The sequence below is a fragment of the Sylvia atricapilla genome, chromosome 14 (genome assembly GCF_009819655.1).
Source record: "Sylvia atricapilla isolate bSylAtr1 chromosome 14, bSylAtr1.pri, whole genome shotgun sequence".
In the NCBI taxonomy this organism is placed as follows: domain Eukaryota; kingdom Metazoa; phylum Chordata; class Aves; order Passeriformes; family Sylviidae; genus Sylvia; species Sylvia atricapilla.
Genome location: NC_089153.1, coordinates 17,573,474 through 17,851,156, shown reverse-complemented (window position 1 = coordinate 17,851,156; position 277,683 = coordinate 17,573,474). Strand labels below are relative to the sequence as shown.

General features: G+C 48.6%; 15 protein-coding genes and 1 pseudogene across 24 annotated transcripts; 6 read left to right on the top strand and 10 right to left on the bottom strand.

The window, feature by feature from the left end:
- Positions 1-5,060: 5,060 nt before the first annotated feature.
- Positions 5,061-5,967, top strand: SPRY4 (sprouty RTK signaling antagonist 4). Its single transcript, XM_066328836.1, has one exon. The coding sequence runs from the start codon at positions 5,073-5,075 to the stop codon at positions 5,961-5,963; it is 891 nt and encodes a 296-aa protein (XP_066184933.1). The 5' UTR covers positions 5,061-5,072; the 3' UTR covers positions 5,964-5,967.
- A 20,420-nt stretch (positions 5,968-26,387) lies between these two features.
- NDFIP1 (Nedd4 family interacting protein 1) lies at positions 26,388-43,870 on the bottom strand. The gene is made up of 9 exons (XM_066329452.1): positions 43,717-43,870; positions 34,892-34,979; positions 34,047-34,168; positions 33,113-33,200; positions 32,819-32,943; positions 31,080-31,146; positions 30,393-30,498; positions 27,040-28,447; positions 26,388-26,919 (listed from the first exon to the last, which is right to left on the bottom strand). The coding sequence occupies exons 1-7, from the start codon at positions 43,759-43,761 to the stop codon at positions 30,395-30,397; spliced, it is 639 nt and encodes a 212-aa protein (XP_066185549.1). The 5' UTR covers positions 43,762-43,870; the 3' UTR covers positions 26,388-26,919; positions 27,040-28,447; positions 30,393-30,394.
- Positions 43,871-51,031: 7,161 nt separating this feature from the next.
- Positions 51,032-55,431, top strand: GNPDA1 (glucosamine-6-phosphate deaminase 1). Its single transcript, XM_066329426.1, has 6 exons — positions 51,032-51,206; positions 51,273-51,374; positions 52,427-52,609; positions 53,149-53,333; positions 53,888-54,062; positions 54,303-55,431. The coding sequence occupies exons 1-6, from the start codon at positions 51,083-51,085 to the stop codon at positions 54,398-54,400; spliced, it is 867 nt and encodes a 288-aa protein (XP_066185523.1). The 5' UTR covers positions 51,032-51,082; the 3' UTR covers positions 54,401-55,431.
- Positions 55,331-63,562, bottom strand: RNF14 (ring finger protein 14). 2 transcript variants are annotated; one of them, XM_066329425.1, is made up of 9 exons: positions 63,444-63,562; positions 62,783-62,964; positions 62,145-62,296; positions 61,312-61,839; positions 59,174-59,402; positions 58,373-58,545; positions 57,740-57,870; positions 57,090-57,172; positions 55,331-56,376 (listed from the first exon to the last, which is right to left on the bottom strand). In XM_066329425.1, the coding sequence occupies exons 2-8, from the start codon at positions 62,934-62,936 to the stop codon at positions 57,112-57,114; spliced, it is 1,428 nt and encodes a 475-aa protein (XP_066185522.1). In that variant the 5' UTR covers positions 62,937-62,964; positions 63,444-63,562; the 3' UTR covers positions 55,331-56,376; positions 57,090-57,111. The 2 variants fall into 2 exon arrangements, with proteins under 2 accessions (XP_066185522.1, XP_066185521.1); XM_066329424.1 differs by lacking the exon at positions 55,331-56,376 and having other exon boundaries at positions 56,528-57,172.
- A 1,430-nt stretch (positions 63,563-64,992) lies between these two features.
- Positions 64,993-81,042, bottom strand: HSPA4 (heat shock protein family A (Hsp70) member 4). 2 transcript variants are annotated; one of them, XM_066329421.1, is made up of 19 exons: positions 80,879-81,042; positions 76,711-76,768; positions 74,929-75,069; positions 74,604-74,726; positions 74,059-74,158; positions 73,534-73,667; positions 71,978-72,222; positions 71,522-71,598; positions 71,097-71,248; positions 70,868-70,974; positions 70,400-70,533; positions 69,776-69,957; positions 69,341-69,427; positions 68,718-68,870; positions 68,135-68,260; positions 67,324-67,431; positions 66,922-67,041; positions 66,368-66,529; positions 64,993-66,170 (listed from the first exon to the last, which is right to left on the bottom strand). In XM_066329421.1, the coding sequence occupies exons 1-19, from the start codon at positions 80,983-80,985 to the stop codon at positions 65,976-65,978; spliced, it is 2,511 nt and encodes an 836-aa protein (XP_066185518.1). In that variant the 5' UTR covers positions 80,986-81,042; the 3' UTR covers positions 64,993-65,975. The 2 variants fall into 2 exon arrangements, with proteins under 2 accessions (XP_066185518.1, XP_066185519.1); XM_066329422.1 differs by lacking the exon at positions 80,879-81,042 and having other exon boundaries at positions 74,929-75,005.
- Positions 81,043-83,819: 2,777 nt separating this feature from the next.
- ZCCHC10 (zinc finger CCHC-type containing 10) lies at positions 83,820-92,978 on the top strand. Of its 2 annotated transcripts, none has more exons than XM_066329428.1 (4): positions 83,820-83,926; positions 86,299-86,460; positions 89,186-89,227; positions 92,545-92,978. In XM_066329428.1, the coding sequence occupies exons 1-4, from the start codon at positions 83,886-83,888 to the stop codon at positions 92,813-92,815; spliced, it is 516 nt and encodes a 171-aa protein (XP_066185525.1). In that variant the 5' UTR covers positions 83,820-83,885; the 3' UTR covers positions 92,816-92,978. The 2 variants fall into 2 exon arrangements, with proteins under 2 accessions (XP_066185525.1, XP_066185524.1); XM_066329427.1 differs by lacking the exon at positions 83,820-83,926 and adding an exon at positions 85,237-85,431.
- Positions 92,979-93,440: 462 nt separating this feature from the next.
- Positions 93,441-94,845, bottom strand: LOC136367641 (RNA-binding protein 8A pseudogene; annotated as a pseudogene).
- A 14,728-nt stretch (positions 94,846-109,573) lies between these two features.
- On the top strand, positions 109,574-150,249 carry AFF4 (ALF transcription elongation factor 4). 2 transcript variants are annotated; one of them, XM_066329435.1, is made up of 24 exons: positions 109,574-110,467; positions 114,339-114,465; positions 115,888-116,658; positions 117,945-117,989; positions 118,834-118,920; positions 123,833-123,869; positions 125,339-125,387; positions 126,549-126,569; positions 127,089-127,143; positions 128,108-128,145; positions 128,503-128,665; positions 129,111-130,028; positions 132,609-132,697; positions 134,167-134,404; positions 135,433-135,530; positions 136,047-136,110; positions 136,239-136,375; positions 136,769-136,840; positions 137,466-137,559; positions 138,266-138,309; positions 139,114-139,334; positions 140,410-140,524; positions 145,678-145,744; positions 149,862-150,249. In XM_066329435.1, exons 1-23 carry the CDS (start codon positions 110,460-110,462, stop codon positions 145,715-145,717), a joined length of 3,531 nt encoding a protein of 1,176 aa, XP_066185532.1. In that variant the 5' UTR covers positions 109,574-110,459; the 3' UTR covers positions 145,718-145,744; positions 149,862-150,249. The 2 variants fall into 2 exon arrangements, with proteins under 2 accessions (XP_066185532.1, XP_066185533.1); XM_066329436.1 differs by lacking the exons at positions 145,678-145,744; positions 149,862-150,249 and having other exon boundaries at positions 109,576-110,467; positions 140,410-145,509.
- LEAP2 (liver enriched antimicrobial peptide 2) lies at positions 146,065-148,271 on the bottom strand. The gene is made up of 3 exons (XM_066329451.1): positions 148,119-148,271; positions 147,552-147,703; positions 146,065-146,399 (listed from the first exon to the last, which is right to left on the bottom strand). The coding sequence occupies exons 1-3, from the start codon at positions 148,173-148,175 to the stop codon at positions 146,363-146,365; spliced, it is 246 nt and encodes an 81-aa protein (XP_066185548.1). The 5' UTR covers positions 148,176-148,271; the 3' UTR covers positions 146,065-146,362.
- Positions 150,250-153,185: 2,936 nt separating the features above from the next.
- On the bottom strand, positions 153,186-154,208 carry UQCRQ (ubiquinol-cytochrome c reductase complex III subunit VII). Its single transcript, XM_066329450.1, has 2 exons — positions 153,992-154,208; positions 153,186-153,426 (listed from the first exon to the last, which is right to left on the bottom strand). The coding sequence occupies exons 1-2, from the start codon at positions 154,143-154,145 to the stop codon at positions 153,332-153,334; spliced, it is 249 nt and encodes an 82-aa protein (XP_066185547.1). The 5' UTR covers positions 154,146-154,208; the 3' UTR covers positions 153,186-153,331.
- A 3,787-nt stretch (positions 154,209-157,995) lies between these two features.
- On the bottom strand, positions 157,996-160,895 carry GDF9 (growth differentiation factor 9). Its single transcript, XM_066329439.1, has 2 exons — positions 160,292-160,895; positions 157,996-159,256 (listed from the first exon to the last, which is right to left on the bottom strand). Exons 1-2 carry the CDS (start codon positions 160,719-160,721, stop codon positions 158,340-158,342), a joined length of 1,347 nt encoding a protein of 448 aa, XP_066185536.1. The 5' UTR covers positions 160,722-160,895; the 3' UTR covers positions 157,996-158,339.
- Positions 160,896-167,816: 6,921 nt separating this feature from the next.
- C1QTNF2 (C1q and TNF related 2) lies at positions 167,817-170,239 on the top strand. Its single transcript, XM_066329445.1, has 2 exons — positions 167,817-168,077; positions 169,284-170,239. The coding sequence occupies exons 1-2, from the start codon at positions 167,837-167,839 to the stop codon at positions 169,895-169,897; spliced, it is 855 nt and encodes a 284-aa protein (XP_066185542.1). The 5' UTR covers positions 167,817-167,836; the 3' UTR covers positions 169,898-170,239.
- Positions 170,240-170,646: 407 nt separating this feature from the next.
- On the bottom strand, positions 170,647-187,406 carry FABP6 (fatty acid binding protein 6). 2 transcript variants are annotated; one of them, XM_066329420.1, is made up of 5 exons: positions 184,835-184,949; positions 172,422-172,506; positions 171,434-171,609; positions 170,940-171,029; positions 170,647-170,760 (listed from the first exon to the last, which is right to left on the bottom strand). In XM_066329420.1, the coding sequence occupies exons 2-5, from the start codon at positions 172,486-172,488 to the stop codon at positions 170,707-170,709; spliced, it is 387 nt and encodes a 128-aa protein (XP_066185517.1). In that variant the 5' UTR covers positions 172,489-172,506; positions 184,835-184,949; the 3' UTR covers positions 170,647-170,706. The 2 variants fall into 2 exon arrangements, with proteins under 2 accessions (XP_066185517.1, XP_066185516.1); XM_066329419.1 differs by lacking the exon at positions 172,422-172,506 and having other exon boundaries at positions 184,835-187,406.
- Positions 187,407-188,660: 1,254 nt separating this feature from the next.
- On the top strand, positions 188,661-220,556 carry PWWP2A (PWWP domain containing 2A). Of its 5 annotated transcripts, none has more exons than XM_066329414.1 (4): positions 188,666-189,506; positions 199,560-200,527; positions 206,833-206,892; positions 210,004-212,649. In XM_066329414.1, exons 1-4 carry the CDS (start codon positions 188,845-188,847, stop codon positions 210,015-210,017), a joined length of 1,704 nt encoding a protein of 567 aa, XP_066185511.1. In that variant the 5' UTR covers positions 188,666-188,844; the 3' UTR covers positions 210,018-212,649. The 5 variants fall into 5 exon arrangements, with proteins under 5 accessions (XP_066185510.1, XP_066185511.1, XP_066185513.1 ...); XM_066329416.1 differs by lacking the exons at positions 206,833-206,892; positions 210,004-212,649 and adding exons at positions 217,758-217,838; positions 218,462-220,556 and having other exon boundaries at positions 188,667-189,506; XM_066329413.1 differs by lacking the exons at positions 206,833-206,892; positions 210,004-212,649 and adding an exon at positions 202,392-203,472 and having other exon boundaries at positions 188,661-189,506; positions 199,560-201,271.
- On the bottom strand, positions 220,048-239,888 carry TTC1 (tetratricopeptide repeat domain 1). Its single transcript, XM_066329418.1, has 8 exons — positions 239,862-239,888; positions 238,902-239,204; positions 230,947-231,007; positions 229,791-229,903; positions 229,571-229,607; positions 227,648-227,796; positions 225,652-225,706; positions 220,048-220,341 (listed from the first exon to the last, which is right to left on the bottom strand). The coding sequence occupies exons 2-8, from the start codon at positions 239,193-239,195 to the stop codon at positions 220,208-220,210; spliced, it is 843 nt and encodes a 280-aa protein (XP_066185515.1). The 5' UTR covers positions 239,196-239,204; positions 239,862-239,888; the 3' UTR covers positions 220,048-220,207.
- Positions 239,889-246,114: 6,226 nt separating this feature from the next.
- Positions 246,115-258,821, bottom strand: ADRA1B (adrenoceptor alpha 1B). Its single transcript, XM_066329569.1, has 2 exons — positions 257,729-258,821; positions 246,115-246,614 (listed from the first exon to the last, which is right to left on the bottom strand). Exons 1-2 carry the CDS (start codon positions 258,693-258,695, stop codon positions 246,115-246,117), a joined length of 1,467 nt encoding a protein of 488 aa, XP_066185666.1. The 5' UTR covers positions 258,696-258,821.
- Positions 258,822-277,683: the final 18,862 nt, after the last annotated feature.

Below are 277,683 nucleotides of genomic sequence, written 5' to 3'. Positions count from 1 at the left end.
CACTGGTGCTGTCAGACACAACAGAAGGGACAGGCTGCTCACGAGGTGTAATTAAGGTGTAATTAATTAGGGAGAGATAAGTGGCCCCTGATCTGGCGCACACAGCTGCCAAAGGACAGGAGGGGGTTGCTGGCTGCATCTCTCCCCTGCCCACCTGGGGGTTTCTCTCAGCAGACACACCCCAGGCACCACATTCGGGGCTTTTTGGTTTTCTGTGACATTTGAGATTCCCTTTAGACATTGCCATGGCAGCATCTCGTGTCCAAAAAGGGTTGGGACCTTATACCCGATGCCTGCTGCAGAGGAGGAGCTCCTGGAAGCTTTTCCCATGTTCCTGCTGACTGCAGTGGGGATGTGGCAGTCCCAGGTTGTCCAGGATTGCTTCTGCATGAGACCCTTCTCTAGACTTAAATCCCCTTTTCTCGTTATTCTTTTGTTACCACAAACATCTAGAATATTGTTAAACATGTGAGAAAGCTCATTAAAATTAGGAACTGAAGGGTGACTCAGGTAGTTATGAACATTATAGATTTCTGCTCTCACTGGATTTTTAAGTCAAGATCCATTTTGGTTTCCAGTTACTGGAAGATTTGTTGTCCAACTCCACTCTGAAAATAAAGATATTAGAACCTTGTTATTTCAAAACTTGTTCTGAGGACATTAATGAAAATGAGTTTTCCTGAGGGTTTATGTGATTTTCTCATGGAATTGCCTACAAGGATGTAGCTTTCTCTAAAATGATGTAGGCAAATCCAAAATCCTATTAAAACCTAAAATGCCTTTTGTTTTAATTTCCTCTGATTTCAAAATCCTACAAAACTTCTGAGTCTGAAATAATGCCAAAACACTTTACAATAACAGTTGGTTTCCTACAACTTTAGGACTTGCAATTACCCAGTACAACAGTCATTTTAAATTGGCCATATCTTGATGGAGAGATGGAACAAACACTGCAACACGTGTAGGAACTTGACTTCTGAGTCCAATTTTACTCCCTTGGAAGGAAGGATATTTTGACTTGAAAATTGTATGTGGTGAGTGACTCTACAGTCATGGGGGAAGAGAAATTTTTCTCTACATGGGAGTTTGCTGCCTTGAAAAGAACTTCATTGTTTGCCTCTAAAGAATGAAAAATTCCCTCTGTAAAAACATAGCCGTGACTTTTTCTTCCTGTTGTCTACTTTAAGAAAATTATCTGTACAGTTGCAGCCAGTGAATTTTGTGCCTGTGTTAATGCTGTAATACCAGTGATCAAAAATGAATTAATTTTGTGTGCTCTATGGGTTTTTTCCCCTCAATTGAAATACAGTTTACAGTCAGGATTAGTGCAGTGGACAACAAAGAGCCCTAAAGTTACACCCCTCAGCTCTTGTCCTCTCTCAAGGTCTAAAGTTCTGCCAGGTGACCCCAAACATTAATTTTGATTTGGGGTCTGGCCGGGATGAGCTTTATAAATTCAGTTTATAAGATACCAGTGTTGCTGCTGAAGGCAACGTTATCCTCATGAGCAAACCCCCCCTGAGTGGTGGCTGTTGGAGGGCAGGGGAAGGAAATGCTGCCCTGCCTCTGGGCACACAGCAGCCAGAAAAGGCCAAGGGGTGATGTCCCTCAGGATCACCCAGGGGAGTCACAAGGCCCCATCAGGGATCCAGGCACATCTCTGCCTTGGATTTCCCTCTGCCCCAGCACAAATCCTTATCCTGAGGACTTGACTGGATTGCTCTTTGCCAGGACAGGAGGAGCACTGTGTGCCTGGGACACAGACAACGGAGGGAGAGGTGCTCACAGCAGCCAGACAACCACTGGAACACCATGAGACACTGCCGTGGCTGTCAGCTGGGCAGATCCCAGGGGACAGGAGCATCCTGGCAGGATGAGCAGCACCCAGCTCGCTCTGAGCTCAGCACTGGAGGTGTTTGACCTGGATCTGTCACCAGTGATCTCGCTGCACCGCTGGAACTTCTGGTGACAAGGCCAGCAGCAGCAATGTAGTCATGGTCCTTGGAAAATTCCATAAATATCAGCAACATTTGTCTGCTCAGAGCAGCATGAAAGGGGAGAGCAGTTAACTCTGGAAACCCTCTGCTCAGGAGAGAGAGGGCAGGGCAGCAAGGGAAGGACCACGTGTGCAAGCACCAAAACCTGTCAGGGTGCACATCTCTGGTGGTTTAAAGATGATCTTGAGCCAGAGAGACACTGTGTCCAGAGCAGGGCTCTGGGAATTGGGACAGCTGGGTCTTATTTGGCTGTTTTCCCTCCACAGGTTTTATCCAAGTAGATCCTGTGCCCAGATAAATGCAGGGTGTTTGAGTTCACCATGTCAGGCTTCTCCTCCCCTTGTCCCGCAGAAAGTTTGTCTATTAAAAAGACAATTTGAAACTTAGAGAGGAAAAAAGAGGATGAAAAACTTCTATCATTTACTCTCCTGACGTGTTTAGTCCAGGGTCCCTCTCCTTTCTGTGGTAATTAACTGAAATCTTGATTAGCATTATCTCAGATAAGCCATCTTGAACATCTGCCTGGACGTCTGAGCACGGGGGTGTTTGAGGAGCTCTGATCCTTCCCCAGATGAATGTGGTGACACCATTTCTGTGTGATGGCATCACTGGCCCTGGACCATGGCAGACTGGGCCACTGCAGAGTCCGTGTAAAGCCTGAGTGCCATTTCCAGGGTGCCACCAGGGATGCAGAACACCCTGGGGCAGAGGTGCCACCCTGGGGACAGGCAGCACCAGCTCCACAGGGCACACAGGGCACCTTAAAATAGATGGTTCTGCATGGATCCAGTGGAAATCTGGTGAATGGAGCAGTTGGTAACAAGTGGGAGTGAGCAGAGAGCCCTGGAGAGGCCACGAAGGCAGCGCTGGCAGGGCTGAGGAGGAGCAGACAGCTCCTGCAGCACTGCCACCATTTCCTCCAGCTACCTTCCATCTAAGATCAGCTCTGCTGCACTTACTCTTGGCAACCAAAACAGCTGCATCTCTCTCCTTAAAAAAAAAACAAAACAAACACAAACCCAAAAAAGCCCTGTGGAATCAAAGTCTCCCTGCAAATGTAACACACAGCCGATACAGAACTGATGATTTTGCTAAACTCTGACTTGCAGCAAATACTTTTTATATCATGACACTGGATTCTGATGCACAAAAGAAAATCAAGTTCTTTTCCCTCTGCACGCCCCATAGTTGTCAGAATCATTGCTTCTCTTTGTTTTTTACATACAGTAACTGGGAAGAGATGCTTTATAAACTCTCTTGTTCCTCCAGTCAGGATGTCAATGAGCTATGAATAATGAAATAAAAAAAAAAAAAATCCAAATGAATGGCTATGATCCAGCAGAGAATTTTAACTGGGGAAGAGAAGCAGCATAAGGGCTGCATGACAATAATCATCATTGCTGCTAAGAGAGCATTTCTTCCTGCTGGTGTGGTGCAGGGGACAAAGGGGGCATGTGCCATCCTGCCCACGCTGTCCCTCTGGCCTCAGCCCTCCCACTGATCCCGGGAGAACTGGCACCTTTCCAACCCCAATGCCAAGGGATCCAGCAAAGCAAGGAGTCACAAACATGAGAGTGGACTCTGGTGGCATTTTTCAGGGGAGTAAAATTGGACTTGCCTGTCTTCTCCCAAGAATGCGGAATCAGTCCTTGCTCTGATGTTTGAGGTGTTACGTTCATTTTAGGGGAGATGAGCTCTTGCAGAAGTGCCCCCACATTTACACACACACTTCTCATGCCCTCTTTGGATGCAGTTTTTCCCTTTTTCCCACTGCTGTGATGTTAAAGTCATAGAATCCCAGAATCATTTAGGTTGGAAAAGACCTTTAGGATCATCGAGCCCAGCTGTTAAACCAGCGCTGCCAAGCCCCAATCTTTCGGGCTGCTGGAGAAGGTTAATTTGTTTGTTGAACATAAACAACTGGCTATGCCTTAAGCCGTTCACGACTTCCTTTTTCTTGATACCAGCAGCTTTTCCCCTCCTGCTACCGAAGCTTTACTCACCCCTTCTTTCAACTGATCTCCAGCATTATATTATTTATGAATAAAGGTCACCCCGTGAGGAAATGGCACATCTACTAGAAAACAATGTGCACTTTCTAAATTTGAACTGAGTCGTTTCCGTTCTTTGATTTAAGTTTAGTTACTTCCTGTGGTTTCTTGTCCTACGCCACTGCTGAATCTTTGGATTGACTCCAGGATAAATTGCACTCTTCCAATGAAATTAGAAACTGCGGCAGCGACGGCTCAGCCAGAGCGGCTGGTAAACAGCACTTCAGCTAAATATTAGTGCACTTAGTGGGCTGCACGAGTGTCTCATTACCTGTGTGAGGTGATGGATGCAGCCTGAGCCCTGTGGGTGCTCTCCTGGGAGCTGCACCCTCGGCTCCCACCCTGCTTTGCCACCAGACCAGGTGCTGAGCAAGCACTTCCACCTCCCGTGGGAGGGATAAAGGAGCCTTTGGAGCCAGCGGCTCCTGATGGAGAGGGGACACTTCCTCACCAAAATCAAGCCATCCTCCCACAGGCAGATCCTTGGTTTGCAAGGACAGGTGCTCAGCCCCACGCTCAGAAGCACCTTTGTGCCAGGCCAGTGCTTCCACAAGCCACAGTCCTGCATCGGGTATTTTAGGGATCACTGTCAAAGGGGGGAAACCTCCAAAGTTTAGAGAAGTCATTCTGGGAAGTTTGCTGACAAAACCACATGTGAACATACAGCAGTAGCCCCGAGATGTGCTTTCCCTCAGTGAAAACATGAGTGGGCTCTACAGGAGCCTGCAGTGACCACAGCAGGGCTGGAAGGGTTATAGATGGCCAAGGTCAGGGAGAGGGACCCAGCGGCAAAGGAGGAGTGAGGCGCTTTGTACCTGAGTGCTCTGCCTCCCTCGGACACAAGTTTACCTCACAAGACCTTCAGCACAACCAGCAGCCTCAGTAAGGATCCCCTTTGGGCTGGGATTGCAGGATACTGCAATAACAATGCCCTTTCTCTCTCTCCCCCCATCCCTTTTCTTTCTCCCCTTCCCCCAGGACACCTAAGCACAGATTTCCCCCCAGCAGCCAGACGGATTCCCCAATGGAGCCCCGGATCCCTCACAACATCACCGTGGTCCCCAACTCTGTGATGGTGCAGCCCTTGCTGGACAGCCGCATCCCCTACGGGCGGCTGCAGCACCCTCTGACCATCCTGCCCATCGACCAGATGAAGACCACTCACGTGGAGAACGACTACACCGACAACCCCGGCGCCTCCCAGCCCGCCCAGAAACGGCCCCGAGCCCCCCACGAACCGGGCTTGGGCAGCCAGCACCCGCAGCGCTGCGAGCAGGACGTCACCCACCCCTGGATCTCCTTCAGCGGGCGCCCCAGCTCCATCAGCAGCAGCAGCAGCACCTCCTCGGACCAAAGGCTCCTGGACCACATGGCCCCGGTGCCCGTGGCCGAGCAGTCGTCGCCCCGCGCCGTCCGCATCCAGCCCAAGGCCATCAACTGCAAACCCCTGGACCTGAAGGGCCCCGTGTCTCAGGAGCTGGACAAACACTTCCTGCTGTGCGAGGCCTGCGGGAAATGCAAGTGCAAGGAGTGCGCCCTGCCCCGGACTCTGCCGTCGTGCTGGGTGTGCAACCAGGAGTGTCTGTGCTCGGCGCAGAACCTGGTCAACTACTCCACCTGCATGTGCCTGGTCAAGGGCGTCTTCTACCACTGCACCAACGAGGATGACGAGGGCACGTGCGCCGACCACCCCTGCTCCTGCTCCCACTCCAACTGCTGCGCCCGCTGGTCCTTCATGAGCGCCCTGTCTCTGGTGCTGCCCTGCCTGCTCTGCTACCTGCCGGCCACCGGCTGCGTCAAGCTGTCCCAGAGATGCTACGACCAAGTGAGCCGGCCCGGCTGCAGGTGCAAAAACACAAACAGTGTCATTTGCAAGGCGTTGCCCGAGAGCAAAGGGGCAGAAAAGCCCTTTTAGTAGCTTGGGAAGGACGGAGCTGGGGGGTGGTGTTGGCTCTTTTTAATAACCTGTGTTCTTAGAGGAGAGCGTCGGCCTCTTTGCCTTCGGAGAAAGCAGAAGCAAACTGTTTCCACAAACTGAAGCACTTTGGGTTATTCAGGGTTTTTGGAACTGGTCGCAGTTTAAATAGACGGGGCCAAAGGAGGAATGTTAATAACGCAGAATGAAGGCTGCAAACCCATGTACATCATGAAGTACAGCTGCTGAAAAGCTCCCAGCCTGGACGGACGGCTGCTCACCAGGCCTGCACACCACAGGAACCATTAACTGCTCGCTTGGCAGGCACCGCCTCACAACCAGGCCCCAGTCCCAGCTGCAAAAAGCTGCTTTGAATTCGGATTCAGGGCGGGCTGCTTGTTTCCTGTCTCCTTCCAAACCCCAGCTCGCTCCCAGCAGCCTGTTGAAGGTGATGGGGGAACTCCCTCCACCCTCCTTCCCTCCTAGACACCACTCCAAGGGCTGGTTGCACACAAAGTACGTGTTTCTCAAAAGCTTTCCGAGTCCCTCAAAGATTTCTTGGACCAGAAGTGAAGCTACATTTCATTTGTTGAAGGGTCTTTTGCCCTTTGGGTGTATCCCACCCGGCCCCACTGGTTTGGACCCTCTTTCTAAAGCAAGATGGTAGCAGGGCTGCTCCTCCCAGGAGGAATCACAGCAGGATGTGTTCAGGCAGTTGTATCAACACCGGGTCCTCCTGCCTGTAAGCTGAGCTGTAGCATCAGGTTTCACTCAATGGAATATGAATTTTCCACCAACAGAACAGGAGGATGGTGGCCAACCCTGGCCCCAGAGCCAAGGGGATGCAGCTCAAGCCACGAAGTGAAGACGGGCGGGGTTTGTTTCTCTAAACCTCTGGTAAGAAGTCACACAAACCTAAGTGTACGATGCACATAGAAGTATTTTTCTAGGGAATCTCAATCCAGTACCTCCCCTCCTGGAACAAGCTCTTCTTTGCTCATTCAATATTAAGATTTGGTTTTGTCTCGCGGAGGGGGTAAATGGCATTTGCTTGAAGTACAGCACATTCCCCCCACCCCTATTGCTGCTGTTTGACTTTTGCCTCTTCTGTACAAAAGTGTCTTTTTAAATGTAAAGAATGCTTTTAGTGTTTCTTTTAGTGTTAACACACACTAGGGACAGCCAGGGGAAGGAAGAGAGCGTAGTTAAAGAACAGGCCCGTGGTTTTCAGCAGGCAAAGATTGGCTCTGTCCCTGCACTCATCCTAGGGCTGGTTCTACCTTCCCCAAGGATGCTGCAACCCCTCTCTCTCAGCAACTACAAGGTGCTAAACAAGAATCTTGGTCCAAACATGCAACGCTCTAATGAGTTAGGTAGGTACTTGTTGCATGCAGAAAACTGACCTAGTCTCTCTCGGTGTTTTTAATCAGAGGAGATTTCCTCAGTAAATGCACAGCAGTGACAGTGAAATGTCATCTCTAATTAGATAAGCAATAGGCAGAGCTCATCATGTAGCATTTCCAGGAATCCCGTTGGCCTGGCTGTAACAGGGGTGGGGGGTGACAGGAGCATCCTGATGGGACTCTGGTGTCTTTGGGGTTCAGGATTCAGCTCAGCTGGATGACCTGGGGGTTTAGCTCAGTTGAATTGTAGATATTTATCGAAGGGGGGAGTTGGGAAAAAAAAAAAAAAAAACACACAAAACCAACGAACTTTTCTATTTATAACATTTGCTAGCTTGTATATGCTGAATCATAGAAAAATGGATGTGATGTCTGTTACCAGATACCAGTTCATGTAGGGTAGCCTTGAGTTAACTCTACGTGGGCACCAGGAAGCAGGTGGGGATCCAGAGCTGTATTTATTACCTTGCACAAATTGGAGGGGAAAATATAAAAGGAAAACCAACCCCAAACTAGCTGAACTGTTGGTTGAATGTATAAGATATTGTATTTAATAAGAGAAATCACTTTTAAGACACAAGCAAGCCAGAAAAGGCAGCAGGAGAGGTATTTACCTGCTGCCCTCCTCTGTTGGGACCACACATGTCCAAATGGCCTCCACCCACAGCTGCTTTGCCTTTTTGACCCTCTGTCCCTGGCTGTTCCTGGGGAACCTGTGCTGAAAATCCACCCTGGCAGAGCCCACGGCTTGGCTGCATGGTCCTGTGAGCAAAGGCACTGCTGGGATGGTGGCCACTGTGCCAATCTACACTCATGTACATACTCCCAGCCGGATTTCCTCTCATTGTACATAGCTGTAAACTATTTCTCCGTCGGTTTGTTTGACTATCTAAGCCCCTCAAGCCTTGTGGACGTGTTAGAGCAGTGGGCAGTGTAGCAGAGTGACCCTCCCTCATCCCCCTCGGCTCCCAGAGCTCTGCCCCAGCAGCTCCCAGCCCAAGGGATGGCAGGAAGGTGCTGAGCCCTGTCTGGAGCTGGGAAAGGGCCAGGCTTGGCCTGAGCCAGGGCTCTGCCAGGGGGAACAGCTCCTGTCGATAACATCCCTATTCCCGCTCTTCCCCATCCCAACAATTCCATCCCCCGGTCCCTTTGAAGGTACTTGGGTCTCCTGCCACCCCAGAGACGTACCACGGGCTGTGTCACCGTGTCACAGCTCTGCCTTCCTGCCACGCTCGGGTCCCCCAGCTAACGAAGGGACAGCTGCTAAGGAGCACTGACCTCCCCAGCCCCAGCCCTGGGGGTGCTGGTGGGGACAGGAGGGCAGGGAGTGTCCCTGGCACAGGTGCCATGCCCAGGAGGATGGCAGGGCACCTGCACTGCTGAGTGCTGCAGCAGGCTCACGCCAGGGTTTGCCCCTGCCCTCACACGATGGCAGCGAGCAGGGGGGACCTGAAGGTGCTGGCAATGCCACAGCACATTCCCAGCAGGAGCAGACACAAACACCATCACCACAGCCCTGGGCCTGTGCCCAGCAGGTGCCAGGAGCAGTTTGGTGCTCCCTAGGCACTGGCTTTGCCACCCTGATGAGCCCTCACCCTTCCCAGCACTGGGTATTCCCTTCCCCTCCCACGCTCAGACACCCTGAGAAATATTTCCCCCATCTCCTCTTACCATCCCCTCACATGTACACCCTGAAAAGTTACCACAGAAGGTTTTGTTTTTTTCCTTTGTATAGAATATTTATTTTGAAGCTCTATTTTAATAGTATTTATTTTAGAAAGTCTACTATTGTAAGAGTTCTTCTGTTTGTGAAGAAAAACAAGTACTGATGAATGTACTGATCTAGAAATTATATATATATATATAAATATATATTGTTAAATATATAAATGGCTGTTGTGGTTCTTTAAAAAAAAAAAAATCCCAAGAATGTTTATAGCAATTATTCTAAAAATACAAGAGAGAGTAGCCCAGAATTGGTTATTTGATGCTCTCCAGCCCTGCCAAGGAGCTCAGGGTGATGCTGGGGTGGCTCTGCCCCACAGCCTGGCACATCAGGGGCTCCTCAAATAATTATCCCTCAAATCACCTCAGTGAGAAGAGCCTCAGGGAGGAGGAGTACCCTGCTCTGTGAACTTGTAGGAGCAATCCTTCCCTGCACCTCTAAAACATGCCAGCCTGGAAGTCAGCTCCTTCCAGGGGGCTCAGCCCTCCGTGTGACCAGAGGATCAGCATCAGAGAGAACCCACCATGGAGTCATCAGCCCCAGCACACCGAGGGGTTGTGCCCTCCCCATCCCAAAGAGCCTCCCTCAGCATTTCAGCCCCATTTCCACCTCTGCTGCTTCTCCTTTCCGGGGGCAGAGCTGTGCTGCCCACCCCACAACAGCCCCACGGGGGCCCTGGGTGGGTGCAGAGCACCCTCCAGCCCACCCAAAGGTCCCCCCACACACATGGGGACAGCCAGAACTCCCTCACCTCTCCTTGGAAAAGGGCAAGAAGCTGCCAAGGACCAACTCCCTGGGTCCCTGCTCACCCTCTGAGCCACATCCTGGGGCTCCCACCCACCAGCACCCACCACCCTTCCTGCCCCCAGCTCCTCGTGTGTCACCAGCATCACACTGGACTGCTAAAAATACAGGATCCGGGTTATTTTTCACCACTCCTGTTATTTATTTGCACACACTGTGGAGCTGTGACTCACTGGAAGCTGTGCCATGTTTTGTGTCATCACAGAGGTAACTTGAGTGTGTTACCTGGCCTGAAATAATATTATTGAAACAATAATGTTGAATTAGTCAATGGATCAGATAAAGGGACAATAACTACACTGTGCAGATCACGACACCCGATGCCAAAAGAATTTGCAATAAGGAAAAGATACTGAATTTGTTATGCTGGGGGTGGTTTTTCCTTTTTTTTTTTTTTTTTTTTTTTTAACAAACAGGCTGAGCCAGGATGTATAAATTTAAATCAAAGTTTGGCAACACCAACTGATGTCTTGCACATAAAGCTTTAAAAATACCAACACGACGTTCATGTCTCTCTGCTGGAAGCAAACCAGAGCACTCTGCTTGATTTGAGCAGTAGATGTTAAAGCAATATTTTTTAAATCTATCAGAATTATTAGCAGGTTTTGGGGGTTTTTTTTTAATCCTTTATTACATAATTTTCAGTTATTCACTCTCAAAGGAAACCAACTCCACAAGCACAGGCTATAGAACGTGAAAATAGTTCCACCCCAGCACAGTTATAATTCCACACCCAGGGATGAAGTTTGGCCTCTCTGTGAGTGGCAGACAAATGGCCAGGACACAGATAAATTGCCTTTGCACTTTGTTTTACCTCCTCCCCACAATAACCTCCCGTGGGAGCCCTGAAGCCCTGCTCCAGCCCCTGCTGAGCACCATAAAACCTCAGAGGGGCTTCACACCCAGGGCAAAATTCCCTTGTCAGGGCAGGGAGGAGATGGCTGCAGAGGTCAAGGCAAAGCCTTCCAGCAGGGTCTGAGCCTCCTGTGGCACCCACAGGAGCTTTGGGACAGAACCACCCCAAACAGAGCCCTGGAGACCAGGCTGTGAGGGCTGGAGAGGCTTCACAGAGGTTCCTGACCGTGCCCAGGCCACCAAAGCCCATCACAGCCCTGGGCAGCCAGCTAGGACACAACAAGGCTTCTGCAGAAAGGAAATAAATGGCAAGTAGAAAACAACCAGCAAGCTGAGAGACATCAGCCACACGTGTGACTGCAGGAGATAGTCAAAAGATGTTTATAAAAATAAAATAAATTTAAGAAAAAATAAATAAAACCCAAATCACAGCTGGGTCTCCCTGGTGTAAACAGCTGCATTTATTTCACCTGGACTCAGCAGCCCCCAGCAGCAGCCTGGGCTGGATGAGGGCTCAGGACCAGAGCTCAACACCACCACAGCCTGATAAACCCAGAAGAGAGCCAAGAACCAGCCAGGATTTCAAATTTCTAAAGTTTCTGATCACTCTGCCAGGCTCTTGCCCCACCAGCAGCGAGGGACTGGGCAGGGCAAGTGGCCCCTGAGCACCTCCTGTCCCTTCCCAGCTGGGTTCTGCAAACCCAAGTTGTGCTCCCAAGCACAAAGGCACAGGAATTTCTCCATAAAAAGCCTAAAATTTTTTTGCTCTTCAGTATTCCTGCAGAGAGGGAAGACTGAACCACGTACTTCCCATTAGCACCATACAGCTGCAGCTTCCATTGACATTTTCCTGCCCTTACAACAGGGAACAAATAGAAGTTTCTGCATGAAGAAACTCTTATGAATAAATCATCCAGCCCCTCTGTGCTCAGAGGCAGGTATGGTTGTGATTATGATGCCATTATGTAACAGGGTGCTCCTAATCAGAAACACAAAATCCTCAGAGCACGGAACTGGGACCACATCCCTCTGCTCCAGGTGCCCCCAGCCACAGGTGGAGCAACAAAATCCTCCACCCAGAAATGCCCTGCTCTGAGCTGGCAAGGAAATGGTTCATGTCATCCCCTCAGGGAAGTCGCCAAGTCCCAAGAGATGCTAAAGAATGAATGAGTTAATTAAAGCTCCATCCTCCTTGGGACAGTATTTAATTGCTTTTCATGGAGAGGGTGAGCCATTAGCACAGATCCTGCCAACTCTACAGGGTCTATGGTTTCTAGCACATCTGGAGTCCCACCAAAGCAAATTTTTCATCATCTTTTATGTCTGAGGACGAGGAGCTGCAGTTCTCCCATGACAAATAACCCCCAGGCTGGCACAAACCAGCTCTCCTGATATTCCTCTAAATTATCCTTAGGAACACAACTAAATTTATTGTTCCTTTACATGGGTGTCCATCCACTGCTGAGAAACCTCCAGCTGTGCTGGGGGCTAGAACTAGATGGTCTTTAAAGCCCTTTCCAACCCAAAGCATCCTGTGTGATTCTGTGATTTCGCTGTGACTGAAGCCAGTGGGATTTTGGGTTAGTGTGAGCTATGGACAGCACAAATCCCAGCTCCCTGTCAGCTCAGAGAGCCTCTGTGCCTGCAGCTCCCTCTCCACAGAGGCAAGGAAACATCAGGAACAGCTCCCAGCTGCTTTCAGCAGGAGACAGTCCTGGCCACACAGCTTTGGACTGAATGGGAAGGTAAAATAAGACCAGAGAGGACTCAATGAAGAGTGGAGTTTTAAAAAATAGCTTGGAAGGAGCCCGTGCTGCTGGTCCCAAAGACAGAAGCAGAAAATGGGGTTTAGGGCTCCAGGGAAGCAGCAATACATCCCAACAATCCCTCCTTCACAGGGAGAGCCTGGCTGAACGCTGTAAACTGCAAAGGAAACCCAGAACGACAAACAATTGTAGGAACCTGAAAACCCCAGTTCCTCTGGGTTTCATGGGAAGTGCGATTTTCAGTCCCCTGACCTGTCTGTCTGAGGGGAAGTGGGCAATAAATAGCAGCCGGGTTGTTATCAAGAGGATGTGAGCTATTTATAAAAAATTCTTGGGCTTTTTGAACTCTGTTTAAAGAGGCAATATCCTCGGCTTGGGTAACTGAGGGACTAAAACGCTAAAGCAAACACGATTACTCAGCCACCTTGGGAAAGTTTAGCGCTTACTTGTTGTGTTTCTGAATTTTTGAGCATATTTAAAGAGCTGCACCGGTGTCCCCAGACCCAGAGGGGAGAAAGAAGAGGGTCTGGAGATCCCTGTGCAGGGCTGCTCCTGGCACATCCCACCATCACTGCTCAGCAATCCCAACAGCTGATGGTTACAAGGCTTAACTAAACTCCAAGTCCAGGCTGAGGAAGCCTTGGAGCAACCTGATCTGTGGAAGGTGTCCCTGTGCCCACGGCAGGGTGTTGGAAATGGATGATCTGGAAGGACCCTTCCAACCCAAACCATCCCACGATGAATTAAAAACACCTGACAGGAATGAACTGCCTTGTCTGAAGAGGTTTCCAGGTGCCTTACAGCAGGTTGGCTTCCCAGCAGGGTTTAACCATCTCCAGCCCTGAGGCAAAGAGTGGTGCCAACTCGTGCCCTCTGCCAGAGCAAGAGGGGAGGTTTGGGTGGGATGGCAAGGGGAAAACACAGGAAAATGTCCACACAAAGCACTAAAAGACCTCCTTGCTCAAGGCAACTCATCCCAGCCCTCTGACAAATGATGGCTTTTAACTAAATGAGGAAAAACTGCAGAGACAACCAGCACACCGAGATGCACCCAACTTGGAGAGAGCCATGGCAGGGAGCACTGAGAGCCAGGGTGGGCCACAGCCACCCTCAGAAGGGCAGTTCCCTGCCCAGGTCACACTGGCCATGGCAGCCTGGCCCTCCCAGTGCCACAGGAGTGACAGATTTAGGGTCATTGGGCTGGGGAGCTTTGAGCCCTCAGAGCTGCTCTCATGCAGGAGGTGCTGAGCCTTTTCCATGCAGAGCAGCAGCGGACACACGCCAGGGAAGGGTCCCTCCTGCCCAGCCTCGCTGTCCCAGACTCCTCATGTCAGGATGTGGCACCAAACAGAATCCTCAAGGGTTTCCACTGGCTGCTGCCTTATTTTTGTGAGCGCAGCCATCAGGCAGACAACATTGCTCCTGTGTGGGAACCACACACAAAGTGTCCTGACAAAATGATGGCATCGTCTAAAATACACAAACACGCTCAAAAGAAGGAAAACCATGAAATTAAGGATAACAAACAACAAAGAGAAGCTCATACACAGAATCTGTTAGTGTTTATGAGTCACTCAGGCCTTCCTGTCTCCTCTTATAAACTGTGGGAATGCTCTGTGGTCCATCCTCTCCTTGAAAACCACCGAGGTGCTATTTTCCTCGGAGCGCAGCGCCGGGGGCGGGGAGAGACACTGCACAAATGAAAGATTCCTTAATTTTTTTTTCCCTCTTTTTTCCTTCTTATTTTTTTTCTTCAAAGTAGGAAACCAAATCTGAGGAGCAAATGCTGTGGGATGGGTAAACAGAGGCGAGTGCAGAAGCCTTGGGGATGAGATCATCGAGCGCCTTGGCCCGGCGCTGGTTTCCGACAGCAAAGGGCTTAACAATGGAATGGATGGGAAATGCCAGGAAAAGTTAAAGAGCTTTGGACACGAGGTCTTTGTAAAAGCTCATTCTTTATTATTAACAAACAACTTCTCCCCATCTTCCTTCGTTTCGCCCTTCAGCAAATGAGGATTTTCCGTCTCAAATCCGATCCATTTCCATCTTAGCGTGTTAAAGCTCTCCCAGCACGTCTGCTCTGCTGCACCCAGGGCTGCCCCACCAGCCAGGGCACTGGGGCACCAACCACTGCATCACACCCCCTTCCACTGGGAGGTGTCCCTGCCCATGGCAGAGGGTAGCACTGGATGAGCCCTAAGGTCCCTCCCAACCCAAACCAATTTCATCCCGTGATAACCCTGAGCTGTGGCCACTTCCCTGGAGGTTTCCCTCCAGGCTGCTGGAGGTTTGCAGCAGGGCCAGTCCCACCCTCAGGAGCTCAAGGTGCTCCCGGGAGGAAAAGCCATCACCCTTTTGTGAGGCAGAGCCTGTGCAAACCCTGCAGTGTCCTGAGGGAAGGATGCTCAGCCCAGCTAAAACTGGAATGCACAAACTGGAACCAGGAACAGCGAGTTCTGAGGGATTTTTATGTGAAAACCTCACACACCAGGATCTCAGATGGCTTCAAGAGAAGCCACCCAGGCTCACTCCAACCAGGGCCAGCCCTGAACAGCTCAGCCAAGCTGCAAGTAAAGCGCTGGGCACATTTAGGGACTTGCAGCACCAACTTCACATGTGCAGATAAAAATACGAACAGGATTGTAGGATAATAAATAAAAGTCCTTCCCTGTGAGGGTGGGAGGCCCTGGCACAAGGTGCCCAGAGCATGTGGCTGCCCCTGGATCCCTGGAATTGTCCAAGGCCAGGTTTGGACAGGGCTTGGAGCAGCCTGGGACAGTGGGAGGTGTCCCTGCCATGGCAGGGGTGGAATGGGATAACCCTTAAGGTCTGGGAAACACAAACCAGTCTGGGATTCTGTGCTCTAAAATGATGCCTGATATTAAATCCCAACACTCAGCCCTTGGAAGGGCAGCTCAGAACCCTCCCCAGCACCTTGACATGACAAACACTGCCTGAAGCTCAGGGGAGATGAAATCTTGTCCTTGACTGTCAAAGCTCCTTCCTTGCCCTTTTCCTGAGGGAACACCACCAGCCACTGATTGCTCGTGTGGTTCCTCCAGCATTAATTGAAGGACAGAGCAGAGCAGGAGCTTCCTCAGCCTGGAGCAATTCCATGAGTGGGAAGTGCTCAGCAACACCTCTGCTGCCCTTTCTGCTCAGAGCACACGAGCCCGTGTGTCAGCTCAGCAAACACTGCCCCTGCTCCCTCTGGATTCCTCGGTTTCTGCACCACGAGCACTGGAAATGAAATTATTATAGCAATGATTATGCTACAACAAAAAGGCTACCCCCAAAATTACATCCTTTGGAAGGAACAAGGGAGTTAAAAACCCTGAAATGCCAGCTGGGAGTGTTATAATTTGATGTTTGCACTGACTACAGGACACATCTCAGCAGCCCCTCTGAGCACCAGTAACATCTCCCTGCTGGAGCAGGCCCAGGCTGGGGGACAGGCAGGGACCCTGCTGCCAACAAGGCCAAAAACCACCAAAAAAAGGGATTCTGAACTACAAAAGAGAGAGAGTGGAACTAAAAGAGGTGTTTACAGCTATTCTGTACCACTGCAAGCTGCTGCAGAAGGAGCAGAGCATCCCCTGGGCACCAAGATGCACCCAAAGACAGGACAGAGCCTCTGTGAAATGAGGAGCTGGATTTTCTGTTCAGGTTGAATCAATCCCTACTGACACAAAGGGAAGAACTTTCTGGAAGTCTCTTTCACTGCCACCTGCGCTGCCAAGGTGCTCAGTGGGTGTCTGTGACCGCAGAGGCAGCCCCAGCAGCCTCTGGGTCAGGTCCAGCCAGAGCCACCAGCCCCCGAGCCTCAGATTTCCATAAACCCCGTGGGAAAAGCCTGGTGTGGGGTGTGCTGCTGTCCCACGGCCCCTGTCACACGCAGCATCTGCTCGTCCCCGCGGCAGCGCTGACACAGACCATGAATGAAACAATAGGTACCGCTCATCGCCCCCAGGGCTTCCTCATACCGGGACCCAGTTTCCCTGGAAAACAAAGAACAATTCCCCGCATCGTGTACTGATGGGGCTTGGGTTTGGTCCCCAGAACAAACACACACACACAGAATTTCTTCTTTTACATTTTTGCCTGATGACTTGCATGACAAGCCTAATAAAAGCCGAGACCAATAACCCAAAACACACAAAAATGTGATACTGTTTCCTATTAACATCCAAGGCACTCCAGTAGAAAGAAACTGCATTAAAACATCAGGGAAAAAAATATAAAAAATCAACCACATATGGAAAATATATATATGTAAAAGGGAAATATATATATATATATATATATATATATATATATATGGGGGATAGTGGGGCACTGGCCAGGGCTGCTCCATGTGGACATCCCCGTGGGCAGCTGCAGCTTCAGCACACCCAGAATCCATCCCTGCCTTTGAAACCACCCCAGCGGGACCCTGGAAACCAGCTGGGTCCCACCGTGGGGTTTGGGACATCCCTCCCCACCCCGGGGTGCCCACAGGGCGTGGGCAGCACGGGGAGATGTGCCCTTGCAGCCAGCCCTGCACATCCCAGTGCCCCTGAGGCACATCCTCCTGCCCCACACCTGAGGTCACCTCTTGGGAACATCACCCCGGCAGCACCAGGGAGCTCCTCCAGCACCAAGGCTGGCCCGGGGCAGGAGCAGTGTCTGTCCCCAGCCTGGGGGCAGGGAAATAACTGGGAAATAACCCCTGTGCTGTGAGGGAGAGCAGGGGGGATACCCAGATGGGCTCAGCAGCCAGGAGGATGTTCTGGAGAGGTTTTCCTTGGCAGTGGCTGCTGGGGCTCTCTCTTCCTGCCCAGCGAGGGGACATGTCCCCAGGGGTGGCACATCCCATTCAGCTCCTGCCTCCCGGGCTCTCCCCTCCAGCTACACGGCTGTGCTGGCCAAAAACACATGGAAAACCCAAAAACTGCCAAAAAACCCCACCAACAAAACATCTCTGCCGTAACAGAACATGAACAGCACACGCTTTAAACCAGGAGCACTCTCCTCTCAATACATTGATGATCTGCGGGTCTTGAAAGATTTTTGCCATCAAATGACTGTGGGAAACAGCCACCAAAACTTAAAATGATGATCTATACGTGAACAGCTTTGTACAGAGATGGGAACAACTCCTCCAGAAGCTGATAGAGGACTGAAAACAACCTCTTCCGACCCCAATGGTGCCAAGCAGCTGCAAGAAAGAAACAGCAGCAGGGATGGAGAGCTGTTTCCATGTATTTTGCTGGGCTGGGTGCCAGGGCTGAGCCCGGGGCAGAGCACAGGGAGCCCCCGGGGGCCGGCAGAGGCCAGGGCTGGATGCTGAAGGATCGGGACCAAGGGAGGCGGGAGGGTGGAAACTGGCCCCTCTCCACCAGGCACCATCCAGGAGCTCGACTGGAAACCACTTCCTCTACCTCCCAACAATGCGCAGAGGAATTTCCACAAATCCCAAGGCTGCCCTGGCTTCCATTTCTAAACTTGGAGAAAGAAATACCAGGACATTCCTTTGTCGTTCCAGCTCACTCGCTGTTTGATCTGGGCTTTCTGCTCCAGCTGAGCCAATTAAAGAATCTCAATTTCCCCTCAGAAAGAAAACGCACAAACCAGTAACAAACAATGCGTTTGCTTCTCTGTTTTTTAACTAATTGTTTTCAAGTTGAATCAAAACCTGCCACCTCATTTGGGTCCATGTGGTTTGATGCTTAAATAGCATTTTGGCCGGAGAGACGAGTGTGATGGAGGCATTTCCAGTTGCATTCCTGCCCTCTGGAAGGAAACACTCCGCTGCTGCATTTCTTCAGTGTGGCTATTTGGGATCACATAAGCAGCTTGGAAGATAAACACCCCCAGCCCAAAGCCAGAACTCACCAGATCCAGCTGACAGCACCCTGCCTGGGCAGAAACATCCCTGGTCTTATTTCCTATGCACTCAATCGACTTGTCTACATTTATAGGAATTTCTATCTATCTCTTTTTTATTTTACTCACTTTCATTTGCAGTGGATTTGCCCTTTCCATGTGCTGTGCCACCCTCTCCTGGTCCCTGCTGCCTCCATCCTCCCGTCCTGTCTCCTCCCTGAGAGCACCAAGGCAGGACCAAGTGTCACATCCAGGTGCCGAAGCCCAGCAGGGATGAGCACCTAAAGTGCTCAAAACCCATGTGGATGCAGCACTTGGGGACACTGCCACTGGTGGCCTTGGCAGTCCTGGAATGGTTGGGCTTGATGAGCTCAGAGGTTTCCAACCCAAGTGATATTTTTTCAGGCTTTGTCCTGACTCGTAGGGAGTGCAATTGCTAATCCCAAGTCCTGGCACCAAAAATCACCCCACAGCCACCAAACCATGACCAAAAGCTGGTGGGGCAACTCTGGCCTCAAGAGCAAGGAAGCATCTCCTCTTCTGCCAGGAGGAACGAGACACAAACCTTGAACTTGAGGAGGGAAGAGCCCGTTCCTGTTGCTCCTCTGGAGCAATTAATGACACGTGTAACGAGGGAGGCCGAGATGGGAACCCCAGGAGCTGGGCATGGAGAGGCAGCATGGAGCCAGCTGGGGGGACAGATGCAGACAGATGCAGGGACTCCATCCCCTCCCAGAGCTGGTGGCTGCAGACCATGGCCCAGACCCATCTGTGAGCCCAGGGCAGCCGGGCTGAACCCCCAGGAGTGGACCCAGACCGTCGTGTCCCCAGCAGCCCACAAAGGACATGCTGCAGTGCAGCATCCAACTGATGCTGGGCATCATTAGGGAAATTCTCTTCTCATGCTACAACAGAAGCAGAGCTCAGACCTCTTTTGCTCCTTTTTTTTTTTTTTTTTTTTTTTTTTGGTAGTATCTTATCATCCAAGAGCTCATTAGGCAGGAATTCCTCGCGCTGTTTATTTTCCATTTGCCCATATGTTCCCCACAAGCTCAGCCTCGTCTCTGGTTTAAGTTTATACTTAGCAGCAGTAATTGGAAAGGATGAACAAAGGCACGAAGGAAGGCAACACACACACACAAACTGCCCAGATGTTTTGGATTCCTGCATTTCCCCAAGAAGCAGGATCCTTGAAGTTTTGATCATGTCATCACAGCACAGGGCTGCAGTCCAGAGCACAACTGGCTCCTCTCTCCTGACTCTTGGCCACAGAGACAGGAATTCAAAGCCACCACAAGCGACCCAAATCTGCTCATCCCACAAGCGAAAGTGAAAACCTGGGATGAGCCTGATCAGCACCAACGCCTGCACTGGGCTTGTCCCAGGGTGGGTTTGGCTTTAGACTTTGAAACAGCACCAAGCCAAGCTCCTCAATTCACACCACCTGCTCCAAACACGGACCAAGACCTGACCTGCCTCCCAAAGCATTATTTCAGTTGTGCTTTTTCACCACCCCCACCCCCCCCGCTTAAGTTTTATGCCAGTTAGAAATCAATTTAAACTTAACCAAAAGAAATCAGTTTTAATAATGACAGGACAAAGGGAAATGGTCTCGAGCTGAGAAGAAGAAGCAGATTTAGGTTAAGTGTTAGGAAGGAATCCCTGTGAGGAGGCCCTGGCACAGGGTGCCCAGAGATGCTCTGGCTGCCCCTGGATCCCTGGCAGTGCCCAAGGCTGGACACTGGGGTTTGGAGCAGCCTGGGACAGTGGGAGGTGTCCCTGCCCATGGCTGGGGTGGAATGGGGTGAGTTTTAAGGTCCCTTCCAACCCAAACCAGGCTGGGATTCTGCACAGCACAAAACATGGCTTTGCACTGGTTAAATCAAAGTGGTCTATGCTTGCTTGCAAACAAGGCCTTGGTTTTCAACACAGCTATTGCAAAACTCTTGGGACAGCACTGAGATACTCCACAGAATGGAAAGAATTCAAATGAGAAATCCCAGCAGTTGTGCAGGGTCCAAGGAGCCACTGACAGTCTTGAGGTTCCCATTCTCCATCTTCCCTCCCAAGCAGAACACAGAGTGAGAACAGGACAGAAGATTAATGAGAGGAAAAAACTGTGACCCCAGCAAACAGAGTGACTCACGCCCACTTTGTGGTCTTCATTTCTAATCTAGAATAGTAATTTACTGCAGCACCAGATTAAATGTATTTCTCCTCCCGCTGAGCCTGTGGCCGTGGGGATGCAGCAGCCCACACTGGGAGCACTGGCCACTGCCTGGAGGAAGCCAGCCCCAAAATAACCCAAGCTCTGCCTCAGCCCTGCACCAGGAACACAGCCTGGGGGTGAGGAAAAGCAACACACAGCAAAGCAATCCCCCCTGCTCCCTTTGGCTCTGAAAGGGAGCAGAGTCCTCCAAATGCCACCTCTGCAGGCTGGCAGCAGTCAGCTGGATCCAGGGAACTAATTAAAGGGAGAGCACTAAAAGCAGACTAAAGACTGGAAATCATGTTCTAAACTCACATTAGGATCGGAAGGGGAACTTCCCAATTTGATGGCAGAAAGCAATTTACTTCAATTAGCAGGGACATAACCGGAGCAGTTGCTTAATAGGAGCATTGCATCTCCGAAAAAAAAAAAAAAAAAAAAAAAAAAAAAAAAAAAAAAAAAAAAAAAAAAAAAAAAAGCAGCTCCCTTAATTGCATCCCTTGGCACTTTGGAGCTTCCACAGCCTGCTTTAGGTGAGGTGTGGGGAAAGAACCCCTTGGTTCTGTCTTTTCCAGTCTCCTGCTGAGGTTTGAGCCCTGTCCCGATGCAGAGGGCACACACTGGACCAAGGAGGAGCTGGCCCAGGGGAAAAGCAGCAGGAAGAGCCTTTCCCTGCCTCCTCCTCCTCGCAGCCCTGCTCTCTCCTGCTGGCAGCTGCCTCAGCCTCTGCCAACGTATGGATGAGTCATTCCCAGCAGCTTCAGGAAGCTGGGGCCTGTGAAGTGCTTCTTCCTCTCTATTTCCAGCTGGGAGCTTTGGGGTGACAGATCCGGGGCTGCTCAAAGCCTGTCACAGAGCAGCAGAGCTGCAGGGCCAAGGACAAGGGGCTCTGGCAGCCCTCACACCAGTCCCCACTGCACAGCACCACCTTTAGCCCCAGTTTTGGGGCCACTTTATGTCCTTTGAGACGCAGATTGAAAGGGCTGTAAAATCCCTCCAAGAATTAAGGAGCTGTTTTGCTCCAAACAGATTAAAACCAACAAGAGACGCTGACACAAACACCCACACAATGAAGGAATCAAGCACAAGGGACTCATCCACAAGTCCCAGCACAGAGTTCTGCATCCTATGCCACAAGAAACCACGTCCTAGGAGACATTTAAAGCTGAAACACCTGCCCAGGGTGAGCAGCTGCCCCTGTGGGGACAGGTAACCCCCTTTGGGAGCAGGCAGCACCTTTGGGGCTGGGTGACCCCTGCCCAGCTCTCCCTGCCACCCACCAAACCACCCTGGCACTGGGAACAGCACCAGGATCTTTGCTCCCCAACCCCAACGTGACTTAATCAGTGCAAGACCCAAACCCCCATCATCTCTCCTCAGGGAAATGGGAGAGAATTTACCCTTCCAGAGGCTGTGGGCACTCTGTGGCCAGCCCCAGGTCTAATCCTGAAGCCAAGGGTCAGTCTGAGAAGGGACCTGCCCAGCTCCACCACCCAAACCTTGTCCCACACAAAGGGACAAATCCCATGCTCCATGTGAGGAGGACTCTGTGCTGCTCTCACTTACCTCAGTGAGCTGGGAAATCAACTCAGGCGAGTCCTCACACAAACCAGGGGCACATTCCACGGCAAAGGATGGTGCTGGCACAGCCTGCAGCAAAGTTTGGGGTCCCAGAGCAGGGTTGGGGTGCAGAGGGGACAGGTTTTTCCCCCAGAGAAAGCTCCCAGGACGTGCTGCAGCCACAGGAGCCCTAAAACAAGAAACCTGCCCCCAGGGCTGGGGCTTTGGGGCACTCTCAGCTGTGGGAAGTGATTCCAAACCCACCACAGCTGCTCTGGGGACACCCAGGCTCAGGTGGAGCGGCTGCAGCTGGTTCCTTCTCCCCACCCCTGGCAGTGCCCAGCTTGGCCTTGGGGCAGCCTGGGACAGTCTCCTGTGGCCGGGCATGGAATGAAATGATTGTTGAGGTGTTGGGGCTGGGTTGGACTCCATAATCTTGAAGGTCTCTTCCAACCTCCGCATTTTGTGGTCCCATGAAGGGAGTTTGGCAAATATTGACTGTGACCACCTCGGGCAGCCCAGCTTCCATCAGGGGCTGCCTTGGCATGGGAATGAACCCTCCAAACACAACCCAGGGCATGAAAACACACCCAGATCCCCTCAGCCGAGCTGTGACAGTGCCGTGCCGGGGCTGGCAGGGACAGGAGCAGGAACAAAGATCCCAGAACATAAAAATGGCCCGATGTGCAGACAGAGGACGGGCAGCAGGGGACGGCCCCAGGCTCCTGCCGCATCCTGACCCTGCCCAATTTGGCCTTTGCACATCTGCAACCCCTTTCCTTTCCTTTTTTTTTTTCCTCTCTTTTCTTGTCCTCCCAGATCACTTTAAAGGTCCAGCTCAGGCCATAATTAGGCCAGCAGTTAAAGTGGCGAGGGCAGTGACCCTGGGCGGTGGCAGGAAGCGGCAGCTGTGGGTGGCCTGGGGGACACAGCAGCCGCCAGGAGCCCAGGATCAGCCCAGGATCAGCCCAGGATCAGCCCTGCCTTGTAAAATCTCCTCCTCCATCCCCGGCCCGGCCTCGTCGCCTTCCTCTGCTCACAGAAAACGGGTGGTTTTGGTGAATTTGTGATGCTGAGCTGCTGTCCCGTGGGCCGTGCTGGCACTGCTTGTCCCATCCTTGCTCTGTCCTAGTGACAACCCCAACCCCGTGGGTAAGGAGGTCCCCAGCAGCAGCCAGCCGTGGCCATGGCACTGTCCCCGCTGTCCCTCGGCCACAGGACAGAGCCTTTCCACACGGGGCTCTCTGGGCTCCCTTATCAGCACCACGACCTTCGCTGGTCACAGATTAGGGGCTGGAGCCGCTTGGATTTGTTTGATTTCTGTTGATGATTATTAGGCAGAGGAAGTGCCAGAAGGGATTTTGACCTCGAGTTTAAACCTACTCCAATTAGAGCCACTGAGCCTTTAATTACCGCGCTCGGGCCATTTTGGTTAAAGCAACAAAAACAAACACAGAATCTGGTGGGAGATGGGCTTTTCTTCCCATGGTTCCCCTGAGCTGCCACCTACTTTGTCCCTGTGCTGTGTGACCATGGCATGGGGCGTTCTGGCCCACCAAGCCCCTGCACACCCAGAGGTGACAGCACCCCGAGGTGACTCCCACGGGCAGGGGACACCCTGCCCTCAGCCACTGCCCCTCAGCCACCCCCAGTGCCCCAAGGATGCTCCAGGGAAAAACACCCGAGGTTACAGTCCAGGGCCCCATTGGAGCTCACTGAGGGGTGATGGATATTTTGCAAACACCGATTTCTTACTTGGCCCAGCTTCTATTAAGTCGAGTTTTTTTTGAAAGCAAATCCAGAGTGCTCCTGTTCTTTGCTCCACTTTGCCCTGGGGCGTGGACCATCTCTCATCCCCTGGCACCATGGCACCCGCTGGGCCCAGCACAGACCTTCCTGATGCTCCAGAGCCTGGCACAGATCCTTGCCTCTTGCTTCATGGTTATATTCACTGATATAAAACTTTATCAATATATTTTAAGCTTAGCAAAATAGGGTTTCTGCCCATGTCAGTCCTATGATTTAAAATTACTTTCCAGGATACATTTTGTGATTGATTTTTTTTACTTTTAACAGTGACTTAATTCTTGTGCTCTGATCATTTCCTTCCCTGCCTGGCTTTTGTCCATTTTACCCAAAAATCTCAGAGAACAAAACGCCAAGGGGAAATTTTCCTCCTGAGCAGCACCCAGCCCTGAGCTGAAGTGGGATGGGGTGAGAGCCCAGCTGAGCAACCAGTTGGAGCAGTGAATGGATTTGGGCATTCCCAGGATGTGGGGAGAACATGACACCCCACCAGTACCACAGTGTGGAGTGCTCTGTGTGATAACAGGTATCAGCACTAAAACAGCCCTTGTAAATGTTCCATGTTCAAGGAAGTTTTAAACGGGTTCCTTCATCCAGCTGCTGCCAGGTTGGGAGCGTTGGGTGTATTTTCAAACACTCTGTTTTTGGGGGTTTTTTTTGCTCCTGTGGAAGCTGTGCCATCTTTTGAACACGAGGCAATGAAAACAAGAGGAGGTGCAATGAAAACAAGAGGAGGTGCCATGAAAACTGAACTCCATGTAAAAAGGGATTTCCTCAGCCCCAGCCGGGCACGGCTTGGGCACACAGCAGCCCCGGGATGAGCTCTGCCCCTGTTACACTTTCTGGCCCTTTGAGCCCTGCTCCAGGATCTGGGGCCATCCCCAGGGCCATCGCACAGCTCTGAGGAGAGCCCCAGCCCCCAGGAGAGGTCAGGGCAATGCCGCCCGTGAATCACTTCCACTAACCCATTTTACACCGAAAATGAGTCAGCCCTTGGCTTTGTGTGGCCAAGGCACACAGGGATTAATTCACTGGAGTGTTTCTCTGGTGAGAAAGGACTTCTGCAGTAAAGCCAAAAGGTTTAGAGAAATCATTCCTAAATTCAGCAATATTTATTGACTTCTTGTACATGTAACTGTATTACCCAGAGCAAGAGGAGAGGGGAAACCTCCAGTTTCAGAACCTGGGAGGTCTCCAGCTGAGTTGTTCTATTCCTCAGTGTAATCCCCTATTTCACATTATGCCATGGACAATTAACACCGGCGTTTTCACTGGCGTTCCCACCAGAGCAGGCAGAAGGGCACAGAGATGGGCAGACCCCACTCCTTTCCTCCGTGGTGCTCCCACCTCCTGCACAGTCACATCTGATTTCTTCCAGCACACGCTGTTCTCCCTTCAGCTGAGCCTTCTCCCTTTGGGCTGCTTTTCTGTCTTTCATGGAAACTGGAAATCAGATCTCAAGATGCACTTCTTACTGGCTTGGGTAGGAAGGGACCTTAAATTCCACCCAGTGCCACCTCTGCCATGGCAGGGACACCTCCCACTGTCCCAGGTGCTCCAACCCCATCCAGCCTGGCCTTGGGCACTGCCAGGGCTCCAGGGGCAGCCACAGCTGCTCTGGGCACCCTATGCCAGCCCTGCCCACCCTCACAGGGGACAATTCCTGCCCCAGAACCCACCCAGCCCTGCCCTGGGCACTGGGAGCCATTCCCTTGTCCTGGCACTCCATGCCCATGTCAGGTGGGAAGTGGCTGAGCTGTCACAGACCCAAAACAAGTATTTGAACCTGGAGTTGGTGTGAACCCACCCCAAACACAGCAGGGCTTCTTCAGACCCTGTCACCCACCCCACGCTCCCAGAGCCTGTCTGTGCAGGAACACGGAGCTGGAGGTGTCTGCAGCTTCAGGCCACCACAGGAGGAGGACAGGAATGCCAAATATTCCAGTTCTCTGGATATTTAAGCCCAAATAAGGCCCAGATGCCAGGAGAGCAAACACAAGGCCGATCGACCAAGTTTGGGCAAATGTGATTCTGAGTTCCCCAATGCTGCAGATTTTGCCTTGTAGGATAAAATTCCTATTTCCGTGTTCATTTATTCCTGTTTGAAGAGGAATCTGTGGAACCTCTGTCCATCTCTGTCAGTCCCAAATGCTTCTTTGTGGGGACTGTACATTTGAGAAGTGCAGCTGTGAACCAAAACCATTTTCATGGGTCAGGTAAGTCATGAAACTACCAAAAAATCCAACAATTCCCCCAAAATGGAATCACCATTTCCTGACAGGCTTGGTTACAAAGAAGATGGACACCCTGGAGATTTGTGTTAGGCCTTCCATGGAAAGTGATGGAATGCCCCCAGATAATCTGTTTGTCATCAATACCCAGGTGCAATAACACATCAAAACTCAATTAAACATCGTCCTACAGCAACAATTGCTACAGAAGTGACATTTATTGACGTTCTGCTGTATTTACAGGTTGAACATAGTAAAACTCCGAAGTGAATGACCACTTGGCAGAAAGCACAGGAGTGCACATTAAATCTACATTTCCAACGCATCAGAGTCTCTGCTAACACAAATTATAAAAGCGAGAATTACAGGTATGTTAGGAATTGTCTCAAAAGTCCCAAGCCAAAGAAAAAAAAAGGCCTTTGTTTTGCAAGATGATCTTTATACAAAGTTGCAACATGATCTTTCAGTTTTACACTACAGACTCGTTCTGTGAAAACCCCTGGAGAGCCCAAAAAGTTGGTGGTGCGAAAGGAAAGGATACTACAACACCGAGAATAAAGACTGTTAAAAGTTAATATTTGTGCCACCTCTAAATTCCCAATGCCACCTCGGAGTCTGGACTGCAGCAACCCCTTTTCCTCACAGGCCCCTGGGTGCTGGGGGAGTGCAGGAGTGCAGCCACCCCAAATTGTCACCTCAGCTCCAGGGTCACCCCTGTGCTGCCACAGCTGCTGGACAGGACACGGGGCACAGGGAGGGACAGGACAGGACAGGGACAGGACACGGGGCACAGGGAGGGACAGGACAGGACAGGGACAGGATACGGGGTACAGAGAGGGACAGGACAGGACAGGGACAGGACACGGGGTACAGGGAGGGACAGGACAGGGACAGGACACGGGGCACAGGGAGGGACAGGACAGGGACAGGACACGGGGCACAGGGAGGGACAGGGGTTGGACAGGAGAAGACATGGAGTACATGGAATACACAGGGTGGACAGGACACAGAGCACACACAGACAGCACACACAGGTTGTCACACACTGCACAGCACAGGGTGCCACACACTGCACAGCTCAGGGTGTCACACACACACAGACAGCACACACGGGGTGTCAGACACACACAGACAGCCCAGCACAGGGTGTCACACACACACAGACAGCCCAGGACGCGGTGTCACACACACAGCACAGCACAGGGTGTCACACACACACACAGACAGCACACACAGGGTGTCACACACACACACAGCCCAGCACAGGGTGTCACACACAGACAGCAGAGCGTCACACACACACAGACAGCACACACAGGGTGTCACACACACACAGCACAGGGTGTCACACACACAGACAGCACACACAGGGTGTCACACACACACACAGCCCAGGACACGGTGTCACACACACACACAGCACACACAGGGTGTCACACACACAGCACAGGGTGTCACACACACACACAGCACAGGGTGTCACACACACACACAGCACAGGGTGTCACACACACACAGACAGCACACACAGGGTGTCACACACACACACAGCACAGGACACGGTGTCACACACACACAGCACAGGGTGTCACACACACACAGCACAGGGTGTCACACACACAGCACAGGGTGTCACACACACAGCACAGGGTGTCACACACACACAGCACAGGGTGTCACACACACAGCACAGGGTGTCACACACACACAGCACAGGGTGTCACACACACACAGCACAGGGTGTCACACACACAGCACAGGGTGTCACACACACAGCACAGGGTGTCACACACACACAGACAGCCCAGGACACGGTGTCACACACACAGCACAGGGTGTCACACACACACAGAGCACAGGCAGAGCCCAGCACTCCGGGGCTGCAGCAGGAACTAAAGCAAGCCTGGCCCCTGCTGGCCCCGGGACGGCTCCTGCTGCCCAGGCACCACAAACTCCTGAACAGCTTCATCAGCAGTCACAGACTCTCTGCAAGAGCTGCTTCAAACATTAGCCACTAACGAGTCAACAATTACAGAACTCTGCGTTAATTATTAAAATTTTACACCTAAAAACAAATAGAAAGAAATGCTTCTCCTTTTTTTTTTTTTTTTGTTTTTCCAACAGTACTTTTATTTATTTATTTTAAAGCAGGTGATTATTTTTTCTTCTGCTCCAGAGCCTTGATTCACTTCCTGCAGGTGTCCTGCTGCTTCTTGGGGGGGATTTCACTAATGCAGGAAGACATTTGCCAGAAAACATCTGTTGGAGAAGGATATTGAACACCGAAACTGCAGTCAGAGGGTTATTTTGGATAACAGGAGGATGTCGTTCACACAGCACAGGATGTCTAAGGGCTTATGAAGTGTCTCAGCACACAATGATGTGACTGCAGCAAGATGCTCAGCAATCTCTGTGTGTTTTAGGGGATAACACCAGGGTTGTGTCCACTGCTGCACACACAGCTGGAATAGTCAGCTCCAGTTTTCCACCCCATTCATTTCACCAGGCTGTATTTTCTGCCTTGCACTCATTATTCCCCTCATAATTTTCTCAAAATTACCCCTGCTCTAAAATAAAAATAACCCCTCACTGTGCCCTTTGCATCATGCCCTGAAGAGGAAATCTCAGCTAAGGACAATAATATACTAAAAATCCAAGTCTTTTGTGGTTTCCTCACTCAGAATTCAGGATTAAAGATTTATTTTCAGGGCAAGTATTAAAGTAATATTTATGAATTATTCTGGACATTTATCTCAGCATATCTGAAAGAGAAAGTGCTTTTTGAAAATGCTCTAAAATGACACATAAATAGGAATTTAAACACTCTACACCCTCACAAGCAAAAAGTGAAGCCAGGTCTCTAAAACTGTAATTTCAAATTTCAAACACAGGCAAAAATCTGTGCAAAAAGAAATCACCGAGCTCCTTTAGGAAATAAAAAATGAAGTTTTGGTAAAGGAGCAAAATTTTTAAAAAACTATTCTGTCAGACAAAATTCACAGATAAACTGCCTTTAAATGCCCACATTCTGTGACCATAAACTGGGGGAAATCAACCCTCTGGTGACTCAGCAGGAATCTGGGAGGATATTACAGATCCTGGAGGAGGTCACACACCAGAACTTTGTTAAACAGAACTGAAACACGTAAAGAAACTGGCTGAACTATTTTTACACACTATCACCAGAGGAAAACACTGCATAAAGGCTGTTCTGTGCTGCAGGTTCTCCTCACAGACTGGAAATGAAGTAGAATCGTGGGCAATTTGCAGTTTCTAATAAAAGGGAAGCGCATTTGGAAACCCAAGGCTCGGTTTTCAAATCTCAAACAATTTAATGACCCCCAATTTAAAGCCGGGGTTGGTTTGGTTTCTTTGACTGTCCCAGCTGCAATTGCCTCTGTCTGGGGAAATGGAGTGTTATTATGATATTTCTAAAGGGAGCATCATGTTGCACTCCCCAGCTGGGAAGGAACCTATTCCAGGATTTCCTTCCCCTCGGGGAGGGACAGTTAATGCCAGGCCATTATCTGCTGTGAGCAGGAAATTATGCTACAAGGCTCCAGCTACTTAAGCCTCCTCCTTTAAAGCCCCATTAGGGCAGCCAGGCTGAGGCTCAGCAAAAGATTCCCAAGCCAAAGATTCCCAAGCACTCAGGTTTTTGCAAGATGCTCAGGCAGCACAGCTCAGGTGTGTGGGAGAGGCCCGAGGTGAGCAAAGGTGTGCAAAGGTGTCATTTCTTCAGGAACCTGGCAGCAATTTCAAACAGCAGAATTCAGACAAATTGCTGGCTCTGGGATAAAAGCCAAAGGCACTGGCACGCCCCTCTAAGAACATTTTGTGACCTCTCCTCAGGTTTGGGACACACCACGTGTTTCAGGTATGTGATTTATTCTCCAAGACACTTTTGCCAAATATGCTGCAGTACCAAGGGGCAGAGGTTTTGTTCTCACAGTATCTGGAATCAAATGAATATCCAATTCCTCACAGCAAAAACTCAGGGAGAAATGTCCAGTGCTCCTCTGCCCCCCAGCAGGTCAGTCTGGGCTCTGCAGACTCAGGAGCTGCATAGGGGATACCAAGAAACAACTGTTCCCTGTTTCCTAGGGTTCTAAAAATATTCAAGCAACGGAAAGTGTAGCCTAGAAAAGTCACTAAATAGAGTTAAAATCAAAGCAGAACAAATTCAGGAAAGCTGAAAATTTACCTTTAGTAAATAAAGAGAACTCTGGTTCTGGGAAGAGTGGAAAACGTGTCTGGCATCTTCCTAACCTTTGCATAATTAATAAATCCTCTGAGAAACAGCAGAAAACCTGCAGGGGAGAGACACATTTGTCCAGTGAACACAGGTGTTGGTTCTTCAGTGAGAGGGAGCAGCTGAAGTCCCTGTCACCTCTCTACAGAGGGACCTCATCACTGGGATGCACAGCAGCTGATCACACACAGCAATTATTTTTTGGTAGCAGTAACACCTCATCTTTCCACTTCAGGTAACTTCAAAAACAAACTTGCCTTGGGCAAACCAGAAAACTTTTGACTCCAAACAAGATCCAGCCACTCCCAAAGCAAGAAAGAGAAAATAAAATGAAGAAGGCAACAATCCACTCTTCCATTTAAGATGCAAGAGCAGACACAACATCAGTTACAAGCATTACTCTCATCTTACACTCCTGCATGGTAACAGGATGTTGCCACCAAGAACTGGCAACAGAAGGACAGTGTTTACATGTGCTTTTAAAACCTGAATTTAACAACCTTTTAAAACCTGAAGAGTAGTATGAGGGTCACATTTCATCTGTACATCTACATATATTTAACAGCCAGGAATGCTCACAAAATCCTAACTGACTTTACAGGGGTTTTAAGCACCTTTTCTCCCCACACAGACACTCACCTAGTACAAGGAAGACCCACCAAAGCCAGTACTGGCCATCGAAGTAACCAGGAAAATAGGTGGAGAACTGAAAAACAGCCAAAAAAATATAGCTTAGAGCACATTTGTGAACCAAAGTCTATTCCCACCAGTTTTAGCAGTAACCAGATCAGGGCTGCACACAGGAGATCTCATGGAATGCTGTATTCCACCAGCTGCAGGAATGAGCTACCTCCACAAATTGTTATTTATAGTTTTCCTGCACCAGCTCTAACAAGGGGAATGGGACAGATTCAACACCCAACCATGAACTCTGCAACCAGTGGGGCACAAGGACACTACTGGGCAAATATTCCTGTTTCAAATTGTGTCCTGTATGCTTATAAAGCACAGCTGCAGTTTCTCAAAGGGCAGAGCAGGTTTGCAGCAGTGCAGCACAGCCATCACACTGTCAGGTTGGATGGTGGAACAGCTGGAAAAGAAATCCCACAACTATGGGATCCACTGACAAGATTCCCAGTTGGGAAAATTATTACTATGAAATGAAAGGTACCAACACAATGAGAGCACTGAAGTTCACAGTTTCAGTATAAATACAGTATCATTGCTCTGAGTTTGTTCTATTCAAATTTAAAAACATGACAAAAGCTAAACTTGTTAGTGATGTTTAAATCAAACCCACAGACAATGTCACCTCCTTCTGTCACATCTCTTAATCCAGCAAATAGTTCTTAACACCTCTGTACCAAGATGACCACAAGAACTGTCTACAGGGAAGCGAAGAGATGTTGTATTTACAAATTAGAATTCCCAGCCCCAAAAGACAAGGTAGAAGTGACAGCTCTGACATTAATGCTCTCTACTTCTACTTACAGCATATGAGCTGCTCTGCTGGAAATTCAACTTTCAGCCTGGAATGTCTGTGCACCATCACTTCACAGGCTCCAAATAAAGACTTCCTGATGGAAATATTTTCTCCCAACCCCTCCAAAAAAAAAAAAGTAAGAGCCAAAAAGCCTAGAGCAGGACGGCAGCTTGCTCCTGCTGCCTGCTCCTGTGCCGCAGGGAGGCTGCAGCAGAGGGCACCCACGGCCTTCTCCCACTGCTGCTCCACTGCTGGCTCCTCCCCACATCCCTGCTTCCCTCTGCTCCTCAGCCATCCCGCAGTTCAGAGAATCTCCTCATTTCCAGACGAGAGCCCAAGGCACAGCGGGCTGCAGAGGCCGAAGGCAGGGCTGGCTTTGCCTGGACTAATGTTTTCCCAGGATCAGAGAATTGCTGCTGCTGCAGCTCAGCACTGAACCACACTCTGACCCACACTCTGATCCAGGCCAGGGGCTCTGTCAGACACTCAGAATGAATCCCAGAATCCCAGAGTGGGTTGGGTTGGAAAGGATCCTCCAGCTCCTCTCCTTTGCTACAGACAGGGACACCTTCCACTACCCCAGGAATCCCTGTGCAGCTTAAACTTGGACACTTCCAGGGATGGAGCATCCCCACAGCATACCTGGGTGTGCAATCTTTCTTTTCTTTTACTACAATTGTAATTCCAGCATATAAACAGGATATAATTATGAAAAAGCTCTGTTCTTAGTGAATAAGTAGCTCAAAAATTATTTCATTATTAAAAAAAAAAAAAAAAAAAACAAACAAACAAAAAAAACCCCTAAATTTATCACTAACTTGAGTATAAGATAAAAATCTGCTGGGGAAAACCAGCATCAGTGTCTGTGTACATGGTTTTGCACCACACAACTCACCCTGACAATCAGGATCCACTTAATAAGAGACAGACCAAACCCAGAAATGGCCCCATATCGTCCTGCAGCTGAAGTAGTCAGACAGAAAGACAGGAAAAATCCAATCCAGTTGAAGAGGAATGCCACTGAGAAAGTAGGAGAAAAGCAGCAGGTCAAGACATCTTTATATTCCAAGGGAAAAAAAAACATATACCCATTGCACACAGGTTTTTCCTGGTGCTACACAAACATTAATGTGACCCAAACTATTTTGGGTCACTGCCTGAAGAAAAGTTCATTCAATCAGGTACTTACTGAAGAAAGTCAGCATGAAAATGCCATCATTTCCTATCCTCAGCTGGTCAGTGTCATCAAAGTCATCTCGTGTCACAAAGTCATCATCCTGCAAAGCAGAGGGAGGCAGCACAGGGGGATTTAGGTCAGTCCAGCCCATACAGCAACCCCACTTCTGGGTGTGACTCTTCAAAAACAGGGCTGGAATCCTAAATCTCAAAAGGCTGCAAATGCAAGCATGAAAAAATTCCAATTTCTCATCCTGGAATGGTGCAGGCCATGAAATCTTATCTATATAATAGGAAATGTATCTTTATTTTTAACACAGTCAAGATCCAGCCTGTTCTTGTTCTCACTGTGAAGAATTCTTCAACTCATCAAAAAATTATCATCTCAGCAAGGAACGTGGCTTCTGTGAAGAAATGTAATGAGCAGTGGACTTCTAATGCTAGCAGGGGTGGAGGGAATGGCTGAACAAGAGATAATGTTGAAAAAACAAGAAGAAATCATTCTGACAGAACGGTTTTATCGTCCTTGTATCAGCTACACTGACCTCCAGAGAAGTCAACTAAGTAAGCAGCAGGAGTATCAAGGGTAGATACGCCAGACAGCTGAAGAATTAATCCTAAATCTTTTTTTAAAATGAAAAAAAAAAAAAAAAACCAAACTCAACAAAACCCCCAGTGTCAGTGCACAGTCCCTCTGTCAGCTTGCCAAGCTAATCTGGCTAGCACATGCTGGCATTACTGAGATGTCTGACATCATCACAGAGGAAAATTAAAAAGAAAAAAAAAAAAAATAGCCACAGGACTCTCAGGAAGGCGGCATCTCACCACCCCAGAAAGCTTCAAAAACACAAACAAAAAAACCCCACAGAGATTTTAAAAGTGGTGACACACGAGGGGCAGGGGTTCAGGCTGCAGCCAGCAGTGCAGGGGCAGGCAGGGACACTCACCCTGAGGGGGATGGTGGCCTCAGCCTTGCTCCTCTCGGCCTCGTCGTAGCTGGGCAGAGTGGTGGCCACGTTGTAGGACGGCGGCTTCGGGAACCCTGACTCATCCTTGTAGTCAAAATAAGCTGCACAAAAACAGTTTTGCACAGGAGGTCATCAGCACTTCCTTAAGAACACCGTGTTGGGAATGAGCAGTGCCCCAGGGGAGCCTCATTCCCCAGGCTGTCAAAGCCTGTCCCCTCCCCACCCTTCCATCCGTTCCAGCCTCCTGCCATCCCACAGCAGAAAGTGAAAGGCACAGGAGCAGCTCCTCTGACAGGCAGCAGTCCACAGAACACTCACTGAACATGTCTGGCTGTACTCCTGCTTAAAACAACACCACATGCTGTGCCTCTGCTGACTTGGATACTCGGAAATAGTCACGTTTCCAGATCCAAGTGGTTATTAAAGTTATTGGTGACAGGACAGGAGGATGATTCCAAGCCCCATCCTTGTGACCAAGTGCTTAGTTATTGGAAAGTGCAGGAAAAGTGAACTCTTTCAACCCTTTTAAGTAACGAGTCCTTTAAGGAAGGGGCACAGCATCATCCAAATGCCAGATAATGAGAGGGGAACCACAAATCCTCACAGCACTTTGATTTTTAACTGCCTTCAATTTACTGAGAACACTGTGAACTGTAACTTGAACACCCCTTGATGGGATGACATCAGAAGAACGCGGCCAAATTGCATCTCCTAAACCACAAGCACCAACAGGCTGCGTGCATCAATCGTGACCCTGGCAGCCCGGGGAGGTGCTGCAGGGGCTGAGGAGGGCGCTCAGTGAGGGCAGGGCAGCGGGACAGTACCTGTGCTCTCTGCAGAGATGCTGCTGTAGGGCGGAGGGGCGTCGCTCACCACCGGCACGGCCTCGCCCGGCTCCTCTTCATTCTGCAGCTGAACACAACCACACACCGGGGGTCAGGGGGCTCTGACATCACCCCTGCAGCTCCAACTGCACACAACACACCCTTCTGGAAGGAGACTCTTCTGCAGCACCACGGGACACGGAGCAGCTGCTCAGCCTCCCTCCGAAGCTTTCCCACTTGAAGTGATCAATCTTCCATCTCGGCTTTCATGTCGTTTTTAAAGCCTCTCCTCGCACACCTGGACTCCAGCAAAGCACAGCACACAGCTTTCCAGTACCTTTCCATTCCCCTGGCACCTCCTCAGCTCACACTGCTTAGGAGCTGTAGTTCCATCTGTTTTAGTCAAAGAAATACAGTGAGATACCCAACAAAAGGCTCCATTGCTGCCTGTGGCTTTGCTAAGGAAAGGTTTTTTCCATGGATACATTATATAATGATACACAGAAGTATAAATGTTGCCATTTCCCTTCAACCTTTCACACTGCATGACTGAAAAGGAGCCGGTTTATTTTGTGCACTGTGCTTCCCACAGCTCTGTATAAATAACCAGGAGCTATCACAGATCCAGCATCACTTGCACGAGGCAGGTGTGCCATGGCAGCTTTGATCAGGGGAGCAGCAGCACCAGGCCAGAAAGGAGCTTACAGCTGCCATCTCATGTTTCCCTTCCTTCCATTTCTCATCGCCTCAGCAGCAAAAACACTGAGGTTTTCTGCATAACAACTCACCTCAAAAAAGCACCTTGGGACTGAAGCACTGGACTGAGCAGGAGGCACTGCCCTCCTCTGAAATCACCACTAAACAATGTCTCCTCCAGCTTTTCTGCAATCCCACACATTTGCTCCTGAAGCCAGGATATTCTGCTTTCTTTTCTTTGGAGAGACATGTTGCCATTCTCCTTGAGCATTTAACAAAGGGGGTGGGGGCGCATGGAGATGTTCTTATCTTATTTGTAAGTCTTATCAGGGGAAAATAAATCAGCTCACATTTCTAAATGCAGCTCTTGGATATCCAAATGTTCTGTGCTTTGGAGTTTTACTCCTTTTGCTGTTTAACATCAGGGATCCCAGACTGGTTTGGGTTGGAAGGGCCCTTACAGCCCGCCCCATTCCAACCCCTGCCATGGGTAGGGACACCTCCCACTGTCCCAGGTGACTCCAAGTCCTGTCCAGGGACACTGCCAGGGCTCCAGGGGCAGCCACAGCTGCTCTGTGCCAGTGAAAGTCAATAATCTACAGTCTGCTCCACATCACACTATATCCGCCTCCTCTGTCAAAGTCTTGACTGGGCTTAGCAGATGACAAGGAGTGGTTCTGCTGGCAGCTCCAAGGGATCAGCTGAGAGGGGGAAAGGGAGGAAACGACATTGGGAAGCACCAGAACAAAATCAGGAGCACTTTCTGCCAGTCCAGGTGCAGCAAAACAGCAGAGCACCACAGCCCTGCACTCCAGCTCCACGTCAGCTGAAACTCACTCTGCCTCCCAGGAACATTTTCTAACCAGAATAGGATAAGAAGTCCTCACAGGACAAGGCTGAACCATTTCCTTGAAGAAGGAGAGCTCAGTGATCCGGATGAAAATTTAATCTGTGTTCTGGCAGGAGCAGCTCCCAGCACAGCTGGCAGCAGGACACAGCCCCAGCACTGGGCCCTGGCCAGATGTGAAGCAGAGCAAACAGCACCAGGGTGTGAGCCCCGGGGCTGGAGGTGGCAGCACCTGCCTCACCTGCAGCTGGACTGAGCCCCAGGCCATGAGCAGGGACAGGAGGAGCTGCAGCAACTCCACCGCGGTGAGGCACCTTCGTCTTCTCAAAGCCTTCCCAAGGAACAAAAATGCCTCATTTCATAAACCCCATGGAGCTCAGCACTAGAAATAAATGCAAACTAACTTGAGAAGTTAGTGCCTATTCAAATATTAGAATATGCTTTAATTTTTTTTTAAAAAAAGACAGCATTACTCCAGAAATCCCAAACCACCCTGCAGAGAGCACGAGGGGCAATGGAAGGGACAGGAAACCACAGAGCTAAACTTGATTTAACCTCTGCCCAGAGAGACTGCCCCTGGATCCCTGCACATGGCAGAGGTAGAAAAATACGATCTTTAAGGTGATCCCAACCCAAACCATTCTGTGATTCCATGACTTCCCCAGCTCTGTAGTCCATGAAATCTCAGAAAATGCTCCATCATGCTTACTGTCAGTCTGTCCATGAAAATTCAGTACTCCCCACCCGTGCAGGACCTGGTCTATCAACAGGAGGGAAGGCTCTGGATTCCACGTGCCCTTTGTTACCTGCTCTCCAGGTGAGGGGGTGGCAGAAATTCAACCCCTCCAGGCTGTAGGAAAGAAGACAGGTACAGCCTGAGAGCACAGTCACCAGGGAGGGGGAAGGAAAGCACCACATGTGACAACACTGGAAGAAAGGAAACAAAAGAGGACACAGATACTGAGTGGAATATTAACTCCTACCACTGGTTCTTCTTTCAATAGTAAAAAGAAATACATGTTCCTCCACCAATGTCATGTGGGAGAAGGCAGCTGAATTCACTGCTGCCTTTGAACATTCCAGTTCAGGTAATGGATAATGACACAAAAAATGCAGCTACGTTCTGAAGTTGAGCTCGAGGCTGTAGGAGATTACAGTTATAGAAAACATATTTTTCTTCTAATGGACAAGGTACACAAATGCCTTCCAGCCTTTTTAATGATTCCAGGCATCTAAAATTCAACTAAGTGCCTATTAGCAGAGCAGGGAGGGTTCATGTGACAGGAAGAATGACTCATCAGGCCTCACAGAGCCACGCTGCTGCCCTGGCCTGGCCCTGGCTCCCACCTGCCCTGCACAGCTCCAGGTATGGACTCGGCTCCCAGAGAATTCCCCCGAGGCTCCAGCACCCAGAGAACCTGGGAAAAAGCAGTGCCTGACTTCAGTCTGTTCTGCTGAGGCTGTGGGATAATTCTTTCCTAGATTCACTGAAGGATTCTTGCTTTCAGGCAAGGTTCTGGTTTTCCTTGCATTACAATATGAGGCAGTCTTTACAGCCATGCATGTCGTTATTAAAACAACAGCTCGGCTGAGATGTTTTCACCAGACTGCTAAACCAACAGAAAGTTAACTGAGAGAACACCCAGGGATATTTCTTTTCAAAAAGAAAACCCCAGCATCAGAAGCCTGGCACTGAGCAGGACATCACCTCTGGTTGCCACTTGCCCTGACTGAGCCCTGTCCCATTTAAATACACTACAGCAGCATAAATGTTGAAATCTTCCAAGCTGTTTGGAAATATTTCCATGTAAACTTTGAAGAAAGCATTTCCAACAAATAGATTGGTTAATTCTTCCAAGTTTCCTAAACTCAGCATATGGGCTGCTGACAAAGTTTTGAATCTTTATTTTTTAACTCCCCTTGGCCAAGTTCTGAGGCTGCATGTAAATATTCTTTACACTAATCAGCCTCACTACACTAAATCAGCATTCCCACAAGCTTAGCCTTAGCAATAGATCACATATCATTACAGATCTCCAGCCCTTTGGAAGTAAATTAAAGTCACTGCCAATAACTCTGAAAAGCAGAGTTATTTTTACTGACTTCTGCTTTACCTAATTAAACACACCCTGATTCAAAATCCTGACTTTTGCCCGATGCTGTTGCAAATTCCTAGAACTTAACATCAGCTTATTAATCAGCAGGAATAATGATAAGCTGGCAGACAAGCCAACCCACACCCTTCAGCCCTCTCTGTGATGAGCAAATAACTGTTTTCTCCTGGAGCCTCTTCCAGCCCATTTGCCCGGAGCGGTGACAGCCCTGAGTGACTCCTGCACTGGCACAGGTGTGTTGAGCACCTCTCAGGTGACACATCTGGCACCTCTGCCAAGCCAACCCTCCCTGGGGAGATGCTGATGCTCCTGCCTGAGCCCTGTGCTGAGGAACCAGCCCTGGGAGTGACCTTCCTGCCCGAGATTTTCCCCATGGAAAGGGTGCTCAAGGCTCGAACTGCCCAGGGAGGTTTGGATCCCCATCCCTGGAGTGTCCCAGGGACACTCAGAGCTCTGGGCTGGGGACAAACTGGGGATGGGGCACAGCTGGGACTCCATGGGCTGGGAGGGATTTTCCAAACTGAGGGACTTTGAGATTCTGAGATACTCCTCCCTTTTAACAAAGGGCTGAAAACTGTGCCTCCACTCCCAAAACCCACCTGGTTTTCCCCAGCAGGAACCAGCAGCAGCATCCAGCTGAGGGGGACGATGGCAATGACCCCACGAGCCACCAAAAGGCAAAAACACAAATCAAACCCTATTTTATGTCCATAAAATACAACCTGTGCTGATGAGGGTGTTGTCCTCTGACTCACTGCAGCCAAGGGCCTGACACCACAGAAATGCTCCTCAATCCTGGGAAACAAGCTGGTCCAATTCCTTCATTTCTGTTCAAACAGGGAGTTAGACTGGTCTGGACAGACTGGAAATAAGCACTTGGGCCAGCACAAACCTGTGCCCACACACTGGCCTTACACTTGAGAGATCAAGGTCTTAATATGAAAAAAGTAGGTTTTAATCTTGGATATCTGTAATTCAGTTTCCCACACTTAAAGCATAAGGCCTTCTCATAATATTTAGAATCAGATTAATATTTTTCTGGACATTAGGACATAACAGTAAGACTTTCAAATATTTTAAAATACCCCTTTTTTTTTTTTTAATGATCATATGGAGACGGTTAAGTATCTTCAATGGAAAAAAATCCCATTGCACCACCATAGATCAAATTTGGATATTTCACGACAGGCAGAAACAGGATGATTGGATACCCCTTACTACTGAATTTTGCTCACTCGTCCCAGTGACAAAGGATCAAAATTCACACACAGAACTTCTGCTCCTGGGTTTCTGTATGGTTACTTCTAAGTCATGATGCCAAACCCACAGAAAAAAAGGTTCCTCATCTCCTGGGAGCACTTAACAACCTAAAGCCCTCAGGGATTGTTCCTACAGCTGCTGCCCACTGGAGTTACTGAGCCTCACTGAATTTTAGTGATGAGAGAAAAGTTACTAAAAAAGCCTAACTCAGAGTTCAACACCATCCTGATGCCTGAGGTAATACTGTAGTTAAGTTTGCATGCAAAGCTATTTTCTCCTGTTCCACAAGCTGTGAGATGACACTGGACTGCTGCTGTTTCCCTGCCTTTCCCACATCCTTTGAGTTTTAGGGACAGAATGTGTTTAAATTCTATAATAAGTTTTTCACACAGAATCACTGAACCCCTGCAGACTGGCCTGACAGGTACTGTAGCCTACAGTGGTAGATATTTCAGAGGAAAAAAAGCAGATTTCAGTCACCTGAGCACAGCCAAGGCTGGACATGGGGCAGCTTCTGCACAATTTTACTCTGCGATTCTTCTAATTTGACTGGGTTTATGTAAACAGCATTTCCTATTCAGCTTACAAATAAAATAAAATACATAAATAAATATGCAAACAACCTACCCTGCAACTTTTCTTACCGTCCTTATCTTTAGGCAGCACATCTTGCACACTGCAAGGACCTCACTGAGGAAACAGTCACTGATATTTCTGATTCTAACTGCTGACATGAAAAGATTTGGGATGTTCTCATTTTTTAGTTTCAAGCTGTGTGCCCATTTCAGCTGAAAAATTAAACACAAGCTTAAGGTACACCCAAGGCAGCAACTGATATCTGCCTCCCTGTTGCTCCCCAGCCTCCCCAGATATTAAAGAACCATTGTGGTCCTTCATGGATTTAAACTCCATTCCCATTCTATCTCCAGCAATGTATTTCTTCTGCAGTTTTCACAGAACAGAAAACAAACAAATGGAAAAATCCTTCTTCCTTATTTTTCCCATCGACACCTCCCTTTGTGGAATGATTCATGATCCATGTAAACCTTCAACAAGTGGAACAGGAAGACGCAGAACTTAAAAAGGAACACGTCTTCATTATTTAACACTCCCACCATTTCCTAGGTGGGTTTACATTACTCATACACCTCACATATATTTTCGAATGCTCCAAGTGCAAAGCATGCCTGGAAAACACAGAGTGTAAATAAACCTGTTAAAGTTGGGCTATTTTTTCCAGAATGGAGGGTAACTTCTGTTCCAAGGATGAAATACAGTTCTACCAACTGAACTCTCAATCCAGGGTTATGCTGGAAAAGCTTTAAGCCCCCTAATCCCACCAACATCCCTGTATAACTTTCCCAAAGGCAGACTGAAATGACAACAGCCTCTCAGTGTCCCTTTTTGGGGACACAGCAGTGCCCAGAATAACAGTACCAGGGCGGGCTGCAGCTCTCCTTCTTCCCAAACCTCTCCATTCCCACCTCCACAAGCACAGCCCCAGCACCTGGTCTGCAGAGGAGGATCCAAACCCAGCAGTCTGCCCCTGTCCCAGCCCTGCTCCCCATGGAAGGGGCTGGGGAGGCTGAAACCCCTTCTCCAGAGTTTTAGCTTTATTTTCCACGGAGCTGCACGTCCTCAGTACGTGAGCTCAGACTCCAACCGCCCAAAGGCATCACTGCAGGCTGCTTTTTATCCGGTTATTTAATGCCTGAACAAAGCCACGGGCTGGGAAGTTGGCTTTGGGAAACGGATCCGTGCACGGCCCTCGCACACTGCCCACGGTGGTGAAGGGACACGGGCTGGGAAGGGGAGGAAAAGGCTGCTGATGGAGCACAGCCTACATTCCCACCTTCCCACGTGCCACCTGCAAGGCTGAGGAAGGGGTGGGAGAGCAAACACACAGGTCTCCAACTCGGGTATGGAGTTCTGTTGTGCTCAGATCCCGGTCACTAACTCTCACCTTTTTTTTTTTTATTTTTCCAAAAATACAGGCACTGGAGGAATCCTACAAATATTGTCCAGGTGCCATAGTGCCCACACCTCAGCGCTGCTCCCACACACACACGGGTACATCAGGAACCCATCCCAGACTGAGGGTTACAGATCCCTGAAATGTTTGGACAGTCAATCACATCTACCAGCACAGGAACCACCTACCTGCATAACCAACTCCATTAATGCATTACACCATCACTCAAAAAGAACAAGCTTTAGAAATTCTTCCACTGACTTATAATCCAATAGTTTAAAGGATTAAATGAGCTTGTGTGAATTTCTCCACACTACCTCCACTGACTCCTGTATTCACCTGTAGCCCTTGCAGTTACCTCTTCACTATCAGTCTCTCTTCTTGACACATGGTACATTCACTATTGTACATTCACACACACAGTAAATTTCAAAATATGGGGGAAAAATTGACACATTCAATACTACAGAGACTCTCCCACTCTCTCATCCTCTCTTTATCTAAATCCCAACTGCATATCCACAGCTTGCAGGGTTTTTGAAGCAACACAAGCTTTAGGAGCCAGTTCAGTGATACCACACTTCACAACACGAATACCTGGGTTCTGGCAGAGGGCAAGGAAAGAGAAGCAATTTCTAAACGGCAGCACTAAAGTAAACAGATTTACAAGTGAGAATCTCACTCCAGTTATACCAGTGGCTCCACAGGCCTCCATTATGTGCCTGTCTTCAGCAGTGCAAATCCTCTGGCACAGCCTGGCTCCCTAATCTCCGCAGATGAGTCTGCCCTGGTCTGCCCGAGGTGTGAGCAGACACAACCCTGAGCTGGCAAACAGCAGCTTTACACACGCCTCTGGAAGGAAAGCAGGAGTGTGTGCATCAGCCAGGGAACAGCACGGCAGTGGGGTCCTTCAGCCACTCTCTCGCCCATCCCCACGGCTCCAGGGGCTGGGACACGCTGCACATCCCTCGGGAAAAGGCATTTGTGGGAACACTTGTTGGGGTCAACACCACCAGCAGGACTCTGCCAGGAAAGGCGATTAGTGCACAGACCATTATCTGTCCCCAGCAGGTCACATAGAACAACGCAGAGATTTGTCATTGCAAGTGAGCACATCTGTTTTGCACTGAACAACAACAACAAAAAAAGCTTAAGTTTTACTTCACTTCCACATTTCCAGTATGTAAAAACACGGAGACCTGCGGCTGTCAGACGAGACAAGTATTCCATCCCATGGGAGGGTGTATCTCGAACTCTGCCGAGCGAGAGCCTACCCACGCTGGGAACGCTACCCAGGAAAAGTCACAACACAGCGATTTCTCGGGAGAACCTCGGTTCAGCAGGAGCGAGCTGTCTGCTGGTTGGAGGGCTCTCTCCGTTACTCTAAGCAAAGGATTCTCCGTGTCTGCTGTCAGAAAGGCGCCTGGCAGAACTGGGTCACACGGGGGCCCTGCCCGCGGCCCTGCTGCAGACCAACGGGAGGCAGGAAAAGAACGACCCGAATTCCCCAGGGAGCTCTTCAAGGCCAGCCCCTGGCCTAGGGGGCCTTCGGAGGAGTTAAAGATGGAAGGAAACTAACGGTGAGCTCGGGGCGATGCGGACCGGGGCCGTTCCGGGGGCTAACGACCGGCGGGGTCAGCGCCCTGCGCCAAGGTCGCCTCAGGACCGGGCAAACAGCGGCCCCGGACACACCCTGCCCCGGCCCCGGGCAAACAGCGGCCCCGGGACGGAGCCAACAGCGGCCCCGGGCAAACAGCGGCCCCGGCCCCGGGCAAACAGCGGCCCCGGCCCGGCGGGGAGCGGCTCGGCGGCCGAGCCCGGCCCGTTCTCCCCCCGGGGAGCCGCGGCCTCCGCCCCGGGCGCCGCCGCCAGCGCAGGCCCCGCTCCCGGCCCCGCCGCCCCGGGAGCCGCCCGGCCCGGCCCCGCCGCCCCTCACCTGCTGGTAGCGGCCGCTGCTGGGCTCGGCGGCCGCGGCCGCCATGGCGCTGCGGGCTCGGTGCGGGCGCTGCGCAGGCGGAGGCGGCGGCGGCCCGGGCGCTGCTGGCTGCGGGCTCCGCTCGCTCCCGCCCTCCCCGTCACGCTCGGCCGCGCCGCCTCCCGCCCCGCCCGCCGCCGGAGCCGCCCCGGCTGTGGGGCCGCCCCGGCTGTGGGGCCGCCCCGGCTGTGGGGCCGCCGCGGCTGTGGGGCCGCCGCGGCTGTGGGGCCGCCCCGGCTGTGGGGCCGCCCCGGCTGTGGGGCCGCCGCGGCTGTGGGGCCGCGGGGCTGGGGAGAGCTGCGGCACACAGCATGGAGTGCCGGCTGGGGCCATCCCCACACACAGCACGGAGTGCCGGCTGTGCCCAGCCCCACACACAGCATGGAGTGCCGGCTGTGTCACATCCCCACACACAGCATGGAGTGCCGGCTGTGTCACATCCCCACACACAGCATGGAGTGCCGGCTGTGTCACATCCCCACACACAGCATGGAGTGCCGGCTGTGTCACATCCCCACACACGCCATGCAGTGCCGCCTGTGCCCCATCCCCACCTTGTCCCCAGCCCAGAGCCACCTCCAGCCCTTCCTGGGACACTCCAGGGATGGGGATCCAAACCTCCCTGGGCACTGCCAAGGCCTCAGCACCTTTTCCATGGGGAAATTCCTGCTGCTGTCCCCCCTGAGCCTCCCCTGGCCCAGCCTGAGGCCATTCCCTCTCCTCCTGTCCCTGTTCCCTGGAGCACAGCCCGATCCCCGGCTGTCCCCTCCTGGCAGGGACTTGTGCAGAGACACAGGGTCCCCCCTGAGCTCCTTTTCTCCAGCTGAGCCCCTTTCCAGCTCCCCCAGCCTCTCCTGGGGCTCCGGCTCCATTCCCTTCTCTGACTCCAGCCCCTCTGTGTCCCTGTCACCATGAGAGTCCCAGAACTGCTCACAGCACTCAGGGTGTGACCCCCGCAGTGCCAGCACAGGGGACAGTCACTGCCGTGTGCGGGGACCCGGTGTCACACTGCCTGTGTGTGGGGACCCGGTGTGTCACTGCCTGTGTAAGGTGACCCGGTGTGTCACTGTGTAAGGGACCCGGTGTGTCACTGTCTGTGTGCAGGGACCCGGTGTGTCACTGTCTGTGTAAGGGGACCCGGTGTGTCACTGCCTGTGTAAGGGGACCCGGTGTGTCACTGTCTGTGTAAGGGGACCCGGTGTGTCACTATCTGTGTGCAGGGACCCGATGTGTCACTGTCTGTGTGTGGGGACCCGCTGTGTCACTGTCTGCAGGAACGCCAAGAGCCAGCAGCGTGTCCCCAAGCTCTGTCCAGTGTATATAATGTACACTGCAGAACTCAAGTATGATTTTCAGAGTGGAAGCTGCCATAGGATGTGTCAGTGAAACCTGGGCGGTCAGGAAATGGATGTAAAGCCGTGCTGACAAAAAATGCTGCCTCAGCAGGGACACGGCAGAGCCAGCAGTGAGACACCAGCCCCGTCTGAGCCACGCTGACCCAGCCTGGGTCACACATCCCTGTGCCACCAGGCGGGCAGGGGACAGGCCAGGACTGCTGCAGCAAACACGGGCTGCTGGCCATCAGCTCTTCCTTATCCACAGGGAGCAGATGGTGTTGAGCTCCTTCCTCCCAGAAGGAGCGTGTGTAGGAAACCACGCAGTGAGAGAAGTTGGTTCATTCTGAGTTCTTCAGTGTTACATTGGCCAAAAGACTTCTCAGCTTGTGCAACATTTGTTTTCTACAGGTGTGGTTCAGCTCTAGTCAGGCTCGCACAAAATTACCCTCATCAATCCCTAAGGTGGATGAGATTTAAATATATCAGCTTTAGCATGAGGAAGGCTGAATCAGCCCTGCTGGGATTCCAAACTGCAGATTCAGAGAGTTGCAAGCATTGAAGCCCGAGGATATGGTTTTGAACTGCACACTCAGTCATAAATACAGGCCTCAGTGCTCGTTATTCCGTACCATAATCAGCCTGGATTCTTTTCTGCCTGTATTTTGCCTTTGAGGGATATGCAGTTCATCGATGTCTTAGTGAGATGAATGAACATCCCAGTTCTCACGCTGAAGGAGAGGCAGGAGCCATGAAGGATTTCAGCCATGAATAACCTCAAAGAGTGAGCATTTCTCTCCTGAGAAATGCTGGAGACACAAGGACAAGGCAGGGTTCTTGCAACACAGGTGCCTTTGAAGGAGCTGGAACAAGAGCTGCAGGCACTGACAGACTCTGGTTTCACCTTTCCACAAGACTCACCATTTGCACTGAGAATTTCCCTGCAGTGAGGAGCTGTCCCGGTGACATGCAAGGATTTACTCACTGCTGAGGTGGGATTACATCCCTAAGTCAGGCTGTAGCAGCAGTGGTAATTAGCTGCACAGTGATTGACTTGGACAACACAGAGACTAAAATAAGCTGCAACCTGTGCATGTCCTCAGAGAAGATGCTGGAACGTATCCTGGAGAAATGGTGAAACCGTTTGTGTCAAAGCCATTTTGGGGCCAGTGGAGGCAAATCACGGCCTAATTAGTCCATCTAGTCTGAGCATGACTGACTCCAGAGGGGTAAAGGCAATTTCTTCCAGCTGCTTTCCCTGTATTTCTTTTTATTTTCTTAGGTGAGGAAGCTCAGCAGAAAGATGATGCTGTGGTTACAGCACGTGACTGGTTCTGCTTTCTTTTCCCAAGGGGTTTGAGGCAAATCACTTCATGCCTCTGTGTTTTTTGTCTTTTTCTCCAGTACAAAATGTCTTTTCTCCCAAGAGACACTCGAAGCTTGAAGTCATTGATTTTAGTGACTTCCGTACGGGATGTGCTGTGAAAGTATTTGAAAGCAATTGAAAGTGTGACAAGTAGTGGAGTGAGTCCTCTGAAATCTTGGAGCTGTACATGTGTTCCTTTAATTATTGTGTACAACGGAGCAATAAAGGGAACACTTTAAATTTGCACTCTGTAATAAATATTGAACACTAAAAGCTAAAAAATAAACCTCAAAAGCAGGGTGTGTAAGCTAAACTAGTAAGAACTGAGCAAGACATTAAAACTAGATCTTTCTTCTAATCTTTTAGTGCTCAATTAAAAAAAAATCAAAGTGTTCACATGACAAAAACATTTTTGTCATCAATTTGAAAGTACTTCTGTGTCCCTGGAGGCAGAGACACTCCATGTGCAAGAATTGGATTCACAGGGTTTGAATATACATAGGTGTCATTTCCCACTGTGAATTAATATCCTGAATTAGAGTTGTATAATTAAGCTGGAGAGATTTGTTAAGGATTAATAAATGCTGTCTAACACATGCTTCTCCCCAAAACATCACTCAGCCACAGACTTTTTGTGCATGGGACCACCTTGTATTTGAATCATCATCTTTGATCTTTTTGCCCAAAAAAATCTAAGCTGTTGCAGGCCCATCCCTGGAGGTGTCCAAGTCCAGGTTGGACCAGGTTTGGAGCCCTCTGGGATGGTGGAATGCTCATGGCAGGGGGTGAAACTGGATGATCTCGTGGTCCCTTCCCACCCAAACCACTCTGTGACTCTGCGACAGCCTGTGCCCAAGGAAGCTGCCCCACAGCTTTGGAAGCAGCAGGTTCTGCAGGTGTGGGCTCTCTATGGGGTTTTGGACAAACAGGCAGCTGTAATTCTGGTGTTTGTTGCAACAACAAAAGCCACTGGGTCACACGGGGTCTGCTGGAATGAGGAGAGCCCCAGTGAGCACAGCCACACATCCCACAGCCCGCCCAGAGCCGGGTGGAGGCAGTGCCTTGTTCACTGGTGGGGAAAATTATGCCCCAATAAGGCAGGAGTATTGTGAGGAGGAGGAATGGAAACAATGGTAGCACTGAATTGGAAGACTTTTCCAATGGGAGTTCTCTCCCTCTGAAACCCAGCAGCAGAACTGAGGGGCAGATACGGAGGCATGCAGTGAGTTGTGCTGGATGCTGCAAGGCAGAGCTGAGCTCCAAACTGCCTCCACACAGCACAGCCAGCTCAGCCCAGCCTGACTCTAGGGGCCCCAGCTCTCTGATTTCACCAATGGCCTTTGTTATTTGCTCCGTTATTTCTTCAGCCTCCTGGAGAAATCACAATTTACCAGTGGTTGATTTAACTTTGCTCTCCAGATTAAATCCCTTACTCCTTAGGCTGGCAGTTTTGAACCTGTTGAGGAGTGAAGTCCTGACAGCTTTGTCATGGGAACCTGACAAAACGGGAAGGGGCTGGCATGGGTGCTCTGCAGTGGTGCCTGTTCATGCATTGCCCTACACATAGGCTTGTTGTGACCCCCAAAATATCCTAACTACGATCTGGGTGCTGCTGGGAGAGATAAGATGTGAGTGGGGCTTGCAGGAAAAAGCAGCTCCCCTCCAGATCTATTATTTCTCCTTTTCTTATGAATTGGGGTCAGAAGGCAAATGGAACATGCTGGAGCAGGAAGAGGTGACTGGTGGTGGATATTAAAAAACCTTTTTAATTACAGGATTTGGAGAGAGGATTCTTCATGGAGATGATTTTTTAATTGTTGCTGTTTCAGGAAAAGAATCCCAGTGCTCACCAGCAGTTCCCAATAGCAAAAGGCCTGGTCTCTGAGCACTGCTGACTCTGATCCCTTCCCGCTGGGGCAAAAGAAAATGCTGTGTTTGTTAGAGCTGCCCCCATTAAACTTCAACTTCTCCTGAAGAGAAGTGTTTGTTTCCTTCCATCTGCTGCTTTCGCAAGGAAGGAAAATCAGCCTCTTCAGACACCAGGAAGTTCTTCAGCATGTGAACAGCTCGCTGGAAATGCAGGAACAATAACGGGCAGAAATTATCATACCTAAAAATACCCCTCGTGCGAGTCACAGGCATCAGCAGCCCCGGAGCAGCTCGGAGGAGGGCGGTGGATCCGCGGGCTGTGGGCCTGCCTCTGCTGCAGGTTTTGCTCTCAGCAAAACGTGTTTGGCTTTTTCAGGGAGCTGTCGGCTCCTCCTGCACCTTGGTGCGCTGCAGCTGCCCGGGACACTGGCAGCGGATGAGGTGACACTGTCCAAGGCCGCTCTGAGCCAAGACAAAGCCCACGGTCCCCAAGTCGCTTCCCTAGAGCTCACCGCCGAGGGAAGTCCGTGGTGGCTCCTGCAATCAATTCCTTACCGGGCTGTGCCTGCAGGATTCGCTTTTCGGGGATTGCCGAGCGCCGGCCGCGTTTCCACGGTAACCGAGAGATGCGATGGGCGCTCTCTGCAGAGCCCGGTGCCGGTTCTCGGTTCTCTCCCCGCCGAGCCCTGCGGCAGTTTCGGCTTTGCACACCACCAGCTGCAGTTGTGACACAACAGGGGTGATGTGGGAACTCCCAGGTGTGTGTGCAGGTCAGGTGTGCGCTCACCTTCGTGCTGGCAGCATCCTGGAGAAAAGACTGAGGCAGCTCCAGGATGGGAAGGATGCAGACCTCAGCCTCCCATCGCCTCCATCCCAGCACCGGTTATCCCAGCACCTCGGTCCCGTGCCTCCGAACCCTCCGATGCCAGAGACTCCTGCCAGTGTCCGTGGGACCCAGGGCTCTGTGACACCGAAATGGCCCCGATGGCACAAGTGAGGAGCTGTGTCCCACAGAGCCAGAGGCCAGGCTGCCCTGCCCTGCGGGAGAGCCGGGAACGCCGCTGCTGTCAGCTCCTCAGCCAACAATAACCACCCAGACACCCGCCCGTGGGCTCACACTGCTGAGGAAACGCGTGCCCATGGAATTGATCTAGTCTCTGTGGCCTGTTCCCCGTGTCTGCCCGCAGCCCTCCGGCTACAGCCGTCATCATTCCGCAGCCTCTCCAGGATGAGACAACACCGGGAGCGCTGGTTCCAGCCAGGTCATTGGAATCATTAAAATGAGAAGGAACTGCATGGGCTGGAACCCAGCAAAGCAATTTGTAGCTCGTCTTTCCTTCCGATGAAACTGAAAATCGGTTTGACTTTGAAGTAAGAGCTTTGTATCACAACAATGAACCAAGCCTGTGCAAGGAGAGGTCGGGCACATTTTCATGAGAGCTTGGAGGCAGCTGGAGCAACCGCTGGAAGGTGTTTTGGGGATGCCACTGTGCCAGGAGCAGCAAGGACAGACAGAGATCATGGTCTCTCCGTCCCTCAGAACAACCCCAACGTGCCCCAAAGTGAGTCCCTACAGAACAGTTCAAGTGTGGCAGCAGCTCCTTTTGGTGGGAGAAGACTGGGGAGTTTCGCTTTAGGGCTGAAAAGCTGAAGGACAGAGTCGGGTGGATCCCTGCTGTGACAGTGACACTCCGGCAGAATCACATCGAGATACTTATGGCCGTTTCCATGTATTTGGAGGACACATCGCTTCCCACAGCTTTGCCTGGACAACGGGCGCACTTGAGTGTGGTGGCTGATTCACCCCAGAGGCCGCTTGGCAGCCGCAAACGCATCATTCCCGTCTGGATTCGGGCCTTCTGCAGAATTCCAGCGCCAGGCTGGATTCGGGCGTTCTGCTATACCCCAACCCCAGGCTGGATTCGCCTTGCGCAGAATTCCAGCCCCAGGCTGGGTTCCCTGCTGTACGGAATTCCATCCCCAGGCTGTATTCCATCCCCGCTGTACAGTATTCCAGCCCCAGGATGGGTTCCCCGTAATACAGAATTCCATCCCCAGGCTGTACAGTATTCCATCCCCGCTGTACAGAATTCCAGCCCCAGGCTGTATTCCATCCCCGCTGTACAGTATTCCAGCCCCAGGCTGGGTTCCTCGTTATACAGAATTCCATCCCCAGGCTGTACAGTATTCCATCCCCGCTGTACAGAATTCCAGCCCCAGGCTGTATTCCAGCCCCGCTGTACAGTATTCCATCCCCAGGCTGTACAGAATTCCATCCCCGCTGTAAGTATTCCAACCCCAGGCTGGGTTCCCCGTTATACGGAATTCCAGCCCCAGGCTGTATTCCATCCCCGCTGTACAGTATTCCAGCCCCAGGCTGTACAGAATTCCATCCCCGCTGTACAGTATTCCAGCCCCAGGCTGTATTCCATCCCCAGGCTGTATTCCAGCCCCGCTGTACAGAATCCAGCCCCACTCTGGCTCTCCCGGTCCCCGCCGGTCCCTCCCGGTCCCCCCGTGTCCGTCCCTCGGGGCCGAGCCCGGCGCTCTCCGCCCACGGGGGGCGGCCCGGGCGGCGCTTCCCGGCCCGCGGAAGTGATCCCGGCCCGAGGGCAGGGCCGAGCCGGGGGGAACCGGAGGTTTGGGACAGAGGCGGTCCGGGAGGCGGCGGCGATCCCCGGCGGAGGCGATCCCCGGCGAAGGCGATCCCCGGCGAAGGCGATCCCGGGAGGCAGCGGCGGCGCCGGGCGGTCCCACCATGAAGCTCATCATCCTGGAGAATTACTCTCAGGCCAGCGAATGGGCGGCCAAATACATCCGCAACCGCATCGTGCAGTTCGGGCCCGGCCCCGGGCGCTTCTTCACGCTGGGGCTGCCCACAGGTGGGTGCCGGGGGGCGGACGGGCCCGGGACCCCCGCTCCCGGCTGAGACTCCCCGCTCCCCGCAGGCAGCACGCCCCTGGGCTGCTACAGCAAACTGGTGGAGTACTACCGCAACGGGGACCTCTCCTTCAAGTACGTGAAGACCTTCAACATGGACGAGTACGTGGGTGAGTGTCGCCCTGTCACCTGTGTCCCTGCCCTTAGCTCGGCAGAGCCTGGCGGTGCCCGAAATCCACCTGTCCAGGTAAGAGAGACATTTCACAGAGTTACAGCATCAGTTAGGATGGAAAGGACCTCTGAGATCATCGAGTCCAAAATATGACCCCCCATCACCGTGTCAGCTCAACGGTGGCTCTGAGTGCCACCTCCACTCTTTGCTTAGACACCCCCAGGGAATTAGCAAAAGGGGACAATTTGAAAACCTATGGGAAAAAATTTGCAGTTTTTCCATAGGTTTGAAAAGGTGTGGACAAAACTGGATACTGGGTGTTGCCCAGTGTAGCCCACACTGTTACAGACACTGTTGTGTGTTAGCTGCACTCAGGTGCTGACCAGGTAAGGGACAGCTTATCACTGCAGGCTCAGCGTGCAGTGTTAAATTCCACCTTTGCTCTGGGATTATAAAGGTCCCTTGCAATGACCAGTGTGTTCCCTGAGTGCCCTCTGGTATCTCCTGCTGAGACAGCAAGGGACTGTCATTTCTCAAGTCATGGTGAAACAGTTTCCTCAGAGGAAATAGATCCAAAGGTGAAAAACATATAAGCTAAATATTTGCTAATGCTAATTTTATCCTGGTCAAGAGGGGTTTTTTGGTGAATAATCCCAATCAAGCAGGATTAGGGAATAAGCAGTCCAGTGCAGGTTTACAGCATTCAAGGGGGGTAAATATGCAATAATTATGTAATAATTATTTCCCAGGCTTCTGCACAGTTTTTTAAGAATTCTTACTAATATGAAATGGGAAAAGGGCAGTAAAGACAAGGCACAGCCTAGACCTGGGTTTTGAACATGTGTCGAATGTTAATATGAGCACGTGTCCTACAGAGGGTGATTTTAATTCTGGTATTTAGGGAAATACAAACAACTCTGAAAGCTGAGGGTGTGACAAAGGACAGGGAGAGCAGTGCTCTGTCACCAAAGCCACTGCAGGGGTATAGAAGTGCTTTGGTATGGGTGATACTGTTCCAGCTGGCTTCAGCCCTGTGTGTTCTGTCACCAGGTCTCCCGAGGGATCACCCAGAAAGTTACCATTCCTTCATGTGGAATAACTTCTTCAAGCACATTGACATCTCACCAGAAAACGTCCACATCTTGGATGGAAATGCCCCTGATCTCCAGGCGGAGTGTGATGCATTTGAGGAGAAAATCAAAGCAGCTGGAGGCATCGAGCTCTTTGTTGGAGGTGAGAACCCGAGAGCAGCAGCCTCTAAACCCTGTCCCAAAGCTGTGCCTGTCCTCCCCAGCTGTCATTTATTGTCAGGATTGTTCATTTGCAGTGAAATCCACCCCACAGCCCTGGGCACTGCTGTGTCCTGGCAGCCTTGTCTCCCCACACACCACTCCCAGCTTTAGGTCTTTCAGTGCAGTCAGTGAATCGTTCAGGAAATGTGAACAGGAGAAATGGGAAGGGCTAGAATTGCACAAATATGAAGTATTTTATCAATTATCAGTGGCAACAGGAAGCTGCTGGGAGTAGCTTTTCCCACACAAGCTCTTCCCATCAGTTTGCCATAAGGTTCTGCCACCTACTTTTGCTTTGTTATTGTCCCAGCACAATCAGGGAATTGTCTGGTGCCTTCTGAGGGGGCTCTTGCTGTTGTTCCTGCCAGACACAAACCTGAGCTGGAGCAGAGGAATTGCAGGGTTTTTTCTGTCTGTCCTTCTCCTGGGAGAGCTGCTGGCTGTGCTCCCACAGCTGACCCTCTGCTGTCCCTGTCCCAGGTATTGGCCCCGACGGTCACATCGCCTTCAACGAGCCGGGATCCAGTTTGGTGTCCAGGACACGAGTGAAGACCTTGGCCATGGACACCATTCTGGCCAACGCCAGGTTCTTTGATGGGGACCTCTCCAAAGTGCCCACCATGGCTTTGACAGTTGGAGTAGGCACTGTCATGGATGCCAGAGAGGTGAGGAAATGAGAAGTGGCTTCCTGCAGACCCTCTGGAGCAGCCAAAGGTTATCCTGTTCAGGAGCAGCCACGTGTCCTGTGGCGTAGAGTATTCCTGCCACAGAATGCCTGACCCTCCTGTCCTCTGGCACCCTGCAACACCGTGGAGAGGTTCTTGCTCCATCTCTGCTGGCACTTGTGTTTGTGTAACCCTGCTGCAGCTGTTCCCCCCAGGGAGCCAGAAGGTTTGGGAGGGTGTCTTTGGTTAGGAATCTCACCTGGAGAGTAACTGCAGAAATCAGGTTGAGTTGATGTCACACCAGCAGGTGATGAAAACTGTGTGGACCACTTTTACTGGAGCCTATTTGATCTATGCCTGTTAAATCTCAGTGTACAGGTGCCCAGATGATCATTCCAGTGACCCACCAGGCTGTGATCTCACTGAGAGCTGAAGCAGGCAGAGGAGCAGCAGCACAGAGAAGTGGCTGTGGGGAGGGTGACAGGGCTGTCCCCATTCTCAGCTGGGCAGGGCGTGCTTGGGCTCTCCCTGAGCACCCCTGTGTGTGTCTGCAGGTGATGATCCTGATCACAGGAGCCCACAAAGCCTTTGCTTTGTACAAAGCCATCGAGGATGGTGTCAACCACATGTGGACGGTGTCGGCCTTCCAGCAGCACCCCAACACCGTGTTCGTCTGCGACGAGGACGCCACGCTGGAGCTCAAAGTCAAAACAGTGAAATACTTCAAAGGTGAATGGTTGACCAGCCCAGGCAGCTCTTCTGTTACATTTTTAGGAGCCACTGTTGCTGTATAATTAACTGCCAAATGAGTGTATTCCTTAAATATACCACAGTAGTACAATGTAAATGCTTAATGCTCGGTGTGGGAGCAAAAGCACAAATCAACAGGAATGTCTAATTCCATTAGCATCCAGTGAAGGAGAACTTGCCTTTATTCTACTTAAATTGTCTTTTGACTCTCTCCATCAGGTTTAATGCTGGTTCACAACAAGCTCGTGGAGCCCTTGTACAGCATGAAGGAGATGGGAGCGGAGAGGAGCCAGTCCAAGAAGCCGTACAGTGATTAATGTGCTGGGGCAGTGCTGAACCAGCTGCTGAAAACAGCTGGGACAAAAGGGAATTGCTGCAGAAACTGAGCTCATATTTCTTTTTAAATTAGCAGAATGATCATATGGTTCCTTCTCTCCATTAAAGAGACAGATACCAAACACCTGCCTTAATTAACCAAAGGAGGATGGGATCCAGTGTTCCGTGTTCCACAAACTTCTGCCACCAACTCATTCTCTGAAGGAATTGAAGAGTGAATTGTTTAACCTGTGAATTGACTGAAGGCTGCAGAACTGAATTGTGAGGAGAAATGTTGCAGAAACAAGTGGGTGATCACTTCGGGGTGTATTCCTTGCAGTTAGGACAAGTACCTGGTGTTATTCCTTCCTCCTCCATGAAACACTCCTGCATTAGAATCCTGGCAAAGAGGATTGTCCAGCTGGAGAAGGGAAAGCTCAGAGCAGCACCCGCAGCCACGAGAGGGCAGCAGGAAGATGGAACCGGGGGAGGAGGAGAAGGGACAGTGGGGCCTGATGGAGACACCACGCTCCTGCTGCGGAGGATAAAACCCCACTGTGGGAACAGGAAGCAGTGGGACAGCATCCTCCCAGCTGTGCAGGCTCTTTCTGCAGGAGGCTGCCAAGACCTGACTGGATAAATCCTGGCTGAGCCCTGCTCTGAGCCACATGTTGGACTTGTCACTGTTGTCACACAAAGCCCTTGTTCACGTTCAGGCCCAGGTATGATTTGCTATACCTGGTGCTCTCTCTTCTCCAGAATTTTCTGTTTCTCTGAGGAAATGCCAACTTAGTCCCAAAGGAAACACCCTGTTCCTACTGGCTGCAGCCTCTGTTTAATTACAGACACCTCATAGAGGTGGACAACAGCCAAGACCCCACCAATTCTGAAATGTGATACCTGGCATTACTATCCAGTGCTCTCACACAAGGGGCAAGAAAACTGGGCAAACATTTATTTTCTTTATACAGAGATTTTGTAAGTTGTTGATCTGTAATGTAACTTTCTTCACTAAACGTCTTTAATTTTTTTAAATGGTGATATTTGCCTGTCTCTGGTGCTCAGTCTCAGTTGTGCTCATGGTACCAAAGCTGCCTGGGGGCAGTTTGGTGGGAAGAACTCCTGCTGTTCCCCCTTTCCTTGCCCTTAGCTGGTTTTTCTCTGAGGGAGAACTCCAGGTGGGAGCTCTGGGCTGTCCCATTCCCAGGAGACCTGGGCACACCTGTGCTGCCAAATCCGTGCCAGAAGGAAGACAAACAGGGACACTGTGTTTATACCATCTTAAAGTCAATTTAGTGCATGTGAAAGGTGCAGGAAATACAACTCAAACCAACAAACTCATACACAACAATCACTTTTCCTACACACTGACCTAGAGCTTCAGCTGAGGTGAGATTTGCTCTTCCTTTCATGTTTTTAATCCCTGTGCCAGTTCCAACAGTGCAAACTCCTCTGCACAGGGAACTGAAGCCACTCATTGTGGCCACACATCCCAGGATAAATTTATTAACTCTCAGTCAGAACTGAGTGAGCTGTGACTGCCCTGAGTTCCTGAGGAGTCTCACTCCAGAGCTTTCCATCCATGCCCTGCTGTTCTTGAACACAGTTCATGCAGCTTTAGTTTCCAAATAAACTTTCAGACTGTTCTGTAAGTGGAAAAACTTGTAAAAAATCAGTGTTTGCCTCCACTAATCACCTCCACACTCTCAAAACCACTTGCTGAGAGATTTTAGGGGACACAATTTGGTTTCTGAAATAATTTGAAGTGCAAAACCAGTAGATGTAAAGGATCTAGTCCAGAAGCAAAAGTATCAACAATCAAATTTCTTATATGAAGAGTTAATAAAAAATAAATTACTTCATCAACTGAGAACACAAGATAATTGTCAGTATCTTGAAGAATTCAAGTTCATCTCTTCCTGATACTTTCCACCCTCTCACTGGTCACATCCTCAGCTCACTGCCTTGGCACTCATCCCTGCCAAAACAAGGACAGGCAACGTGAGGGAATCCAACAGCAACACTGGGAGTCACCAACCTCACAGAAATCCCTGGAAATACCTGTTGGTCATTTTCTGCCCAAGCTCTCAGGGATGCAAAGGCTCAGGCACAGCAGCCAGCAAGAAGGGTTGGGGATAATCAGCTTTAATGTTCATTAGAAAGTACCAGTGACAGAGCCAGGAGCTGCTTTTCAGAGAAGCACATCAGGAAATTCATAATAGCAACAAACTTTGTTGCTGAATACAGAACTTTTCTGTCTTGTATCAGAAAACTCCCCCAGTCCAAGCAGCTCCAGAGAGAGCACCACAGCTCCACCAAACCACCCCAAACCCCACAAAAATCATGATCCAAGAGTCTCCAAGGGTCAGTCTCCCTAAAGGAAACCCCCAAAATACTTCCAGGATTTGAGGCTTCAGTTTTTTCTGTTGGCTTTTAAAAAAGGGGCACCTCTTGGTATGTGTTTTTCCAGTGGTTTTCCAATTTCTGACTTCTTTAATAATGGACATGTTTGTTTGGGCATTCCATGATGACGTTGATCCCAGGATGGGGAAAAGTTTCCTTTGGTTTTGGCAACAGGCTCTGAGGTGTGAGTGTCCTGCAGTGCAGGGCAGTTACCACTCTTCTGTCACACAACGGAAGTGAAAAGCAAACAAAGGACACACAAAAAGCATCTGTCCCTGGTTTGTTCACCTTTTGGCACTGGAGGAAGCTATTAATCATCATCTTCCCCTTCCCAGAACTCCCCATCGTCGATGTGCATGGCTTGAAACAATCTGCAAGACAGAAAATCCATGATACCAGGGTGTCAAAAAAAAGGCAAATATGTTTTAAAAGTATCACCCTAAATGCAACAAGAGCACACCAATTTCCCCTGGTTTTCTCAGTATCACCAACCACCATCTGTGCCCCGTGGAAGAGAGGCTGCCACTGTCACCCTCCTGTCACCTGTCCCACAGCAGCACCCCTGTCCCTTGGCTCTTCCCCAAGGGAATGTGAGACAAATCTGCAGCTCCTTAAAGCAGCTCTTCCCCAAATCCTCGAGCTGCTCCTGAGCATTGGCAGGGAAACACTTCCCTGCAGGCTGTGGCACCACAGAAAGGGTGAGGCCAAAAACATCAGGAACAGGCTCAGAAGACTCCTCCAGAATTTTAAACCCAAAGCTCTTAAAAAGCAAAACCACATCCTGAATCACTCCCGATTTTTACCGTTAGTGCAAATATTTGAGAGGAGAAACTGTGTCTTGAACTGTAGCTACAGATTTCAGGCAAGACTCTAGGAGAGGCTGTGAGGGAAAGCAGAAACCAGAGCTGCAGCAGTGGGGAGGCCCCTGAGGCACTGACCTGTTGAAGCAGGGCGAGGAGGGGTCGTTGAAGTGCCTGTAGGGGTTGGCCCGGGACAGGGAGCCCATGCAGAGCCAGCAGAAATACTGCATGCACCCTGTGCAGGTCATCTTGTTACAGCCATCCAGTTTCTGGGGGAAAAAAACACCAAGAAGTGGTGATAAGAGAAGCCTGCTGTGGCAGGATTCAGTTCCTCTCTGCCAACAGCCCTCAGAGCCACAGCAGTCAGGGGACATGTGTCCCCCTGGCTCCAGCACACACTGGCGTTTGCACTGGGAGCTGGAATGTGGTTATAACACTGAAAGTACTGGAAATCAGTATTTTTCTGAAGTTGGATGGATTTCCTGGCTCTAATGTGAAGCAGAAGTAGCCTGAAACACCTGGAAAACAAAAGGATTCATATAGATCCAGAGTCAGCCTGGATCTGCTTAGTGTGGGAGCCACTGTTTGTACTCCAGTCCTTGGGATCCACAAATATCACCTGCCCCCCTTTTCCGTGTCACACAGAAATGGAAAGTTCTCTTGGTATTTCCTAGAGATTTCCTCTCCCTAGAGCCTCCCACACACCCAGCACTGCCTCCCTGTGGGTTATTTTCTGTGCCATGATTCCCCAGCCTTTCCCTCCCCACTCACCTCGATGGGGGTGCCACAGCAGGGACAAGCCTTGGAGTTCTTCTCCAGCCATTCCTTACTCTCCATCTCCTCCAGGGCCTTCTGAATCACTCTCTTGCCATAGCGTTGTTCCAAAAATTTTTTAGTTGTCTCATCTGCTTCTAAATACTCGTTCCTCAAATCCATTAATTTCTCTGGAGGGCAAAATCAAACCAAACCAGACAGCTTTTGTAGGATATTAGATATAGAAGTCCAGCTAAACACAGCATAAAGATTCTCAAAGAGCAATAACATCATAAATTAAAAAGCAAGGAAACGAATAAAATACATAAGATGGTAATATTAGAACCACTCTGCCCCAAAATTCAGCAGTTTTACACTGTTTTATTATAACAGAGATCTGTTGATGGAATTAGAACAATGTAAAATAAACTAAAAATGGAGATTTTTTTTTTCTGATGATATATTTAATGGAATTCTGTCACAGGAATTTGAGGCCAGACACAGAGAGAAGCCTCCACCTGATTCCAGCATTAACTCTGACAATACAAAGTAGTGAAAATATAAAGTAATAAAACACTTAAAAATGTAAATCCCTCTTATAGCCTCTCAGCATCTGACAATCAGCAGTTTAGGGAGCTCCTGAGCCGAGGAGTCTCACCAAAGGAATATTTAACTGCCAGCAACAGCCCTCCTCCTCCAAATGAATGTGCATTTCAGAAAGCTCAGGGCGAGGAGTTCCCTCACTCAACTTTGGCCTTTTCCACCCAGGATTCAGCTGTGCCTGGGTGTGGCTGCAGAGCCCAGGGGGAGGTGACTCACCTGCAGTGACCTTGCAGGGGGACACGCCATGGTAAGTCATCTTGCAGAGGGTGCAGAAGGCGTAGTTGCAGCAGGAGCAGATGCCCATGGTGCAGCCGGGCTCCTGCATCACGGGGGTCTGGCAGCCGGGCCGGGGGCAGTAAACCACATCAGCCATCAGGTCCAGGCTGGACTGCAGCAGCAGGCGGTCATAGCGGGCAAAGAGCTCCTCCCCGACCAGCTCCTTCACCTGCAAACAGCCACAGAGTCATCCACCTGCAAACACAGCCACAGACACGGGATCCTCCACCTGCAAACACAGCCACAGAGTCATCCACCTGCAAACACAGCCACAGAGTCATTCATCTGCAAACACAGCCACAGACATGGGATCTTCCACCTGCAAACACAGCCACAGAGTCCTCCACCTGCAAACACAGCCACAGACACGGGATCTTCCACCTGCAAACACAGCCAGAGTCATCCACCTGCAAACACAGCCACAGAGTCCTCCACCTGCAAACAGCCACAGAGTCATCCACCTGCAAACACAGCCACAGAGTCATCCCCCTGCAAACACAGCCACAGAGTCATCCCCCTGCAAACACAGCCACAGAGTCATCCACCTGCAAACACAGCCACAGAGTCATCCATCTGCAAACACAGCCACAGAGTCATCCACCTGCAAACACAGCCACAGAGTCATCCACCTGCAAACACAGCCACAGGGTCATCCACCTGCAAACACAGCCACAGAGTCATCCACCTGCAAACACAGCCACAGAGTCATCCACCTGCAAACACAGCCACAGAGTCATCCACCTACAAACACAGCCACAGAGTCATCCACCTGCAAACACAGCCACAGAGTCATCCACCTGCAAACACAGCCACAGAGTCATCCACCTGCAAACACAGCCACAGAGTCATCCACCTGCAAACACAGCCACAGAGTCATCCACCTGCAAACACAGCCACAGAGTCATCCACCTGCAAACACAGCCACAGAGTCATCCACCTGCAAACACAGCCACAGGGTCATCCACCTGCAAACACAGCCACAGAGTCATCCACCTGCAAACACAGCCACAGAGTCATCCCCCTGCAAACAGCGCCACAGAGTCATCCACCTGCAAACAGCCACAGACACGGGATCTTCCACCTGCAAACACAGCCACAGAGTCATCCACCTGCAAACACAGCCACAGACACGGGATCTTCCACCTGCAAACACAGCCACAGAGTCATCCACCTGCAAACACAGCCACAGAGTCATCCACCTGCAAACACAGCCACAGACACGGGATCCTCCACCTGCAAACACAGCCACAGAGTCATCCACCTGCAAACACAGACACGGGATCTTCCACCTGCAAACACAGCCACAGAGTCATCCACCTGCAAACACAGCCACACACAGGGAATCCTCCACCTGCAAACACAGCCACAGACACGGAATCCTCCACCTGCAAACAGCCACAGGCAGGGAGGGAATCCTTCACCCACATGCACTGAGGCCCTGGCACAGGGTGCCCAGAGCAGCTGTAGCAGCCCCTGGATCCCTGGAATTGTCCAAGGCCAGGCTGGACAGGGCTTGGAGCAGCCTGGAACAGTGAAAGGTGTCCCTGCCCATTGCAGGAGGTGGAATGAGATGAGTTGTAAGGGCCTTTCCAACCCAAACCATCCTGGGATTCTCTGATTCTTTGCATCTGTAATTCTGAGCCTGCTGCAGCAACAAACAGCAAGTCAGTGGAAAGGTATCAACAGCAGGGATGAATCCACTTTAGATTCTCCACCAGGTCACAAGGATCTGCTCGCAGAAAGCAAGGGACAGAATAAGAGGAAACAGCCTCAAGCTGTGCCAGGGGAGGCTCAGGTTGAGTATCTGGAGGAATTTCCTCATGGAAAGGGTGGTCAGGCCCTGGCAGAGGCTGCCCAGGGAAGTTTGGAGTGCCCATCCCTAGAAGTATCCAAGGATGTGGCACTTCATGCCACGGTTTAGTGGCATGGTGGGAATGGGTCAAAGGCTCGACTTGGTGATTCTGGAGGTCTTTGCCAACCAAAGTGACTCTGTGATTGCCAACGTCCACCACACAGAGCCACAGGCTGGCCCTGAACTCAGGTGCCAGAGCTCCACAGCCCCTGTGCACGGGAATTACCTGGCCTGGAGTGGCGACACAAGAACACTTGGGCTCGGGGCAGTTGAGGCAGTGCACCTGTCCATCCCTGATCTGGATTTCAAAGTAGTCCTTCAGGCAGGCCTTGCAGTACACGTGGCTGCACTCGGTGAAGTGCATGCACTCACTGCCCAGCTTCTCACAGAAGCAGATACTGCACGAGTACATCTTACTGTTAAAGCACTTCCTCCTCTGGGCCTGGTCGAAGTCCAGGATGTCTCTGATCAGACTGGACAAGGACTCCACATCCTGCACAGCCCTGGCATCCATGATTTCCTCCTCTGTTGTGGCAGAGCCTGTGGCACCCCCACAGTCCTTCCCAGCCTCGAGGGACCCCGCTGGTGTCCGGCTCTGCCCCTTCCCCTGAGGGCACATTTTCAGCTCGTATGGCGATGAAATATTCAGGTAATTCAGTGTCTCCTCCTTCAGAAACTGTATCCAGGCAAACAGGACCACACAGCCCCGGTTCTCTTCCCACACGTTGTCCAAGTGTTTGCAAAGAGCGCTGAGCTGGGAAAGAACAAAGAATTCCTGATTTCAGTAAGTGTGAGTAACTCCTTACTGGGCTCCTCCCTTCCTCCAGTCCTTAGTGCAAACTTTGACTTCAGATTCAGCAGTTTTTATCCATAAAACACACATAAAATAGTTCTCACAGATGCAAGTTTTCCCTCCTCAGAATAGCAATCAAATGAAAAACAGCAAGAGACAAAAGAAAAACCAGCTGAGGAGCAACATCACTGTTTTGTTTTTACTTTCTTTAACTGTTAACTATTAACTTACTCAGCAGTCAAAATGTGAAAAAATGCTCTGCAAACCTGGGCCTGGGAGAGCCATTTCCCACTGAGGGTGAAGATGGGTGGGGAGGTCGATGGGTAGTCAGCTGGGAACTCGAAATTCAGCACGAGGGGAGGCAGGAAGCACACGGAATACTCAAACCCACTGCTCTGGAGGCTCTCTGTGGAGCTGCCTGGGCCAGTGGGAGAAATAACAGAAAAATGAAAACTAGCCAACTGTTGCTGTGTTTGACAGCATCCAGTGTCTGTGAGCTTGATGTATTTCTGGGGTTAAAACTATTTGTTCCACCCTAAATAACAAAACTCTCAGCTGCAGTAAAATGTCCCAGGGTTGGAGGTCTGTGATTAAAGCAGTTAAACAGCAGCACTGTGAAATGTCAGATACTACACAAACCAGGAGCCTGGAAACACATATCCTTGGGGGAATAAAAACCCAATCAACAAACTTAATTATTCTAAAGACGTGCTATTACTCATCTGGGATTTTAAAGTTTACTGAAGACGTTCTGTGTGTGAGGCTTTAACTTTTAATCCCCAACAAGCACAACAGAGGGTGAGCCACAGCTTTGTCCAGTCACTGTTCCCTCAGGTCACTCCCCAACAACCACCTGAGCTTGGTAAAGCCTCCCTTGGGATAACACAAAACATCTCAAACTCACCCCTCACAAAAATTTTGAAGTCTTGAGGCAAGTCCAGACAAATTCTTGTTTCTCCTCCTTGGGCAGACTCTGCTCTCTTAAACTCATCCTCGTCGTAGATGCTGGCCAGAGCCAGCAGCTCGTCCTCCTGAGCCTCCTTGTCCTCTGAAGACATTTAACTTCTCTGTAGAGTTACCACCACTCTGCAACATCAACAAATGCAGCCAATTCAAATTATTAATCTGGGGCATCTATTTCATAGCACAGTAAGCTTTAGAAAAACTCAGGTAACCAATCTAAAACGATGTGAAATATAAAGCATTTTACAGGTTGAAAAAAATATTGGTAGCTTTATAAAATTTTAAAAAACCCAACAGAATATTGAAAAGTGAGAAAGCAAACTGTGTGTTAGTAGGTAAGGACAGCTGTGGGAGGGGAAATAATGAAATAGGAGATGGCACAGGTGACACAGAGACATTCACTGATGGTTGGAAGAAAATAGACCCCCCCAAAAAAACACATGAGAAATTAATTAGAAACAGTAGCTCTGGCCCAGTGCTCTAACACAAAGAGGGAAACAGCCCCATTTGTGACTGAAAATATCAGATAAAGGTTCAAATCCTGCACAGGCCTCCTGTAGAAGCACTCAGCTCTACCTTTGGGGAAATGACGGCTGGGTTACCTCTGGAGTCAGAGCAGCGCAGGGGCAGAGCCCAGGAGCCGCTCCCTGGGCATCCCTCCGGGCCCGGCCTCTTCTCCTCGCTCACGGCGCTGCTGAGGGGCAACAGCGGCCTGCGCCTGCTGCGGACAAACAACAGCAACAGCAGCACACGGGCTCGGGGTTAAAGTGCCCTCGGTGCTCCCGGGCCGACAGCTCAGGGCCCGGGGCTCATTCCCGGCCGCAGGAGCGGTGACGGAGCAGCGGGGCCGGGCCACCGGGGCCGGGCAGGGACACCGGGGCTGGGCAGGGACACCGGGGCTGGGCAGGGACACCGGGGCCGGGCAGGGACACCGGGGCCGGGCCAGGACACCGGGGCCGGGCCGGGACACCGGGGCCGGGCAGGGACACCGGGGCCGGGCTGGGCCGGGACACCGGGCTGGGCAGGGCCGGGACACCGGGCTGGCCGGGACACCGGGCTGGGCAGGGCCCGACCCCGCGGCGGTGGGTCCGGAACGATTCCCGGGCTCCAGGCCCAGCTCCGCCGTCGCTCCGGCGGCTCCGGCCGCGGCCACCGCTGTGCCCCGGTCCCCAGGGGGAGAGCCCGGCCTGACCCGCCTCAGCGCCCCTCAGCCGCGGCCGGGCCGAGCGCCCGCGGACAGCGAGGGGAGCCCGGCGGCGGGGAGGCACGGCACGGCACGGGAAGGGAAGGGAAGGGAGGGCACAGGAAGGGACGGCAAGCGCCGCTGGGCAGAGGAGGAGCCGGGCCGGCCCCGCAGCTCCCCCGGCGGCCGGGAGGGCCCAGCCCGGGGTGCTCAGTGCCCGCTCCGGGCCCCGCTGCCGCTCCCCGGGCACTGAACGGGCTCCCCAGGGAAGGGTCACGGTGCCAGCGCCGGAATGGCTGTGCAGGGGCAGGAGGTGGACTCACTGATCGCTCCGGGTCCCTTCTAACGCAGGGCGTTCATGCCGTGGTTGTGATTCATTACAGGGAGCCGTAAGTCACACCCACCGCACCCAGCCACAACCCGCCCGGCAGAGCTCCGGCACGGCCCAGGAACCGGGGACACGGCCCAGGAGCCGGGGACACCGCCCTGGAACCGGGGACACGGCCCAGGAACCGGGGACACGGCCCTGGAACCGGGGACACGGCCCAGGAGCCGGGGACACGGCCCGGGAACCGGGGACACGGCCCTGGAACCGGGGACACAGCCCTGGAACCGGGGACACGGCCCTGGAACCGGGGACACGGCCCAGGAGCCGGGGACACAGTCCAAGAACCACGGACACAGCCCTGGAACCACGGACACAGCCCTCGAACCAGAGACACGGCCTAGGAACCGGGGACACAGTCCAAGAACCGGGGACACAGCCCTGGAACCACGGACACAGCCCAGGAACCGGGGACACAGTCCAAGAACCACGGACACAGCCCTGGAACCACGGACACGGCCCAGGAACCGGGGACACAGCCCTGGAACCGGGGACACAGCCCAGGAGCCGGGGACACAGCCCTCTCCTCCACCCCGGCCCCGCGCCCTCCCTCGGCGTCGCAATCAACAGCTGCAGCAGGTGATCCAGTAGAATCCAGTGCATTTATTTCTTGCAATAACTGCATGGGTGTTTTTCAGCTTTGGATTTTAACACATACAAATTCATTTTTGCAAGTTTAATGACAATCAGTACTAGAAGCAAATCATTGTATAAAGCTCATAGAAAAAAAAAACAAAACAAAACAAACTAACATATCCGTCAGTTCTTGGTTTTCCTGGAAAAAAAAGAAACCAAACCAAAAAACCAAGCATTCCAAATGAAGGCCTCGTGGAAGCAAGCATACCCCTGCCAGAAAAAGTTAGGAACAAGTCAGAATCAACTATCAGCATAGGCAGCTGAAATACAAGTATTCACTCTTTCTACAAGCAGCTAATTTAACTAGAGACAAGTTTACAGGGCCTAATTAGCTGGGGAGCTTGTGAGAAACTCACTCCCCTGTCCAGGAGCACATTCTGAGTCTGATCTGCAGTCTGGGCTAAGGAATAAAGGTGCTGATGAACCACCCCCTGCTCTGCAAACCTCCTGTAACCATCAACTGTTCCAGTGCAAATCAGAGTGAGTCCAGAGCAGGCATCAACGCTAAACCGAGAGCAATGGAAGACTCTGCCTTGGCTCTCCCCTGCCCTCCCTGTAGTGCCAGTGCTGCAATCCACAGGGAAAGGGAAGAGCAGGGTGCACATCAGACTTCAGATGTTGCTGTCTCCCTCTTTCAAGCGAGAATTGACTCAGCCTGGACATTAAAAATGGAGAAGCAGCTTATGGCTGTTCCTAGAGGTCTAGTTAGACTACCAAAACTTCTAAATACAATCAATAAAGGCAAACACTGCTGAGCTGAGCGAGTCCTTCGCCACCTCCGTGTCCTGGCCTGCTGCCCTGCCCAAACCTCCCCAAGAGTTACCAAGAGCGCCGTGGGATTCACTTGCTTCAGTTTGTATTCAGAACGTACAAAGTTGACAACTTAAAGCTTTATTGTAGTTTGCAATAATATAAACAAGTGCTGAAAATTCAGTCAATGTCCATTTCTGGAAGCTTCTTCTCGGAGGCTGTGGGGCCAGAGCCCTGCTCGGGGGGCTGGGGTCCACTCCCATCCCCCTGCCCATCCAATGGTCCGTTGGCTTCCGTCGCCTTCTGCTCCTCCTTCGGCAGCTCCACCTTGGGCTTGGGTTTGTTCACTATGGGATTGCAGATATTTGCCAACTCCTGGAAAACACAGACAGGACACGTCCTTACAAATGGTTTTGTCCCCCTCACAGATGAACTGCAATTTTTCAAACCACCAGTTGGGAATACTCCAGTTGAGGGTTGATGCTCTGTGGTACTTTTGGGATTTCTCACCTTGATAAAGCAATAAACACAAACATTCACAGAAATACAGTGAGTTATGTAGAAAAGCTTACTTTTGCTTTAGCTTGTATGTCTTTTGCTTTTATAACTGGGTCCAAAGTAAGACTCCTCTTGTTCTGAAGGTTGAGGTTGTTGTTCATCCACTCCATGGCTTCATTGGTGCTCTTCTCCACCTTTGCCACGTCTGCTTCATCGAGATGCTCGTACAGTTCATCCTGCAACACCCAAACAGGAGCGGCTGTGTCAGGGTTTGAGCACAAACTGCATCCTGATTTCCTCCAAACTTGGCTTCAAAATACTAAAGACCATTTAGCCAAGAGCTGCTGTGGTTAACAAATCAACTGAACTGATCAGCCACAGCTCGGTAACAGAGCCTGAAGTTCTCCTGCTGCTGGCATTTTGCCTCCATGAGGAAATCAACACCTGATTAAAAAGAGACTGAGATGTTACAAGACCCAAAATCCCCTTCTGAAAATCTGTAAAACATCAAGAACTCATAAGCTCACTGGCAGGTTGCACCAGATTTTTGTCTGAAGCAGGTTACCTAAAGTTCATAAAATATTTGTACCACTTCCTTGCATTTTCCAGAAATTAAGTATGGAAATACCTTTGCTTTGAATGCATGAACAGCTTTCATGTACTGCTGGATTTGCTTCCCCAATTCCTCAAATGCTTTTGGTCTTTCCTCTGATTCTTGGAATCTTGCTTGAATAGGCTGACCCAGAGTCTGAAACAAAAGACAACAGGTATCAAAACTCATGGGGCATCACTGAGGGATCCTCAAGGTTTGACAGAATACATCAACTTTCCTGAACTCCTCACAGCTCTGACTCTTCCCTCAACTTACAGGAGAGACTGAGCCTCCCTCAGCTCTGTTCTTACAGGTCTGTTGGAGATCTGCTCCTCACACACTTACAGTCCAAAGCTGTTTGTTACCTCAGACAGCTCCTCACTGGAACAACGTTCTCCAGCTTCAGTAAATTCCCACGGGAATGTAAGAACCACTCACCTTCAGTTCTGCCAATTTATCAATGTATATTTGTTTGGGCTGGTCTTCACCATCTTCATAAAGCCAAATTTCTGTATCTTCCAGCTTCAGTGTGAAGCTATTTCGATCCTGCAGCAATGCACACAAAACAGGCAGGTGAGATCATTTATTAGGTGACAAATGGCATTAAATGGTACCTGGAACCTTTCTGAAAGGGTTGTATTTTTAGAATATAAGGAACTCTTTTTTCTATTTTAGTGAAAAATAAGAAATAAAATATTCTTCTTTATAGATTTGTGGTGGATTCTCGGCCCAAGGAAGAACCATGTGGGACAGCCACAGTTCAGATCAATTACTGTCACATAAAAGGCTTTTTTTGTCCCCTGCATGTTTCCATTGTCACTACATGAGCAAGCCTGAGAACAGAGGGGAACTTTTCTTTAGCAAAGGTGCCATAAATGTCACCTGGTATGTCTCAGTTTGGGCTCTGCAGACACCTGGCTGGCAAAGCTCCATTGTAGCCAATGGAGATGCAGTCAGGTGTTCAGATTCATCCCTAAAAGCAGAGTTAAATTTACTGCACACCCAGCTCCTTCAGTACAGCAGGGAAAGCTGATTAGTAACACCAAGAGATTTTTAGGCAACCAGTTCAGACACAGGTGCCCACACATAAGATTACCATCAGAGCCAGAAAGGTTACAATTATTTCCTCAAATTCCAAGTCTGAATTTGTAATTTATATAAACAAAAGTATGTTACAGAGGTCAAGAGTTACTAAATCCAACTGCTGACTGTACCACAATGTATGAGGACAATCAGCAGCAGTACTCACATCCTCACTGATGAATTTCTCGTAAACACCGCAGAGTTTGTCTCTCATTTCATACACGTACTCCTCCACTGCATTCTTGGCATCATTCCTCTCCTTCTCCAGCTTATCCTGCATTATCATCTTACCCTGGGAACAAGGTGTCAAATTAATTGGCTGAAAAGCTTATTATTTAACATTTATTTCCAGGACACTTTGTTAGCAAAGGCTCAGACCAGATGAAGATTTTGCAAAGCTGTGATTTACAGAACTGTTCTAACACAGCACTGAAAACTCATTTCAGTTTTGGTGTGATGTCCAATACAGCACAGGATGATCCTCCTCCAGCTGAGGAACCTCCACCCTGAGGGTCACCTGCACCTTGTACCTGCAGGTGATTCTGGAGGTTTCCAGGAGAACAGCTCTTTGAGAGTGACAGCTCCCCTGACCAGGAGCAATGAATGTATTCTGCCTCCACGGGGCACTGTTGTTCCTTTCAGACTTCTAACTGCTTGTTTTATTCCTTTTAATCCTTTCCTTGACCATCCTTAACAACATTTCTGGAGACCAACAAGTGACATTTTTAGCTTGGGCAAGAAGAATTTACCTCGTTCTCAATGAACAAGTTGAGCATGTCCTTCCCAATCTGCCACACCAGCTGGTTCTCGATGGGAAGGTCCACTGTGGTCGTCTTCACTTTGGCCTTCTTGGCCTGGGGTGGCTGATCCACCTTCTTGTCCTTTGAGTCAGCCTGACAAGTCTGCATTAAAAATACAGAAAGACATTCACAGTAAAAACAGCGTTGTTCAACGGGAGCAAACAAGGTTTACATCAGGAGCTGGTTCTCAACAAGAGAAGCAATCACTCCCTGCCATTCTGACACCTCAGCTGCTGAAGCCTGAGACAATTAATGCAGCCACTGACCTTTCCTGGACACTCTGACTGGATTCACAGGGGAGGGTGCTCATGGCAGAACACTGTTACTGAATACTAAATGACTACTTCTTCCCTGAACAGGAGAGTTCCCCCATTTTATCAGTACTGGGTCACCTGACAGGTCTGCAGTTATCAGTGCATTTGTGTCCTTTCTAGAGCTCCAGTCACAATAGACCACCAGTGCACTGAAATAAATGTTCAGCTTCCAGAACCATGACAAAGGCAACAGGTATGCTCACACTCCTCATATTCTCAGGAATCTCATGAAAGTAAGGTCTCAAATGCTGCTGTTACCTCCATTTCTTCAGACTCTGCCTTATTTTCAGGCTGGGTTTGCTGCTGCTCTTCAGCCTTTTGTTGCTCCTCGTCTACTTGCATCTTCTGAAATTCAGAGAGATCCAATTTCACACATTATACAAATGCAGATCACTGTTTCAGTTCCTAGGCTGATCCCTCAACACCTCTAATGCTCTTTAGGCAAAACAAACAGAACGAAAACTGAAGGAATAAATTATGAGCTCCCACTCTTTGCTCCAGCAAGCCACAGCTCCATCATTAAGAATTTGATCTACATCTCAAGTCCTGGTTTCAAGAGATCTATGACTGGTGTAACACATTACACCATTTCAGTAGTGGGCACGTGTAGTAAAGCCTTACACAAGGCTGAGCCCTTGGCCAGCTGTGCCTCATGGGGGTTGTGAGCAGCTGGAGCAGTGAGGCTGTTGTTACCTCCTCCTCCTTGGCGTGCTGATCCGTCTCCATGGGCTCCTCGTTCTCATCGGATTTATGAACCTCCACCAGAGATGCACTGGAGACGCTGAAGATGCCATGGATGTTTACTCTGACTTTGACCTTCACTTTGGAACTGGATCCATCTGTTTGAGGAGTGACCTTCTGAACCAAGAAATGAGCTAAACAGAGAGGAAAAAAGCAAACCCTTTTGATTAACCTAAGTGCTGAATGCAAAGTAAACCGCAACTGCTGCAGACACAGCTCACTGCAATGTGCTCAGGGAATGTTAAAACCTCTTTCAGTTGGACAATCCAGAATTTTCACTCAGCCATGCTGGGGCACAGCTGTTGGGAATTCCTTATGTAAAACCTGGTGTTACTTCTTTTTCAGAGCAAAAGACTGCACAACTCTCAGTGTGCCCCTTCCAGGTTTGCTCCAGTATTAGGATGCTCTTTTTACCCATAAACTTCCTGTTACTCCACCTATTTTACTGAAAATCCATTTGAAATGTTGTCCTGAGAGCATTTGCAGTAGGCTGCATATCCAGATTACATAATTAGACAGAAAAGATTGAAACATAGAAAAGACTCTTAGTTATTAAAGGTACAGAAAGGTGCTAACCTATAGCAGGGTCTGGGTAAGGCAGCTCCTTGGGGGAACTGTAGTAGGCCTCCAGAGTGAAGGGCTCCTTCCTGTAGAAAGTGAGGACCTTGGAAAAGGGAGCAGGGTGGTTCTTGGGGAAGACCTCACAGTCACTGCAAGAGAAAACACAGCCTGTGTTCAGTATGGCAACCACTGGTAAGGTAACAAAACACTTCTAGATGCTCTTAGGGGAAGAGTTTCCTTAAGAAGTGACAAGCCTGTCCTGATCCTTTAAGCTAAGTAACACAAACAGCCATGCAGAAGTGCCAAACTGCCACTCAACCTTGGTCTTATTTTCCACCATCAAGTATCAAAAGTGGAGTGTTACATGGGCATTAAACCCTGGAAATACCCTGTTCTAAGGGTATTTACTGATGTTTGCTATTTACTCTAGCCATGTGCAGTAATTTTAAGCTGTAACATACAAGAAGACTGTACTGGTCTTACCACAGGCCTTCCTCTGCTGGCGAATTCCATCGCAAAGAGATGGGATATGGTATCAAATCTGTGATAGAAAACTCTCTCACTTTGAAAGCCGGGGACAAAATTGCACACTGCAAGAGCACAAAAGCCACATTACAAATATTCAGACTTTTGGTGAACAAGCATTTCATTCAGCAAGTAGCTACTGATGCTGCTGAATATTCTCACAGCTAAAACAAACAGCACTTTTTACCTGCAGTGCACAGCCTCGTGCCACAGCCTCATCTGCATTCAGGGTCGTACTGACTTCTTTGCCAAAAAATTTACTGATCTTCTCTTTTACCGCAGGGATTCTTGTGGTACCACCAACTATCTCTACCGCATAAATATCCTCCTTCTTCAACCCTAGAAAGGAGTCAGACTATAGATGAAACGCTTCTTGTTCACATGAATACACCGACACCATAAACCAGAAGTTTTAACAGACCAACTTTGGGCTAAGTTTCTAAGCAGTAAAAATTTCAGCTCTCGGCTTGAGCGAGAAAGTTTTTTAAATCTTGTAACTCCTAAGCAAGAAATTGTTGTTTGTGGTAAACCCTTGTGTCCAACATGCAAAGGAAGCCTGTACTCTGGGGGCTCCTGTCTGCATGCAGAGCCCCCCACCCCACACCCACTTACTGGCTTGCTCCAGCACGCTGCGAAGGGGCGGCTCCACTCTGGCCAGGAGTCCTTCACACATCTCTAAAAACTTGCCTCTGTTGGAAGAAGCCATAAACACAAGCTCTAGCACACCATAAGCAACGTTGCAAACAACAGGATGGCCAAACTGAAGGAATGCCACGTTCACTGTGTACTGCAGGGTTCTCTCTCCCCCAGTCCTAGCTTTATACTTCAGTATATTCTCCCAGACAAAACCTGGCTCCTGGAACCCTGGCGTGCAACATTCCCAACCCTCCCTCCTGACTCAAGGCCACTGACCAGGCTCTGAACATCTTGATTTCCAGCAGCGTTCCTGCTCATGTTGTTCTTTGATTTCTCAGCCCCCTGCAGTCCTGAGAGCTGACTCTTCACACCAAGTTTTTAACTGCCTGAAGGGCACTCTGAGGTTTCCCCTTGTAGACGAGCCAAGGTTACCTGTTCATGGTTCCAGACACATCTATATCATTCATGAAGCACTCTATGTTCATGGGCAGGTCGGAGGCATTGGCACTCATCAGCTTCTTCAGCCTCTCACACTCCTGGTACAGCCTCAGCAGCGCTCGGATCTTGGACTTGATGTCCAGTTTGTATTTCTTCCCAAACTCCTCACAAAAGTATTCCACCAACACCTCGTCAAACTTCCTGCCTCCAAGGGCTGTATCAAACGCTGTAGCAAGAACCTTAAAGGAAAAGGAACCCTTCAGTAACAGCACAATGTGCCCTTACCCAATGAAAGCAATTAGCAGTTAACATCAAAGCAGTGCTTTGTTTCTAATATAGTTAACTCTAAGTGAAAGAAATTGCCCTTCCTGGAATGAGGTGACAACTGCTTTAAAAGGAATTTAGGGAGACAGGGCAGCACTTAGCAACACAATCTGTTCCCATAGCCTGTGCTGGGACCAGATCTGTTTCCAAATTCTGCTTAGCCACTGTCAGTTTGAGTCACATCCCAGTTAAATATTTGATGCCTCCTAAGGGTGGAACAAGCTTACACCAAGCTAAAAATAAAAAAGGAAGAAAATAAATTATATTAACTCCTAAAACAGGTGCTTCTTTTTGATGAAGGAATTATCTGTAAAGAACACCTGTAGCCCATCCACCTCAGCTCATTCTGCTCTGTGAACACACCAGGAATTTATGTTTTTAGGAACAGAAATCAGTGAAGTATCACATCACCCTCAATATCCCTTCAGATGGCTTTGGCCTCTACACTGGCTAACAGCTCTGGACCCCAAAGCATCCCTTCCACACTGCCACAGCTCCCCAGTTTAAACAACAAATCCCAGAGAAACACAAAGGGTACATTTCCTCACTAAATAAAACTATGAGAATGAGTATTGTCAGAACATTTCTCGGCATTTCACTACCTCAAGCTTTAAATTTTGCATCTGTTTCTCCAGCCAACCACGAGAAAGGTATTGTAACTGTGAAGTCCAGATTGTAGCAATAATAATAATAATAATAATAATCTGGCAAGAAATCTTAGTATTTACTGGAAAACAGCAATGCTTTGGCAGTGTACACTCAGAAATACACTGTCATCTGCTGAGCTTCCACTGGCAGCTTAAAGCAATCAGGAATGTTTCTTCTCTCGGACATAAGCACCACAGTGAGGGCTCAGAGACAATGTCTGTCACTTACATCACTGCAGTAATTTCTGCTTTAACACTAGATCTCATGACTGAACTCTAGTATTTTTTCGAAAGCAGCACAGTCAGATATGATGATTTCTGAATAAACCATTTAATCCAGGTTTTTCATTCTTTGCCAGAGTCTGCTGATTGAGGCATGTTTGCTTCCTCCCCACACTGCTCAGAAGCTCTCTAGTTCCCTGCCCCTCTTTTTGCTCCACACAAAGTGCAATTTAAGAGCCTGAACCGAGCTGTGTGGATGCCCCTCTGTGAAGCCAGGCAGGCTGGCCTGCCACAGTCCATGGATGTGCTGATGGATGCTCTACAGAGAATTAAATGCATGTGTAACAGCTTGTTTACTTTCAGTTTGCCTTTGTTGAATGCACAAACAGAAACTTGATACGCAGAATGCCCCATGTCCACAAAAACAACGTTCCGTGGCTTTTCCTCCAAGGCAGGCAGGTCTTGCTTATAGATCCCATATGCAAGGGCAACTGCAGAAACAAAAGGATGGTTAGGACATAGAGGTTTGTAATTATCAAGAAATAAGAGGTATTCAGGAATCAGCATTAGCATTTCATTGTGCTTCTCCAGCTACAGACATTGAATAACCCAAATTCCCAATGCTAAGGAAACATGGAAGAACTTTAAACAGCACCAGCCCTCCCTCAGCTGCACTAAAACAGAAATTCACCAAATATTTTTATGCCTTTGTAAAGCAACGAAACACAATGAAGATTATAATTTAAGAAACTTTCTGATCAACTCATCTATTTCAAGTCTATAAAACCAGCTGGGATTCTAGAAAGCAAGGCTCACTGGCAGAATAAAAGCCCTCAGATGTAGCAAAACTGCATCACACAGTCGGGGAGAGGAAGGAATTACCTGCAGTCGTTTCATTGATTAGTTTCAGACAGTTGAGACCAGCAATCTGGGTAGCATCCATCACAGATCTCCTTTCTGCATCTGTGTAGAAACAAGGAACCTGCAAGGAGGTGAGAGAGCCAATATTAACATTTACAGGAGCCACCTTGAAGACACAGTTACAAGGCTGGACAGTGAGCACAGCTGAGGCCTCCTTCAAATGCTGTGTTCATTTCAGTTGCAATAGACAAATGCAAAAAACCCCAAACAAACATAAAAACAAAGTTGCTTTTTCCATTCCACATCACAAGCCAGTCATTTTTGGAGCTCATAATCAGAAACAGGTATCAAATCTTATTTATGCTGCCAAGTAGCAGCAATTTAAGACCATTAAAGATGTAAGTCTAGTTTCCAAGAGGTGTAAGATTCAGTTGAAACAGAAAAGAAAGATACCTGGACGTTCAATTGACTGGCCAATTTAATGAGATGTAATTTAATGCTGCAGCCAGTTCAGTTCAGTTCAGCCAGGAACTAAGTTCTGTGCATTTTGTTGGATTCATACTTACAGAAACAACACAATCAACCACAGGCTTCTTAAGCGCATTCTCAGCGGTCTCCTTTAATTTGGTCAGAAGCATTCCTGTCACCTGCTCAATTGTAAAGTTTCTTTCTTCTTCCATATACATGGCCTTCAAATAAAAATTGTGCACACTCATTACACTGCAGTGGAGCCCATGCACCATCCCCATTATCAGCCTTTCATTCCCTTCCCTGTTAAGGCTTTCCATTCAAAAGAGAACACAAACTACAGTGAGCAGATTCAAAACAGAGAATAAAAGGAAACTTTATCAGTTTCCTCCTCTGGCTCTTTCTCAGACATGCCAGACTTACCTTGATGCCAGTTGAGCCTGTTGGCAGCTGGACAAGTTCATAGGCAAGGCTTGCTTTTTCAGCTTGAACAAAGGGATCTGAGAATGCACGACCATGAAATCTTTTAAAACTTTGAACTGTATTCTTTGCATTTGAAATAACCTAGAGAAAAAGAAATCTTTAATACAACGTGGCAGGGGACCATCTGAATTTCAAACAGAAGACAGAGTTTTGTTCTCATGCTTCTCCCGCCGGAATATTTTTGTCATTTGTATCTTAACAGCATTTGGGCAGGTGCTGGGAGGCAACTTCCCTCTGGCTGCTCAGGGAACCTACAGGAATTTGAGATGGAAAATAGAATGTACGCTAAAAACTGAGCCAAGACTATAAAATATTGATTACAGCACTCAAATTTCATAGTGCATGTGTAGGAAACTCTTTAGAACTGTTAGCAAAGCCTCTTTCCCACTTACCTGTTCTCTACCCCCGACCTTTCTACATCAGTGATTGCCCAAACAGAACAAGCACATGGATGTAAATTCCAGCTCAGGTTCATCACATGCACATGACACTCAACACACAGATATTCTCACAAAACAGCTCAAGGACCTGCTCATGAAGCTTTAAAAGGTCAGGATGTCCCTGAAGATGATACTGTCACCTTGACTTAACTGGGAGGAGGTGGACTGACTTTCATCACCAGCAGGGATGAGCACAGAGAAGTGAAAGCCCATCCCAGCTGGCTTCATGTAGCACAAGGGAAGGGAACTGTGTCAGTGGCAGCAGAGTGAGGCACGCACTGAGAGCACAGCACTGAGAGCACAGCACTGAGAGCAGACAGGCAGGTGCACAGAGCTTTACCTGGAGCTGGCCTCAGGCACGTGGCTACCTCCTAAGTAACTGGGGCTGGATGTTCTCTAAGTTTAGTCTGTGCAGGACACACTCATCTCTACGGGGCTCTGCACCAATGGATTTCGTTAAGCTAAGCAGACACTCAATTCCAGAAAAAACTGCTGTGTTTGGTTCTAGTACAGTTGTGCTGTTCTTGAATAACATGGCTGTGTCCAGGGATTTTTGTATTTTAGATAAAGAATCTTCACACATCTCTAGGCTTTTTAGGCTAAGAAAAACCAGCTGTTTGACTAGTCACTTCCTGTAGAAGGCTTGAAAAAAATAAATCATCTTTTATAGGGGTTACTTACACAGCAACATAAAATCTGATACAGCAGGACCCAAATACCACAAATAGGACAAATCAGCTTAACTTCTTCTCAGTCCTTAAATCACTTTTACCTGCCTATAGCAACAGAAACTCAGACTGTGGGCAGGAACACCCAAGAGAGATATTTAGGCTGCAGTTCAGCCACAAAGGGTCAAGAAAGCTCTATCTATTTACACTCAAATATGCTCCCTTTCTGCCAAAATCATGCATTTAATGAAATTCTATAGAACAGAGTCACATAATTAAAAGCCACCCTAAAGCACAGGAACTGGAACAAGCAGGGTGAAGCATCACTGCTCAGCTGTATAATTTATGTTCGCAACTTAAAAAAAAAAAATCAGTAATTATCAGAATTCCTTAAGAGGCACAGCTTTATTCTGTACAATTCATCACGTGCAAGGATCAGCCCTGAGATTTCTCTGCCAGATGACAAAGCAGCAGCCCGTGGTGAAGAGCTGAGGGCAGCTGAGCTGTTGATCAGTTAAGGAGACACCAGAGCAGCAGCTCAGGGACGCTGTTACCTGCAGGGACAAAGCACACACTGCTGCCCTGAGGCTGCTCTACCCACACCCCAGGCTCACCTGGCTTTTAGCTGCAGCACCAATGGAGCGGTTCTTGGGCCCAAAGGATATACAGGCTCTGCAAGGAAAAGAGTCAGGTCAGTCCGTGACTCGACAGCTGCACTGCACATCTTTTGGGTAAAAAGCACTGACACTGTCTAGAACATCACTGGTCTCATTAATATGATTTGGTCCATTACAAAAGCTGGTCACTCGCTGCAATGTGTGCATGGAACGTTCTGTGGATTCTGGGAAAAAGCAGCATTATAATTGCATTTAGGACAGCAACAGTCCTCCCTGCAGAACAGCACTAAGCCAAAGCCATCCATGCTCTTTGAAGGCTCCCATCTCAGCACTGACTGGGCACAGCCTTATCTCAGCACCTGCCCGTGGGTGATGCACTCAGAGAGAAGCTGGGTGCCATTAACACGGCAAACACGCGACTGCCCAGCAGCCACACACGAGGTAAAGCAGAGATTAAGGAAAATGTTCCTTCGTGTCTGTGGCAGATGCTAACTGAGCTTTCCAGTTTTAAGGCAAACCCTTCAAGAGCAGGAAGAAACTACCTGCAGAGAAAGATTGGTCTTTCAGAGTTCCATCTGTACCCACTGAAGTAACACGGAGCACAAAACGAGATACTGTGTTTTCTCCCCCCTGCTTTGTGACAGTCTGCAGCTCTGAAGAAAAAAAAACCTCCTTTCTGGAGAAATTCCTTGGCTGATTAAGCCTCTTGATTTACATATTTAACAAACTGTAGGAGCCCTAAGAAAACAAAATCCAGCCCTCTAATCCAAGCTGCTCGTACCACTGAGGTGAGGGTGGTGGGGGGAACCCTGCCATTAGGCAGGCAGATCTTTACTGCTCACACAACATGCCAGCAGTCTAATTAAGCTGCCCTCCATGCAGCAGGTGAAGAATCTGCTTTACAGCAGAGTGATGCCACAGGAAACATTCCAGCTCAGCCTGAGGTTTGGAACTGGGTGTTCCAAGCACAAACTGTCAAAACCAGACCTGAAGGCTGGGCTGATAGAATTGCATTGGGTTTTTATCTTCTCCCAATTTATTAACTGCCTCACAACAACAAATGCAACAAGGCCTACCCTAGAGTATGTGCTGCAACAGAATTATCATTTCTGAATAAATCTGCAGTTGTTTGAAACAATTATTCATGAAATTAGTTTTAGAAAAAAGGTAAGTTTGTGCTCTGCAGACTCTCAGGCCCACACCATGGAACAGGAGGTAAAAATCTAATGAGCCCAGAGCAGGGAGCTGGTTATTAATTTACTCTGGTCTCCTGAAAGGAATTAAAACATGAATTGTTGCCCTTCTCTTGGCCAAGAAAAAGTAGCCAGCTACCTCACTGCAGAATTCACAAACCAAGATCACCTCACCAACACAAATGCACTAATTGAGATGAGAGCCTTGGCAGGGACCCAGCCCAGAAGTGAGTGAAACTAGGAAGAAGAAGGGAGAGAAGGAGGAATTTTCAACCAGTCTCATTCTCCAAATCAGTTCTCAAGAACCAGTAAACTCATGAAATACAAATTACACTATTACACACACAATTTCTAGAAGCTGAATAACTAACCAGTGCATTTTAAGTAAAAACATTCCCAGTGAAGGTGATCAGAGGTCTAATGAAACAACATTAGAAAATTAAAATCTCTGTTTCACATATCAGGAGGCATCTCCTCACCCTCCCACCCACTGCCACTCCCTGGGAAGATTCCCTGTCCCCTGACACTTCATGTCCTCTGCACTGACCCTCAGCACCAGCTCCAGAAGGTCAATCACAATGATTTCATTTAACTCAAGGCCCTTCATCCCAACAGAAATAATTAAACTACCTTGTTTTTTTCTCTCAGTTTCCACTGCCTTTCTCTCTACCACTTTTCCATGTCCAAAGACAGAGTTTGCACAGCTTTGGGATGAGCAAGTTCAACTTTTACGGCATTCCAGAAGAATCTGAGTAGCAGAGCTGAAAGCAGATTCTGTGGGAGTGTCACCTGTGCCACTGAGCTCAGTACAGTGCACTCAGTGGGGTTTATTTGAATCAGATAAATTATTGTAACATACACAAAACACAGTGTTTAACCCTGACCATGAGCCAGTGCCTGAGGAAACCTGCCACCACACCCTGCATCACCTCCCCACTGTGACAACTGCTCAGCACTGACTTTCTGAGCCAGGCTTCTCATTCCAGGTCACTCAAAACCACGCAGAAGTTCTTCTAAAAGAGGAGTCTGCTTGCAGAATGGTTTTCTGCATTCCCTCAGAACAGTACCTGGAGATTAAAGTCCTGTTGAAATCCTCTCCTTTTCATTATGTGCATTTTTTCCAGTTTCACTTCAGGCTCCCATAACTGAATTATTTCCCAAGAGATGCACTGTGTCAGATATTTTATTTAGCACATCTCCTTCAACAAGGGAGATCTGTGCTCACATCTCAAACATATAGACATATTTATCAGCAGAACTTCAACTCCCTGAGGGCCAAATACCTACAGCTATTACAGCACAACTCTGATATTCTCTACATTCAATATTTTCCCAGTACATTCAACCTTCAAACTTCCACATTAGTGAGAACACTCAAGAGATCTCCAGATACTCAAGCACACATGCTGAATTCAAAATTTGCTCCTCCATTTATTCATTGCTTAGAGACAGGAGCAAGCAAACATGGAGGTATTGTCTAATGAGAGGCAAGGTCACTCTGGGCTCTCTGAAGTGATGAGAGGGATCTAAAAAACCCCAAACATTGAGGACGATGCAATTGTCTCACTGAGACAGCTACTTCAGGATCTGCTTAAATAAAACCACACTGCAACAGAGGGGAGGCTCCAGAAACACTTTTGGGACAGCTTTCCCCACAGCTCCTCTCCAGGTCTGATGCCCAATCCTTAATGCAAATTTTTTCCACTTTCATTTGGCAGCTCATTCATAGAGTTTTATCCCAGTTGTGTCTCTCTTTCTTAGGAAGTTCTGTAATAAACAGAGGTGATCCTGTTGAGAATGTGTTAGGAGGGATCATTACATGAGCAGGGCTAGAGTATACTGATCACACTGTATCATGGAATCGTGCAATGATTTGGGTTGGGAGGAGCCTGAAGACCCATCCAGTGCCACCCCAGCCATGGGCAGGGACACCTTCCATTGCTCCAGGTGCTCCAAGCCTCAGCAACCCCACCTTGGGCACTGCCAGGGATCCAGGGGCAGCCACAGCTCCTCTGGGCACCTGTGCCAGCCCTGCCCACCCTGCCAGGGAACAATTCCTGCCCAAAATCCACCTGGGATATACCTCCTCTGTCAGTTTTGAAGCCATTCCCCTTGTCCTGGCACTGCAGGCTGCCGAGCAGCTTTCCAAACTCTAATCCCAGGATAAGGACAAGCCGTGGGGCTCACACCAAGCCCGGTCCTGCTGTGCTGGGGCCGTAGGGGAATGACAGCCGTGCTGCCAGAACACGGCGTGGGAGCACACAGGGAATTAAGGTCTGGCACTTCCAGCAGCCAGGGATGCTTTTCTCTCCACTCACAGCCCCCGTGCCTCTAATCGCAGGAGCACAGCCCGCCTCGGGGGGACAAACCGGCCGTACTGCACCGAAAGGCTGAGAGAGGGCTGGGGCTGTTCAGCCGGGAAATGAGGCGCTTGTGCGGACACCTCACGGCGTCTTCCAGCGCCTGAAGGGGCTACAAGGAAGCTGGAGAGACACTCTGCATCAGGAGCTGGACTGACAGCACAAGGGGGAATGGCTTCAGACTGAAAGGGAAATTGACGTTAGATATAGGATAGAAATTCTTCCCTGTGAGGGTGAGGAGGCACTGGCACAGGTTGCCCACTTAAACTGCGGCTGCTCCATCCCTGGAAGTGTCCCAGGTTAGGCTCCATAGGGTTTAGATCAATCTGGGACAGTGGAAGGTGTCCCTGCCCACGGCAGAGGCGTAGAATCAGATGAGCTTTAAGGTCCCTTCCAGCCTCTTAACATCCTCTGAGTCTGTGACTCTATGAAACGCAGCTGAGCGGGTCTCCCGAAGCCCCCTCCGTGTCAGCGACGCTTTAGCGCTTCTCTGTAAGCACTTTACATCTCCGCTCCTCCCGGCCCCGCCGCTTCCCTCCCTCCCCGGCCCCGCCACGCCGGGCCCCGCGGGCGCCTTGCCGCCGCCTCAGCGCGGCTCTCGGGCTCACTCACGGCGTGCTGCGATCGCTGTACTCGTTGGCGACAGTCTCGATGCCGCCGGCGCGGGCTACGGCAACGTAGCAGCTCTGGAAGCCCAAGTCGATGCCCACGACGGACATGGCGACGGCGCTGAGGGGGGAGCGCGGCACCGGCAATTCTCGAAAGATCCCGTCGGGCCGCGGCCGCGCCGGCGCCGAGGGCGGCCGAGATCTCGCGAGAGCGCGGGGCGCGCGGCGGCGCTCAGGGCGAGGGGCTCTGAGGGCGCCTTTCCCCCTCGCTAAAGTTATTTCCTTGCGTAAGCCGCCAGGAATGGCAGGAAAAGGCGATAAAGTCACAGCTTTGGCAGCGCTGCAAAGGTTCATGAGTTGTTGCCCTAAGTCCGAGGCGGTCGGTGCCACGGAAAAGCTGTTTGGTTAAACTTTTTTCCTTGGCCGTGATGTAAGGACCAGAGGGTGACGGATGTGGTGGATGGAGACGGCACACACACCATGAGATTTAATGATAATAAAAGTACAGCTTCTGGAAACACAGTTTTTGCAGAAAAATGACTGAAATTTAGAATTTTGCGATTTAGACATCCCTGGAAATGTCCCAGGCCAGATTGAACGGGACTTGGAGCAGCCTGGGACAGTGGAAGAAGGTGTCCCTGCCCATGGCAGGAATGGAATGAAATTATTTTTAAGGTCCTTTCAACCCAAACCATCCCGGAATTCGATGTTCTGATTGCTCCCAAATTCCAGCAGAAACTCCAAACCTGGTTTTGATGATCCCAGGCTGAAAAATCTAAGGTGCCATAATTTGAGATTGTGTTAAAAGATCATTTGATACCAAGCGTGCTCCCAATAAAATTCAGCGTATTATATGATTGCTTTATATCCAGCAGGACTTATAGTACACTTGGTCTGTAATCATCACAGAATATTTTAATGTTGTTATATCTCACTGGAGCCCTCTCGCTGCAGTTTGGATGAGTACAGATCCATTGTGTTTCCAGGGCAGTGTTTGGTCACCACGTGCTGTGTGGGCGTGCGGGAGAAAAGTCCTTTTAAGGATCAGGAATCCGTAAAAAGCTAAACAATTTTTAAAAAAAAAATCTCTAGAAGTTCCTGAGACATTCCACGGTCCCAGCAGTGGAGGGAGCAGTGGGCACTGGAGCAGTGTGAAAGGTTCTGCCAAGGGAAGCATTTTAAGATGAAAACACGAAGGACTGGTGAATTCCTCCTGACACAAACCTAACCCCGATACTTACATCTGTGACTTTCGTGAAACTGAATGTTTAGGAATACTTTTTAATTCCATGACGAAACATACAAAAAAAAAAAAAAAAAAAAAAAAAAAAAAAAAAAAAAAAAAAACAAAAAAAAACAAACCACCCGTGCGGCAGCGCAGCGCGTTCCAAACAGCGCGTACCCAAGTCCCCGGCGCTGTATTTACACGTCTGCTCCTTGTTGTAGTGCCACGGAAAACACAGCCAGAGAAACTCAGTGGTGCAGGCAGGAAGGAGCCGTGCCCCAGAGCCATTCCGTGGCTCGGCCATTCCGCTGATGCCGCTCTGGCAGCTGCCGGGGATCGCCTCGGGAATTGCATCACGGCGCTAATGACAGACTGTTAATGAAGTGATTGACCTCGGACGTCCTTGATGGTAGCACGGGGTGCCAAGGGACTGCCCGGGGCGCTGCTGCGTGTGGGGAATGTTGTACAGCCCACAGCCCGGGGAATTCAGCTTCCTTTTAGGTTTTTCACTTCGCTTTTCCCAAGAGAGATGGGGAGTGAGCGGAGCCTGGCGTCAGAGGGCATCGGAGTGACGCTGGGCTGGCACAAATCCCGGGGCTTTGGCAGGGCTGCTGCCCTGGGCACGGGAGGGAGCTGGGGGAGAGGGCCACTGCCAGCCCCAGCGCACGGCTCTGCTCACACTCCTTCCTGACGGTATCCACACCGTGCTTCATTCAGAGCTTGACTCCCTCTGTGCCCTGGGCACTCCTGATGCCAGCCTGCAGACTTGCCCGAAATTTAGTCACGTATCAATCCTTGCCTGGCACACCCAACACCCTCCTTTTCCTGTGATCTGCATATGAAACAGAGATATGATTTCACTGGAACTCCGGCTGCACGGTGTGTCCCGGTGTCCTCCCAGAAGCTCCAGCCTCAGTTTACAGTTCATTGCAATTCCAATTCAGTCTCGGAATTCATTAACGCCAGCCAAACACGACTACGAATGTGGGCTTAAAATAATCCCTGGCTGGTATCTGTCACAGGCTCTTCCTTGGGCTGCTGTAAATAGCCCTCACACGTCACCTGAGGTCAGGCTCATCGGGCTATTCTGGGACATTCAAACAGGAAAGGGCTTTGTGATCCCCTCCACTGAGGGATCTGGCAATCAGCTTGCCCCAAGCTCTGACATAAATCGCACCACAGATAACCCTGTTCTCCAAAATCCCACCTCCCTGTGCTACCAAAGTTACGCAGGAGCCGTTTCCACTAGTTCCCTTAGCTCAAGAATTTGCAGGAAAATAAATACTAAAATGATAAATTTCATTTTTCTTCTGGTTTCATCGTTTTCCATCAAACCTGAAAGATAATTAGATAGCATGGGTTTACAAATTAAAACCGTCGGAGCTGGATGACTGCCCACCAAACAAACCGCAAAGTATCCGAGACGGGGACAGGGACAGAGATTGGGATGGGGATGAGGATGGAGATGAGGGCAGGGACCGGGACCGGGCGCTTTAATAACGCGCTGAGAACGGCAGGGGCGATAGAGACTGTAGGCCCGAGGGCGCTGCCGCTCTGGCCGCCGGAGGGCTCAGTCTCTATGGTCCTGGAGGACTCTCTCTATGGTCCCGGAGGACTCACTCTCTATGGTCCCGGAGGACTCACTCTCTATGGTCCCGGGGGACTCTCTCCCTCTCTGTCATGGCGGCCGCTCCCTGCCCGTGGGGCTGATATCCCGGCATGCCCCGCGGCCGTCACTAATCCCGTCGTTCCCCGCGGCGGCCCCACTTCCGGCCCGGCCGTTAAGATGGCGACGCCCATGCACCGGCTGATTGCCCGCAGACAGGCGTGAGTGGGACCGGGGGGGCCGCGCTGGGCGGGCACGGGCTGGTGGGGCCGCGGCGCCCGGCGTTTTCCCGGCGCTCGGAGGCCTCCTCGCCGCTGCGCTCTGTCCCGGGGGGGCGCAGCTCGGCTGAGGGGAAACAGCCCCGAAACACGGCTGGGGTGGAACGGCGGCGGCCTCGGGTGTCCCGTGCGCGGCCGGGGCTTGGGCTCGAGGGTCGCGGCGGGTCCTTTCCTGCTCGGGGCGTTCCGCGAGAGCGGCTGTGCAGAGGCGGAGGGAGCTGCTGGCCTTGGGCGCTCGGTGCGAACGGGACCGCGGGGCTCGGGGAGGAGCTCCCGGGGCACGGCGTCACCTGCTGCTCCTCCTCGCAGACTCCACACTTCACACGGGAAAAAATAGCCTTCGGCTTCACGGTACTCTGATAAGTTTGCGGAGCTGTCAGAAAGGCAGAGAAAAGCCAAGCGTGCGGCTCTCGCTCAGACTCACTCAGACGGAGTGATTCCCTGGGCACCGAAGGGATCTGATTGCAGAGCCCTGGAACGAGGAAACCACATTTTTGCTTGTTTGTGAAGTGCGGCAGATGTGGCGTGCTGGCGTTGGGTTTTCAGCTCTTTGTTGGTTTGGCTGTTGGGGTTTTTTTTTTTCCTTAAATTAATTTATTTCTCTTGTAGCAATTTTGCCCGATCGCAATGTGCAGAATGTGGTCAATTTCTTCGTGATTTAGGAACAATTTCTGTTTTCCAGTGGAAAGTAACCTGGAATTTCAAAATACTCCTGGAATACTCCTTCTTTTAAGTTGCTATTTTGAGGACTCATTTTTTAGATTTGATGTCTTTGTGCTTGCTGGGTCTGTGCTGAGCTGTCCCTCTGTCAGCCCTCCAGGCTTGGAGTCACTGATCCCTGCTAAAAATTTCCTTCATTTTTGTGCTTTTCATTAGTGTGAGACTCATTAGTGCTGATTGTAGATCTGCAGCTCGTGTTCTCCTGGTAATTATCTTCGTTTTAGGGCTTAGTCCTCACCCTTTTGGCTTCCATGAGGTTGGCTGCTTGTGTGAGCAGCTCTGCAAACACTGAATTATGGGGGGTTGATTTAAACATCCACCTTGTTTCTGTGGGCACAGCTCAGGGTGGGTCTGAGGGAGACAAACACTGAATTTGGGGGTTTTGTATTGACGAGGAGGAGAGGGAGGCCTCACTCTGCTGGTGGTAACTGCTGTGGCAAGGAGACAAAGGCAAAGCAAAACCCCTCTGAGCTGTTGGGTTCTGTTCATGCCCAGATATTCTGATTCCTGCCCAAGCCCAAGTTCATTGTGCTTTGCTGGGAGTTTGATCAGGTTTTGGTGCTGGTGCAGCTGAGGGTTTCTAAGGCTTGAGGATGAAGCCAAATGCACTGCATTGAAAAATGTTCAGCACAAGATTCCCTTCAGGAACTGGCACAAGAAGTGGTGGCTGAAGCTGAGGGAGAAGCAATTCACAGCTTGGCTGGAAGAGGGAAAAATGCTCACTGCTGGTCTGTCACTTTGTCCTCATACATGACTCTGGGAGCTTCCTAGATCAACCAGGCTGCAATTTCAGATAGTTTAGATGGGCTGGCTTGAAAAATGAATATTTTGATGCTTGGAATAAAAACTGAAGGTGGCAGGAAACTGAAGTGACAGAGCCCTGAGCTCAGAACTAATTTAGGCGGTGACCTTGAGCAGTCTCCAGGCTGGGTGAGTTCCCTTGTCTGTAAAGGAGCAGAGCAGCTGGGAGAGGAGACAAAACAGCTTTGCAGAGCTTCAGAAGAGCAGCTTGAGAGCTCCAGCATGAAAACAGGAGTCTTTTTCCTTCCCTGATTTCTAAAAATTCCCCCAGGATTTTAGCAGAGTGGGAGCTGCAATAGAGTGTGAAATCTGCCTGCAGGTGTTTGGGGCAGCCAGGGAAGGTGTGCCTCGATTCACTGTGCACAGAATGAGCAGGATTGTCCAGAGATAATCCTTGTGCCAGGCTTTACCAGCTCCTGGGTGGAGCTTATTGGGATTTACTGGGAACCTCTCAGAGAGCCCTGGGCTGTGGGTGAGAATTGGGCGGTTTGGGACTTGGGTGTTAAATTTCAGGAGCTGGAAATGGAGCTGCTGCTCTTTGTCCTGAAAGAGAATTTCAGTGGTAGCAGCCAACTGAGCAGTGTGATTGTTCCCAAGTGAAAATGGTTTAATAAATGAAGATCTGTTTGCCTGAGTTCTGTGTCTATTGGTGTTACAAAAGAAAACCTGCAGCACCTGTGAACATCTGGTTTGATCATAGCTTGTTTCAAGCTGCATGATAAACTAAACATTTTTTTTTCCATGGGTAGAACAGACCTGGAACGAGTTACTTAAGCAATTCTGCATTTTTCTAGGGAGGCAAACAAGCAGCATGTGAGGTGTCAGAAGTGTTTAGAGTTTGGCCACTGGACATATGAATGTAAAGGGAAGAGGAAATACCTGCACAGGCCTTCAAGGACAGCTCAGCTGGCCAAAATCCTTAAGGAGAAAGAAAAGCAACTCCTCCTGCAACAGAGGTAAGACTGGCAGGGTGAAACTGAAATAAAAAAATATGCTGTCCTAGACCATTTTCTGTGATCTTTTCCTCCAGATTGTGGGATGAGTGCTTAATGTTAGAGCTGATTTGTGTGTGAGGGGAAACATGTACATTCAGGTCCCAGAGAATTAAAACCAACATTTTAATTTCATTTACACCTGCTCATGTCAAATACACTTTAAAGTGTTGTGGCCTGTCTGAAACAAAAGCCGTGCACAGAGCCAAAGTTGGATTAGTTGGAGCCTTGTTGGTAGTATTCCCTGAATTCCTTGGCTGTTTGATTCCGTGTTTATGTGCTGTCCAAGCAGATGGATGTGAAAGCTGTGAATGTATTTATAGCAGAGCAGCAATTCTTGCTGCTCAGAGCTGCAGTTACCTGGCCCAGCCCTGCTCCTGCTGCTCCCTGGGAGCTGCAGGGGTCACACAGGGCAGGGAGAGTTGGGTTATCAGCTCTAACTCCAGCATGGTGTAAAACCACCTCTGAATTGCACAAGTCTTTCCTCTCGGGGCAGCTGAGAGAGTGGAAGGAGCAGAGAAACCTAAACTGAACTCTGCATGTGGCACCTGATTTCCTTAACACTTGGCCCTGGGAATACTTTTTAATGCTTCCCCCCAGGTTAATAATTGTTTTAACAAGCAGAGGCAAAAGTAATGCTGCACCTCAGTTTTCCATGAAATTCCTGGGTGTCAGGGTCATTTTTGCCACTCCAGTTTGGTTTCTGGAGCTGGAGAGGGACAGGATCACTCCCAGTGCCACTCCTTACACCTGGAATTCCTGAGGGTTTGGCCACGTGCCCTCAGGCACTGCCAGGATGGGAGGGAGAGCATTCCCACCTTCTGCTGCCTCCTGAGGGGACAGGGAGGGCTCTGGGGCCTCAGCTGCTCCAGCTCAGCAGCAATTCTGAGTCACAGGGCTGAAACCCTGCCTTGAGTGGAGACTCATCAGCTTGTGAGGAGAGTGATGTAAAGTCATTGATTTTGAAATGAATTTTAATCCAGTGAGTAATTGTGAAGTAATTGGAATCAGCCAGAGTTGTAGATGGAGCCAAGTGTCAGAATCCAAGCAGTCCTGATCTATTTAGAGACAGAATCTCTTCAGAGGCTCAAGATTTTTAGGCTAAATTTGAGTTTAAGGCTCAAATGATTTCCTTGTTGCTTTTCTGGCCTTTTTTTCTGGTGAATTCTACAGGTTACCACTGGAGAATGGTGAAATGAGGGTGAAATTCCTTGTCCTGTCCTTAGGCTTGAATCTGAGTGTGGGATCATTTTATGTGGGAGTTACAGCCCTGGCCAGTCTGGCACAAAAGGTTTGGGGCTCTTACAGTGACAGGCATGTGCTGGGAAAAATCATCTTGTGCAAGGAAGCCTGAGTAATCCCAGTGTTTAATCCTGGAAAATAGGGCTGGATTCACAGGGGTTATGTCATCATAAGCTCCTTAGCTGCGCCAGGAGGGATCCTGTTCCTTAGCTGCCAGTGCTACACTTCCAAGCGTGAAGCTTTTTCTCCATGGAAAAGCAACTTCCTGATTCACCCTTGTGCTTTTTGTGTCCCCTGCTTTGGGAGGTTCTTCCTTGCCCTTGGAGGAGTTGGGTCTCCCCCAGGTCTGCTTTGGAGAGCCTGTGTCACCACCTTTAAAGAGCCACGCAGGAATCATTAACCAGAAGGCAAACCCAGCCTGAAAAGGTCAATATTTACCTCTGACAACCTCATCCAGCCTTTTCCAGCATGAACTCCTTTCCCAGTTCTTCCAGGCTTCCTGCTGTTGGCCCCACGGTTCTGGTGGCCATCTGGAGGTGTCAGTAAGCCCCTCAGTGCCTGCCCAGCCTGGAGCAGGGCTGGGAGCTGAGGGAATGCTCATTCCTGGTGCTGTGAGCTCTGAGCCCAACCCTGGGCTGGCTTTGTGGCTCTGAGGGAGTGTCCAGAGCAGAGGAGGAACTCCTGAGTAACCCACGCCTTCCACACCAGAGGGAGGCACTCCCTGAGTGAGGTCCTGTCTCCTCAAAGGTGCTTTGGGGTTTAATTCTGTTCTCAGAGTGACTCCTCTTACCTGGGACTCCCCTGGTCACCTGCAGAGGCCTCAGGGTTGTAAATATGGATGAGAGGGGTTGGAGTCTGAATATCAGTGACTCTTCCCCTTGCCCACAGGAGGGGAGTGTGGAGACCTCTTGAGTGGTGGTCATGTTGTCATACCTTATGTGTGAAAATAAAACGGAGAAATCTCATTTTTCTGGTGGCACACAAAGAACTTCCCTCTGTGGCACCACTAAAACTGTGTGAGGTGATGGACACTCGGGAATCTGAGACACAGAGCTGGGAAGCACCAATAGAAATGGATTTTTCTTTTTGCACTTGAAAGAAATGTGAAAGCTGCAGGCGAAGTCAAGCTTTTATCCTTGCTTTCAATCAATTTTGCTAAATATAGTTACAACTTTTTTGTATCCTTTTCTCCTGTGCCTTTTGCATCCCAGCTGCTGCTGTCCATACAAAATGAGGCAAAGGGGAGAGTAGAGCATAAATAGCACAGAAAATCAGAGGTGAATTGCTGGATTTTCCTCCCCTGCCTCATAGGTGGGATTTGCTCTGCTTTGCCCAGGACTGAGCTGCCCAATGCCCTTTGAATAACAAACTCAGCCTCAGTGTGCTGCTATTTAGTTAATTTTCCTATTGCATTAATCAAAGCCATTATTTTTTTCCCCTTAATTAGCGCTGGAGAAAGTGCTGCAGAAAAGAAGACAAAGAAAAAAAGGTATGTGGGGACTGGCACTGCAGGACTTTGGGAGGGGGGTGACAAAAGTCAGCTTTGCAAATAGCTTTTGGTTTTACTGCTTTTTAGCTTTTAAAACCTGTTTCCAGCTTTTGTCTGACAGAGAGATGGAGATTTTCTACTCCTCTCTGTCCAAAAACTATCAAAAGTTTATTCTGTTTTTCTCCCGCTGCATGATCTTGCTGTAGTGATAAAAGTCTTCCTATTTCTGCCTCAGAGTCCATCAGGAGCCTCTGAAACAAGAGTGGCCCTGGGGTTTCTGGTCTCTCATTGCTCCACCTGCCCATCCTGCTCTGACTTCTGCTGTTTTCATTCCCTTCTCCTGCCAGTTCTCTCTCTCTCAAGTTTTGTCTAGAGGATGAAATAAAACATCCTAAAAAACCCAACCTTAAATCCAAACAAAACCCCCTTGATCCCAAACTAAACCAAAATCCAGGAAATGACCCTGCCTGTCTCCAAGTCCTGCTTGGAGCCAAGAACTCTTTTGACATTGTTTGTACTTTACTTTGCATTAATGTTTACTTGGGAATTTGCTTTCTTAGCAAATGGAAAGGAGGAACAGCCAGAACTGTGGCTGTAACACTCCTGGAATTGTGTTGGGAGTCTGACACCAGGGAATGTCTGTGCAGCCCCAGCATCTCTTCCCCTTTATTGTCACTTCTCTCAGTCTGATCTAAGCCAGTTTTCAGGAGGTGTCTAAAGGCCAGGCCTTGGCTGTGTGTGGCAGGCAGTAAATAAGGCAGAGCAGATCTTTAAAGTGTTCTTTATTCCAGACTGTCCTGTGGAATGTGGTTTATTGGAATGCAGGGCTGTCTCAGGGTGTTTTAGCAAAGGCTGCTTTCCCAGAAGTGCCAATTTATTGCTGGAGTTACTCAGGACTGGTGAGATCATGAATTAACTGGTTTTGAGCTGGGCAGCTCAGGCCTCTTCCTGCCTTGGCTTCCCCAGACACTGCAGCCTTTGCTGGCATAATTATTTACAGGGTGTTTGAGCTCCAAACCAGTGCAAAAATGGGCAGAGCAAAAGGGTTCATGGGGAATGGGGTGGTTTGGGCACTTTTTCATTGAAATTTTAAAACTCTTGTAAATTTGAGTTATTCTTCTGCCTCTGTGCAAGCAGAGAAACTGTCTCTATAAATTCCTCCCAGTCAGTTTGCTATTTAGATTTTTATTATAATATAGGAAGAATTAAATGTGGGGAATCCAGCAAATTCCTAAGTTCCAAATTTAAAATAAAACTCTGTAAAAGTTTGGGCTCTGGCAGGAGGAGCACAAACCTTTTCCACAGAGTGTGTTTGTTTTGATAAAAACACGAATAAGGGAGCTCAGGCCTAACCAGAAAAACAGGCTGGGGCAGAGCAGCTGCTGCAGAGCCCTGGGAGCTCAGGTGACAGAGCCACCTTCCAGCTGCTCCTCGGCCTCAGTGTCCCACCTGGAGTGCTTCAGGGACCCACTGAGGGCCCACGTGGTACTGGAGCACAGGTCAGTCTGGCTGAAGGGCAGGACTGTGTCCTCATTCCCTCCTTTCCTCAGGCCCCAGCTGTGCCCACAATTGTGGGTTGGGTGTCAGTGTCATGTTGGAAACCCCTGGGGGTCACAGAGCAGAGCAGGGTGACAGCCTGGGGGTGACAGAGCAGAGCAGGGTGACAGCCTGGGGTGACACCCAGGGCTCCAACAGCACTTGGCCCACACAAGGGACAGAATCAGAGATGAAGTCTTGGAAACTTTTTCCTGAGGAGGAGGAGGAGGAATGGTACCTGCTTTAAAAATTCTCTGCTTTCACAGGGGTGTGATAAACCCCCAAACCTCAGATCACCAGCCTACAGCCTCTGCAGTCATGTTCCCAAATTGTATTTTGTGTTGGAGTTTTACCTGTTCCATCTCCATCCTCCTGCTGTCAGTACCAGCAGCCCACATGTTGCCTCTCCTGAGAACAAGTTCCTGCCTGTTTCCTCTCCCAGCCCCAGCTCTTACTTCCCTCTGGGAGAGGCAGCTTTAAATTCAATATCCTGATGTTTCTGGGAATGGGTTTTGGAATAAATCTAAACACTGAGTGCCCATGGATTGCTGGATTCTGTGAAAAGTGATCATGAAAAGCAAGTTCAGAGTTACTCAGGAAATCCTCTGATTCCTGCCCCTCTTATGGAACTGCTCAGATTGAGACTACTGCTCCCATATTCTTGATTTTCCTTGTCTTAGTGCTGTTTTTTCCCCAGCAAAGTCAGTGTTCCAGCAGCCCTTATGGATTTATCTGTAATGAACAGTTGTTGTGTCTGCACACAGAGATAGCAGATGTGTTATAAAAACTGCAGTGCTTTGTGGCTTAATCCACACCCACACTTGTCAGCTGACAGGGCTGATAGGATGAAAAAACCTCACACTCTTCACTAACCTTAACACAGGCACTTCCTGAGCTGTTACATTCAACCAAACCCTCTGATAAAAAGTCTGCATTAATTTTCTAATGGAAACAAGATTCTGCATTATCATCATTTACGTTTTTGGATGCTCTTTGATTGACTTTGGTGGGAAGGGAGGTGAATCACTATCTTGTGCTTCGGGGAAAGATCTCTGGAAGAATTGAATTGTACTTTCTTGGAATTCATATCACCCCCCCCTAATCAGAGATGTTGATCTTGAGAACAGTGGCCCCAGGAAGGGCAGAACATGAAAAAAAAAATTGCAGAGCATACAGAAATCCTCTTTGCTGTGCTCATTCTGTCTCAATCTTGGATTGTTTCCACCCTTCTCTTCCACCTGGAAAACATTATCGTGCTGTAGTGGCAGATGCTTTGGGATCTTTTGCCAGGAGTAATCTAAGAACAGTTTTTGCTGAGAACAGCTCTGACCTTGGTGAAATTATTGCTGAAACCTCCCCTGGCTCTTGCAGTGGCAGAATTTCACTGTTGCAATGGTGAGCAGGGGCTGAGCCTGGGTCATTTTCCCCAGGGCTGGGTGGTAGAGGGCAGTAAGCCCAGCAAAGCCCCTGCTCCGGGCTAGGAGCAGATCCTGGCCAGCTCTCCTCTCCCTGCCTCTCTCTGCACTCCTGCTGGGTTAGGTCATGCCCTGGGGCCACTCTGCCATTGCTCAGATGGCCAAAATCCAGTCATCCGGGAGTGGAAAAGGGAGGGGAGAGCCCAGGAATTCATCCGAGATGGATGCTGAGGCCTGGAAATTTCGATGGCGAGGTGTGGAAATTCTCCAGGCAAATAATTGACGTTTGGATTGTTACGACAGAGCAGAGGGAACACGGTGTGATGGGCTCTGGCAGGGTGTGCTCAACTCTTTGTTCTCTCTCAGGTCCAAGAGTGTGACCAGTTCCAGCAGCAGCAGCAGTGACAGCTCAGCCAGTGACTCCTCCTCTGACAGCGAGGACTCCTCTACCTCCTCCTCCTCCTCAGACAGTGACAGTGAGGACAGCAACTCCTCCTCCTCATCCTCCTCCTCCTCCTCCAGCAGCTCTTCCTCCTCCTCCGACTTTGAGTCAGATTCCAGCTCCTCCAGCAGCAGCAGCAGCAGCACAGACAGCAGCTCTGAGGATGAGCCCCCAAAGAAGAAGAAGAAGAAATAGCTGGGGAGGTGCAGGACTGGTGTGGAGTGACACTGCCCTCCCAGGGGGCTGGAGCACACAGCTGCCAAACGTTCAGTGGTCAACCTTTCTACTGCTCAGATTTTGAAGTGTTTTGCGTAGTTGTTCTAGGACATGGAAGGTATTAAATGGCTCGTGAGACTTACCAAGAGAGTATTTTTGTGGTTTATCCTTTTATGGAAGATTTTACTTTTTTAGTTTGGAAAAAGAAAAAAAAAATCTATCATCAGATTCGTTTATATGAGCTCAAGTCCGGTAACCTGGATGTTTACATGCTGGAAAACAAAAGCTTTTTATTGCAGATTATGCTGTACATCATGTGCTGTTCCTCTGTTAATGACAGCTTCACTTCCACTGACAAAAATCCTCTCAGCTGTTACAAGCAGAAGGTTTTCAGTGCTGCTGTGGGGCACTGAAATGCTCTGGCATTGTTGAACCTGAATGCACCACATGTCCCACACAGAGGCTCCCATCTCACTGGTGACAAATGGATTCTGTGCTGCTGAGCTTGTGTTCCAATGGCTTTTCCTGATGCTTCCAGGTCCAGTCTTAACTGCACCATCCAGTTGAGCTGTGTTGATTTGCTCCTGATCAATGTAGTGCTTGTCCTGCCCACGGGCTCTGGGTTTTTCACTCCCCTGTGTCCTTGGCTGGTGTCTTGGAGGTGTTTGCTGAGTGTTGGTGTTGGAAAGCAGCAGCTCAGTGAATCGGGGCTGGTGCTGCTTTAGGAGTTTCATCTCTGTGCCTTTCTTTTTGTCTTGGGTTGTAATGCAAGATGTAACCAGAAGTCTGTATTGTATTACCAGCTGTTGAAACTGGTTGGGGGGGATGTTTCCTTTATCTCTTCCATGACCCATTCCTCATAACTCCAGGAGCAGGGGCTGGGTGTGTTCTGTTACTGGCCAGCTGTTAAAACCAGCTGGGGCAGGGTTCTTATCCCTTCCAGGGCCCATCCTCCCTCTAGGGATATCTGCTGTTCATGGGCCATGACTGAGCAAATTACATCATCCCATTGGAGATGATCTACCTGGAAAAACCTGAGATTCAGAACACCAGGAAAAAAAATTAAATCTTTTATTTATTTATTTAACAGAAAACAAGGAATTCCTGGTGGGATAAATGCCATGGGAGATTAGGCACCACTTGCTTGGAGCATGGCAAAAACTCCCGGGATGTACTGGGATGGGGGGCTAGAGGGGATCCCCCAAACCTGAGGGAAACCCTCACAGACTGCTGCTTCTCTCATCTTGATCCTTTTAAAACAATAAAATGCCATAAACCCCAAATTTCCCTGGGGCTGGAGCTGGTTTGGCTCCTTGAGGCTGTGTACAAAGCCCAGTTTCCCCCAGTCTGGACTTGGAACACAAATGGGGGAAGTTTGGCTGTATCCAGCTGTGCCTCAGCTGGTCCCACCCCTCTGCTTGCCCTTGGGGGCCCTGGTGAAGCACCAGCCACCACTGAGCAGCTGCCCCAGGAGCTGCTGCCCCTTGCCTGTCCTGTGCTCAGCAGCTGTAGCCCTTCTCACACCCTGTGCTCTGCTGCAGGCTCAGCTGATGCTCCTGACCTCCCCGAACTGGGACACTCACTGGTGCACATCCTCCCTGTGCAGCCCCGACACAAACACCCACAGCTCTCTGTGGGCCTGGCTCATCCCTGTCCTGCTCCACGCTGTGGTAATCCTCACGTTCCTGAGCATGGGATCCTTCCTCTTCCTGGCCTTTTCCTTCAGCCTGTGGATGTTCTCATCCACAGCACAATCCTCTGTGCCCACCTCGTGAAGATCCAGCCTGTCTGCCATCTTCTCCAGAATGCTGGGCACCAAAATCTTACTTTGGAAAGACAGGTGTCAGCCAGAGAAAGCCAGAGCTGCCCTGGGAATGAAGAATGTAACCCCCCTCTGAATTTTTATAATTTTGAAATTAAGGAGCTTTCAGGCAAAGATACGGGAATAGGGTAACAGTTCTTTACTAGGAATACTGGAAATAAAAAATATATAAGAAAAGCAAACAAAAAATAAACACTGACAGAATACAATCTCACTCCTTGTTGGTCAGGGTGTGGGTGTCAGCCCAGATAAACCCTCCTGCAGCGCCAGCTGTGGTTCTGTGGGAGCAGAGATGATCCTGGAGAAGCTCCAGTGGTGCTGAGCTGGGTCTGGTCTCCTCTGGGAATCCAGTGCACACAGGCTGTGCTGGGCTCTGAACCCCAGGGCTGATCCAGGTGGGAATGCTGGGCTCCTCCCCTGGGTGGAGCCTGTCCCAGTGGGCTGCCGGAATTGTCTGAGCCCTGCAGTGAGCCTGGGTGGCCCATGGACAGCAGATACCCCTGGGGGAGGGTGGGTCCTGGCAGGGATAAAGGAAAACACCTCCCCAGCCTGGTTTTAACATCTGGGCCAGTAACAGCAGGCCCCTGCCCCCTGGAGTTATGAGGAATGGGGCATACAAGAGCTTAAAAAACACCTCCTGAATTGGTTTCAAAAGCTGGTAATAGAATACATACTTCTGGTCACATCTTGCATTGCAACCCAAGCCACTTCTGTAAATTTGGTGTACCCCAGTGAGACAAGGGCTGGAGTGGGTGTTCTGCAGAACTCCATCTGAATCTTCCCATCCAAAATATGCTCAGCAAAACCAGAGAAATAACAACAAACAGAACTGGGCACTGTTTTCACTGGATGCTCAGTAAAAAAGAGACTCCTTGAGGTAAAGGTCTCGAAGGCCAGTTCCCCTTTGGATGTGTTCCCCAAGGAACGTGTGACATGCAGGATTGCCAGGTGGGCACGTGCTGAGTGACAGTCTGCAGGAATTCAGCCATTCTTTGATCGTGGGAATGGCCCTGGAGCAGCAAAACCCCCACAAACCAAACAAAAGCAGATCCAAACACCTGCAGAACAGGGATTGCTGGATGCAGAGTGGGAATTATTTGTTTTTCTGGTGGATTGAAGCAGTTGCCGTTAGTATTTTATTTGGTGATGCAGTCTCCTGAATTTCTTATTGTTGGAGTGCCCTTTTTGGGGAAGGGGCATCACTTGTGGAAGAATCCTCAAGTATCTTGGTTTAGGTTAAATACAGCAACTAAACTATTTTCTATATTTTTATGGAAAAAGTAGTGTGTAGACTTACTTTGGAATAAACTGTACTTATTTAAATGTTTGAAAAGACCTGTGTTGTGTGTCTGTCTGTGACCACTCCTGTGTTTTACAGAACACGCTGCAGACTGTAAATAAAACTACCAGAAAGGTGTTTAAGTCTTCTGGAGTGAATGTACCATTTAATGGGAAAGTGAATAAATTATTAAACAGTAGTTACTAAGTTGATGCTTACTGCAAATATCTAAAATATTTGTGGTGTTTGTGTGCAGGTTTCAGCTGGAGCTGCCCTGGCATTCCATCACACAGGGGCAGGATTGCTCCCCAGGAAGTTCTCCAGCCCAAAGTCCCTATGTATCCAGATTATTTTTTAAAAAAAGTTTCATTTCAAATACAATGTTTGTATTGGCTTTTTTTTTTTTTTTCCTTGCCTTTATGGTTGCTTTGCGTCTACATGTTTTTATTTTCCAGATTAAAGCCCCCAGCCTGGCCAGAGCCCTTACCCTCCTTCATCTGCCACTACCTGACTTGCTGCTGGATTAGGAATTTTTATAAAAACCCTGTTAAGCAGGAATTGTTCCAGGGACTGCACTGTTTAATCCCTCCCACTCCAAGCAAAGCTGCCACTGCTCATTGCGGGGGAGCGATTGATGCAGCCTGGCAGGAAAACAGCCTCGGGAAAAGCTGTCACCTTTCAAGGAGAAATGCTGGAACAGAGGGGAGAGCAGGACAAGGGGAGACAGCCCCATTCCTGAGCCCAGGCCTTTGTAAACCCAAACAGCTGCTGCCCACTGACAGCTTTGGGGTGCTCTGGATGCAATTGCATTGTTCAGTCTCTGGATTAGTGCACTGTTTTATTTTCTTAGGGAGGAGTCCTTAATACACAGGGAATGGATTTGCTTTGTGAAATCCCGTTTGTCCGAGCTGTGTCTTTCACCTGTCCTGTGTCATTGTCGTGTCTATGATGGCACACAGGAGAACGGGTCCTGTCTGAGGTGGATCTTCACAGCCTTTGTTCAGCCAGGCTGGGTGCTGCAGACCTCGACACCAGAACAGCAGAGAATCCCAGAATCCCAGGATGGTTTGGGCTGGAAGGACCTTAAAGCCCACCCAGTGCCACCCCAGCCATGGCAGGGACACCTCCCACTGTCCCAGGCTGCTCCAGCCCTGGCCTTGGGCACTGCCAGGGCTCCAGGGGCAGCCACAGCTGCTCTGGGTGACCTCTGCCCTCCCAGCCAGGAATTCCATCCCCAAATCCCACCTAACCCTGCTCTCTGGCGGGGGGAACCCACCCCCTGTGTCCTGTCCTTCCCATCCCTTGGAAATCCTCTCTCGTGCTCTTTTCCTGCAGCTCCTCCCGCGCTGAGAGACCACAACTGGGTGACCGCGAGGCTTCTCCAGGCTGAACAATCCCAGCTCTCACAGCCCTTTCCGGGCCCGGGATGGTCCTGGAGTGATCCCGGTGTGATCCCGGAATGATCCCAGTGTGATCCCGGGGTGATCCCGGTGTGATCCCGGAATGCTCCCGGTGTGATCCCGGAATGGTCCTGGGATGGTCCCGGGGTGATCCCGGTGTGATCCCGGTGTGATCCCGCCGCCGCCAGGGGGCGCCGCGCCCTCGGGAGCGCCCCCCCCGCGCCCGCCCCACGTGACTCTCCCGCCGCGGCCCGAGGGGGCGGGGCCTGATCCCGGCCACGCCCCCACGCGCGCGCGCTCCGCCGGGGTCACGTGGTTCCCCGCGCGTCACGTGATCGGGGCGGCGGCGGCGCGCGGGGGCCGCCGGGAAGCGCCAGGCGGGACCGGGCCGGGATCGGGATCGGCACCGGGAGCGGGCCCAGCGCAGCCCCGGCCGAGCCGCGGTCCTGCCCGAGCCCTGCGAGCCGCCAGCCCGGCGCCGGCCCGCCATGGACCGCCGGGACCCCTACGGAGCGGCCGCCCGCTTGTGAGCCGCCCCCCCCTTTCCCCCGGGCCGGGCCCGCCCCGCGCCCCCCGGCGCTCCGCGACTCGCCGGCGGCTCCTCGGGCCTCATCGTTCGCCGGTGGCGGCAGCCAGGAGATGGTCCGGGCCTAGCGGAGCGGCCAGCGCAGGTGAGCGCGGCCGGGCCTCCCGCCGGAACCGGGGCAGAGCGGCGGGCCCGCGCCGCCCCCGGGCCGGCCGCTCCCGGCACATCCCGGCCGCTCCCCGCCGCGGAACCGCCGGGCCCCGGGCCGCGATCGGCCGCTCCAGGCGCCTCTCCCGGCGGGAAGCGCGGAGCTCCCCGCGGTGACACGGAGCGGAGGGCGGGGGTCCCTGCGGAGCCCGGGGCATTCCCCGCCGCCGCCTTGGCGCTGGCCCGGGGCCCCGGGGCCCTGCGCTGCGCTCCCCGGGGATGGATTTAATCCTGTGCCGGTAATTGACGTCAGGGCTTTGTTCCTTCCCCTTTGCTCTCCGCGGCTTGGGGCCGGCATGCAGCGGGCAGAGCGGCCCGGCTCCCGCGGCTCCCGGCGCTCCCGGGACCGGCTCCGGGCAGCTGCCGAGGGTCGGGGCACCGGGGGGCCGCGGTTCCGGACACAGGCCCGTCCCGGAGTGAGTGGGCGGCGTTATGTAAAGCCTCATCCCTGCTGGGGGCTTTTATTGGACTTTGGGAAACAGCAGTCGCTTAATATCCCTGGACTCTGGGCAGACTTTTTTCCCTTTTTTTCCCTTTTCCAATGAACAAAACAAAGCCGGCAAGTGTTGAGATGTGTGACCCGGGTATCCGTGCTTTCAGGGCTGTGTCTGAAGTGGTTTCACTGAATTTTGGGGGAGAGCTGAGTGCTTGTGCCCAGACCTCCCTCACAGCCTGGGCAGACGCTTTTCAATGGGAAAGGAGCCTGGAGAGGGGCAGCTGTGGGACCTGCTGTTCCCCCAGCCTTCTCTCGCCTTGTTACAGCTTTGTTTGATCATTTTCTCAAGAATTTGGGTGGTTTTAAACATTCCTGTTTCCAGTGATGGCACCAGGCCCCCACCTGCCCGGGAGTGAACAGTCCCTTGCTCAGTGTCCCTCCTTGGGGTGAAGTTCTGCTCAGGTCTGTGTGTTTCTGTGTCACCTGGGCTCCCTCCCAGCTCCTGAGCGCTCAGGTGGATTCCTAGTTCCTGACGTTCCTTTGAAACGACTGAATTCTTCTCTCAGGTCCCTGGCAAATGGGGATTTGCAGCCCGGGGGAGGATTATTGCAAAACAGGATCTAGTGAAGTGCTTTGCAGGAGTGGTTGTGCACCTGATTGGTCATTTCATCGTCTCCTCTAATGAGGGAAACGTGATTAAACTCCTGGTGCTGCTGGTGTGTGTCTGTGACAGTCCCAGTGTCACACTGGAGTTACTCACTGGTTCTGCTGGGACTGGGGCAGGGCTTGTTGGGCAGGAACAAAAGAGAAAAATTTATCTTTTGGCGTGATGAATATCTTGGCTTTATTAATGTATCCATGTCAATTTTTGTCATTTGCTGCCTCCTGAGCAGTGTGTTTGCAGCTCTGGGTGAGAGCAGGCTCTCCCATGTTCAGGAGTGAGACAATCCTGGAATCTCCTGAGCTGGGAAGGACCCTCAGAATCATCCAGTGCAGCTCCTGGCCCTGCCCAGAGCCCAAAATCCCACCCTGGGCATCCCTGGGGCGCTGTCCCAGCTCTCCTGGAGCTCTGGCAGCCTCATGCCCATTCCCTGGGGAGCCTGGGCAGTGCCAGCATCCTCTGGGGGAAGAACCTTCCCCAAAATCCAACCTGAACCTGCCCTGAGTCCTGTCCTTGTCACAGACTGGAGCTGCAGACCCCAAGGAGCTCTGACCTCAGGTTCCTCCAGCAGAACAAACCAAGTGCCCTCAGCAGCTCCTTCATGGTCCTTCCACCCCCTCCCCTTCCCCAGCTTTTTTATCTCTTTTGTATTGTGGTGCCCAAAAGTGCCCCCGGGGCTCCTGTACAGTTTAACAGCAATGAAGGAAAACGGTGAATTCCAACTCCGGTCTCAAAAGCTGTCTCAGGTTCCTGATGTCTCCTCTAAACATCTTTGCAGCTCTTGTTTTATGACTTTTCTCCTCGTCTCAAACATTGAGCGAGTGAGACTGAGCCCCTGGGGTCACTTTTTGTGTGAGAAGCCACTCGGCAACCCAGAAAAATAATTCATATTGATGTGTTTAGAATTCTTGCCAGTTCTAGTGACCTGAACTTGAAAAACCCAACTTGGATCTCTGGGGTGGTTTTTTTTTAGGAAGCTGCAACGTGGAGATGCTTTTGCATGGTTCTTTATCGAGAAGATGCCACATTTGTGCCTGCACAAACCACAGAGTTTGCTTCTTGGGAGCCTTGTAGGTGCAGAGCTGCAGCAGACCTCTGTGCTGAGGTCGCAGGTGGCCCGTGGCAGGGTGGCACTGGCCCAGCAGTGCTGTGCCTGTTTTCCAGCGTGGGTGCTCCTGTGTCGGATGTGACTAAGGACATGTGTGACCTGTGCCTTACTGACTGAGACGGGGCCCTTGGCGTCCTCTGAGGCCTGGCAGCAGGGGTCTGTGACCTGGTGATGGTGGCACTGCTGTCATTGTGTCCCTCTCTGCATTGGGACAGGTGCCAAAGCTGCCGGTGGCTGTTGCTGGTGCCTCCCTCCCTCTCCTTCCTGCTCTTGGTTTGGGAGGTTTGTGATCATCCCTGTCCCTGCTCTTTGCTCCAGATCATCAGAAATTTGCAGCGTGGAGGGCGGAAATACTGAGAGCTGAGGCAGGGGAGCAGCACCTCTGCCATGGGCAGATTTGGGCACGTGGAGAGAGTTTGAGCAGCTTCCAGGAGGCCTCAGCGAGGTGTGTGCTGAGCTGGGAGGAATAGGAGTTTGCAGTGTCGTGTTTGGAGTCCCCCCGTGTGAGGATGTAGGGAGAGTCTGGAGTTTCTGGTGACTGAGGTTTCTTTTCTGTGGCAATAATTGTTCTTGGCCACATAATTTCAGTTTGTTACTCACCTGTGGTTTGCTCTGCAGCCTCATTTCCTTTCTCTGTCTGCTACAATGTCACAGTTATCTTCAGCAGGGGCTCAGAAATAACTGAATTTGAGATTAGATAGCTAAATTTCGGTTTAGATTAGATCCACAGAAGGAATCCTTTCCTGGCAGGGTGGGCAGGGCTGGCACAGGGTGCCCAGAGCGGCTGGGGCTGCCCCTGGCAGTGCCCAAGGCCAGGCTGGACACTGGGGTTGGAGCACCTGGGACAGTGGGAGGTGTCCCTGCCATGGCTGGGGTGGCACTGGATGAGTTTGGAGGTCCCACCAAGACCCTCCTGTCCTCCTTTGCCTTCAGTGTCTCCCTCAGATCTGCACCAAAACCAGAATGAGGTTGGTGTCACCTTCTCTAAACTGGGAGAGCAGAGCACCCCGAGCTCTGGGGAGATGGAGGGGCTGTAGGATGAGGAGGAAGCGTCTGGAAACGAGTCAAGAAACTTTAACAGATGACATTTAGCTAGAGCAGGGTTAGATGTATGTAAAATATCTTGCTAACTGTGTTAAACTAAGAAAATCAGCCATCAAGTTCATAGAATTGCAAAACTCCAGATGAAAGAACTTGTGTGGCAGTTATTCTTCTCTTGCAGGATGGTTCCCTCTCTGCAGTCACTAATGACTAAGAGGATGCTCTGCAGCTTGTGAAATGACAGGGCTGCTGTCACTGCTTAGGAAATCCAAGCTTCCAGCCCCTGCTCCTCCCTGACAGCACAGTCAGCCCTGAGAGCTGAAGCTGTGCTGTTCTCTGGCTCTTCTCTCCTGCAGGAATCCAGCTTTATTCCCTTTTTAGCTGTTTGCACTAGATGCAGTATTCCAGCTGAATATTCCCACTTTGGGGCAGTGCTGGTGCTCTCTGAGGTGAGCTGTTCTGAGCAGCTCCTTGGGGCCAGGCCAAAATTCCCATTTCCCTGGAGCTGGGAGAGGTTTGCCTCATGCACTGGAGTCTCCTTTGGTGTCTGCCACCTCCCCAGGCTCTCAGACTTCTACAACTTTCCCCATTTCTTTCTTCAGCTCTGCATTTCAAGCCCCTCTTTTCCCTAACCGTGGCTTTTCTCCCCAGTGCTTGGAGTTCCTCAGGTTGTCTTGTTCTTACTTGGTTCATTAATTCTTGCTGATGAATGTAAAACCTGGGTTATTAACTGCCAGTAGCACCAGGTACCAGCAAGAAAAAAAAAAAAATCTTATACTCCATAATATACAAACGTGGAATAAGGGAAGTTCTTGCCCTGAAGTCTTGAACTAATTTTCTTCTGTTAACAACTCATTAAGAGAAATCTTCCTGCTCATCTTTTTATGGAAAACAACACCTCATGGAGCAGCTCAGAGCTCCCTTTCACTGACTTTTTTTTTTTAACAGTTCATCTTAGTTTTTATTCACGTCACAACCTTCATGGATAAACGACTTGAGCGTGCTGCTTTCATGTTTTATATCATTAAACAACTGCAGTGTGCTTTTCCTCATGTGTAACCCTGTAGTGATCATGTTTTCCAGGAGAGGCTGGTTTGGCATTCTCTCTCCCTGTGGATGGGAGTGCTCCTCTGCAGCCCACAGCAGTTCCTCACTATCCCCAGAAGTGCCCTGGGAGCATCAGGAGGCAGGATAATGGTGTGCTTCTCCTCGGTGTGTTTGCTGCTGAAGGATTGATGTTCCCACGTTGTTTGCAGTTTCCAAGAGCAGCTTTAAGCTGTTTGTCCTTTGGGCTGGAAGCTTCCCTCAGTGTTTGAGCTCGGTGGGTTCCTGTGGAGGGGCAGAGATGAGCCCTGGGGTGGTTCTGCTCCTCCTGCAGCTCCTGGGCTGGCTGAAGGTTTGGAACCGTCAGAAAAAGTCTCAAACCAAAGCAGATCCTGAAACTTTGAGGTTTTCCAACTCTGTAACCTTTTGCTGTGTGGGGGGTTAAAATGAGAGGGCAGCCAGGTGGTTTTGGTGTCACTTTGTCATCTCCTGGACGTGAGGCTTTGGTGCCTCACTGCACCATCATTGACAGACATTTTCCAGTTGGAGAAGAAAATAAAGAATGTTTCATTTGCAGAACCAGGCACTGGGAAAAGAGTGTTTGTGATCAGTGACAAGTTAAACTCCTGAGACAGAGGAAACTCTTTCCACTTGTCCTTAGCTGGGATTCTAAGATTTCACCGAGGTAAATTGTTCCAGAGCAGATATTTCCCTCAACAGTTGGTTCCTGTGGAAATTTCCTGCCATTGAGCAGTCATTCAGTTCTTCACTTCATTTTCCTTTGGAATTCTTCATGTTCACTTTCCTTTGTGTGATCCTGTTGAAGGTGTCTGATTTTAGATGAGTATTGGATATTTATGTTGGTTGTCTGCTGTGTTTTTATGTAAATTAGGCTTCAAAAACTGTGCTCCCCTGTATTTCCCTGTTCCTACTGCCATGGCTATAAAAGCTCAAACCTGATCATAATTGTCCAACTTTGTGCATTCACATGGAGGCTTTTTTTGTTGTTTTGTTTTTGTTTCTGCCTTTAATTTAATTTCCAAAAGACGTTAAAGAGATTTCAGTGATGGAAGTGCTTAAATGGTTTTAATCAGGCTTTGATGTGCACAAATCATTAAAGCGAGGAGGATGAAGAGATCAAGAGTCCCCAGTTCCCTTTGTATGGTTTGGCTGCAGAGGAACTCTGCAGGAGGAAATGTTCAGGAAATCCCAACGGCGCAGGAGCAGCCACAGGACAAGGGACAACAGCCTCAAGCTGTGCCAAGGGAGCTTCAGGCTGGATTTTGGGAAAATTCCATCATGGAAAACCTTCTCCAGCCTGGAGTCCCCAGCCCTGACTGGCTTAAAGTGTGGAGGTGGCACTTGGGGCAGTGACAATGGTTGGACTCGAGGAACTTGGAGAGTTTTTTTTTCAGCCTGAATAATTCTCTAATTCTGTTTTTCCCCACAGTGAAGAGGAACAGGAAATCAGAAAAAAAAAAAAAGCTCCATCAAAATGGGAATTTAGTTTGTGTGATGTCGTGTGTTTCGTGGGCAGAGGAATAACCAGAGTTTCTGTGGAAAAACAAAAATAGTTGGAGAGATCTGCCAACGTAACTTTCCAGTGTTGCATTACAATTAACATAAGCACTTCCCTGTTTAAAGATCATTTTAAAATTGTTTGGTCAAAGTCCAGATTTGAAAAACGTTAAGATGGAAATTTCAGAAAATTGAATTTGAGAAACAGGTTGAAGAACTTCAAGGAACATGTTGTAACTTGAACCTAATGGAAATTGCTGAGTGAAAAACACTTGATTTTACAAAGATTATTGTATTTTGGTCACTTCAAGAGGCCTTGAAGCACAAAGATTGGCCAAAAGGAGATGGAATGGATTGATATGCTGATATTTTCCCTATTTCCTGGGGTGTTTTTTATGTTCTGAGTTGTCCTCTATGGAACAGAGCTCCCTGAGAGTTTGTTTGTGTGTTTTAAGGAGGTTTTTTTTTTATATTTTGCTCTATTTCTTTGGCATCTCCATGAAAATCTTCCAGTTCACCTCTGACTCTTGTGGAGCTGCTGGAATCCAGCCTGGCTGTGAGTGAAAAGCACTGTGGCCACATGGAATATTGGGTTAAATTGCCTGCTGGTGAAGTTTGGGCTTTCTAGTTAATGAATTTATTTTTCAACTAATTAATTTAGATTTCATTTAGCCTTCTGATGCTGATAGGATAAATTAGCATCATATTATGGCATTGATTTGCCGTGGTGGAAACTGGTGTTTGGTGTAAACCAGCCCTTAAAAGATAAAGGGTGAAAAGGTTTTTCCTGGAGCAATTGCTCGTGCTGAAGGAGCTCCACTAATTATATTTAATGAGCAAAAAACACAAGTGAGGACTTTGCACTGTGACACATTCTTAGCCAATAATTACCAGAAATATGTTTTAATAGGAGAGAGTTTTAACAAGTAGTCTTCAGCTCAAATTTGTTAATCACTAATAACCTCCTAAAAAACGATTTTCTTCAGGTTTTTTCTTCAGTTTTTTTTTTTTTTCCTTCAACTTTCTCTCTTTTTTTTTTTTTTTAAGTGGAAAAAGTTGCATTATTTCCTGGCCACGTGAAGCAAGGTCCATGCTGAATTGGCATTCAAAAATGGTTTTGTTTGTTTTTTCTTATTTATTCAGTGGAATGTTCAAGTGCGCCCAGTCGTGATTTGCTGACAGACTTGAAGCTCAAGATGGTCAGAAATATGGGTGTGGTTTAATCTTCATTGCTATTTTCGAGTCCAAAATTTGGATCTCATTAGCTGCTCTGATGGGCTGCTTCTTTGCCATACAATTTATTTCAAAGCGTTATTCAATTTTTTTAAAAAAAAATTACTATGTGTGACTCTCACTATAAATAGTGACTCATACCTTTAAAAAAAAAAATTAATTTGAATTTGTGCTCAGAAGAATTGCATTAATTAAACCCCCAGTTCGGGGTGTCCAGCAGTGCCTGGTGCCTGCTCAGCCTGGAGCTTTAGCAGCTCTCACATGGAATTTCTGGGGCACTTGAAGCAGATTTGCCTCTTCCAGAGACGTTTCCAGGCTCCAGCTCTGACCCAGCTCGGTGTGAAGTGGCCTCTTGCATGAAGGGTTTTGAAACTCAACTGAATTTTGCCATGGCTTTTGCAATGATTCTTGTGTTTGCCCTTAACTTTGTGCCACAGAAAGCTGAACTTCTCTTTCTGGTGGCAAAACTCACCGAGTCTCACTGGCTGGAAGGGAAATGTGTTGGTAGAATTCTGTGTTTTGTAGTTTTATGTCTTTTGGTTTAAGGCTACATCCAGAAAAGTGCAAAAAGTCGTAGGAACTTTGGGGGGAAAAAGTCCCCAAACATCATTATTATGGGAAAATAAGATGTCATTTGTATAAAAAGAGTTTGTTCAGCTAAATTAACATTTATCAACTGTTTACCTGAGATAAAAGATGCTCCACTAAATGCACTCTTTACTCCATGGGGGCAGAAAATATGGATGTTTTTCTCAATCTGCTCAGGGGGATTGTAAAGTACAGGTGGCATTTAGTAGGTAGGATGAAAAGTGGAAAACTTTCCATTTTTTTCAGCAGTGTTTGTTTGGAAGCACAGCACATCAAAGCTGGGGCTTTCCTGCTGCATTTCAGCTTCCCTCTGTAGATGGTTCTGGGCCTTTCCTCTTGCTTCCAATTTTTTTGCTCTGCCTGCAGATCTTAAATTCTCCTCTTCCCTAGGTCATTCCAGACTTTTAACTACTCTGTGCTCTCATTCTTCAGCGTGTTTAAATTTAAAAAGTAAGTTTGAAGGTACCAGGAAGCATCCCAGGTCTCAAAGCTGTCGTGTTCTGACAGCAGATTTTAGACAAGTAGGAAATGATGCTGAGTTTGGTAAACCCTTTACACACAAGTTAGGGCTGAAAACTGGGAGGGAAAATTGTATTCTCACTTTTCTGGCACTCAGAATTGTGGATTTTGGGAAATCTTGGAGCTGCAGAGCAATCCCAGAACTGCTGCAGCTGCCAGGGGAGCACTGGGCCTTGTGAGAGTTCACCACTTCTGAACAGATATTGATAGTAATACACTGATGACAATTTAGAGAATAATATTGATGGATCCACCCCGGTGGTTTTGGAGCTTCCCCTGCTGCTGTTCTGGGAACAGCCTGGACCTGGATTTCCCTTTAGGTTCTGTGGCTCACCCCCAGTGGTTTCCCATGGTTCTGAGGAGAGTTAAGTCATTAAACAATGAAGTTTTAAATTCTGTTTGCTCTGCTGACCTGCTCCCCAGCATCCTCCTGCTCTTCCTCCATCCCTCAGAGCCACATTACAGAGTTATCATCTCAAAGCTGATGTTCAGCTCAGTGAGGGATGCAGCACAGTGGGTGAGCCTTGGTCACGGAGGGAAGCCCAAGATAAATGTCTTGTGAGACAGATGATCTTACACTGAGGCTGGAGGAAGTGGCAGTTAAACCAGGGTAAAGTGTCTGATAAACTTTTTCTCTCCTTTCTTTTGCTGTAGTTGAGATGGGAGAAGGTTGTGAACCTCAAATGTGATTTTTCCCTTTTGCCTTTTCACTCCTGCTTTAGATGGCACCTCATTAGAACCCTGTCTGCTGTTTCAGATCTTACACAGAGCAGATTTATCAGAGAATTTCTGTCAAGTGAATCCTTTCTTAATCCTAATGCCAGAGTTCATAGCACTCAAATGTAATGATGTCTTTTATGAAAGTAAATTATTGGGAGGAAGTCAGAATGATAATAGCCAGATTAATGTTAGATGTCTGAATAACTATTGCTTAATAAAATCTAAATGCCAATTGTCTTGGCTTCAAAGTTTAAGCAGATGAACATGTAGGCACAGGAATTGGGTTATTAAGTTTCTGCCCAATTAAAGGGCAGAAATTTGTTGGGAAACTGTGTTGGAATATGCTTTGGTTCGCCTGTGTGGACATGAAAGGATTGCATGTAAAAATGCTGAATTTGTGATGGTCCATCTGTGCACTGGGGGAATTAAGAGACTCTCCAGTGATGGAGGGTGGAAAGGATGGGGAGGAGGTCCTTGGTGGGCTGGGAGGTGGAACTGGGCTGAAGTTGGCTGAGAAGAGATTTAAGTGAGCCAGAGAAGAGTGTTCCTGGTGGATGGCTGAGCTGGAGGTCAGTCTGCACTGCTGGGCTGCTGCTTGGCTGATCTCCTCAGGCCAAGGAATTCCACTGCCTGGCAAAGAAAGTCCCTGTTCCTCAGAGTAGATGCTGCAAATAGAAATACAAAGGCTTGGGAAGGCAGAGTTGAAATTCAGCTTTAGTGAGCAGCAGCAGCTTCACTTCCCTCTCCTGGTTCTTGTGGCAGCAGTTCCTTGAGGCTCCTGTGTCTCCTCTGACCTGGAATCCTGACCTGGCCTTGGGGTAGGTGCAGAAAAAACAACTGTAGTGACTTTGTGGTGTCCATCCCCGAGGCTCTTCTCCTCTGAGCCAGGGATGTGCTGTGACATCCACGGTGTCTGCCAGGATGGAGCCTGGGGAGAGAGGGACAGTGATGGGGGAGTGACCCTGCCTCTGCTCCCTGGCCTTGGAGGGAGCAGGGATCTGTGCTGGGCTTTCCTGTTCCTCTCCTGTTCCTGAAGAGACTCCAGAAAGGAGGGATGGATGTCCTTGGAGCAGCTCTGCTCCCTGTGAAGGAAAAGAGTTGGGAATTAATTTCTGTGTTTAGCAGGGAGGAGGTTCCAGACATTTTCCCTCCTGGGTAGTACTTCTGCACAAAAATGAGACATTTAAGATATGTGCTTGTGCATTTTTAAGGTCCCTTGAGTGAATTACATCACACCAGTCTTGCAAATTCTTGCATATAAACAGTTTTAAGCTGTTGTAGTAGTATGGTTTAAAAATGGACTTAAAATTGTTTTAAATGAGGTGCAGTGCAAGTGCTGAATTTAGAAATGTCCTCCTTGACTTGGCTTCTAAAATCCAGTTGCTGGGGCTTCACTTTTACCTTAGTTAGTTCTTTTACCTTACCTTGGCAGGAGGAGTGAACTGGATGATTCCTGAAGTCTCTTCCAACCCAAGCTCCATTTCTCCCTTGCTTCTGTCTGCTGAATCTCATGTATGATGAATGATGCACCCAGTTCTCATCTGGACTTGTTAAATGAAATGTTGCATTTGCAGAGCCTCTTTCTAAAGGATCCCCAAGTCATTTTCCAGTGGTTAGTGTTGAGTTACAAATGATCATTGTGATTCTTTGATCCACCATTGCTGTGTGTTGGCTTCTCAGGTGGAAGATGCTGACTGATCCTCAGAGAACCTGCCATTGGAGGGATGAAGGGCACTCTGGCAGCTAAAACTCCAAAGCAGCAGGATGTAATTACTTGCACCATCCCTTGTCTGAGACGCTGGAATGAAGGCTGAGCTCCCACAGAAAGTGCTGTGGAATTTCTCTCAGCTAACGGTGGTGAAGGATTTGTGCTGCTTTGTCTGGGCAGCAGCACAAGCCCAGGCACATCGTGCTTGCTGGGGATTTCTGGGTGCTCCAGAGCTGAGTGGGAAGGAGAAATGCCTGCAGCAAACTGCTGCCTCTGCCCTCCCTGGGAGTTCTAGTCAAACATTAACCAGACCTAGGCCAACTCACTTTTTTATTATTTTTATTTAAAGCTCTCCCACTCTCAGTATGTACAAAGGTGTTCCCACACTGCTCTTGGGGCACTTTATGGTATTCTGTTGGATGTGCAGTAGGAATTCCTGATGGGACGGGTGGGATAGAAGCGTTTGTGTTTGTGTTGTAGGAATGAGAGACATTTATGTTTCAGTTAGTGGGGAATCTGATTTATATTTGTATCGTATTACCAGTACAATTGTATTTGAATCGTATTCTCAAGAGCTCACATGAAACCTTGGAAAGAGATGGAGATGGAGCTGTGGAAAAGCTGATTCTCATCAAAATAGTTGAGCAAGACAATGGCTCAGGGTTTCCTGTGTTCACCTGTGCAGCCTCACCTGTGGTGGCGAGTTATGGGATAGAATTTTGGGATACTGGAGGTGTCAGAACCTTTCCTTTGGCAGAGCAGATCCCATATGCACCAGGAGCCATCCCAAACCTCTCCCTTGGCACGGAGCCTTTTGTCAGGTGAGGGGCAGAAACAGAAAACTTTTGAGAAGCTGGTTTTGTACTCTATCTGCAGCATACAAAAGTTATTGAATTCTGTGTAAGCTCTTGTTTTAGTTGTGTTCCTTATTTCAGTTATAAAACTCTAAAGGTGATTCTGCCGCTTCTGGATTTGCACCATCACAGTTATCCTCTAAACCTGTCCTGGAGAATCGTCCTGTTTGTGCCTTTTTGGGCAAAGCTGTATTGTTTTAGTAGGAAATGCTACATTTTTTATTCTGTTTTTTTTTTTTTCTTCACCATCACGTAGAAAGTGGAAGATTATATGTACGTTTCTATAAGTAGCTCTTGGTGACACCAGGGCATGTTCCTCTTTGTGTGTCGGTGTTTTTGTGTTAATTTTGTTGTTGCAGGGCAGTTATTTTTCAATGTCTCCCTCTTTAAACAGCTCCTCTGGGAGTGCATTTGTATTAAAAGCTGACAGAGTGTCCTTTTAGGCTCATGCACATGATTTCAGGGCAGGATTTGTGGTGATGCCCTACTTGATGCACAAGCTGGGACAAGTGTCCTGTGCCAGCTCCTGAGATGCCCCTTGCCCATGATAAAAAGAATATTTGAAATAATCAACAGGTATCTCTGGATGCAGCATTAAGGCAGCTTCAGGTATTTTTAAATGCCTTCTGAAAACATCATTCCTTGTTGCAGGCAGGCTCCCCAGCTCTTTTCCCCCTTGGTTTTAAGAAAAAAGGATGAAATCATGGGAGCTGGGTGTGCCCCTGCAGCTGGGTGTGCCCCACAGGGAGTTGGGATCCTGCACGTTCCCTCTCAGCCTGCTTCTCCTTCCTGGCCAAACCTTGGCAGACAGAATTGGAGTTTCATCGCAGCCAATTAACCAATTCACTGTTTGATTCCTCTTGCTCATGAAACCAATTGAGACTGAAGAATCCCCGGAGTTGAATGAGGATGTCTGGAAGGAAGTGGAGGTGTTGTAGGCAGCCTTTGAAGATGTGCTGATGGCTGGGTGAGGTGTGGTGTGCTGGGTCAGGTCCCTTTGCATGGGCTCCCAGTGCAGGTTCCTTGGCCAACCTTCACCTTTGATGGTTTTGGCTCATTGTGTCTGGAGAGATGCAGAAATTCTGCTGGTGCTGAGCTGGAGGCAGGACTTGGCTGCCTGATGTGGTTCAGGGGGCTGGGAAGGGTTTGCCCAAGGTCCTCTTTCTTTTAACAGCTTTGCCAGGAGAACTCGGGCAGTGTGGGTGTGCTGGTTGGGCTTTATCTTCAGTCTGGAGATGTGGTCCCAAAGTCCCAGGGCTGAGGGAGAGGTGGGAAGCAGGAGAAGGCAGCACCAACTCTGCCAGTTCATCCCACAGGTTACACATCCATGTGATGATCTCTGAAGCCAAAGCCGTGCCCTTGGTGCACGAGGGATGAACAGGAACATCACATGGGATTGAGGAAGGGGTTGGAAGGAGAAATGCCAGCTGTGTGTGTGGTCTGGGTGATGTGCTGGGCGTGCCTGGAGCAGCAGAGGATGGTGCTCCAGGAATACACACAGGGAGGCTGCCTCAGGGGTGTCTGTGGGTTCCCTGCTGGGTTCCCTGCTGGGTTCCCTGCTGGGTTCCCTGCTGGGTTCCCTGCTGGATTCCCTGCTGGATTCCCTGCTTGTGTTCAGCTCTTCTGTTGAGCTGGAGCAGAGGTGTGAGATGTGAAGGGTTGGTTGTGCAGAGCAGCCTCAGACACAGGGACTGTTCAAAGTACAGTGGGGCACATTGCAGGAGGAGTGACTCAAACTGTGTAGGGTTCAACTTCCTAAAAATGAAATACTCTGCTGTGCTTTAGGACTGTTTTCTGATTTTAAAAAAATTTTGGAACTTCTCTTTTCCCAGATGTGGAAACTAAGACAACTTTGACCCTTGCTGCAGGGACATTGTTCAGGCTCTCTTATTCTGGCTCTGCTCCTCCTTCACACTTTAACTCAGGCCACCTGAGAAAAGGGGAATTTTAGCAGGATCATCTGGGTAGCATCAGGTACAAGGCAACAGGTTCCATTTCCACTTGCAGGCCTGTGCAGGGAGAGAGCAGAGGTGCTGTCCTTGTTCTCAGAGGATGGGGTAGGAGTGGTGAGAGCAGTACATTTAGTGGATATTAAAGGTTTGTTATGACTTCAAGTGCTCTGAAAACTGATCTGCTGCAGTTTCCTACCTGCTGGAGTTAATTAGCAGTGATGCTGATGAGCAGACAGGCCTTGGACATCTGCCTTTCAAAGAACCTCTCCTGGCTTTTCCTGAGCATGGGAACGTTTCCCTTCTGCTAGGCTCGTGGCTGTGGAAGATGTGGGTTTGAGTGGGAAGTTGTCTGAAGTACAGAGCTGAGGAAGCCCCACAAACTTCCTCTATTTACACATTTAATGCTGGTGTGATTTTAATGGCCTTGTACACATTACAGGCACTTAAAATAGCTCTGTGTGGAGATTGGATGGTTAGATACCAACAGGTCTAACTTGTATCACAGTCAAACTATTTGCTCTAATAAGAAATGTAAAAGAGTTAAAACCCCCTGAACTAAATCCCCATACAATCAAGGTGACTCCCCATGAGGGTGTTTATCATTTACTGTATTACAAAAGGCTGGGGAGGAGTGATTAAAAGTGTCATTAACTGGTATCTTTCTGATGACTAATTTTACATTGACCTGGGCAGGTACAGCCAGATCAGCCTGAGGTTTGCACGTGCTCAGATCTCAAGTGAATTTGTGCTGTAATGTTCCTTTTGTGTGACAGTGTTGGTACAAATTATTGTCTTCAGCTCTGAGAGTTACAGGAAATGTTGATGCAATTTTAAAAGATGATGCTTGTCTCTGTAAAAAATGGTGAAGGTCTTTGTAAATATTTAAACCTCTGTTTGGAAAGCAGAGGTGTAAAAGTCTTTGTTAGGCTTATAATATTCTGGATATATAGCTGTATATAATTCCTGATCTTAATGTATTGCTGGGAATGAACCACCCAGAACCAGAGCATTCCCATTCCCTGCCCCAAAATTTGCCTTTAATAGTGAATGCCAGGGACTCAGACTGTTCCAGTTGGCTTTAACTGATCAGTGTCTGTAATTAAATCTGATATTTATCTGTGTTGAAATCATGCATATGTAACAAATTGGGCTGCAAAGAATGAGCTTTTTAAGCCTCAGAGTTCTAAAATGACTTTGTCATCAATGCCAGAAGGATCCCAGGAGTTTGCTGGACACATTCCAGTGCACAGGTCCCTGTCCCAGCCTTGATGGCCACCTGTGGTACCTGACTTCAGCTTACAGGAGAACTGGAGAAAAAAAGGCATTTTTCCCATAAGATCTAAGTTGTATTCACGGGTTTGGGATCAGCACAGAGCTGGGTGGTGCCAGTGCTTGTACCTTGTTTGCAAGGCAGGGAAATACAACAAACCTGGTGCCTTAGAAAGCATCAAAGGTCTCATTTTACCCCTGGCTTTAGTCTGCTTTGGGCAGCCTCTGAGATTTCAGTGCTTTCAGAGCAATAGACAAAGTGAGGCCAAATGGGGAAGAAATAGAAGAGGTTATAAGAGGTTACTGAGGTGAAAAGATTCATGTTTTAAAAGCTGAGCGATGGGTTGAACTTTTCTGGTTGAGAATGCAATAGGTGGGTTTGCTCAGCTTTCAGAGTCATGCTCTAGCAAGTCATTTATTATTTTTAATAATCAGACAGCTGTCTAAAGACATGAAATAATGATTTTTCTAAGCAGCCAACATTTTCATTTTAGGCTGCAAATTATGCGGTGGAACATCAATTTCTTCCCTGGATGCACCTACTGTACTTGGTGCAGATCAGTAAAAAACATTTCTACATCTCTTGGTGCAGAGTTTAGCACAGATTGTGGCTGCTCCATCCCTGGAGTGTCCCAGGACAGACTGGACAGGGCTTGGAGCAGCCTGGGACAGAGGGAGGTGTCCCTGCCCTGGCAGGGCTGGCACTGGAGGAGCTTTAAGACCTCTCCCAACCCAAACCAGTCTGGGATTCGATGTTAAAGGAGTTAGTGGCACCTTATTTATCATTTTGTTTATTCTTTTATGTCCCAATGCTGAGTCAAGCTTCACAGGGAAACTTTTCCAACTTTTGTGTGTGTTTTGTAAGAATTTGATGTATTTCTGTTAACAGAAGCAGTGAGACCAAGCTGCAAAGGAAAGTTTGTTAAGAAGGGGGATTGGCAGGTTTTTAATCTGCATTTTTGCAGTAGGAGGACATGGTCCAAGGCAAAAGGTGCATTGCTGCCAGAACTTCCTGAAATTACTGCTTTGAGTTGAAATGCCTTTTGGGAATCAGGGAGGGAGAGAGACCTGGAAACCACATCAAAGCTTGAGGTTAGAATATATTGGAGAATGGGTGCCAAAAAAAGGTATGTCAGCACCAAAAATAACCCTAATCTACAGGAGAAGCTAAGCACTGAATGGGTGGGGGGATGGCAGAACATCTGGGGGATGTGGGGGAGAAAAGGTATTTTAGAAATGAATGGGAGATGTTTGGCGTGGGCTGGAACCGAGACGATTCGAGCGGCTGAAGTGGTTTGAAATAGTTACTTGCCTGAGGACTTGGTGGATTGTTTTCCAGTTTTATTTTTTTTTTTTTTCCTTGCTGCACAAAGTTTCCCTGTTAGAAGCCAGCCTTGGGTTGGGGGTTACAGCCCCTTGGAAGAGGCTAAAATTGGGCAGTACTGAGGCATTTTGGCCATCAGGGGGGTTCATAACAGAGACCATTCCATGGCCAAACAGGGCCAGAAGCTGTTTGAGGGCACTTAGATCCCTCCTTTGGGCACTCTCATCCCTCCCCTGGGCCCTCACATCCCTCCTGCTTCCCTCTGTGATCAGGACTGATCTTTTTGCTCGTAGCAACATGAACCGTGAAGACCGGAATGTGCTGCGTATGAAAGAAAGGGAAAGGCGAAATCAAGAAATTCAGCAGGGTGACGAAGCCTTCCCACCCAACTCTCCTCTCTTTGCTGAACCGTACAAAGTGGTGAGTTCCTGCACCTCAGAAAAATGCAGGTTTTATAACAGAAAATCGGGTGCAATTTGGTGTTTTGTTTTTATCTGCGTTCCTGTTAGGTCAGAAGTTCTTACGGCCACCGAGTGATTTAAGCAGGGCTTGGAAATAAATCTGGGCAGTCACAGCTCCACTGGCAGATTTAGAATGCTGGGGAAGGGGAGGAACCTTTCTAGGGAGTGAGCAAAAGGAAAATAAAACCATCACATTTTTTTCCTTCCTTCCTTCACCTTCTATACAGTGCCTCTAAACAATGAAAGTGTCCATTGTGTGATGCCAAATTGCCATTTTTGGGGTGCTTTAGCCTGCTGCTAAACTTTCCAACCTTTTATCAACACAATCCAGAGCTGGAGAAGTTCAGGAAGAGAAGGTTTAAATGGCAGGTTAATTTTCAATGCTGGAATGTTTGATATGACAATTATCAGCTCTAATTAGTGCTCCAGTAGTTTGTATCTGATGTTTCAGTTTGGTTTGAAGGAGCTGATTCTGTTTGTGGTCTTGCACAGCTTTCAGCCTTTGCTGGGTTTCCTTCCAGGTTGCTTTGCTGGACAGAACTGGAAAAAAATAACCTAATTCTGGATTAACTAATAAAATATTAACATTATGTGTTAATGAATAATAATAATAATATATTATTATTATTATATCTTAATTACACAGTTCAAAATTCACTTTGAAAGCAAACCCTTCCCTTGCTGAAATTTCAGCTGGTTTGCAAGAAGTAAAACATGACTGAAAACTTTCTTCTTGCAAGAGGAAAGTTGAGAAAGACCTGGTGGTTTTTTTATTCCTGTCCTCTCATTACTTTCTTATGCTTGATAACCAAATTCTGTGTGTATGGAGTTAACTGGAGCTGGCTGAGATGCACGGGGGGGTGATTCAGGATCCCAGATTTGGAAAACAAAATGGTTATAGAAGAAAGAGCCCTTTTAACTGTGTGCAACAAACATTGTGCCAATATAAATACCAATTAAAAATGACTTACGGGGGTGAGGTTAAGTTGATTTTATTTTACTGCTAATTAAAGCCTTTTAGGACTGATGCATTCTGTATTAGAGAAATTACAGTCTGTAAGGTGACAGGAGGCATCTGCAACTTTGCAACCTGCATCCAGCTCAGCAGTGCATTACTTGATTATTGATGGTTCAGCTGTTCCTGCTGCTGAATTTTCAGTCCGCTTTGGAGAGTTAAATATATATTATTACATATTTTCAATATGTTTTTGTGAGTCAAATTGCTGGTTTGAGAACTAAAATTCAGGATTGGGAACGCTGGCAGAGAAAAAGGTGTGTTCTAGCTGGAGTTCAGGTGAAGCGCTGTAGCTGTCAGGTCATTTAACCCCACGGGGAGTTGCGATGGGTTCTAAATGACGATTTTTGTGGCTCCTTGTCCCAGACCAGCAAAGAAGACAAGCTGTCCAGCCGCATCCAGAGCATGCTGGGGAACTATGACGAGATGACGGATCTCATCGGGGACAGACCCCTGCAGAAGATCGTGGCCATTCCCAAGCCCTCGGTTCCCGCGGCGCCCGATGACAAAGGCGCGGCCGGTTTTTTCGGCGAGCAGCGGCACGGCGCGGGCTCCCACCAGAGCAGCAAATGGACCCCGGTGGGGCCAGCCCCCAGCACCTCAGCGCAGTCCCAGAAGCGCTCGGCGGGGCTGGGGGGCCACGGGCAGCGCTCGGGGGGCGGCGCGGCCGCGGGGGCCCGGCACGAGCGCGACTCCTACGGCGGCCGTAAGAAGGGTCAGCACGGCTCCGAGCACTCCAAGGGCCGCTCGGGCAGCCCCGGGAAACCTCCCGCCGTGTCCTCGCTGCCCTCGGGCCACTCCCGGGCCCACGGAGGTGACCACCACGGCAAGGACCATCAGCGCTCCAAATCGCCCCGGGACCCCGAGCCCAGCTGGGACTCTCCCTCCCGAGTGCCCTCCTTCTCCAGCGGGCAGCACTCGACACAGTCCTTCCCTCCCTCGCTCATGTCCAAGTCCAGCTCCATGCTGCAGAAACCCACTGCCTACGTCAGGCCGATGGACGGGCAGGAATCCATGGAACCAAAGTTATCCTCGGAACACTACAGCGGCCAGAGCCACGGCGGCGGCGTCAACGAGCTGAAGCCCAGCAGCAAAGCTCACCTGACCAAGCTGAAAATCCCTTCCCAGCCGCTGGATGTAAGTTTGCTGGCTGTGTCCTGCCTTCTTCCCTGTAAATCCGCTCGGCCGGGGGTTTTCCAGCCTCTCCGAAATCCCAATTTGCCTAACCCAAATGGAGTTTGGAGTAAACACTGTGTTTTTGTTACTCAGAGCACCTTCAGCTAAGCTGATGGGGAGCACGCAGGAGTAATTAGTTTTGTCTTCTGCTTCTTCAGAGTGGAGACTGGGAGTTTTATTAAATAAAGGCTGAGACATTCAGAAAGGCTGACTTAACCCCAAGAGGCCAATTTTCACGGAGTATTTCTCTAGTCAGGAGTTAGGGAAATTGTAGGATATCCACAAATATTTTGACAAGCTGGGTAAATCCATTGTTGTTCCTGGGAGCTGAATTGACTTAGAGTTGTTGATACAATCTGCCTGTATCAGATTTTCTTTTGAAGTCAGTAGCAATTACTAGATGTGATTATTATACCTTCACACCAAATTGAGCAGGGTGCAGAACTTTTATCAGTTGTGCTGGATATAAAATACTATTGGGTTAACAACTTTGAGGAGTTTGGTAATTCCCGAATCATTAAGACACGGGCTCTGACTCCAGCTCACTTACAAGAAGCCTTTCCTTAGCAATAAAATCTCATTTCATCTCCTGTCTTAACTGCTTGAGTCGTGGTAGCCAGAGAAAAGTCCTTGCTCCTGGGATTGCAACAGATAGCAAAGTAAGATCCAGCACACAGGTAAGGAAATCAGAAATTGCTTTATTTGTGAAGACTTGCCACATCAATGCTGATGCAGTGAATCCTTTAGTAGCTTTGCTTCTTTCTGCTTGTGGCAGCCAGGGATGCAGGAGATTCATGGTTTGGTAATTCTTGCTGTTCCTGGGATCACTGTGATGAGCGCTGGACTTGGGAATGCAGTTTGTCATTCCTGTGCATTCACGGTCCTGCACTCCAATTCAGATATTATCCTGGGCTGCTTCCAGGAAATGACTGAAAGCTGTGATTCTCTTTCTCCTCTCTACAAGTTTTTAATATCACTGCTTGCCTGTGATCACTTCAACTGTCAAGTGAAAAGTGAGAGATTATTATCACAGTTTTATGGATGTCATGTATTTGCTTTTCATAACTGTGACTCATGCCATAAAAACATGGATCTATCTGATATTAAAATTGATGAAAAGAGTTAGCAGAGGCTGTTTGTGTCTATGTAGAGTCCATATGAGTCACAATAAGGACTGAAGTTTGTTTTTAACTGTTTGTAGCCCCTGGAAAATTCGGGAGATGTTAATTTTGAGTTTTGATTTGTAGGCATCAGCCTCTGGTGAGGTGAGCTGCGTGGATGAAATCCTCAAAGTAAGTTCTTTGTGTTCTTTTCCCCAACTTTGTTGAAAGTACAACATTCCCAAGGAGGGGGAAGGACTGTGCAGCTCTCAGAGCCTGTCCAAGTGCAGGTGGTGACAGGAGGGCACAGGAGACTGGGCCAAACTGGGAGCACAGCTGGACACTGGGTGTTGTGCTGTGCACATCATCTCCTGCAGATCCTCCCTGCATTCCTCCTCCCTGATAACCAGAACTACATTTCTTCCCCCAAAAATACAGTTTTGAATGCTGGTGTTTTAGGTTATAGTAAACGCTTCGGCAGCACTTCCCCTCTCTCCTACCTGGGTTATTTTCCCAAGTCCTTTTTCCCTCCTGTGATCCCCTGTTCTGTGTCTGCTCTCACAAAAGGATCAAAAGATCCCTCTGGAGCAGTTCCATGGCTTATTATTTCCTGTGACCTTCAGTACTCCAGGGGCCTTGGAGATGCTCGGAGAGAAAAGGAGGCACTTGGCAGCTGCAGGCTTTTGATTTTTTCCCCCCTTTTCCTCAAACTCTGCAGGCTTCCCTTTCTTAGGATTCTTCTTCCCACACACTCTGAAAGAATCTGACTCTGACTTGCACTGCAGGTTATCTTCAGGCCAACCAAGTTGATTGATTTATGCCTTGCTGCTTGTTATTATGTCATAACTCTCTTCTCGTGGGTAGCAATTTAACAGTCAGGTTTACATGCAAAATCTTTGTTGCACATTTGGGAAATTAAGATTTGGATATAAAGCTTAGTGAAGGATGAACAATGAACTGAAAATGGAGAGAATCCAGATTGCAAGTTGAAATCTGTTCTATTTTGATAATAACTTTCCTTTTTGTTGTGTTTTAGGAGATGACCCACTCCTGGCCTCCTCCACTCACTGCCATCCACACCCCCTGCAAAACTGAACCCTCCAAATTCCCCTTCCCAACAAAGGTCAGTGCTGAATCAAACAGTGGATGCTGTTGAAAAAGTAACTCCTGTTAAAGATCAGGATTTTGGAACTCCTACATTCAGTTCTGTAGAATCTGGGATTGTTTCAGTGCTTTGTCCCCCTTTATTTTTCTTCACATCATCTGTCAGCAATGGCCTTATGAAAAATGTTCTTGGTTTTCCTCTGATTTGCACAGACAGTCTGCAAAGTTATCTATAATACTGCTTGCCTTTTTAGGTTTTTATTGGATAAATACAAACTTTTGAGGCTTGAAGATGCCTCTGAGCCCTTTCCCTAACAGGGAAACGCTTTGCACCATTTTGTGTAGAAACAAGCGAGTGTCCATGTTGCAAAACCAGGCTGAGTGGTAAATGCTGAGCAATTTAAATGGGCTTTTCTGCATAAACTGAATTTTCCTCTCAGTTTGAAATCCATTAGTAGTCGTATGAGATTCTTTTTGCACTTTCAATTACAAAAAAAAAAAAAAAAAAAAGACAGTTTAAGAATCACATTTTGCTGAAGAAATCTTTTGTTCCAAAAGATCCTCTTCCCAACCTCCTGTGTTCTTAAGAACTGCTGAAGGGTTTAAGCAATTAATTCCAGAGAGAAATCCACCTCTGCTGCTGTTGACAGCACAGGGCACGTGTCCAGGGGAGCTGCTGGAGCTGACACCTCTGAGGAAGGAATTCTCCTGCTGCCTCCCCTGAGGCTGGGACTGGCAGCTCAGGGCTTCCAGGGCCCTGGGAGTTGTTTGCCTTGAAGAGCAGCTCTGCAGGATCCTGGAAACCCAGGGGAGGCAGCTGTGGGTAAAACCCAGCATGGGCAGCTGACTCACCCAGGAATTCGTGCTCTGCTTCCTGGATCTGCTGATTACCACTAAAAGATTGAACTCAACAATGTGATTTTTCTCCAGACTCAACATCTCTCTGGGATGAATTGGGTTGCTCCACCCCTGACTTGGCAGAGCTTCAGAGTGAAGAAATTGCACTGTTTTTGTCTTTTAAAAGTTACCTGTGTAATTATTCAGACCGTGCTCTCTCTGACCAGCTGTTGTTCTAGACACCACTTAATTGCTCTTAATTTCCTGTTTGATCCAAATTGCTCCCCAAAACAGAACATCTGAGGGAATAATTTTAAGAAGACTTTCTCACTGAAGTTTCTACTGTTGTCTCTCTAATCCCATCCTTTTATGTTTTGACATGACAGGCAAAGGTTGCAGTCCCTGTTGGAAGGGCACATCCACAAACCTCCCCTGGCCTGGTCCAAGTTCAGGTTCTCATCCTGAGCCAGGGGCAGTCCTGCTCTGTGTGACCTGCCCCTGCCTCACTGCATTTTGCTTCTCTTCAGTGTCAAAAAAATGCAGAATTTACTGTTCAGCTCTCAGCTTTACTTTGGAAGGCATACCTGGAAATAAATCCTGTTTTCTGTTTTCCTAGCATTAGATCAATATTAATCTTGCAAATATTACTTTTAGTCAGGGTTTATTTGTGTGTTATATAAAACTGTCAGCCTGGAAATACTTTGTACCTTTTCTTATAAGGAAAGAAATTCCACACCTTTCCTCATCAACAAAGGTCCTTATTCCACCAATTTGAGTACTCATTCCTGAGCCTTTAGGGAGATATTTTCCATTTGCATTTTGAGCACACTTGGCTGTGGGGCTGCTTGGTTTTAGTTTCCCTGGCACTTGACTGAGTTTGGGAAGAGGAAGGTGTGCAGAAATCCATGTGGCTGTGACACAGAGGCCACGTAACCCTGCACAGCTCTGGTAATGTTTGACCAAAAAAATGTGCCTTGTGGTGCTTTTTGAACCTCTCAACCTGGATTGTGTCTCTTCACCCAGTTTGCAAAAAATTCCATTTATGGCTGCTCGGAATCTTTTGACTCTTTGCCAGCTTTTTTATTTTGTGGCTGCACATCTTAGCCGTGGAACTCCGTCAAGTTCTCTCTCTGCATCCAAAGCCTATAATTTCCTCTGCCTTCTCCCCTCTGTCATTCTTGGCAGCAGCAGCTCTGCAGAATTCCAGGGAGTTAGTGAGCCATAGGCTTGTGCAGTCTGGGCCCAGAGCAGAATCCACCAAACAAAACACAACAGTGGTTTGCTTTAATCGAGCAGTTCTGGTGGAGGAAAGCTCCTTCTCTTTCATACTGTGCCCCATTTATTGCCAGTCATCTGCTGAAGGGTTTCACAGCACTGCCCTCGTGGGCACAGCTTGGTGTGTTCTTCCTGCTCACATGAAATGAAGCTGCCCTTGGTGGGCCACTTGATTTTATTTGTCAGGCTCTTGGGGTGGGATCACTTTCCCTGTGTGTAGGGAGTGAGTAACTCAGAGGAGCCCAACCTCCTGACTGGGGCCTCTCTGATTACTATAAATATATCCAACAGTTCCCAGGAAGTCTTTGGATCAGAAGAGAGAACTCCATGAAAATAGGTCAGGGAAAGTTTTATGGATGCCGTGGAAAAAACGCACATTCCTGTGTCTTGATAAAAAGTGTTATCCTGTGACCTAACACTCTATAATTTTATCCGTGGGCTCCCAGTCAGACACTGCAGAAATCCTGGCAGTGTGGATAGAATGCATTGAGCAGCCCAGCTGCTGGCTGGGAGGGAAGGCTGGAATTCCAGGGCAGGCTGTGCCTGTACCTCTGCTGAGGTGGTTCTGTGCTGCAGCATCCCTGGACACACACACACCTCCTCCTGAGAAACAGGAACGAGAGCTGAGCTGAGCTTTCAGGTATTAACTGGCAATGGGCCCCATTCCCTGAGCCAGGGGATCTGCTGCCCCCTGTCCAGCTGGAGAATTCCTCTCTCCAGGGTTTTTTTGTCAGAGTTTTTGTTTCCTGCTCCGGTGTCTTCCCTGTGTAACCTCAGCCCATTCTACTTTGCTTTAAAGGGTTTCCTTCCTTTCAGTTGTTGCCAGTTTCTTACTGAAACAAACCTTTAGGAGCTGCTGCTCTGAATAACCTGGGAGTTGAGAGTAGAGCTTCTTTTTTTTTTTTTTTCTTTTACCCTCTGAGTTTCTTAAAGAACTATGCATCCAGTAGATGGCAAGGGAGGTGGAAAAAGTTGCACATTGAGCCATAACACCTCATTAAAGTGCACTTAGCTGAGAGCCAGTGCTTTGCCTCTGAAATAGGAAGTTGACTCAAGTGAGGGATTAGGCAGGTGTCCTCTGCAGAATTCCCAGTCCATGTGCTGCTGGAAGGGGGGCAGTTCCCCATCCTGTGCTCCCCCAGGGCTGTGGCTTTGGAATTGTGAAGTTTGTGCTCTTTATTTCTTTTTTCACTCTTTTTTTTTGGCTTGGGTAAAGCACTGAGCAGCCAGTGGCAAAAGGTAACCAGAGATTCACACCTGCCTCCTCCTGCCTGTGCAAATGATAAGAAATGGATTTATTTTGAAGGAAGTGTGGCTGTTCACCAGACTTCCCTCCATTTTTGCTTTGCTCTTGAATTCTTTCTTATTTTTTTTTATTATTATTTTTAGTGTCCCTTCTTTTCAGTTAGTAAAGAGCAGGAGTATTTGAAACACCTCCCAGGGTGAAGTTCTCCCTTACGAAATTCTCCATCCACAAAAGTCTTCTTCAATGCACTGTTCCCTTTTTGAAATACAAAGCTGAGGGAAATTGAAAACATCTCAAGGGTGCTTTGCTGTGTGAAGCTATTGTGTGTTTAAAAACTTCATTCTGTAAACTGCCTCTGTAACCACTGCCTGGCCCTGGCTTGGTGTGAGGGAAAAGCAGGTCACAGGTGTACCAGGGAAAATGGAATTCATTGTTGAGTTGTAGCTCTGGTTTGCCATTGCCAGAGCATGTGAGTAAAATGTGTGTATAGAACTAGAAATTGAAAATATCAGACTCGATTTATTTTTCTGGGGCTGTCAGTTGTCCTCATTTTGAAATGAGGTCAGGAAGGTCCTATTTTAAAAAGGCACTTGAGCCTGGAAGGGAGTTTGCAGTGGCTCAGTAATCTCTGTGTATTTGTTAAAACAATACTTCAGGATTTCAAAAAACTTCCTAATCTGCTGTGTCTTGGGAGTTAGAATTGGACTTGCTGAAATGGGAATACTGAGGGTGATACAGTTTGCAAGATTTCATCTTTCCTGGCTGGTTTTATAGGAGATTGGGCAGGAATTGTTCCCTGGCACAGCTGTGGCTGCCCCTGGAGCCCTGGCAGTGCCCAAGGCCAGGCTGGATGGGTTTGGAGCACCTGGGACAGTGGGAGGTGTCCCTGCCATGGCAGGGGTGGCACTGGGTGGGCTTTGAGGTCCCTTCCAGCCCATCCTGTGAATCTCCAATAGCATTTTATTGGCTTTTGGAGCAGATCTGCCTGCCCCAGGCTGGGTTTAACCACACGGAGCCTTTGGGGCAGGGAGTGCAGAGCTGATCACTCTGATACCTCACCTTGTCCCTAAGGCTCTCTCGTGGCTGAGGAATATTTGTTGTTCAGAGGTTTTCCCTCTTCCTGTGTGTGCCTGGAGAGGGAAAAGGAGGAGAAAAGAGTTGGAAGGAAAACACTTCCAGCAGCAGCAAAACTGTGTGTGTGTGAGGAGCATAAACAAACGTCCTGAACAGTTCCTCTCCATCCGAAACACAGAGGAGGAGGATGGGATTTAGGGAAGGCTCCCAGGGATTTGGGAGTTTCAGCCCTGATGTGCCCTTGGGAACAGCAGGAAGTGGGTGAGGAAGAGGAAGGTGAAGGTCTCACCTGGAGTGCCCCAGGGCCCAGAAAAAGATTCCTTTTTTTTTTTTTTTTTTTTTTTTTTTTTTTTTTTTTTTTGCTTGTTGTTATTTTTTTCCCCTTTTCCAGAGACTCAGTGTCATCCATTAGGTAGGAAGAATATCTTCCTTACAGCCTGGTTTTTAGTACCTTCAAATTCCCACTGAAAAACCCACTTGTGATCTTTTATTCCCCCAGGAGTCTCAGCAGTCCAGTTTTGGCACTGGAGAACAGAGTGAGTACACGAAACTTCCTGGAATGTGTTTTTGTTGCCATTGGGTGTTCTCAGCATCTCCTAAGATGTCAGGGGCTTTAGGAAATGAGGTTTTCCAGACCAGGATGGAGTCTGACTTCAAATTTTCTCTGCTTTCTCTAGTTTTAAGCTGTTAAAACAGTTACTTGATTTTCTTTTGCATTTCCTGTTCAGATCTCAGAAGTTATCACTGAGTGGAAGAGTGATGTGTTTGAGGAAAAAGATGTGTTTTAATTGATCCAATTCTTTACAGAATGCCTCTGTGGCTGACTGATTTGAAAATAACTGAGTGCTATACCAAAACACCTTAAAAAACCCAACTCCCTGCTTAGGGACATATTAGAAACCAGAAGAGTGCTTTTCTTTTATTTCAGTGGAAAAAGCACGTGGCAGTTTCACCATTTGTTTTCACTTTGACATTTTAAAGACAGGAGAGAGAACTGGTCAGGAACTTATATCACATGCTATTATCTTTGAGTTTCTTGCACTTTTGGATGTTAGAAAAAAAGTAGCTTCTATTTCTTTCAACTGTCATTATTTTGAGTATTACTGAAATGAGCACAAAACTCAGGTACATACCAGGTAAAACTGAATTAAATTTGTGCTGTTACCTTCCACTTCCTCTTGAAGTGATTAAACAGCTTAAATAGTAAAAGAAGAATAGTTTATTCTTAGATATTCACAAGCTGCTTAATCTGAACATCTGATACAGTGGGGAATTAAGGAAACAAATTCAAGCTTAATTCCATAATGCTAAACCATAGGCTCACGTTAGAGGAGCAGCTGATCTTTAGGTGTGGAAAAGAAGAGCCAAGGTTAATTAAACACACAGCCAGTTTCCTGTGCCTGTTTGGATTTTCTGCAGAGCTTTTAACAGCCTCAGTTCTTGTTGGTGTTGAGCTGCAGTCAGTTATTCACCAGAATTAAAGAAAAGGGAAGGGAAGAGAAGGGAAAGAGCCCCAAACTAAGAAGCAGATTTTATCAGGGTGTGTTCCTGCTGTCAGAATTACTGTGTGAGGTGGATTTTTGGGATGTGGGGGTTCTCATCCATCAGCAGCTGTGTGGGGATGCTGGAGCAGTCAGGACTCAGCAGGTGGATCTGTATTCCATATCCTGCATGTAAAAGGCAAGAGTTTCATGTTGGTAGGAGCAGAAGAGTTCTCCACACCATTAATAACCAATTAATGTGTATTGGGTTACACAGCAACGATTTAAAGGATTTTCTCTATTTTCTTCGTTAAATTATTTGGATTTTTTGGTGTTTTGCCTCTGCATTCCTCCCTCCCTCATCCTGGGGGAGGTTGTCCCTGCTGTCACCTGGGTGCTGCTCCCTCCTGTCCCCTCACATGGCCTTGCTTTATCCATCACTGCATCCTCGTGGCAGCTTTGGGGGGACTTCATGTGCTGTGCCTGAGTTTTCAGGTGTTGCTTTTCTTCTTTTCTTCTCCTAGAACGATACAATCCCTCATCCAAAACCTCCAATGGTCATCAATCCAAATCGTAAGTGGCTGCTGAGAAAACATTTCCCAGACAAGACTTGTATTTTACAAGATTTAGGGAATAGTGTTCAGTAGAATGTGAGTGACACTCCAGCATCCTTCTCCTTGGCTGGCAGGAAAAGGGGATCATATCCCAGCAGGTTGTTTGGGACAATAAATCAAATGTTGCTCACTGGAGTGAGTAGAAAATCCCCTGAGCTGCCTTTCTGCTGCCTTGTTTTCCTCTCAGCTGCCAGGAGAGGAGCAGGAGTTTGGACCTTGGAACTGGCTTGGGAATCAGAAAGGGCATCAGCAGGGGATGGGACTTATCAGGCCTTGCAGAGCTGGCAGCTGGAGATTGCACAAATTCAGGATAAGGAGAGGTTTTGGATTGGAGGAGGCAGAAAACTGGGTCTGGGATCTTGGGAGATTTGTTCTGCTCAGTCTTTGCACACAGACCCAGCAACACAGGAAAAACTCAGAGGCAAGTGGAATGTTCTGCATGGCTGTAGTCCACCTTTCTCAGACTTAAAAATCAATGATAAGCAGTTAAAAGATGGTTTCCAAATCAATATGCCCATAAAAAATAAATATTTACCAGCTGATTGTGTGTTAATGAAAGTTGTAGACTCTGAAAGGTGAGTCTGGGTCAGTGACATTGCTCAGGTAATTTTTTTTGGGATGCACTCACAGCATTCAGCCTGGTGCTTCTGCCACGGAATTGGCAAGGTGAGAAAGCATCTGACCCATGGGCAAGAAATAAACCAGAAGAAAGCTCCTTCAGTTCATACAAACCTTCAGCCAGTCCAAGGCAGGCAGCTTAGGAAGGTGCTGAGAGGGAACTGGGCTATTGCCAAAGCTGGGGATGGGAAAACCCCTGAGAACAAGAGGCAGCATTGGACCTGCTGAGCTGGGATGCAGGAGAAGGAAGTTTAAATGATGTTTACTGTGAAAATACAACTTTAAATATATATATATATTTTAAAGTGATTATCGTCTGGTAAAGAAAACCCTTAAAAAGGTTATCTCCTTTTTTGCATCATTTGTAAAATGATAGCAATGACCAATAGTTCAGGAATGAGCTCCTAGAGGTTGGTGATCCTGTTCAGATCATCACTAGAGCAGCTCACTGTGAAACTCAGAAGAGCCAGACTTTTAATTCTTTCTCATTTTCTCTCCACAGATGTGAATCGAACCAGACAGAGTAAGATGCTTTATTTTTATAATCAAACATTTCCAATAATCACAAAGGCCCTGCTGTGTGTTTTCATTGGGCTCATGTATTCTCAGTATGTGAAACTGTGTGTGTGACTACCAGAAGTAATTATGGCTTTGAATAATAGTAATTAATGATGGCTTAGGACAGTTGCACTGGTGCCACGAGACTGGGGTTGGCTTTTTTCCCTCCATCTCAAACACAATTCTTGGCCATTGTGTGAAAGGAGTTGAACATACACAAGTTCCCTCCTCCCACACCAGTAAATTGTGTCAGATTTCCTTTCTAAATTTACCAGAATGGGCTCAGGAGCCAAAGTACCTGAATCCTCATTCTTGCCTGAAGAATGACTCAGCTCTCCATTCTTACCCATGCAGTGTGTGAGTGGTGTCTGGTGGCTCTCACCCACGCAGGATAAACACTGCCCTGCTGAAATCCAGCAGAATGCTTTGGAAGTAATTAAAGTACTTTGGAAAAACTTGTCTCACTTTCTCCCTTTTCCCTTAGTATGTTGAAAGATGACTTAAAACTCAGCAGTAGTGAAGACAGCGATGGAGAGCAGGTATGTTCCTGACATGAGTTCCCAAAAAACACTGCACTCCTCCATGGGGCAGCCCTGGGCAGGGATCAGTGGCCCAGCAGCAAACTGGGAACCTAAAATCTCATGGAATGGTTTTAGACAAACCTCAGATATTCCTAAGTGGAATCTTTGGGGGGAAAAAATTGTGCAAACAGATTGAAATGGTGTGTTTTGTGGAAACAGCTTGTTTTTGTCTAGAAGTTCTTATGAACTGATTTCACATGGGCCTCCTCTGAACATCAAATGGCAATAGTGCACTTTAAAACTTACATAATGGCTCCTTAATTAAAGATAAACCCCTTTTTATGTTCCACCATCCCAGCTACAGAGCTCATGGTGTGAACATCTGTGTGCATTGGTGCCCTGGGATGTTTGGGGGTGACAATGGGCTGTATCTGTCCCTGGGAGTATAGCTGCACCTTCATTTTTATCAAAAAATCTTTTTTTTTTGCTCTTTTCAGGATTAACTTTGTGCAGCTTCTGCCAGACTGGCACTTAACATGCTAAATAAAAATAAAATATTTGTCTGTGCTGCCCAATAACCCCCACTGCTCTGGGGTTTCTTTTATTCCTGTTCCCAGTTCTGGTACTAGATTTTCTTCAAGTGGAAAACTTGGAGTTGGTGATCTCCACTTACCCTGGGCATCTCAGGAAAATCATTTTGAAATGCTGAATCAGCTGATTCATAAAGGTGGAAACAGGGTATTAATTAGTGGTATAAATGGGAATTCTCACAACTGGAGTCAGAATAGGGAGATTTGTGCTGCAAACTTGGAGAAAATAAGACTTCTCTTTCTGTATAAGGAAAATGCAGAGCAATTTAAACTGCTGCAAATAATGAATTATGAAGAAATGAAAGGCTCTAAACCGATGTTTTGCAACTTAATTGTATATACAAGCTTAAAATAGCTTCTAGAAGCTTCATGCTCTGTTTTTTTAATTGCAGGACTGTGATAAGACAGTGCCAAGGAGCACACCTGGAAGGTAGGAATTCCTGGGGGATTGCAGCATGTTCAGCCCGCTCAGCACTCCTGCCTCGGTCTCCTTGCCAAAATTCATCTTTGGCCTTTGCCTTTTACTAAAGCAAAAGGCGATGAGTATTTAATCAGTGATAAAATAGTGATAAATGTAATATTAAATATTTCCTGCAAATGAGACTGACCACTTTGGGAAGGGGCAACACCCAAAGGCTGTTTGTTTCCAGGTTGAACTGTGTTCAATCACGCTGAATTTTCTCCTGAATATCGATTAAAATATTACATTTTATCGCTCCTAACGAAAGGATTTGAAGGATGTACTTATGCTTCAGGTAATGCTTGGTTTCCTCCCTTTCTGTTGCAGTAATTCTGAGCCTTCCCAGCACAACAGTGAAGGAGCAGAGAACTCCAGGGATGACTCGAGCAGCCACAGTGGCTCCGAGAGCAGCTCGGGCTCCGACTCGGAGAGCGAGAGCAGCTCCAGTGACAGCGAGGCCAACGAGCCCTCCCAGAGTGCATCCCCCGAGGTAGGGCTGCCAGGACCTGCCCTGCACCAGCTGGCCTCTCATCCTGCCTTTGGGCAGCACAAAAGTTCCCTGAATTCTCACACTGTTAAAGAAGAAGCAGACTGACACGGGCTCGCTGGCGGGTTGGGCTGTTCTGTTACAGTTCCTGTGCTGGATGTGACAATTCTCTGGATGAGCCCACGTTTAATGTTGGGTTTGAGGTGGTTTTTACCACCACTTGTCTGTGGGAGAGCAGAGTTAGATGTGGTGTCAGAACCCTAAAAAGCCTGTGGCATAAGTATTGCCTGTTGGTAGCAGACAAAGGGGAAATTTGTGTTATTTGGGCCTGTATTTCATTTATATTTCTCAGGTTTTGGTGTGCAGCATCATACAGCTGCCCCTTGGAAAAGATGGGAAAAATGGGAACTATTTTGTCTAACTCTGGTTTTTTTCACTTTGTTTTTAGCCAGAGCCACCGCCCACAAACAAGTGGCAACTGGATAACTGGTTGAACAAAGTTAATTCCCATAAAGTGTCACCAGCTTCTTCCGTGGACAGCAATATCCCTTCTTCCCAAGGCTACAAGAAAGAGGGACGGGATCAGGGTACAGGGAGTGGGTACACTGAGCAAGGTGGATCCAAGGACTCCATTTCTTCTACGCCAGGGAGAGATTCCAAACCCACCCAGAAGGGCTCGGAGAGCAGTCGTGGGAGGCAGAAATCACCTGCCCAGAGCGACAGCTCCACTCAGAGGAGGACTGTAGGGAAAAAACAGCCCAAGAAAGCAGAAAAGACATCTGTGGAAGAGCCCAGAGGAGGTCTTAAAATAGAAAGCGAAACCCCAGTAGACATGGCAACAAACATCCCTTCAAACAGGCACAAGGCAGCCACCAAAGGCTCCAGGAAACCCAATATAAAGAAGGAGCCCAAGTCTTCCCCTCGACCTACAACAGAGAAAAAGAAATACAAGGCTTCAAGCAAATCTGCCCAGAAATCCAGGGAATTCATCGAAACAGATACCTCATCCTCTGATTCAGATGAAAATGAGAGTCTGCCTCCTTCCTCACAAACACCCAAATACTCTGAGAGCAATAGGACTCCTGTTAAATCTTCCATGGAGGAGGATGACAGCTTTTTTCGGCAAAGAATGTTCTCTCCTATGGAAGAGAAAGAGCTTCTGTCCCCGCTGAGTGATCCTGATGAAAGGTACCCACTCATTGTGAAGATTGACCTGAGCCTTTTGTCCAGGATCCCAGGGAAGCCTTACAAGGACACGGAGGCCACCAAGGCGGAGAAGAAAAGCGCTCCGGAGAAACACGCGCGCGACTCCCAGAAACAGCCCTCGGACAAGAGCTCCACCAAAGGCAAGAGGAAACACAAACAGGTGAGCAGCACCCTGGGGAGACTGCCCTGTGCTCTCAGCCCTCAGAGCATCATCAGGGAGGCTGAGCTGGAGCAGAGAGTGGACAGAGATAAAGTAGATTTGTATTGAAAGGCTTTTAGGACGCACCTTGCGCAGGATGAGAGCCTGGCCAGGGTTACACCCAAAATGGGCACAAAATGGACACAAAATGGGCACAAAATGAACCCCAAATGGTCACAAAATGGCTTGCTGGTCACAAAATGTTACATTTTTATAAGTTTTGGTCCATTTCTATATTGGGGTTTAATTGTCCAGTTATAACTTCAGGTTGTGAGGTCCCATCCTGCTTGTCCCTCCCTCCAGCCCATTCCTGTTTGTGCTTTTGGGCTGATAGTTGTCCTTGGTGTGCAGCAGGAAAAGGATTTCTTTTTTTCCTACCTACTCTGAGGAGAGCTTACTGACACTTAATATGAGGCTCGCCTACACCCCTAGGCAGCACAGAGTCTGAAAAATAAGAAAGCTAAAACCTAAGGCATGAGAGTCCAGGTGACACCTCAGGGTGGGGACTGAGCTGTGCAGGAGTGGCTTTGCTGCTTTGTGTAGAGTTCCTGCATCATCCCTGTGCTGAGGCTGTTGGGATTTTCTTACAGAGGCACCTGTAGGGGTGTCAGCCCTGTAGTCACAGAGCTGTTCCTCTGAGCTCTGCATCCCAGCCCTCTCCTGCCTCCCTGAGCCAGCCCCTGGTGCTCTGCAGGCCAGCTCAGGCAGCTGATCCAATGGGAAATCCACCTGGGGAAAAACCCCCAAAAGTCAGTTTTCAGCTGGATGAGCTCCCTGAGCCATGGAATTGCCCATTGGCAGGATAAGGGATGGGGCAGGACTGGGCCTGGGGCATGGCAGAAGCAGAAAACATCTCAGGGGCTGCTTTACTGAGAGCAGGGAGATCTCTCCATAATAATACTGAATCTTTTTCAAAAGCATTTAATCTTTCCAGCCAGAAGGAAGAGGCAGGAATGGCTGGGGGGCAGTAAAATGGGCAGGAGTCAGTGGGGGAACTGAACAGAAGGGATACTCTTGGAGGGGGGAATGTGAGAAGTCAATGCCGGTGTAATTTTAAACTGCTTTTTTGAAAGCTCAGCACAGGGGACATGTGTATAAAGGGCAAAGCTGGGGCTGTCAGATGGGCTCAGTGATCCAGGGAGTCTGGTTTCCCTGAGTGCAGGGCTCTGAGGCCATAACCAGGCATTCAGAAATCCCTGTGCTGCTCTGGATGGCACTCTGAAAACTGCGTTTTACCTTGTCAGAGGGATCTGACAGGGGCTGGGGACTTGGTTCTATCTGCAATCCCAGGATTCTGGGAGCTCATTCCCAGGTGGGTCATTTCAGTTACACCAGTTTCCTGAGCAGCCAAAGTGACTTTGATCACTTGCAGGAGTCAGTGTCCTGCAGGAGCCCTGACATGGAGCTGCAAACAGATTTATCCTCTGTTCTTCCCACCTAAGATTCCTGCTTTCTCTGGCTGAGATGAAGTGAGAAAATGAGCTGCTTCTGTAAAAAGGGAATCACTCTGAGCAGCACAGTGAGCAATTCCTTTTTGCAGGTGTTACTGTATAACTCCTGATGTTCCTGGGAATGCACTCACATGTTCCAGGAGGTCTGAATTCCCTGACTTCTCTCTCTTTGACCAGTTTGGCCTTTAACCACACATTTGGAGTTAACGCTGTTAAAAAATCTGTGCCCTCACATCTAAACCACAGAGCTTTGGTGAGAACAGTTAAATTTAGGCTTTATCCCAGGAAATAGTGGTGGTTAAATTTAAATGTTGTGAAGCCTCAGATCACTCTGAGCCTTCCTGAGAGGATGGAAACCCGTGTGAGGCAAGGACAGGACCCCCTTTCCCAGCCCTGCAGTTCTCAGTTTGTGCTCCAAACCCAAGTGGCACCACTTGATTTTCTACATTTCCTGGGTTTCCTTGATGACAATTCTCAGGTTGCAGCATCAGGAACAAAACCAAAACCTTTGGGGTTTCAATCTGGGGTGTGTTACCAGATGATTTATTCTGTGAGGCCCCATTTTTCCTCTTATTCACTGTATTGATCCCTCCAGGGCTGGCTGAAGACATTTTAAAAATTTACCTTTGAGACCCTGCAACTTGAGGATTAAATTGATATAAATACCTAGTCTTCAACATCTCTGAGCTGACTTTAACAGACTGATTAGACTTTTACCCTTTCCTGGCATTCATCAGACACCTCTTTAGACCCCACAACATCAAATCTGTCTCCTGAGCTTGCCAAAGCCTTTGGCAGATTTTCCTGAGATTTCATGGTTGTAATTTATCTGTGCTGAAATGAACAACTTGGCTTTTAGCAGCTTGTAATTTAGTAGCCGGACTGGAATTTTCATTTTGTTCCACTATCAGGCTCTGGTAAGCATGTGCTAAGGATGAGGTGCTGTAGGCCATGGGTTTGGGGTCTCTATTGAACTGTGAAACACCTCTCAGTGTTTATTTAACACCTCTCAGTGTGAAATGCTGCCACTCTCAGTGATGTGTAAATGTGCATCTTTTTGCTGGATGTTTTTCTCATTTGCTTTGCTCAGAATGAGGATGAAAACAGAGCCAGTGAAAGCAAGAAAACGAAACTGGAAGAAAAAGCTCCCTCAGGACACAAGAATTCCAGCAGCAGGGAGTGAGTATCTCTGGGTGATTGTGGAGAGAATGGTGCTCAGCTTCCCCCTCTTCTCCTCTCTCCCACCCCAAGTTTTCCTCAAATAATTGGTAAAATTTTATTTTTTTTCTTACCCTTCAAACAAATTTACTTCAGAGCTTCTACAAGCAATTGGTGGAAATGAATTTCCATCCCCAAAAACACTGGTCAAGGACAATTGTGCTCCTTAACAAAGTGAGGTGACCCCTCCTGTGAAGGGAATATTTCCTTCCTGGTTTTCTCTGATACACAGTGGGGCTTGGTCTAGAAATCAAAATCTGTGCTTTTAAATTAACCCCATCTGGTAATTCTCTGTCTAGTAAATTTTAAGGTGAGAATAAACTCCTGAACTGGCTTTCCTTGGGAAGCTGATGGCATTGAGCTTTGGATCCATGGATTTAGCCTTCCATCTCCTTGATTTGTTAGTGCAAGAAAAGTGTGAGTGATACCAAAGCAAAGGAATACAGATTCAGCAGATCAGTGCCATTGTTTAATATGTTATTTCTGGCTTCCTCATACTTTTTGTAACACCTGTTATGCCTTTATTTGGTTGATTTCTTGGACAGTGTTAATCCACAGGAGAGATGAAGGGTTTTTTCCACTGCATTTTGAAACTTCTGTTTCAGTTCAAGCAACTGAAAACTGGTATAATTGTGTCATGGAAAATATTCCTGTCCAGTGAGTAATAGCCAAATTACAAAGATGTGAGAAGCTGCAGCAGTTTGGATGCTACAGCTTTTGTTTGCCCCTTCTGAATTAAACAGTGTCTTGCTGTTTGTTATGGAACAGCTGTAGAATGAATGGATGCATTTCTAGTTTCATCTTTTACCTGAGATTTGCTTTTTTGTTCTGGTGTTTGCTCGATTGCCAGTGCAGTTCTCCGAAGGACATTTAATTAAATGAAATCATGATTTTTCTCTAAATAACATGTAGAAATAACAATGGTGGGAGGGCAGGAATAGCCAACAGCATCCCTCAGCAGCCAGGTGAGGGTGTCCTGAAAGGCTGTGCTGGGTGAGTTTCCCATTCCCTGCCTTGCAGAGGTTTATCTGGAGCATCTTTCCCTGGAGCTGTTGTGAGCACAGACAGCCTGGCGCTGGCATTGGCTCCCGCTGCTGACACTGGGAGAGTTTGGGGTGCCTTTTGTACAGAACTGCTGCAGGGGTGTGGTTTTATGGTTAGAACCTGTCTGCTGTTGCCTGTGTTTTCAGGTCAGAACAAAGAAAATGGTGAAAACAAGTTCAGTCTGGCTTTGGAGAAACCTGCTCACTGTGAGAGGATTATTCTGCTTTTCTCCAAAGCTGGCTCTGACAGTAAAAATCCTGTGGGATGTGAGGGGGGGAAGGTATTTAGTTTAAGATGTAAAAATCAAACTTTTGTGTGTTGTTTTTTTGGGGGGTTTTGTTTGTTTTGGCTGAAAACCAAACCCTGAATTGGTTCTCATTTTCCAGGTCTTCAAAGCCAAGTGCTGTTAAAGAGAAGGATTTGCTGCCCTCCCCTGCTGCCCCAGCCCTGCAGAAGGATTCCAAGCAGGAACACAGCTCCAGGAAGAGAACAGTCAGTCAATCCTCATCCCTAAAATCCAGCAGCAACCCAGGCAAGGAGAGCAGCAGTGGCAGCAAGAGCAGCTCCTCTTCCAAGCAGAAGAAGACAGAGGGGAAAGGATCCAGCAGTGCCAAGGAAGCCAAGGTAAAGGCTGGTTCTGTCCCTGCCTCTTGTATTTTTATTTTTATTTTTTTTAGTTTGATCTAAACAACCATTTCCAGTTCAGTTTAAACATCATCAGTTTGAGATGTGCGTTGTTTCCTGTTACACAGCTCCAGTGCCTTAGAAGGCCATAAATGAGAAAACAACTTGGAGACATCATGGAATACAAATGCTTATCCTGCCAAATTCCTGTGTTAACAGAGGAATGGGTTTAGTCATCCCCTGGTGCCTGGTGCTGCCTGTTCATTGTTTAAGTGGTTAATAAGAGCATCACAGAAAAGCTGTCTGCACCCTGGAGATGGAGCTGGGAGGCTGCTCTGGTCTCCTCAGAGCAGATGCGGAACTTGTCCTGGTTTCAGAGGAGAGCAGGAGCTCAGTCTGTGCTCAGTGCTGGGATGGGGAGCTCTGGAGCTCATTTGATCACATTGCAGAAAGATTATTTCAACTTCAGCCCAGCAGTTTAAAGAGCTCTCTGTAGCTGGAGGGGAGAAAACATGGTTATGGAGATGGTGCAGAAAATGGTTTGTAAGAGATTGAGGTTGGGAAGGTCAGTGTGATGGAATTTAAAAATATAAATGTCCCCAAGGCAGCTGTTAATCTGTGGTGTGTTTGTTGTTTCATACTTCAGGTCTGTACTTTTCATACTTTATGCTTACTGCTTCCTCCTGTGTTTCTCAGAGGAGTAACTACTCCTGTGTGGGGTTTTCAAGGCAAAGGCCTTCAAAGAGAGTGTTGTTGGTAGAAATCCTCAAAATCCTCCTCCTCTCTGTTAGAGCAGAAAACCAGGATTTAGAGACAGTGCCAGGGGAGGAATTTCCTGACCCTGGGTGTATGTGGACAGCCTTTGGCTGCACCTTCCCCTCTGCAGTGAGGAGCCCCAGCCCTGGAGCACCCTGAGTTATTCCCAGTGCTCCTGCAGCCTGTCCTTCCTGGCTGGAATGGGGGAGGCCATGGAGGAATTTATACAACAAATGCTCTTCTTGTAATCGTGGCCTGGGTTTCCCTTCCAGGAAAAGATCCTGAACAATTCCTCCAGCTGCCCTCCTGCCTCTGCTCAGGCCACGGAAAGTGCGAAGTCGAGGAGAGCAAAACTCGTTTTTGATGATAGGTAAGGACAGAAAATTCCCTTTCCCTCTCTGGGGGCTCTGGATCTCGAGCACGGGCAGCTCCCCACGGAGGAGAGTTGGCATTTTGCTCCCCAAAAGATGTTACACACCTTTGTCAAAGAAAATACCTTCAAAAGAAAATAAAACAAACATTTTTCCGTCTTGTGCAGCCTTGAGGTTTCACTTGGGCCAACTCAGATGTCAGCTTGCTCTGAAAGCACTTTTTGAAATTCACTTTACAGATGAGATTATGTTTGCACCAAATTTAAAATAACTTTCTGCTTAAAAACTTGGTTGAAATACTGTTGGAATTTCCTGAAACTAGAGAATTAACTTGAGACAGCTTTTAACAATTTTATCGTAGTGGTTAACTAATTTAACAGATTCCTTTGAACAGGTCTAGCATAGTTTAGCTTGGGTTAGAACAGAAAAAGCCCTGAAATGTGGCAAGATTAAGAAGCTGCAGTTACAAAAGGCTGTGAAAATGGGTCCCTAAAAATCCCTGTCCTCTCTTGCAGGACTTACTCAGCTGATCATTACCTGCAGGAAGCGAAGAAGCTGAAACATAATGCAGATGCTTTGGTGAGTGGCTCTCCAGTGTGTGCCCCAATCCTGGGCTTGGCTTTGCCATTCTGCTGCCCTCCTGGGCTGGCATTCCCTGCCCCTGTGTGGTTTGTGGGGCTGAGTTCTGTGCTCTTCCCTCCCTGCAGTCGGACAGGTTCGAGAAGGCTGTGTACTACCTGGATGCTGTCGTGTCCTTCATCGAGTGTGGGAATGCATTGGAGAAAAATGCTCAGGAATCCAAGTCCCCGTTCCCTATGTATTCAGAAACTGTGGAATTAATCAAGTAAGCTTTGCAGAGCTCCTGCTGGGGTGGGGGCAGCTCTGGGAGTCAGAGCTTTGAGGTGTGCAGGGGTTTTGCCCCCAGCTTTTGAGAGCTGTTGTCATTCCCAGTAACACTGGAGAAGTGACCAGTTCATTCCAGTTTCTGGGGTTTAAAGCATTTCCAGGAAGGGTGAGGTGGTTTCTGCTGAGGCTTCGAGCCCTTCTACAATGAGTGACCCACAAGGAGCAGAATTATTCTGCTCCTTGCTGAGTCAGTGCTTTATCTGGGGCTGAGAGCTGTTCCTAAAACAGTGGAGATAGCTGGAACTGGAAATTCATGAGAACGTGAGTGTTTTGTGAGTGGTGAATGAAAGCAGTTGTTGTTTTGGGGCTGATGTGCTGCCTTTCTCTGCAGATACACTATGAAACTGAAGAATTACTTGGCCCCAGATGCCACGGCTGCAGACAAAAGGCTGGCAGTGCTTTGGTGAGTGTGCTCCTGCAGTGCCCTCATGCATTTCCTATCTGTAACCTCCACAAAATGCTGTTTTACACTGAGCCCTTGGGTGTTCTGAACCAAACACAAGAAACTTTCACTTGGCTGTGCACAAAAATTAACCTCTGTCTGATTGCTGTAAATGGGGATGTTGCCAGGCAGGGCCAAGGCTTTGAAACACTGAAAAGTGACAGCAGAAGGTGCCTCCTGAGCACTGAGCCAGGGATAAATCACACTTGGACTGGCTGTGGGGACTGGCAGGAGCCCTGAGGCTGAGGGAGTGGCTGCTGAAGGTGTAGAGGACCTTTGGTTCAGGGGAGAGCAAAGGGAAGGCTCAGGGTGTCCTGGCACAGACTTGTCCCTTGTCCAGGTCACTGCCTGGTGTCTCCCAAACCCAGCAGCAGCACTGAGGCTTTCAGTTCCAGCTTGAGTCACACAGACCTGCTTCAGTCCCCTTCAGAATTTCTAGGTGGTTGTGGATTTTCTGGTTGAGTTACAACTGGAGGGCTGAGTTGGCAGAGAGAACATCGAGACCACAGCTATTAGATTTTCGAAATTCACTGAGTTGAGATCAAGCTGACTTTAATTGTGACTGATTTGTCCTGTCTTTGGGCAGCCTTCGGTGCCAAGCTCTGCTGTACCTGAGGCTTTTCAAACTGAAAAAGGAAAGTGCATTGAAATACTCAAAAACCCTGACTGAACATCTGAAGGTAATTGCATCTGTATTTTCTTCCAGCATTAAAACCTAGTGGTATGGAAGCTCTTCATCACTTAAGGTTCCCAAATCCACTTTCAGACTGCTGCATGTGGACACCTGTTTAGAACTGGACTTGAAGGTGTATTAAAGCTGGGCAGAGCTTTAATGACCATAACTCTGCTGGTCCTGGCATGACAACTCTGTTAATGTGTTCTATAATAAATACAATAGGCTTCAAAGAGAAGGTTGTTTGCAGTGGGATGTTGCCTGGGTTTAGGTAAATTGCCCATGAATTTATCTAAATTTCTGTGAAGCTGATTCTTAAATTCTTAATTTTCCATCTCTCAATGCTGAGAGGAACCAGGCTCATCACATCCCCAGTCTTTCAGATTTGGGATATCTTTAATTGTTCAATGCCAGCGATAACAGACTCTTCCTATTAAAGGGCTGAAAAAACTAAAATGTTCCCATAAGGGGCAATGGACTACTCTAATACTTGTTTGTTTTGCTAAAATAACCCCTTGTGTCTTAGCCATGAGTAAAAAAGGATATTTCCCCAAGTTTCAGTTTACTGGGATATTGTTGAGAACATTACTTGAAAGTACAACTATAAAACAAAAAACTTGCTTAAAAAGAACCAATTAAAGAACCAGATAAAATGTAACCAGTGGAAGTATAAACACAAATCAGGTGAAATGTGTCTTTTTCCCCCCACACAGAATTGCTACAATAATTCTCAAGCACCGTCACCTGGTATGGGAAGGTGAGTGGTAAAAGCTTTTCCTCTGTTTCTCAACTTCCAGGACCTTTTCTCCTTTCCCTGTGTGCCAGGGGGGCTCAGGGAGCAGCTTTTTGGGGTGATTATTTGAAGGGTGTGGATTTTGATCCATTTTTTGTGTAATTATTGTGGTGGAGGGAAGTGCTGCAGCTCTGCAGGGTTTGTCAGGCTAAAAAAGGGACAGTGTGCCACTGACCCACAGGTCATTTATCCCAGGGAGTTTTGGTGTTTAATTTAATGTTTCTCCCCTCAAACAGGAGCTTTATTAGTGCTGCAAGGCCAGAGGTTACAAGCACTTGCAGGATTCTCTGTTCCATAGTTTAGAAATTATTTCTGCTCTTTTAAACCCAGTAATGGACCTTTGATAAATTATTCAATGAATTTGAGGGGAGGGCACTTCAGATTGCCATTGTGTCACCTGCAGTAATGTTATAGAATTCAATATGCTGGCAGTGGAGTTACCAGGTAGCTGTAATATTTTTTGTTCTTACTCTTTAAAGGTCATTTAAACAACGAATTTAAAGACTTTATTGAATAAAGAGATGTTGAGGCTTGGTAATTAGGTTTTGTAAGCTAGAAATAATTGTTGGGTGAGCCTCAGCATTTCCCAGCTTGAGACTCATTTGTTATAGGGCAAATCCTGATTTTTGGTGTGTAAAGTGGGAGTGTTTTCCCATCCCACACCCCGAGTGCGGGCAGAGGGATCTTAGGGGCCATCTCAGAGCATGACATGTCTAAAACTGCTGCATTTCTGCCTTTCCAATTCCATCCTCCTGTCTGGACGAGCAGCAAACCTGTGGGGATGCCATCTCCAGTCTCTCCAAAGCTGTCTCCAGGGAATTCAGGAAATTACTCCTCTGGGGCAGCCAACCCTTCAGGGAGCGGGTCCTCGGTGACGATCCCGCAGCGCATCCATCAGATGGCTGCCAGCTACGTCCAGGTCACCTCCAACTTCCTCTATGCCACTGAAATCTGGGAACAAGCAGAACAGCTCTCGAGAGAACAGAAAGGTAAGGGCTGCCTCAGGGGCGTTGAAACCTCCAGAAGGGGCTGGAACACTCCCAAAGCTTTGGTTTTGTTGATGGTGCCCCGGGTGCTGAACCTCTGCAAAATCAGGGGGAAAGTGGCACCTTGGGGTTGGCAGGGATATCCCAGGCTGGGTGTTGTGGTTGTCGAGGTGGTGTTGGGAGCTGTGACATAAGAATCTTTGTTGTGTTTGCTGTAAAATGTTCAGTGCAGGAAGAGGAACTTGGTGCATTTCCCTTTAGTGAAGACTTCCTAAGGAAATTTGGCAGTAATTTAATTATTTTCGATTAATGAAACGTAAGTTCTTAGGGAAAACCAAGAAATCTGGCAATGGTTTAGTTGTTTCTAAGCAGTCTCGTGCAGAAGAGCAGAGAAATGGATTAGGAAGGACCTTTCTCCTTGACTTCCCCCATTTCCCCACCTCTCCTCATTCCCTTCCTGTCCACCCCAGCCATCCATGCCAGGAGCTGGGCTTGGATGTGCTTTACCAACTGCCCTCCTGTCCTGGTTTGGAATAAATTAGGGGAGAACCTCTAAAAGGAGTCCCCTAAAAACGAACCTCCACCACCCCTTCCCCCCCAGCCCTGGGTTTGGGAAGGAAAATTCCTTGGAGGAAAAGTGGAAAAAACCAGTTTATTGACAAATGAAAAAAGAACACTCCCCAACACCAAAGAAAGAAAGGCAAATTACTGTGGAGGAGGAGAGTGCAGAGCTTCTTTCTGCAGGCCCAGAGATTCTCCAACTTCTCAGGTCAGGTCTGGAGCCGGTCCAAAATCTTCGGGGGAGAAGGGAAAAGAAAAAGAAGGAAAGAAAAAAAAAACAAACAGAAGTGGCTAAAGCCAGCGGCAGGGGCAGGCAGAGAGAGAGAGAAGCATCAAGCAGCAGGCCAAGAGAGCAGCAGAGCCAAAGAGAGAGAGAAGCAGCAGCAAAAGCAGCAAGCCCCGCCAAAGAGGGAGGGGGCAGCTGCCAGACACAACAGTATAGTCCAAGATATGGGCTAGGGGACAGCCTCAACCCAGAACACCTCCTTTTAACGTGTTGTTTGTGCTGTTTTATCAGAGTTCTTTGCTGAACTGGACAAGGTGATGGGGCCCCTGGTGTTTAACACGAGCATGATGACGGAGCTGGTGCGTTACACGCGGCAGGGGCTGCACTGGCTGCGCCTGGACGCCAAGTGAGGACCCCCAGCCCACCCTTCAGCTGCCTCTGATCCTCTCCACAACACTGTGTCATGTCAATAAGGAAGACTGCCATAGAACACATTGCTTAGTTGACACTAAGAGCAAGGAATGCTTTCCCACCGTCTCCCATCCTCATTTGTGGGGGGTTTTTTTTTGTGTTGTTTTTTTTAAAACCCCCCCCAAAATCAGCTGGTTCGTGGACTTCTCCAGTATTCCCCGGTTTAAGTTATTTAAATATTTGAAAATTTGCTACGTTTCAAAAAAAAAAAAAAGGAAAAAAAAGAAAAAAAATGGTAGTTTCGTTGATCTGTCGTGGATGGATCATTGGGATTCCAGTCACAATACATGAATAGTCAGTTTAAATCCTATTTATTTTAATTTTTTTTTTAATTTTAATTTTGAAAAGCCCCCGTTTTGGGGCTGGTTTTAGCTATTTCTTCTTCCCTAAATTTCCCCTTTGAGTACTTAGAACTTAAACCTAGACACTTTATTTAAGTACTTTGTGAGCTTTGTTACTCTGTAATGTCTTGTGGTGGTAGAGCCTGTAAAAGGAACTAGGGTTGATAGGTTCTAACGAATAGGGACACCATACTTCTCATGCCTAATGTCTATGAGTCGACTAATAAATGACAACTACAGATTTATTATTGCAGAATTTGTACTAAATAGAAAAGTTCCAGATATTCTTCTACGTATTGAGATACTTCATTTAAATGAATTATAAAGAAATTTATATGGAAAAATATTTAGCTGGATCTGCCTCGGATTGTTTCCAAGGCAGCTTCAAGCCATGGATTAACACTATAACAATCACAAAACATTACAGTAATTTGCATTTAATGTAACGTCCAGGCAATGGTGTAGGAATGACCTTCAGTCCAGTGGGTGCGATGCAAACAGAAAAGGCTTTGGAAAAGGACAATCTCGTGCTTTTTTTTTGCATCTCTTCATTTCAAATACCTTTTGTTTCCGTGCTTGTCACTTTTTTGACAGTTAGGAAGTCGGGGAACTTTGTGGTTCCAAACCCCAAGAGCAGTTCACTTCCTGCCAGAACCGTCATTTGCATCTTTTCCATTGACTGAGAAACCAGGAATCTTTAGTAGAACTCTAGGTGCGTGTTGTCCTCTTAGGGTCTGCTGGGTGATGGACACTACAGGCTGGCAGTGCAGCAGCCACCGTGGGCTGGGAGCAGAGCTGCTCCTGCAGGAAGCGCTGTGCTGTGCAGGATGGATGGCAAACTTGGCTTTACCCCGTGCTAATGAAGGTCCCGTTCGTGTCACGTAACGTCCGCTCCCGAGGGCGCTGCTGGCTGCCACAGAGGGCTGCTGGAGCTGCAGGTGGCCCCTCTCCGAGTGCAAACCAAAGTACCTTTCCACGTGAGGTGCTTGTCTGAGTTAAAGGTTTCAAATGCTACTGCTTTCAGTATTGCTTAGTGCCCCCCCAACATGTCTGGTGTGCCTTATGCCTTACTTTTAGATGAAGATTTTATGAACTGTTTACAAGATGTTTTACAGCAGGACCAGGTATACTGTATGCAGTGGTCTTCTGCAGTACTTGGGTAAAATTCCATTTCCTTTTTCAAAGTCCCGGTGTCTGTCACTCAAACTGACTCATCGTGGTGGTCTCCTTCCCCAGAGTCCAACTCTGAATCCTTTGGAGTGAGATTGTGGAATGCTGCTTTGTTTTTCTCTCCCATTGAACCCTTTTATTCTGTACCAGATATGAACGTGCATGTTCAGGAAAATTATTGCACTAAATTTTTTGTGTAGGTGTAGTTAAGTGCCAAAATCACGGCAACCTCGAGAGAAGGAATAGAATTCTACGCTCCTTAGTACTGCAGTATGTCCTATGGGCTTTAAAGAGTTTAGAAGTTTTTGCAAATTAGTAACCTACTACAAGGTAGCTGCATCTTCGTAGAGCTTCCTTTGCGTCCCAGCGTGTTTTGTACTTCCAGAAAAGCTTTGCTACGTCCGGATTGATAAACGGGGAACAGGCCTGGGGCTCTCCCTGACTCGACTCTTCAGGTCTGTCGGAGCATCCTTTTTATGGAATCACTGTGCAAGGTCACCTTTCTGTTAGTCTTTGCTGTTGGAGACAGAACTCTGTACCCTCAAACTCCCCGCCGTGGGCATGGGACACTGTCAGCTGTGTTTCCTTTCCTCCTCTGAAGTGCCTCGCACACCTCTGACGCTGAGAAATCCCTTGGTAGAAGTTGCATTCGTGGGTGGGTTTGTGTGTAGTGCTGCACTAGCCAGCGTGGCTGTTCTTGGCTTGCTCCTTTGTGCACAGTCACCATTGCTGTCAGCAGGAATGGTGTCATCTCGGGGAATTTTGTTTTCCTTAACTAGAAGAGTCCCACAAATACCTTTTGGTGTCACGCGAAATTGGCCTCTTGAAAACGCATCGCTTATCCCTAGAGCAGTGGATCTTAGAAATTGGCTTCAAACAAGCAGAAGGCCTTTTTTTTTTTTTTTTTTTTGCATCATGTCAAAATGTGGACCTGAGCTGGTTGGAAGTGTCCCAGCTGAAGGGTGGACCCCACGGTGGCAGAGCCTCTGGAGTGCTGTCCCAGGTGGTGTGTCCGTGTGGGGGATCCGCAGGGGGCTTGGGGATGGATAGGAAATGCCTTGTGCAGCTGGGGCCAGTGCAAGCAGATCAGTTCAGACCTCTCAATTCCAAAAGCAAATCTGAATTTGGGATTGGCCCTTGTTTCCAAGAGGAAAGTTCTGTACTCGATCAGATTTTATAGCCAAAAACGAAGAAGCAAATACGTCCTAGGCTTCCATCCCACTGCCAACGTAGGAGGGCTCTGTCCCTGTCCTTGGCAGCTCCCAGCACCACAGGGGGAGTGCAGGTCACAGGAGTGACTAAGGAGGGACTCCCCAATCCTGGCTTCCCAAATGATTCCCTGGACTGGGAATATGTATCAATGCATATCGAAACTGTAATTTTAATTCCCTTGCTGATCATGGCCCCAGTTGGTGAATCTTAAAAAATGGCTCAATCAGACTAGGCTTGCTCAGCTATCTGTGCTGTTTGACTTTGCTCTCAGACTTGCAGGTTCCAGGTGATAAAGGTGCAAACCATTTATTTATAATTCCAAACAAATCTTCAGGACACCAGAGTAAACCAGCCCAAGAGTTTTGTTTTGATTTGAATCTCAGCCATAAAGCAGAGCAGACGGACGGCTCTCCTTGGCTTCGATGGCAGTATGCAATTTGTATTGTATGTGTCTTTTAATATATATGTATATATATATGACTCAGTCTGTCCAAAGTATATGTTATACTTGTTTTTAGATTATGGTGCAACTGACTATATTGATATATTATTTATTGAGTGCTGAGTCACCATCTTATTGGTGATAAATATTGCATATTATCCAGGAGTGCAATGTATATTCCTTTAGATTGCTGAGGCTTGATTGCTGTGGTAACAAAAAAATGCCCTGAAATGTATTTATGAATGGCCCCAACACACAGAGAGTCAGAATTTATGGGAATGATGTAGCACTTGCCTGGGGCAAGTAAAATAAAGCCGTAGGCAGAGAATTATGGAGTTTGCCAAAAGGCAAACTGCTGGAAAGAGAAAGAAACTACCTTTGCTGTATTTAATGTCATTTTCTGAAAAGATCTTTGCTGTCACTGCAGTGTTTCCATTGAGGCAGATCTACGAGGGCCTGAGCAAGTCAAGTTTGAATTACCCATTGGGGAGTAAACAACTTCCAAATTCTTAACCTTCACGACAAATCCTTGGGTCAGGGTTGAAGCTTCTCCCTCTGATGTGTCAGTGTTCTGGAAAACCCGTTCCCGAGGTCAGTGCTGGGCATCCTGAAGGACAGAGAGGAGGCAGAGCTTTGCTCTGCAGTCCCCCAGGTGCAGAGGTGGTGCAGGAGGGGGTTTCCCAGCAGGATGTGTCAGTGGGAATCCTGGGGAATCCTGGTGTGTCCTGGGGCTGTGCTGCCCCCGGAGCCGCTCCCGGGCCGGGCTCTCCTCAGCCCCTGCATCCCCTTGGGAGCAATTCCAGCTGCTGTGGCAGCTCAGGGGCCTGGGGGCTCTTGCCCTGCTTTAATTCCACCTGGGAATTGAATTCCCCGTGGCAGTGGGCCCATTGCTGGCCCCAGGCTCTGTCCCTGTCCCGGGACACGGCTCCTGGCGCTGCCTTGGCATTCCACATCCCAAACTCTACTCCAAGGACCAGGCATGACTTTCCAAGCACAGTTCCTGACATTTGTATCTGGTCCCCCTTTTAAATTGTTTTAAAAAAAAAAATTTTGTATATGGAGGATAAAGTGCTTATATATTTATTAAAAATCCTTTATCTTATTTGAAATTATTATTTGGTGAAGAATGGGGTTTTTCTTTTGGGGGAGGGCTGGGGAGGGGAGGTAACTTTTAACCTGTCACTTATAAATGAAGCCCTGATTAATCCTACAGAAAGGTACTATTAGTAACTAATGGGATGTCTCTGTTTTATGCTCTGTACATGACAAGTCCATGTGTTACATTTTGTTTTCTATCGAAAGATTTGGACATCTGTCTTCAACCAAAACCGGAGGAAAAAAAAAAAAGAAACAAACTGTGATTTTATTTGTTGCAATACATTTGAAATTTCAAAGGGTACTTTGGGGCTCAAAATTAGGATTTCTAAGTCAGTATGTGCATTTCACGTAATAAAGCTGTTAATGGTGAGCAAAGTATTATATACTAACTAGATTTTTTCCACATCTGTATAGTATATTCTATGTATTTTGTGGTATTGAGATTATAGAAAGTTTAGTGTCTGAAACATGCGTTTAATGTGTATTTTTAAACAAATTTATGGCAATTAAAATATTTGGAGAAAAGGGTATCACATTTCAATTTGTAAAGATCTTTTTAACTACTGTGTCATTAAAATGCTTTGTACAATGCAAAACTGTAACTGGAGAAACTAAGTTTAATAAATATCAAATAGATTTTCTGTATTAAACTTCCAACCCCCTGTGCTTGTATCTGTTTTGTGGGGCCTTCTCCTCCCTGGAAGTGCATTTTTAGGCAGAATTTTCTTTCCTTGATCCTGCTGCTCTGTGAAACAAAAGTAGCATCCAGTGTGTGTGTGTCCAGACTTTTGTTGATTTTTTTTTTTATTTCTTTTTGTCTTTCAGCCTCCAACTCGACATCCAACACATCAAAACAGCATTTTGATCAATTCATTTTAAGACAGGAGATAAGGTCAGTGGCAAAAGTCAGTCTAGGACACGTATTTAAGTAAATTTGATTAGAAGTAATTAGGAGTAAATAGTTCTCATTCCACTTATCGCTGGATATATTTGGGATATTGGAATTGCTATCAGTAGTATCAGTTTGGCTCCCTCTTTCCAACAGGCCTTTATCTGAGGACTGATAAGAGCTGGATTGGGAGGAGATGGGGCCTGATCCTCTTTATGCTCCTGCCAGGGGGAAGGATAAGTGTCCAAAATCTGGCTGGAATTAAACCCCACCTCCGTGTTCACCATCCACTTTGCTCAAGATACAAGGAAAAACCAAGCTGCTTTACTGAATATATATTTTAATTCACACCTTCAAATAAATAATAGAAAACATTACAAAAAAACAAACGAGGAGGAGATGCAGAGCCCTTTTATTGAGCTTGGCCAGAGGCCTCCTGAGGCATGGCTGTGGGAGGAGATGCTCTCGAGCTCTTTGAAGTCCTTTTATCAGCACGTGTGACAGAAATATTAAATACCCTGATTGCTCGAGGCCCGTGCAGCTCCTGAGCAGTCAATAAATACATCCCAAGTGTGTGGAGCATGGTCAGCAGTAACAGTGCAGGCTGTGCTTGGTGCCAGCTCATGCTGAGGCTGTGGAGAGGAGGCAGCGATTTTTCCTGGGGAAAAAAATAAAATATCATGAGGCCCTGGGAGCTGGGAGTGCCCCTGCCAGGCTCAGCCAGGGGGCCCAGGTTCATCTTTGTGCCTCTGTGCCAGCAGGGCTGGGGTCAGGCATGCTCAATTCCCCTCAGTTATTCAGTCTTGATTCATTTTTGGGTCTTTGCTTTCCATCAGAATTCCAAACATAGCATAGCAGCCCTCTCCTATTTACTTATTTATCCTAATAATTTATAATATACAGTAAACTTATTTATAATAGGATATTCGTTATTAATAGGATATTCATTAATAATAGGATATACTTATTTACATTACATTACTGCTATTTACATATAACCCTGTCCTATTTACTTATTTATCCTAATAATTTATAATATACAAGAAGTTTATTTATAATAGGATATTCGTTATTAATAGGATATTCATTAATAATAGGATATACTTATCCATTACTACTATTTACATATAACCACCCTGTCCTATTTACTTATTTATCCTAATAATTTATAATATACAAGAAGCTTGTTTATAATAGGATATTCGTTATTAATAGGATATTCATTAATAATAGAATATTCATTAATAATAGGATATACTTATCCATTACTGCTATTTACATATACTAGAAAATGACTATTTTCTATCCTGTCTCCAAGTGCTGGTGTATGTCTACAATAGGTGCCATACAAAAATCACCTCTCGGTCATTAAGTAATTTTAAGTAATCAATTTATGTGCAGTTGGACAATTTGCTCATGCCTAATGAGAATTTTGATATCCTAGTTGCTTTTTAAACTATGAGCTTGAAGTAATCAATTTAGGGTAAGATATTAATGCAGGCTTTTTCGCTTTTTATCAGTACATGGTTTAAAAGGAAGGGTTAACGGGAAGGTAAGTTGCCTAAAAGCTGTGTGGAGCCCTGTGTTCTCTTGGCCCAGCCAGGTTATTTGGGGTTACAGTGAAAGGACTGTGCCTGGCACTCTGGAGACCTGGACTCTGCTCTGTTTGCTCTGCTTACTAAAGAGTCTGAGTCTCTTGCCTCATCCCCTATTCCTGGTATCTTTTTTTATGCGCTAAGTGACCTCTGGATCCCGTTTGGATGAGGCCAGGTGGGAAGTTCTCTGCATCCCAGCCCGGGGAGGTGGTTACCTGCAGAGCATGGTGAGGCACTCGCTGTTGTCCCTGCAGGAGGCTCCGATGGGTCTCAGGGACACCCCTCTCCAGAAGGGTGTCATGCGCCGCTGCCGGGGGCTGCGGGGCTGGGCCTGGGGCTGGCTCAGGGACAGGGACACGCCGTGGCTCTGAAACACACCAGGGTGACCGTCAGGACACGTGGCAGCCACAGCATTTCCTCCTGCTGCTGCTGAGGTCAGCCGTCTTCATTTTTGAGTGAAGCGCTTGCAATCGTTCTGGTTTTCAGATCACGGTGCCCTTGGGGTAAAGCACTGCTTACAGCCCAACCCCAGAGAAATAGCTCCCAGAATTAGGGATGGTTTGAATCTTCTTGGGAGTGAAGGCAGAATTGCTGGCTGAGCTATGGCTTAGAGTAGCCTGGTGTTCCCTAGGCAGTAACTACATTTTTATGATGCTGGATCCTCTAAAAAGCCCCCTCTTAACTCCTACCAGTTGTCCATCCAAATCATAACAGCTTTTATGGACAGCCTGTCCTTTGAATTAGCCCTTGAAATAGTTTATTTCAGTATTTTCTCAGTTTACCTGGCTGAGCAGCAGTGAGCAGAGCAGAAGGGCTGCCATCACTTTCCACCAATGCATCTTCCCGGCGGGAGCTGTCACTTGGAGCAGCCGTGGGCAGAGCAGGCACAAAGAGCTCCAGTCAGGACTTCCCAGGCTCTCAGCTACATTTTTATAGACTTCATTCTCTTATCATTGTATCAGCTGCCAGTTATTACAGGGCCAAAGTTCACTTTGGAACAAGAGGGAATTGCTAAGTCTACATCTGCTGCAGTGATCTGGTTCAAGGCCTGGCTCGAGCTAATGATTTACTCCCCTTCCACTTGTACTTTGTCTGGTCAGTTGTGCTGACCCCTTGTGCCAACTGTTCCTTTTTTTAAAGCCCACCTAAGATGTTACCAGAACTTCATGGTCTATTTTTAAGCAAAAGTGGGGGGGTGGCCTAAATTATTATGGTCAGGATCAAAAGCCTAACTTAACTTCTGTAGCTCTGAGTTAGCCAACCAGGGGTAAGGGTTGTCTTGCTGAGCTAATTTGGACCAAAGAATTGTGCTTTTGATTTGTTCCTCACTCTTGGTACGTGAAAGAACCGTAAGGAAGTTGCTTAACCTTTATTTCCAGGCACACAGTGCTCCAAAAGCAGGTGTAACGCTTTCTGGCTGGGTTTGGGAATGTAAAATGTGTGCTAACTCACCGAGCTCTTCCCCCAAGCATCCAAAGGTGTCAAGGATAATCATCCCGAGGTAGATAATATAAGAGGCTGCTCAGGGCTTGTCTGGAGCTGAGGAGCTCCTTGTGCAGACTGTGGTTTCCCAGGATGTGGTTTCCCATCTCTGCCCCTGAGCTGTGTCACTCACCATCAGGTTTCCCAAAGTGCCAGCAGCTCCCATGGGGGCGGATGGGCTCCTTGTCATTGAGAGGAAGCTTCAGTTTTTCCATTGTGGAGTGAGATTGCAGCAGCAGAGACAAGTGTGAGCAGAGCTGCTGCCTCTCATCTCTCCCCTCTCCTCACACATTTGTGCTGGTCCCAGTGGTGGTGTCTCCTGGCTCCTCACCTGTGGGATCTGGTGGATCTCATTGGATCAACCTGGGCTAGTGAAGGTGGGAGGAACTGCAAGATCTTTAAGGGCCTTTCCAACCCGGATCACGCTGTGACTCTGCCTGGTTCCCACATCTGTCCCATGTGCCTCACATTTCTGAGATTGCAGAGTGACACACAGAATTCCAGCTTATGTCACTGGCTGCAGGTTTTGGAACACACAGTTTTAACTCAAGTGAATTATAAAGTGATAAGTGTATAATGAACTGTGTTTCAGCTAAATTGTAAATACAGATCTGGATGTCAGGCTCTTTTTCTTTGATTGCTTAATATAAAGGCACAAGTGCCAGCGTGGAGGGCAAGTGACTTAGATTAAGATAATGCTGTGATGACACATGATTACCCCTTAGCCCAAATTTCACTGGGATTAAAAGAAAAACCTTCCCAGCATAGTCTACAACTGCTATTCAGTTATTCCCATCCTAGGATGGTTCTTGCACACCTTCCTCTGCCCTATTTGTTTTGCTTCTCTGGGAGGAGGAAGCAAAATTTTCATTATTTTTACCTTCTTGGATTTTAAGGGCAGGAAATAGGACAGTAAATAAAGCAGACAAGTAGCTGAACTTCAAAAGTTTGTTTTATATTTGGCTGGGAATTTCTCAGTTGTTTTTCCCATGGAGTCCTTCCTTTTCATGCATCTGCATTCTGATTTCTGCTGTTCCCATCAGGCACTAGTGTAAAACACAAAGGAGGACAAGGCAGCAGCAGGAGCCCTGACTTCTTCCATGAAGCACAGGATTTGGAGGAGCAGCAGAGCCCTCTGTAAGTCACCATCTCTCAGCTTTTTTGGCTGGGGAAGGCTGGTACTTTGTGATGATGATATATCAGAATCGTTGTCTGTCCTTCTGGGTCACTAATTGCATCAGACTGTCTGTGTCAGCCAGGAAACTGCTCTGTGCAAAAAACTGGGGAAAAAAAGATCGTAACTGAGCTGGTCCTTTCCATGCCCACAATTCCCACAGGCCAGTTAGACCCACGGCAGAGGTGTGAGGAAAGAAACACAAAATGTCTCTCTTGCCACATCTAATAATTGCCCAAAGGAGAACAGAAATAAACGAGTGAAAACTTTTCAAGCACCTTGTTCAGATTCTGAAATGCCCATGGGTCGAACTCCCACTGCCACAAGTTTGGCAGGAGCCATTCCAGCTGGGAATAGGGGCTGCATCCGAGGTGGAGGTTGGGGGAGCAGAGTTGGGATGGGTGGGTACAGTAACAGGATGGCAGGGCAGGGCTGGGATGGCTGGGAAGGTTTGGGATGGGTGGGCACAGTAACAGGATGGGGCAGGGGCAGGATGGCAGGGCAGGGGCAGGATGGAGCAGAGGCAGGGGCAGGATGGCAGGGCAGGGGCAGGATGGAGCAGAGGCAGGGGCAGGATGGCTGGGCAAGAGCAGGATGAGGCAGAGGCAGGATGGGGCAGAGGATGGCCAGGCAGAGGCAGGATGGGGCAGGGGCAGGGGCAGGATGGGACAGGGACAAGATGGGGCAGGGGCAGGATGGGGCAGGGGCAGGGGATGGCCAGGCAGGGGCAGGATGAGGCAGGAGCAGGATGGGGCAGGATGGCAGGGCAGAGGCAGAGGATGGCCAGGCAGGGGCAGGATGGGACAGGGACAGGATGGGGCAGGGGCAGGATGGGACAGGGACAAGATGGAGCAGGGGCAGGATGGGGCAGGGGCAGGATGGGACAGGGACAAGATGGAGCAGGGGCAGGATGGGGCAGGGGCAGGATGGGACAGGGACAAGATGGAGCAGGGGCAGGATGGGGCAGGGGCAGGATGGGACAGGGACAAGATGGAGCAGGGGCAGGATGGGGCAGGGGCAGGGGATGGCCAGGCAAGGGCAGGATGGGGCAGGATGGCAGGGCAGAGGCAGGATGGAACAGAGGCAGGGGCAGGGAATGGCCAGGCAGGGGCAGGATGGGGCAGGAGCAGGATGGAGCAGGGCAGGGGCAGAGGATGGCCAGGCAGGGGCAGGATGGGGCAGGAGCAGGATGGGGCAGGGGCAGGGGCTGACCAGGCAGGAGCGGGATGGGGCAGGGGATAGCCAGGCAGGGTAGCCACAGGCTGCTGATGGAGCAGCTCCAAGCTGACCGTGGCCCTCAGCACTGACCCCGCTGTGGGCTGGCCGTGCCCGGGGCTGGCGCGTGGCCGCGGTGCCGCTGCCCCTCTGTTTGCCTTAGTCTGGCCCCTGGGGCAGGCACAGCCCAGCTGTCTGTGAGCAGGAGCACGGACCTTGTCAGAGCCCCGGGCAGCTGCTGCCCTCCAGCAGAGCTCCTGGGACAGCACACAGGGGCTGAGCTGCCCAGGAGAGCTTCTCAGGAGGGCCAGAGGACACCCAGCTCCACGGCTCTCAGCGGCACCGTGAGCAGGACACCGTGTTCTGTGACAGACATGGGGGAATGGCTTCAAACTGCCAGAGGGCAGGGTTAGATGGATAGATGGGATATTGGGATGGAACTGTTCCCTGGGAGGCCCTGGCACACATTTCCCAGAGCAGCTGTGGCTGCCCCTGGATCCCTGGCAGTGCCCAAGGTGAGGTTTGATGGGGCTTGGAGCAACGTGGGCTAGTGGAAGGTGTCCCTGCCCATGGCAGGGGTGGCACTGGATGGGCTTTGAGCTCATTCTGCGATAAATCTGCCCCTCTGCATCTCTGTCAGCTAACAGCCACAGCAGCCACTTTGTTGCTCCCTACTTGCTTAAGCTGCCTAGAAAATACCAGCAACCCAAAATGCAGTTAAGCACAGAATATTTTTGGCATAACTTGGGAGCACTGGCTGACTGATTTTATTGCCACTTATGCCAACCTCAGGCTGTGCTTGGAGGAAACACAGGAGGCTGAGCTCAGGCTCATGTGCTCTGAGTGAACCACAGTGAACCACAAAATACTCCAGCATGGAGCTATAAAAATTGCATCGGTGCAGCTTCCCAAAATGAGAGCCTGAGCATCATTGTCTTCCTGACAGCCCAGCCCTGAACACTCAGGGAAAGTCACACAGGAAAACGTCACTCCTGCCCTGCAGATAAGATAAATTCCCAGGACAGCTGCAGCAATAGCACAGCAGGAACACCAACATATTGCTCTGCATGGGTTGGGAGCTGGAGGCAGTCAGTGGAACGCTGGGAGGAAAAAATTAGGATAAAGGAACCAGCCAAGTGTTCTGAGCTTCCAACAGTGAAGGTGTTTCTATACTTAGAGACACAGGGTGAATTTGTCACATATTTAAGCAACTTTATTACCAGCAGCTGATTTTTTTTAATCATCCTCAGGCATTAAATAGCCTTGCTTCTCCCAGCAGTTTTCAAGGAGGTTCTAATGCAGCCTCTTACCACTGATGAGATACCAGAGTGTATTAAACACCCAATTAACATTACTGTAACTAGATAATTAGAATCACAGGATCAGAGAACAGCCCAGGTTGGAAGGGACCTTGGCAGATCAGCTGGTGCAGGCATTTGTGGGAAGGGAGCCCAGAGGAGGTTACCTGGCACCCCGTCCAGTCACCTCCTGAAAGCCCCAGGCTGTTCCAGGGACTGATTGTCCTCACTGCAAAAAATTCCTTTGTTACACAGAGATGAAACCTCTCCTGGTGCAGCCTGTACCTGTTCCCCTTCATCTTCTGCCCAGGGCTCCCATGAAGAGTGAGCCTCCAGCCAGAGGTCAGGGTCCATCCCAAATCCCAAGCCACTGGCCAGCCCGTCCAGCTTTAATCAATACCAAACCAGGCAGTGTTTGTTTTTCACAGATCTGAAGGCTGGAGCAGCCAGTGATGGGAAAAATAAACGAGACAAGGAACAATTTCAAACCAGCCCTTGCTGCACTTTATATTGAGGAATATTTCAAAGAAACAGGAATTACGACGGCTGGAAGTGCTCTAAGATAAAAACATCCGAGCACAGGGAACTTCAGCCTGATTATCTGCCTGTACAGAGAGAACCAGACGAGGGATTTGATGCTCCTCACCTCAAAGAGCTCAAGACACGGATTTCACACAAAGTCATGGGGCAAAGTTACAGTTTATTAACCAAGGCTTATCTCCCCCGTTAATCCCCTGCAGCCATGGGAACAAGCACAGCAGGTCCCCAGGGAGCTCTGCAGCCACGAGGTCACTGCTCCTGTCACTGCTCCTGTCACTGCTCCTGGTCACTGGTCGTTCTCGTAGTCAGCCGGGTTCTTCCTCTTGAGCCGCTCAAACTCCTCCGTGCCCCAGGAATAAATGAGGTAACCGATGGCCAGGGCTGGCAGGGACAGAGGACAGGCACGGTCAGGGGACACCGGGACGAGGGGACACCGCGAGAAAGGGACACTCTCCATAAAGGGACAGTGGAACGAGGACACGCTGCAGTGCGAGGGGACACTCACAGTAACAGCACTTTCACAGTGAGGGGGTATTCACAATAAAGTGGCATACGATGTAGCGAGGGGGACACCAATAAAAGGACAGGACAGGGAGGGGACACTGGAATAAGGGGATTTCACGATTTCACTGGGAGAAGGGGACATTCACAATATGGGGACACTGCAGTAAGGGGGTAGTCACAATAAAGTGGCATACGATGTAGCGAGGGGGACACAGGGATAAAAGGACAGGACAGGGAGGGGACACTGGAATAAGGGGATTTCACGATTTCACTGGGAGAAGGGGACATTCACAATATGGGGACACTGCAGTGAGGGGACACTGCACCGCGCACAGCACCTACCTACAACATCCCACAACCCCTCAATGCTCCCCTTCCCCAAATTTACACCACGAAGGAGGTTAAAAAAAAAAAAAAAGGAGGGAATCCCTCCTATACTCACGGGGCACCACCTTCAACACCTGGGAGGAGAAGCGGCGGCCCACGTTGGGGACGCCGTGGGACACGATGTTGGGGAAGGCGCGCTGCTCGAAGGGCGACAGGCTGTAGCTGATGACATGGCGCACCCGCGCCAGGTTCCCGAAGTGTTTGCCCATGGCGGCCGCGCTGTCCCCTCGGTCACGGCGCCGCGGTCACCGCGCAATGGCCGCCGCTGCCCCGGAACTGCTGCGCCGGGCCTTCCGGGGCAGCGCGGGTGCGCTTCCCGGGCTGAGGGGAAACGGCTCTGGGGGAAATCAGACTAAAGCGGGTGTTTGCAGCGGCCGGGGAAATGGCTGTGGGGGAAATCAGACTAAAGCGGGTGTTTGCAGCGGCCGGGAAATGGCTGTGGGGTAAATCAGTTACACTAAGTTGGGTGTTTGCAGCGGCGGGGAAATGGCTGTGGGGTAAATCAGTTACACTAAGTTGGGTGTTTGCAGCGGCGGGGAAATGGCTGTGGGGTAAATCAGACTAAAGCGGGTGTTTGCAGCGGCGGGGAAACGGCTGTGGGGTAAAGCAGTTACACTAAGGCGGGTGTTTCCAGCGGCCGGGGAAATGGCTGTGGGGTAAAATCAGTTGGACTAAAGCGGGTGTTTGCAGCGGCGGGGAAATGGCTGTGGGGAAAATCGGAGTTGGACTAAAGCGGGTGTTTGCAGCGGCGGGGAAATGGCTGTGGGGTAAAGCGGAGTTACTCTAAGTTGGGTGTTTGCAGCGGCCGGGGAAATGGCTGTGGGGGAAATCAGACTGAAGCGGGTTTTTGCAGCGGCGGGGAAACGGCTGTGGGGTAAATCAGTTACACTAAGTTGGGTGTTTGCAGCGGCCAGGGAAATGGCTGTGGAGGAAATCAGACTAAAGCGGGTGTTTGCAGCGGCCGGGGAAATGGCTGTGGGGTAAAGCAGTTACACTAAGTTGGGTGTTTGCAGCGGCCGGGGAAATGGCTGTGGAGGAAATCAGACTAAAGCGGGTTTTTGCAGGGGCCGGGGAAAAGCGGATATATAGACTAAAGCGGATGTTTGCAGCGGCGGGGAAATGGCTGTGGGGGAAATCAATTAGACTAAAGCGGGTGTTTGCATTGGCCGGGGAATGGCTGTGGGGTAAAGCAGTTACACTAAGTTGGGTGTTTGCAGCGGCCAGGGAAATGGCTGTGGGGTAAATCAGACTAAGTTGGGTGTTTGCAGTGGCGGGGAAATGGCTGTCAGGTAAATCAGTTACACTTTACACTAAGTTGGGTGTTGGCAGCGGCGGGCTGTGAGGGCGCCATGAGCCCGCCCTGCGCTGAGGGGACGCGCGGCGGCGGGAATCCGCCGGGAACGAAAATAGTAAAAACGCTTCTGTGTGGTGATTGTGGGGTTCCGATGGGAAATTAATAATTATCTGAGAAAAACCCTCCACTTTTGTGTGGCGATTGTGGGGTTCCGATGGGAAATAAATAAGGTCGGAGTAAAAACTCCACTTCTCTGTGGCGATTGTAGGGTTCCCATGAAAAATAAATGATTATCTGAGAAAAAAACTCCACTTTTCTGTGGCGATTGTGGAGTTCCGATGAAAATTAAATAAGGTCTAAGAAAAAAGCTCCACTTTTGTGTGGCGATTGTGGGGTTTCCATGAAAAAATAAATGATTATTTGAGAAAAAACTCCACTTTTGTGTGGCGATTGTGGAGTTCCGATGGCAAATAAATTTAATTACCTGAGAAAAACCTCCATTTTGTGTGGTGATTGTGGAGTTCCGATGGCAAATAAATTTAATTACCTGAGAAAAACCTCCATTTTGTGTGGCGATTGTGGAGTTCCGATGGCAAATAAATTTAATTACCTGAGAAAAACCTCCATTTTGTGTGGCGATTGTGGGGTTCCCATGAAAAATAAATTATTATCTGAGAAAAAACTCCACTTTTGTGTGGCGACTGTGGAGATGAGCAGCGGGGCTGCCTGAAGCAGAAAATCGCGGAATTGTGGAATAGTTTGTGCTGGAAAAGGCTTTTAAAAGTTAAATATCCCGCCACTCCTCTGCAATAAACATCGTAAACAATATTGGAATTATGAATAGAATGTATGAGACATCTACCGCATAATTGAAATCACTATTAGACTATATTAGATATCTTCTATATTACTGGAAGGATTAATAAAGTCTATTGTAATTATTATGCTATATTAGACATATTCCATATTATTCTAGTCATGGAATGTATTCAACATCAAACTTATTTAAATTATTAGACTATATTAGAGATCTTCAACGTTATTGTAAGTGTAATTCAAATATATTAGAATTATAATAATATATCAGCTTCTGCATTAATGGATCATTATTAGAATTACTATAGTGTAATTAATAATCTTCCACATAATTGAATTTATTAGAAGATATTAGAAGTATTAGGCATACTTAATATTATTGGAACTATTAGATGAGAATGGTTAGAATATTAGACATTTTCACCATTATTTGAATTACAGTAGAATTATTAGAGTGTAGACATTTTCAACTTTATTTGGATCATTATATATTAGACATATTTGCCATTATTTAAACTAATATTAACAGCATATTAGATTTGTTAGAATATGTTAAACTTCTTCAACATTGTTGGAATTATTATTAGAATATATTAGGCTCAACATTATTGGAACAATTACAATATATTACACATATTTAATATACTACTATTAGACTATATTAGATATGATCCCCATTAATGAAATTTTGGAATATATTAGGACTGTTGGACTACATTAAACATTTCACCACAATTAGAAGGGTTTGTCTCAGGAAACAATTCCATTTATTTTTTTCTCTGGCAGGTGAGGAAAGCCCAATTCCAGGATTTTGGAGGGATGAACAGGAGTGATACAACCCAAACTCACCCAACCACCCACAGTGCTGGGACCAGCATGGTTTTGTGTAACACCAAGATCCTCTTTTGAGCTTTTGGTGTCAGCCACTTCGATTTCAGCAGTCAGAGACTGAAACCCAGAGCAGGAGCCTCACTTTTTGGGCAGATTTGTGCCTGTTGCACCTCCAGGAGCTCTCCAGACACCCTGACATCCCTGGGTTCAGTGACCAGGTGAATGTCCAAGTGACACCTCACAGCAGCCCCTGCTCTGCCAGGTGAATGCCCAGCCTCTGAAATCACTCAGGAGCCAAGGTAGGGGCTGGTTGGGTGGCTGAGTCCAGAAAGTTACAGCATTTATTTATTAATCCCTTAGCAAGTCAAAGTTAAAGGATGTTCTGAACCAGTTTTACAAGATGGTGCTGCTCCACAGCCTTTAATTAACAAACAAACAGGAAAAACCCCCACTAAAGCTAAGAGGTTTTGTGTATGAACCCCAAGTCTAGGAGGAGAAAATAAATCATAATAAATCAATTACAGTAAAAATCTGGTGTGAAAGCATCTAGAGTTGAGGCACTTCTTACAGTTTCATTGTGAGAGGAAACAAAGCTGTGGCCTCACATTTCAGAATATGAAACCCATTGAGCAGCATTTACATCAACACGTTTAAGGCTTTCAGAAACCATTTTTGGGGATTAAGCTTTTAAAACAATTCTTCCTACTTCAGAAACCAGTTGCAGTGTGGCTCCAGTGGCCAGTCCTCTGCCCTCACCCCATGGACATCTGCTCCTTGTTCTTGGCTCAAAAGAACCCCCACCTAATGTCAGTTGTTACCAAAATAGTGCCTTGATTTAAGTGTTCACAAATTACCCACAGCTGCCCTTAAATTCTTACCCTTCTTTTAGCTGTGAAAACCCAAAGAGTGCAACAGAAGAAAAACAAAAAAACCCACAACCTGGTAACTCTTTATAGAACTGTGAGGAAGGGTTTTGTCATCCTGCTTGGAAGAGCTGGAGGGAAAGAGAATGAACAACTCAAGAAATAATTCTAACGTTAAAGACATTCTTCTCTTCCTAGTCATTGCTGGAGATGTCACACACAAGGTTTCTGTAGAGGCAGAGTAGCAGGCACTGATGTCAGGGTATGTGTGATAGCCATTTATTTCTCTTCTTTTTTTTTTTTTTAATCTGTAATAAAGCAGCTTAAAAATAGACATTTAGTAGTTGAAACCTTTCCCCCATTCTAAATGCAAAACTCTCCCGATAAAAAGACGCTATTTACATTTAATTGCACATCCTAGAAAGGCTGAGTGAGTACAAAAATCAGTGCTCTGATGTGAACTCCTTCTAATCCCGTGCTAAACCCAGCTCCCGGAGTTACAGCAACGCTGCTCAGTCCTCTGTAGAACTCTTGAGAATACAAAGCTAAAACCCGTGTTTGGGAGTGCAAAGGCGGCGTGGAGCGCAGCGGAGGCCCCGCTACCGGCAGGTGCACTGGGTGGCGATCATGTCCTCGTACTCCTTGTAGGCGATGGAGCCGTCGGGCTCGATGGTCAGCACGCTCAGCGGGCTGTAGGCGGCCGGCACACACGACGGCCGCGGCACCGAGGGGTCCAGGCGCTCGTAGATGAGGGTCTGCACCATGGTGTGCACCGGGGAGCCGTAGCGGTGGCCCAGGGCGCGGGGACAGTCGCCCCGGCAGAACTGGGGGCTGTACCTGTGCGGGGCGATGATCCAGCGGTCCCAGCGCAGCTGGCTGAAGCTCAGGCGGAGGTTGTGCAGCTCGCACTCGTGCTGGGGGAACGCCAGCTGCTTCGGGTTATGAGGCGGGGCGCCTGCGGCCGCTCTCCGATTGTCATTCCGTCTCTGGCGAGACGCCCTTTTACCCTGGGGCTTGCCCTGTCCTTTGTCACCCTTCGGAGGATCCAGGAGCGGGCTGCCGCTTTTCCTCCCGAGTGAGCTCCCCCGGTGATAAGCTTGCTCGCTGGTGTCATTCAGATACAGCAGGAGGGAAGGGGGAACCAGTGTCACATTAACAGCGTTTGCCACTTTCGTGCTCCGTTGTGGGTCACCCATCAGACAAGTGAAGTTCAGAGCCATGTGGACGTTCCTCCTGTTCGTAGCAATCAGAGGCTGGAGGAAAGAAGTCACGTCCATCTTCACCCATTTGCGTTTCCTAACGTCAAAGTGCAGGCTAAATGCTAGAGAGTGGGAAATGCTGGGACAAACTTGGCTGGAAAAATCACGTTCCTTAAGGGATAAATGGCATATGCAGGTAATGGAAGAGGAAATGGGAACAGATGTGTGAAAGGAATAGAGCAAGACAGACTTGAGTAAGTGCTCCAGAGCAGTAACACGATCCAAGTTGAAGAGTAAATCCACCGAGTGAACATCTCCTGGGAAGGGAAACAAATTCCTGTAGTGTTACTGTGTCTTATTTTTCCACCTAGACATAAATACTGTTGTAGTGGATAAGTAAAAATCATTCAGCAGCAGCAGAAAACTATTTAGATGCCCTCCCTTATATTTACTATGTAATATTTCTTTCTACTTTGGTCAGGGACATGAGTTAAAAATTAAAAAATTAAACCAAAGAAACCCCCTGATTTTAACACTTATTAGGATTTATTTCTTTAAAAGAACCACCACAGGAGGAAGCCAGCTGTTGTCTCTCCAGTGCTGGTGTGGGGTAACAGGAACTAAACACTCCAGATTATACAAACCATGAACTCCACCTCAAAGGGCTGTTCCTGTGCAGCAGTGCAATGCTTCCGTTTATCTGTCTTTCTAGTAAAAAATCCGAGTCAGGAGAACTCAGGTCACCTCAGAAGATTAACAGCCAACAATTTCTAGGTATTGTTGTGATCAGTCCACATTTAAAAAGCCATGTAAGCCCATAAGTTACAGGGTGCCCACCCATCCCAGTTCTGACCCTAATTTGTGAGTAATTCTACTTTTCCCTCAGGTTTTGGCCATGATTCTTCTCTAGCAAACATACCAGACAAGGAGAGGAGTCTCTGGCAGTTTGGTGCATGTCTCATACCAGTGCTGTGGTTTTTTGAAAAAAGCAAAACCAAGACAGGCTGTAGAAGGAAATGAGCTGCTCATTATGCCTCAACATTTTTTCCACTTTTCTTACTTCACTTAGATCTGCCTGTGGCTTTTTTCTGACTTATGAGGAGATGAGTCAGCCCCAAACATCAGCCTGTCGTGTACATACCACTTGTGTGGTGTTTCCCAGCCTGTGAAGTCTGTGCCTAATGCCATTCAGGGAGAAGTAGGCTATGAAAAACTCCCACCGTTTAGGAGAAGAGCCTCCAGGACTAAAATAGCACCAGCTCGAAAGAGAGGAGATATTTTTACCTCGTGCTGCCAGCGCAGAGCACACAGAAAGCCCGTGTAACCTTCCCAGCCCATCACTGCACACCTACCTGTCCCCAGGCGCCTGTGGCCGTGCTCGCATTCCCAGCACGGGGTGAAGAGCCGCACCGTGTTATAGAGGCGGCCTCGCTGCGCCTTGGGGATGCCCTCCCTGGTGGCAGACATCCTGTACAGCCTCTTCATGTACCGCAGGGCCCTGGAGTCCGGCTGCAGCCGCGGCGCCTCGCCGTGCCAGCCCCGGGGGCCGCGGTCCTGCAGCACCTTGAGCAGAGGGGGCAGGAGGGCATGGGCTGCTCCCCCACCTCGGGGCAGCTGCAGCATCGTGCTCAGCTCACTGGCAGCATCTTCAGGAGCTGCCAAAACCCCAGGGGCGTCCTCAGAGCCCTCCTGGCCCCAGGAGCTGGGGGAGCACTGGGTACCAGCAGAGAGCCAGGGCAAACAGCAGTACAAACAAACACAAATCCTCCAAGTGCTCTCCATGCTCTTGAGGGCTGTAGATGGAAAAAAAATAATAAAAATACCTCCCCTCAAATATTCAAGGAAAAACGAGAGTGCCTGAGCCCCATCCCTTATATAGGTTGCAGCTGTGGAATGTGAGGGAGGTTTCTTTCTGATTAGGGAGCAAAGAGAAAGATCTGCAGCTGGCCCCTGAAATCACAGGTTCATTGCAGTTGGGCTAAACCTTGGCCCTGAAAGCTTATTATAAAGAGATACTAATTCTAAATTAACCTTTTTCACATGGGAAATTACAAGCTGGGAGTGAGGGAGCTGGGGAGGCATTAGTGTTGCCTGGTCTAATTAATCCTGGTTTATTTGCAGGAATATATAAAGTTAAATATTGCTGCTCTTAGCCCTTTCTTTGGCCTCTCTTCATGTGCTGGTGGAGTAGTTTTCACCACCTGTGAGATGAACAACCAAACCCCCAGCTGCTCACTGGGTATAAAGTTGTGGGTTTTGTTAAGGAAGAAGGTTTGAGGCTGCTTTGAGAGCATCTTACAGGTAGCTTAATTAGGGGTTATATCAGATGTTCTCCCTCTTGCCTTGGTGTGCTGCGGTGGAAAGCTGAGTTTGCCGAGCTTGTTACTGTCTCTTTCAGCTTCCCTGGTGTATTTTCCTGCCTGACAAGCTCTTGTTTACAAGCTGGAGAGCAAAGAAAGCCCTAAGGAATCAAAAATTGTGAAAAATGGAGAGCTTGTTGGTGTTACCTGCCCTGTTTGCTGCCTGAGGTGAGGTTTGAGGTCACCTGCTGTACACCAGCTGTGAGTTATTTTTTTCAGAATTTTTTTTATTGCTTCTAAATAAAATAACAATTCTTGTTCTTCTTGCAGGATCTCTGCCATGAGGTTCAGTTGCAGCTTTAAGGTAGGAGTAGGGAAATTGTATCTCATTTTGTTGGTGTCTTGTTTATTTTACAGTTGTGGTGATTCAAAAATATTGCTGAATTTATTTTGAATTACAGAATTTATGAAATCTATTTTCAATTATTAATAAAAGGTGCATGGAACAAAAAGCAACAACCCCAAGCTTTCCACAGCATCTGCTCAGTGCTGGCAGTGGCTCACTGGTGATTGGGCTGGTTCCCACTTCCGTCTTCCCAAAATAAGCTCTATTTATTTTTATCTTAATGGGTCAGGGCTGCAGCTCCTAAGCAGAGCTAATGGTCTCGAGGGCATCCTTTAAGTTTGAACAGGGTTTTGACTCATTTTTATGGGGGCTTTTGGAGAGGGACAATCACTCTCTGTAGGCTGCTTACAGACTTCCAAACTGCTTTTATGCAGGGTAATAAAAATTACTCAAATCACCATCCCACACTAAGACTGGAGGCCTGTTGGGTGGGAAAATATTTCTTCCTTCCCATTAGTATCTCCCCCAAACCCCAAAGCACTGACACTCGTGTTTGGTGAGGCACACTCCAGTTGTTATTGCTGGTGTTTAGGCTGCTCCAGCCTCGGGGTGAATTTCAGCTCTTCTGGCATTTGCTGAATCATTTTATTTGGTTACAAAGTCGTGGCTGGAAGGTCAGCACTGAACAACTAAACCAGTGAGTGCTCAGAAGATAAACAAGGGGAAATCCTTCCAGGCTGGGACACAGCCCTGTCCTGGGCTGGGAATGATGGTCACCCACATTTGGGCACTCCCACTTCTCCCCCACAGCACGTGCACAGCAACAGCAAAGGGTGACTGAACCTTTGGGTGACTTTGTCCTGCAGGACGAAGGATGGCAAACCAGACATATTTATATAGAAATAAATGATTGATCATGCTAATGATAAGACTAAAAAGGCCTTAAACAGAATTATGTGCTACCTAGTATGAGTACCCAGAATTACTGGTACAGTACAGTGCACTCTTTTTGGAGTCAAATTGAAGCGTTTACTAAATTATACTAAAGACAGCAAAAAGTGTTAACTCGAGAATGGTGTTACTCATCCAGACTAACGACTGTGGGCAAATCTCTTTGGCTCTGCCCTGAGGAGTGGCCCTGAGGGGTGTTCCCACTCTAGGGAGGAATCTCCACACACTCTCCAAGAGGTGTGTGTTGGAAAACCCTGTGTTAAAAAGTTGGCCCAGGCTGTCAGTCAGATGTGTCTGGGCCAGCTGTGCCAGTTCAGCAGCATTGGGTAAGATATCAGTAGCATCACTTGTTTATTCCTTTATCAGGCATTTCATCATCTGCCATGTTTTCACCTCACTCACAGGATGTTTAACTTTGGGATCCCTGGGTCAGCCTGGTTTTAGCATTATTCCCCCCAAAAGCAGCCCCAGCCCACACCTGTCCCTGAGCCAGCCCCGCTTCCCTGGGGCCACCATGGCAGTCACAGCATGGAGGCTTCTGCTAAAAAGCAGCACAGAGGGGACAAGATCTGCTGTACTGTCCCCTGCAGTGTGTCACTGCCACAAAAAGCACTGAGCAGGAGTCTCAGGCTGCTCTCACTCTCTGTGCAGTTTGTTTATTTAGTCAGTTGTGCTGCCAAGTGTTCTCAGCAGAGCTGTCTGGGACCCCGCTGGAGCCTGGCCTGGCCATGCAGCACAGACAGATTTTCCATCTGCCTGGCAGGAGCTTCCCAGCAGTTTTCCCCCACGCTGCTGAACTAGGTCAGGCTCTCACTGCCTTCCCCATGCTGCAGGCCTGGGCACAAAATCCCCCTGAGCAGTGAATTCCCTGCTCCTGCCTGGAGCTGCCTGGCAGGATTGCTGTGTGCAAGCATCCTCTCATCCCTGGCCCATGTCACAGCCATCCCAAGGCACAGGTGCCATGGGGTAGGAGCAGGATCAGCAGAGGAGCTTCTCCTTTTCCACACCATCAGTGTCTGAGGAAAGCACTGTGCCTTCCCAGGCCTGTCCAGCTGGCACACTGCAAAGCCCACGGGAAGCTTTCACCTGGTTTCCTATTTCACATGCAGTGCCTTGAGCCTCTTGGCCCACACCCAGGCAGAGGGGCCAGCACCAGATCTGGCCTCTTGCAAACTTTATGGAAACAGGCAAAAAATAAGAATTTCTATCTGACCAATGTCCAGAGCAGCCCTCGGAGCAGTGTCTGGGTCTGTCCCAGCTGTGCTCACCCCAGTGCCAGAGGTGAGCCAGCTTTTCTAGAACAGCCCTTTTCCCAGGGAAATGCAAGGCTGGTGATTTTTCCCAGGGAAATGCAAAGCAGGGCTTTGGGAAGGGGGGTTGTTCTCCTGGAGGTTGTTCAGTGTCAGGGAGCTGGGGCTGGGCACTGGCTCTGCAGGAACTCCCTGGGACTGTCAGCACAGCACAAAAACAGCCTGTGCTTCCTCAGCCAAATGTTCCCAGTCCTCCCAGGAGCATCTAAACTGCCCCAGCTCATGAAGCCAACTGTGTACAGACTTCATTTTTATGTTAGATCTGTTCCCACCAAGTGCCAAAAGCAAGCACAGGGGAAAGCTTAAAAATAAACCACGACAGCTCTGAGAAGGATGAACTTGGGCAGAGCAAGGAATGACAATTCCAGCATTCTCCTGATCAGCTGATGTCCTGTACTGGAAGGATTTACTGGCTGCAGGGCAGGGTTTGGAGCCCTGCCACCAGGCACACGCCTGCCCCACGCCCCGTGTGGGATCCTGGTGGGGCCAGAGCAGGAATCCACAACCAGAGATGAGTCTGCTCAATACCAACCCTGAGGATCCCAGAGCATCCTGCTGCAGCCTCGGCTGCTGCTCCTGCTGTACCTGCCTTAGCTGAAGTGATTGTTGAGGGGTTTTAATTACCTTCCAAGCTCGAAAGAAAATCCCAACCCTTTCCCAAGACAGAAGCATTCCTGCCTTGCCATCCCTATGACAAAGTTGTATTTTGTATTTTATCAGCCTGAAGAAATGCTGAGGTACAAATTTGCATTTTGCAGAGCTGCTGCTTCATGACTTTGTCCTTAAATTCAAGCCTGGAGTGATTCAAGTGAGTTTCCACCCCTAGGACAAGATTTTCTTCCCTTTAATGCTCGAGGGTAAAGTGTCAAAGTCGTTCCCCAGTTGGATCAGTGTTACCCATTCCCTGCTTGTGTGGGCACCGACTACAGCAGAGAGGGACAGCATCAATCAGAATGATCCAGGCAGCCCCTGAGCCTGTCCTCCAGGACTGCAAGGGAGAGGGAGAAAGGGAAAAGCTCCCCAAACATCAAGAGCTTTCCAGCCACATGTGCGTAAAAATCTCTTCCCGTGCCACGTGACCGAGGAAGAGGCACAGATCCATTACACAATAATAAAAATATGCCTTTGGCAACGTGGAGCCAAAGTGGAGCTGCTGCAGGGAGCTCAAACTACGCACAAGAAGGAGTAAAACAGGAATCAAAAGGACCACAGTCAATCCTGCACAGCCCTCCCAGGACCTGCTGTGGCAGGACAGGGCCGGGGATCTGCAGCAAACCATCTGCCTGAAGCCCTGGGGGCTGCCAGCGCCCGTCAGGATCTCACTGAGATCAGGCTGGTGAGTAGATCCACTTTTCCTTTTTCTGCCTCTCCCTCCTCTTAACCTTAACTTTGAAAACTTCCCAAATAAGGTCTAAATCACTGAGCACTCAGGTTTCCAAAGGCTGCACAGGAATCCAGAAAGGCAACAGTTGCCAGTTGAAGAAATCACACCGTGAGGGAAACATTCCTCAGCCTTCGCTGGGAGCTCCCACCTCCTCCAGCCTGTCCCTGCACTGGGCAGCTGCCGAGACGGGTTTGAGCTGGGGGCTAGGGAGGGTTTGGCACAGGAATTCTGGTGTTTCTGCTCCAGGCCAGGGAAGGTTTGGCACAGGATTTCCCGGTGCCTGAAGCCAAGAGAACACTGCAGGTTCAGGACAGAAGGTGCATCCTCTGCTTTCCTTCCTTTGCCGTTGCTTTGTGCAGCAGCAGGGAACAGACCAAACTGATTTAACTTCAGTTAAATCTACCCATTTCAGGTGTTCTGTCACTGCTGTCACACCTGGTTTTACCTAAATCAGCCTTGCACCCAAGGGCTCCTTCTTCTTCCACCCCGGGGTGCTGCAGGGCAACCTCCAGAGCTGAGGATTAGGCTCATGGGGATAATGATTATCTTGATTAATTAAGACACCTTGAGGTACACTAGGAAATGGTGAGGCAGAAAGATGGATGTTTTGTTTGAGAAAGCCTCAAATGTTTAAAGGAAATAGAGAAGAAAGTCACGGTGTTTGCTCACTGCTGTGTCCCCTCATCCTGCTCCTGCCTCTCTCCAAGCAGCAATTCCCTCAGTTTCCTATTCCCACCACCACATGGCACAGGGTGATTCCACTGGCCAAAAAAATCCCCATCCAACCACTGCACATGCCACCAAACCCTGCATCTTGCAGCCCTCAGGGATTTTCCTCTGGGATTTCAGCCCAGCTGCCTTGGAAGCAGCAGAAAGTGCAGCTGATCCTGACTCTTCCAGGCAGGATCTTTTCTTACAGAAACACTTCTTTAATGCACAACAGACATTGGTCATGGCCCAAAGGTCTCTAACCCTGGTGACAAAGCCATTGGTTAAAATGTCATTGGAAAATCAGCCCTGCTGCTGCACAGCCTCCCGTGCTGGGCTGGCTGCCCACACCACAGAGAGGGGAGATGCTGATCTGCTTCCAATTTGCTTTTTTGGAGCTCACTGGACCTTTTTCATCGAGGAACAATTTTCCTTTTAAGGTGGAACAGCATGAGGTTTGTTCTCTTTCAAAAAGATTTCTTGAAAAGGTTATTTTTAGATGCTCTTGTGGATGTGGTGATGCTTTGCATCCCACACACATTGCTGGGATATGGGATGAAGCATTCTTGTGGAGCCATTAATTAGCACCAGCTCTGGAGCTGCACCAGAGCACAGCTCCAGGTACTTGGATACTCCCCACTTATCCAAGTGCTCATCCCACAGACCTCTCAGCCTCGGGGGATTTTGTTTGCCTCTTTTTGTCCCTTCAGGTCAAGGAGCTGGGTTGTCTCAAGTTAACGGAATGATTATGGTAACAAACTGGCAGAGGAGGAGCTGCCCTCCCACACTCTGCTCCTTCTGGCACCTTTCTTCTCCACATGAGGCATTCCCAGCTTTTCTCCAGGTTATGCTCCACAATGACATTTTTTCCCTGCCGCAGCTTGTGTCATCTCCCTCCAGACACCTCTCACTTCTCTGCCCTTCGGAGGGGTTCCTGGGAAGCAGGGATGCAGCTTTCCTTGTGCTCCCCCTCTCCACAGGCATTTGAACATTTTGTTTCCTTTTCCATGAACTCAGAAGCCTTCATTCAGCTTTCCACATGAACACTGGGTGGTGTTTTCCATCTCCCAGGTCCATTAAAACCAACGCCTTTCAGCAGCAGCAAATCAGAGCTGAAGAACCAAAGGGCTTAGCAGCCAAATCCAGCCCTGGATCTGGTTTGCATTTCCCTCTCCTCGGCATGTTCTTAATTATAATATCACAGAATTGGGGGCTCCCACTGAGCATAAATATGTAGGATCAGTTGGCTGGATTTGGAGCATCTAAATATGCATTTCCACCCCTCAGGAGCTGAGAGCAGGATGAGAGATAAGGCCAATGTGGAATTTAGCCAGTGCTTTAAGCATCTCATTTCCAGTGCAGGAGTTGTACATAACAGTACCGGGGAGCTGCTAAAGCTGAGCTGCAGTGGGGAAAGGGATGAGGCAAAAGGCACTAAGGCCTGGCCTAAAACCTGCCCAGCCTCTCTTCTGAGTCCTGCCCTGCAGCACACGATGGGTTTTGTGCTTTGAAGTAACCCCGGTGACCCAACCAGGGGCAGGTCATGCTGGGGATGTTCACACCAAACCCCTTCTCCTTCTGCCACTGCCCTGGTCCCAAGCAGCTGCTTTCTGCACCCCTCTGCCTTTGCTGCTGGTGTTCTTGGGGGAAAGAGGCTCAGGGAGCCAAACAAAACGAGGGATGGGCACAAATACAGACTTGGAGAAGAGTAAGTGTGATAAAAAATACCGGTCTGACCTAGAAAACTCCGTGAGCCAAGTCCTTGGAATCACATCACACCAAAGCAAACAGCTCCCCCACCCTGCCGAGACGAGCCAAATAATCTCCCGTGTTCATGCAAGTTTCTACAGCAGCCCGTGGCGGTGGTGCCCACGCTGCTCCTCCCCACAGGCTATGCCATGATCTCTGCCGTGCTGCTGCTCTGGACCGTGCCCTGCGTGGCAAACCACATCGTGGGCGGCTTTGCCAAGCGGGAGGTGCAGGAGGGTGCCCAGCTGGCCTGCAGCCTGCCAGGGCCCCCCGGGCCCCCCGGGCCGCCCGGCGTGCCAGGGACCCCCGGCACCGTGGGCAGGATGGGCTTCCCGGGCAAGGACGGCAAGGACGGCCAGGACGGCGACAAGGGCGAGCACGGCGATGAAGGTAAGAGACAGGCGCTCCACATCACCGTGGAAAGGTGGGGGCTGTGGTGCGCAGCTACACCTCCTGGGAAACTCCGCCAGAAATTCCCGCTGCCCGCTCTCCAGATGATCCCGCTTGTCGGAGGGGCTCCAGACTCACGTCGTGTCCTGACAGCGGCGGGCAGTTCCTGTTGGCTTCATTTAGTGACACGGTGAGGTTTGCCCTGCGCTGATCAGGGCTCTCTAGAGGAGACAAGGAGCTGCTCTCTGGTTCCTGCTCCCAGGAGAGCCAGAGCCACGTCAGGAAAGGATGGGCGCTGGACCGGGACAGGGGCTGGCCGTGCCGGACCTAATCCGGAGCAAACAACCGACGTGAGGCGGGGCTGTGCCCTGGGTCCTGCCGGAGTCGGGAGGCAGCAGGAGCAGCCAGTGCAGAGCCGTGATTTCCCTCTGCCACACTAGAGAGCACTCCTGCCTCAGCAACGCCAGCGAGCCCAGGCTGCCTGCCTTCTCCCTCCCAACCCCGCAATCTGGAGAGCAGATTTCCCACCGCAGCTGCATTTCGATCTGCTCTTGCCACAGCAGGTCAATAGACACTGCATAAATCCTCACGATTTGGTTCCTATCAGATACCACCGAGTCAGAATCACTGCCAGCCCTACTCCCTTCCCATCTCCAGGCAGCCCCTGCCCCCATTGTTTGCTGGTTCATCCCCCAGCTGGGCTGGGCTGGGCTTTTTACCACATCGAGATTTACTTTTACCTCGTTTTTAAACAGTTTCATGATAAATGTAAAAAAAAAAAAAAAAAAAAAAAAAAAAAAAAAAAAAAAAAAAAAAAAAAAAAAAAAGAAGACATGAAATCAAAAGCACTCACCTGCTCAAAGTGAGGCTCTGAAAGCTTCACAAACCTGTCCCACTCTGTAAAGCCCAAACATTTAAAGCTTTAATTCCTTCTTTTTCTCAAGTGAGCCAGAAAATGGAATCAGCCTTTTGGTCCTTAAAAAGGACAGGGTTCCACTGTTACCAGGCCAGCTCCCTGCCTACCCCGGCTGGTCAGCCCACAGAGATGTCCAGCCCCAGGTGGGATTTCACTGGGATTCTCACAGCAGCAATGCCTTCCTCCTGAATGAAATCCCTGCTGTAATGCTCTAATCCCCTTCCAGCTGCTGTATCAGCTCTTTCCCTCAAAAGCGATAAGAGAAATTGATAAGATCATTTGTCTTGCAGGTCCCCAGGGCAGAACGGGAAACCCTGGCAAGCCAGGCCCGAAGGGGAAAGCAGGAGCCATCGGCAAGGCGGGGCCGCGGGGGCCCAAGGGTTTAAAGGGCAATCCCGGGAAAGTCGGGGCCCCGGGGAGGAAAGGGCCCAAAGGCAGCAAGGGGGAGCCGGGGCCGCCGGGGCCCTGCAGCTGCAGCGGCAGCAGGGCCAAGTCTGCCTTCTCCGTGGCCGTGTCCAAGAGCTACCCCAGGGAGAGGCTGCCCATCAAGTTCGACAGGATCCTGATGAACGAGGGAGGGCATTACAACGCTTCCAGCGGGAAGTTCGTCTGCAGCATCCCGGGGATTTACTACTTCACCTACGACATCACTTTGGCCAACAAGCACTTGGCCATTGGCCTGGTGCACAACGGCCAGTACCGGATCAAGACTTTTGATGCCAACACGGGCAACCACGACGTGGCCTCTGGGTCCACTGTGCTGGCGCTGAAGGAGCAGGATGAGGTGTGGCTGCAAATCTTCTACTCTGAGCAAAACGGGCTCTTTTATGATCCCTACTGGACAGACAGCTTATTTACTGGGTTCTTGATTTATCCTGACCAAGATTATCTCAATGAAGTGTAGGATGAGAAACTATGGGGAAAAGATAGGAAATGGGCATCAATCCAACCAAGTGTGGCCTTACATGGGACACGTGTGGGATTATCAGATGATTCCACATTTGCCTATGGGATTATCAGTTGACTGCAGCCTGTATGGGCTATTTAAACTTTTCCTTGATGCCATCAAACCCACAGGGTACCAAGTTTTCAGCAGCCTCATGAATGTCTCCATCCCAAAGCCACCCGTGGTGTATTCCATGATTATTCCAACTTGCCATGGACATGTAACTCAAATACTGCTGCAGAATGCTTTGGTTATTGCATTGTTATAATAAAGCATGGAAACCAACAGTGATTTCCTAAAGCTGGGCTGGGAAGTGCCACTGATGCTGGAGATTGTGGGCTCTTCCTCAACACCCCAGGACAATCCTTGTTAATGGAATTAGGCTTGGCCAGAGTGAGGAATTCATCAGCTGGAATTGTAAAAGTCCCTCTCAGTCCCATCAAGGCAGTTCTAACAGCAAAGACATCTGCTCTGTACAGGAAGTGATTAAAAGGTCTTGTTTTTAAGGTTCAGGGCTCCTCTCAGGGCACAAAGTGGAGCTCTGAGCACCTCTGGTGTCCCTCAGAGCAGAGAATCAGAGTCACAGAAGGGTTTGGTCTGGGAGGGACCTTAAATCTCATCTTGTTCCACCCCGTCAGTTATTTAGGAATGGGGTAAGCATTAACATGAGGATATTTGTAATACCAAGAAAGAGACAAAGACAGAACTTTATTTTATTTATTTTATTGTTGACTTTCAGTGCACTGAAAGTGACTGGCCTTGCTGCTTTAGGCAATCTTTTTGCTGGTCCTTTTGTAGACCACACCAGAACAAGTAGAAATCTGGAAGAAAGAACAAACCCAAACGTTGGTTGAACAGTGTAATCAGAGCTCCAGAGTCCCCAGGGAACAGCCCTGGGGATGGCTCAGAGCCTGTCCTTCGCTTAAGATTTTTTCTAAATTTCAAATTTGGGGGATTTTCTTTGTCTTTTATGAACAACCCTGGATGTTTGAGCACTCACCTCTACCAGCTTCCCCCCAGAGATCTCTGCAGTGTGGCGGTAGTTGGGGAACTCGGCTACAAGTTTCCCATCTTCCAGTTTGACAGTTGCCTGTAAGAGAGAAAGGGTTCTTGTTGCTGGGGTTGCTGGAATTTCTCTAACACCTGCACCCCAATGCTGGGAGCTCATGAGACAGAGGCTGTGTGTTACACAGGTGGCCTCATGCACAGGGCTAAAATCCGTGGGCTTTAGTTCTTGAATGTTCACAATTTAAACACACAATTGTTCATCTTCCAGATCTCCACATCACTCATTACCAGCTCTGACAATGGTGCTGGCAGACAGCCCAGGAATCTGATGGTGGAGTCAGGGAATCCCAGGATGGTCTGGCTTGGAAAGGGCCTTGGAGCCCCTCATGGGCAGGGACACCTTCACTGGGCCTGACACAAATCTGCTTTTCACCCAAAATCCAAATCCTCCTGAGGCTGGGGAGCTGAAGGGCTCCATGAATTTACCTGGAACTTCTTCCCTCCAAAGGTCTCCATGTCTGCCTCCTTGCCCACGGTGAAGGTGTTGGTGGTGGTGCGGCCTCCAGGGAAGTGCTGTGTCCACGTGAAGTCATTCCCATTCTGCACCACCTCAGTCACAATTTTGCAGTTCCTTCCCATTTCAACCTTGTCACTGGAGAGACCTTAAACAATAAAAACACAGAGTTTATCAAATCTAAGCTGAATTTGAACTGAAGTGTATGTTCCCAGAGCTTCTGATTTGCTGTTCTTTTCTTATTTTTAATTTTTTTACAACATCAAAGCTCTGAGTTGAAATTCCTGATGTAAAGAAAGATATTAGTACATTGATGCATTTGCTAAAATAAATCTTGCATTCTTTTCCCTAAGAAACAATACACAGGAAAAATGTACAAATACATAAAATATTCCATTCTCTTTAACCTGCACATGCAATTCTTACAATTTCATGAGTGGGACCTTGGGCCTTTGCTATTTAGCTGCACAGACCTATTTTTATATCTGCTCTTGCTCTTTAACAAGATGCACATGGAATCATGGAATCTTTGGACACTTTGGGTTGAAAGGCACCTTAAGGATGATCCAACCCCCTGCCATGGGCAGGGACACCTCCCACTGTCCCAGGTGCTCCAACCCCATCCAGCCTGACCTTGGGCACTGCCAGGGATCCAGGGGCAGCCAGAGCTGCTCTGGGCACCCTGTGCCAGGGCCTGCCAACCCTCACAGGGAACAATTCCTGCCTAAGATCCCATCTAACCCTACACCCTGCAAGTCTGAATCCATTCCCCTTATCCTGTCACTCCATTCCTTGTAAAGCCTCTCTCCATCTTTCCTGTAGCCCCTTCAGGCACGGGGAGGCCACAGTTGGGTCACCCCAAAGTTTCTCCTCTCCAGGCTGAACAATCCCAGCTCTCCCAGCCTTTCCCCAGTATTTTTATCCAACCCCTGCCCAGTGCCTGACCCCAGCCAGACTCACCAATCTTCTGCACAAAGGCATCGTAGTTCTCGTCCCCCTCAAACTCGTATTTGCCTGTGAATGCCATTGTTCCCTGGGGATGAGCCTGGGGAAGCAGAGCAGCAGCTGGATCAGAGCAGGATGCAGCAGCTGGCCTGAGCCCTGGCTTTATAAAGCAGCCCAAGCTCGCAGCCCACCTGGCCCACACCCCTTGGAAATTGAACTTTATGGTCCCCGTGAGTCACAGCAATGCCATTGACCTGTGTGAGAATCAAGGTTATCAGGCAATTGTACATCCTTGCCAATAACCTGGAGATCAGCAGGAATCAAAGGCTGATCAAGGCCAAAGGCTCAGCTTTCCTTTAGTGCAGATTTAAACAAAATGATGCATTTTTACGTCTAAGATTTCACTGGTTTTGCATTCAGCACGGAATAAAAGTAAAATAAAAATGGGCCATGCACCAGTTCTCAGCTCTGCAGAGAAAGAACTTGTGTCATCACCGGGGTTTCCTTTGCACTTTGGATTTAAAAGTGGCTGTAAAATGACTCTTACTATCCTGAAAACATATTTGACACTTAGTTTGTTAATTAAAACTCCTTCAGCTTTAATCCCACTATGGCTGAACTCAAGGAAAGGAAACTTCCTTTCCCAGCTGGGCCCCAGAGCTGAGGCCTCACCCGTGAAGAGCAAAGCCCCATCAGCACAGGGAGCAGGGCACAGGCTGAGCAAGCCTCAGCCCTCAGGGACCTGCACAGCCTTGGCAAAGAGGCCCGTGAACTCAAGCCATAAACTCTCCTGCTCACATAAAACTTGCAGCCACTGGTGGAGTAACACCACAGGGACCTTGGAGTAACAGGGACCTTGGGAGAGAAACCAAACTGGATAAGGAAAGCAGTCCTGTGCAAAAGGAAGGAGATAATCAGATGATATGAACAGTACTTGAGCTTTTATGCTCCCTGTCCATAAAGATGGTAGTATATTGATAGCTGCCCCATGATGAGATGTAAAAATGCTGACAGCTCCATACAGACATGGCTGGGATATTCCATAGGACATGGCTGGGGTATTCCATAGGACATGGCTGGGGTATTCCATAGGACATGGCTGGGATATTCCATAGGACATGGCTGGGATATTCCATAGGACATGGCTGGGATATTCCATAGGACATGGATGGGGTATTCCATAGGACATGGCTGGGATATTCCATAGGACATGGCTGGGATATTCCATAGGACATGGCTGGGATATTCCATAGGACATGGCTGGGATATTCCATAGGACATGGATGGGATATTCCATAGGACATGGATGGGATATTCCATAGGACATGGATGGGGTATTCCATAGGACATGGATGGGATATTCCATAGGACATGGCTGGGATATTCCATAGGACATGGATGGGATATTCCATAGGACATGGCTGGGATATTCCATAGGACATGGATGGGATATTCCATAGGACATGGATGGGATATTCCATAGGACATGGCTGGGGTATTCCATAGGACATGGCTGGGATATTCCATAGGACATGGCTGGGATATTCCATAGGACATGGCTGGGATATTCCATAGGACATGGATGGGATATTCCATAGGACATGGATGGGGTATTCCATAGGACATGGCTGGGATATTCCATAGGACATGGATGGGGTATTCCATAGGACATGGCTGGGATATTCCATAGGACATGGATGGGATATTCCATAGGACATGGCTGGGGTATTCCATAGGACATGGCTGGGATATTCCATAGGACATGGCTGGGATATTCCACAATCCCGTGGTGTGATCCTGCTGCTGCAAAGGAGCAGTTATGCACAAAAGCTCAGCGCTGTGTTTGAAGGTACCAGGATGATGTAAATTCCAAGTGTGCGGCATTTGGAGACAGAGAACAGGAATAAGTTGTCAGAGAAGTAAAACTCTTGTGGAAGCTCATCCCCAAAGGAAAAGGTCATCCAAAGTGAGCAGTGAATTCCCTCTGCCTCCCGAGTCAGCTGCCTCTGATATGCAAAACAGCCCGGGCTTCAAATGCTGCCGGGAACAGAGGGAGCTTTAAGGAGCCAAATCAAAGCCTTGGAGATCTTTACTTTGAGAGTTTGCTTGCACAAAATAATAACACAGCGTTTTTGCATTCCTTTTGTCTGTGGAGTCCCCTTGCCCTTGGGTGGCTCCCAGCAGCCTCGCAGGTTTATTAACCTTCCAGAAGAGTCGCAGAAAGCCAGGGAGATTCACTTGGAGACAAAACGAGGAAAGGGAGGTAATTCCAGCAGTGACTGAACCAGGCAGTGCCGAGCTTTGAAGTGCTTTTAGAGCTGGATTGCGACTGAACTGGGAGTAGGGATTCAAAATAGCAGTGGGGAGTCTCCAGTGACCACAGAGCTCCGGTTAATGACTCCCTCTGAACGAAACTTGCTGGGGAAAGCCTGAACCAGCCGTATCTGGCAGTTCTTCGGCAGCCCTCCTTAGGAAATGCTAATGATTATTAATTCCTCTGCTACTCGGAGTAATCATTGCTAATGAATTCAGGATGAGCTCATTTGGCGTTAATGTGCTGGGTAATTCCAGGGGAGTCCTGCTCCTCTCGGCCTTGCTAAGTGCCCGTTTAGCCCGGGCCGAGGTGTTGCCGCTCCCCAGCCCTAAAGAGCAGAGAATTCATTACCAGAATGGGGCTGAATTATTGCACAGCTTGGACAGAGCTCACAGACTGCACAGAAATGCACCTGCCAAGCTCCACAGGTGACACAGCACAGAGCCTGTCCCTGCCCCAGGGGGGACGTGGACCTGCCTAACAAAACCAGGGAAAACAGGAGATTCCGAGACAGAAACATCTGCAGGGGAGGAAGGCACAGATCCTCCAAAAATCCCATGCTTTTGGGGACTTCCTAAAAGAAAATTCAATTATTTTTGTGTGGTAACACTCCATCAGGAGAACCTTCAGTGTGTCTGGATCTCCAGAAAAGAAATTTCCAGAAAAACAAGACCAGTAAAGGACTGATCCAGGCTGCACAGGCTGGCAGAGCCTCTGTGGGAAGGGCTGGGATCCCACTGGTGTTCCTCATCTCCAAGTGGAACCTCAGGGGGGCTGCTGAGCTCTGGGCTGGGAACTACAGAGACAGAAAACTAAACCTGGGGAAAATACACCTGGTACCACAACTTCTTGGGAATTTAATCCCCTCCTTTCCCCAGCATTCTTCCCCGTAATGAGTTATCCTGTAGTAAATCTTACCAGTGGTATCCACTTAAATGGCACAGGGATGGACAGCAGAAATGGGAAGCTATCTTGATTTTTAACAACTACAACAGAAAACTTGAATTTTGTTAAATTTGGATTTGTGTATCCTGAAAAGGCACAGGAAGACTAATTTTGGCTGCTCTCAATTTGGCTCCCACAAAACTGCTCAGATTCCTTTGAAGTATCATCCTTGGATTATGAGCCACTGTGGAATATTTTGAACTCCAATGGTTTTAGTCTAATATAGACAACATTTCAAAGATTGCTAAAAAGGAAGATATATTTCAACTTTATCTGCAGAGTCTTCTGGTCAAAAATCAGAGTAAAAGCTCCTCTCTCTATTGATTTCTTATATAGAAATACAGAAAGTTCTAATAAAGTTAATAACTGACAGCCCTAAAGACAGGAATCATTGCAACTCTTCTGGACTTTTCTGAGCAAACCCCCTTTATCTGCACAGTTCATCGGCTGTGTTGTAAAGATTTTATTACTTGATAATATCCGTGTGATTGTCCTTGGTGACACATCAGATAACACAGCTCCAAATGGAGCTTATCCTCCAGGGAATCCAGTTGGGATTTCCTCTGTGTCCAGAGAAATCCTGCTGTTCCAGAGCTTTCCCTCAGCTGTGCTTCCAGAAGCTCTGGCAAAGGGAACATTTAATTCAAACTCTGCTCTTTTCTTTCCCTGGGGCCACATCTGCTTGGCAGTTGACCTTTTGGTGTTCCCAAGTCCCCTCCTCTGTGTGTCACCCCCTGAAGCCTTTCCTGCTCTCCCTTCCCCTGCAGCTCACCCGGGAGAAGGCTCAGGTGGAGCAGCTCCTGCCTGGAGCTGGGGAGAAACCACCCCAGGAGCCAAGCAAAGAGGGATTTGAGCTGAAAGAATCTCAAAGGCAGGCAGCAGAAACCAATATTTGAGTGAATTTTTCCTATGCCAGTGCAGTGTTTAGTAAGTGCCCCACTGAAAATATTGATCCAAGTCAAGTGTGGAGGGACAGACGGAGTCTGAGGAGGATTTCTTTCCTTGAAATACAAGAAAAGCCAGTTTTCTTTGCACAGAAAGCCTCTTCTGGGCCTCAGCTCTGCTTTGATGTGTGTGATTCACAGCAACATCTCACTGCATACTTTCTGCTCTTTGAAATTGTTTATATTTCCTTGGATACATTTATCAGGAGAAGAAAATACACTTCTGTGGCAGAGAAAATACACACATTTCACGTGCCATTCCTCCCCCACCTCCACACCAAGCAGATCTTTACATCTCCTTGTTCCAGGAGCTGCTTCTATTACATCTGGTGTCCCTCTTCTACAGTTTGATTTATTCCTGAGTTGTTCAGCACTAAGTTGGCTCTTCTTAATCAAACAACATTGATGGAAAAGTGGGAAAATGGGACCGGGTTGGTAACAGCTGTGATTTTCTCAAACCCTGGAATAAGCCACATTTCTCTTAAAGACTCCTTCCAGAATAAGAAGAAAAATCTGGAAAACACTTCAGAATCTGAATTTCTACTTAAGTGTTGCTTTACTCCCGAGTACCAAACACCAGCTGTTTCCCTTCTGAACAATGGGAAAGTATCAGAGGCCAAAAAGCCCCTAAAAAGTGGCAGATTGGCTCAGTTGGTCAGAGCAGGGTGCTGAGAACACCAGGTTTGTGGGTTCAGGCCCTGTGTGGGCTTAAGTACTGGACTCGATGATCCTTGTGGGTCTCTTCCAACTCAGAACATTCTGTGATCTGGAAATCTATTTTTTAAAACTTGATTTTTTATTCTGAACTTGCCTTTTGCAATGGCTCAGACTGGGAACTTGCACAGGTCATCCTCAGGGTGCTTAAAAGCTCAGTGAGTGGGCAGGAGCCAACTTCCCAAAATTCTGCTTCCTCGGGCACAAAATGCTCTTGCGAAATCTCCTTTCAAAAGGAATTTGCATCCAGGAGTAATGCAGGATCCTGGCTGTCCCTGTGGCTCCCCTGGTGGCTCCAGGAGCAGCAGGATTTGTCTGGCAGCCAGGTGAGCTCAGGGTTTGTCTGGCAGCCAGGTGAGCTCACCTGTGCTGGGCCACAGCACCATCCAGTGCCGGCTCCGTGCTGCTGAAGCCTCCCCTGGGAATTCCAGGGGCAAAGCTGCACCTCGTGTCCCAAAAGGCAGGAGAGGAAGGGAACCCAACCACCTCAGCTCTCCCTGCATCAGGAGTGGGCTTTGTGTCAATGCAGGATCACAGGATCACAGACTGATTTGGGTTGGAAGGACCCTAAACATGCTCCATTTCCAACCCCCCGATGCAAAGTCTGGGTGCATAATAGGGATTTTGAAGCTGAAAGGGAATCTGTTGGGCTTTTGCTGATCTCAAACCCATCTATTTCTACAGAGCTTTTTCTACCTGTGACCTCTACTCAGGGCCTGTTTATACCCTGTTTTTTAGGAGATTTTTTCCTGCACTGTTGCCACCCAGCATTGTTTGCAAGTCAGGGCTCACTAAGACTCTTTGGCTGGGACGTTTGAACGTCCTGAGCCCCAACCTTTGGCTGCTGCCCCTCCTCTCCCAAAATAAAACCTTGCAGGTTACAGGTACTCCCTGCTGTTCTCTGCTGCCACAAGGCTGAGCAAAGGCACAAGCTGCTCCAGGATCTCCAGGATTTTCCCTCCCCTCAAAGCTGGCAAGCAGCTCAGGGAAGGTGTTTGGGCTGTGTGGCCCTGCATGAGGAAGGATTTCCTCCAGGGAAGCAGGGAATGAACCCCTGCAGTAGCCCTTGGCCATGGAATGATGCTCACAGCGGTGGGAGCAGCAGGAGAGGTTTGTCCAGCCCTGGGGTGAAGGACTGGGAAAAAGCAGGAGGACACACAGATGGGAGCTGCAGGGAGAGGCTCCCCATCCCTCCTCTGGAAGGGGACCAGGCAGGGTGGATCCCGGGGCAGCTCCGTGCCCCTCCTGTGCTCCCAGCCCAGCACGAGGCTGCAGCTCTGCCCATCCCGGGAATGGGAATCCCAGCAGAGCCAGACACCGGGAATGCTGCAATCCTTCAGTGCTAATTTAGGGTCTTGTTTGAGGGAAATATCCTCCTCCTGCAACAATGGCTTTGTTCTGAGAGCTTTGGTTTTGTCTGGTCAGTGCCTGCTCTTTTAAGTAATTGTGACCTACATACAGAGAGGATCCAAATAAAAAATTAAAGAGAAAGAGCTCTCAGTGACACTGCCTGCCTAAGCCAGCCGTGCAGTTCTGTGGCCTCTGGATTATTTTTTCACACAGGGCCAGATACGAGTTTATATAAATCCTGTATGGCTGGGTTATTTTCTTCATTATCATATGAATGTTTAAATATCCCTCTTCAAGGAAAAATGTAGAGTTCACCCACTGAGGGTGAAGGGATGGACACACCCCTGCTCGTGCTGTTCTCCTGGTAATAGAAAGAAAAGGCTCGCCTGGAGCTGTGCCTCTGAATAAAGCCCAGGACTGAGCACAGGGTGATGTTCTGGGAGCTGACACCTCAGTTACCCTGAGCCCCAGGTCCCTGTGCCAACACACAGCACAACAGCTTGGTTAAAACAATGTTCCCCAGGACACTCTGATGAGGTCTGGATGGCACAAGGAATTACTCCGGAGATGTGGAATCCGAGCCCTGCTCGAACTCACATTTAAATCAGGATTAGTGGGACCATGACTCCTGCTGACTGCTCATTAAGCTGGCTGAGATCAGTCTGGGCTCAGCTCAACTCCCAGGGGCTGCAAACTGATTTCATAGCCCCAAGGTCTGTTCCACCTGGAATAACCCACGCTCTGAGCTGGAGGAGAGCTGCTCCAGCCCGTGCAATCCCTGCCCCAGCCGGCACCACCTGGGGAAAGCAGAAAATGCCCAGGACTGAGGTGGGCTGCAGGATGGTGCTCGTGCCCTGTCCCTGCAGGGCTGATGCTCCTGCAGCAGGGTCTGCACAAAGAACAGCAGCTCCTCCAACCTGGCAGCTTTCCCTGCTCCCAGGGAACAACTGGCATTGCAGCCCAGCCCAGGGAAGCAGCTGGCTGGGGGTGAAGGAAGAAGCAAATTAGAGTTCATGGGGATCAAAGAAGCCCACATCACTCCCTGTGCTTGGGGCTGCAAGGCCAGCTCGCATCCACCTCTGCTGCTGATTGTTTTTTTGACAGGAATTGCTCCCCAAACAGTCATCTTCAGTGATTATTTGTCTCCTTCCCTCTGCCACTGATTACAGCCAGACTGGGACATCCCTGATCCGCATAGAAATGAATATTTGAAAAGGCAGGGCTGTCCTCCAAGGGCCCTGTGCACCATTAGGCCTCCAGATTTACTGCCCCACCGGAGGCCAGGGGGGTAATGAGGCAGCAGCAATGGGCTGCTGGAATCAGGAGAAAGGAGCTCAGAGAAAGGGATTCGCCTTGGCACATTCCTGGCTGTAAATCAAAATGATCACTGAGGTCCTGCCTTTCTGTGAGGAATTTTCACCTGATTTTGTAGCCCCACTCCCAGAGCCTGCTCTGCCCTGTGGCAGCTCCTCTTGACTCAGCAGTGCCCCGTGTTTTGCCTGTGCTGATGAACAGGAAGCACCAGCAGCCAAAACCAAAGCACATTTAAGGGGACTTTTGCTGTGTCACTGCGGTGGATGAAGTCCTGCTGTTTGCAGGCTCTTTTCAGGGGAGGTTTTCCCTCGGTGCTGAGCAGTGCCTGGTCCCTGTGGGCCCTGCCAGGGGCACAGGTTTGCCCAGGACTCTGGGGGAAGCACTGGCATTAATTGCAATCTGTGCACCCAGGCTGATCCAGCTGCAGCAGGAATGCAAATGAATGCCAGGAATTGTGTCCTCCCTGTGGAAAACACGTCCCAGGCTCAGCACCTGCACAGTCCTGCAGCACCAGAGCCCTGCAATGAACATGTCCTGGGCTCCTCCTCTCCCACTGAACCCTGGAAAAAAGAGCTGTGGTGCTTTGTGTCTCGGTGTGCTTAACCCTCGGAACTGACTCATGTTTCCCCTCATTTGGGAATGATTCAAGGACTTCCTCTGGCCTGACCACATCTGACTCACCGTGGGTGACTTCAGAACTTCGAATCGAATTGAGATTGGTGGAGAAAAAGCAAAAGTAAAGTCAAATTGTAACTACTGATGTGACAAAGTATTCCTACCTCCGGTCCGCAGGCAGAAGAGGATTTATCTGCTCTGTCACTGGTCCAAACCTGTATCCACCAGCGAATTTGATTTGATTCTGAGGGGAAAATATCATGAGTATCAGGAATCCCTTTTATATTAAATTTATCCCCGAGAGGAAAACCCTTTGCAATGACAAAATTTCCAAAGCCCACTCGCACAGGGCTCTGAACCCACGGTGAACACCCAGAGAAACAGTTTCACATTTCCCAGATACAATGTCCTAGAGAACAGGGGTTTAACTGCAAAGAGTTATTTTGTTTGAGGAGCTTACACAAGCCTTTAAACCTTTCCCATTTCATGCAGGAGACAGTTGCCAAGTCTGTTCTGTGCCTGCAAGCACAGATGAGTACAGAGGATGCTTTGTGAGGGCTCATTATATTCCATTTACCAAATTTTAAACAGCACTGATTTTTACATCTTTCATTCTTCATCTCAGAGAAGACAAGAGATTTTCTCCATCCTCCTCTGTTCCTTCCTGCACTGGGAAGGTGTTTGGCTGCTTTTATGCAGAATCCTGACTGAGACTTCTCCATTCTCATTAAGGGACAACTTGATTCAACCCTGGTAATTCTTTTGGGATTCAGTCCCTCACCTTGCCTTGTGTGATTCACCAAGGGAATTTCCTACAGAAATGTGTCCCTCCAGGGGTGCAGCATGAAATTCTAGATGTCAGAACATTTTTATCATCCCAGGAGATGCCAAAGCCCAACAGAACACCCCAGATCTGTCCTAGACTGAGGCACGAGAGGTGGAGAAGGAACACTCAGTAAACACCCAAGTGTCACTGCCATCAAAGCAATGCCCCGTGCCAGGGGTATGAATTATCCTGAGTGCAGAGCTCAGAAACACAAGGGATCAACCCTGTGGGAAGGGCAGATGGCTTGCAAACAGTAGCTGTAATTCTCAATCTTTTCCTGTGAACAAATTCAATGACATGGGTACAGTTCATTTGCCTCCCTTACAGTTTTCCATCCCTTTTTATTCCAGAAGTTAGGCTGAACCTAAATAGAAGAAGCCTACAATCTCACAGCTGAGCACTCATTATTAAGTGCTTCTTCAGCATCAAGTACCTCTGTTGTGGCTTCATTTCTGTATTTTCTAAACTAGTATGAACTGTGCCTGAAAAAATCCTTTTTTTTTTTTTTTTTTTTTTTTTTTTTTTTTTTTTTTTTTTAAGAGCATTTCTCGATGTTTTGAAGGCCTAACCTTGCCTACTACCAGGGGAAACAACCACACACTTCCATCCAGTTGTTCCAGTGAACAGAAATAAATTGGAGCTGGCAAAGGTATCTTTTCCCAGCACAGTTTGTGCTGCTCAGCACGGTGGTTTCAGCAGCAGTGGGGAAAGAACTGTTCAAAATAAATATTATCCAGCTCCAGCAGCACATCCTGGGCACTGCAGCTCGGGCCCTGCTCTGTGATAAGCCCCACGTGGGGGATTAGATTAGGGCAATATAGAGAACTGCAGTGTGGATAAACCAACATTTCCTCACCAGGGTGGTGACACAGTCGTTGAAGGCTTGCATTTTTCTTTTTGTTATTTGCCAAAGGGTGAGTGGGGAGAGTTTCACTGGGTCAGCTCTAGAAAGAGGGTCAAAGGCAAGATCCTGCTCCCAGGGAATGCAGTTAAAAGCACAAACAATGCATTGCAAATCATCAAGATTGGTTCTAATTACATCAATCGTCTGCCTTTGGAGCTGCTAACAGACAGATGTGCAAGAGGCACAGCTGGATGACCCCTGACAGAGACGTTCTCATTCCTGGCATTTGTCACTTGATGGACTTGTGACAGGACCAAGGAAAAGGATTTTTTAGAGTTCCCATTCTGACTGCATCACTCCAACTCTACACTCCCCATAACTCTAGGACAAGGAACATTTCCTATTTTTCTGCACAGATCACCAGGTGTCCTTATCAAACCTCTCTTGTCAGTCATCTCTGCCCTGGGTTTGTGCAGCAGCTGCCAGTCACTCACCCTGCCATCACAAATCCCTGTGCTTTATTGATTCCTGGGGCAGAGCCACAGCCTGGTTTGTTCTGGAGGTGAGGGGATGTTTTTTTCCATGGCCTGAGTTAAGGAGAGTCTCTGAATGAGGACAGCACAATTTCCCAACCGTTAACAATCCCGGAAAGGTAACAGAGCAAGCTCTTGGTGGGAAGAATTCTTTCTCTTGATGTGCAAACCCCTTGCAAATGGTGTTGCTCAGAGTCAGAACTTACAGGATTACCTGGGAAGAGAAATTAAGAATTGACCTGCCTTTACCAAAGGAAGTGACTTGCAAAGGATCCTGCTGGGATTTGCAGGGGAGCTCTGACAGGAACTCAGGCTGAGCCTGGGCACTCCAGAAATTGATCCTACCTGAAATTAAAATTAGGGAAGGGTAAAAAAAGATGCCTCCCAGGTATCCATAAAATACAGGGATACATCTCTTGCTTGAAATACACTTGGCACAAGAGGTTCCACAACTGAAAGTCCACAAGAAACCAGAAGATGAGACAATGACAAGAACAAAGGTCTATAAGAGAACACAAGATAAAATACTGAGTGAGAGCAACCTGGGAGATAATTTCCTTACATATTCCCCCTCAATCCTGTCATACTTTAAAGTAATAACAAACTTGTCACTTTTATTCATCACCAGGGTCCCTTCATTATTTTTATCCAGAATGCAAAAATATACAAAGCAGACAGGGGCACACAGTCCAAGGTCTACTTTCAAAATCAGAAAAATGAAACTGTGATGACAGCACTTCTCTGCTCCCACTTCTCCCAGGAGAGCTGCAGACCCCAGGAAGAGCTGGGAGTTATTTTTTGGGTTGGTTTGTTTGGGTTTTGACTGAAAGACAAACTGCATGGCAAAGCTGAGCTTTCAATACTTTTGCTTTTTAAGCACGACTTAAAAAAAAAAAAAAAAACTTGGCTGCGTGGTCATTTATGCCCCGCCTTTGGAACAGCGTCAAAAGTATCACAAGAGAGGCAGAGGAGCCCAGGGGGTGTGGAAGCCCAGGCTCTGCAGTGGCCCCATCACAGACCGTGAACTCCCAGGAAGATCCAGGTACAAAACCTGCAAGTTCTGAGTGACCTGGAAAAGCAGAGGAGGACGTGAGACAAGAGTTACTGGGTTTTACTCAGGTAAGCCATGAACCCAAGCTGGCTTCAGGAGGGACAGCCTGCTACTGGCCCTTTTGAAATCTCCCTAGAAAATGTCCCCAGAAAGTCCCACTACTCTTTTGGGGACCACCTGCAGTGCATTTCTAATTGTTGTGTGTCAGACAATGTCGAGCTGGAAAACACATTTGTCTCCACCAGTCAATTTACTGAAATCCATCCAATTGTTAAAGTCAAACAATTAGCAAGAAAGCTGAATGTCTCAGTAACTCTTCATTTAAGGAGACAAACTCGTTTGTAATTTATGGAATAACTTGATGATCTGAAAGACCAATTTTCTGGTCCCTGTGTCATTGTCAAGGATAACATTTAGCACTTACACAACACTCCATCCTCGAGTTGTTTTTAAACCTTCACTATAATTAAAGCACATCACTCTTGTGTGAATGAAATGTTATTGTCCATTTTTCAGAGCCAGCAGAGCTGAGGCTCCACGTAAGTGCCAAAGAGAAGGACACAGTGTCACAGGCAGTTGGCAGCTGCTCCTTCAGCTCCCGAAGTACAAAGGATCCAAGTGATTACCAGTCAATTCCATTTCCTCTGTTGTCCTGTCTCCTTGAGCTCTGTCAGCAACAAACCTCGATGAGAACAGACTGTGTAGGATTCCCACTCCTCTAGTGAAGGTGTTTTACCCTCCTGCAATTCCTGTTTGAAACAGGATTCATGTCCAGGGACCACAGGCGAGGAGAAGTCACTCCTCACCAGTTGGACACTCTTGATGTGACCAGAGCTTGGCTGCAGATGTAGAACAACCTCAGAAACACCTCACGGAACAAAAAAAAGGTGCTTTGATATATTTATGGCTAAAGAGACTTCTGTAATTTCTCAGAAGACTTTAATGAGAAATTCTCTATGAATGACCACACTGCCTTACCCGCAGTTGAGTTTGGCCTCCCAGTCTGTCCTGGCTCCAGTGATGGTGCCCATTTCCTCTGAATGGAGAAATCCATGGAGACACAGTGTGGATGCCACCTGCACAGGCTTCAGAAGGCAGCAGAAACCAGACATTATGAGATAAGACAGGAAGTGCCTCCACACTGCATTTCCTTACAATTATCAAGTGAGAAGTCAGCAGTGAGACACTGCCAGCCCTTCACCCCAGGGGCTCACAATTACCATTTTTTTAAAAGCAACCCCAACTATGGAAATCCATTTCAATCAATTCTCCTTACGGATTTTAGGTAAAGCCCCACTCATTGGCTTCATCTCTTGTTCACAAGAAATGCAGCACATAACTGACTTTTAGGAGAGCAGGGCAGAATTCTGGGGCACGTGTGCCTGCAGTGAGGTTTTCTGTAATGCTCATTCCAAATCCTTTAATGCTTATTCCTAAACCCAACAAAATGAGCGCCATGTTCATAGGGCCACAGAAATCAGTTACCAACATTACAGGAAGAACTGATGATTTTCTCACTCTAAACTAACTTTCTGTAATATTTGACTAACAAATTCCAATCCATCTTAAATATAATTAACAATTGTTGTAAGAGCATTACTTTCCTAATCTGTTAGAGGAGCAGTGAGTTTGCAGCACAAAACCAAGACCCAGATTTACTTTCAGTTTATTTGCCTGTATCCCTCTGCATTGCTCACGTACAGTGGTTTTCACTGGTTACACTTTTCCTTTTTAATTTAGAAAGCCTTGACCATTCCCCACGAGCAGATCATGCCTTGAAAACGCTGACTGGTGGATTTATTAGCACTGTGTAAAGCTGTGCACACTAAGCCCGACTTGGGGAGGGTTTGGTGGCCCTGCCCAGGGTCACAGGAAGCCGCTGTCACTGTGGCAGGCACAGGAAGCCACTGTCACTGCAGTTGGGATTGATCAGAGCTCTGTGTTCCTGCAGCAGAGAGCCTGCAAAGGCTGCAGGGAGGTTAGAAACCTCATCCTGGAGTGTGGGGAGTCCCAAAGCCTCACCGGGGCTGTTGGAAGTCCAGACTGAGAACCTCCTCTCTGAAGTTCCTCCAGCCCAGTTGCAGGCATCAGGAGAGAGATCTGCTGTCCCACCAAGGCACACTGTCCCTGGAAATCCACTCCTTCAGAGCCACGCTGAGACACATCAGCTGCAGCAAGGACAGCACAGAGAACTTACACCTCTGCAGCTCCCTGGATATCGGCAGCACCACAAATTCCAGCCCCTGGGCAATTCCCGGGGGCAGCTCCTTGTGGAGCCTGCTAACACAGCCTTGCTCCAAGGAAACTGCAGTGATGGATTTGGCTTCACTGGAACCCTGATTACTGCCCAGCTATGAATATTGCTCCTTAAAGCCTTGCACTGAGTGCTGGCTCTTTCATGGCAGTGCATTTCCAGGGAATCTGATGCCCAGAGAGTGATGTTCCCACTGTCCAGCATCTAAAAACCCCCAACCCATTAGTTATTACCTGAAGTACTCAGCCCTGCTGGGACTGTTCACACTCCCAGAGTGGAGTTCCATGGCAGAACAAATCAATAGCACTAAAGCTGAGTTTCAAGGTTCCTCTGCCCAGATCCGTTTCATGTCCCAGCTTGCCCACACAAACAATTGTTTGGTTGTTTTTTTTTTTTCATGCAGCTCCAGTGGGATCTGCTGCTTCCCCACATCCCCTCACTCTGTCCACCCAAATCACAGATTCCTCAGCTGCCCATCCCAACAACTTACTGCAACACATCTTTATGGAGCTCGGCATCTTTCCTGCCTTCATTTTAATTGTTTTATTCCCTCGGATTGTCTCCGTTCCTCTCTGCAATTTATAGTTTCTTCTCTCCACTTCTGTCCTTCCTGCCACTTGCTGAACATAGAGAGACTTGTTTTAATTTACAGAGAGTGTGGTAGTGCAATCTGTTTCATTAACTTAATTAGTTTTATTTTGGCAGTTTCTAAAGGTTCCAGGATAGAAAAAAAGACTCCAACTATGCAACCACTCTGCAGACCAGCCACTGTAAGGCAAATCCTGTCTTAAGGAGATTACAGGTTAGATTTGAAATAAATAGAAATTAAATGGTGATCAAAGGTATTTGGGATGGAAAGAAATTATATAGCGAGGGCTTTTTTTATTAAATTTATGAGTTTCATCTTGCATTAACATGTCTATGTTAGTGAGGTTGAATGTAAGAGTTACCTATGGTATGGTACTTCTGTGGGGCATTATTCTGGGATATAAATGTCCTTATTTACCTCTTTTTGAAAGTGCACGCAGCACCTTTCAACATTCAAAGGAGCGGTTTATGTTTTATTTTGATCCCTCCGTGGGGTCAAGCACATAATCTGCTGTTACTGCAGCGAGGCAGAGAAGGAGCCACACACCCACTCTGTTCCCTACGGAGCCCAGGAATTGCTGGGGACTCCAGGGGATGTAAAACACAACAATTTCCATTTAAATGGCCACTGTCTTCCACAAGCAACACCTGCTGAAAAGGTGCGTTCCAGCAGAAGACTCGCAAGAGGAAATCTTCCATTTTCTGCCCATCCTTTACATAAATCCGAGCTTAACATAATAAAGAGCCTGCTGGGCTGAGCTGTTGGATCTGAGCATCCCATCAGCTCCGGGGCTGAGTATTTTTAGTTTCTTTCTGTGTTAGTCAGGAATTTCTTGTAGGCTCAGGATTTGGGGCACTCAGGGACGGGAGCAGGGGCTGAGTGTCCTGAGCGCACAGAGCGGTACAGAAATACCACCGCAGGATAAAACACCTCCGCTTTGTAGCCGAGGCCACGACCCTCCTGGCCTCCCTGCCTGAAAGGTGGCTGCAAATCGCCTTTTGCAAACTTCGGAGGGCCGGTGTCTGTGAATGTTCCGAGGTGCAGAATAAATCACAGAATTCCTGCCCCAGCCCCGGGATGTCCCAGGCCGGGCCTTGGAGCAACCTGCTGGAGGAGGAGGAAATTATTAACTCCTTTTCTCCCCTTTCGACTCCGCGTTTCCCACCTTTACCTGATGCGCATAATTCATGGGGCTTAACACTTGAACATTCCGATTTACCTCACAAAAGGTGCCAGTCCGCCTGCCTTCCCCACATCAGATAAGGGCAACAGTTGGGTCAGACACTGATCTGAGGTGACAGGGCAGGACCCAGGGCAGGGCTGGAGCTGTGCCAGGGCAGGTTCAGGTTGGATTTTGGGGAAGGTTCTTCCCCCAGAGGGTGCTGGCACTGCCCAGGCTCCCCAGGGAATGGGCATGAGGCTGCCAGAGCTCCAGGAGAGCTGGGACAGCGCCCCAGGGATGCCCAGGGTGGGATTGTTGGGGCAGGAGTCGGACTGGATCATCCTTGTGGGTCTTTTTTAACTCAGCATATTCTGTGATCTTCCCTCACGCCAGTATCACCCCTCAGTGCTCCCCCAGCACGGGAACCAGCAGCTCCCCTGCCCTCACTGTACAACACAGGACACAGCGCCGGGCTGTGCCCCGCGGGGGAGCCGCTCCAGGGCGATCCGCGAGGGGCGACCTGAGTCTGCTGAGGGGCGAGGTGATTCCCCTGAGGGGCGACCCCGGCCCGCCATGGCCGCCCTCGCGCCCTCACCATCTTCCCCCGCGCGCTCCCCGGGCCTGCTGCCCGCCCCCCACGGGCACTCGGCGCCGCCAATCAGCGGCCTCCCTCGGGAGCGACGCCTCCCTCCACCAATGAGATGGCGGCGCTGCCCCACCAGCTCCACCCCTCCCCTCATCGGCTGCCTATAAATTATTAAACCACGCCCCCTCTTCCCCTTCCCGGCTCCGCACTGAATGAAGCGCCCGCTAGCCAACGAGAAGTTCCGCCGGGGCCGGATGGACAACGGCGGCACCCAATAGGAAGGCAGCATTGCGGCGCGCCCGCCAATAGAGCGCAGCCTGCGGGCGCGGGGGGCGGGCTCTCCCTCCCCGCGGGCCGTGGCCGTCGCTCCCGCTGCTGGAGGGAGGCGGCGGAGAAAATGGCGGCCATGGCTGCGGAGGCGGCGGCGACTGCGGCGGTGCCGGGAGACGGCGGGGCCGGCGAGGCCGAGCCCGAGATGGAGCCGATCCCGGGCAGCGAGGCCGGCGCGGACCCTCTACCCGCCGTCAGCGAGGCCGTGGAGTCGGCGGTGCCGGATGGCGAGGAGGCCGACGGCGGCAAGGCCGAGGAGCCGCCGCCGGTGCAGCGCGCCCGGAGCCCCGGCGGGACCCGCGAGCCGGACGCGGGGAGGACGGAGGAGCCGCCGCCGCCGCCGCGCAGCCCGGGGGTGGAATCGCCGCGGAGCGAGCCCCTCGCAGCGCCCAGCCCGGGCTGCTCGGAGCCGCCGCAGCCCTGCCCGCCGCCCGAGCCGGCCCGGGAGCCGCCGCAGCCCTGCCCGCCGGCTGCCGGGGGCTCCGCGGGGCCCGGGGAGGAGCCGCCCCGGCCGGAGGAGGAGGAGCCGGATGCTGCCGCCGCCGCCGCGCTGGAGCCCGAGCCGGCCGTGCCCGCGGCCCCGGGCGGAGGGGAGGCGGAGGCGCCCGCGCTGCTGCCCGGCTCCGAGGTGCGGGTCACCCTGGACCACATCATCGAGGACGCCCTGGTGGTCTCATTCCGGCTGGGAGAGAAGCTTTTTTCCGGGGTCCTCATGGACCTCTCGAAAAGGTGAGAGCTCGGGGGGGAGCCGAGCCCGAGCCCCCACCCGGCGCCGAGCCCGGGAGCGCTCCCGGAGCCGCCGGGGGCGGGATGGGGGCGGCCCCGCCGGGACCCTCGTGGGCTCTGCAGCTTCCCTTCCCTCCCATCCCATCGCTGCCCAGCCCAGCCCTGCCCTCCTTGGCTCCGGTCCGCCCCGGGCCGAGCAGCTCCTGCCCCCGCGTCCTCCCCGGGGAGCGGAGCAGCGGCTCCCGGGCATCCTCCTCTTCCTCCTCCTCCTCCTCCTCCTCCTCCTCCTCCTCCTGGAGCCTTGCAGCGGGGATGGGCAGGCTCCCGTCCCGCCCGGGGATGGGGAATCAGGAGAGGGACGAGCACATGGGCACAGCCTTCGGGGCTTCCCGGGGCGAGCGGCACATCGCTGTGTGCGGGAGCAGCGCCCGAGCGCGGCGCTTGGCGTTTGTCTTTGTAGGGAGCAGCCCCGAGACCTCATTGCTCTCTTCCTTACATTGCCTAGGTAACCTTCTCTTTCTGTACATTCGATTTTCCAGAATAATGCTTTTCCAGCTAAGCTGTTGCGGTTATTAATTAGTCCCCGATTGCTCCTTGTATGCAATGAACGGGCTGAAGTTTCATGGTTCTTACACATCCTCGCGGATCTTTACGCATCTCTGAATAACTTCTCAGACAGCAGCGTTTGGGGTTTGCTTTTTTTTCACTGCCTTTCAGTAGTGAGAAGCTCTGGGGAGAGCAGAAGTCATGGTGTCTTACAGACAATCTGGGTTCTATCAGCAGGTGAAAATGCTCCTTGGTCCTTGTGGGTTTTTTGTAGCATGTAAGGGCTCTGCAAGTTCGTGAGAGAAAAGTGAAATTTAAGCCAGGTTATTATTTAAAATATTCGGTATGCAAAATACGCAGCACTTTCCCCCCTCAGATTTAAGCTGTGTGTGGATATAGGTCTTTTATCCCTCCTTTTATGTTGTTAGTAGCTGTTCAGCAACTTCCTGAAATATTAATATTGTCAGTGGCTCCCAAAAGGAGCATTGTGGGGACCTGCACTTCTGGCTTGAGCCTCACTGTCTGGTTGGAGTTTGACACCAAAGGTCTTTCCTGAGCCCCAAATTTTGGATAATATCATGGAATAACATTTTCAGTCTGTCACTTGATGAGGTGTGAAATGCTGAACAGAACTCCAGCCACGGGTGGGGTGAAAGATCTCAGAGCAGGGGCACAGATGAAGTGTAATCCTGGGTAACACGAATTCTTTTGTAGGTTTGAAGTTGTCCCAGCAGAATGCCATGGTTGCCCTGGGCAGGAGGGTGACAAAGGAAAATACCAGCTTCTCCTTTTCTCCTGAAAGGGATCCTGTCCTCCTAAACACACCCTGGCCACAAACATCCCGTGCTTTCCCAGGTTCTTGTGCTCTGAGCAGCCTCTGGCATGCAGCAGATCTGCAGCCCTTGGCAGCACAAGTCACTTTGCAGGCTGCCTGCAGCTGCTGTGCCTTGGTGGAAGCATCTTCAGCCTCCCTGGGTCCAAACCCAGCTCCTGGGACAAAGCTCTGCAGTGGGAACTGTGGAAAAGCCCTACAGGGAGCCTGGGGCTGTCCCTCCCAGCTTCTCTGGGCACTGGAGCCATTTATTCCTTCAGAGGTGCTTTTACATGGGAATTGAAATTCTCAAGGCTCAGCTCTACAAAGGGCCTGGACAAGAAAAACTGAATTTTGAGACATAAGGTCTGTGATATTTGGCTGGTGACAACAAGATGTTGGCAGATAACAAGAGTCTCTTTATCAGATGTCTCAGAGCAGGAAATGCAGTGGAAAACAAGCTCTAGAAATTGTCCAAGAACTTCCTACCTCTAAGAAATGGAAGCATTATTTAAAAAAACCCTGTTGCCTGTATGTCCAACAATTCCATTTTACCACTTCTGGGGTGTCTAACAGGTGGTATTGTCTAGGTGTCAGCTTTTCCTTATATCTGTTTATTTTTGTTTAATGTAGCAGCACCTGGACTTGCAGAACATGAATATTTTTCACAAACTTCCTGCTGTATCTGTGGCAGGCCCTGGAATTCTTGTCATAAGTTTTTTCCACTGGACCATCAAGAAAAAAGGAGGGCAGGGTTAAATGAGAACCACCTAAATGTCATGTAAAATACATTTACATGACAACACTGGGATTTCCAGCCTGAGACATGGGTGGCTGCTGAAATCTGTCTCATTCAAATGCATGAGAATCATCTCACAAACTTTCCTAATGCCAAAGGGATCAATATTTTAAGACTGACAGCTCTTACTAAGTAGAAGTGACAATTTGTATTAGAATTTAATCATTCAGGAGCTTGTAAAAGTGGCTGTGTTCACTGCACATGCTGATGCTGTGTTCAGTGTATGATCAGAGGGAAATTATTCCTATTCCTTTTTGCTTCTTAATTTCTCTTTCCCTTCTGCACCCTCCAGAGCAGTGAAGGTGCTACTTCCATGCAGCACTAAGGAGAGTAAGTTTAAAAACCTGTTCACTGTGTTCTTTTTTGTCTTCCCAAGTTATGTTCTGAATTACTTGAACTTCTTAAGTAAAAAAAGCAAAAATATCCTCATATATTTGTGATTTTAAGGGTGGTTTTTTTTTTGTTTTTTTTTTTTTTTTTTTTGGCTGTTTTATCTTATTGCTTTTTCCATTGTTGAGATGCTGCCCTGAGTTTGTATTTTATTTTTGGTGACTTTGATATGAAGTCAGTGATATTTCTATGAGGAGCCTGATCCCCTCTCCCACCCCCTGAAAATGGGATATCCTTGTAGGAGTTTATACCACAAGTGGGCTTTATTCCTCCTTTATTCCTCCTTTATTTATTTGAGGTGAGGAAGTGCCTGAGGTAATTATTTGAGGCAGTTTCCCTGCCTGTACCCATGGCAGCCTCCTGAACCTGCTGCCCTGGAAGTTTTGAAACCCAGGACCCACCTTGTCCTGAGTGCCAAGTCCATGTTTCACAGCAGATCCTCCTCTGAGGGGAGCTTGTCCCCACTGTGCTCACTCTGAAGGCTCACTGCACAAATTAAGGATGTGTTCCCACTGTTAAACTCCGTTAGTGCTGCTGCCATTACCTGTTAAGTGCTTTGGTGCTGCGAGGGGGAGGTTCTGCTGGGGTTCTTGATGCATTCCTGGTGGAGTCCTGAGAGGACAGACGGGGACTGCAGCAGGACTCACACAGGGAGGAGAAATCCTTGGGGAAAAGCTCCAGAGCCCAGGGATCCTTCCCTGCTCAGGTGAGATCCCACCTGCAGAGCTCCTGGGGCCCAGCACAGGAGGACCTGGAGCTGCTGGAGAGTCCAAGGTGCTGAGGGGACTGCAAGGAGAACCCTCCCTGTGGAGATGAGCTGGGAATGTTCATTGTGGAGAGGAGAAGGTTGTGTGGAGACCTCCGAGCACCTTCCAGGCTCTGGAGGGGCTCCAGGGAGGCTGGAGAGGGAACTTCATCAGGAGCTGGAGTGGCAGGAGAAGGGGAATGGCTTCCCAGTGCCAGAGGGCAGGCTGAGATGGGCTCTTGGGCAGGAATCTTTCCCTGGGAGGGTGGGGATGGGATTCCCAGAGCAGCTGGGGCTGCCCCTGGATCCCTGGCAGTGTCCCAGGCCAGGCTGGACAGGGCTTGGAGCAGCCTGGGACAGGAGAAGGTGTCACTGCCATGGCTGGGGTGGCCCTGGGTGGGATTTAAGGTCCCTTCCAGCCCAGCCCATCCTGGTTTTCTGCGGTTTCAAGTCCCTGTGAGGTGCCTGTCCCTGGCATTGCTCCCTCCCTGTTTGCTCAGGGGTCAGGAGATGGCCATCCCACCTGCTGGCTCACAGTAACTCCTGCTCTGCACCTGCAGGAGGAAGTAGGTGGGAGGAAAATACCTGAGAAATGTGGCATTTGTAAATCTTAAAACACAGGATTAAGAAGTTGCGGTTTCAGTTTGTTCTTCTGGAGAAAGGATAATTATTTCTGTGTGTGGGTTTTTTTCCTTCCCAAAGATTAGAGGAGGAGAGGGGATTAAATTTATGTTCTGTTGTTTTGCCAGCAGTCAAGACTTGGCCTTTTTATTGCTTTATCATTTAACTGAAATTTTCCTTCTAACCCTGCAGATGTGAAGGACATGTGTCTTGTCTTCTTCTCTAAACCAGTTCCCTTCTGACTTGTGTGTGTTCATAATAGTGCTTGAGGGAGAGAGAAAGAGCAAAAAGTTGTTTTGTGACCTAAGAGCCTTAATTAGATGTCCAGGAGATGTCCAGTGTGTTCCTTGTAGACATATATTTGAAATTGTGTCTTTATTGGGCTTTTGTTATGGGAGATAAGGAAGGACTTCCTGCACTGAGGTGTGCATGAGCTGTATGATGAAAATAAACTTTTATAGGCAATTTGCAGTTCTTACAATCCCAGAAGCAGTTTTCAGGTACAGCACTGACTTGAATCCTGTGCTTTTTCCCACTTTGTTAATTCAGCTTCTACTGCAAGAGAATGATGTGAGAAGGAAACAGCAGAAGCCTCACTTGAAAAAATGTGATACATTTCTCCCTGGTCTTGGGTTATTAACCAGGGACAGCAGATGCTCATCCTTGTCTGGGGAAGGACTGGGCTTTGCAGGAGGCCTGATGTTCTGTGATGCCCATTCTCAGCAGTAAAGAAGTGTCTGTGACCCAGGGGTGTGTGTTTTGGTTTGTTTTATTTTCAGCCTTGCACTCGGTTCCCAAGGTGTCCCCACACCTCTTTGGAGTTTCTCAGGAGCCCAGAGGAGCTTGGTGAGATTCTGGCATTTAAGGAGCAGCCCCAACACTTCTTTGACATTTGTTTTTATTATCCCCAGAACGTGGGAGGCTCAGGTGTGATGAGAGTGTGGTTCAGAGAGTAATTCAGGTGTTTTTGCTTGTGTGTGCCAGAGATTTTATTGAAGGTGTCCAGTGTAGCCTCAGTTAGAGGGTGGGATTAGAATTAGGGTCTGGATTGAGCCTCACACTCTCCTCTCCTGAAGGAATCTGTGGTCTTCAGCTGTTCTTTGTTGGTCTGGGATGTGACAGACGAGGGTTGGTCTGTCCTTCCTTAGGGAATTCTCTGTATTCCAGCAGTGCTGCTTGGCTTGGTTCAAGGTGTTGAGGCAGGGGGAGTTTTCAGTCTGCATTCACTTTATTTCCTGTTATGGGACTGATGAATCTTGGCCATCTTGACACTTCATCCATCATTTAATGGTTCCATTCTCTTCCATAAGCCCTGGGTCTGGCATATGGATGTTCTTGAAGAGTTTATTCAAGGTATAATCCTTCAGAATAGATCACAGCGAATGTATCAGCCAAGTGTCTGCTTCACGCTGCAACTGACAGCTCATAATGGCAACAGATGTAAAAATTAAAAGATATCTCACTTTTAACAGACCTTCAGCTTCATAGATGTGCCAGTAAAATTATGGGAGTTAATGAAAAGCCTGAACTCAAAGCATCCTGTCTTTTCTTTATGTTGTGCTGTTCCAAAGAGTCACTCCCACTGCAGTCCTTTGCCATGCCTTCAGAGCTCTCGGTGAAATGTGCATTTTCTGGGCTCTGTAGTCTGGTGTTACATTGCTCAGGAGGTGAATAAACCAGGGAGCTGATTGTTTGGCTTCTGGGAATGCTTTTTTCAGGAAGGTGCCTGCACTTAAATCAAGATATTCCATCTTGTGCTTTATCACACCAAGTAAATCCTTCATTAAAAATAGGCTGTTGCATAATCTGTGTTTTCAATGCAGGTTATTTTGAGGAATTCTGCAAAACTTTGTGTCCAAATAGCTATGATCTAACTGTGTATTACATGGAATGTTATAATTTAAACCCCCAGTTTAGATGCATGAAATACATACCCACAGTTCTTTCAGCATATTATTATACCCCTGGAACTTCCATCCATGCAACAAAAAATGGCTTCAGTTGTTGCTTGTCCTGGCTTTGCAGAACACCAAGAGTGCTCTTGGGTACAAGAGCAGAAAAGAACAGGAAATTTCTGCACTGCCTTGGTGGTGAAGATGGCTTTTGATCATTTACCACAGACTTGACACTTGAACACGAGTTTCTGTGCTTTGTTGGTGTCAGTTCAATGTGTCCAAAGACAGATGGGACGTAGTTCTGAACCTGCTCAGTGGCTTCACTCCTTTAGCAGAACAAGGGGCTTTTCATTTCTCTCCCTTTTACTAGACAAGTCAGACATTGGAGGCTAAAGATGAGAACCTAAAACTTTAGGTACTGATGTAAAACACTTTGCCCCAGGGAGTGTTGTTTATGTACATACAGTCATGAGTTAAAATGGGATTTGTTCCTTATCTCTCATGCTTATTTTTAAAAAAATACTCTTTAACTGTTCTGTTTAGCATATAAATGGAACAGTAATATGCATTCTTTGGAGTAATTCTGCTGCAGGATTTAGATTTGAAAAAAGTGGCTTTACTTTCCTTAAATACTTAAGTTAATATGTCTGTAATACAAAACTCTCTGGCTTTAAATGACAGAGTTTGGGGCTTGGTACCAAAACTGGCTTTGGGATGCTGTGGCTGCCTATTAATTAACTTGCAGTTGGCAAAGTGGAAATGAAGCCTCCGTGTTTTCACCCTGTTTTGACCCTGTTTCTGTCTCTGCACACCCTGGTCAATTGAAAGCTCCTCTCAGTGTAAATATCATTGCACTGCCAGAATTGATCAGGCTCTTGGTTCACTCCAGGTCCTGATACCCTGTTGCTATTTCTGTCTCCAGTGAAAATGTTCTTTGCAGTGGCATCTACAGCAGAAGTGCAGTCAGGTCCTGCTGATTGCCCTGGCTGCTTGAAAAACCTCCCAGAAATGACTTTTACACCACATCTCACCCATCCTCTCTTAGAGAGGCATTTTCAAGGCAAATAATAGCAGGGACACCTTTGCAGAGAGGAACTGGCCCCATGGAAAACTGCCTCTGATTTCCATAGGTAGGAAGCAGCAGGGCCCTGGGGATTGAGGCTGAAATAGCTATTTCTGAGTTTGGTTTTTCCAGCACTTCACTTTTGGATCCCCTGTCAGTGAATGGTGCCATTCCTTGGAGTGTGATGGGCTGGGGAAGAAGTGTCACACGAGTCTGGAGTGGGCAGGGAGCACCTGGCACTTGGGCACCAGGGGATTTTGATTTTAAGCAAACATTAATTGCAGTGTACCTTTACTTCCATCCAAAAAAGCCTGTTCTTGAAATCTTGTGGGGTAAGGTGATATTTGGGATCAGTGTATTAAAAAAAAAATTATTTTGTTGTTGGAATAAAGGCAAGGCAATTCCCTGTAGAAGTTAAACCTGCAACATGTGAGGAAAGGAGCGTGTTGGGAGTAACTGAAATGGTTTCTCTTCAGAGCTGATCTAGTGCCAGGCAGTGACTGACTGGAGATCAGTAAATGTCACGATACAGCTGAGCTCTGTGCCTTGGAGTTCTTTAGTTTTGTTTTCTGGAGATGCCTTTTAGCCCTCCTTCATCTCTGTGGCATATGAACCAAAGGCTTTTGCAGCTTTTCTGTCCAGCTGCTGACACAACTAACTAGTTCAGCCTTGCAGTTGGTGTGACAAAAATTGCTGTGGTTGTATGGGAAGGATTTATCTCCAAGGTCCACCAAGCCAGGTGGAGATTCTGGTACATGCAATAAACACCAGTGCTTGCTGCAGGAGTAATTAGATGCTGTGTCATGCCTTGTGCTGAAGAGGTTTAAGCTCACATCTTCATTCTGCTGCTTCTCTTAGGAAATATAAATCCTTCTCTTCTTACTTGTTCTTTGTCTTTATCCTTTCCTGTAACCTTTCCTGTTTCATTTGCAAGTTTTCAGCCATTGTTTTCTCTTCTTTGTTTTCGTGTCGTTCTTCCAAGTTGCTGGAGAACTTGATTAGCCAGGGAGGAACGGGAGCTAATCAAAAACTAAACAGAGTCTGCTGTTGGGTGAGGCCAAGAGAAGACACAATACACTGTGATCACTCTCTTGACTTACCAACTCTATTTTGTCCTGCAGGTGGATTGTTTTGACTAATTGTATGTTTTGCATTAACACATCATTTACTGGGATGGTGCTGTAGGTAACTGGCACAATATCCATGAATGTTCTTTATTTCCCCAGTTCATTAATTTCGAGGTGGACAGCGCTGGGAGAATCTGGTTTATTTTTTAAGCAGTACATTTCGTGGGGGATTCTCTGACTTCAGGGCTTCCCTCTGGATTGGTTTTGTGTCTTACTAAAGCAGGGTTGCATCTTACATAGAAAATTACCCATTTGTGGCTTCCTGTTCTTCAGTTCTGACCAGTGTTTTGTGCTTGAAGGAAAGGAGAGTGGAAAGTGCAGAATGAATCTTTGATTTCCCGGTACCAGGCGTGTGCTGAGCTTTCCATCAGCTCCTTGGTGCCTTTGGAGTGCAAATTGTGCACACTTTGCTGGTGAGGCAATAGAATGAATACCTGGGAAAAGGAGAGATGAAATGGGATCCTTCTGGAAACCCTTGCAGTCCTCTTCCTAGTGACAGCTAATTACGCTTCATTTCCTGACACAGAGTCCCATAAATGCCCTCTGGGAGAAGGGCTTGGCTCTGGGAATGGCCTGGGAGGGCTGGAAATGCAGTTCCTGAGGCACTGAGAGCACTTGTAAGGGCTGTTTGTCTGTGGGGGGTTTCATATCCCACTCATATCTAGTTCTGCTGTTGTGCTGTTGGGATTGGAATTTGCACAGCAGAGATCTTGCCCCATCTTGTTTTCACCTCTTACCATAAATTAACTTTTTATGAAATGCTCTAATCTTTATCAGGTGGTGAGTGATAGGATCTGGATCTTAGTTTCTTTTAGAAGCTGAGGGTCTTGATGCAAATAACACTGAAAATATTGCTAATTTAATTACTGTCAGCTGGTAGTTTCTTTTAAAGCCCTACTTGGAATTGAGTGACTTGCTTACGGTCCTTTGTGGAGGGAAAAGTATTTGTGGAAAAGCAACTTCTTTACCCTTGATGGACTTGTGGGACTTTAGGGAATGTAAAACTTAGTTGTGAGCGAGTCCCCTGTGGTTTAATGCCAGACCATTGGCTGGAAAAATGTCTGCACAAGCTGCTGAAATGCAAACTGGGTGGATAATTTAATCTTGGGTGGGTCGTTTGCTTCAATTACAACTTTAGATGTAGAAAGAAGCTTGTGATAAGCAAAAGGACAAACAAGCAGTGGCTTTTGTGAGGACACTGTAAAGAACCTTCTAACACACGATGACTTTATTTCAAAGCCAGTTTTGAGGAAATAAAGGCAACATGTAGGCACTTATAGAAAACAAAGTAAATAAACCTCAGTTTAATCAGCTGAGGGGATGTTGCTGTTGAGCCACAGTGCAACACAAACCTGAGGACAGATCTTGGGGAATTACCCCCTTGTCCTGATCTAGAGCAATTCCAGTCTGGAGAAAAGGAGGGGAAGGTTTAAAATGTTGTTTGCTCGTGGAACAGCGAGGAACAGTTTGTACTGTGTTGAAATAAGGGGAGTTTTGGGCTATAAAGCATCAGGTGCTGAGCTTTTGTGGCTGGAGGGTGGTGGCACTGCCTGTTCACTGCAAGGATTTAGGCAGCCCAGATTTGTCTCTGTTTAAATCTGGACCATTCATCCTTTTCTGCTGTGCTAAAAATGGAAGAAAAATTCCTGAAGGTGTTTTTGCATGAAGTTGACTTAGCATGGAAAATGAGCTTGAGTAGGCTGGGAGTTGTTGGGATGAGTTTTGGATGTTTATAACCATTTTCCGGAAGGATAAAGTTAATTCTTTTGCTGCTGTCTCGGGGATATTTTTGTTTTATTTTCATGACATCACGTTGATACAAGGGAAACTGATAATCAGTGAAGTTGTGTATTTTTTTGTTCTCTGCTGACTTTATTTTGGTGTCTTGCATTTTCAAAACTTCCCATAAGGCTGCATATGAAGCTTTAATTTCTCTGGGATTCGTGGTTTCCAAATGCTGGCTCCCCAAATGCAAGATGAGTTTTCAAATCCTTTGTGATAAACTGCAAAAAAATTCCCTCAAAACGCTGAAATTTCTTTCCCCCTCTCTCTCTTTCAGGTTTGGCCCCCATGGAATCCCTGTGACCATATTTCCTAAAAGGGAGTACAAGGACAAACCTGAAGCCATGCAGCTCCAAAGCAAACCATTCCAAGAGGAGGCGCAGGTGAAGTGCGAGGCCGATGCTGCAGTCCCCGATGACTCCTCCCTCACGCAGCCATCAGAGCCCAGCATAGCTAAAAGCCTTTGGACTTCTAAACCACCTCCTCTGTTTCACGAGGGAGCACCGTACCCTCCTCCTTTGTTTATCAGGGACACCTATAACCAGTCAATACCTCAGCCTCCACCCCGGAAAATCAAACGGCCCAAGCGGAAAATGTACAGGGAGGAACCCACTTCCATCATGAACGCCATCAAGCTACGGCCCCGGCAGGTCCTGTGTGACAAGTGCAAAAACAGCGTGGTGGCAGAGAAAAAGGAGATCAAGAAAGGTGGCAATGCAAGTGACTCTTCCAAATACGAGGATAGTAAAAAGCGAAGAAACGAGAGCGTGACTACTGTGAATAAAAAACTTAAGACTGACCATAAGGTGGATGGAAAAAGCCAAAACGAAAGCCAGAAAAGGAACGCTGTGGTCAAGGTTTCCAATATTGCCCACAGCAGAAGCAGAGTGGTCAAAGTTTCCGCGCAAGCGAACACTTCGAAAGCGCAGTTAAACACAAAAAAAGTTCTCCAGAGCAAAAACATGGATCATGCGAAAGCTCGGGAAGTCTTGAAAATGGCCAAAGAAAAGGCACAAAAGAAGCAGAGTGCAACCTCCTCTTCCAAAAATGCACATTCAAAGGTCCACTTCACGCGGCGTCTTCAGAACACCAGCTCAGGGTCCCTCCCGCCCCGATTGCGCCTCAAGCCCCAGCGGTACCGCAACGAAGAGAATGACTCTTCCCTCAAGACAGGACTTGAGAAAATACGGAGTGGCAAGATGGCAACTAAGCCCCAGTCTCGCTGCTCCTCCACCCGCTCAGCAGGTGAGGCCCCTTCAGAAACCCAGAGCCCCTCAGAAGGCCCCGAAGAGGCCAGCAGTGAGGTTCAGGACACGAGTGAAGTGCATGTAACTGTTGATCAGGATGAACAGCAGACACTGGGCAAGAGAGGCAGCAAAAGCAATATAACGGTTTACATGACCCTTAATCAAAAGAAATCTGACTCTTCCAGTGCATCAGTTTGTAGTAGTGATAGCACAGATGATTTGAAATCCACCAACTCTGAGTGTAGCTCTACCGAAAGCTTTGATTTTCCGCCAGGCAGCATGCATGCACCTTCCTCCTCTTCCTCCTCCTCCTCCTCCTCCTCCTCCTCTTCGAAGGAAGAGAAAAAGCTCAGTAATTCCTTGAAAACAGAAGTCTTTTCCAAAAACGTCTCTAAATGTGTCACACCAGATGGCAGGACCGTATGTGTAGGGGACATTGTTTGGGCCAAGATTTATGGCTTCCCTTGGTGGCCGGCCCGTATCCTTACCATAACTGTGAGCCGCAAGGATACCGGGCTGCTGGTGCGCCAGGAGGCTCGTATCTCATGGTTTGGCTCCACCACCACGTCTTTCCTTGCTCTTGCACAGCTCTCCCCTTTTTTAGAAAGCTTCCAGTGTCGCTTTAATAAGAAGAGAAAGGGTCTGTACCGCAAGGCCGTCACTGAGGCAGCCAAGGCTGCCAAGCAGCTCACGCCCGAGGTGCGGGCCCTGCTGACGCAGTTTGAGACGTGAACGTGGAGAGGTAAGGTAGGCAAGAAACCTGGAGGCTCCACCAAATCCCTTAGGCAGGTTTAGGGAGGGCTGCCAGGAAGGACGTGGCCAAGTCCCAAGTTGCACTCGGTTGGCTGCTCTTCTCTTTTCACACGAGGCTCGTCGCCGCGCTGGCGACGCTTCACACCGATCGAAACCAGCCCCAAAGTCAGGACTGTGGGGTGGTTTTTTTTTCCCAAGTGAGAGTTTTTGGGGTTTTATTTTTTGGTTTTTTTTTAAGAGAAAGAAAAAAAAAAACAAACCCACAAAAATAACGAACCAAACCTCCTCAACCACCCGATGCATAGGAGCCATAGCCTCAGCTGGAAGGCAGCTGATTTTGCAGGGAATTTTTGTAGTAGTTTCTACCCAGTATAGAACTAGTTCTGTGTGGCCAAGGGGTTGACACGAGGGATGAAAAGTAGCTGTGACTTTTTTTTTTGTTGTTGTTGTTGTTTTGTTTGATTAGGTGGCCCATCAGGGAAGTGTAGAAATGTAAGCCTTGTCTAAATGGTCTTTAAAAGATGATTTTTAACCAGTCTCTAATGAGTTTAGTCTGGCCAGGCCCCGGTGGGTCCAAGCTCCCCTCGGTGGGCCAGTTTTAATGGCATTGGAGACGTGCTCCGAGTTGTAAGGAAGAAGAATTTTAGTGACTTAAAGACCAGATTAAATGGGGTTTTATTGTAGTGACCACTTAAACACTCAACCTTTCTATGCACATGGGGGCACAAAGTAAATCACTTCAGGGTCGGAGAAGTCGAGGGATGCCTGTAGCTCTAAGACAAAGCTGAGGAGGCCTCAGTGTTTGGGATCAAGGGCTGTTAATGCTGCATAGGTGTGAATCCTTCTGGTCTTTCTTCCTGAAGAAATCTTTCAGGCCGGTGGCCTGGAGGTTTAGCTTAAGAGAGGCTTTGTTTTGAATGTGTAAATAATCGATTGCTGAAATTGGTCAGATTTTCTCCTGACTGGTTGTTCCTAAATTCTTAGGATACGTCCTAGTAAATTACACTTTGTGAATTGTCAGATGTGTAATTGTTGCATTTTTGGATGTATCTAACTTTATTTTTCTTTTTTTTTTTCCTTTTTTTCTTTTTTAAATATTTCCGTTTAAGGTATCTGTTTGCAGGTCAGAAAAAATGAGATATGTAATTGTGTAATGCTCTGAAATGTAAAAAAAAAAACAAACTGTAAATAAAATTGACTAAATCTGAATTATTTGTGTGTGTTTCTCAAAAAGCTTTGAAACAAATCCAGGATGTCAGAGTATTTTATCTGTATGCCGGATTTAGAGGACACCCTTAAAAAGTAAATTGTCCTTTTTCCATGCATTCTTAAAGATGAAGTGCTTGATGTAAATACTATTGGTATACTTCAGCCTTAATTTGGAGATTATCAATTCTCTGTCCCTTTTGTTTCAGAACCAGCTCTGTAGAGGGCTTTCTGGAAAGTCGATTAAATTTCTCCCTAAATTAGCTTTTGGGCCATATATTTGAGTAGAGACGTGGATAATGTCACTTTACAGTGGGGAATGTTTTCAGTTTCCATCTCAGAGGCAGCCAGAGCTGCTCTCCCCTGCCATTGCAGCTTTCCTTGCATGGTTTTTGCTCATTATTGGGGCATTTTTATGCAATGCTCTTGACTTTTTTTTTTTTTTTTGTCTGTGAGTTTTGGTCCTTAGCTGACCATGTGAATTCCTGTGTCCTCCAACCCATTCCTGCTCCAGCCTTGCAATGCCTTGTGAAGAGTCTCCTGGTGCTCATCCCCAAGCAGGTTTCATCCTGGTTTTTTCCAGATTTGCCCATGTAGGCAATCGTGACATGTCAAAATTTAAGCTCAGACTGAAATAAAACAGACACGAAAATGGGGGCAAGGATTTAATCATTGAACCCTGAAAATATTTTTATTTTAAGATTTAATTTCATATGTTCATGATACTGTCTGGTCTTGCCAAAGCATTCCGTTTATTTTTACCTTTTTGAATTATCCTGTTGTGCCCACAGAACTATTGGAAGTCTAAAATGTCCATGGCTGTTCAAATTTTCCTCGAGCTGACAGTCATTAATTGCTAATTAAGCTTCCAAATACACCAGCTTTACCTTGGCATTCCAACAGTTCCCAAAAAGCCCCAGTGGTCAATGCTTTTTGAATGTGATAAACACACAATAAATTTTGTAAAAAAAAAAAAAAGAAAAATTGGGAAAAAAATCTGTTTCACTTCTCTGTATTCTCTCCTGCAAACAGAAACGACTTCTTTAAGTAAATAAGCTGTATTTTGTTATTAAAGCAAACTGCTTTTTGGAGTCAGGAACCCATGTGAGGTGGGTCAGATGTCTTCACCACTTCCTTGAGGTTGAGAAGCTCAAGTGAACTGGTTTTAAGTTGATTGTTCTAAGCTAAGTAGTGGCAAAATCAATATTGACATTGTTATTTTTTTCTTTCGAAGACCTGGAAGCTTTGTTCTCTTAATTTATATAAAATTAGAATAGCACTGCAGCTTACATAGGCTGGGTTTGCTCAGGTGTTCACTGAGGGAGCAGCAGGTATGGGAGAGCTTTCTTTGGGGGGTTTGATGTTCCAAGAGCTGTTTATGGAAGGATTTAAAGTCAGTTTTAATTTGTAGCTGCTGAGTTTCATAGTGAACGTGCTGTCTGGCTGCAGACTGAACAGGGCTCAAAACAAGCAGTTTGTTTTGTTACATTCATTTCTTGCAGCACCACGTTACAGTTGAAAATCTCTTTATACTCATCCTTGATTTTTCCTTTCACTCCCAGGGAGCTGCTCCTGTGAATGCAGCAGTTTCCAGGGGCTGGGGGAGAGCCTTGAAGGCTGGGATGAGACTTGGGGCTGCTTTAGCTGAACTCTTGTTAAGGTTTAGCTGAACTTTTGTACCCCACTTTGCTGTGCCTGTGGTCCCCAGCAGTGCCACAGCTCCGAGGCAGTGACACTTCCATGGCTTATCCCTGATTTATCCATTGCTCCCTCCAGGAGCATCCCTGTGCCAGGGTCGGGTCCCAGCAGCCTCAGGCTGGGCCAGGGGATGATCACTGAGCTCTGAGCAGGAATTTCCCCAGGGAAAGGGTGCTCACCAGGGAGGTTTGGGGTCAGCAGCCCTGCAGGTGTCCAGGGAATTCCTGGAGCTGGCACTCGGTGCTCTGAGCTGAGGCCAAGGTGAGCATCAGGCACAGAAAGGACTTGGTGCTCTGGGAGGGGTTTTCCAACCTCAGCCCTTCTGTGCCTCTGCCTTCAGCAGCACAGAGGGTGACTGGGATTTTCCCATCAGTTTTAGTGGGATAAATTTCAAATGATGCCTTTTTTAGTTCCTGGAATGCCTCGATGTGGCTGTTGGGTATTTTTGGCCTGTCAGTTTAGGGGAGAATGGGACAGGGCATGAGGAGTTTCTTGTACAGCTGTTCTGTTCCTCTGAAAATCTTCAGCGTCAGTTAAAACGCCTTGGCAGAGAGAGAGCAGTTATTCCAAAACTTAGATCTCTTTCCCCAGAGGTGTTGGAAGGTGTGAGGCTCCAGGAGCAGAGCTGCAAGGAAGAGGAAATGTTTGTGTGTGTCTGAAGTGGAATCATGCGGGAAATTGAGCAGGTATTTGTTACTGTGCTAATTAGAGTTGTAACTTTGTGTCGACACTTCACTGAGATACTCATCTCGGATGATTTGGTTTCTCTTTCAGAGGCTGCTGTGTTTAGTTTGGAGGCTGCAGAACTCCCCTGGGGTGGTTTAGGTCTGTACAAGGCTGAAAAGAACTCTTTTGTTTTTTTCAGCCTGGTGTAAAATACCTTTGAGTTTTTTTAAACATGGTTTCTAACTCTGGTTAGGATTCAGAGTAGCACAAGTGAGGAAGGGTAAGAGTTCCTTTTTGCATTGCTAGCCCTTGGGTTTGGTTCTGTTTAACTCTCTTAAGTCCTGATATTGATTTTCTTTCAAGTCTGCTAAAACTGTCAGAGTAGAATAGGAACGTGAATTTTGGGAAATAAATGTCAGTAGCTCATTCTCAGCATCATCACCTGTTCTGTGAGGTCCAGGGAGGAAACAGAGCAGCTTTCTGGGCTGAGGAGCCGTGGAAAGGAGCAGACTGATGAGCAGGGAAAGGCTATTTCAGTCCATCTTTTGCTTTATAATTGTGTTCCAATGAATGCCTGCAGGAGCAGCACATTCAGGCAGGGCAGGGGCTCCCTCAGTGATCTGGAGCTCAGGACTGAGCTGGGAGGGAAGTGCACTGAGCTGGAGGATAAAGGGGTGGATGGCAGCGTGTGGTGGCATAATCCATTGAGTAAAATGACTGGGACTGTTGAAAAAGGGAATTTTCCCATAACTAACAAAGTATCTGACCAGGGATCACCCACATTTAACACTGAAAACTTGTGTAGCTGCCAGCTGAGTGAGGATCCATTAGCTCAAGTGTGAGAGGTGGGGATGGGAGTATCCAACACCAAATTATCCCTGATGGAAGGAGCCTGTCTTGTGATCCCTGTCCTTGCAGTGACAATGGCAGTTCCCAGCCAACATTTAACCCCCCAGCTGCTGCTCTGTGTGCCACCTTTGGGTTTTGGTTGGAATAGTTCCCTCCCAGGGGGTCACCCTGGCAGTGTGTTCACAGTGTGGCTGTTTGGGTCAATGACATCCCTTGGACCTTTTCCCTGCTCACCCTCCTGGCGTTTTTTGGCACCTGGTCTAGTCTGACCCCGTCTGTCTCTGAGCTCCTTGGTAAGAACTCTTTGTGGTCATTTGGGTGGGTTTTACCAAACAGCAGCAATTCAGAAATACCTCTAATTATTGGGGTTTAATTGTTGGATTCTAATAGCAGCGTATGATTCCTTATGATTTACTCATACATTTTAATCTTCTGTATTACCTGGGACGTGGATACAATCCAGACTGTCATTTAAATTAATTAATGATTTTTTTCCTTAAATTTAACAGTGGCACAAGTGCTTTTGTGTGAGCACAAGGCTGAGCAGCAGGGAGCTGGTGCCAGGGAGCTGGGGACTGGTTTGCCATCCTGCTTTTTCCCTGCATTTCCCAGATGGGGCAGTTTGGAAAGCTCCCTGGAGCAGCACCTCAGTGCCAGGCACCAACCCCTGAGGAGAACTCGGCTCCAGGGCTCCGTGTTTTCCCCAGGAAAAAACCATTTGTGTTCCTGGCAGGAGGTGGGAAGTGGGTGGTGCTGACAGGACTTTCAGGCTTCACAAAACCTGAGCCAGCTTGTGCATCCCAGAGGGAGACACATGGGAGCAAAAGGAAAAAACCAAAGGTGAAATAAGCTGGAAAAGGTGACTCCCTGTGCTTGTGCCAGGGGATGTGGCATCTTTGATCTCCTCTTCCTGCCTGCCCACGGCCTGAGGGGAGAATTTAGCAGCCTGCAGGTAGGAATTGGCTCAGGGAACAAATCAGCATCCCCTGGAGCAAGTTTGAATCCAGGCTTGGCTCCTTCAGTGTGAGAATAACTGGATCTGTGGGGTATATTTGGGCTGTGTTTGACAAGTTACTTCCCAAATCAGAGGCAGGCACGTTTTGAACAGCTGTAATTCTGTTTCTGTGCCAGTGATTCCATCCCTCAGTGCGGAGGAGGAGGAGGGGACTGTGGGAACTGAGGATATTCCAGGTGTGTGAATCCCTGTGGGATGGGGCAGAGGCACAGGGGAAACTCTGCTGAGCTGCAGCTGGGACAGGAAATAAATAACACTTGAAGTGAGGCAGGGAGTTGCAGTCAAGCACTGGAATATTGATTGCATTTGTGGCAGTGGAACCCTGGGTGTGTGTAGTGACAGGCTTTGAAAACCAGGGGATCAGCCTGAGCTCCTGGGCTCAGAGCAGCTGGGAGGGGCAGAGATGATGGATTTGTCTTGTCACTTTGTCATTAGCAAGGCTGGGTTTGGAAAAACAGAATATTTGTACAAACATCTCTGTAACGAAGGATTCTGTGTCCTGGTGGCATCCTGCAGGAATCACACTTGGAGGAATCCAAGTTTGAGCTGAGGAAACCTGCACTGCCCCTTCTGCCAGGGGCCTCTGTGTGCAGCCTCCTGCTTGGCTGATGCCATTTACAGAACAGCAACTTGAAATCAGGTTGTTCTTTAGGAAAAAAACCAGATCTAGGTCAGTTTTCATGTTTGTTTACAGATGTTTTGGATGTCAAATATGAATAAGGACTATTCTCCTACATGCCAGGCGTGTGCTGGGAATCTGTGCTGTGGGAGGAGGCAAGTGCTTGTTCCAGCACTGAGATTCTGGGACAGAATCACAGCAAAGTCAGGTGGCAGAATTGTCCTTGCTGTGCTTTAACAGGTGCACAAAGGGGGAGATGGGATCTTCCTTTGTCAGCAAAATAATAGATACAATTCCAAGCAAATATTGGCTTAAATGCTAATTTAGCATCATTTTTTATTTAGTAATGTGTAGGGTTTTTGTTTGGCTTTAGGAAATGCTGGGGTTTAATTGCACCTCTGCCATGCTTCAGGATTTTAAAGCATGTGGTGCCAGTCTGGGTACTTAGTAGCTCTGGTGAAAAGGAACTAAATCCACAAAAATTACTTTTAAAAGAATTGTAGTCAGTTTATTTATAAGTTTAGTTAATAATAATAATAATAATAATAATAATTCATCTTTCCTTGAGGTATTTCAAGTGTCAAGGGATTTAGAAAAAATCTTTTCTGATACATTTATATGGAAAAAAACGAAGTTGGACCATGTTTTAGGAATTCTTGATACTGTGTCATATATTTCAGGGGATTAGGCTCCTAAAGGGAAGAATGTGTTGCTGCTCTTTGTTTTCCTGGTGGCTGAGGTCCTGCTGCTGGAGGCTCTAAAAGAAGGGCACAGTTCTTGCTTTTAGTAGTTCATCATCTGGAAGAGCAGCCTGGTTTCCCTCTTCTCCACTGGCTACAAATGGAATCTGTAACAGGAAAATAGGAGTTTTGTGCCTTCTGTTCCATAGTTTTGTACAGACACAGCGTTATCTCCCAGGAAGGTGCATAAATGTTACTGTAACTATTTAAATTTGGGCTCCTGGCCTTGAGGTTTAATCCCTGATGGGATGTGCTGCTATTTTTGCTTCCCTTGTCCTTCTGGGGTGTCTTTTCTCCCCCTCCACGGCTGCCTGGTGCCCTTCTGCTTTTCCTTTGGAGATAAAAGCCAGGGCTTTCAAAGGCAGCGATTCTCTTTGGACAGCAGTGAATAAAGGGATTGAGAAAATGTTCCCATTGAAAAATCAGAGTCCCCATGGCAGTGCTGGCTGCCAGGAAAGGCCGTGTGAGCTGAGTTCAGTGGGACAGGCAGGAAGGGCCTGACTCGTGTCAGTGCCTGTCCTGACACACATCTTCACCTTCTTCTTGGGCCAGTCCTTAGGATGGCTTCATGGGGAAGGGGCTGGAGCTCCAGGAGCTGGAAAGGGGCTCAGCTGGAGAAAAGGAGCTCAGGGGGGACCCTGTGTCTCTGCACAAGTCCCTGCCAGGAGGGGACAGCCGGGGATCGGGCTGTGCTCCAGGGAACAGGGACAGGAGCAGAGGCTGGGCCAGGGGAGGCTCAGGGGGGACAGCAGCAGGAATTTCCCCATGGAAAGGGTGCTCAGGCCTTGGCAGTGCCCAGGGAGGTTTGGATCCCCATCCCTGGAGTGTCCCAGGAAGGGCTGGAGGTGGCTCTGGGCTGGGGACAAGGTGGGGATGGGGCACAGCCTGGACTCAGTGGGCTGGGAGGGCTTTTCCCAGTCTGGGATCTGTGTGATCCTGGCATTCTGTGTGATTCTGCCTCCAGCAGTTGAATGGAGCTGCTTCAAAGCAGAGTCCAGCCTGTGAGCTCACTGGAGATCCCAGGAGAGCTGTGCCCTCAGGCAGGCTGAGCTGCCACTGTCCCACAACCCACAGATCCCACGTGGAGTGAGTGACCCCATGGAATGACTGATGAACAGCAATGGGCTGCACTCAGGAAGGTCAGGGGGTTCAGTGGCACTGAGCTCACACACAGTCAGGTTTTCAGTCACTGGGTCTGAGGAGCACAATCTCCATAGAATCCCAGAATCCCAGACTGGTTTAGGTTGAGTTGGGAGGGTCTTAAAGCCCATCCAGTGCCACCTCTGCCTTAGGCAGGGACACCTTCCACTAGCCCAGGCTGCCCCAAGCCCTGTCCAGATTGTCTCTGGACAATCCCCTGCTCCCAGTAAGACCTGGTGGCTGACTGGTGATGGCTCATGCAGGGCTCACTCAGCGCTGGGCTGTTCCTGCCTGCTTTACCGTAATTTATTCCCATTCTCTGCAGTAAAAGGGAAAGCACAGGCAGCCATGGGACAGAAACACCATTAGCAGGTTTCTAGTTCAGTGCTCCCTCAGGCACTCGGCTCTGGTGTGTGGAAGGGCACTGCAGGGTCACATTCAGCTTTGTCTTGTGGACTGCCATCGATGTATAGATTTTGTGACTTAATCTCTCCGCCTCCTGAGCTGTCTTTAGATGTCTTTACAATTGGAGTTCTCTCTGGATGCTGAAACGGGGTGAGATGTAACAGATTGCTACGGTGGCTCCTCCTCAAACCCCAGCCCCTGGAGGAGTTTGCTCACTTGTGTCTGTCTCGTGATAATGTCAATCTATTTTTTGTCTTCTGCACACGATGCACAAAGCAGGTGAGCCAGTAACTTTCCTGGCCACCTCAGCTTTTGCTTTACCTACTTTTGCAAATATGTACTGGAAGACATTTAACCATGTTCCCTTTCTCTCCCCTTTTCAGCTCAGAGACACTAATGACCCGCTGTTTTTATGGAACCTCACTACACTGCCACGAAGAGCACCAGCTCATCAGGACTGAGAGAAATCTGAGACTGACTTGTCCTATTTTTCCTCTGAAATCTTCACCAAGTAGTAAACATTTTTTTTTTGAAGGGGAAAGGGGGTAAAAGATGTTAAAGCTCCCCCTCGCACCGTTAGGGCACCTGTACCTAATGTACATTTTCCTTAAAATTTCAAAAGATGTTAGGAAATATTTTATAAAACTTTTTTGCAATAAATGACGCATGAAATTACGAAAGACTCTATGACACTTACATGCAAGGAACCACTTGAATTATTAGGATGAAGACTCACTGCAGATAACTGGGGCTTTTGTAATGTGACAGTCACGTTTGTATGTTTTGAGAGGTGCCAGTGACGGAGCCAATTTGCCTGGGAAGTTGACTGTAACTTTTGAACTTTTCTTTTAATTCTTGACTTTAGCATTGCAATTTTCCATTCTCTGAGGCTTAGTTAGTATTTAGTGCAGGTGTTAGCAGAGCTGTGATCTGTGATCAAAGCATGTCCAAACCCAGTTGTATTGTGAAATATGAACAGTCCTGCTATTGAGACCAACATTTCCCATAGAGGTGATGGAAAGGACAGTGACCACAAACTCCATGGATCTCTGTTTTATGGGAAAGCTCCTTCTGTGTGAATATGGTTGCATTTTATTTATGCTGTTGTAACACTTTGGGAATTGAGGGTTGTGAAATAACCTTGAGAGGGGCTACAAGGCAGAGAGCAGCCTTTTGCTTATAATCCTATAACAGGATGGGAATCATGAATGGAGAGTGATTCAATGGGATGGCATTTCTATTTCAAATCATGGGTTATTTTTTTCCTTTTGACATAAATATTTTTCAGATAGGTAACTAGTAGAGAGCAAAGGTTTTATTAGAGTTTCTGGTGGTTGTTGATCTGAGTTGACTTCTTTGAAAAGCTGTAAATCAAAAAAAAAAAAAAAAAAAAAGAAACTCACTGGGTTTTATCCATTTTATTCCCCTCCCACAAAGGTCTTGGGTAAGACTGACTTCAGTGGAGCTTGGGAATGCTGGACACGCTGCTGAAATCTTGAGTTATTAAATATTAATTTATTTGTCACTAATTATTTCCATTGTGTGCACACTGTCTCGGCAGAACCATTTCTTTAAAGTTCTTAGCAGGGAATTTGTTGTGTAACCTGGGAAAATAAATATTTGTTTGGAAGAGATGAAAATGTGCACATAATCTACTAAAAGTCAAATTTCTGTTTCTATAGAGATGAAAGGACTTGTAGGAAACTCTTTTCCTCCTTGCCGATATCCTGATTCAATTGGAGAAAATAGAATGTCTTTGTCTGGATCGTTTAAAACCAGAGGGACTTTTCCAAGGAGCCTCTGGGTCAGCACAAAGACAATTTCTTCGTGTCTGGAGCCTGAACGAACCACATAAAATTTGAAGTTAGGACAACTGTGTCATTGGCAACAGGTTTATACTTGTTAAACAGTCAGAGAGGGGGGAAGTGACAGGCTGGGACAGGCCCCCAGACCCCAGCCAGGCCCATCAGGGATTCACACACTGAGTGTGTGGCAGCTCGTGCTTTGTGCTGGTTCAGTGTCTGCTTTTCAGAGCTAAATTCTTTATTTATAAATGCAGAAATTGAATATTTGCTACCTACTTTTTAAAAACAGGCTGTACAGTGCATTCGAAGAGTACCGTTTGCCATAGCGATTTCATCAGAAAGTACAAACTTTTTTTTTTAGAATTTGGATGAATATTTGTTCTACAATGCTTTTCCTTTTCACCAGTGGAAGAGGCCCAGCAGTCTGGTCCTGCTCAAGGCCTGGGATGTGACTAGAACTGAAAGATTTAGACATGTGAATGAGGAAAGGGGTGACTTGGTGCCGGGTCCGTGCCAGCCTTTCACCTCCTCTTGGATTGACAATGGATGGGGGCTTGGCCTAATCAGGTACATTTTCCCCCTACACCCCCCACCCCTAAAAAAAAAAGCCCCACAAAACCAAACAGAAAAGCCACCAAACCACATGGCACAAACCAGTTTCTGCTCAGGAAAAAGGCCCGGGACTGTGGTGGCAGGGTTGTTGCACATGGGATTGAGGAGTGCCTGCTGTTGTTTTGGAAGCCGGTAGTGCCTGGCTGTGCCCCCGGATCCCCCAGGGCTCTCCTCCCCTCTCCTCCCTGAGCACAGAGCTGAAGCAGGAGGGATTAACCCAAGGGATGCAGGTGTGCACTGGAGAATATGGGTATAGAGCAAATAGCATCCAAGGGAGCTCATGTCTGCCTTGCTTTTCCCAGCATTGCGTTGGAAACCACGTTTTCGTTTGGAAATGAAATTGTCAGGGATATTCTAATGAGAGAGAGTGACAGTAATGTATTGCTTTTCACTTTTTTGCTTTAGTTGCTTAATATTTAAGCTTTGCTCCGTGCTACCTTCTTGTCTGTATATTGAATGGTCACTATGCCTCTTTCATTTTGTAGACTTGAATGAGGAAAATCTGATTCACCCTTTAAGGTTTGCTGAGAAGTAAAAATGATAAAGAATGTTGTGTAACATTTATTCAAATAAAGCCTTGATTTTTTTCAGTGCTCTTTTAAAGGGAAATAATGTTTTGATGTCTTTAACTTTCTTGCTTTATTAGTCCTTGACCCCAAAACCTTTGATTTATGTCAGAAGTGTTTTTTTCTGGATTAAACAAAGATTAAACTGAGGTTGCTGGTCCACTGCTGGAATTCCATCACGTGGACAAGTCTCTACGTAACCTCACCTTTCACCACAGCAGCTGAAAGATCCCAATCCATTCTCGGCCAGCTGGATGCTTCCCAAAGCAGTAGGGATAATTGTAATTAGCAAGAAAAGATGGTGTGGTAGAGACAGATCCAAGGAAGCCCTGGTGGCTCTGCCACAGTCCTTGGAGGAGGGGATGCCACGGGAAGGGGCTCCTGCCCTGGCACACACAGTCCTTGGGCTGGTTTTTATGGAGTTCTCAGTTTCAGACAAGTCTTGCCCTCACAGGTAAGTGTACGGGGAATTTCTCCATCCAGGGAGAATTGCCTTGTCCCGACCTGTGTTTCCTTGCCCTGGAGCAGGGATCAGGTGGTGCTGCAGAGGTAATTTCTGTTCCAGAGCTCCATCCCACTGCGCTCAAAGGAGGCCCATGCCAGCAAGTATTTTTCCAAAATATCTGGTGGAGCTGGCTTGGTGCTTGAACTTGATGATCTGAAAGGTTCTTTTTCAACCTTACTGGTCCCGTGATACTATGGAATGGCAGACTCTGGAACTGCACTTTCCCATCAAACAGAAGGCAGCATTTATACACCTTTCTTCCACTTGCATTTTCGGTACTGTAAAGAAAGATTCCCCACGTTGAGCTGAGCTCCTAGGCTAAACAAAACAAAAAATAAACTGTTTGAGTAAATTTGATTTCTAGGAAGTTCTGATTTCCGGGAAGCATCGGGGTGTTTGGATGGCATGGAGGGTCCCCCAAAGGTACCAACCCTGCCGGGAAGGGCTTGTTGCAGTAACCTGTTGTCCATAACGAGGAGTTTTTCCCCCAAACCGAATTAACTGTGGCCTGCTGCCCTTGGCTCCGCCGGGGATGCTTTGGAAGCGCCGTGACAAACACCCGCATGTGGCCGTGGCCCCAGCGCAGCTCCAGCAGATGGTTTTCTTTTCCTTCGTGCTTGTTTCTCATTCTGCCGGGATTACAGCAACTCCCATCCCCTTTCTCTCATTATTCCTTCAGCCTCGCAGCAGTTCCTCTTGAATTGGCGATCCTCATTAGGCGGGGAAATCCTGCTGAAATGTAATTGCTCGCTAATGGCTTTTCCTTTGTGACACGGAGCTTGGCAGCGGCGCTGAGGGGACGGAGCCACGGGAGAGGCTCGGAGAGCTCTGCAATTAGCCCCTGGATTAATCCTCACCGCGGTGCTTGGCAAAGGGATAAAGGTGACCCAGGGCCCGCACAAGGGCCCTCTAAACGCATTTGCTGCTGCCCCCGAGCATCAAAAAAGGGCGACGCTTAATGCGGGCAGAAGCGCAGCCCCGGCACGAGGGGTTCGGAGAGATTGCCGTGCCGAGTGTGAGGGCTCAGAGGTTACACGTCGCACGGTCACACCGACGGGGACATGGCCGAGGGGCTGGGTGACAGTGACGCCGTGAACTCACTGTCACACACCGGCTGTTTGGGAACATTCTGGGTGCGGCTGCCCTCAGGCCTGCCTGAGGCCCGCCTGGGCCTGACGGGCTCCGGGTTCCTTCCCTCGGGGCTCCAGTTTCCTCTCGGGGCTCTCGATTCCCTCAGGGCTCCGGGTTCCTTCCCTCGGGGCTCCGGTTCCTTCCCGGGGCTCTCGATTCCCTCTCGGGGTTCCCGGTTCATTTCCTTGGCTCCCGGTTCATTCCCTTGGCTCCCGGTTCCCTCGGGGTTCCCGGTTCATTTCCTTGGCTCTCGGTTCCCTCAGGGCTCCCGGTTCGTTCCCTCGGGGCTCCGGTTTGTTCCCTGTCGAGGCTCCCGGTTCCTTCCCTCGGTGGTCCCGGTTCGTTCTCTCTCGAGGCTCCCGGTTCCCTCGGTGGTCCCGGTTCATTCCCTTGGCTCCCGGTTCCCTCAGGGCTCCCGGTTCGTTCCCTCGGTGGTCCCGGTTCGTTCTCTCTCGAGGCTCCCGGTTCCCTCGGGGCTCCCAGTTAATTCCCTTGGCTCCCGGTTCCCTCAGGGCTCCCGGCTGGTTCCCTCGGGGCTCCCGGTTCGTTCTCTCGGGGCTCCCTGTTCCCTCCCGGGGCTCCTCTGCCTCGCCCGGAGTTCCCCTGGAGAAAGCCGGGTCTGAGGGCTCTGTGTGAGGGCTCTGAGGGAAGCAGGACGGCCGCGGGCTGCGAGGAGGGTTCCGTGGCAGGTGAGCTGTGTGTCCCTGAGTCTGCTCCACTCGGGGAAGGGCCCGTCCCTCTGCGCCAGGGCCGAGCCCCTCGGGCCACCGCCGAGCCTCAGTGCCCCGGGTTTGTGTCCTCCAGCCTTCTCCTTGCTCCGCTTGTTGTGGGATTTGTTCTCCCAGAGAGCCAGGAAAACCCTCCTGGTGTTTGCTGGGTCGTACCGAGGGGTTTATTCATATTCCGTATCCGGCTTTTATGGTTCTGCTCCTGCTTTTCCCTCGGGTGTCTGTGTGCTCTTTGTTTTGCCTTCCTTGCTGGGTTGGCAGCACAAGCCGTGGGTGCTCCACGCTCGGCGCATGGACACTCCTGCAGGGGGCTTTTGGCATTTTCTGTATTTGGAGTTAATTTTTTGGAGGGGTAAATATTCCAAGCCCAAGAGGGGCAGTTCTAATTTTGAAGTCCAGATTTTCAGCTGAGCTCTGCATCTTAAGAGCTTGGGGACTGGAATTTCTGACTGTGGTTGTCTTGGTCATTAAATATTAAGCGAGGCTGTTCCTGCTGGAGGGTTCATCCGAACACTGGAGGCTCTGAGGTGTCAGGGGAAGGGGCTGGGGGCTCCAGAGTGTTCATGGACACTGGACCATGCCAAGGATAAGACCCCAGGAATGCTGACACTGCTCACACGGATGTGGATGATGCTTCTGTGATTCACTCACTTTGCTGTGGTTGCCTTTAAAAAAGGCAGCGCTGGGCATGAGCTGTGAGAGCAGGATTGGAGAGGTTTGACTTCACACTTCTCTGCATTAACACTGCAGGATCCTGTCAGGAGCCATCAGCTGCATCTTGGCTTGGAAAACCTGCTGCTGGCTCCAGGTTCCAAGGCCTCAGCTGCATTCCAGCTGGGAGCAGGGACACAAATGTGTTGGGGCACAGCGAGAGCTGTCGCTTCAAGGGCAGCTCAGGGCTGGAGCCACAGGCAGGAAATCTGTGAGCTCCCAGCCTCCTCCTTTTTAAATTCCAAATACTGCAATTCTTCCTCCCTCAGACAGAGAAGTGCCCCACGATGGAGGGTCACAGGCAAAGGAGCTCATGGAAACAGGACAAATGCAATTAGAAAAGCCCCGCTGCATCTCCAGAGACTTGGCTGGGCACTCGCCAGCACCGCTCAGGAATACACTTAGGAAGCTTTTCCAGCAGCCACCGCCCAGACGAGATAACAGCGTTTCCGCTTCTCCCTGCCATCCCTGCTCCTGCCATCCCTGTTCCCTGCAGGGTCTGAAGGGAGGGACGTGCTGCTGCTCACTGCCCAGAGCAGGAACAAACCCCCGGGTGTGCTTTATCCCAGAACAGGCACGGCTCCCTCCCAGACCCCTGTCAGGGGTCAGTCCTGGGCAGCAGCTGCTCCTGGAGCCTCCCAGACACTGCCCAGAGCTCCTGGACACCGGGCAGGGAGTCCTGGGAACCAGGAGCAGAGCACTGGGCCCAGCCAGGCCAGGAAAGGCAGACCTAATCCTGCTGCATCCATTTAGGGAATGCAGGATTTGTAAATTGTCTCCTTGAGAAACAACGGGGGAGAAATGTGAGTTCTGGGGACTCCAGGCTGCAGCTGCAGATGGTTTCCAATTTGGAGATTCCCACTGAACGTGCAGAATCAGGAAAAAAAAGGGGTTTATTTTAATTTTCACTTGATTTAGAGCCTTTAATCTTTGTCAGGGTAGGCGGTGATGCCTCTGGCTTAGAGCCACAATTGCTGTGCCAAGGGCTGCCCAGAGCCCCCCCAGCAGTCACAGCCCTGCCCGGGGTGGGAAAAAATGAAGTTGCTGAGCAAGAAAATGTTGGGATCCATCCAAAGAGGGAAAGCTTGTGAATGAGCAACGTATGAATGCTGCACATTAAATGTGCCCCAGTGCATCTTTGCCCATGTTGGAGAGGAGGCACTGGGATATAATTGGTTCTTGGCTGCAGCAGTAATCCCTTGGGAATAACACAGCTAATTAAAGTCTAGGAACTGGTGACCAGCAGCTTCTCCTCTCTCCCAGCCCACAGGCTGGGGCTGTGCTCATCAGGGGCAGGTAGATCCCAGGAAGTTTTGTGCTAATCAAGGAAGGAGGGATTGGGCTTTAAAGGTCAGTGCTTTGTCAAATCCTGAATGTCCCAAGGATGAGCTGAGGGGGATTTTGGATCCTGCAGGGCAGGAGGGATCAGCTGTGCTGGGCTGTCTCAGGCCCACTGACCCTTCCCTGCAGCGTGGCCTCTGGCTGCCTCTCTTGGGCAGGTTTTGGGAGACAGAGCCCAACATGTGAACTGGGGAGCTGCTTTTTTATCTTTTAAGAGAGATTAAATGCTCCAAATCTTTGGTGGGATGCAGGGAACTGCAGGTGTCCAGCTCCTCTGAGAGGCAGGCCTTGGGACTCATGAGCAGGATCTGGAATGAGGCCAGGTTGGATGGGGTTTGTAGCAAACTGGTCCCTGGAAGGTGTCCCTGGTGTCTAGAAGTGTCCCTGTCCATGGCAGGGAGTGGGACTGGATGAACTTTAATGTCCCTTCCAGCCCAAACCATCCTGGCAATCTGTGATTCTAAACCTCAGCCCATCTGCAGCCAAAAGGATTGGAGTGTCTGAGGGGACAAACAGAGAAGTGAGGGAGAACCTCTGCATTAAACAGAGACAAATCCCAGTGTCAGTTCTGGTGTCCAAACATGGAAGGTCTGAGCCACAAGTGTTATGGAAATCCTGGAGAAAGTTCTTTGTAGGGAGAGACTTAACCCAGCTCGTGGACAGGACCAACATTCCCTTTATTTCTGTGCAAACCCCTCAGGAGAAAGGCTGGATACTGAAAGGTTTTGTGTTTGGCAGGCAAAGGAAGGAGGAACAAAGGTGGGAGCTGAGGATGGACAACTCCAGCTGCAACAGAGGCACATGCTGCTTACCAGGAGGGTGAGTAACTGTTGGAACAGTTGAGAAAGGAACTGTTTGGTTTAAGAGCACTTGTGTTTAAAAGATTGTGTTTCATGAAACAGTTTTTTCCTCTCAGAGGTTGTAAATCCAGCACGTGTGACTCAAAACTCCCTGGCACTCCCTGGGTTGTGGCCAGTGGCACCAGGAGGCACCAGTTATTTTACTGGTGGCAGCTGTGACTGTTTAGTTTAGACATTAAAAAAACCTCACTTAAAAATCAAAAGCAAGATCCATGCACTTGTTCAGGATTTGGACAATGCCAAAGGACTTTCAGGCAATTAATTGGAGTTTTGCCCAGAGGAGAACTTGCTGTGGTGGCAGATAACACCTGCCAGAGGTTTCTGGAGAGAGGCTGAGGAGAGAGGGGTGACCTGGAGGTTTGAGCCCTCAGTACCAGCGTGCCCAATTCCCAGTGACTTTCACACAATCCAATTAAATTACAAACACTAATCAGCTGCAGTCCTGCTCCCTTTGCCCTTCCCTTCATTGGAAAACTCCAGGTGCACATCAGGCATCCTGCAGGGGAGTTGCACAATGATTTGATGATGTGTTTGCACAGCAGGTAGGAAATTCAAAAGCTTTGTTGTGCTTCTATTTCCCAGAAATTCCCCAGTCTCCAGCTGAGAAGGAATATTTGCAGCTCCCCAGGCCTTCAGAGGGGTGAAGCAGGAACAGAGTGGAAGGAACAGAACTCCTGCCCCTGGAGCAGCAGCTTGGAAAAGGCCACTGGTGTAATTGGGCACAGGAGCCACCCACGGGTGAGTGACACTGCACACAGTGTGGGCAGGGACAGAAACCCACTGCTCAGAGCAAGGAGATTTAAAGGAAAAAATTAAAATTTAAAGCAGCCAGGGTGGTTCCCAAGGGGCTGCACGTTTTGTACATGGCAGGGGTGTGCTGGGATGGAGCAGCTGAGTGGAACCAGGGCCAGCTGGTGATGCAGGGCTGGTGCTGGGGCCTGAGCACAGCTCTGCCCTGCCAGGGCTCCCTGCAGCAGCCTGGACACCTTTGCTCTGCACTGCTGCAGGTTTTGGGGAACATTATTAACATTTCTACTAATCCCAAGCCACTGAGCCTTGCCTGCAGAGCTCAGCTCAGGCAGCAGAGCTTTCACAGCTCATCTGACCCCAGGCCCAGATCTAAACTAAAAATGCAGCAGGACAGAGTTTAACAATCAAAAAAATTCTGCACAGATGCAGAGACAAAAATGAGATTAAAGCACCAAACCTGCTGTGCCTGGAAAGGCTTTTCCTTTCAGTGAAAGGCTGGAGCTCCTGAATTTCAGACACACAGAGACTTCCTGAAATGAACTGGAGATGACACCCAATAGCCAAGGCAGCCGCTGCTAATTATTTAATTAAATCATGTACTGAAATCTGCATGGAGACAACTGCAGAAGCTGCCTCCAATTAAACACTTCAGCACTGATAAAACCCAGGAGAGCAGGAATGACAACAGGCACCTTCTCCCAAACCTGAATGAACCACCACAACAGAACATACAAATTCATATATACATATATTCATATTTATATCACAGCCTGGGTTTGGGCTGAAGGGACCTCAGAGATCATCTCATTCTAGAAACAATTCCAAGTCCTCAAGGTCCAGTTACTGTGGAGACCTGCAACATGAATGGATCTCAAACAAACACATTTCATTTGAAGGTACCTTTACAAAGTGTGCAAATAGAAAGGGCGGCACAAAATGTCATTGTTGCCTTTGGAAAAATTAATTCCCAGGAAACAAACTGCTGGAAGGGTGGCATGAAGTTAAATGACAACACTGCTGCAAGCAGGGCCAAAAAATCCACTGCTCCCCATGAATGTCCTGCAAGGTGTCACCTGTGGGACCTTTAACAACAAACCCACCTTGGGGAGGGCCCAGCCCAGGCAAGAACCTCACAACCCAAAGAGCAGAAGTACCAAGCCTTTATTACCAGATCCATGATTCCAGGGCACAGCTGGGGCCAGGGCTGCCAGTCCCACCCAGCTGAGGGTGGGGCAGTGCTGCTGCTGCTGCTGGATTTCCCCATCCCCATTTATCCCAGCCTTTGGAGTCCCCTGAACTGCTGCTGCCAGCACTGAGTGGGGCCAAACCAAGGAACTGCCTCCTGGAAAAGCCAAACACCGCAAAGGAAGGGGGAAAAATGTATTTAAAAAAAAGAATAAATCACACACTGGACACAGTTATCACTATGAGAAGTTGAATGAGTTGCTTTACATCCACATGGCAAATAATTTCACAAGCTGGGAAATGAGTTTGCTGAGTCTCTGCTTCCCCTGGGGGTGGAGGGTGTTGGTTTGCTGGATCTTGGCACGGGATGTGCAGAGCCCCACTGAATCCATGTTATCTGTTGTTGTTGGGGTTTTGAACAAAATTGATGGAGTAGGAGCCAGTTGATGAATCCTGTTTGATCTGGAAGTTCTCTGTTGACAGGCCAAAGGGGCGCAGCACCAAATTGCCCAGATCCTTCAGTTTGCCTGCAATGACATTCCAAGAGGACAAGGTGAGAGCTGAGCAGAGGGAGAACTCCCATGGAATCACACCCAAAGCCCTGCTGGTTTATCCATCTGAGGGAGTAAATGCTGAGGGAGTCTCTGCATTTTGTCAATATTTAGGCTCTTAGCAGGAATTAAAAATCTTTGTTAAATATCCACAGAGTATGAGAGTTAATAAAGTGCTGTCAGTCTATGGATCACACGTGATTCCTGACTCTGGGAAATGAATCTGGCTACAGCTGGAAGAGGGGAAGGACAACAAAAGGACATCCTTTAAAAATATATCCCATAGAGAAATGACAGAATAGATGAAGTGAAACAGGAAGCAGAGGTAACAACCTCACTGCTGGCTGAACACAAAACCCTGGCATGACAACACAAGGGAAGAGGATGGCCAGTTTTCAAAGAAAAACATTCTTTTCCTTCTGGTTTCAATGCAGAATTGTACATTTCCCACAGGAAAAACAGAAGTTTGGACAAGTTGAAGCCTTCTCAAGGTTTGGCTCTCCAGGTTACACCTCACCTTTCCAAAAGCTCCCACCTGCACTGATCCTCAGGGAATGAGTTCTGTTTTGCTGGGAGCTGAGTGTGACAACTGCAATTGCTGCCATGGAAAATGCACTGAGCAGCTGCAGCAGCCAAAAGCCTGGAACAACACCTGGGAATGCCACACCTATTCCTGCCTGGAGGGGCTTTGAGTCCCCCCTGGCACTGTGCTCACCTCACCTGGGCCTCTGGGGCAAGGACACACTGCAGCAGTGGAATCCTGGAATGGTTTGGGTTGGAAGGGACCTTAAAAATCATCTCATTCCATGGGCAGGGACACCCTCCACTGTCCCAGGCTGCTCCAAGCCCCAGTGTCCTTGGCCTTGGGCACTGCCAGGGATCCAGGGGCAGCCACAGCTGCTCTGTGCCAGGGCCTCCAACCCTCACAGGGAAAGATTTCTCCACAATATCTGGAAAAAGACAACCTTACCCCCCAGCCACCAAAGCAAATGGGTGGGGAGACACAAGTTTTCTTCAACTTGTTTTTTTTTTTTTAATGGGAATTCACAGATGAGGTGGTTCAGGGATGTGGCCAAAGTCACTCCAGCAGCAGCTCAGGTAGGATTGCAGGATGAACCTCTTTGTACATATTTGGGGTTTTTTTTAAGATATACCTGTTTAAGATAAGTTAACTATGATGTTCATCCCTTTATGCAGCACCCTGAAAGCATTTTGGCTATAAAACCACTTTGGTAGCATCTGAGTGACATGAAGAGGATTTTTTTGTACTTCTGGACAAACATTTGGCCACGGCTGAGCTTCAGGCTTGGGGTGAGAAGTGTCTTTGTGGAAAATCCTGCAGAATGTGGCATGGCTGGAGCCCCCCAGCTCTGCAGCTGGGCAGGAGAGCAGAGTTTGCCTGGCAGGACACTGGGAAAGGTCTTTTCCTATTGCAGGCAGCTGGCTGGATGCTCTTTTCCAAACCCATAAACACCCCCTGACTGCCTCAGTATCCCCCCTGCAGCTGCAGCAGCTCCTGGGAGAAGCTCCCCAGGCACAGCAGGGGTTTGGGGCTTTATGATAATTCCATCAGCACATCCCAGCTCACCTTCCTGCTCTCTCCCTCCCCAGACACGCTCTGGGGCAGCCACACTGAATTAATTGTTAATGAGGCAGAAGAAAGCCTTGGCTTTTCCGGGCACTCCAGCCCGGAGCTGCTGCTGCTGTCCTGGCACACACAGAGCCAGCATTGTAGGGGAGCTCTGTCTCCTCCTCCCACGGCTCCTTTCAGCCCCAAATTAAGGGCTGTAGTGAACTGCAACCCCCCTCCTAAAGAAAAGCTCCCTCAGAGCCTGTGCTGGGAGGAAGGAAAAGGCCCCACGTGGAGCTGGGACTCAGCTGCAGAGGCTGCCCAGCCTCCAACACTCCCTGTCCCCAAGCAGGGTCACCCTCTCCTCCCTCTGCCCTTATTCTCACACATTTTGCTCTTTTTCTTTCAAACACTCCCCGTTTATTTTCCACCTGCAACTCCAGCACGTTCAGGTTCTTCACCAAAGCAAATTAACAAGAGGTTAACAAGAAAACAGAACTGTAAAAATCAATTTAAAGGCTCAGAAGTCTGTGATTCATTACTCACCTAAACTGCAATTCAACACCCTATTGAAAGAGGCAGATGCAGGAAAAGATTACTCACAATTTACATTAAGATGTAACAGCCAAAATTAATTGCTATTCAGTCTTTCTGGCAATAATTCTGGCTTAGTTGCTGGTGTTAATGTGGGGTTTGGAAGTTGAAAAGCTCCATCTTTACACAAGCTCCATCTTGTGTGAAGAATTCTTTTGGAGAAAAGACAAATTTCTTGATGAGGTCTCCTCTCTGTGTAATTTGTATTACCAACATTTTTAAGCAATTAAAAGAGCAAGGGCAAATCCTTCTCCCTTCCCTTCCCTAAATGCTAAATGAGGACTGAACTGTCACTGTAATTTGGCTCTGGTTTAACTACTTAAAATCACCTTGTGCAGGGTTGGGGTTTAGCAGTTCAGCTGCAAATACAACCTAAATGTCAATATGGAGAAAAAAACCAAACCCTAATTCTTTAGGCACAAAGTCTAATAAAACTCTTTGCTGATCTCAGGTAGCTGGAAAAATCTCTTTTTGGCAGAAAGGCCCAGGTGAGGTGCTCTGGCCCCCAGACTGGTCAAACCATTCCAAAGCTCCCCTCTCCCCAGATATCACAATAATTATAAAAGTCTCTGAACAAGACTGGAAATTGTTGGCTTTAAGGAGAGGGATACAACCCCACCCCCAGAAAATGGTCACTGTTCATATCCTCAGCCACTGAGGATGATCCTGAGAGGATGCTCATTGAAGTACAGAGGGAAAAGCCACTTGGATTTGAAAGTTCCTTCCCAAGGAGCTCCAAGTCCAGCTCTCTTTGATGTGAACTCAGGGGTCACTTCATCCTGAGCACACTTCAGTGGCAGCAGAGCTGATCAAAACACAGAAATAACTGAATTGAAATGTCAGCCTTGGAAAAGGGAGATCCTTGAGGACACACAGCACAAGTGGGGTAAGCTTGGCCACAAAATGGGATTTTTCTGGTGACACCACCTCAGCAGTCACAAGGAAAATCCAGCCAGGAATGTGTGCTCTGGGCTATTTACACACAAGCACTGCACAAGGGCTTCGGCCTTGGACAGAAATGAGCTGCAGCCCTGGGAAACAGGAAACACACTTGGGAAGGAGGAGGATGCACTCCATTTATCTGGGTTTGTTTGTACACAGCTCCATGTCACTGGGAGATGGTTGGCAACCCAGGGCTTGTTTGAGTTGAAAGAATAAAAGCTCAGCAAAACCAGGACAGGCCAATTCACTGCCTGAGGATCAGTTCAGTATCCAAAGAAGGCAAAGCACAAACTGGGACATTGTTCCTAATTTCAGTTTAGTGTCAGTGCTCCTGGAGCAGGCCCAGCCTGGAACTCTCAGGACGCCTCAGACTTGCTGTCCTGGAGCCCAAAAGTCTGGAATACAACCCAGGCACCTGAGCTGGCCCGTGGGAAGGCAGGAATGTCCCCCTGGCACTGTCCAAGCCCAGTGTCCCAGCTCCAGCCACAGTTCCAGCTCCATCCTGGCAGTGGGAAATGCCATCAGGAAGGGTGGAAAAGTGCCAACAGCTTCCAACAAATTCACTGCACAACAAAACAGTGGAAAGGAATCTCAGAACCACCACATTCCATTGAGTTTCTCCTCCCAATCCTTCCAGAACTCCAATCTAAGCCCCTCCAGGGCTTTCCCCTGCCCTCAGACAGAGCTGCAGCAGTCTGCAAACCTTGGGAAGTGTTTCCTCCATGGCCTCACCACCCTAAGAGCAGCACACAGGGAACCCTGGGACACTCAGGAGAAGGAGCTGCCCACATTCCTGACTTCATTTCAAGAGACTGTTTTATAGAAACCCCTCAGTCTGTGTGACAGCAGTGAGCTCAGCCCCTCCTGCCCCACTGCCACCACATCATTGTCATTTAACCAGAGCTGTGACACTCCTGTCACACACCAGCCTGGGGATGAGCACAGATGTCTCAGTCTGGCTGTTTGAACTCCTCGTGTGACATCACTGAGAATGGATTTCTTTCTCCAGAATCCCAGCAGAAACAGTTCCCAAAAGCCCAGTTCAGCTTGGAAATCTCAACTGCCACTTCTAAAGTATTAACATTGTTAAAAGAGACCCCACCTAGTCTGATATCCAGGAAAAAACCAGCAGTGCAGAACTAGGGTTGGATTTACTGTTCCAATCAAATCCCTTGTGATTAGTGAGGCCCTGGAGAGTTCAGCAAAGATCAGGAATTATTTTCATAATAATAAAATTATTATGACCCATCTCATGTCCTACCAAGGGGCCTGATCCTTCTGGAGATTTTCTGCATTTGTCATTTATTTATGGCCCCATCAGCCTTAACCTGCTTTATTTGGGGCTTGCTCTCAGCACAGTGGGGGCAGCAGACTGATCCTGGAAAGCTCTGCAAACCTCACTGACACTCTGCTAGAGCAGAACAAAGCCAGAGCAAACCAGAGGCTGCAGAAAAGGAATTCCAGAAAAACATCAGCATAAGCTGAAACAACTCTTCTTCCCAAATGCATCAACAATCAGTGTGAAAGACAGGCTGAGTTTGTTTAACCTGATTTCCTGCAGAATAGCCACACACTGCCTTAGTAAATGTGGTTCCAGCCCTGGTGCTAACCCTGGGTAGGACCAGTTCAGCCTCCAAGCAGCCAGCAATGAAATGCTGAATAAATCAAGGCAAACAAGAACACTTGGAGGTCTCTGGACTGGAGGTGCTACAGAAAGAATCACATTTATGTCTTTAGCTCCCAGATCAAACATCCCCAGTTATTCCAGCTGGGGGAGTTCCTGTAGGTCCAGGTTCAGTGAAAGCCCTGGTTTATCCCTTCCATGGGAATGTTTGCTTTGAGGGTTTATTTGCAGGGAGAAAGGGCTGAGCAGTTGGGCTTTGTCAGACCATTTTCCCCAGCTCTTACATACATCAATATGAAATTGTTTCAGAAAGTTTTTAGTTTTCTTTCTTTAGATGGAACTAATGGCCTTTTCTGCATGGGAGATTTCCTTGTCTTCAATTTACTGTAGGTGAAACCAAGCAGAGAACTACAAAGAAATTAGGAGGGTTTTTTTAACATTGAACAAATATTTCCTTTCAGATTTACCTCCTTTAAATTTTATACAAGAGATTCTATTAATGCATCATTTTTCCTAATACATTATGAAGGTTTTTATGGCAGTAAATGCTACTCACCCAACATTTCTTTCTTTAACTTTTCATTCCTCTCCTCGATTTGCTGTGGTAATCTCTGTGGAGAGAGAGAAAAACTGGAATCACATTCCTGCTTTCAATAATGCCCCCGTTTTGGACATCAGCAGTGACAGAGACACAAATCCTGATGTGCAGTTCCTGCTCCAGACTCTGCCCACTGCTAATGCAGAGACTCAGCATTTCCCACTCCAGGAATGTCCTTCTGGACACCCATTTTCATCTGGTGTCTGGGATACTTATCCCAAAGTACAGCTGCTTCTGGGAAATCACTTTATCTGCCCTGAAATCCCTCAAAAAACTGTGTGAAGATGAAATTCTCCCAGCAGTTACACATGTGATAACCCAAACCTAAGTGTTGCTTCCACATAATGAAACTTTCTGGGATAGCAGCAATAATGTGGGATTATCATTACAAACCATGATAATTCCAAACTGGTTAGTCTGGCATTGAAAAAGTCACAAATAACTGAGGATTGAAATCAGAACCCCAGCTCTGCCTCCTGAAATACAAACAGTGCTCAAGTATTGGAGCAGGTACCAAATCAGGAATCAAAGAACTATTGTGCATTTCATATTTTAATCTGTCATTTAACAGGGTCATGACATTGCCCAGAGCAGTGTGAGATCATTCCTGTGGGCAGGGAGGAGGAAGATTTGCTCTAACTGTAAATGAAGCCAATTTGCAGATTTTCTTGAGGCATCATTTTCATAGCCAGTGATGGGGGGAAAAGATCCTGTGACATTCCTGCAAGGCAGAGACACTTTTACCTTCCAGGAGAGCAAAGCTGCTCAGCCTCCTCCAGGTCAGAGATGTCACCAGGTATGTGGAGTCAACAGCTGCCACCTGGGGGGCTTTATTATGGAATATTTAGAGATTTATGATGAATATTTGAGAAGTGTAAAATCATAGCTGTCAGGATTTCCTTAACAGCTTTTCAAGAAGGGAGTTTTAAGCTTCAGTCTCAAATCTGACAAGGAGCAGCTCAAGGCAGAGGAGACCAAATGCCAGTGCAGGGTAATTTGGGGGAATTTGTCCCAAGGGCTCTGCAGCCAAAGTCTCTGCCTGGCCCAGGGAGGTCAGGGAGCAGGAGGGGTGGAACCCCACCCTCTGCACTGCCCAGGCACAGAAATGAGGAATAAACCCTGAGCTTTCTCAGCTGGGCCTGAGGCATGGCCAGAGGAGCAGCAGCACTGCTGGAGGTTCCCTCCTGGGGCTGGGCAAGGGCTCTGCTGTGGGATTACCAGGGCACAGCCCCTGAGAGAAAGTCCTGGCTTTGCAGAGGTGCAAGGACAGTGTTTGCACTTGCAGGGCTTCCCAAACAGCCTGAACAGCCACCCCTGAGGGTCTGACTCAGCATCCTGCATTGTCCTGAGTGGGAAAAGACCCCCAGCATGATCCAGCCCAGCTCCTGGCCCTGCACAGACCCCCAGCAATGCCAGGAGTGGAGCTCTGGCAGCCTCAGGGGCCATTCCCATTCCCTGGGGAGCAGTTCCTGGCCCAGGGGAAGCCCCAGGCCAGCTCCAGAGGCAGCAGCTCCTTTCTGAGAGCTCAGCTGTCGGATGGGATCACCCCTCACCACCCACAGCACTCACACGGTTAAGCTGAATATTTCCTGCCATCAGTGCAACTGATCCAGTCCCCCAGGAAATCATTCCAGGCAAGGTTTCTTGCCTAATATGCCATAAAAGCTGTTCCTAATCAGTCACTTACAACACCACAGTGTGGGGAAAAGGGGGGCAGAATCTCTGCTAATGATTTATTTTCCCAAATGGAGACTTAGAACAATTAAGCCTTTCAAAAAGATTTTTGTAACAACGTATTCAGAGTGGGTTTAGAGACAAATTTGCAGGTGATGCAGGTGAGGGTTTTTTTTTTTTCTTTCTGAGGCAGAATCCATTGCAGGTTCACTGGTGTGAAGCTGAATTAAAATAATGATAAATAAGTTAGGCCAAAGTTCACTGAAAGGCTTAAGCTTACCATGCAAGCTTCTCTGGCTTGATGAACCGATGGGTCTTTTTCTAGGACTGCCTTATAATCTTCCAGAGCTTCATCTAATTTTTCTGTTTTTTCATAGAGTTCTGCTCTCCTCAGCAAAGCTCGGATATAGTGAGGGTCTAATTCCACAGCTGGAAAATAAAAGCAAAGCCCAGGATTGTATCTGAAAGGTTTCTCCACCCCTCAAATGAATTCTGAAGTGTGTATGACATTTGTAAGTTGTCCTTAGAATGTAGCTCAGGATCAAGCAGAGGCACAGCTTAAAGCTAAGTCAGAATTCAGAAACAGCTGCCTGGGACAGTCTCATGATCATATTTCATTTAATGTCCACAATCTCTCACAGATGGAAGAGATTTATGATCACAAAGCTTTAAATGTGCAATCCTATCCATGCAGGGATTCTAAGTGATGCTACAGGAACGTTAAGGACCTGCAAGATATTTCAGTTTTTGTGTGTTTAGCAAGTGGCTATTATTAGATTGCAGCTCAAGTTAAATATCCCTCCAGACACACACAGCAGGGAAAATCAGCCTTGCCACGCTTATCTCAGTTCAAGTGGAGACAAACTCCAGGAGAATTTCTGGAGCTCTTCTGAATTTAATATCAAACAGTTCAGATTGTGCTGGGAATGCACAAACAGTGATTTCAGCTCTGTGAGCTGGCAGAGGGGCATCCTGACTGAAGCTCAGCTTTGCCTCCCCTCATTCCCTTGGCAGCCAGGGCTGTTTGCAGTGGCAGTTCAGGCTGAATGCTAAACTCAGCAGTAACCTCCTCATGGTAATTCCTCTCAAATTCCTTCATCTATTCCCCCCCACAGAAACAGGGGAATGGGAAAGATTTCACCACAGAAACAGGGAATATGAAGGAATTTTTTTGATCACAGAAAGAGGAAAAATGAAAGATTTCACCTCAGAAAGTGGGATTTTTCATCACAGAAAAGGTTCTGACATTTTATAATTCCCAGCCCATTAAAACGGTGCTGGGAACAATTAAATCTCAGATTATCCAGGTAAATATTCCAGTTTCTTTCCTCTGGAAGGACAAAGGCAGTGGCACAGTCAGCAACTGCAGGTGACTGAATTGCTCTGCTGTGCTCCAGCCCCTGGGGAGTGGCAGCCCTGGCAGCTGAATTCTCCCTGCTCAAAGCACATTGATTCCCTCTGAGCCACTGCAAAATTCAAGGTGTTTTTCAGAAAGCAGCAGCAGCAGCAAAGGCAGGCAAAGGCCCAGTGAGAGAGGCCAGGGAGGGTTTGGTACCTCCAGGAGCCCTTTCAGCAAGCACAGCTCCCATTTCTGTGCAGGCAGGGCTGGCACACAGCCACTGGATTAGTCCCCTGATTGGTAATTTGGATTTTTCTCCCCAGCTGTCACAGGGAGTTTAACAAACACTCGAGGGTGGGTGAGTGGGTGGAAGCAATAAAGCAAAGCACAGCTGAACTGATTCCACCAGAAGGTGCAGAGGGAGAACTGTGCAGGGCAGGAACAGGGGAACATAAGCCCTGGTGACAAAGCAAAAGCTGTGCAGGAAAGGGACTTGATAATGCTTTTAACTCTATAAAGCCTCAGAGTTCTTTGGAATCTGGGATTAAATCAGGATTTGGGGGGGATGGCAGGTGGAAATGGGTTTGAAATCCCAGGTGGGGGAAACAGTTTCCACAGAAAAGACTTTCCTCTTAAAAACAAGTACAAACTGCAGCCTTATGGTACAAGAGAACAGAAAGTAAATTACTGCAGATAGGAAAGGCTTGACAGACATTTTACAAAAGAAGTAATACAAATCAGCTGTTTTCTGTTCAATTCATAAAGACCCTTATGCCCAAAATTACAGCTCTGCAGTAAAAGCACTAAATGACACAATTAATGTATAAAAATCTGGCACAAGGGCAGCACAGAGAGGAAAAATACCTTTGGTGCAGTCACTCAGGGCAGCCTCTGTCTTGTCCTAGAACATAGAACAGTTTTGTTAGACTGAAGTCATATTTCATGTCCCCAGCCCTGGAGGTGGCACTCAGTGCTCTGGGCTGCCCACAGCTGACACTCCATGGCCCTGGAGGCTCTGAACCCTTCAGAACTGCATTTGGGCCAGGCTCAGTCCAGGGTGGCACAGAACAAAACCAACACTCACCTGTTTCATTTTTGCAGCAGCTCTGTTTGAGAACAGCACAGCCCTGTCCTTCTGGAAGCAGGCTGGGCAAATCTGCAGAGCCTTGGTGTAGGAATCTTCTGCCTCTCCATAGTCTGCAACAGGAAAAACCCAACCCAAACCATTTATTTCAAACCACTGAACCCCATGGCTGAGATTCCTTTGGAAACAATTTCAGTATCTGGTGATATGACACCAGAATCAGTAGCTGCTCTTAAAGAACATCACTAAGTACATAAATACTATGCTAGGAGCCATGGTTTGCATCAATTATTTAAGAATTGACTTAATTCTGCTTACAAAAGCAGCAATACACTCCTGAGCTGAATGCAACAAGTGCAGCAGGATGTGGATGCAATTCCCATCCCTGACATTGTTTGCTGTTTGAGCAGAGGTGGAATCCCTTTGGATGAGGTGCTGAAAGCTGTCACTGCTCTGCACCTGACCTAAAGACCAGAGGGGCTGTCAAGGAGAGGCCAGGGCTGGGACTCCAGCAGCACTCCAGGCCTCTTCCCTCCTGCCCTGTCTGCTGCCTCCCAGAGCTGGAGATCACTGCCAGGACTGGAATTGTGTCCCTCAGGACACACTGAGGCACCTGCAGCCTCTGCCTGCTCCTCAGGGCACACAGGTTCCTTGTCTGCATTTCCTGCTTTCCCTGGGAATCCTCCACCCACCAGCAGATTCAATCAAAGGCAGGTGTCTAAACCACTGCCCTCCTTCTGTTTGTTCATTAAAATCAATGTGGAAAGGTGTAAGACAGCTCCAGAGCCCCAAATCTTCCATCAGTCCTAAGCACAACCATCAGCCCAACCGAGAGCCCTGGGGAAACCTTTTCTGAGCAGTAAAAGAAAGCCTGGCTCTTGGAAGGCACTCCAAAATCCATGGTTCTGTATGTAAACACTCAGCTTTCATGGGAATCCTGCTTTAGTAGCCAAATCTTGGGGATTTAAACAACTCTAAAGGAGGTCTGATACCTCTGTCTCTTCTCTAGAGCTGGGTGAAAAATGAAAGAGGGGATAAAATCCAACAAGGACAATGTCAGATCTTCCTGAGGGTTTTCTGCAGCACCAGCACCATGGCTCACTACTGATGTGAGATTCTCTAACATCCACGGGGGGTTCAGAGATGATCAACCCACCTCCTTTCTTGAAGTGCTCATTTCCTTTCTCCTTCAGCCCCGTGCTCTCCTTTCTTCTTTTCTACAAAAGACAAGACAATGTCTCCGAGTATTCCACTGAAATGAGCAACTAGGTCAGCTGCACTTCCAAATAAAGTATGGAAGGGAAGCAGAATAAAACATAACCTGAAGAGTTTTAACTCTGCCAAGATCTGCTTGTAGACCCTGTGACATGAACTCCTTTATATCTCCACGAAACACTGGAGTGTAACAGCAAGGCAATTAAAAAGCTCCACTTCACAGCCACCAGGATGCAGGGAGAGCATCCATGGAGAATTCCATGCTTTAAACCAACACATCAGCTTCTAGCTGGCTGTTTGCTTCTCCTTTCCAACTGCATTTAATTCACTCACTGCAGGTCAGCTATGCAGAATATACTGGAAATGTTAAGTCTCAAAAGTTTTGCTCGAAATAATTCCGCCTCAGAAATTCCAGTTATTTTCAGAGATGCACAAGGAAAAGGTCCAGGCTGAGAAAGATTTCTTAGGCAGAAAGAACCCCCAGGAGCAGGCTCTTTGTCCAGTGAGAACTGCACATGTGAGCAGGGCTGTGTTTTCAACCATGAACATCTTGGCACAAGGGGAGGCCACGCTCAGGCTCCCAGGCTGTGACACAGAAAAGTCGGGATGTCACCGAGCCATCCCTTCAACCTCCTGACAGTGACAGTGCAGACATCCCTGAAACAAAGCAGGGCAAGGCAGGAACATCACAGAGCTCAGGAGTCATCCTGTGCTACAAACCCCATCCTTGGAGCCCTGTTTTTTCTCCCAGCACACAAAGGACTTCAATGGAGGTGTCAGTAAATGACAGATCACTGAGCAATTAAAAAGCCAACAGTAGGAAAAGGAGCAGTTTCCTTTCCTGCAGATTGTGTGAATCAAGGATTAATGCAATTATCAATATCACACAGAACATCTCCTTGGAAACAGCTAAATATAGTACAGAGTGTGGAGCACTGCACCAGCTCCCAGCTATGCCAAGGAGCTGACAAACAGCTCCAAATCACAGCTTCTCCCTCCTGCTTTTACTGCCTTTGGGAACAGATTCACCTGACCACTGGCACCACCTCGAGAACAGACAGGCTCAGTGGAAGGACACTGAGTCATGACACGAAATCCCACAGCAAAATCTCATCTGACCCCTTTGATGCGTGCCCAGACCATCACATTTGTTCCTATTGCCTATTCAGTGGCTTTCCCAATACCCATGACTGCTCACGTTTTAAAGAAACCCCACAAACCCATGCCCAGTCATTCAGGAAGTGTCTTTGCTCAGGGAGGGCTCACAAACCCCCCAAACTCTTCCACAACACCCCAAGGGACACAGCTGCTGCTTTCTAAACGTGAACACACAAATTCCACTCTTCAGGCTGCACAAAAACCCCAAATTCTCTGTGCAATGCAGAACTCTGCTGCTCAGCACGGGGAATGTGCAACTGCTGCACCTCAGTTTTGGAGGGAGCAGACAGAAATTCCTGCCTGGAGCCCACAAAAAGGCGTTTTTAAAATATTCTGTAGTGCACCAAGGGGGAAAATGATCCCAACGTTTGGTGGCAGTGAACAAAAGCAGCCCCATCTCAGCACACAGCAGGCCTGAGATGAGGATCCTGCTGGAAAGATCTCCACACACAACCCTGGGTGAGGGGAAGGGCTGCCTGAAACACAAACCCCACTGACTTCATTGCTCATGACCTATTTACAAGTGGCCTTTCAGTGCCATGAGCACTCTCTGCTGCTCAGGGTTCAGTTACAGCTCCACAAGAAGGAAAGGATTTTTATGATGAACACAACTACAGCATGCTCCCACCAGTCCTGAGGCAGAACCCCTGGGATCAAGGGATGCAGCATGAGAAGTTTCACCTGTATTATCGATATTTTGCTTCATTTTATCCAAATGATTAAAAAATATTACATGTTTACCCTAATTACGCATTAAATGCTAATATAAAAAGTGATCTGCAGCTTCAGAAAGCTTCAGTAGAATAAGCCTTAGATTAAAAAAGGAGGAAAAGGAAAACCAACAAAGCACTTTTATGAGCTCTGTGTATGATTTTGTAATTTATTCAGCTCCCTGCAAAGCAGCAATGGTTCAAAACTTGTGAGAGCCTGACCAAAATTTTCAACACATCTGGTTTATGGGTTTCACTCCCAAACTGAGTGGCCAAAGGATTTTTAAAAAGGTGAAGTCTGCAGGGGACCTCCTGCACTTGGGTGGATTTGCATTTCAGGTATGACTGACCAAGAAGCAACATCTGAAAGGCAATTCCTCTGACTTTTCCACAAAATGGGAAAGCATGAAAAATGGATGAGCCCCTCACATGCTCAAGGCACTGCCCTGCAAAGCAAACTGGGTGTGAAATAAATACATTATTTATTCCTCCAGCCACAGTCCTTTAACAGAACAGGGGAAAGGCAACTCTGAGAATTTCCATTTCAGCTGGACTGCTCCAGGGAGAACCTGCTCAAATCCAGGGAAAAGCCCAAAGCCTTCCAGCAGTGAGAAGAGGCAGCTGTGCCCTGGGGATGCTGAATTTCCCCCAGGGAAAATCCCCAGTGACTCCTGAAGGGATCTGTCCCCACCAAACTGGTCCAGGCCGAGAGGCAGGACTGCCCTTCCTCCCTCCCTGCCCGGGAATGAGGTCAGGCTGAATCCTGGGATGCTGAGCCCAGGAAACACCCCCCTGGCCCTGCTCCCTGCCCTGGGGCTGCTCACTCAGCCACAGCTCCCCACAGCAGGATCTGCTGCTCTTCAGCAGTGGCAAGAGCTGAAGGTTTGGGGTTTTTTTGTGAATTTTAGTCATCCAAAAATGACAAATTCCAAGGCAGGCACTGATTGTGATGTGGTTTAAACAGTTTTTGAAGTTCATTAGAAAAAACTGAATGTTACTGGTCATGATTCTTTCAGGATCTGATTAGAAATGTTTAAAGTTGGGTAAATGAATTCCAATCCCATACTCAGAAAAGATCAGTATTTACTCCAAACCTGCCTGGCAAAGCCAGGGCTGCTGGAGGTGATCTCAAGTCATGACAAAGGACAGTGTGGCCTTGTGACAATAAAACACAAACCTAAATCACACACAGCCCTGCACCTCAGCTGCTCTGCCAAAACACCCAGGGTTAACATGAAAAACATGATATAAAACTGAATGTTAAACAATCTATTTATAACTGTATAATTATAAACAAATTTTATTTGGATGTTAATGCAATTTTTGTAATAATAAAAGCATTAGTCTGTTACTAGACAAGACAGCAACCTACACACTCCCCCGTTTCCTTGGGAAGTGAGCAATGGAAGGGCTGGAAATGAAATCCTTGAAGGAACAACACCCTCAGTCTGTGACACAGCCCACAGCATTTCCCCTGGCTCTTCCTGTGCCTGGATTGATCCCAGGAGCTGTTCCTGCCTCTGGACACTCTCCTCACAGTGACCCTGCCCCTCACAGTCCCTTGGGAAGGTCACCAAAACCAGGGAAATCCAAACTCCTGGAATTCAGAGCGGGCACAGAAACAGGAATTTTAAACAGTTCAGAAATGCAGTTTCCACCTTCCAGTCCCTCTTCTCAGTCGTTCATTAGCAGTTGTCTGCTTCCCCCTGCAGTTTTGGGAAGCTACTGCTCTGTCCAAGGGGTTGGATTTCAGTTTAAGGTTGGAATCACCCCAAAACTTCATTTTTTAAATCTTGGAAACACTCAAAGCTGCACTTGGGAGCTTCCAGGGCAATGGCAGGGACAGACCTGGCCTGTCCTTGCTCCCTGGGGTTCCATGGAAAAGACTTTCACTTTTTCTACTTCCAAATCACCCAATCCCACCAAAGTGGAAGCAGCACTGCCAGACATAGGGAAGGAGGTCCCAGCCCAGTCAAGCCCAGCCTAATTGTGCCTCTCCCTGAGTGACACCAGTGCCATTCATCCTTCCTGCAGCCTGGGGCAGGAGACTGGGGCTGCCCAGAAATCCATCAGCACAAGGGGAAAGGCTGCATCTGACAGCAGCAGTCCCTGCCACAGAAATGCACAACTGAACACAAGACCCAGATCAGACAGCAGCACTCAAAGGGACATGAAGGGAGATTTTCCCCTCTTCCTGGTAAATTGGCACTCAGCAAAAGAGTTTTGTTGGTTGAAAACTCAAAGAATTATAAATCACACAGGGAGATTATAATTCCAGCCTTTATTCAAATTCTTCTCACCAGCTCGTGCAATAAATGAGCCAGCAGGTACAGATTCACTGCTCAAATGCAGGCTTTAAGGCAGAAAGTGTAACAGGATGTTTTATTCCATACAGAAGCTTCCCTTATGGAAAACAATGGGATCAACCCAAAAGCACAGGGAGGAAAGGAAGGCTGAGGAGGGGGCAGCTAAAAGGAAATGTCTTCACTAAGCCAATGTTCTCTAACATATCCTAGAGCCTGCTAAAAACAGGGGGGTTAAAAAAGGGGAGTTTTACTGTCCAGCCCAGCAAGAATCTCAGGTATGACTCCAAAATCCCATTTCTTAAAATCACTTCTACCACATTCTTACAGAGCTGCTCACAAGGCTCTCCTCAAGACTCTCCTCTTGCTTGTCTTGCTGACACATTTCCTGCTGTCAGAGCAGGAGCTGTGATTCCAGCCAGCTGGAGGAGCAGGGCACATGGAAAGGGCAGAGCAGGAAGTGCTCAGGAGGAATACTGGGTGTTTGTTCTGGTGTCTTACAGAGCACAGGGTTCAATATCCCAAATCAGAGCTCCCCAGGCCAGGTGCTGAAGTCCCTGCACAGGACAGGACAGCATCTGCCAGGATGGAGGGGCTGAGGGAGGGCTGCACAGAGCCCCTGAGAGCAGGGCTGGGCTGAGCACTGAGCCCAGAGCAGCTGCTGGGCTTAATCCTGCAGAGCAGCCCCACGCCAAAGCCACCACTGTCACTGTCACTGTCACTGTCACTGACAGCCAGCCACAGAAACCTGCTTGGAATGCATCAAAGGCAATTTGCTGCTCAGTGCCTCTGCTGAGGCAGCAGCAGCAGCCTTGTGACACAACAACCAAACCTTGGAAAGGTGAATTTCCAGCCTTCAAAACCCAGAGGTGCAAGCCCAGGCTCTGTTTTTATGAACACTTCTTACAGGTTTGTGTCTTAATATCCCTGCAAGGTCTTATTTTGCTTCTCAGTGCAGAGAAGGTTTCTCAGGGTATCCCTGTGTCTCTCTGGAAGGAATTCCTGCTGCTTAATATTAGAGATCTCACTGTATGGGGCTCTTGAAATGTAATTAGAGAAAACACACAATCACTCATGGCTCCTTCCCTCTGAGCTCTGCAGCAGCCTCTGCTCAGGTGAGTGTTTCTGCTCTGAGCTGCTGAAATCTGCACAGAAATAGCCAGAGCCAGGACCAGCACCTGCCTTTGCACCTCCAGAATAAATGAGAGACTTTTCCTCGAGCCCATTCCTCCCCACAGAGCCCGTTTCATTCAGCTGCTGAACACCACAGTGGGCTTTGCTTACAAAAACCCCAACCCATGGAGCTCCATGAGCTGGACTGAGCAGGGCTCACACCCTGAGCCCACAGTCCATGGCTGGGGCTGCAGCACCACTTCCTGGGGAGTTCTTGTCATTTAGACAAGCAGCCAGATCAAATCCATCTCCCCAGGTGCCAGCAGCTGCTGTTTGGTGTCTGCTCGAACCAGCACTGCCCTGGATCTAAAAATGCAGTTTGATTTCCCTGGGGCTCCCCACCCTCAGTGCTCCCCTCACCCTGAGGTGTCCCAGCACCTCACAATAACCCAGCAGGGAGCTGCTGAGAGGCTGCTCCCCTCCTCAGCAGCCAAAAAACCACTTCTGAATGTTTCTGTCTTATTTGCTGCAGCTGCAATAAAAATGAATAAAAAAATCACATTGCCCTTCTAAAAAAAAAAATACCCAATAAACCCTTTTGAGTCATTGGGAGGAGGTTTAAAAAGCTCTGAGTAAACCAATGTACAGCACTGTTTTCACACTGGGGCTGCAGGACTTAAAAGCTGCAGCATTTGACAGAATCTTTTACAATCAGAATATAAAGAACGTTTCACTTTCAGAAATAAATTCATGGCCATCAGTAGCAAGTATAAGCAGGAGAGTTGGAGCAGCAATGGAGGAGTGACCTGCCCAGGGGGAGGTCCTGGAAGGGGCCACTCCAGTGGCTGTAACAACTGCCTAGGCTCCTGACTCTGCTCTGAATTCACAGCTCTGCTTGTATGAGATACCAGCAAAAAGAAAATCACATCAGAAAACCTGCAGCATTCAGAAATCTCTCCATGGAACATTAAAAAACCTGCTGACCCAGGACTTGTGGTGCTGCTGAGAGACAGAATCCCTCAGTTTGGGTAGCTGAAATCACAAACCACTCTGAAGGGCAGAATTGCTCAACACCACTGGAAATAAACCTGCAGAAAGATGAGAGCTGCAGCTGCCTCCAGCCCTTCTCTGAGGAAATCTTCCCAGTTTGAAGCAGTTGTTGTTTGGCACTCCCATAGCCCCTTTCAGTGGAGTTCCACAAAGCTGAGTGCCAAGATTCAACATTCCCAATTATTTTGGTCATTGGACAGCAGGCAAAGATCCATGTGCAAAATGAGATGATTATCTAAAAATACACCCAAACCAAGAGCAGCAGGAAAACCAACAGAGCCAATTGCCAGCCCTGCTGCTCTTTTTAGAGCTCCAGAACCATTTCCCCCCAGTTTTTAGCAGTTTTGCTCTGGAGCTCTCAAGTCCCAGGCTGGTGCTGCAGCCCCAGTGTGACTCATGATGACAGTGCTCCTTATGGGACAGGAATAAACACGAGGAGAAAAAAGGGACTGTTCCCTCAAGGCTGGAAAAACCCCAAGGGCAATGGAATGATTTCTGTGTGTGAGGAGGTCATGGAAGGTGATTTTTTTGCCCTCTGCTCAGCACCCGAGAGATGCTTCTGGAGAATGCCTTGTTTGGGGTAAAAACCCCCAAATCAAACTCTCTCCTACAACAACAACAAGAACAAGACACTGATTTCCCAGGAGGGATCCAGGGGATGCCCGGGGCTCTGCAATAAAGGAAATTCTAATTAAACATAGGACAAAAGTTCCCAGGATAGTTCAACAGCAGCTCAGGGAGCCAGAGGGGCTGTGCCAGAGATCTCCTGGCTCTGGGCAGAGGTTTGGACTAGATCCTCCTAAGGAGGCACCAGAACATCCCCTGACATTCCCACCCCCGTATTGGTCATTATTAAATGACAATTGGCAGCATTCTTGTGCCCATTTCCAGCCAAAACTGACTCACAGAGATCCAAAGGGATTCCCAGCAAAGACCAGAATCACTTTTAGTCTCCCTCCTGCTCCAAGGAGACTCTGAGCCTTGTTGTCCTGCCCCAGTGTTGCTTTTCCACCTCAAGGAATTTCTACATTAACACAAAGATTGGTTGTACAGATGAAAAACTGCATTTTTCTCTTCCCTGCTGCAAGATGAGTTTGTCCAGTGTGACAGCAAACACTCCCACACATTTCATGTGTTTCTGTTTGATTAAAGCCCAAACAACCCACAGGGATCTATTCAAACTGAATCCCAACTCTCTGGATTCCCTAAACCAACCCTTCAGGAAAACTGCCCTGAAACCTGCAGAGTTTTGGAGAAGCACCTTGCAGGGGAAACAATGGATGCACAGACAATAAACAGGGAACAGGGAGAGCTTTTGTAATCTCTGAGTCACAGCCTCCTCCCTCACTGCTCACCAAATCTGCCCCGGAATGGGAGGATTAAGAGCAGCCAAGGAAAGCCACAAACATTTGTTAGCTAAAAGAAGGAATTTAGAGCAGCAAAACAAAACACAGGAGGGTTTTAAAGGTCCCTTTGTGTCAGCCCCAGCCCACGGGAAACACTGAGTGCACACAGATCATTCCAGAATCAGAATTCAGACCCCACACTGCTGCTTTCATTACCTGTTTCTCCTCCTCTGGCATATCTTTCTCTAGCTCTAGCAAGTATTCTTCATCTAGTTCTGTCTGTTTCCTCGAGCTACTCCCATCCTCCTGAACATTCCCTTCATCATCCAGCACAGGTCCTTGGGCCTCAAAGGAGTCGTGACAGTCATGGAACCTCTCCTCTGAGGGCTGCTGGCCTGGGGCACAGCTCTGGGGGTGCTGGGCATCTCCGGGGCCACTCTCTGGGGACTTCTGCTCTGACAGCTTCAGGTGATTCAGCAGCTCCTCGGGTGCATCTTTAAATTCTTCCATGCTGGACTCCTGGCAGGGGTTGTGGAGATGAGAAACGAGCCACACTCAATAATCTGCATTTCAAAGGTTTGTCAGCAAACAAATCCCAGCGTGGCTGAGGCTGGAAGGGACCACGGAGGGTCACTGGTGCCACCTCCTGCACCACAGAGGCCAGGACTGTGTCCTGACAGCTCTGACCAGCCCCAGGGAGGAGATTCCAGCCCCGCTCCGGGCTCTGCCCAGGGCCTTCTGCCTCCTGAGCTCAGCCCCTGCCCGGGCCCCGGTGCCACTCCGGGCCTGGGGCAGTCTGGGCCTGCTCTGCGCCCTCCGCTCGCACGTTTACACACATCTAAATGTACCTCACTATTTCACTTCTTAAATCCTTAAAGTGCTTTTGACATCCCTGAGGGAAACTGGGATCTCTCAGGACGGGACAATTTCCCCTGGTTCCACGTCCCGCGCCGGGACACGAGGTCGAGCCACTGCGCCCGTGAGTGCGGGAAGCGCCGAGCTCAGAGCCCCGGGCCCAGCCCGGGACAGCCCCGACCCCAAACACGGCCCCGGGCACGGCCCGCCCGGCGCAGCCCCCGCAGCCCCACCGCGACCCCCGGGGCGCCGTGCCCGGAGCTGAGGGCACGGTCCGGATCGCGGCCATCGCCCCCCGAGCTCCCCCGGGCCCGCGCTCACCTGCGCCAGCCGCGCTTCCGGCTTCCGCCACGCCCCCGGCACCTGCGCGTCACTTCCGGCAGCGACAGCCAATGGGGGAGCGCGGGGCATGCCGGGAACTGCAGTTCTCTGGTGGGACCTCAGCGGGTCAGGGAGGGCGGAGCATGGAAGGTGAGGGCAGATGAGGGCAGGTGAGGGCAAAGGAAGGAAGATGAGGGTAGATGAGGGCAGAGGACGGCAGGTGGGAGCAGAGGAAGGAAGGTGAGGGCAGGTGTGGGCAGGCAGAGGATGGCAGGTGAAGGCAGAGGAAGGAAGGTGAGGGAAGGTGAGGGCGGAGGAAGGAAGGTGAGGGTAGATGAGGGCAGAGGACAGCAGAGGATGGCAGAGGATGGCAGATGAGGGCAGAGGAAAGCGGGTGAGGGCAGAGGATGGCAGATGGGACTAGATGAGGGCAGGTGCCTCGTCCCGCCCGCGGTCTCCTTCCCCCCAGGGCTGGTGTAAATCATCCCTCTCCATGTTTCCTGTTGGCTCCTTCAGGCCCTGCGAGGCCTCGCTGAGGTCACCCCAAGGCTTCTCCTGTCCAGGTGAACATTCCCCAGCAGAGCTGCTCCATCCCTGTGCTCCTGGCCTGGCTCCAGCAGCTCCAGGCGCTGGGGCAGCTCTGCAGTGGGCTCGCACCTGAGGGGGCACAGGGGAACAGCCCCAAGCCCTTTCCTGCTGCCCTCCTGGGGAATCACCCCGGAGTTCATTTCTCCATGTGCAGCTCACCCACATCTCACTCTCCATCTGTCCATCCCCGGCCTGGGCTGAGCCCAGGGATTTGCACCAGCTCCTGACCGTGTCCAACCCCATGAGATTCCCAGGACCTGCTTCTCCCATTTTGTGTTTATACAGCTCAGGAACATGCGAGTTTTCCCCGAGAATTTTAGGATTCGTTCAGCTTCACACCCCGCTCTGGTTTCATTAAAGGTGCAAAGGTATTTCAAATCTGAGCCCAAAAGGAGGTTTGAATTGTGCCAGGGCGTGGAACAACAGCCCTGGATTCAAATAGTGAGAGACTTTCAAGGTCTTGCACTTGAGTTGATCTTCAGAAATTCCTAAATACTGCTGCTTACAGCAGAATATTCCACACGATGTCCACGTGTGACAATTCGAGTTGATAAAAAGCAGCAATCTGGGAAAAACCTTCTCATTATTGATTATAATTATTGAACGCAGGATGTCCAAATCCTCCCGCTGCCCTAAGGGGAAGTTTTACTGTTTCAAAGGCTGGATTTCCGTGGTGTAAAACCCAGTGGATCGCCACAGAAATCCCATAGGTGGCGGTGTTGGATTTTCCAAGCTGAGTCCCCGTTCTTTTCGGTGTCAAACTGGTGCAGTTTGGTGAAATCGGGGCTGGAGCTCCGCCGTGCTCCAGCAGAGCAGGATTGGACTCTCAGCCTCCCAGGAGAGGGACAAATATTGCACAACCACCTCAGGCTCCAGCTGTACGTTAAATTTACTTCTCGGGACAGCTTTTTTTGATCCTCACAGTGAAGAAACCAAAGCTCAACAAATCAAGCAAAGGGAAAAATAATTACCATTTTCTGGAGGTCACAGAAAGTTCAGGTTCTTCACCAGAATTAAACATTTGCACACAAGTCTCAGTGGAATCAAATGATTGTGCTTCCCAAAGAACATTTTGAAAGGAAATTGTGAAACAGGCAATTAAAGGCTTTTTAATCACAGCTATAAATTAAAGTTTCACTACATCCGTTTTCTAGGCTGGCTTATTAGAGAAACAGTGATGGATTCTTATTAATTTTGAATATCCATTCTCTTTTTTTCTGTGGCTTGGCTGGAGTGCTGTAACCATTATGGGAATTGCTAGACAGGGAGGATGTTCTTCACAGCTCAAGCCAATGTATTTTGTCATAAGAAATTCACAATAACAGCCCCAGATTTCCTTTCCCAGTCTCCTTCCACTGGCGTGGAAGTGGAATTTTGGCTCTTCTGGGAAAAAGTCAGGTCAGAGATTACAATTGAGTAGAAATGTAATGTAATTTTCTGCTTTAAGCCAGGCAGGAGACCTGTTCCTGTCACAGTGACTCAAAATTGGCATCATAGCCCTGCTTTTCTCCACAGGGACACTTGGTTTATCCCCTCGGTTCAGTTCCAAGCCAAGCAGACAAACAGATTGTCCTGGGATTGTTAAATCTGATGATGGAATTGCAACCTCTCAGTCCCTCAAAAAATCATAGTGGGCAGAAACAATTTTGGGCAGCATTGACATGAACCCAGCGTGATGTGTGTCCACATTCTGTGTGTGTTATTCTCTGTGTGTGTCCATTTTCTGTGTGTCCATATTCTGTGTGTTTCCATATTCTGTGTGTCCACATTCTGTGTGTCCATATTTTCTGTGTGTGTCCATTTTCTGTGTGTCCATATTTTCTGTGTGTGTCCATATTTTCTGTGTGTCCATATTTTCTGTGTGTCCATATTCTATGTGTGTCCATATTCTATGTATGTCCACATTCTGTGTGTCCATATTTTCTGTGTGTCCATATTTTCTGTGTGTCCATATTTTCTGTGTGTGTCCATATTCTGTGTGTCCATATTCTGTGTGTGTCCATATTTTCTGTATGTGTCCATATTTTCTGTGTGTCCATATTCTGTGTGTCCATATTTTCTGTGTGTCCATATTTTCTGTGTGTCTATATTCTTTGTGTGTGTCCATATTTTCTGTGTGTGTCCATTTTCTGTGTGTCTATATTCTGTGTGTCCATATTTTCTGTGTGTCCATATTTTCTGTGTGTCCACATTCTGTGTGTCCATATTTCTTGTGTGTGTCCATATTTTCTGTGTGTGTCCATTTTCTGTGTGTCCATATTCTATGTGTGTCCATATTCTATGTATGTCCACATTCTGTGTGTCCATATTTTCTGTGTGTCCACGTTCTGAGGTGTTTCTTTCTGACCTCCCCAGGTGCAGGTGGTGTCTGTGGGTCACCATCCCTGTGCTCCAGGTCCTGCCCTCTGCAATGTGTGAGCCAGAGAGGAGCTGGGAGGAAGGTGAGCAACCCTTTTGTGTGTGAACCAAACCAGAATCTGCTGTTTTGCCCTGGGGATGAGCTGGTTGGTGTGTGGGATGAAGAACACTGGACGTGAGCACGGCAATAATTCCATCCCATAACTGCTGTGATTATCTCCTGTGCCGGGCAATTTTCTGCTCATTTGTCTGAGGTGAAAGTCAAGCACACAGACTGAGAGCACAGAGCTCAGCTGCTGAATAGAAAGTTGCTTTTTTTTTTTGACATTTCCCAGACTGGAACTGTACTTTGTAATACCAATGTTCTCTCCTCATCACATTTGTAAAGATAATGGGAAGCTGCATTTCCAAAGAGCAAAGGATGCAGGATGCTCTCCAGCTTCAGCCTCGTTCAGCTGGATTGATTTTACCATAACTCTTCTCACAAATAAGCAGCACTTTTGTAAAAGCTGAGTGCACTGAAGCCTAATGGGTTTAATTTCTGTCCAGCTGGGCTGTGGCAGAACTCCCTGAGCCATTCCAGCTGTGCCTCTGTGCTGAGTGCCTCTGGACCAGCCCCTCCTCAGGGATGAAGCTCCACACAGCAGCTTTACCTGGGGAAATTCAGTGTTTTAGGAACACCTTTGGTGCTAAATGGCAGCAATTCAAACTGAGAGGTGAATGTGTTTGCCCACAGAGTGGGTTCATCACAAAGTCTGTGCATGAGCGTAAAAAAGACACCACTGTGTGCCCCTGCCACTGCATGTCCTGCCTGGCACATTCATTTGGGCTGTAATAAAAAATGGGCTTGTCCCACAAGGCCTCATCATCGTGCCCTGGCCCAAAAAGGTTTTTCCTTTAAAGGAAAATATTACATCAAATGGAGGACTAACATAAGGAAGGGGGTGATTTGTACAGCCTCCTTTGGGCTGGCTTTGCCTGCTATAGGTTGTAAAAGTTCCAGTGGGAAAATTGAAGATGTTCAGAATAAATCTCATCTGGACAAGTCAAGTGACCTTGCAAAAGTTTTGTATTTTAAGGTGGCGTATCAGACTTTCTCCTCTGTAATCTCTGCAGTCCCTCCTTCAGAGCCATGTGGAGTTTTTTCCCATTTTATAGATTTTTTATTGCCTGTATCTGTGTCGAGGCTGTGACTGGAGGTGAAGCTGGTGTTTGACTCCTCTTATCTGAGAGGCAAAGGAAAAGCCTCTAAACCTGCAAAGCTGTTCCCAAAGAGTGCTCAAGGATCCGAGGGCTGGGGTTTGGCTCTCCAGTGGTCACTCCTGTTTTGGGAGGGATTTGGAGTGATTTAGGAGGGTTGCTTTCAGAAATCAGATCCTCTGGTAGCCTGGATGTCTGCAGGACACTGACTGCAGTGCTGAAATGGAGATTCTGAGCTCTTATCACTGCTGGAATGTTCAAACTTTCTAAGAGAGCCTGGTGAAGGAACTTCTTTAACTAATTCCTGATGGAAGAGTTACATTGGTGATGAGGGGAGCAACTGCATCCCAGGAGGCACAACGGCAAATTCAGTGGCCATGAGTGTTGATTTTGTGGTGAGAATCCTGATGGGGGATCTTGGCTGAATTCCAGCTCTACAGTGACAGAAACAGATGTTTCAGTTGTTGAGAAATTACTTTAATCATTGTTTTCCATCTCTAAAGTGCGAGTGTACAGCGATGTACGGAACAGTTGGGAATTGTGGGCAGAGCCAGGGACAACCTGGAGAGGAATGACCTCAGTGCATTCCTCATTGCTCCATCCATCATCCATCCCTCCATCCATCATCCATCCATCCCTCCCTCCCTCCATCCATCCATCCATCCATCCATCCCTCCATCCATCCCTCCATCCATCCCTCCATCCATCCCTCCATCCCTCCATCCATCCATCCATCCATCCATCCATCCCTCCATCCCTCCATCCCTCCATCCCTCCATCCCTCCCCACCCTGGCCCAGCCGGGCACTCCCCACCCCGTGCCCACCCCGTTTCACCGTCTCTCCCTACGGCTGTGTCTGTGTGTGTGTTCAGCTCTCCCAGGACACCTGAGGAGTCCCTTGTGCCCTTCCCCGGGGTGTGCAGCCCTCCCTGCCCTCTGCTCACTCTTCAGTAGTTTCTCTGGAATTAACCGGGCATACCGCAGTCCCGATCTGGTCCCTGCAGTGACACGGAGCCTCCTGTGGCTCCCTTCCCGAGCCCTGCTGCGGAGCCGCGCTGGGCTCCATCCCTGCCCGGCCCGGCGGGAGGCAGGGCAGTGTCCGGAGGGTGCGGAGCCGCGGAGACCCGCCCGTTCCAGCGGGGACCCGCCCGTTCCAGGTGAGACCCGCCCGTTCCAGCAGGGACCCGCCCGTTCCAGCGGAGACCCGCCCGTTCCAGGTGAGACCCGCCCGTTCCAGCGGAGACTCGCCCGTTCCAGGTGAGACCCGCCCGTTCCAGCGGGGACCCGCCCGTTCCAGGTGAGACCCGCCCGTTCCAGGGGAGACCCGCCCGTTCCAGCGGGGACCCGCCCGTTCCAGCGGGGACCCACCCGTTCCAGCGGAGACCCGCCCGTTCCAGGTGAGACCCGCCCGTTCCAGCGGGGACCCGCCCGTTCCAGCGGGGACCCGCCCGTTCCAGGGGAGACCCGCCCGTTCCAGCGGAGACCCGCCCGTTCCAGCGGGGACCCGCCCGTTCCAGGTGAGACCCGCCCGTTCCAGCGGGGACCCGCCCGTTCCAGCGGAGACCCGCCCGTTCCAGGTGAGACCCACCCGTTCCAGGTGAGACCCGCCCGTTCCAGCGGAGACCCGCCCGTTCCAGCGGGGACCCGCCCGTTCCAGATGAGACCCGCCCGTTCCAGGTGAGACCCGCCCATTCCAGGGGAGACCCGCCCGTTCCAGGTGAGACCCGCCCATTCCAGCGGAGACCCGCCCGTTCCAGCGGGGACCCGCCCGTTCCAGGTGAGACCCGCCCGTTCCAGCGGGGACCCGCCCGTTCCAGGGGAGACCCGCCCGTTCCAGCGGAGACCCGCCCGTTCCAGGTGAGACCCGCCCGTTCCAGCGGGGACCCGCCCGTTCCAGGGGAGACCCGCCCGTTCCAGCGGAGACCCGCCCGTTCCAGGTGAGACCCGCCCGTTCCAGCGGAGACCCGCCCGTTCCAGCGGGGACCCACCCGTTCCAGGTGAGACCCGCCCGTTCCAGCGGAGACCCGCCCGTTCCAGGGGAGACCCGCCCGTTCCAGCGGGGACCCGCCCGTTCCAGGTGAGACCCGCCGTGCGGAAGCGCTGCCCTTCAGGCCGTGCCCGTGGGCTCATCCCCGCGGCCGGGGCCGTGCCCGTTGCGCTCGGGCAGCAGCTGGAAGGTGAAGAACTGGCAGTGCCCGTGCTGCCCGCTGCCCTCCCGGGCCGGGCTGAGCAGGGAGCTGCAGTTCCTGCACTCGTGCAGCGTGCACAGCTCCAGCTGCGGCTGGCTGATCCTGCTCACGTAGCCGGGGCTGGGCGATGCCGAGGATAAAGTCCTCTGGCTGCTGCTCAGGAAGCTGCCGCTGTCTTCCAGGGAATCTCTCCTGGCGTGCTCCAAGGAGCAGCGGTTCCAGTTTCTGTAGCTGTAGGGCCACCAGCCCAGCTGCTTGCGCCGGTGGCACTGGCATCTCAGGATCTGGATGAAGGCCCTCTTGAACTCCTTGCTGGAGCACGGGTAGATGATGGGGTTCAAGCAGCTGTTGAAGTAGCCAAGCCAAAAAATCACCTTGAAGATCGTTTCAGGAGGCTTCAGAGCCGAAAACAGGGAACCTGTCCAGGGGAAACAAGCAGAGAATGTCTGAGATAAGGGGTTTGTCTGCCTTTAGGAAGGGAACATGTTCATCAGATCACTGCCAGAATCTGTGTTTTAAAACTCTTTCATGAGTGTTGCTTTCACTTTTGGTCTTCTGGAACTAAAATGTTATTTTTGAAAGCTAATAAGGTAATGTTTCCCATCTGAAGACTAAAGGAGCACATCATTGATAGAGGATTAAGAAGTAAGAAGCAGTCCTTGTGTTTATAGGTCCACACCTGCTGCAGGAGCAGCTCCTGATCCCAGGGATAGATCAAACCTCCCTTGTCCAGGCTGTTGCATGAGGCACACAATGAGTAAGGCTGTGCCTTCTTCAGAGATCCTTCAAAGGTCCTATTAAAAGAAAAGTGTTCCCAGGCCCCTCAAAAAGAGCATTTCCTTACACCTTACAACTCCTGAAACGCCTCTGGTAGCTCCTGAGCGCCCCTCCATTTATCCAGATTATTGTGAGAGTACCAACCTCCTGAAACCAGAACTGAATTGGGGAACTTCCCATGGCTCAGGCATTCATAAAAGTGGTGTAACCCAAACCAAGAGGTTATTCTGAGGACACTTCCCCTTCCCCTCACTACCAGACAATTTCCCTGACGAGGCTGCCCTGATGAAAAGCTCACACTGGGGAATCCACTTCCTGTACTTTCAGTGGTAATGGATCAACTAAATTTAGCAAAAGGGGCTGGAGAAAAGAAGGTGTGAGATTTTTACGGCAAACAGAGCTGGATCTGTTATCCATCTGGGAAAACACCTCAAGTGATCACGGAGTGGGGAGCCAAGAGAGAATTCCTCTGCCAGGGACTGGAGCTGGATTTGCAGAGCCATTCAAATGGAAGGTGACACCCCAGCCTGGCTGGGAAAGCACCTTTTCCTCCGGAATGGTTTTGGATTTCCTGGGCTGTGGGAGCAGCTGAGTCAGTGGTGGCTGTCAGGAGGCCGTGGAGGGGCGGGATGTGATTCTGGGCACCGTTCCCATCTCGCAGCAACGCAGAGGTCGTGCCTGGGGCCTCCAAACTACACAAGAGCATTTCCTCTGCTCCTGGGTGACAGCTCGGGGGTGCCAGCACAGCCAGTACAGCGTGTGTGGGGCCAGGGCTGGCCTGCACTCCCTGCACCAGGCTCCTGTGGCTCCAGATCCCAGATTTTATCCTGGCACAACCTGGGAATGGGGCCAGGGCTGGGCTGCACTCCCTGCACCAGGCTCCTGTGGCTCCAGATCCCAGATTTTATCCTGGCACAACCTGGGAATGGTGCCAGCTCTGGCTCTGCCCTGGAGCTGAGGAACTCAGGGTTAAATGCAGAGTTTAAAGAGATTTCCTGACTCCTGCACTTTAGGATTTTGCAGGACTCCTGTAAGGTGAGCCCCTGTCCCTCAGGGCTGTGCTCCTGGCACTGATCTGTGGGGTTTGGCCAGAGCCTTTTCTGTGCAGCTGCTGCAGATCCTGCAGATCCTGCAGGTCCTGCCTCTGTCCTGATGGATGCTGCAGGAATTACAGAGCACAACGTGTCCAACATCAGAGAAACCATGAAATGCATTTGAAAAATTTCCAGCACACCCCGAGTCAATGCAGCTCCCCAAACTGTGTCTCCTGAATGTCTGGGTGAAAGATTCAGTGACAATTCCTGTCATTCATTACATTCCTATAGAGCTTTAGGAAAAGCTGATCCAAGTTTATCACTGCAGCCAAGGTGAGGAGGATGCTACCAAATCTTCCCTGTGCTCAGCTGCAGAACCTTTGCAGGGTTTATTTTGTAAGTGATAAGTGCTAATATTTTCCTTCAGTTTGGGGAAAAGAGAAGCTCTGTGGCTTTACAGAACAACTGCAAAGCACCATCATGTAAATTTAAATTTCTTAAATTGTTTTCTGGAATGCCTTTAAAATAGAAATGATTTTGAGCTCCTAAAGCCCAGCAAATCTCATGGAAGTGACTCAGGAGTCTCTATTTTTTCTTTGGTGTAGATTTGATCCACAGTGGTGGATTGTAAGATCTGCCTTTCTCTGATACTGCAACAGCTGAAAATCTATAGGACATTCCTCTGGCAAATTTAAATATTTCTAGTTAAATATTCCTGTTAAATGTGGGCAGAGAAAAAGCTATAAATAAATCAAATAAATAGATAAGGAATTTTACAGGCCAGATAAAATGAGTGAAAATCTAGAGACAAAAACTGGGAAGCAATGCAGAGAAACCAGCTGTGCTTCTTTCATCTCTATCACACGAGAACTTACTCCTGAATTTCTCAGTTTCAAAACCTTTCCATCATTGTAACTAAATGCTGATCTTTATTATTATTTTTTTTATTCACTACAATACCTTTTATTTAGCTGCATTAACCTGTCAGGAGCAAACAAGTGGGGCTTGTTTTGATACCTTGATAAAATGCTCCAGCAAAGCCTGCTGGCCACACTGGAACACCAGACTGATATCTCCTGCTCTAATCTCCAACCACTTCCCCACTGCAGCCTGATAAAGAGCTTCAATCCTGCCCTGTGCTGATTGAAATGGCTCTTTTAAATGCCTGGAAAATTTGCATGTTGGTTTTCTCCTCAGTGATTTATTCACTGTGGGGTGGCCAGAGGGATTTCCCCACTCCAAGTGATTGCTCTCCTGGCGTTCCATGTTTAACAGCCACACTCCAAGGGATGTGTATTTTCTGCTCATTAACCCTGTGATTTATTAATCACAGCACCACAAGCTCCCTCTCACTGCACCACTGACACCAACGAGATTTTTGCAGAGCACAAAGGGAGGACAGGAAATATTTCAGAGATTCAGCTGGACCAGTTTGGAGGGATCAGTTTTTGCCCACAGTCCCCAGGCTTGATGGAGCTGTTGAGCTTGGAGATACACTGAGCAAGAACCAGTACCATAAAAAGGAAGCAAGAAGTATTTTGTTTAGGAAGAACTAATTTCATTTAGGCTCTGACTGGTTCTTTATAATGGATGCTTTATTACAGAAAAAGTCAGTCAAGTCTCCTCGATGAAATTAGGGAACACTGTGGGAAACAATTTGCCACATTAATTCTCCTCACGTATTTTGCGGAATATGGAGGCAGAGCATCACTGAGCTATTAAAATTCTGAGGCCACTGGAGTCAGGGAAAGGCCTTGAAACCCTTTGAAAAGGCTCAGAAGGACTTTAGTGGACCTGGGAAGAGTCCTTAAAATATCAGTGTGGGCAGCAGGATGATCTTCTGGAATGGCTTTATTGTTTTACTCTTAATTAAGGAAAACTCTTCACTGGAGTGAAGGAGGTTTTAATTAAACCTTCCTTTTTAATGCATTCTGGGTTTGATATCAATTAAGTATAATAAATTACTCATAGAATGATCAGTTCTGCTCAGAAGTTGCTGCCTAGATTAAATAATAATTGGGGAGGAGTACTGTGAATTCCCTGGATTTAAGGACAAGTCACTCGGGATGAATTTGGGGCTGTCAGGTGCTGTTTTCTGTGCCTTCCAAAGGAATTGCATTTCAGCATCTTCTAATCCAGTTTTGCTGACATGAGAACACACCTGGGGAGGAGGACTGTGTTGAGTTCCTTTCCAGTTTCCTGGAGAGACACAACATCTGGATTTATTGCAATGGTACAACAGAGGGCTTTGCTGGGTGCCACTGGATATTCCAGCTGGGAGCTCCAGTGCAGGCCTTTGTCATGGTTTGAAGATTAAAGAGCCACAAACCATGAAACTCCTTCTCCCTATTGATAACAGGTGGAAAACGAAGTGTTTCAAAACCTCCTTGTTTGCACACCGTAAAATAGAAAGAGGGAATTGGTCATTAGTGATTGGATGTTCAGAGCCAGGTAAAGGCAACCCAAGGGCCATTCTTCTTTCAGAAATTCCATTTTTGTGCAAACTGGAGCCATGCTGCTTGAGTTAAACCTGAGCTGTTCAAGAGAAAATTCTAAGATTTTAAAGATCACTCTGGTGAGGGAAAATGTGGCAAAACACCAAATGATAACAGCTGAGTTCTGAGACTGGGAAAACAGGAAACTTCCCCAACAACAACCCCCATCTCCATCTGTCCCCCACGAGTCAGCTTGTGCAGAAACGAGCCTTGCTGTGCAAGGAATCTGCTTTATGAGGGAACTTTGCCCTGGGAAAAGTGATTGATCTGATCTGACCTGTGCTGTGACCACCACAAGACTTTCCAGGCTGGGAACCTCCGTGTGATTCCTGCAGCAGCCACAACTCGAGTTACATCCACTGTGTGCCCAGGCAGTCAAATCCTCCCTGCAGGAGCAATGATCTGCCCCTGGGCAGAGTTGTTGGGAGTTCAGAATGTGCTGAAAGGATGTGGTTGCCTTTTGTTCAAGCTTTCTGCAGCCCTCCTCACCGCGGGCTCAGCCAAGCCAGCGTGCCAAGGTTTTACAGCTAATTGGATTTCTAAAGCTCCTGATTTCTTCCCTTCCAGCAGCCAGGGTTTGTTTGCATTCCCCTGGACTTATTTAATAGAAGAAAAAAGCCCCCAAACAGTAGAAGTTTACAAACAGTAGATGATGAAGTGGAGAGGATGGTTAGAAAACCAAGGGTTGGTCAAGCTGGGAGGCACTGCAGGCTGCTGGAGAGGAGGATTAGGATAACAGGAAAAACAGCTGGAAAACAGTGAAAAATGATCTCGACAAACACGGAGAGCATCCAAAATAAGCAGAATCAAATTCAATAAGGGAAATGAAAGGAAAACTGGATAAGTTATAAGTAACAGTGGGTAGCACACGAATCTGATGGGGTTCCAAGTGTGGCAGTTGTCACTCTCCAGGGCGGTGATAGGTGCATTATGAATTTCCTGGAATCGTGGAATGTTTTGGTTTAAAGGGACCTTTAAGCTCATCCAGTTCCACTCCCTGCCATGGGCAGAGACGCCTTCCACCATGCCAGGCTGCTCAGAGCTCAAAAAGTGTCCTGGTTGTGAGGAATTTATGTCCTAGGACTGACAATCTCTAGCAGATGCCTCATATTTCAGATGAACAAATCACTGCAATGAGAACAGCATGAACTTCATTCACAATGACTCCAATTTGGGAGCTTTTGAAAGGCTCTGAAAATAGAAACTTATCTGGAGTGGCCAAAATAAAACCAGCACTTCAAGGAGGACAGATAGGCATGAGATCTTTTGCTAAACCCCAGAGCTGCTACACCTCCTTGCATTACAAGCAGTTGCAGAGCACAGCAGCTCCATTTGATTTCTGCAGGGACATTGCCTTGTATTTAAACACAGAATTACTGCCCTGGGCATCACCTCTCAGCCCAGCTTTGTGACTTCCACCATGGAGAGAACTCACCTGTGTTTAAACTGTGCTGCCCTCAGACAAACAGGATAAAACCAAGATCAGTTTTGGTCATGATCTTGTGCAGTCTCTGAAGCTGCCCGTGCACAGGGACACACAAACGTGGCATTATTGTTGTTATTGTTTGGTCCAAAGGAGTTACAGACTCCAGCAGCTCCCCACTAGACAGCACACGAGCCAAGATTATCCTTGTTTTGCAAAGGATTAGCTGATTAAGGGAGTCTAGAAAAGCTAATCTGAGCCTGCTGACATTTCATTTATTGTACTTCAGTATCTGCAATTGCTGAACATGCCCTGGTGATTTCTCTCCTCCTGGCTCCTGCCTGGCAGCTGAGCCAATCTGTCTTGGCCCTGGCTGGGAGGAAATAGCTCCAGCATGGAGCTGAGCACTGTGGCAGAGGTGCTGGATGAATTTCCAGTGCAGGTTTCTCTCTGTCCCTCAGAGATGGATGGTTATTGCTTTCCTAGGGCTCACCTGGAAGCCCATCAAAGCTGCTCCAAATCTTGCACTGGGTCATGCAGAGTTGTTGTAGTAAAGGTGTGGAAAACCTCCTGGCTCTTTGGTGCTGGCAGTATTTCAGCTAAAGCACTTGAGACCCTGAGCTCTGGCCTCAGGGGCTTTGGGAGCACCTGGATCTGTGTCCCTTCCCTCAGGGCTGCTCCTGTGCCCTCCAACCTGAGCAGCTCCTCACGTGTTCACAAACCCCTCTGGTGTCAGGGCCTCACCTCCAAGTGCCCTGCTGAAAGCAACACTTCTCTGAAATCCTCCCTCCCCTCCTGCCTTTGATTCAAGAGTTGTGAGATTTCCTCTCACTGCCCAGTGGCTCAGTCCTGATATTTTTTCCTTGGATCTCCCTGACCACCTGACACAGGAGCTGCTGCCATCCCTGGGGCTGAGCAGTCACCACTGGTGGATTTCCCTGTATTTTTTTTTTCTTCATTGCTTTGTGCATTTGTTTCTGTGACACTGCAGGATTTCCCTTTGTTCCTTTGACAAACAAATCCAAAGCCTACAGAGGAATTACTCAGGAATTTGTGCAGTTTCCCCGACTTTGATAACAACTTTGTCCTAAACCCCAGAGCTCTGTAAGTGGCTGAAATTGATACCCTTTGCAAAGCAAAGCTTAAAGCAGGGTTTAAGAGAAGCTATTTCAGTAGGAAAGTGAATCATCCCCAAATAATCTGGTTCTCCCCACGTGCCAAAACACTCTGTGCTGGTCAGTGAATGCCCTCAGGATGTTTAATTGTCCAGTTCCTGCTGTCTCCTGTCAACTGAACTTTGCCCAGGGATTGACCCGCCAGATTGCCACATCTCCTTCATTTATCTGATTTCTGTAACTATTAACTCGAGGTCATCAATTCCAGAGAGCTGGGCTGGTCAGGGAGGGCAGGAGGCAAATGAGGTGAAGATAAACCAGACCTAAAGCCCTGCAGAGGGCAGAGCCCCGAGGCACTGACAGCACCACACCTAAAGCCTGGAAGAGTTTCCCATGGAAACCAAGGAGCCCAGGGTGGCATTCTCAGAGGTTGGCCTGATGTAAAATAAATCTGCATTCTGTACTTAAATGGCTTTATATTTTAAGAGTAATTATGTGTTGGCTGACCTACAAGGTGCAGAGTATTTTATTTTTTATTGCTTACAGAGAGATAACAAAACCTTAATCCATAGAGATAATCCCACCAGGTGTAGCTTCATCCTGGGGCTCTTGGGACCTTCTCCCATTGCTGTTCCAAGGGTTTTATTTTGCTTCAGTGGATGGCCCCCGGGATTTGGGGGAGCAGGGGGAATGAGGCTCTGAACTGGGCAGTGGATCCTGCTCTGATTTCCACTGGAATTCTGCAGCAGGCTGGGGAAATGCCCTGGGGAAATGCCTGGTGAGTTTTCCCTCTGGGAATGTCTGGGAGCAGATTGGAAGTCTGCTCTGATATCTCAATTCACAGGAGTGACACTAAAGCTCTCCTTCCACCATCCTTCATTTTGTATTCATTTTTTGAGCAAAGGTATTGTCATAAAATTGGACACTCCATTGTTTAAAGGAGGGAGTTTTAATGAGTGTTGCCTTAGTTCTGCAGGGCTCTAGCCTTTAAATAAAAAGAATCTCTTTCACTCCTCACTTATCAGCAATGAATATTTAATGTAGTCCTGCTGCCTAAGGAGGAATTTGTATGAAAGGGATGAAAGGAAACATTTATTTTAAAAAACCAAGATATTTACTCCTCAAAGCTGAGTCACTGAATTGATGACCCAAGAAGTTGTCTCAAAGACACAAATGTCTCTGTTTTTTTTTTTTAATGTTGAATCACAAATAATTTTGAGTGGCAGGGTGACTGTTAGCACAGGCAGGGAGCTTTTCTAAATGTGCAGCCAGGATGTTCTGTAGCTCCACTGCTGTCTGGAAAGAACATCCAATTCAGGAATAACCCAAATTTCTCACATGATTCCCTCTGAGCTCAGCTCTGCATCCCCAGGTGCTGAAGGCAGCACAGCTCAGTGCTCCAGAACTGACTGGGGGAAATTCAGTGCTGAGAATTTAATGCTGCTCAGTGCCTGTGGTGCCAAGGCTGCAATTCCAATCTGCACTGGATACAGAGCTTTCCTTGGGATTTTTTGCTTGAAAAACACTCTGGAAGCACTGATAAAATTTCTTTTCATTTTCCCAAGCAATCTGCCTGCTTTCAGCACCACAGCTGTTCCCAGGGCAGAGCTGCCACCTGATGGAATAACCCTGGGCTGGAATATCAACTGGAGAGCTGTGGAATAAATTGAAATGCCAGACTGGAAGAAGAATAATTTTGCCTGGGAAAAAAAATGGAACTGCTGAGAATACCAAGGAAACTTTGCTCCATCCAAGTAGATTTGTTCAGACCTGAGGCTGCAGAAATAACATTTTGCCAGCTTGGCAAACGCTTTGTGGATGGATCCACACAAATCCAGAGCTGCTTTGCCAACACTCTCCTGCAGAGTCCTGGAGTTACTGAGGGAAACAGGGAGCAGAGAGATAGAAACATAAATAGCAGGGATGCAGATGTGAGGGTGTGAATTGGGTTACTGGGGCAAACAGAAGGTGTGAGAGGGAGAAGCTGAGGAAGAAGCCTGTCCTTGCAGGGAGAGGAGATGTCTCAGCTGGACAGCCCAGGAACCAGTGGGGAGCTTGGAAAACATCAGCACCTTTGGCATTCTGTAGTTTGCCTATCCCAGGAACTGATTCCATACCACTGGGTGCTCCTTAAAGGGGTTTTAACAGCATTTCACTGAATTTTGTGTCTTCAAGACACAAAGCAAAAGATTCCTGCTGTGAAGAGTGCAGCTCACAGCTCCTCAGGAATTCTTTCTGCAGTTGAGAGCAGCTGCATTGTGCACGTCAGGAAAAGGACTTTTCTCACCTGTCCTAGTGAGCAATGCTTGAGTCATGCCTGACATCCTCAATTGACTCTGCTCTGATACACAGAGATAAAAATACAGCGGGTTGGACAGTGCTGGATCATAAATTTAAAAAGAAAAAGTCAGGAATAAGGAATAAACCTATTCCTAGTCAGCAAAACAAAGGGAAAAAAACTCACTGTGGAAATGCATTTGGGATGCTACAGATTCCTTCTGTCCCCCCTTTTTAGCCAGAGGGTTTCTGACAGAAATGAGATTCCAGCAGTTTTATGGCACTGCCAAGAGCTCATCCCTGCAGCTCTGGGGGACAAATTGTCCCCACACTGGGGGGTTTTGTGGTCACAGTGCCAGCCTGGGTGGGCTGGGGTCCTCAGCTCTGAGTTTGTCCCTTTTACTGAGTTTGTCCCCAGCTCTGAGTTTATCCCCAGCTCTGGGTTTATCCCCAGGATTTGGTTTATCCCCAGCTCTGGGTTTATCCCCCAGCTCTGGGTTAGTTCCCCAGCACTGGGTTTTTCCCCAGCACTGCATTTGTCCCCCAACACTGGGTTTGTCCCCCAACACTGGGTTTGTTCCCCAGCTCTGGGTTTGTCCCCAGCTCTGGGTTAGTTCCCCAGCACTGGTTTTTCCCCAGCACTGGATTTCTCTCCCCAACACTGGGTTTATCCCCCAGCTCTGGATTTGTCCCCATTCTGTCCCCAGCCCCTGTGCCAGCCCTGGTGCTGTGCTGGAGGCTCCAGCCCGTCACCCACTTCTGCCTTGGCACAATTTATACGGGAGATAAAATCACATCGTGGCAAGTAATAAGTTCTCCCTCAGGTGGTTTAAGAGCCACTCACTAAACCTCCCAGACAGCCCAGGAGATATGAAATAACTTCTCCAAGGGAAAAGTGACACTTTTATGGGAACTGGTTGGTGTCTCCCTTTGCTCCTGGCCTGTGTCTGTGTTTTTACTGCTCCACATCTGCGCTGGGTGAGGGCTGTCAGTCCTGCCTCCTGCCACCCACACACAGGAGCTGCTGTGTTCACAGCTGCTTTTTCCCCTTCAGTAATTCAAAATCCAGGAGGGAATCTGCTTTATCAGGGGGTCGTGACCCTGCTACAGTCTAGTACTGCTACAGATGGTGGAAATACATTTCTGGGTATTTTTGCTTGTTTTATGTTATAAACTTCCTTTAAGAGCCAACACGAGGACTTAAACTTCAGTAGCCAAAGAGAACTTTACTCACGGTTTTCCTTCTGTTTGGATTTTTTCACATCCTTTAGCGTGACCTTTATGCAAGTCTTGTGTCATAAAGATTTTCAAATTCAGTATAATAAGCTAGAGATGACAAAGTTGCCCTGCAGTAGCTGAAGGAGTAAAGATTCTAAATGATATTACACAGAAATTACAGTTTTACAGCACTTCACCAGGTCCAGGCTCTGAACTCGCTTCAGTTTTGTACAACCATCTCTAAAAATACTCCCTTACAACTCAATCAGAAATGTTTTGGTTGGGTAACTAAGTAAACACAAATACAGAACATTAATAAAGGCCTTTTCTCCCTTTTCTTTATCCACCTCTTTCCATAATTAGGCTGCCAGATTGTCTCAGAGAAATGAATTTTGGACAGTTATTTCTGAGAGCTCAGTAATTGAATATCTTGAGATATTTCCCTTCAGAGGTAGTGCTAATATTAAAAACAAACCAGGCACATTTCACACAGCTTTGGGGACACGGAGCAATGTGTTAAGGCTATGGCAATGCTTGAACAGTATTTTAAAGTTGAAAGTGAACAAAGTCACTCCCAAAAGCTCCCATGGCAGTGTCCAAAACACCTGAATGAAGAACTGACCCCAGTGAGCTCCTTCCTTGGGGATCTGTGGGATCTGCTTTGGGTTTGGGGTTTGATCAGTAATGTTTGAACTAAGAGCAAGAACTTTTCAGCTTCCCAAAGCTCGGGGGAGTTTTGCCCCTCTCAATTAACTGAGCTCATTTTCAGTCAGGGCACCTTCAAATGCCCAAATCCTGTTGTGTTATATGCCAAAGCTGGGTATATATACCACTGCAGTGGTCTTATCTAGGGTTTGGGATGAAACATTTTGGTTTCTGACACCTGATTCAATTCAAATCAACAACACAAAGGGAGATTTCAGATATGAACCCTGGAGGTGATGTCCCCTGGGGTGACACGGGCCCTGGGGACTCCAGGTGAGCAGCTTTGTGCAGCTGCACACTTCCCAAAGTTCCAGCGTGACTCTTTGCGCTTCAGGAGTTCCCTTTCCTTCACTCCCTTCCTTTCTGCTCGCTGCAGCTCTCCCACCACTGTCTCCTTCCCATCCACCTGATCCCTTTCCGTGGTGTTTCTGTGGGATCCACCAAACCCACCCCGGCCCTGCCTCGCAGCGCCCTGGTTCCCAACTCACCCAGTGGCAGGACAATGAAGAAGGGCAGCCAGCACAGGATGAACATGCCAACCACAATTCCCAACGTCTTGGCCGCCTTCTTTTCTCTGGAGAACTTTAGAAGTTTGAAAGCTAAGGAGTTCCTGGGATTGTGACCCTTGGCTTTGGTGTTGTTCAAGGTGTCCTCGTGCTTGTAATGAATCCGTAAGGTCAGCTCCTTGGAGTCAGACATCTCCTTCATCACCCCGGCTTCCAGGTTCCTGGTGGTCCTTTTGGCCACCACGTAGACCCGGCAGTACATGACGAGGATGACGATGAGAGGGATGTAAAAGGAGCCCAGGGAGGAGAAGAGAGCGTAGAAAGGCTCCTCGGTGATGCGGCACTCCCGGTCGTCCTGCGGGGCCGGCTCCTTCCAGCCCAGCAGGGGCCCGATGGAAATCACCATGGACAGGACCCAGACCCCCAGGAGAGCGAAAATGGCCCTTCTCCTGGTGACCAGCGTGGGGTACTGCAGCGAGTACCGCACCCCGATGTACCTGTCGATGGAAATGGCACACAGGCTCAAAATCGACGCCGTGCAGCACAGCACATCCACCGCCGCCCAGATGTCACAGAAAATCCTCCCCAAAACCCAGTAGCCGAGCACTTCCAGCGTGGCAGAGAAGGGCAGGACAGTGAAACTCAGCAGCAGGTCTGCTATGGCCAGGTTAACGATGAAATAGTTCGTAGGGATTCTTAAATGTCTGTTGCAAGCCACCGAGAGAATGACCAGGATATTACCTATGATGGCAAAGAGAATAAAGGCACCGAGGATCAGCCCCACAACGATGGCCCTGCTGGTGGCCAAGGCAGGTGAATCCGGGTTGCTTCCCGTCTCGTTGGAGTTGTTCGCGGAGAAATTGCCATAATTGAGCGCAGAGCCTTTGAAATATCCCGCTATTGACGTATTGGATTTATCACCAAGGTAGGTATTCATCTTAAAAATCATCCTCCATAGCAAGCCGGGGTTGTGTCCCTCGGCGAGTCAGCTCAAAGTCATCTCCGGACCCGCCAAGTGGCCGCAGAGGCGCGGGCAGGGCGGGCAGGAGCAGTCATGGTCCCGCAGAGGCGCAGCCCCGGCGCGGTCCGGGCAGCCCGAGGCACCGAGGCACCGCTGCTGCTGCTGCGCAGCCCTGCACTGCCCATGCGGAGCCGCTGCCGGCGGCAGCAGCAGCAGCAGCAGCGGCAATCGTGCCCGGAGCCGCGGGAGCTGCGCTGCTGCTGCTGCCGTGCCTGACACACGGGGCGGGCTCAGCCCCCGAGCCGCCGCGCCGGAGGCGGAGGGACACAGGGACACAGGGATGGAGGGACAGGGGACAGGGGGACAGGGGGACAGGGGGACAGGGGGACAGGGGGATGGAGGGACAGGGGGACCGGGGGACAGGGGGACAGGGGGATGGAGAGACAGGGGGACAGGGGGACAGGGGGACAGGGGGATGGAGGGACAGGGGGATGGAGGGACAGGGGGACAGAGGGACAGAGGGACTTAGATGCAGGGGGATAGAGGGACCGAGGGACAGAGGGACCGGGGGATAGAGTGACAGGCGGACAGAGAGACAGGGGGACAGAGGGACAGGGGGACAGAGGGACCGGGGGTTAGAGGGATAGAGGGACAGGGGGATAGAAGGACAGAGGGACAGAGGGACAGGCGGACAGAGGGACAGAGGGACAGAGGGATGGCCCCGGGTCCCTGCGCGGCCGGGGGCAGTGAGCGGCTCAGCCGTTCGGGGACAGTGGCGGTGCGGGGACAGTGCGGTGACCCTGCGGTGGCTGTGCAGGTCACTGTCAGTGGCTCGCTGTGACAGTGCGGGGACAGTGCGGGGACTGTCGGTGGCAGTGCTGTGACAGTGCTGTGACAGCGCGGTGACCCTGCGGTGGCTGTGCAGGGACTGTGAGGTGTCCGTGCGGTCACTGTCAGTGGTTCGCTGTGACAGTGCGGGGACAATGCTGTGACAGTGCGGGGACAGCGCGGTGACTGTCACTGGCTGTTGGTGACTGTGCGGTGGCGGTGCAGGGACTGTCTGTGACAGTGCCCTGTCAGTGCCGTGACCCTGCGGAGGCGGTGCGGGGACAGCAGTGAGGGGACAGCAGCGAGGGGACAGCTGTGAGAGAGGGGACAGCAGCGAGGGGACAGCGCTAGAGGGCAATGCCGGCCGGGCGACAACGGGGGGAACGTCACGATCTTAACTGAGCGCTTCCCACAGGAACCTGCAGTGCAAACCTGGAAAAAAACCAGTTGCATTATCTGAGAAAAAAGATCTTCGCTGGGACGTGGTAAAAAAAGCAGTTTCGGGACAAAATGATCGGTTATCCTTCTGCCCGTTAAGGAAATATTTATATTGGAGTTTATTTTGTGTATCGTTTTAGAGAGGTAATCATCTCCTAAGGACAAATAGCTTGGTCCCAAAAACCCCTGCTTTATTTGTACTATTCATTATTCGGTATTACTATTCAATATTCAATAATGGCATGAAGTTTGTTTCTAATTAAGAACCTGATGATAAAATTAAATTGTAACAGATCCTGTTGTTGTTCTGTACTGGGCACATCTGTGGCTTCAGCTCCTCTTTTCCACCTCTGTAACTTTTCCAAGCAGAGTTTATTGTGAGCCCTGAGCAGAGCTGAGCACCCCCACCCACGGCCCAGGGGAAGGCAGAGACACGGATTTACTTTAGGAAATACTTTACCTTTATTTAGGAAATACTTTACTTCTTGATGCTGAAGTGTATTCCTGAGTTTTTGCTCAGGGCTCTGAGGTCACTGATGTTGTTAACTTGTTGTAGCTCTGGGAAGAGTCATCCTCTTACAGTAGCCTATAAAGCAAAATATAAGCAACAACAGATTTATTTTGCAGATAATAGCCTTTAATGTCCAAAGCTGTGGTTTCTTGGTTTCTTCATCTTGTGAAGCTTTGGGGAGAAATCTCAGATCTTTGGAGCTCAGTGCCATGAAAAACAAAAAGTGAGAGATTTGCTGAACATAAAACTGCCAAAATCCTGTTCTCAACTTTCTGTCATCACGTTACGTCCCCCAGCTGTTGTCTGCTGTGCTCTGGGTTACTCTACATTGATTTTCCTGTTACAAAATGTACTGTGTTTAAAATAAAAACTTGGTATTTAATAAGGCAGCTATGGCTGAGGGCTGCAGCTGCCTGCTGCTTTGGAGGACAAACCGTGTAAACAGAAGTTGAATTTTAGTCAGGGAGCGCATGGCAGATGTTGGTGTGGCCCTTCTCAGCAGCAGGGCAGTGGCAAGGCTTTGCTGTTCAAAAGTTCCCTTTGAAACGTTCACAAGAATGGCAGGATAACGTCCTGGAGTCACTGAAGGGGAGAGGAACAAACATTTGGATTTATGAGCTTCACCTCAGCTCTTCTGCCCTGCCCTGGCCACGGCAGAGTTTTCAGTGCTGCTAAAGGCAGCGGCAGCTGGGCCTTGGGGCATTCATCCTTCACACTTCCAGCTCCTGCTGGCCTCCACTCGGTTCTGATTGTGATTTCTGATTTTCTCTGCCTGCTCTGTGAATTCCTCAGGCTGGGAGCTGTGTCCTGGGCCCGCAGCTCTGACCTGGGACCATCCTCAGCGGTCGTGGCAGCACCGAGGGCACGGAGTCACTGCATCCTCCCTCTCCTGGGGCCTGAGCTACACTCATTACAAACAGCTTGATTAGATCATTAGCTGCAGACATGACCCTGCTCCAGCCTTTGGCATGTTAGAGAATTTGATCACTGCAGAACGTTGGGAGGTTGGATAAGAAAAGCCCCGTGAGGATGGGAACTGCTCCACGCCAGTTGTCAGCTGGCATCAGGAGGGACATGGCCAGCCTGCCAAGGGTGACAGAGTGGCCTGAAGCTGCTGCCTGGCTCTGGGCACACTCCAACCAGACTTTGTAGTCCCAAGGAGGCAGATCTTCCATCAGCCCTTCAGCAGCCACTTGCAGGAGTCAGCTGGTGGCAGGACACAGTGCCCACAGCAGAGGAGAGGGCAGAGGGAAGGGAACGGATCCTGACTGGTCGTGGCTGGACTAAAGCATTGCTCAGAGCTGGGAGCAGCCTGCTTCCCTTCCTGGAGCTGCTCTCTGTGCCCCTCTGCAGGAAAGGACACACAGAAAAATCCCATTGCAGGGGTCAAAGGAACACAAAGCCGTGGCTCGTGTCCCCCAGCCCCTGGAGCGTGTTGTCACAGCCCTGCTCACCAAAAACAAACTGCCTGGGTGTCATGAGCCTGAGCTGAGCAATGTGCACAAATCGCTCTGAGCTGTTCAGCAGCAGGTGCTGTAAGAGAACCAAAGGGATTGAAACTCAGACACGAGCTTTTCACTCTTCACCTGCCTGGGGGTGAGGAGCGGAATAGGCACTGTGAGAAAAAGGGAATTTTCCTGCCAGGTTTAGAGTGGCACTTGGAGCCAGTCAAAGACACCTGCTTAGAGAAGTGCAGCCAGGATTCGTGGCAGAGTTCCTTTCATTCAGATGAATCACAGTTTTCAATGAAAAAGCGAATTTAATAGCCTAAAGATTCTAGTCAATTATACTCCAATAATGCTCCCAGAATCATTTTTCAATGGCTCCTCCAGTGAAAGAGAAACCCTTCAGCATGGCTCAGCTTTGGGAGGGGCTGTGCTCCCTTCCCTCGTTTGCAAAGGGATGTTTAAACATGTGCTGGCATTTGGATCTGAGACACAGCACAGACACTCCCAGAGCACTTCTGCAACTCTGCTCCTAATTGGGCGTGTGGGGATGAGCTGATTCAGGATTGAAATGAGAATATCTCCATATCGTTTTATATCATCTCTCTTGGGCATTTCCATCTCACTTCTCTGCTATTTTCTCTAATATTAAAGCATTACCAAGAAGTGGAGTGAGCAGCTGGGCTTGGGGAAGGGTTTTGGTGTGATTGTGGGTGGGTATTTAAATCCCTGTGATGAAGAATTGTAGCTCTGAGAACATGTGAGTGTTTGGCTCTAGATAACATCCAAAGCAGAGCTTCTCTGCAGGGAAATCCTTAAAATTATCTTGATAAAAAGATGAAATTTGTCTGCTTTTGGTAGAAACTTCAGTGTTAGCTACAGAGCTGCACTTAATTATTGCTTGTTTTACTAATGACAGTGGATAGTGTTGGTGCTGTACCTGTGCAGAGCTGGTACAGGGGTCCTTCCTGAAGTCTTTCTTCTGGAAATCACTAAAAACCACAGACACCCACAAAATGTATTTCCTTCACTTCAGTTCTTTCTGGTGGGCAGAACTTTGTCCTTCCTCAAACCTCCTTGTCTCAGCCAGAATTATAAAAAGTCCCCTCAGCCATTGGAAATACACTGAATTATGGTTTCCTTACATTTCCTGATTAACCAGGAGCACATTTCCTTGGAGCACACAAACCCTGAATCCCAGGAAAGGGAATTGCCATGATGAGAAGAGAAAAAACACATTTAAAATGCTAATTTGCACTTGTCCAATGGTGATATTTAAAGCCTTGTGGGTTTATTTTCTGAGTAAGGGAAATATCTCCTAGGTTTGTATTAACAGCCACGGTTATTAGCTGGAACTTGCCAAAACAGGATTGCACACACTTGCAATTTGGAATAATTTTTTTTTCTGTAGTTATTCAGTGCTTGTCATTTGTATGTAAATGGGATTTCAAGAGCATTTTCTGGTAAAATTAACTAAAATACAATTATTTTCGTGCTCTCACTGGCTCTTAAATCCTCTCCCAGACAGGTTTTGCAGGCCCATTGCCCCACACTAAACCACGTTTTTCCTCACTGTCCTTTTTCTGTCAGAACCATGCTGGAAACTCCCAGAATTTATCATCAATTGAGCAGTTACTGCCAGAGGCCTTATCTCAGAGACTTTGTGAGGGTGATGCCAGACTGGGCATTTAGGTGGGGCAGGAAAATCGGTGTTGGGAAGAATAAATCCCTGCCTTAAGGAGAGAGGGAAGAGCAGGAGCAGGGCTGTCCCAAACGGCCACGGGAAGTGCAAATCCCTCCTAAAGCTCTGCACAAGTGCCCTGAGGAAAGAGGATTTCTGCCTGATCCCACCTGGACATCATCCAAACCCAGGCAGCTCTGACTCTGCAATCTTTCACCGTTTTAATCCAAATTTCAGGGGATTTAAGGGAACCAGCAGAGAGAAAACAATTGAATTCTGGTGAAGAGGCAGGAGGGGACACGAGGCTCTCCTGGAAGGATCCTTTCCTCTGCTTCACATTTCAGCTATTTCAGCCTCTTTTGGGATAGAATTATAATGGAATGAACTTGAGGTTTTAATCTCTCTGTTCTAGATGTGAGAAATTCAAATTAATACAGAGTAATGGACTAAATTTGAGGTTTTAATTTCTCTCTTCTACGTGTGAGAAATTCAACTTAGTACAGATTAATGGAATAAACTTGAGGCTTTAATCTCTCTGTTCTAGACGTGAAAAATTCGAATTAATACAGATTAACGGAATGAACTCGAGGTTTTAATTTCTCTGTTCTGGATGTGAGAAATTCAAATTAATACAGATTAATGGAATGAAGTTGAGGTTTTAATCTCTCTGCTAGATGTGAGAAATTCAAATGAATACAGATTGCCCAGTTTGTTTTTTTTTTTTTAAAGGCTGGGCATATTTATTTGCATGAAATAAGTGAAACGTCATTGAAACCATTTAACCTGAGATTAAAAGGGCAAGAATTAAATGCTGAAAAAAAAAAAAAAGAAAACCATTTTAAACACAGCACAAAGCTCCTGTTCCTCCCTGGCAGAACCAACATTTTGTACAAGATTAGGAGCAGCTCAGAGGTTTCTGGGGCTCATGAAATGAGCCCTGATAAACTGGTTGAGGTGACCACAGGGTTGTAAATCTCCACACCTCAGGAAATAAACTTGGAGGTAAATTCAGGCTGGATAATGCTCCTCGTGCTGTCACAAGTAATTAATCTCATTTCTGTGCCTCCTCCTCGGGAATTTCTTCACTCTGAGAATGAGGTGCCCAGGCCAGAGGAACGTTTGGAACACAACAGAAATGTGCCTGGGAAAGGGATTTTTCAAACTTATCTGGGCTGAAGTGGGGATTTTGAGAGTTTTCGTCTTTAAGTGCCACAAGAGCTGAGAAACTTCTAGAAACTCCTCCTGCTTGCACATCAGGATGATTTCTGTACCAGTGACAGCCCTCCCTTTGTTTTTAAATACCCAGATGGTTGATTCTGCCTGTAAGAAGTCACAGAAATTTGCTGCCCAAAGTCCTGGGACTTCTAAATTTCAACTTCCATTTTCCAGCTTGGACGTTTGTGTGAAAGACCAATATTTCCTTTAAAAAAAAAATCCTTGGGGATTTTTAAACCTCTTTTCCACCCCTCTCCACATCACTAAGCTCTGATCATGATGTGCACAGGGCTTAATTTCAGCTTTATGACATTTAGAACTTGCCATTGCAGCATAAATATCTCATTGGCAGGGAGTGGCTGGGCCTCACTGCTGATGAACACTGAAATTCATCTTCCAGGGGTGATGTACAACCCCATTCTGATGTTTTGCCTTGATGAAAATGCCTGGGAGAGGCAGGGACTGACTTTTGTATTTGCAATAATTCTGGCATTAAAATATGGGCCATGATCTTCATTCAATGAGACTAATGTCAATCTATCACCTAATTTATCTGTTCCTTTAAATAAATCTGTATTTAGATGTATTTCAGGGTATCTTTATTGGAAATAAGCAGTTTTTTCTAACCTGGAAGCATTTTTTACATCTAGTTTTGTTAAAATACGGGTATTTCTGCGGAGAGGGAAGTCTGAACTCCCTGTCTTGCTGCTTCCCTGCTCCCAGAGAAGCTGGAAATTTGTATTCCTCCTCCCTAGCTCAATGATTACCCAGTCATTCCTTTGCTGAACTCGTTGCAGTAAAAATAATAATAATGCTAAAGGGCAGAATTCCTTGGAGAAGGATTGCAAATGGAGAGAAAGCTGCTTCTGGTGCAGGGTGGAAAACATCAGGATAATAAGGAAGCAAAGGACAAAGAGGAGCTCTTTGCTCTAGAGGAAGGGAATGAAAGGAAGAACTTTTGGGGGAAAAGAAAGCAAAAAGAACCAGGACAGTGATTTCAAATGTGCCAGTCCTTAAAGCTGCAAATCCAAGTGGGAAAGAGAATTTTGCACAATCCCAAAGTCTGGAACCTGCTGCAAGAAAATGTCTCTTTTGTGTCTTTTCTTCGAAGGGAATCTGGAGCCTCCTGTTCAGGGGTGAACCAAAATATTCCCTTTTCTCATGATTAACACTCAGCTCATGAGCCAGAGGTCGAGGTGCTTCTTCTCCTTCAGAGCAGAGCTGGAATGCACAAACACCTCATCACCCTTTAAATGATGCACTTGTGGTTTCACTCTCCTCACAGCAAATTCAAGCAGCACATGCTCCTCCATCTTTTTAGAGATGTCTGTGAGAGAGAAATCAAGGAGTTTTTTTTCCTTTTAAATTCAAAATTGAAATGAATTTTTCAGTGTTACCCAGGGCATCAGTTGAATTCTCAGTGGACAGAACACAAACTACAGGTGGAACTGGGAGAACTTCAAAGAGAAGAATTAGAGTTTGGCTTGTAAGTTCTGTTAAATGAACACTGAACTCTTCTTTGAAATAATGTTAAATATTCATGAATCCGTTATTTTTTCCCATATTTTGTTCTTGTGAGAAGCCATAAAAATCTATAAGCAGCCTTTATTTCTCCAGAGAAAAATTAGGTGAGAGAAAACATCTGTTCCTCTCTTTTTCCTGTCAAGATTTGGAATAATTACATCAACTATTTCAGCAACTGGGAAAGGCCTAATTCTATTTAATTCTGATTAAATGTGCATTAGGTAGGAAAGCCAACTGCTTTGTGTGGTAGTGGAGGGCAGTGGAGGGGAACAATGGCACCAGCTTTATTTGGTGGAACTAAACTGTTCCCTGCTGCTGCCCATATTCCTGAGCTCTCCCAGAGGGAACTGGGGATCTCCAGCTGTGGCTGCAGCTTTTCCATGGGGGAGCAGCTGACTCTGGGATCCCCAAAAAATTCCAAAAAAATCGCCTGAGCCGGGAATAGGGCAAAGCAGAGAAGGAAGAGAATTCAGAGAACCTCTGCAGGTCTGCTTGGGGCAGGAGCAGCTCCCAGGGCTGCACCCTGCAAACACAACTTGGATTTGGCATTTCCCACCCAGCCACAGGGCTCCAGGCACTCCAGAGAGGGCATTTTCCTGGAAAGGTTTCCTGTAACCTCCCCAGTGTCCACTCTGGAGGTGTTTTCCAAGAACAAACCCAGCAGTGCTGCAGCTGCTCCAGGCCTGTGCATAACTGAGATAATGAGAGGGATTTTATTGGAATTCGCAGGTTTTTTTTACACTGCAAGAAGTATTCTTGAAAGTGCCAGAAGTCACCATGAGTCAGAAATAAAAGAGAGCTGAAGGCAGCAGTTCTGAGCCATCAGGAATGGTTTCCTCCTCAGGGAGTGTTGGCAGGATCACTCCAGGAGCTGTTCCCCACCAGCACGGGGCAGTGAGTGATCCCTGTCCTGGATAAAACCCCATCACCTTCCAAAGAAGTAAATGATGAGTGAGTGTGTGCAGTGAGAGCTGTGGGTGGATCTGTGGGGATTACTGAGGGACAACCCACGGGAGAGCTCTGGAAAAGCTGCATGCACCATGGATGTGGAGCCCTGCAGCCTGGAGAGGAGGAGCACCCAGCAGCACCCTCATGGTTTGAGATATTGCCAATGATTTCTGCTCCCTGCAGTTTTTAGTTATATAAAATAACACGTTTTCAAACAAACAGGAGACTCCTTTGGGGCTAATCTGTGGGTGAGCTGAGGTGTGGGGGGTTGTGGGGATAACCTGTGTCCCCAGCAGTGCTGCTCCATCCCACGCCCATCAGGCTGGGATTTGCTGTCACTAAGAGTGACTTTGGTGAGTGCAGCAGCATTTCCCTCAGGGCAGGCACTGATTGCTCCCAAGCCAGTGATGCCAGATGAAGTCACCGACGTGTCACTCGCTCTGGCACCACTCTCCTGGGCAGGAACTTGCCCTTTTTGGGTGGGAACCACCCCACAGCTCTGGGCCTTCAGGGTTGGGCTGTAACCAGAAACTGCTCCGGTGGTTGGGTCAAAAACACCTCACCTTGGAGGGCATCTGAGGGAAGAACTTCCTGACCTACATCTGCCAGGAATCCAGCCCCAGCTCCGCTCCTCCCGACCCTCTGGAATGAGCAGGAACATTTGCCTGTGATGAAGATAATGGGAGAAAATGTGCATGAGAATGAGTCACTGAAATTTCTGTTCACAGTGCAATATCCAGCATCCCCTGAGACCTTTATTTATAGCCTCAGCAAACTCCACAGAGTTGCAAGAGGACAAATGAAAGTGTAGGAGAAGCTGAAGTAATGAGTAATGATAACTCCAACAGGCCCTTTCCATCACAAATTAAGTGAACACATCATGGCAGTAAATCTGCAAGAGAGCTCAGACAGTTTTATCTCTGTGGAGGCCTGAAAGACTCTTCGGAACAAACGTTGGAGTAAAGGTTTCATTCCATGGTTGTCTCTAGTAGATGTCCACAACAGAAACCACTGCAGATCTGGAGAATATTCACAATAATTACCATGGTCTGCATCATCCTTGTGTGTGTCCCCAGCGCTGCCCCTTCAGGGTGTGGTATTGCCAGAAATGAAATATATTCATATATAAAATATATTCTGGGACACAAAGTGTTCACAATTGCTCCAATCTCCAGCTCCAGGGCTGGCTTGCATGGGAATGCAAAATCCTTCTTCCACCAACAAAGGGAACTCCCGAAGAGGATCTAAGTGAGACTTTTTTTCACTGCTTCTTGCTGGATTGTACCTTAAGAAATTTCCAAATGCCTGAAATGTAAACTATTCCTCTGGCAAGCAAATAATTTAGAGGTGACGATCAGAATTTTTTCAGCAGAACAGATTTTGGTTGATTTCTTTGAGGTATTTCCAAATTCTTTAAAATTTTCCAACTTTCCAGTGGAACCTGGAGAATTTGCCAAACTTTCTCTTGCAGTTCCATGGCAGGAAGGAAGCTGTGATTAGAATCAGGGAGGTAAAGGCCCATGACAGAGTCATTCCCTGGAATTCTGGGTCAGCACTCGGATTCCTCCTCCCCCTGTCTCAACACCCAGCTGCTCACCCAAATGGGCCTCATATTTCATTCCATTCCCTGAAGAGATTCATCCCTCTGTTTTCTCCTCTCCCTGCCTGCTTCTGGCTCTGCTCTGTGAATTCTTTCAGCAGGTTCCCAGCTGTGGATGCACCCTCCAGCAGGAGGATCAGATAAATGCTGCAATCATGACTTGATATGGGATAGTTCAACATATTGGGATGAAAATTAGATTTTTTTTTTCCTTTTAGACTGAAGAAAATGTAGGAAATGTTTTATGGAGTTTAAACAATATTGTGGCCATGGCATTGACCTCACTTGGCTTGAGAGATACAAATTATGAACTGGGCATCTCCAAACTGCTCCTTTTCCTTTGTGTCCACCCAGAGGATATGACACAGGCTGCTCTGGGCTGGTTTGGGGGCTGAGCATGAGGGTTTTCTTAGCTGGGGCTGCAGCTGATTGACCCCTTGAGCTGCAGGACAGGGTCAGCCAAAAAGGAGAAGAATTTTCACAAGCTTGGCCAGTGCTGCTGGGAGAGGTCCCTGCAAAAAGGCTTTTGGATTTGTGATTCACAGGGCTGGGAGAGGGACACGTTCTGGTGCAGAATACTGGGCTGGAGGAGACTTTGGCATCTGCCTGGATCAGGACTCTGGAATCCTCTGGAAGTGCCAGCCCTGAGCTGTGCCCATTCCCAGGCCCTGCCATGGGCTGAACTCCACAGCTCCTGAGGGAAAAATCCCAGCCCTGGGCCTCTCTGGGAGCCTGGAGTTCACTGCTGCTGTGGCAGCCAAAATAAAAAATAAAAAATGAAAAATAAAAAATGAGCTGCACTTGGGCTGAAAGCATCAGGGGCTGAAAGCATCAGGGGCTCCCCACATCCTGCAGCAGGAGCTGTGGGGCCAGGGAAAGTCAGCACAACCTGAGGTCACTCAAAGGCTGGTGCCAGAACCCCCCTGCCACCTTCTGTCCTTGTCACTGATCGAGTGCCTCTTGCTTCTTTCCCCAAAGCTTCCAGCTCAGCTCCATGGAATCAGCCCAGGTTTATGACCCCCTCAGGCTGGAGTCCTCCAGACGTTGTTTCACTGGGTGTTTTACCCACTCTGTGCTCAGATGACTCCTGCTTTCTTCCTGTGGCTTCAGTCCAGTCCTGGCTGCTTTAACCCAGCCGTGATTTACGTTCGAGGAGGAGACTGAGGTTGCAATCTCAGCTTGAGCACTGCAATTCCTGCAGATCTCTGCTCCTGATTCATCTCTCTCCTCACTCATTACCCCGACATTTATGGATTGAGCAATGGGCACGATGGGTTTTAACTGAGAGGAGCTCTCAGCAGACTGACAGCACGTATTTTGACAGAGGTATGGATGTCCTGGGTTATATCTAATAGCACTTTAATGAATATTTTATTAAAATAAACGTGGTTAATGCTTTGTGGCTGCGTGGAGCAGTAACTGCCTGTTACTGTGGTCAGGAAAGCTTCGAGCTCATGGCAAATTTCCTGTTCCTAGAGTAGGATCTTCTTTCTCAGCACCAGAAGGCCAGAGGGACACATATGCTGCTAAATGCTTGTTCCACAAGTGACAACGAGGGCACGATTGTGAGGGAAAAACATTTGGTCTCTAACTGTTGCTCAGTGACATTTCAGCACGATGAAATCCTGTGCTGGTGCCAAGACAACGTCTGAGACAAAGTGGAAAAGTTTCCAAGCTTTGAGGCTTTCAGAAAATTCCACAAATAATTGGGGGTGGAATAAAACAAATCCCAGTTTATTGGGGGGTGCAGGACTGCAGTTTGGGGAGAAGGGGGATTTTATTTCCTGAGCATGGCCTTGGCATCCAAATGTCTCCAGCCCGGATTAGAGAAACTTCCTTGCAAATGGATGCGTTTTTAAAAGGTTTTCTCACATCTCCCTGGTTTGCACATGAGATTTGACATGACCAGGATGAAAAGCCCTCACACCTTCCCAGCTCCCAGGCAGTTCTGCTCTGGCTGTGTTACTGTCAATAAAACCCCCACAAATCCCCTCAAAGTGACACTTAAAATCAACGGGCAGGGTGACAAACACAGACAAAAGCAGGGCTTCCAAGGAAGAACGAATTAAGGTGGGATGAGTTTTCCCTTTGATGGAGCTGTGTCTCATCTGCAGCTCCAGCAGTCGCAGTGGGAGGTTTCATTCTGTCATCGTTATGTGGCAGCAATCACATTTTCCTTCAGCATAAACCTTCAGCTCCTGCAATTTCCCAGTATTCCATGTTAAACTGAGGAAAACCAGGTCACTGATTAGGACTCGGAGTCGGCCCTGGGGACAAAGCTGTGGCCCGAGGCAGCTGTTTGCAGCTGGGATGAAAACCCCCCATTTCTCTGTACTCCGGTTCAGTGGATGTCAGGATTTCCACAGTCAAAGCTCTGGGCTCTGAGAACCTCCTCACAGAGAGAAGGGCCAGAGGGACAGCAAGGAGTGGGATCCTCCTCTCCAGGGAAGCAGAGCCAGAGCAGAGAGCTCAGAGCAGCCCCTGCTGCCCTTCCCACCTGCACTTCCACATCTCCAGACCGCGGCAGAGCAGCCTGGAGGGGGATTCAGCCCCATGTGTGCACGTGGAGAACGAGGAAAACTGGAAATGAAGAAATGCTGGAAGGGAAAAGCAGAGCTTTGGAAAGCTACAAACCCTCCTGGTTCACCCCACAGCCTGACATTGGGGGATTTGGGAACATTTCAAATTCACCTGAGGTTGGGGTCAGGCTGGATTTGGGGCAGGGTGGATGAGCCCCCTCATGGGCAAGGGTAAATCTTGATTCCTTTTGAACAGGAAAAATTGGGATTTGAGCAGGAAAATCATCTTAGCAGATCGTTATTGCGTGAAGAATTTTATCTGAGTATTTTTAGTGAAGAAATCTTACCATAAAAATTAGCTTTAATTTTGTCTAGCACAAGGAAAGAAATGCCACCAGCATCCCCCTTTCTGGAGGAGCCATCCATTGTATTTAATTTCAGAGCAGTTTTACATCCCAGCAACAGGAATTTAATTACTATCTCCTTTTCTAATTAATTTCAATAACTTTAATTATAATTTTCTGCAATGGTCAATGCTTTGGACACTTCATATAATTATAAGGGATTGCTCTGTGATTTTGCATTAATGAATATTCACTGGTTAGAAGAATCTCAATATCACTTATTATTAAAATGTTCCAGAATCAAATTCAGTGATAGTTTCGAGCTGGTTTGCAGAGCCATCATCTTTCAGGTGAGTGGAGAAACGAGGAGTTCCTGTTGTTTTCCAGCTCCATCTCTGCTGCAGCAGGAGATGGACAGCTCAGGAGTCTGTTTTGCTCAGTGAAATGGAAAACATGAAAACAGTAACCCAGAAATTAATTAGAAATGGGCTGAGACACAAGAATGAGCCTTGAATTTTAAACATATTAAATTGGAGGGAACGAGGAGTTCCTATTCATCTTCTGGGTTCAGATAAAGAAGGGGAGGGAACAGGGGCTGAAGTTTGAGTGAGGAGCAGCACTTGGCAGCAGGAGCTTGGCCCAGGCCCCTGGGGTTTATTTGTGAATAGAAGCAAGAATTGAGGTTTCTCCAGCTGCACAACTGCTCTGCATCTCTCTTATAAAACCTGGGCAGCACAGCAAAGATTTTGGTACTTGCAGGTGCATGAATCCACTCAGGATCATTCTTGAGGCACCTTTGCTCTTGGTGCTTTGAAGTGACCTAAAAAGATATTCACAAAGAGCTTTGAAATGGCAAAGTGAGGCTGGGACAGCCTCTGCAGGGGGTTGTTCTGGTGTGTGGGTCTGATTGGTTTTGTTTTAATGGAACCATCCATTGGGTGGATTTGCTGATCTCAGTCCCCAGCTCAGCTCTGCCTCCTGGGTGCTGGGCGAAGGCAGAAATCAGGAAAAAGGGGCTGAATTTGTCAAACTGCAAAAAGAAAAAGGAAGAAGGCTGGGAAGGGCAGTGACAACTGAGGTGCTCAGAGATCCCTCCTCCTCAGGATTCTGTTGGGGAATGGTGAAAAAGGTGCTCTTCATGCTGATTTCCAGAGCAGGATGAACAGAGCTGCAGTTTCCTTTTGGCAAATCACCAGGGAGGTTTGATGCCCCTCTCCCAAAGCACTTTGGCATTTGATGGTGATTCCATGAACAAAGAGCTGCAAATTGTGACTGCAGATAGAGCTGGCCTGAGGTAATCCTGATTTTGCAAGAAAGGAAGGTCTGTGCTTCAAGAAAACATTTCTAAATCTTAATTTATTTCCTGTCTAACTTTCTAACAACAGCAAATATCCGCTGTGTGGCTCAGAAGAGTTTCCCCAGTGGTTGTTTTTCACTCAGGAGCTCAGCTGACCCTGTACCAGATCCCACAGAGAACTTGTTGGCATCTTCTGCTGGAGTTTATGGCTCCCTCACGTCAGTCAGTCTCCAGTTTTTCCAAGTTTTAGTGGAACACCAAGGAAATATGTCTGAAACCCAGTTTGGCACAGGCAGTGGAAGGGTGTGAGAACAAGGTTATGTTTTCATGAGAACAAGTGTTCTGTTATGAAGTGGAGATAAATAATGAGGACAAACATTGCATTAAAAAAAAAAAAAAAAAAAAAAAAGAGTAGAATTTAATGAGCTGGAATTGTGGTCAGTCCCAGGAAAAGATCTTTTTTTTCCTCTAGTTGTTTTTTTTTAAATATTTTATTAATTGCTGGTAAATGACTACTTGAAAGCATCGCCCAAATTTATATCTCATTTCTTGCATGCAAGTATTGATTCAACATTTGTTGAGTCACATTCTGCACTTTGCTTAAAATAGATTTCAGGTTGATGTGGAAATTTACAGCCAATCTCCAGCCAGAAGGGTTGTTCTTTCTTATAAAACATGCTGATTATAATTACAGACACGTATTTATACAGCCATGATCCACATTCTTCCTGTGATGAGCAGAGGGGTGAACATTCCATTCGTGGAAACTCAATTAGAGCAACTTTTCCCATTCCGTTCTCAAGTGCTTGGTCACAAGAGTTCTCAGGGTGGAGCTCCCTGTTCCTGCTTGGATTCACCTCCTGGGACAGGGAATGTTGGACCTTCAGCTCATCGTGGGATGGTTCTGGATCAGGAGGATCTGTCCTTCAGGGGGAAATGCTGGAGCTTGTTGCAATTCCAGTTTTATGGACAGCAGACGCTGTTCCCATGCTCTGGCTGAAAGGAAAAATGGAGAAGATGAGAGGCCAGATCTGGTGTCTCTGAAATGGGAGGAGATTCCCTTTGGAAAGCTCAGCTCTGGATTCTGTGCCCTCAGGAGGGTTTGGGGTGCAGCAGCCAAGGTGTCCTGTGCTCCCTTCTGAGGGCTCCTGCAGGGTGACCCGAGGAGAGCCCTCAAGCAGAGGCTGTTCCAGAGAATCCTGCAATATCCAGGGCTGGGAGGGAGCCACAGGAACATCCAGTCCCACCCCTGGCCCTGCACTGGTGCCTTGGGAAGGCTGAGCTGGAACAGAGACTGGCCAGACCCAGAGAATAACACAGAGATTTACTGAAAGGCTTTTAGGATATCCCTAGGGCAGGACAGGAGCCTGGCCAGGGCTACACCCAGGGTGGACCCAAAATGGGCACAAAATGGGCACAAAATGGACAAACAGTCACCAGGTATCACGTTTTTATAAGTTCTGGTCCATTTGCACCTCGGGGTTGAATTGTCCCATTCCAGCCCCAGGCTGTGAGGTCCCATCCTTGTCCCTCCCTCCAGCCCACCCTTGGTTGTGCTTTGGGGCTGAAAGTTGTCCTTGGTGTGCAGCAGGAGAAGGATTTGTTTTGTGTCCCTGCTGTGTGCAGAGCTGAGTGACACTGACTGTGAGCTCAGAGCTGCAGCCCTGGGCACCACAGAACCTGGAATACAGGGAAGATAAAACTTCAAGCATCTGCACAGACCCCCCAAAATCCCACCTTGAGCATCCCTGGGGCGCTGTCCCAGCTCTCCTGGAGCTCTGGCAGCCTCATGCCCATTCCCTGGGGAGCCTGGGCAGTGCCAGCACCCTCTGGGGGAAGAACCTTCCCCAAAATCCATCCCAGCAGAGCCCCAGCCCTGCCCTGGCTCCTGCCCTGTCCCAGGGAAGGAGCTGCCCCTCGGGAGATGCTGTTCCCTGTCTCTGTAAACATCTCGTGCTCAGGGATTTGCAGCTCCACTGGGCTGAGGCACAACTGGATCGTGGAATGCGACCTCCAGCCCAGCCCTGGCCAGAGAAACTCCTGCTTCAGCTCATCCCCCCAACAATGAAACCCTGGATTTACAGCCCTGAGGAGGAAACAGAGCAGCTCTGGGTTAGTGAAAGCATCTGCGGGGTTGGTTCATTGGAGGGAAGTGTTTATAGAGCTGGTTCACGCTTCTGCCTCCTCCCAGCCACCCTGTGGCTCGTGGAGAGGCAGGAATTTGGCACAAACGCTCCTGGTGCACTGCAAACCCACCACTCTGGGCAGGAAATTCCCTTCCTCTCAGAGGTGATGGGGCTCAGCACCAGCTCTCCCTGCACAAGGGTGTGGACAGGTCACAAGCTGGAGCAGAAGGCACCAGCACAGACCTGGGGATTTAACACCAGAAGAGAAATCCGAAGCTGTTGAGGAAGGAAATCTGCTCCAGCCACACTGGAATCCTGTGCTGAGCTCACAGCTTGCTCCAAAGTGGAGCCCTGGCCCAGGGGGAGCGCTGGAATTGCACACTGCACTCACTCAAAGGCCATCTCAGCACTGAAGCAAGCTGATCATTTGCTTTTGCAGATAAATATAGATATTTGGGCCAAATGAAGATTTTTCTCATCATTCACGAATTTACAGTATTTGAGCAAAGGGATGGAATGTCCTGCAGTCCTGACAAGGATACAGTTTCATAAATTACCCTTTTGACGTGGATGAAGTGAACATTTTTTGAGGTTTAGGCAGGGTTTGGGGTAGCAGGGAATTAATTTACTGGTTTTAAGGCAACCAGGTCTTTTATTTTCCCTCTTACCAATGGGGAGAATATTCCTAGAATGGAACTGAGTGTAATGTTGGCTTCTTTGCTCTTCCCCCTTCCAAGCAAACATTCCACAAACCTTTTCCATGCCTTTGGCTGCAGGTGAGGACTTCCAAAATCGTGTAGGGTTTAATTGCATAAGGCAGATAATGAATTGATAATGGAATGACTCAGGGAATACCAGGAGCTGGAGTTGGGCTCTATAATAACTCAGCAGCTCTGTGCTGTAAATCTCCATCTGCAATGCACACACAAATCTCCCCTGGATGGAGACTGAGAGGGTTCTGTAGCACAGGGAGAATTCTTTTTTTCTGTTAAAGAAGTGACAATCTCAGAGGCACAGAGACAAAACAAAGATTTGCAGTGGAAGAGCTGCACTGAACTGAAACTCCTCGGTTCTGTTCATGTTGTTGTGCTCTTCTGCCTTCCCCATCCCTCCCAGCTGTCTCCAGTGACACTTTGCAATTCTTTTTTCCACCCTTTGATTGGCTTTTTGGATTGTTTGAGGCGATTGCTTGAGTTCTTTTTTGGCATGTGTCATTTTTGCTTCTCAGTTTGGTTTATCTGACTTTTTTTTTTTGGCTGGTAAGACACTGCTGTTTTCTCCCCAGCTATTTTTACAATGTCTGCTTCAAAAGAAATTCTCTGGGTCTCTGGACCAGGAGCTTTCTCAGCTCCTTTTAGTGACAGAATGGTGCAAAGCAACAATTTTTGAATGGCCACGTGACCATCCCAGGAGAACTCAACAGAACAAAATGTCTCAGTGAAAAGAATTTTTTGGGGATTTAATCACCAGCTGCACACTGTAGATGAGTGAGGGGCATATTCTTTTAAATGACAGAAGTTAATTACAGTCAAAGAGTGGCTCAGCTTCCAGCTGCAGGAAGCAGTGGACAGTGGCTCCTGGCCTGGTGTCCCACTGGTTTTTCCACAGGGAATGTTCATCAAAAGTTCAGGCACTGAACAAGAAACAGGAAATGAAATTATGAGTTCAAACAAACAAACTAAAAACCGTGGAGACCAAAAGAATCAAAGAGCCCAAGCGATTGTAAAAAAAGGTGTCCGTGTGCAGATTGTCTGGGAGCAGCCAGAGATTTTACAGGAGCATTTTACACTTCCTGAACAATGCAAAGTGTAAAAAAGGATATTGCAGTCAGGGAGCACAGGGCTGGGATCAGGAGCTGCACAGGATTTGGGATCAGGAGCTGCACAGGATTTGGGATTAGGAGCTGCACAGGAATGGGATCAGGAGCTGTACAGGATTGGGATCAGGAGCTGCACAGGATTGGGATCAGGAGCTGTACAGGATTTGGGATCAGGAGCTGCACAGGATTGATTTGGATCAGGAGCTGCACAGGATTTGGGATCAGGAGCTGCAGAGGGATGGGATCAGGAGCTGTACAGGGCTGGGATCAGGAGCTGTACAGGATTTGGGATCAGGAGCTGCACAGGGCTGGGATCAGGAGCTGTACAGGGATGGGATCAGGAGCTGCACAGGATTTGGGATCAGGAGCTGCACAGGGCTGGGATCAGGAGCTGTACAGGGATGGGATCAGGAGCTGCACAGGATTTGGGATCAGAGCTGCAGGTGCCCCTTGGCAGAGCTGCCCTGAGGGGAGGCTGCAGCCCCTTTCTCCCTCTTGGCTGCTGCCTCCAGAGAAACCAACCTGAAAAAACGGGAACAAACTGAGCAATGCCCTCGAGTCCTCAAAATGAGGAGGATTAACCAAAAGTGTATAAAATCTCCCAATTTCTTCAGATAAATCCTGAGCTTTCAGAGCTTGTATTTAAAGTCATGAGGTCACCACTTATATGCAGTTCCAAGA

What these genes read in the sequence shown, in the direction of transcription:
- SPRY4 (XM_066328836.1), top strand. Translation starts at nt 5,073, where the DNA reads ATGGAGCCCCGGATCCCTCACAACATCACCGTGGTCCCCAACTCTGTG.
- NDFIP1 (XM_066329452.1), bottom strand. Translation starts at nt 43,761, where the DNA reads ATGGCGGCCGCGGCCGCCGAGCCCAGCAGCGGCCGCTACCAGCAG. An exon ending in GCAGCGGCCGCTACCAGCAG is followed by an intron (nt 34,980 to 43,716) that starts GTGAGGGGCGGC and finishes GGTTGTGTTCAG; the next exon opens with CTGCAGAATGAAGAGGAGCC. An exon ending in CATCTCTGCAGAGAGCACAG is followed by an intron (nt 34,169 to 34,891) that starts GTACTGTCCCGC and finishes GTTTTTGTGCAG; the next exon opens with CTTATTTTGACTACAAGGAT.
- GNPDA1 (XM_066329426.1), top strand. Translation starts at nt 51,083, where the DNA reads ATGAAGCTCATCATCCTGGAGAATTACTCTCAGGCCAGCGAATGGGCG. An exon ending in CACGCTGGGGCTGCCCACAG is followed by an intron (nt 51,207 to 51,272) that starts GTGGGTGCCGGG and finishes CGCTCCCCGCAG; the next exon opens with GCAGCACGCCCCTGGGCTGC. An exon ending in CATCGAGCTCTTTGTTGGAG is followed by an intron (nt 52,610 to 53,148) that starts GTGAGAACCCGA and finishes TCCCTGTCCCAG; the next exon opens with GTATTGGCCCCGACGGTCAC.
- RNF14 (XM_066329425.1), bottom strand. Translation starts at nt 62,936, where the DNA reads ATGTCTTCAGAGGACAAGGAGGCTCAGGAGGACGAGCTGCTGGCTCTG. An exon ending in CCCCTGCAAGGTCACTGCAG is followed by an intron (nt 58,546 to 59,173) that starts GTGAGTCACCTC and finishes TTTGCCCTCCAG; the next exon opens with AGAAATTAATGGATTTGAGG. An exon ending in TCCTCGCCCTGCTTCAACAG is followed by an intron (nt 57,173 to 57,739) that starts GTCAGTGCCTCA and finishes TCTGTCTTGCAG; the next exon opens with ATTGTTTCAAGCCATGCACA.
- HSPA4 (XM_066329421.1), bottom strand. Translation starts at nt 80,985, where the DNA reads ATGTCCGTCGTGGGCATCGACTTGGGCTTCCAGAGCTGCTACGTTGCC. An exon ending in TCAACAAAGGCAAACTGAAA is followed by an intron (nt 72,223 to 73,533) that starts GTAAACAAGCTG and finishes TTTTCCTTTAAG; the next exon opens with GTTCTTGCTACAGCGTTTGA. An exon ending in AGCACGCCAAGGAGGAGGAG is followed by an intron (nt 69,428 to 69,775) that starts GTAACAACAGCC and finishes TCTGAATTTCAG; the next exon opens with AAGATGCAAGTAGACGAGGA.
- ZCCHC10 (XM_066329427.1), top strand. Translation starts at nt 85,307, where the DNA reads ATGCACTGCATTGAAAAATGTTCAGCACAAGATTCCCTTCAGGAACTG. An exon ending in CAACTCCTCCTGCAACAGAG is followed by an intron (nt 86,461 to 89,185) that starts GTAAGACTGGCA and finishes CCCCTTAATTAG; the next exon opens with CGCTGGAGAAAGTGCTGCAG. An exon ending in AAGAAGACAAAGAAAAAAAG is followed by an intron (nt 89,228 to 92,544) that starts GTATGTGGGGAC and finishes GTTCTCTCTCAG; the next exon opens with GTCCAAGAGTGTGACCAGTT.
- AFF4 (XM_066329435.1), top strand. An exon ending in CCAAGGAGCACACCTGGAAG is followed by an intron (nt 128,146 to 128,502) that starts GTAGGAATTCCT and finishes TTTCTGTTGCAG; the next exon opens with TAATTCTGAGCCTTCCCAGC. An exon ending in GCAAGAGGAAACACAAACAG is followed by an intron (nt 130,029 to 132,608) that starts GTGAGCAGCACC and finishes TGCTTTGCTCAG; the next exon opens with AATGAGGATGAAAACAGAGC.
- LEAP2 (XM_066329451.1), bottom strand. Translation starts at nt 148,175, where the DNA reads ATGCATTGGTGGAAAGTGATGGCAGCCCTTCTGCTCTGCTCACTGCTG. An exon ending in GCTCACTGCTGCTCAGCCAG is followed by an intron (nt 147,704 to 148,118) that starts GTAAACTGAGAA and finishes GGTGTGTTTCAG; the next exon opens with AGCCACGGCGTGTCCCTGTC. An exon ending in TGCCTCACCATGCTCTGCAG is followed by an intron (nt 146,400 to 147,551) that starts GTAACCACCTCC and finishes TTTTTTCCCCAG; the next exon opens with GAAAAATCGCTGCCTCCTCT.
- UQCRQ (XM_066329450.1), bottom strand. Translation starts at nt 154,145, where the DNA reads ATGGGCAAACACTTCGGGAACCTGGCGCGGGTGCGCCATGTCATCAGC. An exon ending in GGTGTTGAAGGTGGTGCCCC is followed by an intron (nt 153,427 to 153,991) that starts GTGAGTATAGGA and finishes TGTCCCTGCCAG; the next exon opens with CCCTGGCCATCGGTTACCTC.
- GDF9 (XM_066329439.1), bottom strand. Translation starts at nt 160,721, where the DNA reads ATGGAGAGCACTTGGAGGATTTGTGTTTGTTTGTACTGCTGTTTGCCC. An exon ending in CCACAGGCGCCTGGGGACAG is followed by an intron (nt 159,257 to 160,291) that starts GTAGGTGTGCAG and finishes TTCCCTTCCCAG; the next exon opens with GAGATGTTCACTCGGTGGAT.
- C1QTNF2 (XM_066329445.1), top strand. Translation starts at nt 167,837, where the DNA reads ATGATCTCTGCCGTGCTGCTGCTCTGGACCGTGCCCTGCGTGGCAAAC. An exon ending in GGGCGAGCACGGCGATGAAG is followed by an intron (nt 168,078 to 169,283) that starts GTAAGAGACAGG and finishes TTTGTCTTGCAG; the next exon opens with GTCCCCAGGGCAGAACGGGA.
- FABP6 (XM_066329419.1), bottom strand. Translation starts at nt 184,910, where the DNA reads ATGGATTTCTCCATTCAGAGGAAATGGGCACCATCACTGGAGCCAGGA. An exon ending in GAGGCCAAACTCAACTGCGG is followed by an intron (nt 171,610 to 184,834) that starts GTAAGGCAGTGT and finishes TTATTGTTTAAG; the next exon opens with GTCTCTCCAGTGACAAGGTT. An exon ending in CTGGGGGGAAGCTGGTAGAG is followed by an intron (nt 170,761 to 170,939) that starts GTGAGTGCTCAA and finishes TCTTTCTTCCAG; the next exon opens with ATTTCTACTTGTTCTGGTGT.
- PWWP2A (XM_066329413.1), top strand. Translation starts at nt 188,845, where the DNA reads ATGGCGGCCATGGCTGCGGAGGCGGCGGCGACTGCGGCGGTGCCGGGA. An exon ending in CTCATGGACCTCTCGAAAAG is followed by an intron (nt 189,507 to 199,559) that starts GTGAGAGCTCGG and finishes TCTCTCTTTCAG; the next exon opens with GTTTGGCCCCCATGGAATCC.
- TTC1 (XM_066329418.1), bottom strand. Translation starts at nt 239,195, where the DNA reads ATGGAAGAATTTAAAGATGCACCCGAGGAGCTGCTGAATCACCTGAAG. An exon ending in CCTGAGTGACTGCACCAAAG is followed by an intron (nt 227,797 to 229,570) that starts GTATTTTTCCTC and finishes TTTATTTTCCAG; the next exon opens with CTGTGGAATTAGACCCTCAC. An exon ending in AAGCCAGAGAAGCTTGCATG is followed by an intron (nt 225,707 to 227,647) that starts GTAAGCTTAAGC and finishes CTCTCTCCACAG; the next exon opens with AGATTACCACAGCAAATCGA.
- ADRA1B (XM_066329569.1), bottom strand. Translation starts at nt 258,695, where the DNA reads ATGATTTTTAAGATGAATACCTACCTTGGTGATAAATCCAATACGTCA. An exon ending in CTTCATTGTCCTGCCACTGG is followed by an intron (nt 246,615 to 257,728) that starts GTGAGTTGGGAA and finishes TCCCCTGGACAG; the next exon opens with GTTCCCTGTTTTCGGCTCTG.